Genomic DNA, 288358 nt, shown 5'->3' with positions numbered 1-288358 from the left:
TGTCCTTCCATTCATGCCCCTCAGTGAAGCCTTGTCTGCCCTGTTTCCATCATCAGAATTTTCTCACAGTTAGTAAGGAAAAGGTTAAATAAATTATAGTGGAGCTATGGAACAGAACAAGGTAGATCTCTGCACACTGACAGAACTGAACAACATGGGCTGTGGCCACAAACCTCCGTGTGTGTGTGTGTGTGTGTGTGTACAGAAGAAGAATGAACAATCATACACCAAACTGTTCATGGGGAGGGAACAGGGATGACTTTTACTTTTTATTCTTTTAGTTTTTATTCTACCTAATTCTGTAGTTTCTTTTCTTCTTCTTCTTGTTTTTTGAGACAGAGTCTCTCTCTGTTGCCCAGGCTGCAGCGCCATATCTGCTCACTGCAACCTCCGCCTCCTAGGTTCAAACGATTCTCATGCCTCAGCCTCCTGAGTAGCTGGGAATACAGGCGTGTGCCACCAAGCCCAGCTAGTTTTTTGCATTTTTAGTAGAAACATGGGGTTTTGCCATGTTAGCCAGGCTGGGCCCAAACTCCTTGCCTCAGGTGATCTGCCTGACTCGGCCTCCCAAAGTGCTGGGATTACAGGCGTGAGCCATCACGCCCGGCCCTAATTCTGTAGTTTCTTAATTTTTGCTGATTATATATTACTTATTTCAAAAATTATAAATGAGAATTAATTTACCCTTAAAAGAAATTTTCTTTGTATTGAAGTATTTCATCAGTAAATAGGTTTTTTTAGCTGCAGGTATAGCCATGCTACTTGTGGAATTATCAAATTGCTTCCATACTAGTTGGAAATAATATGATAGAGACTACAACAAGAAAGAAGTAAACTGAATTAATAATGTATGGTGAATGCTATCATAAACTCACAGATCCAGCTAATTGTCCTAAGATATCATACAGCCCATTGACAAATGGGCCTCGAGGGAGAGCCCGAGACACCTGAGACGCCCCCGCAGGTGTCCCTGCCAGCTCAGCCCCCATCTCACAGGACAGCGTGGCTGCTACATGCAATGTCGGGCAGCCCCGCACACTGTAGAGAATCACCAGGCTAACGTTATCCTCAAATTATGTCATTGTTACTTTTGACTAATGATTAATAAGTTGTCATTCTTCTGTGAGTAGTAAGGGAGCAGTATTTTATAGTTATAAATTCAGAAACCTAGAATAAAATATTAAAAATAAAACCTCAGAAATAGGAAACAGACTTTGGATAATTTTTAATATTCCTTTTGAATATCAAAAACAGCAATCTTCAGAATCTGTAGGAGAAAAAAAAAGTGAATTATAGCCTAGAGTATCTCTTGATAGTCTAAACAAAAGCAGAATAGCCTAGAACATTTTTGACATTGTGTAAGAATCAGTAATAATTTGTATTTCAGAAATAAAAAGCAGTTTTATTGTTTCAACAAAAGTAGCGGCTTATTGTTGCTAGTAACATAACCACTGGATAAAAATGAAGCTCAAAAGTCCTATTATTAAAAGCTGAACATACATACATTTTATCAAAATAGTAATTACTTCTATTAAAGCTCACAACTCAATAAATGAAAACTGATAGCCATGAATGAATTAAAACTTAAAAGTCTATCCTAAATAAGTTTCACATAATAGGTCATCTGAAATAATAAAAATATCATTTATAAGGGAAATTTAAAAACATTTAGTAAGTAAAATAAGAAATTTTAACATTATCTACTATATAATTTTAAGTAATCGAGCAGGTTGTTTCTGGTTGAAATAATGGTGAGTTAGTTTATCCAAAACAAATGCTACTGCTGAGAAAAAGAGAAGTGGAGCAATGTAGACAAAACATCTGTTTGAAAGCATCAGAGGGCTGCCAAAGTAGCAAGGGCTTGAAGATCCCAGAGAAAAAGAAAAAGCAAAGGGATAAGACAGTTGCCGATTTGCAAAACAAGGAATAAACAAGCAAACAAAAACCCTAAAGAGATACCCCAGGCTTTCAGTTCAGACCTTGAAAGGGATAGCTGGGAGAAGGACTCACCTGGAAATTGGCTGACGCTCACCAAGACTAAAGCCAAGCTTTGAATTCGCTTAATCTTTGGCTGGATTAATAGTACTTTCCCTACCCCAACTGCCTTCCAGAAGCAAAAATAAATCCTGCTGGGAAGAAGTTAGCATCAGCCTGGGCCTCTATGTGCTGCATTCAGACTCATTCTCCTGTTGGCCACCATAGAGCCACTCTCTACTCAACAGTGCCAACCTTGAGTTCTATCTTTATTTCTGGCACTTCGAGACCTGCCTTTCTTTATTTCTTTCACTTAGTTATTTGTCAAGGTTTTTATGTGATATTTTATTGAGAATTATTATATTTAATGTGGGAAGAGAAACTTCTTGGACAGGTCCTACTGACATGTTGCAGGAAGTCGAAGTCACCTAAATGAATCTTCTAACTCGGTTTCCAAATCTCTTTAAATTAAAGACATACATATAGTCTTCAACAGTTTTTCCTGGCCAGGTGCGGTGGCTCACGCCGTTTGGGAGGCCGAGGTGGGCGGATCACCTGTGGTCAGGAGTTTGAGACCAGCCTGGCCAACATGGTGAAACCCCATGTCCACTAAAAATACAAAAAAATTAGCCGGGCGTGGTGGCACACACCTGTAATTCCAGCTACTCAGGAGGCTGAGGCACAAGAATTGCTTGAACCCGGGAGGCAGAGGTTGCAGTGAGCCGAGATAGCACCACTGCACTCCAGCCTGGGCGACAGAGTGAGACTCTGTCTCAGAAAAAAAAAAAAAAGTTTTTCGTGAGTATTGAAAAGATGGTTATGAAGTACATCTTTTTCTCTCTTCTTTCCTGCTTCTCTATTACTATTTCTTAATATTCCTATAGGTGAAATAAAACTCAAAACTACAGCTTTTCTACTTGTTAGAAGGTTTCATAAAACATCTTCTGGAGGAAGAGATTGGTACTGATCTCGAATGCAGGGCTCAAGAAACTTCCCCCACATACTTCTTTCCAAGGACCTCACACACCCACCCTGTTATGCCACCTTAATTTAAATTTTTGCTCCAGTAATTAACAAGGAAAAAAACAAAATATATGAAGGAATAATAAGAAGACACACATTTTCTGAAAATAAAAGCTCCAGTAATTGGTCAATGAGAAGAATCCTCTATCACTCATTTCACATCAACGTGTTTAATAACTATCAGTGAAAATTTTAAACTGGTTTAAATTTTTTAAACTAGTATAAATCTGTTGGCAAAGGTGTAGAAAAACAGGCCTTCTCATTGCTGATGGAATGAAAATTGGTTCAATCCCCATGGAAGGCAATTTGGCTATATCCATCAAAATAACAAATGCATGTACATTTTGACCCATCACATCTAGTTTGAGGACATTATCCTCCAGAAGTACTTGCATAAATATATAATGACATATGTACATGACAAATAATTAGAGTACAATTTGTATTATTTATTACTTAAATGTTAGTAGAATTCACCAGTGAAGCTATCTGGGCCTGGAGTTTTATTTGTGGGAAAGGTTTTTGTTACAAATTCAATTTTCTTAATAGATACATTTTTTCATTTCTGTTTGTGCCCATTTTGATAAGTTGTATTTTTCAAGGAATTTAAATTTGTTCACTTCAATCAAGTTATTGAATTTATTGGAAGAAAATTGTTCCTACATTTTATTATTAACTTTTTTAGTGTCTGTAGGATCTGCTGTGATTTCCCCTCTTTCATTCCTGATGACATAGTTTATGTTTTTTCTCTTTTTTCCTTAATTACTGTTGCTTGGAATGTTATGGACAGAATTGTGTCCCTCCAACAATCATACATCAAAGCACTACTGTGCAGTGTGATGGTGTTTGGAGACTGAGCCTTTGGGAGATAGCTAGGTTGAGATGAGGTTATGAGGGTGTGGCCCTCATGATGGGATGAGCGCCCTTATAAAAAGAGACACCAGAGAGCTTGCACCTCTCTCTCTCTCTGCCATGTGAGCACACAGCAAGAAGGCTACCATCTGCAAGCCAGGAAGAAAGCCCTCACCAGAACCCAAGCATACTGGCATCCTGATCTTGGACTTCCAGCCTCCAGAACCATGACAAAATAAGTTTCTGTTGTTTAAGCTACCCAGTCTATGGTATTTTGTTATGGCAGCCCAAGCTAAGACAAAGAGTTTATCAATTTTATTAATATTTTCAAAGTATTAAACTTTGGCTTTGTTTGATTTTCTCTATTAGTTGCCTTCTACTTAATTGATTTTTTTATATTTGTTATTTCCTTTCTGTACATACATTGAGTTTCATTTGTTCTTTTTTCAAACTTCTTAAGGTGGAAATGTAGATAGTCAATTCTAAATTTTTCTTCTTTTTCTAATATTTATTTTTAATATTTAAGGCAAAAATTTCTCTGTTAGCACTGCTTCAGGTACATACCCCAAATTTTAATATTTGTGTTTTCATTTTCATTGATTTTAAACATTTCGAATGTCTCAAAATTCCTTCTTTTACTCATGGGTTATTTGTTATTTAATTTCCAAATGTTTGGTATTTTCTAGATATTCATATATCTAGTTTAATTCTGCAACAGTCAGAGAATATATTCTGTGAGATTTCTATTCCTTGGAATTTATTGAGACATTTCATAGTTCAGCATGTCTTTTCTCAACAAACATTTCACATGCACTTGAAAACGATGTGTATTATGCAGTTGCTAAACCTGGTGTTCTATAAATGCAAGTGAGATCAAATTAGCTGATAGTATTCCTTAGATCTTTTATATCCTTACTGATTTTTATTATATACATGTTCTGTCAATTACTCAGTTATTATAACTATGAATATGGATTTGTCATTTTTCCCTTTGGTGTTCTTAATATTGCTTTGTGTATTTTGGATCTCTGTTACTTAGGGAATACACATTTAAGAGTGATGTCTTCCTTTTTTTTTTGAAATGGAGTCTCGCCCAGTTGCCCAGACTGGAATGCAATGGTGCGAACTCAGCTCACTGCAACCTCCGCCCACTGGGTTCAAGTGAATCTCCCCGTCTAGCTGGGATTGCTGATGCCCACCACCACGCCCAGCTAATTTTTTGTATTTTTAGTATAGATGGGGTTTTGCCATGTTAGCCAGGCTGGTCTTGAACTCCTGACCTCAGGCAATCCGCCTGCCTGGGCCTCCCAAAGTGCAGGGATTACTGGTGTGAGCCACTGCGCCTGGCCAAGATTGATGTCTTCTTGATGAAAAGACCCTTTTACCATTTGAGATGTCTTTTTAACTCTGTTAGTTTCCTTGTTTTGAAGTATATTTTGTACAGTAAAGCCACCCCAGCTTCCCTATAATTTAAGTTTGCATTGTGTATGTACATTTTCCCATACTTTTATTTTCAATATGTAGTGTATCTACTTCTATTGACTGTTTTTTTTTTTTCCTCCTGATTATGGATCTCATTTTCCTATTTCCTCACGTCTTGTGATTTTTTTACTGAAGGTTAGACATTGCATATAAAAGACTCTCCAGGAGTGTTTTGTTTTTGTTTTTTCTAGTGAGTGCAAGTCCTTTTCTCTCTGCCAGCTGGCTGGAATGAGAATCTGATCAGATTTCATCAAGAGTCAGGTTGAGCTGAGACTGAGCTGTAGTGTTCACTAAATTGAGTGCACCACTGATATCTAATGGAAACAAGGACGTTTTACTTTGCTCCTCAGCCTAACCTGAATTTCCTATGCCGCCACTGGATAATGGCTAGTTTCTTTGGTTTTACTACTGTTCGAGCTGGAAGCAGGTTGAGACATAGATTTCATATCATTTGGCTTACCTTGCATCTAACATGGCTCCAAAATTCAAGCACTATGAAATTGTTTAATTGTTTTCCAGCCTTGCCTCCACTGCCACTTTTGCAGTAAAATCAGGGACAGGGGGTGACTGTTGAGCCAAACTATTTTTGCATTTGGTGGACTTCTAAATTCTAAACCATCTCCAAATCTTTTGGCAGATTTTTCTTAAAGGTACAAAGTCTGTTCATTGATAGAGGCCCGCTTCTCCACCTTCCCACACAGAAATCAGGTACTTTCCCTCAAGTAAGAAAGAAGCTGTGGGCTCTCTGCTCCCCATCACACTCAGTAATTCAGCTCATCAAAGCTTACCCTCTCCACTGTTCTTTGGTAATTGCCACAAAAAAGGTATGATTTTCATTTTATCAGGGTTTTTTGTTATTGTTATCATACGAATAATGGTATTTTGCATTCTATATTTTAATTGGAAGCAGAAGCCATATTATTGTTTGTAACAGCAAAATATTAGAAATAATCCAAACACCCATCAAAAAAGGGTTTTTAATTAAGTGATTACATAATCATATAAAGGAATACTATGAAACTGTGTGAAAGAATGAAGAAACTCTTTGTTCACTTATATAAAAAGATCCCATGATATGTTAAGAAAAGCAAAGTGTGGAATAGTAGGTAAAATATTCTATCTTATGTGCAAAAGGGGAAATAAAAGTCATCAATATTCATGTAGATACAATTCACATATAGATTCATATCACATTCCTATATATATAGAAATTCTGGAAAGACACAAAATAAATTAATAAAAGTTGTTACTTCATTGTAGTTTTTAAAGTTTTTTGAGTCTTAAGACTTACTTTCCACTTCTGTAGAATGGAATTACAAATCCTTTCTTTATAGAGCTATGTGATGAAATAAACATAAAGCATTTGGCACACTTCGGGATAGCAACTTGTGGATTAATGATTAACACAGTCACCTTTGCACCAGATTACACCCAGAGATTCCTTCATTTATATTTATGTGGTTTTGTGTGTCAGTTATGCAGTCTAACTCAGTCATTCAATTATGTTACAGCTGCAACACTCTATTTTTTTCTTTGGTACAGGAGTCGCCCTCTTATCCACTGTTTCAGTTACCTGTAGTCAACCACAGTTGGAAAATATGATAGCATTTTGAGAGAGAGACTGCATCCAAAAAATTATATTACAATATATTGTTATACATTGTTATAAGTGTTGTTTTATTATTCTTTATTGTTAATCTCTTACTACTAAGCTTTATGGTAGGTTTGTATGTATAGGAAAAAACAGATTATATAGAGGGTTCAGTACCATCTGAGGTTTCAGGCATCACTGGTGGCCTTGGAAGGTACCCCTCATGGATAATGGGGAACTACCGTAAATTGTAAGCAGAGGCTGTGTCTTTCTAAAGCCCAGCCACCTAATTACCTACATGCAATATCACGTAGCCTGTAAGAATAAGTGAATGTTTCCCATCAGGTGGTGACTGAGATGACCAATACCATCTTCACCCATGAAAGCTATGTGTACTAGAGCCCCATATCACTAACAGCAATAGTCTAATACGCTAAATTCCCCGCCATCATTGATTCATTTCAAAGCCAATAAAGAGACAATATAAACCATTATGTTTACTGCCTCCTCTTTTCCAAAGCATAATTGTTCAATGCATACGTTTGGCATTAAAAGTCTCTATCTGGCTCTTTAAATATGTAACCCATTAAAATGACTGATCCCTGATTTCTGAGCATACTACATATCAAAGTATTATTCCTATCCTTTTTTAGACAAATAATTATATTGTTAGTAAAAGACCTAACTAAATGTTGCTATTGCTTCTCAGATCACAAAGAGGAGCCCTGGGGACGTCCTTTTCCAAGCTGAAATGATGGTCCTAAGCAGCCCATCCACAAATAAATCTCACCAACCTGGGGTTTCTGGGATCAATGGACTGTGAATTTAAGGCACAGCAGAGCTGGGGCTGCTCTTAAGGCCCTGCTGTCTCTCCTCTTAGTAACAACACCATTTCACATGAAGTGACAGTGGTATCTTTTGTTGCCCTGGAAATGGAATACAACAATGGCTTTCCAACTTTTCTGTGTCAGAGACCTACAGACAGAAGTACATTTTACACTGGATCCAGGACACACATCAGTCTGAAAACACACACATGAACCAAACGTTTCCTAAAGCATTACTTATCCTTGCTAATAGCAACACATTCTCATATTCTTTTATACTTCATTTGATTTCATATAAAAAAGAAAAGGAAAGGAAAGAAATCTATTTCTCAGCCCATTAATAAGGTCAGGAGCAGCAACACCAGACTAGAAGAAAAGCTTACCTACCGATTTTTCTGCCACCTCTTGAGTGCGTCCAGCTTTCCGACAAGTCTCAGTGCCATCTACTGTGCGCTCTGGGTATTGCAATTGCTTTTTTTTTTTTTTTTTTTTTTTTAGAATGAGACTAAAAGTCAGAGAACACAAAGAACTTCTTTCCCCACAGTGGAGATGGCTCTGAAAGCGTTTAAGGAATAGCTTAGATGAGTGGCTAACACATTCTCTTGGTTCTGAATTCTAAGACCACAGACTCCATGTCCAGTCCCCAAAGAGAGGCTTTGCAAGCTACAGAATACCCCTCTGACTGGGACCTCAGGAGCTAAACTGACCATGTAATTGGTTCTAGAAAGTGAAACGTTTTAATTTGAAACATCCAAATGAGCATTTTGTGAAAGGCTACTGTCGTCCATCAAATACAACACAGCCAGGGAGTCATCGCTCTATTACCCTTGTCAATCCTACATCTATAGTTTTTTTTGCTACAGCAGCTCATGAGTGTTGACTCTATTCTAACTTGTTCCAGAAGCCCTTCAAGATGATAGATAGCACAATATTTTTGTAGCCAGAGCTAGAATGTAGAGCTCTTTTTGGCTTCCTTGTGAATGATCCAGAATTTCCATGTTGGCAAGCCACCATAATTTACAGAATTTACTTTTTATATTCAATAGAAGTAAAAAAAATTTACCTATTTAAGGAGTTATAGCTCTGGATTCATTTCTGACCAAAATGTGCTTTTTGACACAAATACAATTGGAAATGTCTTTGTAATTTATCCACAGTCTGCCTAGATAATCGTAAAAGAACTGCATGGATATATTTGTGAGTAAGAGCATGTGTCCATTCAGCAAAACCAAGGAGATCAACTAATTCTACCATTGCCTTGAAACAGAGACACATCTAGCAGTTTGAATTTCCCCCAAAAGATTGTATGTGTGAAAATAAGAATAGAATGAGGAAAATTTAAAAGCCTATATAATAATTTCAGTCACAACTTGGCAATTAGAATTTTATGAGATGTCTTTAATTTGGAAGCAAAGAACAATTAAATTATTGAAGGCTGGAATTTTTTTTAACTCTTTGAATGGAACAACAGATTTTCCCCAAAAGATTTGACTTTAACAATTTTCAGAAAACACAAGTCAGGGTGTGGTTCAATTACACAGAGAGAAATTGTAGTGAAATAGTGTTCCCTGTAATAATTACCCACAAAGGAGCACAGTGGAGCCACTCCTGCATTAAAATTACAGTATCATATGTAAGTTATTATTAATTAACCAGAGATGCCAGGAGCTTGTCAGTTTCCAACTGCTATTTTGAGGAGAGCTAAAGTTTCTCTTTTTTGCCAGTTATTATTATTATTAATATTTCAAAAGCAAGGCAAGAAAAGGGAATGTGGTCCATTAACTAATGGCTCTTGAAAAGACACTCAGTGAATCCAACTTGCCCTAAAACTGCCAAGTGGTAGGACAGTCTCTTCGCGTCTTGCATCATTTTCTGCCATCACCTACGTGTGATTCGTGAGTCGGAAATTCAACCAAGACATGTTTAATGTATATTTAGAGCATTCTTCCCGGCGGGAATTCACGGTGCCGTTCCATCAGGCAGTTGGCAAGCAGTCACTTGAAATATTAAGAAATATGATTTGTGTCACACTGATTTATTGCAAAACAGCAACTTCTTTCTTTTTGGTTCATTTATAAAACAACTGTCAAATTAAAATGCCAAATAGCTTTAAACATTAGCATTTTCACCTTATAACCTTACAAGTGCATCACTTTAAACATCTGCGTAAAAGTTCAGCTCGATGACAATCACCTGGGATTTACCTGCATGGTACTAAGCATATATGTAAAAATATTGCTGATAGGTATCTCTGGCACTCTGAAGTGACAAAGTGTAGCCTTCACAGATCCTTGTCAGTTAATCATCAATAGTTACCTGAAAAGTGCCCACTTGCCATCATTCAAGATCAACCAGGCAGACACCACAGTGAGTTTTCCATCAAAAAACCTTCTCTATCTGGTCAGTCTCTGCAGGTCAATGAGACAAAGGTGTGTGCTGCACACAGCAGTACTATCCTAAGCTCCCTGTACTATCCACCATGGGGCTGGGTGGCTGGGGTGGAGGAACACAGGATTGGGCTTCAGCTTCTCTAGGGACTGGTACATTAAGAGATGAAGACATAAAAGGTGAGAAAAACATGGTTTATTTCCAATGTTTCCATTTCTGTTAAAAGTAATGCTTTCAACAGAAAAAAAATGCAGCAATATAAGTGTGTAATTTACAAAATAATTTCAGGATTTCTTTAATCATTAATTTGTGGTGTGATCTGTTAATTGGATTTACGTCAAAGCTCATTTGTAAATAACTTCAAATATCCAAGCCTTCCCTCACCCTTTTCCCACCTCACCTCTCCTCCTTCTCCTCCCCTACACTGGAGGACACTATGTACATGCATATAATGTCCTGCCCTAGAGGAGTCCTGAGCCTACTTGGGAAGAAAACACCAACTCACAGGAAAACAGCAGAAATCACACAAAACAGAATAAAAGCAAGCGCTGATCTGTAAGTGAAGACTTAAGTGCTATAGGACTTCCAGCTACAAATCCTGAAAACACGGAGTGGCTGTGATAATACGACTAGCCAACATCACACAGTAATTTTGCACATAAGGAGAACTAAATCCAAGAAAACAAGGAAAAGAAAGTTGAGCCTATAATCGTGATACAGGCACTAAAATCTCAGGTGACATTTTTCAATGGGGGAAAGTCAGTCAACTTCCGATCTCCAAACCATCTTTACTAGCGAGCTTCCCACAATGGTTCTAGAACCTTTCTTCATTCCAACCCAACCAGGATTCCAACAGACTCATAAACACCACAGCCTTTGAGAAATTAAAGGGAGAACCCACCAACCGGCGCCCCACTCCCCACCCCAAGTCACCTCTGGCTCAACCAAGATGCGCTCAGGCCAAGAAAGCTGCCCCACCCCACAGGCTTTGCCTGTCATTTTTAACAAGCCGACTCAGCACATCTCTCAGATGGGTCATGCAAGGCTTTTCGCAGCTCTTGGGGCTTTGCCTCTTCATGAGCAGACACTCCCTCTTAGACTAAGACCTGGAGCTGGAAAGTAGGTGGTAACCGCGGTACAAAACTCACGCTCGTCCCTGCAGAAACTGCCTAGGTCGGCCCATGGCCACGGGGCGCCAGTTTTTCAAGGAAAAGTCAATGCTAATAATGGTGGCAATCACGGGAAATCCATTCTGAGGCCAGATCTGACTTGTCAGGATTAATCATCATTTCCACTTAACTTCGAACTGACCTGGGTAAAAACGTGAGCGCGAGGGGACCAGGCTGCACCTCTGACCTGGCTCCCCTCTGCAAAAATCGCGAAGTGGGTGCCCGAGGTGGGGCGGGGGTTGGGGGAGACCTCCCCGGGAGTCCCCACCCAGCCTGCTCTGCACATCTTAGTCCCTCATCCGCTTGCGCTGTGCAAATCTGTCTTCTGTCATTTTTATCTCAAGACATCAAAATCCCCAACCAAATGCAAATACTGAGACCTCATAATCTGAGACAAAGCTTCGCGGTATCCAGAAAGCCCCCAGCAGGTGTGCAGTGCAGAGCCAGCCGCCCAGCGGTCTGCCGCAGAATCCTATCAGTTTCCCCCTTTCGTGCTGTGTGCATCGAGCAGGAAGGGGCTTGGCAGATTTTACCTGCCCTCTTTCATTTCTGAAAAGTCTGGGCCTTCTCACCCCGAAAGGAGTCACCTCCTTGCAGTTCCCCAGTTGCGAAAAGAGGAGGAAGTTGGCTGGGCCGAGGGCCGCGGGGGGCACCCTCCGCAGATGGCGGGACCCCCCTGCCCGCCATGGCAAAAGCGAGGCTTGTCTCTCCCACCGCCCCCAACCTTAGTCCTTGGCACCTTGTTGAAAGTAATTGAATAAAATCGGAAATTCGAGAAAGCGTTCGTTTGGATTGGTGAGATTTTGAGGGGAGAAAGAAGCGGGGACTTCGCCGGCACCAGCGGCGCCCCCTCCTCGGCCACCGTTAACCCCCATTCCAGAGGGCACTGCCCCGCCACCCAGCCTAGGTCCCCCTGCGAGAGCCTCGCGGGCCCGCGCAGCCTCCGCGACTCGAACAGATCTTCAGTCCTTGGAGGAATGCCTGTTTCTCTGACAATAAAAAATTAAAGAAGCGCTTATAAATGCCAAGTCCTCTCGCACTATGCGGAGTACAGAGGACAACGACCACAGCCATCCCTGAACCCCGCCCACCGCACAGCGACGGAGCCGGGGCCTGGGGCGCCGCTTCCTGGGGGGTCCCGACGCTCAGCCGCCCCCGCTCCACCCGGGCCGCCAAGGGGCTGGGGGAGGCGGCGCTCGGGGTAACCGGGGGGAGACTCAGGGCGCTGGGGGCACTTGGGGAACTCATGGGGGCTCAAAGGAACTAGGAGATCGGGGCCTCGAAGGGGACTTGGGGGGTTCGGGGCTTTCGGGGGCGGTCGGGGGTTCGCGGACCCGGGAAGCTCTGAGGACCCAGAGGCCGGGCGCGCTCCGCCCGCGGCGCCGCCCCCTCCGTAACTTTCCCAGTCTCCGGGGGAAGAGGCGGGGTGTGGGGTGCGGTTAAAAGGCGCCACGGCGGGAGACAGGTGTTGCGGCCCCGCAGCGCCCGCGCGCTCCTCTCCCCGACTCGGAGCCCCTCGGCGGCGCCCGGCCCAGGACCCGCCTAGGAGCGCAGGAGCCCCAGCGCAGAGACCCCAACGCCGAGACCCCCGCCCCGGCCCCGCCGCGCGCTGCCTCCCGACGCAGGTGAGCCCGCCGGCCCCGGACTGCCCGGCCAGGAACCTGGCGCGGGGAGGGACCGCGAGACCCAGAGCGGTTGCCCGGCCGCGTGGGTCTCGGGCAACCGGGGGGCTGGACCAACACACGTCCTTGGGCCGGGGGGCGGGGGCCGCCTTCTGGAGCGGGCGTTTCTGCGGCCGAGCTCCGGAGCTGGAATGGGGCGGCCGGGGAAGTGGACGCGATGGCACCGCCCGGGGTGGGAGTGGGGCCGGGCGCGCGCGGGAGGGGAAAAAGGCGGGGGCGAGACGCCAGCGCGAGGTTTGTGGTGTCGCCGATGTCCCTTCGGGGTACTCTAGCGCAGCCGCCTGGCTACTTGACCCACTGCCACCAAACGTTTTAAATTGACCGAAAGCTTAGCTTCGAAGCAAAGCTCCGTTTCGCCGGTGAAGCAGGAAGCCTTCGCTGCAGGAACTGACCTTTACCTCTTGGAGCGGCTTCTGCAGAAAAATCCCCGGGCAGAGATTTGGGCGGAGTTTGCCTAGAACTAACGCGGAGCCAGCCGACCCCGGCCTACCCCGGGGCCAAGATTTCAGTGGCTTCCCTTTTTCCTAAACACTTCACGAGGGTTTGTTTCCGGGCTGTGCTACCCGGCTAGAAGGAAAATTTTTAGGACCCTTGTTCGCGAAGAGGTGGTGTGCGGCTGAGACCCGCGTCCTCAGGACGGTTCCATCAGTGCCTCGATCCTGCCCCACTGGAGGAGGAAGGCAGCCCGAACAGCGCTCACCTAACTAACAGCTGCTGAGAGCTGGGTTCCGTGGCCATGCACCTGGGACTGCCTTGAGAAGCGTGGTACGGCCGTGTCCCCATGTGACCTTAGAGTCCCTTTCGAAACTGCTGTGCACAGTCGGTCACAATTTCAGACACTGGTGAGAAGGGTGGAGGAACCCTCTGGGGACAGCCAGGCAAGGTCGACCACCCATCACCTAAGGGTGGAGAAATTTAAGGGGTGAAGAGTCCCTTTTGCCTTTTCTGGATCCTGGTGATCCACCTAGTGTCTTCCCTAAGGAACTGAACCAACTCCTCCGCTGGCCTCTGGCAGCTCTCCAGGCGGTGCAGGGTGGCGTGGGCCCGGTAGGAAGCTGCGTGTAACCGCCCAGGGTCGGGAGGCCAGGAGGGCAGCTCCTCCTCTGACTTGAATATTGAAAACAACTTCGTCCTGCTTCTGAGCCCCTCTTAACCCATGACCCCCTAGCCCATTGGGGAGTAAATCTTAATTTACTCTTCTTCCTGAAAAAGGATCTTTAAAACAGGTAGCTTCAACTCAAGCTTTATAAAATAACAATATAAGGTTTCTTGGAACTGTATTTTTCTCAGCTGATGGTAACTGGACAGGTCTGTAGAAGGGTGTATGACCTGGGTTTGGCAGGTGGAAGAGGGCAAAGGATAAACCCCTCTTCCTGCAGCCCCATATTCTTGGCCAGGTGTATTGTTGTAAACCAGGAGAGAGTTTACTTCGGGGAGTATCCTGTTTTCCACTCAATGAGGGCCAATGAAGAATGTCTAATTCCATAAGATGCTTTTGTTAAAATCGGAATGTTGCTGTCCTCGGTGGTTCTGCTGTTGGGACGGGACTGGCCTGAGCTGTGGGTGCTTTAGCAGGACAACCAGCTCACCTAACGGCCTCCCAGTCTGGATTATCAATGGGTCAGCGCTGAACCTGGGCTAAAATATTGTTTTTTCCAATGATGTTGTCTTTCCCAAGCTCAGTGAGGCTAAATGTTTCACGGGCCTATGTCAATCTGGTGTAACTTTCGTGGCCACCTCTCTCCTGTTAGCCTCTGACCAAGGTGTCACTGGATGGTTTCTGCCTGACCTTGGTGCCCCGTGGCAGCAACTGTGGGTCATGAAAGACATTCACTACGAGCCTGCTTCTGGAGTCCATCAGAAAATGGGATGCAACTTGCCTAAAATGAGGAGAGTAGGATGCTTTTAAGAAAAAGAAGGAGGAGGATTCACTACCAGCTCTGAAGGGTGGAAAAGAGATGATTCATCCGGACTGTGGAGAGGGTGGAATCTTGTTTAGGAGAGCGTTGGTTGTGGCAGGCAGGGTGTAACTATGAATCAGTGAAGACAGTTCACATCCTGGGATGAAAAGAAGGCCATGGGCTCACGGGAGATTATCCACTGGCCTCTCCACATCCGCTTGCAGTAAGGAGTGTGGGACTCCCCCAAGCTTCAGCGCTGAACTGCAATGCAGTGACGTCGCTTAGCTGGGCCAGTAACCGAGGGAGTTGAATTTTCTGTCATTTTAAAATAATGTGTCTTTTAAGAAACACTTTGAAATTAAAACCACAGCCCACAATTATAATGCACTGTTGCAGCACTTATCAAAACAGATATGCTAACTGAGCCATCAGTGCCAGCCTGACAGTGAGGCCACCAAGCCATCCACAAAGCCTACACGAAAGTCTGTGCTCACAGTGGCTTTTCTCCATGAAGAGGGCATTCCTAACCTCTTCCTTTCACATAGGAGGAAGCAAGATCCTTTGTAAAATTTTAACTCGGGGTGCCTCAAATGTAAACTTAACCACTGGTAACAACAGTTTCACTGCTACATGCCACGTCTGTGAAAATTCATTCAAGACATTAAGGAAAGTGGCTCAGCAGAGAGACTGGACATCTTATCCTCACGGTTCTCCTGTACTTGGCCTCTCAGCCTTTGAGCAAGGTTGGCCCAAGCTAGTATCGGCCCCAGTGGTACAGCCAAAACTTGAGACTGCAAATGGATGCAGCTGTTGAACGCTGAGTAACTTCTGCAGAGTCAGGAAGACCCAAGGAAGCTCTGCAGAGGATGCAGGGGTACGGTCAGAACCCATGAGTGCCTTTCAGCTAACGAGTACTTTATGACACTCCCCAGCACAGCAAATTTTTATGATGTGTTTAAAGATTGGGTGAATTACTCAGATGAACAAGCTACTTTTTATCAGAGAACACCTAAAAACATTTTCAAGAGGGTTTGGGAACTATACATTTAATCCTATGACAAACTAAGTTGGTTCTGTCTTCACCTGTTTTGGTGAGGTTGTGTAAGAGTTGGTGTTTGCTCAGGAAGAGATTTAAGCATGCTTGCTTACCCAGACTGAGAGAAGTCTCCCTATTCTGTCCTAGCTAGTGATTCCTGTGTTGTGTGCATTCGTCTTTTCCAGAGCAAACCGCCCAGAGTAGAAGATGGATTGGGGCACACTGCAGACGATCCTGGGGGGTGTGAACAAACACTCCACCAGCATTGGAAAGATCTGGCTCACCGTCCTCTTCATTTTTCGCATTATGATCCTCGTTGTGGCTGCGAAGGAGGTGTGGGGAGATGAGCAGGCCGACTTTGTCTGCAACACCCTGCAGCCAGGCTGCAAGAATGTGTGCTACGATCACTACTTCCCCATCTCCCACATCCGGCTATGGGCCCTGCAGCTGATCTTCGTGTCCACGCCAGCGCTCCTAGTGGCCATGCACGTGGCCTACCGGAGACATGAGAAGAAGAGGAAGTTCATCAAGGGGGAGATAAAGAGTGAATTTAAGGACATCGAGGAGATCAAAACTCAGAAGGTCCGCATCGAAGGCTCCCTGTGGTGGACCTACACAAGCAGCATCTTCTTCCGGGTCATCTTCGAAGCCGCCTTCATGTACGTCTTCTATGTCATGTACGACGGCTTCTCCATGCAGCGGCTGGTGAAGTGCAATGCCTGGCCTTGTCCCAACACTGTGGACTGCTTTGTGTCCCGGCCCACGGAGAAGACTGTCTTCACAGTGTTCATGATTGCAGTGTCTGGAATTTGCATCCTGCTGAATGTCACTGAATTATGTTATTTGCTAATTAGATATTGTTCTGGGAAGTCAAAAAAGCCAGTTTAACGCATTGCCCAGTTGTTAGATTAAGAAATAGACAGCATGAGAGGGATGAGGCAACCCGTGCTCAGCTGTCAAGGCTTAGTCGCCAGCATTTCCCAACACAAAGATTCTGATCTTAAATGCAACCATTTGAAACCCCTGTAGGCCTCAGGTGAAACTCCGGATGCCACAATGGAGCTCTGCTCCCCTAAAGCCTCAAAACAAAGGCCTAATTCTATGCCTGTCTTAATTTTCTTTCACTTAAGTTAGTTCCACTGAGACCCCGGGCTGTTAGGGGTTATTGGTGTAAGGTACTTTCATATTTTAAACAGAGGATATCGGCATTTGTTTCTTTCTCTGAGGACAAGAGAAAAAGGCCAGGTTCCACAGAGGACACAGAGAAGGTTTGGGTGTCCTCCTGGGGTTCTTTTTGCCAACTTTCCCCACGTTAAAGGTGAACATTGGTTCTTTCATTTGCTTTGGAAGTTTTAATCTCTAACAGTGGACAAAGTTACCAGTGCCTTAAACTCTGTTACACTTTTTGTAAGTGAAAACTTTGTAGTATGATAGGTTATTTTGATGTAAAGATGTTCTGGATGCCATTATATGTTCCCCCTGTTTCAGAGGCTCAGATTGTGATATGTAAATGGTATGTCATTCGCTACTATGATTTCATTTGAAATATGGTCTTTTGATTATGAATACTTTGCAGCACAGCTGAGAGGCTGTCTGTTGTATTCATTGTGGTCATAGCACCTAACAACGTTGTAGCCTCAATCGAGTGAGACAGACTAGAAGTTCCTCGTGATGGCTTATGATAGCAAATGGCCTCATGTCAAATATTTAGATGTAATTTTGTGTAAGAAATACAGACTGGATGTACCACCAACTACTACCTGTAATGACAGGCCTGTCCAACACATCTCCCTTTTCCATGACTGTGGTAGCCAGCATCGGAAAGAACGCTGATTTAAAGAGGTCGCTTGGGAATTTTATTGACACGGTACCATTTAATGGGGAGGACAAAATGGGGCAGGGGAGGGAGAAGTTTCTGTCGTTAGAAACAGATTTGGAAAGACTGGACTCTAAATTCTGTTGATTAAAGATGAGCTTTGTCTACTTCAAAAGTTTGTTTGCTTACCCCTTCAGCCTCCAATTTTTTAAGTGAAAATATAACTAATAACGTGAAAAGAATAGAAGCTAAGGTTTAGATAAATATTGAGCAGATCTATAGGAAGATTGAACCTGAATATTGCCATTATGCTTGACATGGTTTCCAAAAAATGGTACTCCACATACTTCAGTGAGGGTAAGTATTTTCCTGTTGTCAAGAATAGCATTGTAAAAGCATTTTGTAATAATAAAGGATAGCTTTAATGATATGCTTGTAACTAAAATAATTTTGTAATGTATCAAATACATTTAAAACATTAAAATATAATCTCTATAATAATTTAAAATCTAATATAGTTTTAATAGAACAGCAAATTTTAATTTCATCTATCACTTTTTATATAAATACATTAATGTTTTATATTTCATAACACCAATGGGTAAGTTGCCAGAGTGTCTGACCCCATTCTGCCCCAGTTACAGAAAAGCTTCTGTCACCAGAAAGATTGGTGGGGAAGGAAGGGAGGAAGATGATTTCTACCCAACCCCGTGCCCACCTCTACCAGGTTTTTGAGGCACATCAGTCTATGGACAATGTGGTGTTTGGACTGGAAACGTACCTTGGTGAATGCTGAGTTGGCTGGACATGACCCGTCTAGCTCCTGGATGAATCCCAGAAGTGGACCTTCAAAATGTTACTCATAGCATGACCTTGGCTCACTGCAACCTCTGCCTCCCAGGCTCAAGCGATCCTCCCACCTCAGCGTCCCAAGTAGCTGGGACCACTGGAGTGTGCCACCACACTCCACTAATTTTTTCATTTTTTGTAGAAACGAGGTCCCACTATATTGCCCAGTCTGGTCTCGAACTCCTGGGCTGAAGGGATCCCCCTGCCTCAGTCTCCTAAAGTGCAAGGATTACAGGCATGGGCCACCGCACCTGGCCTGAAACTGCTTTTTATTCCTCAGTGCCCACTTCCATGGGAAATAAGCCTGCCAGGTCAGCCTGTCCCCATGGGAGTGACTGCCTGCTACCCCCACAGGCTTGCCCGGCCCTCGCGAGCCTCTCCCAGAGACACCACCAACAGTTCTGTTCTTTCGTGGTACAAGATTTCCATCCAAGGATTTCAAAGCATTTCACACATCAATAATTAGAAGTATTTTCATAGAGGACCATACACTTTTAAAATGGATTTCAAAGAACAAAAACCAGTCAACTATCACCCAGGTAATAGAAAATGGGAAATGGTTTCTACCTGACTTCCAAAATGCTCTGCACATAGACTGTGAAAATAGGATTTTTTAAGCTGGGTGCAGAGGCTTACACCTATAATCCCAACACTTTGGGAGGCTGAGACGAGAGGATCACTTGAGCCCAGGAGTTCAAAACCAGCCTGGGCAATATAGGGAGACATTGTTTCTACAAAGAATAAAAACGTTAGCCAGGCAGGCGTGGTGACATGTACCTGTAGTCTCAGCTACTCAGGAGGCTGAGGTGGGAAGATTGCTTGAACCTGGGAGGTCCATGCCATAGTGAGCTGTGATTGTGCCACTGCACTCCAGCCTAGGCGACAGCAAGATCCTGTCCCAAACAACAACAACATCAAAAAACACAGAACTTTTAAAATAAGTACATTCACTTCTACAAGCTATGTAGATTATTACTCTCAAGCTATTAAAAGACCAAGCCAAAATAATTATGGGCTACTCTCGACCACTTGTAGGAATGGATAGAGAGGTCTGGTCACATGCCTGGAAATTAGAGCTTGAGCTCTGAAAATGATAATCCTGACTATATCTCAAAGCATCAGTCTGCACTTTGTATGGAGCAAGAAAAAGCCTTGTGGAAGTGGCCTCCCACCCAGCCGAGCCCTCGGCGTGGACAAGCTCTGCTTTTTATGAGCAGTGGGTGCAGCCTCGCTGCTCCCTCCTCCTGTCAAAAGACAGTCACAGCTGGGGTGAGCAGATCGGGCCTACTTGGGAGGCCCCAAGGAATATGCTGCAGGCGTCGGGCCTGAGCCACCCCCTCGGGTTGGTCTTTGACAACTAGAGAGCAGCTGAGAGGTGGGTAAAAGCTCACTCACTTACCCTGACCACAGTGTCCTCATCTTAAAATGGGTTTCCTGAATCTTTCCCAAGCTTAGTGGCAATGAAATAAGATAATTTATGTAAACGTTCTCCACATAGTAAAGCACTAAGTAACATATGACTGTCATCTGTTTTCCACTAGACAGATCCCAACCTGGAAGAGTGACAGATGGTATTTCAGATACAAGTGACTCAAGCAAAGCTTGATAAACTGGGGGCTGGAAAAAAATGCACATTTACACAAAGCCTGGAGTAACTGCAGCACAGGCAGGTGAGTCTAGCCACATAAGCCGGGAGAGGAATGGCTGGGGGCAAATATAGCAGCAAAAAAGGATAAGGTGGTGACAGCTATGCGACTCTGCAATTAAAGAAAGGTCAACAGAGTAACGAAGAAGGCCATTGACTCATCTGGTCAGGGTCTCTACACTTTCCATACATCTCACCAAATGCTTTTCCCATATCACCTCATTTGCACCTCGCAGCAGTGCTCTGAAGTCCTAGGCTGTTAGTGTTATTCTTGCTGAGGGCAACAGGAAGGCACTGCTCAGAGAGGTAAGAGATCCTGCTCAGAGGCCAACAGCAGCTGGTCCTACCACACAGAGGATGTGGACTGCACTTCTACAATTCTCTAGTGCATTTGATTCCTGAAGCCGGTAACAAGGACAGTAGGAACACCCCAACTGCCCCAGTGTTCACAGGGTCCAGGGGCAACCCCAACTTGGTGAGACGCTGTTCCATTTCTGCACATGGCTAATGATTCGTTTTCCCAGGCAATATTTACTGACTGCCACCAACTGTTAGGGGCTGGGGGCATAGCTGCGAACAGAACAAAACATCAGGCTTCACGTTGAAGGAGGCCGACTCTCAACAGATCCCTGTAGGTGGTACCTGCTGCAGGTAATTTAAATGGAGGAAAATAAGACGTCATGAGGGAAACGGGAAATTGCAATGTAACTAACATAGGGTGGTCAGGGAGGGCCTCTGCTAAGAGATCCGGAGGATACAGGGCAGCAAACCACACGAGTCTCTTAGGGAAGCATCCCAGTGAGACGGAAAGGCCAGGATGCCAAAGAGTCAGGGCGAGAAAGGGGGAGATGGGGCCAAGGAGGGCGTGGCTGGGACCGATGGCGCAGGCCACGCAGGCCGCTGTAAGGATTCATGGTTTTAAGACGGAATTCTAGCATCTGCTCTCCAGCATTTGTTCTGCCCTCTCTGGTGGACCCAAAGTCAGTCTATTTTCCACTTGAGAAGGCTTCGAATAGCTGAGAACAACAGGTCCAAGTTCAGACTTTATCCTCCTGCTCCACAGCCTCACATTCTTTCACACATTCAGCATTAAGCAACTACTGCATACCGCCTTACTAGATACAGGCTGCCTTCAACTTCCCTAAGAAAACGCATGCTCTGACAGTCAAGCAGCAGTAACTGTGCTGGGAGACTCCTCCTCAAGGCAGGAACAATATTCCAGTCCACAGTGTCCTCCTAGAAGGCAGATGGCCCCCTGTCCTCAGTGCAGCCCCCGACATGGCTGAGCCATGGAACCACTGTTCTGGACACCACGTTATTGCTCAAGTGACTTAGCTTTTTAACAGCCCTGTCACTTTTGCTCATTTCAAAATGAAAAGGCAACCAATGTGATTTTTGTAATTATAGAATATATAAATACATTTTCACTTAAATAATACAGAAGTATACGAAGTCAAAAGTGAAAGTCTCATTTCACTCCCCTGCTTGGAAGTTTCATTATTAACATCTGGATTACATCCTTCCAGTCTTTTCCCCTGTGCAATTGAATATACTAATACTTATATACATAGACACACAACACATACATGACCATGTTGGTTTGCATTTCTTACATAATTTTTTCTATGATTGTTTCCCATTTAGTAATATGTCTTAGAAGTCCTTCTAGGTCAGGCCAGGTGTGGTGGCTCACGCCTGTAATCCCAGCATTTTGGGATGCCGAGGTGGGTGTATCACTTCAGGTTAGGGGTTCAAGACCAGCCTGGCCAACATGGTGAAACCCCTTCTCTACTAAAAAAATACAAAAGTTAGCCAGGCATGGTGGTGCATGCCTGTGGTCCCAGCTACTTGGGAGACTGAGGCAGGAGAATCTCTTGAATCCAGGACGTGGAGGTTGCAGTCAGCCAAGACTGCACCATTGCACTCCAGCCTGAGCAACAGCGGGAGACTCCATCTCAAAAAGACACAACAAACAAAAAAACCCACAAACAAAAACAAAAAGGAAATCCTTTCATGTCAGCATGTATAGAAATGTGTTCTTTTAACAATGTACAATGTCCCATCGAATGTTACTGAACCATCTCCTTGTTAAGTGATAGTAGCATTGTCTCCCATTTTTCACAAAGTCTAGCCTTCCCCCCATTTTTCTTTCTTTTTTTTTTTTTGAGACAGAGTCTTGCTCTGTGGCCCAGGTGCCACCCCCTCACCCCCATTTTTATAACCTAAATTCAGGGCTTTGCATTGTCCCTGTTACATTTCATCTTGCTGGTTTGGGCTCATCCTTCTGGTCCATCCAGATCTTTTTGAACCCTGTCTTCAGTTTATTGGCAATTCATTCCAACTTTATGTCATCTGTCAGTTTCATGAGCGTGCTTTCTCTATGGTCACTTAAGCCAATAAAAATGTCGAATAAGGAATGCCACCAACAATTTCCTGCTAGCTTAACATCAGTTCACTTACCAACATGATTCAAGTTTGGAGTTTTATGGATAAAGTACTTAGCCACATCTCATTCACAAGTTTCCATTTCATAGTAGGGATATTATGGAAGGCTGTCAAGTGTTTCTGCAAAAATACCTAAGGGTATCCATTATTTGATTAGCCATTTCAAAAACACATTTACGGAGATCTTCATTTGGGCAGAGCATTATTCCAGGCCTCTGAAGAACCAAAGATGATTTTGAAAGGAGGTCACAGTGCAGACAGCAGGTGTGTATATAAGGTGGTTACTTTACAAAACAGGACATGGCAAGCTGGACATGACAGGCACAGCAAAGTCTCTGAACAGAGTTCGGGGCATGAAATTGTTTCTTTTGGGGGTCTTCAGGAACAATTTCATGAAAGCTAAATCATGAAAGATAGCAGGCTTTTGCCAGGAAAAAAAAAAAAACAAGACTAGTGATTAGTTTGGCGTTTTCGGTTTCTTTGAGAAGCGAAATAACTTATCAAGGACTCTTTTTGCCACTTGATGTTATAATTGGTTGATAGGTCTGTCAGAAGCCCTTTGTGCAAACTAGAACCTGCAGGGATGTGCAAAGCCTCTCTCTGCTGCCATCTGCTGTCTAACCAGAGGTAACTGCAAGAGGTTGAATCCCAATGCCCTGGGGATTCCCATTGCAGGGCAGGGGCAGCAGCCTGTGTTAATAACCACCCGAACAGCCACGTGTACCCCTCCACAAAAGTGTCACTGTCTCCATTGCTCTGGAGTTTGTATTCCCAATTTGTAATCTTTGTTAGGGCACTCATAAAAAATTAAAAACAAAAATTCACACAAACATACACTACTTTCATTCATAAACAACGCAATAACCAAACTGCAAATATCAGCAAACATCTATAATCTCGTGGTTGTAGTTAGTAGCTTTTTACAGGTCCTTATTTAGGTTTTTCTCAGGTTTCTCTAACTATTCTGATCCTTGGATTTTGAAATTTTACTATCTAGGACTATAAATGCTATGACGTCGGATTATTTCTTGACACTCATCCACGAGGGGAAAATCTCTTATTTAGAAAAATGTTTAAATTAACATCTAATGTAAACATGGAAGCTCTCTAAAGATTCAGCATCATTTTATTTTACTTCTTTTATATTCTTACGAAGGGAAATCACCTAACATATTTCACTCAAAATTTTCAGGATTTTTACTAATTGTGACATCTACTTTTCAAAAATAAGAAGTAGGTGTGGGAAATTTTGAGTCACAATAAATCAGGAAAGTATGATTTTTTTTTTCACATTTGCCCTGCCTTTTCCAAAGGAGAGAGATCTCAATGTGAACAGATATTTGTACATCCATGTTCATTGCAGCTCTATTCACAACAGCCAAGAGGTGGAAGGAGCCCAAGTGCCCATCAGCGAATGGACAGAGAAGCAAAATGTAGTCTATGCATGCAATGGAATGTTATTCAGCCTTAAAAAGGAAGGAATTTCTGACACATGCTACAACATGGATGAAACTTGAGGACATCAGGCTAAGTTCAATAAGCCAGACACAAAAGGACAAATATGTATAATTCCACTTAGATACTCACAGCAGTCCAATTCATAGAGGAAGGGAATGGAGTGGTTGCCAGGGGCTGGGAGTAGAGGGGATTGGGAGTTGTCTAATGAGTACAGCGTTTCTATTTGGGAAGTTGGAAATGTTCCCGGAGACGCTTGGTGGTAATGGTTGCCCAGCAGTGTGAATGTACTTAATGCCACTGAACTGTGCACCTAAAAATAGTTAAGATGGTAAATTTTATGTTATGTGTGTGTGCACATGTGCATTTACTACAATTTTTAATGAAAAAAGTGAAAAAAGATCTTTTAACACAAGAGACAATGGATGGGCTGCATTGAAAGACATTGATTGCGATCAAGCATGTTAAGATGCTTTCTGAACTCAGACACACATCAAACCCTGTTAAGGTCTCTATCCTATTTTATTAGCACTATAATGCACTGAAATAAACTCCTAAGCCCATGCACATTAACCATAAACATTAAACTAAGAAGACAGGTCTGAGCACACAGCTGGGCCTTGCCCTTCCTTGTGAAAAACAATCACATTCAAGTCTGGTCAAGTTATTTAGGGGAGAAGGACCAGAAAATTATTCTGCCTCAAATTCAAATGGCATGCTAGAACTGCCCTTTCCTAATCTAAAAAAAAAATTTATAGTACTCTCTATAGCCCATACTAGGTAGAATATTATGCATTAAAATTATTCTCCAGAAAAATTAGCTGGGTGTGGTGGAACACACCTGTAGTCCTAGCTACTCAGGAGGCTGAGATGGGAGGATCACCTGAGCCGGGGGAGGTCAAGGCTGCAGTGACTGGTGATCACACCACTGGACTCCAGTGTGGGAGACAGAGTGAGACTCTGTCTCAAGAAAAAAAAAAAGTATTCTCAGGAATGGCAATAAAAGGAAGAGGCACCCATGTCAAGCTTTGAAAATCTCATATTTCTCTAAATCTAAATCTCTGTGTGGTTAAGCCCCTTGGCAAGTTATTTCCCAAAGCTGGTATGAATTATAGTTCATTTAGTAATCTAGTCTAGGAGTTTTCATCCGTATTCCAAACAGAAGTCGAAGTTTTAATAATACTCATCATCTATATCCAGAAGCACATAAGAACTTGGAAGAATTTGTTCTCCCCAGCCAGCAAACTTCTAGTTGTAGAAATGGTAGGAAAAATTCAAAGTCACAAAGAGAGAATATTTTCAGAGGATTTTCATCCTCCAGAGCCTTTGACAACCTTTGGGTTCCCAAAAACATACTCCAATGCTCTAGGAAGCAGCAAGCAAAATCAGTCCTTATGGGAAACACCTTGTTGCTGTTACTGTTTTAGTGATTTCTTCTTGGCTTACTCTGCTCATTCTGAATGGGAAAATAGCTATGTTTATGGGCCTGGGGGAGTGAAGATGTGGTCACAAAGGAGAAGGAAAGGCTAGAAATTACAAATGTCCAGCACTTTGACTCTATGTGTTAGTTATGTGTGGTCAGAATTTTGTAAAATGACTTAATTTTGTTCATCCAGAGAATAGCACAGGAAAGGCCAGAAGGTTTATGAGAAAACTCAGGTGAATTCGAGGATGGCCTAACTGAAAGAACACCACATAATTCCAGACTCACGAACTCAGTCCAGCGAGGCTCAAGGGGAGTTATAAAGTCCTCTGGAACTCGGTTCTGGGCTCTCAGACCTTGCAGGAGAGGACAGCAAAGGAAGGTAAGATAGCTCACATTGACGAGAGTGAGCGACGGGCACACTCTTGAAAGGGAGAGAAGTCTCACTTACTGGGGGTGGAGCAAGGAAGGCCCCTAAGCAGAAAGAGAGAGGACAGAGTTTGCTTGCTGGACAATGAGAAGCCCTGGAGTGTTTCGCAGCTGGAAATCCACACAGTCAGAGCTGCGCTCCAGAAACATAACCCTGAGGCAGTACAGTAGCATGTAGCCAAATAAATTTGGTGGCAGAAATGGAAAAATACACATTAAATATCTTAATAACAATCATGGGCTTTGTAGCTGCCAATGCCCCCAGGATCCCCTGCCACCAGCCATGGTCAATTCTGCCATGTTTTATGACATTGCTGAGCCCTTAAGCCACATCTCTTCTGAGCTAGTTGCAGACAAACTTCCAAACATAGCAGGAAACATTCATGCTGCGAGGTCTGGAGAGAATGGATTTGGCTATAAGGGCTCCTGCTTTCACAGAATTATTCCAGGGCTTATGTGCCAGGGTGGTGACTTCACACGCCATCATGACACTGGCAGCAAGTCCATCTATGGGCAGAAATTTGATGGTGAGAACTTCATCCTGAAGCATTCAGGTCCTGGCATCTTGTGCATGGCAAATGCTGGACCCGACACAAATGGTTCCCAGGTTTTCATCTGCACTGCCAAAACTGAGTGGTGGGCCGGCAGCCAGGTGGTCTTTGCAAGGTGCAAGGAGGCATGAATATCATGGAAGCCACGGAGCGCTTTGGGTCCAGGAAGAGCAAGACCAGCAAGATCACCATTGCCAAATGTGGACAACTCCAATAAATTTGATTTGTGTTTCTCTTAATCACCAGAGCATTCCTTCTGTAGCTCAGGAGAGCACACTTCCACCCATTTGTTCATAATATCCTATAATTTTCATGCTCTTGCTGAAGTTTTTGGAGCTTGTTTTTTTAATTCTCCTCCACTTCTAGCCAGATTGAAGAGTTAAGTTTATGATTATGAAACAAAAACTAAATAACAAAAAAAATCATGACTTGTCAATAGATAAGTAAAAAAGGGTGAGAGAGAGAGAGGAAAGACTCCAAGGTGACTATATTTTTATATCTGTGCAGTGGGAAATAAAAACAAGTAAGTCCCCAGACAGGGCACCATGGCTCCTGCCTGTAATCTCAGTACTTTGGGAGGCTGAGGTGGGGGAATCACTCGAGCCTAGGAATTTGAGACCAGCCTGGGCAATATAGCGAAACTCCAGCTCTACAAAAATGGGTCCAGAAATCAGTCAGACATGATGTCTCATGCCTGTAGTCCCAGCTACTCAGGAGGCTGAGGTGGGAGGATCACCTGAGCCCAGGGAGATTGAGATTGAGGATGCAGTGAGCCATGATTGCGCCACTGCACTCCAGCCTGGGTGGCAGAGTGAAACTCAAAAAAAAAAAAAAAAAAAAAAAGCCCCAGGGCAACGCATCTGTGTCATGAGGGGAGACAATAGTCTGATTTAAAACTTGCTGAGTAGGAGGCAGGAAGCACTTGCAAGGTGGGAAAATGAAGCAGGCTAGAAAGGCTTGTCTAAAACTCATGCCAAACGCAGGCTAGAAATATTCGTGTGGGCTATGTCCTTGCATCCCTGATGGCTGAGGTCACCAGAGGAGGCAAAGTACTCCAGGGAAGGAGCAGGGGGAGAGCCGGCATGGAAGACCTTCCAGGGTGCCAGGGCCGAGGAGCAGGGAGGGCCTCGAAGGAGCAGAGAGGAGGATTCGCCCATGAGGAGTCAGGGAAAGGTCACAGATGTAGACCTGGGCAGAACTGCATGCCTGCGTGCCAGTAACTTGGTGGAAGATGCAGTGAGCACTGGCAGGGAGCAGGGACGATCCAGGCGAGGGAGGTCTCGGATAAGGGGGCCTCATTAAGCCAGCTACAGTGGCTCCATCCTGCAGGGAAGCTCGCAGGGAGGCCTTATGTGCCAGGGTGGTCACTCATGTGCCCATCCTAGCTGGGGCGCAGGGCGCGGCCGTGTCGTCAGGCCCGGGCTGGCAGGGCCGACCAGGCTCAAAGGCGCAGCCCCACGGAAGGGCAGGCGCTGCTGGGCAGCGTGGCCTGGGCACGGTCACCGGGCCTTGGGTGTTTCGGACAGAGCTTGGCAGCTTCTGCCGCACAAGGGATGAAATCAAAAGTGCAGCTGAGGAGGAGGCACAGCCTCCCTGTTAGGACCTGGGACCACCAGGGAGGTGCCGTAGAATCGGGGCGCGAGTGAGGGAGGCGGCGCGGTGGCCGCGGGGCGAAAAGAAACGGGGCGCACCAGAAGAGAGGGAGGACTGGGGAGGCGCGGCGCACGGGTGGCAGGCGGCGGTCCCTCCTCACCGCCCGGCTGTGCTCGGCGCCAGGGTCCCGTCTGTGCCCCTGCGGGAGGCGGCGCGGCGCCCACTGTTCTCTGGGCCCGGCCGGGGCTCTCGCTCTCCCCCGGCTCTTCCCGCCAGGGACTTTGCCGCCGGCACCGTCCTCCACGGCTCCAAGATGTGTCTCTGCTTCCGGCACGTGCCCGCGAGAGGGGGCCACGTTGGGGCGTGTCTCCAGACAGGGGGTCTCCGAGGGGAGGGCGGCAACCAGGTGTTAAGTAAGACGGAGGCTCCCCAGACCTCCCGTCTCAGCCGGGCTTCCCCATGGGGCGCGTGCCCGCCCGCTCAGCGTCTTTCCTGAGCCCTGAGCAGCAGTTTCTCAAAGGACTGGAAACATGACAAGACCTTCCCAGATCCCTGTCAGGTGCTTGAACCAGACAAAAGCCAGGTAACTGAACAATGATCCGGCCTTGTGGCCTGAAAACAGCTGCTCTGAGAGCAGTAGCTGTCTACCCCAGAGCGCATCCGCCATGGAGTGATTGTTTTGGGCCAGGGTCTCTCGCTCAGTCTCCATCAGAGTTCAGATCGCTTGACGACATCTTCATTTTTTACTTTGCCGCCAAAAGTATGGTGATTTTTGTACCTACACACATCTCTGTGTGGCCAAACACCATATTATTCACTGTCACATTAGGCCTGGACCTACTTCGTGCAACCTCAGCTTATCCAGTAGACAGGGCCAGCGGAGAGGGACCTGGGGGCCAGGATAAGGCAGGCCTTTGCAACAACACACGATGCTTTTCGGGGTCCTTCCTGAAGACAATGATGACCCCAGCAGTTGGAAAACGGGAAGCTCCTCTTCTCAGCTTCATTTGTTCCATGAGTGAGGCCCTCGGACTGGGGCGGATGGGGCTGGCTTTTCCTGAACATCCAAGGAGCAAAGTAGGTGAGGCAGTTTCGCACCAGCATTCCCTTTCCAGAATGTCACCTGCGTGGGCCCTCTCTCCTCCTCCTCCTCCTGCAAACGCTCTCCTCTTCCGTGGCTAGGAAGCCTCCCTGTGTACCAGGTCTCAGGTAGGCTGAAGCAATTCAGAGTCTCTTGAGCTGACTTCACGTGGGACAAACTATTCACAGCACAATGAGAGTCACTTGAACAGTGACTTCCTTCAGTTTCTTTCACAACGATTAGGATTCTTAAAAGATCCCAAAACATGTTTTGTCTTTAAAACAAACAAAAACCGTAGAAAACCCTTGTGCCTATTTCTGCAGACGAGAGGCCCACCTCCAGAGGATGGGAGGCAGCCCTGGAGAACTCGCTAACAGTGGTGATTTTGGCTCTGAGCCCTTTTTCAAATTGATAGTGTGATGTAATCAGAGGGTGTGTTTAAAGTCTGGAGCAGATAAAAGGAGACACAGATATCCTGGCACACCGTCATTAACTGTTGCTGCCCAGATTGGAAAGGCAGACCCCTTCAGGAAGATTGTACAGCTCATTGGCAAGCAGTGATTCGAGAAACGTATCATAGCCATCCATCATAATATCTAAGATCTGTAAACTGTTTTATAGCTTTCATCTGATACTTGCACCTCTATAGTTAATTCTGACAGCCACCCTTGGAGTTTGAAGGTGTTCTTTCAGGTTCACAGATAAAGAAACTGAGTTCAAAGAGATTAACTGACTTCCCCCAAGGTAATACAACCTAGATTAATAACCAACATTTGCATAACTTTTTAAGTATTCAGATGAATTTTAGAAGATCCCAAGAAGAGAAAACATTTGGTGGAGTCATTGGCATATGGTAGGCTTCCATAGATTTCGTTGTCCTTTGGCTTTGCAAATGTTTTCATCTGCCAAACGCTGTTAAAACAGAGGGCCCCTACCCAGGGCGAACAAAGTACGCTTCAGAGGACCAGACAGCTTGTCCACAGTCAGAGAGCTAACAGAGAGCTAATTGGGTCAGGACTTGAAAGACCTTAGCTTTGTGTGACCTTCAATTTTATCATTCAGCTTGAATATGTGCCCCAGAAAACCTTTATGTAATTCCCTAATATTTCAGTAACCAGCATGCAACATACGAGAAGCACATTCTTTGTTTTTAGAATGGTATCTGGCTGATGACTTTCACAACAGCTCACATGAGAGGGAAGTATTTTAGCAATCGGACTGAAGGAAAATCCAAAAACTCCACCATTGCAGGGTCAACAGTGCAGGTGTTTGAATTCTGAAAGACGTAAGCCAAGGCAGATAGAAGGAAATGATCTTCCACTAATCCTGGCATTTACTTCCTCCTCGCTGGAGGGGACGGCCACGCACACAGAGCCCTGTGCTCTGAGTTCTCATGAAAGGGACACAGCTGGGCTCACTCAGCGTCACCTCGCCCCTGGGGTGTGTCCTGGTTTCAGACCTCGGGCTGGAGTGATTCACGTGTGGCAGGGAGGCCGTCATTAATGAAAATGCGAGGGCGTCGCAGGAGTGTTGATGACTCAGCAGGCCTTTCTACTTCTGTATGAGTCAGTGCCCATCACAGCCAAGCCTGGGGCACAACAGGTTTTCTTAAAAGAGCATGGGGGCCTCATCTGCAACAACCAATTAGGAAGCAGAAAAGTCCTCAGTGAGGAAGGAATAATGACATGTTGGAGCTAAGATGATGGTGCTCAAGCCCGAGAGGCCCAGCCACCTTCCAGACGCCAGGCCCGCATGGATGAGGTGCGTCACTCCAGCTGAGGCCAGGTGGCAGCGGGGGCACCAAGTACAGGGTGGACCAGACCGCTGGGGCCAGGCCACGTGGAGCTTGAAGCCAGAAACAGCCCAGGCCATGAGGCCACGAGGAATTCCCTGGAGTAGGAGGAAAGCATGCCACCGTGCAGGTGCGAGGGTGGGGGACAGCCCTCCATTCCACCCTCACCCAAGCAGTCAGAGAGTGTGAAATCCAGGAGTCAACAAACCTGAGTTTTGGAAAGAGAGATGTCCTGTCCCCTTCCCATTCCACTTAAGCAAACAACACCTCCCAAGAACTTTCTGAGCCCCTCTTAAATGCTGGAGCACAAAAGCAAATATGGCAATTTTTACTGCTGGCAAAAGTGTACATTCAGATAAAAAAGAGACACTGTGCAATGTAAGGTGTGCCCCGGGAGGGGGTATCCCACCCCTGTTCTCATATTTCTATGAGGATGCCCCATGGTCGAATTCCACCTCAGTGTGCCCTCTCTTTCTCTCTCTCACTCACTCCATCGTTTCCTCCTCTCTAGGGGAGGAGAGACATAACTCATCCATGAGTCTGGGGGATGGAATTGGCCCTTTGAGGGCTGATGCCCTCTGCCCTCCTCTCCAGTGTGGCACTGCCTGAAGGCCTGGGGGTGGTGGGGTGTCCTGGTTCACCCTTGGCTGCAGCCGAAGCTGCCTGGGGCAGGTTATGCCACCAACAAAGAGGCCAGCAGCTGTGAGCAGGTAGTTGATTCTGTCTAGTTTAGAAAGGGGTATCAAGTCACTTTATCCTGGCTTTTGAAGCTGACATTTTTATTTTTATCTGCCTGTCCTATTTCTTGTTTCATTCTGAACTGTGGAGGGGAGCTCGGGGGTGCCCCCAACCAAACCCCAACATAAACTCCATGAACACACAGGACATCTCGGTGCCCATCAGTGCCAGGTGTCTGTTGAATCTGCATCTGCAGAATCAAGAAAGGAGTGGTTTCCTCTGCCTCAGGTGGCGGGGAAAGCTCCTCGGTGGAGAGGACATTTGAAGGAAGCCTTGAGGGACACTGGGTGAGGACGAGTAGAATTCGCTGAGGATGCAGGCAGCAGGGCAGGCTGAGGATGCCAGGCGGGAGCCAGGGTGCAAGTGAATGTTGAGACTCGCGGCAGCCATGGGGGAGGAAGCCCAGAAGCAACAGAAGTTTCCCAGCCCACCACCCACGCACATGGGCCCCGAAATGAAGAGAGAATTAACTCATCTTCCCAGAAAGCGCTAGGACCATACAGTACTCCACTGCAACTATACCATTTTACATTTCCACTAACAGTACACAAAGCCTCCAGTTTCTCCACATCCTCATCAGCACTTGTTATTTTTGGTTTATTTGATAGTAGCCATCTTGATGGGTGTGAGGTGGGCTGTCATAGCGGTTTTGATTTGCATTTCCCAAAGGATTAGTGATATTGGGCATTTCTTCATGTGCCTATGAGTCATTTGTCTATCTTTGGAGAAATGTCTACTGAAGTCTTTTGCCCACTTTTGAATCAGCTTGTTTTCTGTTGATACTGTTATTGTTCAGTTTTAGCAGTTCTCTATATATTCCAGATATTAGTTCCTTATCAGATATGTGATTTGCAAATATTTTCTCCCATTCTGTGGATTGCTTTCTCACTCTCTTTAGTGTCCTTTGAAGCATAAAAGTTTTTGATTTTCATAAAATCCATTTGTCTATTTTTTCTTTTATTGCCTGTGGCTTTGGTGCCATAACCAGGAAATCATTGCCAAATCCAAGTTTGTGAAGTTTTGCCATTTGTTTTCTTCCACAAGTTGAATTATTTTGGGTCTAACATTGAGGTTTTTTACTCATTTTGAGTTTATTTTTGTATATGGTGGAAGATTAGGGTCCAACTTGATTGTTTTGCATGTGGATATCCAGCTTTCCCCACTATACGCTGAAAAACTGTCCTTTCCTCATTGAATGGTCTTGGCACCCTTGTGGAAGATGACCATATATGTAAGTGTTTATTTCTGGCCTCTGTGTTGTATTCCATTGGTCTATATGTCTGTCTTTATGCCAGTACTAAACTGTGTTGATTACTATCACTTTGTAGTATGTTTTGAAATCAGGAAGAGTGAGTCTTTAATTTTGTTCCTCCTTTTCAAGAGTGTTTTGGCTATTTGGGGTCTCTTGGGATTCCACTTGAATTATAAAATGGATTTTTCACCCATTATCTTTTGCTTTTGGCCTTAGCTAGTGTTATGTCCCTTGTTTGGGCCTTCCTTTTCCACCTCAAATCATTCAAAATGCAGCTCAATTCCCACCTCCAATATTTCCCTGACTATCCCCACCATATTGATCTCCCTCCCCTGCGCCGCTGTTCACCTATCTCCTGCACCACCCACTGGAGACAGCATCCCACCAACTCTTCTCCCCTGTCCTTACCCTTCAAGCCTCAGCTGAAATGTCACTCATCCTAAAGCAGGGCTCTCTGTTGGGCTTTCTTGTAACACCTTTTCTATAAAGAACTCACCATGATTAGTGATTAACTTACTTATAAGTTAATTCTTACACACACAGATTCTAAGACACACAATTCTTTCCCATTCTAACACCTGTGAAATAGAGAGCCGTGCTTCACAATTGGCGACATCCAACAACGACAGTCAGGCTTTTACTTCAGTGGTACATACATGGTGATATGTCTTATGATCAACCGTACTTTAGATGCAGTGAAACACAGTACATGTTTTCTTGTGCATTTACCTGTTTAATGCTCATCTTGTTGATTGTAAGTTGAGAGAGAATAGACCCCCAACTCAGCTCACCATCACACCCCAGCGCCTTTGGCATAGTTCATGTGCTTGTCAGCCATTTGATGGGTTGATGAATTATAAGTTCATCAATCATATTAATGAACTTATCAACATCAACTCATATTGATGGATTATAAGCTACTAAACACATTACGCTTTCCCAGGAGCCCCATAATTCCTAGAACAGTGCTACCTGCACTCAGATGCTTACCCAGTGCATATTTAAGCTAGATAACATCTATCACTCAGCTGCTCTGTGCTCTCTGGTAGAAATAAAAGGATTAATAATGCCTCATTCTTTTAGAGGAAGAAAGCCAAGTAAGTACTGTCAGAGAACCCAGTGGTTCCTGCTTTCTTTTCCTTGGCAAACAATAGGCCTGGCCTTTGTAAACTGAAATCTACACACTTCAAATATTTTATTTTGCCTTTGTGGCATCACACAGTGCCTTGGGGACATTACACAGGGGCCATATTAGAAAGTGATGTCAACTTTTTTTCAAGAGGGTTGGTGATCTTATCTGTTAAGAAAATGACACATTTCTACACTCTTAATAGCTGCTAACCATTTATAAACACATTGTCCCTACGTATCAAATAAAACAAATCTTGGATAAGCAGGAAATTAAATTTGTCCTCTTGTGAGGGGACATTGAGTTCCTGGTCTGGGCTTGTCAAGGATGAAAACATGGAGGAGGCGCTTGGGCCAGATGAGCACAAGTTCTTCAGCACCTGCCCTGTGCTGACAAAGGGGCCCGCAGGGAGGCAAAAAGAAGCAAGAAGAGGCTTCATAGGAACCAGGTTGTTTCATTTCTGTTTGTTTATTCTCTCCCAAACTCAAAAGAGGAGGCCTATTTTGCGGTTGATTCTTGCACCATTTGAGAAATTCACTCGTTATGTAAATGTTTCTATTCGTAGTAAGTAGCTTTTGCAAAGAAGGGGAAATAATGACATTAGTAGTGAAAGATTTTTTCCCTAATCTCTTGAGGATCAATACCTGTGTAAATTACAATATAAATGTCACAGCAATGGCAAACTGCTATACAAGTTTCTAAGTAATAATAACGGGTGCCATTTTTTGAGCACCAACTATGCACCAGCACTGGTTTAGGCTACTTCATACACTGGGTCATGTTGATTCATCTTCGTAACAATCCTACGTAATCTCCATGTACATAAGCTCATGAAACGGGGGCAGTGTGGGCAAGCCACTTACCCCAAGGCAGAGAGCTAATAAGGGCAGACCAGTGATGGAAACTCAGACTTTCTCTCAATTGTCCTGAAGAAATAGGTGTATTCTACTTATCTGGCAATGGCTGCTGGTGGCACGGAGTCTGCTGGCAGGAACTGGCTGGTCCTGCACCATCTCTGCTCATTCCTCCCATCACAAGGGATAAGGGTGGGGAGGAAGGAAGAGTAAAAAGGACGCTGTGGTGGTGGGGGCTGGTTACTGATGCAGAAGAGCCGTCAGCAATGGGGACTGAGGGGAGGGAAAGAAGAAATGATACCCAGTCACTCGATTAATGACAGAGGTACGTTCTGAGAATTGTGTCATTAGCCAATTTTGTTATTGTGGGAACATCATAGGGTGTACCCACACAAACCAATGGAATAGCCTACTGCACACCTAAGCTGTGTGGTGTAGCCTATCGCTCCGAGGCCACAAACCTGTACAGCATGTGACTGTACTGATTACTGAAGGCAACTGTAACATAATGGTAAGAATTTGCATATCTAAACATACCAAAGGTATGGTAAAAATATGGCATTATAATCTTATGGTACCACCGTTGGATATACAGTTCATCATTGACAGAAATGTCTTTATGACTGCATTAGGCAAAAGTGAAATTAAAAGGAAAGGATAGGAAAGACAAGTGAGAAGAAAATGTAGCCAGTAGAAGCCAAGAAAGAAAAGAGCAAAGGAGGAATCAAAAAGGTAATCCATGGCTAGGCATGGTGCCTCACGCCTATAATCCCAGCACTTTGGGAGGCCAAGGCAGGAGGATCACTTGAGGCCAGGAATTCAAGACCAGCCTGGCCAACATGCCCATTTCTATGAAAAATTTAACAATTAGCCAGATGTGGTGGTGCACGCCTGTGGTCACAGCTACTTGAGAGGCTGGGGCAGGAGGATCACTTGAGCCTGGGAGATTGAGACTGCAGTGAGCTGTGTTGGCACCATTGCACTCCAGCCTGAGTGGAAAAAAAAAAAAAAGTAATCCATGAACAAATCCTGTTCAACCAACACCAAAAGCAGCAAAGCCTCCCAGGCTCAGTTCCTGGGTTCTGTGTCACCATCTCTCCGTCTGTCCTCCCTGTAGGACACAGGTATTTTAAGGAGCTGGAGAAGGGAGCCCAGGGCACATCTGTTCCTCCTCAGTCTTCTTCAGTCCCAGCCTCCCAAGAGTTCGCAGGGCTAGTCGCCTCACAGTGTCGCCCACCAGCTGACTCCAAGACGCACCCTTCCCTGCTGCACTTTACATGGATGGCTCGCTTAACAAATTTCCAGCATCCACCAGGTCCTCCAAAAGGTTTTATCTAACACTTCTAACATCCAGCCTTAATTTAATCTGAACTCTTCTTCCCTTCCAGGAAGTTACTTCCCATCACCTCATAGATGCATTTCCTGGCCACCTTCTCAGAGACACACTCCACAGACATCCCACCCACTACCTTTGGAAACCACCACATCCTGAAGCCACTTCTTGACAACTCTAGTTGGGTATATGTAATGGGTTTAAGCAAAAGCTGTTCTCCAGGAACTTCTGCCCACAGGTCATGGTTGTCCTTTTGGTGGACATACAAAGCCAGCCTAAACTTTTTGACACACACAAATATATATACACACATACATACACATATGACTGTGTTTACACACACACACACACACACAGAGCTGGTTAAGAGCAAGGGCTTGGGGCCGCAGATTCATATTAACATCCTGACCCTGCCCCATTCTAGCTGTGTGGCCTTCGGCAAGTTAATTAACCTTCCTGAGCCTCCGTTTCTTCATATGACCCTCACTGGGCTGCTGTGAGGATTAAGTGAGCTAATATATGTAAGTGTCTTGGCCCAGTGCCTGGCATGTAACCAGTACTCATTAAATGGACAGGGGTCTTCTCTGAGTCCTTTCTCTTAGGGAAATATTCCCACTCCCTTCAACCCCTCTTTATAGTTTGTGGTTTTTCAGTCCTCTCTGTAACCTTTTAAATGGGCCAGTCACCTTTTAAATGGGTGATGTTCCATTGTTTAAATAGATTGGATTTTTCACTGGACTCTGTCCAAAACTAAACACACTCCTGGAAACGTGGCTGGCACAGCAACAGTGGAGAGTCGCCTCCTCGCTGTTGGACACAACCGCCAGCGGTCAATCCGCTTCCCTCAACACCGTCATGTCCACACAGGGACCTGGGCTGCTGGATTCCTAATCAGTGACACTGAGCTTTTATATAACATCAAAGAGGGATTTGTGCTTATACTTCTTAAAAGGCATGTTTTTGTGGTTTGACTGTCCTCCTAGCCTGACACAGTCTGAGCCTCCTCAGGCGGCCTCAGGGGTTGGGATAGAGTGGAGAATTCAGGTAAGAATGCCAACCCTAGCTCCAGGCCTGGGACCCACAGGCCTGGGGAAAAGAGTGGTTGCCCCGTCTTGAGACAGCCGAAAACCGTGTCCCCAGGATTGTTGGTTTCATAAAAGCAAGTAGCTAGGGAGGCCACATTTACAGGGGATCACAGAACACTTGGGTAGGGGCTTGCTGTGGGTGTCATCAGGGAAGTGGGGGACGGCAGGAGGGATGTAGCCCAGTACGCAGATGAAGACAGGTGATCATCCGCTGGGCCACACGTGGCAGGGATATGGGCAGAGTGAGCTTGCCTGGCCCCAGGCTCCAAAGCTGCCTAGCCCCCGCTGAAGGTGAGGCCTCAGCTGGTGGGAATGTCACCTTCCAGGTGACTGGCTGGCTCCAAAGGCCTTTGCATGATCTCCAGGAGTTTGGAGGGGAGAGGCCACATTACAAATCCAGCTTGAAAAGTGCTCTGTATCACCCTCAGCACTGAGGGGGCCAGAGCCTAGGAGGAAGGAGGCACAGGGTTGGGGGGCAGCCCTGACCTGGTGGCCGCACCTGCCAGGTCCCGAGAGACAACCCATCTCACACACATTCAAAAACACACACCAGGGAGCACATGGCTAAACAAATCGCACTAAACGCCAGGAAGGCAGAGGGGCTGGAATGCAAAACATCCCCTGAAAAATAAATCTCTGCTGGGGCACATTTCGAAGTTTTGCCTTAATCGTTCAGGTCGCCCTCCTGTTCTTCTCACTTTACAACTTCAGCCTGAGACACATTGACCACCTTCCACCAAAGTAGACCACGCTCTTGAATAAGTCACATATCCTTTCTCTACTTGGTTTCTTTAATTTTTGTTTATTTTCTTTTTGTAAGACAGGGTCTCACTCTGTCACCTAGGCTGGAGTGCAGTGGCAGGATCATAGCTCACTGCAGCCTCAAAATCCTAGGCTCAAAGCAATCCTCCCACCTCAGCCTCCCCAGCAGCTGGGGCTATGGCGCATGTTACTGCCTTCAGCTAACTTTTTTTATTTTTTGTAGAGACAGGGTCTTGCTTTGTTGCCCAGGCTGGTCTCAAACTCCTGGCCTCAAGCAATCCTCCTGCCTCCACCTCTCGAAGCGCTGGGATTACAGGCATGCGCCACCACACTCTACCTGTTTTCTTAATTTTTAAAATGAGGGTAATAGTGTTAACACCTCCCCGGAAGATTACTTCCCCAGAAGAAATGATAAAGCACCACCTTTTCCCTCCCAATTTTCATGAAAATAAACTCCTTCAGCTTGTGAACACCACCAAATTTAAATTCTGTCGTTTGAGATCCTCAGGCAAGGCAAATTCTCAGACCCTGTGAGGCTCACCAGGAGGCGAGGAGCTCTTCTTGTACCTAGGGGTGGTGAGGAGTGGGTCATCTTGCCCAGTCAGGCTGGGCGCAGGCATGGGGGTCCTCCAGGACTGTGGCCCATTCCCTCAGAACCACAGGCTGACGACTTCACATCACTGATGTTAGCCCTTTCTAGATGTTACCACGACTTTTACTGATTTATGGATGACTAAGTTCTTTTCCTAGTCAACCTCAGAAGTCTCACAGTGCTACACAGAAAGAACTAGGTTGATACCTGCAAGGTCAGAGCCCAAACTCCCATAAGCTATTTACCAGCAGTGACACATGTCTGCAAACCATTTCACCTCCCCATCTCTCAACGTATTCCTCTGTGAAATGGGAAATGACCCCTGCCCTTCCTTCCTCACACGTTTGTTTTGAAGCTCAAATAAGATCAAGAACTTTGAAAACGCTAAAACACCAAGCAGTGGTGAAGGGTTATGTTATTATTATCAGAAACAAGTCTGTTCTCAACCAAGGCTGTCTTTATTTCTGAAGTACATGAAATACCAGGACAAGGCTTGTTCTACCTGATGATAACTGACAATAACTGAGCAGACAAGGACTCTGACACTCTTGCTTGTCTATGGTTTATCAGTGCTTCTCCTACCTGCTTTAGGAATCACACTGACCCTCTTCCACATGAGGAGATCTAATTTTCTAATTCGGCTGCTGCCCAAGTGCTTTTTTGGTTTTGGTTTTTGTTTTTTTCGGAGAAGGTCTCGTTCTGGCTGGAGTACAGTGGCACGATCTCGGCTCACTGCAACCTCCACCTCCCAGGCTCAAGCGATCCTCTCACCTCAGCCTCCTGAGTAGCTGGGACTACAGGCATGCGCCACCATGCCCGGCTAATTTTTGTATTTTTTGTAGACTCGGGGTTTTTCCAAGTTGCCCAGGCTGGTCTTAAACTCCTGAGCTCAAGCAGTCTCCTAAATTGCTGGGATTACAGGCGTGAGCCACCACGCCCAGTCTCAAGTGCTCTTTCTCACCCTCCACCCTGCTGTCCTCATTCGTGTCAATGCACAGTTCCTGAGCCCCGGCACCATGGCTACTCTTTCTCCATAGCACCCTGCTCCTCCTGCCTTCTCTGGGCAGTTTTTCCAGTTTGGTCTTCCCAACCCTTCTGACTAGCCAAGCAAGGATTTATGGATACTTAGAAAACATACATCAAAAGAAAGGAAGAACAGCATCAAAGGGACTTTCCAGCAGATTAACCTGAAATGTCTGGATACAACACACAACTTTCACCAAAGAGGATTTAGTTAATATGCTCTAAATGCTCCTATCAGTTGGATATAATCATTTGTGCAAGAATAATGCAATTCTTAAACTATTCATGAAATTGTATGCTGCCGTAACATGATTAATCAAGTCTGATTTATTTACCTTACAGTCATTATGTTTTCAAAGCAAACTCCCACGGGAGATGGAATCTCAAATTACTGGATTTAACTCTCCGCAAGAAAGAGAAAATATTCTTTATAATGCATACCACATTGCTAAATAAATGTTCTCATCCTAGCATTCTGGTTTGAAATTTTTTGCAACTTAAAATTTCTATGAAAACCCTATCTCAGTGTAATCCTCTATTCAGCCTAGTAGTTCTAGAAAGTCTGTACTTCTGACTACTTGCACTGATTATCTCTGCCACCCTCCATTCTGACTACCCAATTTTCTGGAATTAAATAAATTATCCAACAAGAGTTGGATACAGGTTGTATTAACTGCACAGCCCAGAAAATTTCCACAGGGGACATTTCCAAGGCCTGCAGAGCCCATATGAGACATGCAAATCTCATTTTTCCACATGCGAGATAAGAAATAAACACTGCTTGTTTATATTTTTCTCCCAATTGCAATCACTTCATAGAAATTATCCCATGGATTTTATTTTATTTTATTTTATTTTATTTTATTTATTTTTATTTTATTTTATTTTAGAGACAGGGCCTTGCTCTGTCACTCAGGCTGGAGTGCAGGGGCATGGCTCCCTGCAGCCTCGACCTCCCAGGCTCAAGCAATCCTTCCACTTCAGCCTCCTGAGTAGCTGGGACTACAGGCACGAGCCACCTTGCCAGGTTAATTTTTTAATATTTTTGTGGAGACTGGATGGGGGGTTGGGGTAGGGGAGCATCTCACTGTATTGCCCAGGCTAGTCTCGAACTCCTGGGCTCAAGCAATCCTCCTGCCTTGGCCTCTAAAAGTGCTGGAATTACAGGCATGATCCACCACACCCGCTAACTGTTTGTTAATTAATACTTTGTAATTCAGAAACAACAGATTGTAAAATCCTCCTGTGGACAAAAATTGGCACAGAGCTGGGCGCAATGAATTCTCTGAGTAGAGAAAGTGGAACCTTCCCATCCGTCAACACCCAGCCCAAGGCCTTGAATGAGGAGAAGTTCAATAAATAAAGGTTAGATTGTTGGAATTGGTTTTTTTTTTTTTTTTTTTTTTTTTTTTTTTTTTTTTTTTTGAGATGGAGTTTTGCTCTTGTTGCCCAGGCTGGAGTGCAGTGGCACGATCTCAGCTCACTGCAACCTCCACCTCCCAGGTTCAAGCAATTCTCCTGCCTCTGCCTCCCGAGTAGCTGGGATTACAGGTGCGCACCACCCCACCATGCCTGGCTAATTTTTTGTATTTTTAGTAGAAACAGCGTTTCATCATGTTGGCCAAGCTGGTCTCAAACTCCTGACCTCGGGTAATCCACCCGCCTCGGCCTCCTAAAGTGCTGGGAGTACAAGCATGAGCTACCACACCCAGCTGGATTCATTTTTTTAAGTGCTATTAGAGCTATTTATAGCCCGCAGAGTAACTGAAATACTATACACTGTCAATCAGCATAGTAAGTAAGGAATAGTGACGGTCTATACAAGTAATTTTGTTTTGTTTTTGTTTTTTTTGTTTTTGTTTTGAGATGGAGTCTTGCTCTGTCAGCCAGGCTGGAGTACAGTGGTGCAGTCTCAGCTCACTGCAACCTCCGCTTCCCCGGTTCAAGTGATTCTCCTGCCTCAGCCTCCTGAGTAGTTGGGATTACAGGCAGGTGCCGCCACACACGGCTAATTTTTGTATTTTTAGTAGCAACGGGGTTTCATCACGTTGGCCAGGCTGGTATCAAGCTCCGGACCTCATGTGATCCGCCCGCCTCGGCCTCCCAAAGTGCTGGGATTACAGGCGTGAGCCACCGTGCCTGGCTTATACAAGTAATTGTAAACGAAAAGGAAAAAATGGAGATACAGTTTTCTCATGCATCTTAAACTTTGGTGCTTAAAAGCACCATTAAATTCTGCTTTCACATGAACACACACAAGATTACCACGTTTGCTCTGGGCTGCTGCGTATTGGAAGGACATACACATTCAACAAATATTTGTTGAACTTCCATTCTGTACACAAAGCACAAAGAAAGATTCGTTCACAGTCCGTGTGGGTACTGGAAAGCAGTTCCAGCCCTGCCTGCCAGGGGGCACCCCAGGCAAGCACATCTCAGTGGCTGCTAGAAAGTGAATTGAGGCTGAGTCTCTCCACACCCAAGCGTTAGGCGTTCTAGACTCAGAGAGAGACAATGACAATGCGGGCAATTCTCTCTTCACTGTGTCCTCTTCTTTGCTAGAAATGTTATTAGAATATGGAAATGTGACATTCAGCACTAATCAGTTTGACATATGAATATATCTATACACATACTTCTCCCTGAAATTGGCCTAAATACTCTTTCTTGGAACCAAATGAGAAGCACACAACCTTTACAACTAAACATTAAACCATAAGATGAACATCTTAGTTGTCTACCTAGAAATTGTACAGTATGACAAGTGTAAAGAAACTGCTAGCTTCTTAGTTTTGCTGGTCTTTACACAATACCACTTTAAAAATTGTTTTATGGTAGTAAAATATACATAACCTTTAATTTACCATTTAACCTTTCTTAATGTGTACAGTTCTGTGGCATTAAGTACATTCACATTGTTATGCAACCATTACCATCATCTGCTTCCAAAACTATTTCTATCTTCCCAAACTAAAACTCCGTACCTATGAAACTCTATCTTCCCATTTCCCACTGCCCCAGCTGCTGGTAACCACACTTCTACTTTCCGTCTCTATGATTTTGACTGCTGTAGGTACCTCATGTAAATGGAATCATACAGTATTTGTGACTTTTGTGACTGGCTTATTTCATTTAGCATAATGTACTCAAGGTTCGTCCACGTTGTAGCATGTGATGGGGCTCTCCTCCCTTTTTAAGGCTGAATAATATTCCACTGTAGGTATGCAATACATTTTGTTTATCCATTCATCCATTGATGGACACCTTTTGGCTATAGTAAATAATGCTTGTATGAACATACATGTAAAATATTTGTTTGAATTACATAATATAATTTAAAATCTATATTTTAATAAAAATTTTAAAATTATTACAATATTATATTTCCATTTTTATCCTCAGAATACCAATAATAGCATTTGGCAAACAGACTACAAATATTAACAATTCGTAGTGCTTTTGTGATCAACAACAACAACAAAAAAAACCAGAAACTATTCCTGTGCTTCTCAGAGAAAATGTTTTAAATGAGAAAAATATTCAAGTATTTTAAGACCTTCAAAGGTAGCATTTTTCAATTAAAAATTAAAAACTAAGTCTCCGTAACTACTACCTACTCCATACATACACCGCAAAGTTCCCAAAGGGAGAAGATATTTTAGATGCGCCTTTAGGAGCTTAGTTTTTCCTCCTTGGGATAACTTTAAATTCAGATCTCAGCAGAACAAACGCATTTTTCAGGGCAAGCCAACTGCTAATCCGAGTAGATCTAAACGCTAACGAAGGCAACCGACGGAAGCTGCTCCATGAAGACACGAAAACTATCAGACTTGCATTTTGCCACATTCCTGGAATAAACTTATTACTCATAAAGGTGATTTTGAAGCCATTTCAGCTTGTGGAATGATCACCGAAATGCAGTCCACCGATATTTGTTAATATCCCAGGCTGGTCAAGCCCCACTCCAGACCTTGGGGGACGGGGAGGGGACCCGCGGCCTCTCTGGGCTGTGCCCAGACAGCAGACAAGGACGCGATACCGCCCTCGGTCCGCGGCCTTCCGCGGTAGGCGTCCCTCTCACGCGTGGTAAAACCACCCCGAAGGGAACAGAAAACGTTAAAATCTTCGCTGGGCGCCAGCAGGCAGGTTAGGCCTCGCCCTGGCATCTCGCCTCCAGGACCAGATGGAGCGAGTGACCCGCGGGGACAAACTTCCCGGTCACCTCGAGCGCAATAAAACAAGTTCTTTTTTTAAAAATAAGCATCCGTGTGCCTGCCGGCTAAATTAAATGTGTCTGAAGAGAAGCAGGATGGCGGCCGCTATTTATAACCTCCCGCCCCGCCCGGGCGCCGCTCCTGGACAGCACCCACGCTGTGCCCGGCGGCGCTTCCGCGGGGACTCCCTGCTCGGTGGTCCCCGCCCCGCCCCGCCCCGCGCCAGCCGTCCGGAACCCGCGTCCCCAGGCGGCTGCAGGCGGGAGAGACCTAGGTGCCCGACGCCCACGCGCCTCCGACCGTGGGAGCGCCCGGAGAGCAGCTACCTCGCCGGGCCTGCGAAGCCCAGGACAGGCGCGAGCGGGGCGCGGGCTGGCGCATCTGGGTGCGGTGGGCGCCCCGCAAGCGAGTCGGGCCCGCCCCAACAGCCCTCGGCTCTCCTCTCACGTCCCGCGCGGGCGTGCCCCGGAGTGTGTAGGCGGCAGGGAAGAGCCCCCGCGTCCACATCCCCAGGGCCCGCGCAGGTGCGGGATGGGGATGCAGGCGCTAGGCATGGACGTGCGCGCGGGCTAGGGTTGTGGAATGCGGACGCGGGCGAGTGCTGTGGCTGCGCGTACAGGGTAGGGATGCGGGGGCGGTAGGTGTGCGTGCTGGGAAGCGCGCGGGGCGGGGCTGTTCGGAGGCGGCGGGGGCGTGGCGCGGCGTCCTGAGCTGCAGCTTGGGGGCGTCGGGCGCAGCGCACACTGGGGCTGCAGGGATGGCGATCAGGGCGGGGAGGTCGGTCCCTGGCGCGGGGCGCACGCGTGAAGCAGCACCGCACGTGTGAAAGGAATTCTTTTCAGAGCGGCCGGGAGCCCTGCTCCGGAGGAACGCACCCGGGTCGCCGCCGCGACAGAGCGGGGTAAGGCGGGCCGGGCTCCCCGGAGGCCAGGCACAGGGGCCGAGGGCAGCGCGGGGCGGGGACGGGCGGGTCGGCGGCGCAGCGGAGCTCCCGGGCGAGCCCAGCGGGCTGGGACTGCCGAGCTGGGAAGCCGAGCCCCGGCACGTGTGCGGCTCCCAGCCCCCTAGGATTCTTTCAGGATTCTTCAAAAAGTTGTGGGGAGCTCGGGAAATTTGTGAGAAACTTTTGGAATAATTGATCTTCCTCCTTTGCTCCTGGAGGTCTGGAGAGCAGCGCCTGGTTTGGCTTCCCTTGATGGACAGTCCAAGGCCGAGTTTAAGTTGTTTTCCTGGGGTTGTTTTCCCCCTCGGGTGGAGGAAGCCGGGCTGTCCCGGACCGTCAGGTTGTAGGGCTCCTAGCGATGCTGAAATGCTTGAAAACTCTAAGCAGATGTCACCGCGCCAGCTAACGGCGCGCACCCAGCCGTCCACGGGCATTCAGCATCGCCGTGCTCCTAAAAGTCCTGTTGGGATTGTTTAGAAACAAGGTTGGCTCGCCTACATTCTTTTCAGAAACTTTTTAAAACTTTTTATTTTTAAGAAACACTGTAGCTATTAATGCCACGACCAAATTTCTCGACCTGTATGTTTGTTATGATGTGTTCAACTATAAGGAATTTGCAGAGGAGTGGAAAAGCACCGTCCGAGCCCCTTCCTGTAGGAGACTTGAGAAAACAAACGGCAGTGACGCGGCTGCATTTGCTTTGTTGCCGACTCCACACTAGTGAGCAAAATTCATCCTACCTGTAGAGTTCTCGGTTCGTGAATATGTGACTGCAACTTTAGAACTCCAGTTTTTATTTTATCAAGATGTCTCCAAAACATGCCATTTAAAAATGATTTCATACAAACAGCTGACAAGCGAATTATGGGTCTCATCACCCAGGAATTCAAAACCATGGTGATTTATGATGTGCGCATCACTTCACTGGCGGTCCATCCATGTGCAAGACAAACATTAAAAGATTAAAGAGGAAAAAAGAGGGATTTATTTTCCAAATATCAGTGTATTCAAAGTAAACATCAGCTAGTTTGGCACAGATTCCACCTGCTCAGCAGTTTGGTTCATATTGAGATAAGCATCTCTTAAGGGCAATGCATGTGTTGCTGTAGTGGAAAGTAATTCACGAAACGGTACTACTCTAACAAATCAGACAGTACTGTTTCTTAACCAGGAACCGTTAACTGGCTGAAAGCTGTCTTAAAAGAATGGCGGGTAACAAAATTTTTTGCCAATAAGGAAAATATTTTTGACCCAGTTTTCTTGAATGTTACTTACATTTTAACTTATTATATTCATTTTTCTTAGCTAAAATAACGTGTACACACTACATTTGAAACGAAAAATTACGTTTATCGCAGCCTTTTTTGTTTTTGAGATGGAGTCTCGCTCTGTCACCCAGGCTGGAGTGCAGTGGTGCGATCTCGGCTCACTGCAACCTCCCGAGTAGCTGGGACTACAGGCGCCTACCACCATGCCTTCCTCCCTCCGCTGGATGGTAGCTATTCCCAGTACTATGTAGTACTTATATTTTGATCTGTGTTTTGCCACTCTGCCTCTCTCATAGATTGCAAATGAATCTCCTGAGAGTGAGGACTGGATCTTAATTGTTTTGCTGTCCTCAGTGTGTGGCACAGTGCCACACACAATAGGTAATAATGTTTTATAATAATAATAAATGTTTACTGAATTGAGGAGGGAAAAAAATCCAATATATGTGACAACAGCATATATGTCTCTAAAAACAGTATGTTTCTGCAATTTCTGTATAATGCTTAAAGGCAATAAAAATAATAAAGTTTCATCTTAATTTTCATTCCTACAGTGGTGGAAAATTCCTCATGATAACTAGGTTAGTACTCTACTGCTTGCTTTTTTTCTTTTTTTCTTTTTTCTTTTTTTTTTTTTTTTTTGAGAGTTTTGCCCTTGTCCAGGCTGGAGTGCAATGGCACAGTGGCACAGTCTTGGCTCATTGCGACTTCCGCCTCCCAGTTAAAGCGATTCTCCTGCCTCAGCCTCCCTTGTAGCTGGGATTACAGGCATGCGCCACCACGCCTGGCTAATTTTTGTATTTTTAGTAGAGACACAGTTTCACCGTGTTGGACAGGCTGGTCTCAAACTCCTGACCTCAGGTGATCCACCCACCTCAGCCTCCCAAAGTGCTGGAATTACAGGCGTGAGCCACTGCCCCCAGCCTACTGCTTGCTTTTTTAAAACTCCTGTACATCTCCAAAAGTAATGGTTGATGTGAATAGTTTCCACACTCTTATGTGTCTTATTTAATTTGAAGAATTGGTTTGCTTTAAATTTACTGTTAACAAACTAATGATACTAGATATAAAAATTAATTAGCTTTTTACATTTAGACCTCCTGATTATCTCCATGGATTATTGCTTATTTATTCCTGAAACTCCATTTCCTGTTGATTTTAAAATAAATCTTTTATTCTAGAACATAGAAGCAATTTCTGGTTACATAGCAATAGAAATAGATTTGAGTAAGAAAAGTGAAATCATACTAATACTATAGAAATTATTTCTGCAAAAAATAGAAAATATTTTGACAGATGTAATTATTATCAGTAATATCAGTGGAATAATAAAATACCATAATTATCAGGTTGTGGGATTTTGTTCACCAAGCAAGAGTAAAAATATCTGAATTTACTTTAAAAAGATAATTCTGACTGGGTGTGGTGGCTCATGCCTGTAATCCCAGCACTTTTTGGGAGGCTGAGGCAGGAGGATCTCTTGAGCCCAGGAGTTTGAGACCAGCCCAGGCAATATAGTGAGATACAGTCACTTCAAAATATTTTTTATAAAATTAGCCCAGTGTGGTGGTACAAACCTATAGTCCCAGCTACTCAGGAGGCTGAGGCAGGAGGATCGTTTGAGCCCAAGAGATTGAGGCTGCAGTAAGCCATAAGTGTGACAGAAAAAAAAAAAAAGATAATTCAAATTTGTGATGAAGTAATTGGGCTGTCCTTAGCATATCAGTAATATTTAACCATTTTTATAAAAGATAAAAATACCCCCCTTGAGACAGTCTGGACTGGAAGAAAAAAGTGAAAGCTTAACATGTACTCCAGCCCACGTTTCTAAACATATGTATTCCAGTATGTTAGAATATAATAAAATGCAAAAGGCATGTAATACATAGTGTCATAAGCTGAACAGTCTGCCTGCTGCATCGCCCATGAAGTGGTGTGGGAGGGGAAGGGAAGTTGGGCCAGGAGTTGGAGGTTGGCCACTTCTGTGCTGGTGTCAGCACTGTGGGCTGTGCAACTTTAGGCAAGTCTCAGGACCCTCTCTGAGCCGCCATTTCCCAGTTTGTAAAATAAGGAGCATAAACTAGACCACTTCTAAGGTTCATCCCTTGCCAAAATGCTAAGATTCCATATTTCTTCTGTCGATAATGAGTAAGGTTCCTGAAGGATGTCATTTGGATTTATATGAGGAAATTGCCTTTTAACTGACTGCACTGTGTTTATGAGGTCAGTGTTTGGTCGTCTGTTCAGACGTCATGACTTGTGTTTTAGACATGACAAAAGCCTGTTCTGATCGCTGCTATGCTGAAGCACCCCTGTAATTTTCTCTATTACTTACCCTTGCCCCAAGCCACCCCTCAGAAAGTGGGGTACTGCTAAGTTCAATTTTACCTTAAGGAAGTCACTTTTTTTCATTATTCAATTTTTAAAACTTTGAGGACTAAAACATTGAAGGAAATACATTAACACATCACTAAAATGTCTGAATAAATGTTTGGATAAGTAAATAATTTCAGTGGAATTCTTAAGTGGTTCACAGAAGTTATTAAAACTTACAATGCCCTTTAATAATTGGCAGAAGGAACCAGAGGGCTCCACTGGGAGATGGAGCTGGGAGGTCTCTGGAGGATTGAAAGGAACCCCAGTGGGGCGTGAACAGTCTTGGCGCGCAGTTGTTTCTAATTACGCTGCAACTCTCTACATTTTCCTGTCAATTGAATTGAAACTAAACCAGCTGTTAATTTTCTAGCTTAATGTTAGAACTCCCTGTGGAAATGGTGCTTTAGTGCTGATTTCTAGAGGGAATATTTATTCAAGTATTTCAAGAAGAAAGACTGTAGATAAATAGTATATTTTAAATTTTGCCATTCTCGAGTATAAAATATTGAAGATAATTTTTTTAAATTAACACAGCTGTTTTAATTACTTCCAGTTTAAAATTAGCTCTCACTATGGCCAGGCTTGGTGGCTCATGCCTATGATCCCAACACTTTGGGAGGCCAGGGTGCACAGATCACCTGAGGTCAGGAGTTCAAGACCAGCCTGGCCAACATGGTGAAACCAGAAATATTTTTGTATTTTCTACCAAAAATTGGGTAGGTGTGGTGACACACGCCTGTAATCCTGGCTACTTGGGAGGATGAGGCCCGAGAATTGCTTGAACCTGGGAGGCAGAGGTTGCAGTGAGCCAAGATCACGCCACTGCACTCCAGCCTGGGAGTGCAGTGAGATTCTGTCATAAAATAAAATAAAATAAAATGCCCTCACTAAGATTTTAAGTTATAAAAGGTAAAAAAAGATTAGTTCCTCCCTTTGACTAGAGATGAAAACTGTTCACCATATTTACTTTAGCCAGATAAAGATTTAAGAGCATATGACTTTTCAGGTATGCATAAAAGATTGAAATCCCCACATGAAAAAGAAAATAAGAGAAATAATAATAATACATAGATGGCAGACACTGTCGTACATGCTTTCCATACATTCTTATTTCATAAGTACATTTAAAATATAAAAATGTATAATCCTAGCAATGACTTAGAACTATTAAAGAAGTTGAAAATTAAATTTATAATATTCCTAAATCAGTTGGCTCTGGATGAGAGTAATGTTTCCTGCAACAGCATTAGATTATTGAAACATCAAGAATAGAACCCACGTATCTCTGCATGTAAATTAGAAATGGAAACCCCTGGAACTATACAATAACCACATAACTTTGAGATCAAGGATACTCTTAAATTGTATATGTGTATTTTATAGTAATGCCAACAAATACTAAAATCTTCATTATCTATTGAAAAGATCTATAGGACTCCTATAGATTTATTCTATATATTATGAATATGGCATACAAAATAGGACAAGGGAGAAAATAAAATAACCTGTCATTTTTAAAAGCATGTCAAAGTTGGTTCATTAACAAAAGATAAACTAGCAAGACTAATATTTTTAAATCCCCAAATAAACAATATTTGGAACCAAAGGAATTTGACTACAAACACCATAGAGTTTCAAAATCATAAGAAAATGCCATGAATAATTTTATGCCAACAAATTTGAAACATAAAGTGGAAAATTTTCTAAAAAATGTAAGTGACCAAATTTGACTTAGTAAACAGTAAACCTACATATGTTAGTAACAGTTAATGAAATTAAATTTGTAATTAAGTGTTCCCTCCTACCCCCCTAAAAAAAAAGACATTAGTCCCAAACTCTTCTATAGGAGATTCTTATATGAGCTTATTCAGATAATTTTAAAATTTTCAGGTTAAAATAACTTTCATACCAAAATCTGATGATAGGACAGAAAAGCTGAAACCAGTCTTAAATATGAACATATAAGAATCGAAAATAAAGTAGTAGCAAATTGAATGTGCTAGGATATTAAAAATAAAATCATTGATAGGCGTGGTGGCTCACACTTGTAATCCCAGCACTTTGGGAGTCTGAGGCAGGAGGATGGCTTGAGGCCAGGAGTTTGAGACCAACCCTGGCAATATAGTGAGACCCCATCTTCACAAAATAAAAATGAAAATAAAAATTAGTCGGCTGTGGTGGTGCGTGCCTGTAGTCTCAGCTAGTTGGGAAGCTGAGGCAGGAGGATTGCTTGAGCCCAGTAGTTCAAAGTTACAGTGAGCTGTAATCATGCCACTGTATTCCATCCTGAGTGACAGAGCAAGGCCTTGTCTCAAAAAAATAGGTAATTAAATCATAACAAAGAGGACTTACCCTCTTTAGTGATTAACATCTAAAAAATCACAATAGATGGAGGAAAAAAGTGTTGCATTAAATCCAGCAGTCATTCATAGTTTAAAAAATTGAAAACAGAACAAACTTTTTAGCAAAGAAAGACTGGAAGGAAATGTCTTTAGTCTGATAAAAATTAAAACATCGTGCTCAATGATAAAACTTTAAAAGCATTCATATTAAAGTCAGAAACAAGAAAATATGTTACCACACCATATTATGCTAGAAGTCCTGGCCAGCAAAGGGAAAACAAGAAAAAGAAATAACAGGTATTAGACTTAGGAAAGGAAGAGACAAATTTATCCTTAAGAGTAGATTATTTCTATGTCTACACAGAAAATCCAAAAGAATCTATTAGAACTAGAAAAGCCTTTGTAACAGGTTGCTGTATACAATATCAACATACAAAAGGAATGTTCCTAAGTACTAATAACAATCAACCAGAAAATTTTAAAAACTCTTCAGAACAACTGTAAAGAAGTATCGAGGGATAAATCTAACAGATGTGTGAGACCTTCAGGGACAGCATCCTAAGGCTCAGGGCATTAAAGAAGTGTCGCAGCAGTGAAGCCATTGCACTTGCTAGTGGGAAACGAGTGTACAGAAGTAAATCTGATTCATCTCTAAACTTACTGCATTTCCAATCCAAACCCTATCTTGGATTTTTGTGGGTCTTGGAAAACTATACCTAAGTTTCCTGTGTTAGAAGTAAAAAGCCAAAAATTGTCGAAAGACACATTTGGAGAACAAGGTTGGGGGACTTGTCCTACCAGATACCAATTGCTGTATATCTAGAACTGTTGCCATTGGGTGTCCTGCTGGTGTGGGTAACAGGGGTAGCCTTCTGTCATTTTCTTCCGGAGACGAAAACTAATATCATGTTCTGTCAGTGTGAAACTTCAGAGATTCAGGATTTTCCTCTTTCATGCTGGTCTGTGTAATTGAACTGTGGCACTAAATTATAAGTGACTCTAAACCAGCTTTTAAAGGCCTGCTTTTCTTTTTTTTATTTAATTTTTTATTATTATTATACTTTAAGTTCTAGGGTACATGTGCACAATGTGCAGGTTTGTTACATATGTATACATGTGCCACGTTGGTGTGCTGCACCTGTTAACTTGTCATTTACGTTAGGTATATCTCCTAATACTATCCCTTCCCCCTCCCCGCACCCCACAACAGGCCCCAGTGTGTGATGTTCCCCACCCTGTGTCCAGGTGTTCTCATTTTTCAATTCTCACCTATGAGTGAGAACATGCAGTGTTTTGGTTTTCTGTCCTTGCGATGGTTTGCTCAGAATGATGGTTTCTAGCTTCATCCATGTCCCTACAAAGGACATGAACTCATCCTTTTTTATGGCTGCATAGTATTCCATGGTGTATATGTGCCACATTTTCTTAATCCAGTCTATCATTGATGGACATTTGGGTTGGTTCCAAGTCTTTGCTATTGTGAATAGTGCTGCCATAAACATACATGTGCTTGTGTCTTTATGGCAGCATGATTTATAATCTAAAGACCTGCTTTTCGTCTTGCTCGAACAGTGCTAAATGTTGAAGTCAGCCATATAGAGTACAAGAAAAGGTCTTTTGTTCCTTTTGTTATTTTGACAGGTTTGTTTTGAATTCTGTCTTTTTTTAAAAGTCAGATCAGAACTATGAAAAGGGTGGGACGATGTACCAAACACCATAGGCTAGGTCTTGTGGCATCTGGAAATTACGGTCTTTAGGTGCAAAAGCTTGAAATAGGCAAGGAATGAAAGAGGCTAATGGAAGACAGTCTTGCCAGTGGCTGAAAAGATGACTGACTAGATACGCCCATTTTCATCGTATAATATTTGTGACTTAATATTTGTGACAGCCCACCATGCCCTCGTAGAAATGTGCATAAACCAGGGATGCAAAAATGAGCATCTGAACCACCATTGCCCTGTACCAAACCCTCACAGACATTACTAGTTAAACATAGAACTCTTTCTGGGTAAGCCTACTTGTGACCCTCAAAATCCTACTCATGAGTGTTCCAGGCAATCACAAACACTTAATACAAAATTAATTTACCTAGCTTTACTCCATATTATATTACCTCTAATTTGTAAACCAAGTAACAGTGTTGTAAATTGTCAGTATAGACTAGGCATGGTAGCTCTCATCTGTACCAGCACTTTGGGAGACCAAGGCAGGCAAATCACCTGAGGTCAGGAGTTCCAGACCAGCCTGGTCAACAGCCAAAACCCTGTCTCTACTAAAAATACAAAAATTAGCCGGGAGTGGTGGTGGGTGCCTGTAGTCCCAGCTGCTCATGAGGCTGAGGCACAAGAATCGCCTGAACCCACAAGACAGAGGTTGCAGTGAGCCGAGATTGTACCACTGCACTGCAGCCTGGGCAACAGAGGGAGACCCTGTCTCAAAAAAAAATTTCTTTTTAATTGTCAATATGATATTATGAGAGGGAATCAAGTATGGTACAAATTATACCTTTTGGCTGTGACTGCATTCCAGAGACTTAACTAAAACTTGCACTTGGTGGTGATCAGCTCCTCTGCAGGTGCCCTGCCCGTCTGTGCTCACCCTCTGGATGCTGTTAGACCCCTGGGCTTCATTGTCACCCCCGTTTCCTCCTCCGCTGCCCTTCAATGATCTAAATCCAGGGCCACTTGGTGACAACTCCCAGATGTGCACCTCCAGCTTCCACACTCGCACATCTCAGGCATTTTAAACTTAACATGTCCCAGACAATTCATGATCGCCATGTTCTTCCCCAAACCTGGACCTCCTCTGGTCTCCCCATCTTGGTAAAAGGCAGTTCCATTACTCCCGTTCCGAGCACCAGTGCTGGTGCCCTCCCCACACCAGCCCAGGGGCATGCCGGGCCTTTTCTCACACCTCGACTGCTCACATCATTTCTCTGGATTGTGGTCCAGCCTCCTTCCTGGAGGCTGTGCGTTTGCCCCTGCCCCCATAGACTGTCCTAGGGTGGCCCTGTGAGCATGGCTACTCTTCTGTTCCATCCCTCCAGTACTTTCCCAGCACACTGAAGTGAGAGCCCGGGTTCTCTTCCCATCTGCTGTGGCCGGTCTGCCTCCCCCGCCTCAGCTGGCCGAGCTCAAGTAATCCATCCTCGCTGTCCCTTGAGCCCACGAGGGATGCCCCTAACTGAGAGCCCCTTCTGGCCTGGATCACTCTGCCCTCATACCTGAGGCTCCCATGTCCTGGAGCCCCGGTCTGCTCTGGCCTGTGCACCCCCACTGATGCTCCTCTGCGGCTTTCCACTTCTCCAGGGTGTCGGGGGTCTGACACATGGAACTTCTCTCATGTTGCATGACTTCCCGCCAGCATGGGGGCTGCACTGGGACAGGAGCCCCTGTGTTTTGTTCCATGCCGTCCTGGGGCTGGAGGCACCCCTTTGGGGAGCAGGCCTCAGCAACCCTTGTTGACTGCCTACATCTCCTGTACGTGCAGAGGAATGGGTTGTGAGGTTGGGGGGCAGGAGCTGATCTCTTCCACATCCTCTCCAGTCCTTGCTATCAAGCTTCCTTATCTCCTGGAGGGCTGAGTCCTGCTCTTGCCTGAGGAGGTGACCTCCTCGTTGACCCCACTGACAAGAGTCTTGTCAGCACTCTGGAGACCTTCTGCCCACGCCTGCCCTCACTGACTGCCTCCTGGCCGGAAGGAGCCACCTTGCTCCCGCCCCACCCTCCCTCCAACACCCTCCTCCCTCTCTGATGTCCACCACCCACACCACCCCATCTGGGGTACCTCTGCTGGGCCCCGGGCCCCCCTTTTGCCCATGCTCTCTCCTTTCCTGACGTTCTTGATGTACTGACAACAGATGGAAGCCGATGGCACTCCCCATCTGCACTGCATTGACCCCTCCCCCAGGACAGGACACTTGAGGACCACAGTGGTCTCCTGCCTTCCTGTGAGGTGGACAGGCCTTTCCCTACTCCATCCTTTGGGCCCTCTAAAGGGCACTGACGCAGAGTCACCCCTGCCTCAGAGGCCCCAGCTGAGCACCACGGGCCCTGGCTCTCCAGCCTCACCCATCGGAGGCAAGTGGCTGTCACAGCTGTGCCAGGCTCTGCGGGGCCTCAGGGGGCCTTCGCCCTCCAGCCCCGCCTGGGATCGCATCGAGGGTCCCACATTGTCTTGAGAGGTGGGAGGTCACTGCCTGTATTCCCGAGGTCAGAATTTTCTAAATGAACTTTCTCAGAAGACTAAGGGAAAACAGAACAGAGTTAAAAGGATAAAACAACTTCAAAGCACACCTTCCAAAAACCTAACACAATCTAAGCCTGTGGCCTTCTCTGGGGATGCTCGTCAGGCACAGACCGAGGGCACCTTCCCCCACGCTGTGCAAGATGCGGTCCTCCCGGCCCAGCCTTAGTCCCCACACTGCCAGACCACCTTCACACACACACACACACACACACACACACACACACACACACACACACACACACACACCAGGAGCAGTGGTCTCCTGCCTCCCTCTTCATCTCTGTTCTTTGCTCCGTGGTCCTGCCTGAAAGGGGAAGCTGCAGTGCAGACCCTCTTCCTGACCCCTCCAGCCCCATGCCGCCAGCTGCCTCCTGATTGTCTTCGTTCCTGTCTCCACCACTGCTTTCACAGCCACCCCCTCACCTTTCTTCCAGCTCAGGTCAGCACTTGCCCCAACTTCTTCCTCTTTAAACGGTGCCATCATTTTCCCGGTCACCAGGCTTAGCCTCTGGTTCATAGCTTTTTTATTCCCTGACTCTAGTCAGACGCTGCGTTCTGCTTTATTTTTGTCTTCAGAATGTGTCTCCTTGCTGTCCCTTCTTTTTTCCATTCACCTGCCTGTCACCCAGCCCAGGCCTTGGACACTCACTCCGAGATTACCACGCTGTTCCTGAGGCCCTGCCTCATTCGTGAAGAGCACTTCCAGCCTGTTGCTCCCTCTCAGCATTGTTGAGGGGCTCCCACTCTTTCATTCATCTGTCCTGCAAGTGTTTATTGAACGTCTGCTATGTGCAGAGTATGGCCACAGCCTGGCTCTGCTGTGCAGAAGCCACCTTTTAAAATCACTGCTTCCAACCCACAACCCCTGTTCCCACCTTCATGGAAACATTGCTCTCTTCTGGAAATGCATTCCCTTCTCCCACCTCTTATCCAAAACTGCAACTCCTAATCCCAGCTGAAATCCCACTTTTCCCCGACTGCCCATTTTAGTATGATACGAATATCCCTTTTCTCTGAAATCCCCTTGCATGTATATATTATATAGCTCCCTAATTTGCTGAATTTTTCCACCTCCACAAATAGATTTTTAAGATAGAGACTATTCCTTAAACTATTTCTTTCTCTTTTTTTTAAGAGACAGGGTCCTGCTCTGTCACCCAGACTGGAACGCAGTGGCACAATCATGGCTCACTACAGCCTCAACTTCCCTGGCTCAATTGATCCTCCCACCACAGCCCCCCACGTAGCTGGGACTATAGGCATGCACCACCACACTTAGCTAATTTTTTGTACAGAGGAAATCTCGCTATGTTGCCCAGGCTGCCCCTGAACTCCTGGGCTCAAGAGATCCTCCTGCTTGGCCTCCCAAAGTGCAGAGATTACAGGTGTGAGCTACTGCACCAAGATCATTCCTTAAACTTCTTGTGTGGCCATCAAAACCTGTGGCCCAGAATTGAGAGCAAGACTGTCACTGAGGAAATAGCCATTGATTTGTCTGAGGGAAAATGCAATGGATCTTGAAGGCCAAGGGGGAAACAATTTACCGTTGAAAGGAAAACGTAACTTTTCAAAGACTATGAAAGCAGCGTCATAAATTTTGAAACATAAGACCTGTTTGTTATTCAGACGATTAAGAATCAAGGTTTTCACTGAGGCAGAACGAAAAAGATTAAGGGCCATCTCGTGGGAGATCATAAACACCCTGCCACACAGTGCTGTGTAACCCCCACAGTTTTTAGGTCAGTTCTCTAAAAAGGTCTCAACAACGTGGGCTGTGGTATTCTGTCATTAGGTCGCGTGCACCTTGCAAGGTTAAGCGATCACACCGGGGGCCTCCCCGTGGGTGATGAGCGAAAGCCCGTCTTTTCCTCTGCCCAGCGGTGCTCAAGACACATGGTTCAGCAGCGCCTTGCCTGACCTCAGCCTCTGTCAGTCCTGGCATACCTTCTCTCGTCCTCTGTCTGTACTTAGCACAGAAGAGTCTTTCTGCGACACATGTGCAAGTCTCTGCTGATTTCACTATCTAGTGATATTAGGAATATGATTACAAAGTGATATCAGGCTGGGCACGGTGGCTCACACCTGTAATCCCAGCACTGTAGGAGGCCAAGGTGGGTGGATCACTTGAGGCCAGGAGTTCCAGACCAGCCCAGGCAACATCACAAGACCTCGTCTCTACAAAAAAATGAAAATTAGCCCTGCATGATGGTGCATACCTGTAGTCCCAGCTACTTGGTAGGCTGAGGTGGGAGAATTACCGGAGCTCTGGGAATTTGAGGCTGCAGTGAGCTATGGCGTGCCACTGCACCTTAGCCTGAGCGACAGAATGAGACTCTGTCTCAAAAAAAAAAAAAAAAAAAAAAAAAAAAAAAAAAAAAAAACCATAGTATTGGTAAAATGCCTCCAGAGCTTCTGCATGTCATCCAGAGCCAAATAAAGTCTGACGGTGAAGGGAGGTGGATACCGCATCTGCTGGGGAGGCTTCCACGCAGGTCTGATCAGGATCCAGTTGTCAGTCTCCCAGATAGATTGTCTGTGTTCTGGTTAAATTTTCATTTATTCATGCATGTGTTTTACAAAACAAAACCCAAACTGTGAAGTGTAGTCGTGAGGCTCAGATGAGTGATGGGGACACAGACACCCTTGCCCTTGCTCACTTAGAGTCTGTTGGGGAAACTGCTTTCTCCAAACACTGCGCCTGATATGGGAGATTGCCAGGCAGGAAGATGGAATCCACTCTAAACTCTCGGTGATCCCACAGTCATTATCCTCTGACATTGGGCTAAGCGTGCAAAGTGTATTGTATCTGTTTGTGTGCTTACTACAGACATGATTAAAGCAATGAACAGAGTAGAAACCACAATGAAACAACAATGAAAAAGGAGTCAGCTGATTTCTTCAAAAGCTACAACTGCGATAAATGAAAGCTATGGTCATCTGTCTTTTATGATGAGCAGTGTGATATGTTGTCATAGAAAATGCAGAGAACTGAAAAGAAAAATCACCCCATTCTCAGAAGCACCACTGTTAACATTTCAGTATCATTTTTCCTTTTTCTGTGTCCATGTAAGAGAGTGTATAAAATAGCTGGTATCAGACTGTTGTGTTGTCCTAAGTTCTTGTCATTTATCATAGCATCAGTAATTTTTCATGTCATTAATGTTCTGAAAAATTACATCTAATGGCTACTTTATATTTATATGAACCATAGCTTTTCATTTTTACCAGGCTTTATTTCATAAAGCATTTAAGATAGTGTATCAGTTAGGGATTCTTTTTCACTTGCAAGCAGCAGGAAACCTAATTTGAACAAATAAGGTTCTCCCCTCACATAAGAAATCTGGAGGTGGCTGATGGGGCTGATTCGGCAGTTCCACAGTTCACAGCAGGTGACCTACGACTCTCTTAACCAATCCCCTGTGCTTATTGATTCATGCTTGCCAGGTGGCTGCCCAGCTCCAGCATCACATCTGTACTGTACGTGGAAAAGAAAGGGAAAGGACAGCACAAGTACCACCTGCCCTTTTCTTAGAAAACCAAAGCTTTCCCAGACATTCCCCAGCAGACATCTTACAACTCACTGGACAGAACTGCCTTTTCTATTCCCCTCCAGCCACAAGGGAGGATGAAGAAGCAAACATTTCCCTTCCCAGTCACATTAGAGTCAGGCAAGGGAGAGAAGGATGGTAGTAGGAGCTGGGTTGGCCGGAGCACGGTGTCAGCCACGGCCAGCCAGCACTGCTTAGGGAACTGTTCATCCTCTACCAGACATTTCTGTTTCCAGTCATTCCTTATGGGTAACATCACAATATGCCATGCACACACATTTACCCAAGTCTCTGATTATTTCCTTAGTAGGATGTCCTGGAAGTAGAATTAGAGGTCAAAGGTATTGTTAGGTTCATGTCTCTCATTCTTTTCCAGAAAGATCCACACAGATCCCTGGTGTGCTACAACACACAGTGCCTGAATGCTGGATGCTCCTGTTCAGGAAACACTATGTCATCCTGTCTCTGGGACACAGCCTTGGCCCCTGATGGGGCACAAGCAAGGGTCTGGCTGGTAGCTGGTCATCATTCTTGTAGGTTGCACTCAGAGGTCGCAAGGCTCTTCCAAGGGCATATATTCCAGTGTTTTGCAGCCCCTGGGCCTAAAGGATCTGGAGCAGGCTCAGCCGCTGTGGTCAGCTTCCCCATCCTATCATCTGGTTTACCAATTGAATAAGTAGTTATTTGGCCCCGTGTTTCTCAACAGGTACACGATAGGCATTTGGGGTGGGACAGTTCTTTCCCATGAGGTCACCCCAAACACGGCAGAACATTTTGCCTCCACTGGCCCCACAGGGAAACGCCAGTGGCATTGTCCAGTCTGTGAAGGGCAGCAGACCCCTCCCTCATGGTGCTCTGTGCCATCAGCCCTGTGTGGGGAGCCAGCCAGGCCCCTGTCCCAGCACCTCATGTAGACTGCCTTTTAGCAAGAACTGCTGGAGCAAGTATGAGGCTGCTGGAAGGGGTATGAACTACCCACAGCGGCCTTTCCTCGGAAGCCTCTGGAAAGCACATTACCCAGCTACTCTGCCGGTAGACAGGGAACAGGAAAGGATGCCCATGCCAGCCCCGTCCTCAGAGCCAGGCCTAGGGAAAGGCACAGGGAGCAGGTGTACTCCAGAGCCCAGAGGCTGCTCTTGCCCGGGAAAGCTTGGCAGGTGGGGCTGTGGGAGGATGGAGGGAGCCTGCTGGAGCGGGATGGGGAGGGGGATGTTGGGAAGAGGTGACAGCCATTAAACCAGGGCATGGCAAGGGGGAGAGAGAACCCAGGGCACCGGTGTAGGCCTGAGATGGCCACCCCTGAGGGGACTGTATAGGCAAGGGGCAGGTCAGCAGGCAGTGGCTGGACGGAGCGGGGCTTTAGGTTGGAGAAACAGCATGTACAGAGGCCTAAAGGTGGAGTTTCAGGCTTCAGCATGTCTGGGCCCAGGTGCTGATGGGTCTTGCATGCTATCATGGTTTTGTCCTGTGCAGTGTCTGCCCAGACGCCTGGGCAGGTAGGGGCATAGATGCCATTGGGGGCCTGGTCCCAGCCCAGAGGGACACTTGGAGGAGAAGCAGGAAGTGACCCCAAATTGTTCCCAGACATCCTTCCTGGGGGTGACTGGGTGGTTTCAAGTGCAGTAATTAAGTTTCTAAAGTAAAACATCCTACCTCCTTAGAACACAAGAAAAGATGCCAGCCACGATAGGAGATGAGAGGCTGGGAGGATGCGTGAGTAGTCAGCTTTCTCTGAGAGCTCCAGGGGTCCAAGCAGAATGTTGCAAGTTTGTTCTAAGGGAGAGTTAACACTCATCTGTTTCTTTAGATTGTTAATGAGTAGAGTTTTCTTTTGTTGATTTGCCTTTGAACCCATTCATAAAAATTAATATTTAAAAAAAAATTTTTTTGAGATGGACTGTTGCTCTGTCATCCAGGCTGGAGTACAGTGGCATGATCTCAGCCCACTGCAGCCTCTGCCTTCCAGGTTCAAGCAGTTCTCCTGCCCTCAGCCTCCCACGTAGCTGGGACTACAGGCACGCTCCACCATGCCTGGCTAACTTATGTGTTATTAGTAGAGATGAGGTTTCACCATGTGGGCCAGGCTATTCTCGAACTCCTGACCTCAAGTGATCCTTCCGCCTTAGCCTCCCAAAGTGCTGGGATTACAGGCGTGAGCCACCGCGCCCAGCCTGAAATATTTTAAAATTGAAAATGACAAGTGTTTTCTTTGGTTCCACTGGAGACTGTGTCCTCACAGCTGAGACTGCTTTCCTCACTGCAAAGCATGGAGCTGTTTTTCTGTTCCCATTCCCAGCATCCAGCCTGTTGGGGCAGCAGCGACACGGGATGCCATCTCATCTTCATCCCGTGTCTGTGGGCACTGCTGCTTTCTTAGCAGGCTGGCAGTCTCACCTCCCTCCATCCCCGTTTATGACCGTGGTCCCTGTTGTACACAGGCTGAGAGAGGAAGCTGCCTGCCTGGGGATGTTTACCTAACACTTGCTGAGTTGGGCCTGGGGGTGGGCCTGCAGCTGGTACCACCCCCTCCTTGGGCTGCCTTCTTCGGAGTCACACTTCTGGGGCAGGTAGGGCTGGTGAGCCCTGCCTAACACCCATGGGCACTCTGACCCAGAGGATCCATGCTATCTCCCACACTGGTTGGGCTCCACTCACTTGCACCCTGACTGAGTCTGGGCGTGCTGTTTCTACCCCCAGACATCTGGGTACCCACGAGTGCTGTTGGGTGACGGCCACTGAAGGCCCGGCTCTGCTGAGCTGGCCCCTGGTCCTGACAGGATCCTCAAGCTCGGTTCACCCCAAGTGCTTCCTCTGCCCCCATCCAGCACCCCTTCAGCTCTGCCTAGAATCCAGTGTGGGCATTTGATCAGGTGAGGTGATTTCAGGTGGTCGTCAGTGGATGCTGAATCGTGTGAGAAGATCATTCCTTTATCAATTCTGTTTCTATCCTAATAGTGGCCTTGGAGAGGGGCTTGGTTTGATACTAGTTTGTTTAACACCTCTCCAATACTCCTCATCTTCCTCTTTGTAACAAGAGAGCTTACATCCAGAGCTTTTGGCAAGCAATATCTCATAGACTGTATCAACTTCATTGTCATCAAGGAATTTATTCTTTTTTTAAAAAGGGGAGTAAGTCTTTATTTCCTTACTTCCAAAATAAAGCTGGCTGAGTTGGAATATATTTACTCTTAAAGCTACCATCCATTGAAGGTATTAGTGCCAATTTTCCATTGACAGTAGTAATGTAAACTTTCCTAGTTGAGATAAATTTAAGCATAAAGAGTTGATGTGAAGACAGAAAAAGCAAATAGTAGAAGAGGTATCAGATTAACATGGCAGAAGTTCTGAAGGTGGCATGGGCATGGGAATGGCAGCAATTTGGGAAGAGGTTGCTCTAATCCCACCTGAACAGAAATGTCATGATTCAGAAGTGGCCTAAGGGGCCGCAGAGCCCCAGAGCTCCTGTAGGGTCAGCCTCAGGGAGAGGGCTTGAGCAGTCTGGAGGCCAGAGGAGGGCATTTTCTCTTCTGGCTCTGGCTTCCTCCTCTCTGAAATGAAGAGTTTAACCTGTGGTTCCTCATGGACGCTTGCACTTGTGTAGTGCCTGCTCGTCCAGGTCCTGGGGAGCTGCGATGCCTGTCCTGTGGAGAAGCTGCCCATCAGCCCCATCCCAGTACCATCCAGGCCGCTGCCGCCGCCCATGGGTGCGGACCCGGCACTCAGCCGTTGCAGCCCGGTGTTCATGAGCATTTTCCTCTTACAGGTTAGGAATCTGAAGCAATGGGCGACTGGAGCTTTCTGGGAAGACTCTTAGAAAATGCACAGGAGCACTCCACGGTCATCGGCAAGGTTTGGCTGACCGTGCTGTTCATCTTCCGCATCTTGGTGCTGGGGGCCGCGGCGGAGGACGTGTGGGGCGATGAGCAGTCAGACTTCACCTGCAACACCCAGCAGCCGGGCTGCGAGAACGTCTGCTACGACAGGGCCTTCCCCATCTCCCACATCCGCTTCTGGGCGCTGCAGATCATCTTCGTGTCCACGCCCACCCTCATCTACCTGGGCCACGTGCTGCACATCGTGCGCATGGAAGAGAAGAAGAAAGAGAGGGAGGAGGAGGAGCAGCTGAAGAGAGAGAGCCCCAGCCCCAAGGAGCCGCCGCAGGACAATCCCTCGTCGCGGGACGACCGCGGCAGGGTGCGCATGGCCGGGGCGCTGCTGCGGACCTACGTCTTCAACATCATCTTCAAGACGCTGTTCGAGGTGGGCTTCATCGCCGGCCAGTACTTTCTGTACGGCTTCGAGCTGAAGCCGCTCTACCGCTGCGACCGCTGGCCCTGCCCCAACACGGTGGACTGCTTCATCTCCAGGCCCACGGAGAAGACCATCTTCATCATCTTCATGCTGGCGGTGGCCTGCGCGTCCCTGCTGCTCAACATGCTGGAGATCTACCACCTGGGCTGGAAGAAGCTCAAGCAGGGCGTGACCAGCCGCCTTGGCCCGGACGCCTCCGAGGCCCCGCTGGGGACAGCCGATCCCCCGCCCCTGCCCCCCAGCTCCCGGCCGCCCGCCGTTGCCATCGGGTTCCCACCCTACTATGCGCACACCGCTGCGCCCCTGGGACAGGCCCGCGCCGTGGGCTACCCCGGGGCCCCGCCACCAGCTGCGGACTTCAAAATGCTAGCCCTGACCGAGGCGCGCGGAAAGGGCCAGTCCGCCAAGCTCTACAACGGCCACCACCACCTGCTGATGACTGAGCAGAACTGGGCCAACCAGGCGGCCGAGCGGCAGCCCCCGGCGCTCAAGGCCTACCCGGCAGCGTCCACGCCTGCAGCCCCCAGCCCCGTCGGCAGCAGCTCCCCTCCACTCGCGCACGAGGCTGAGGCGGGCGCGGCGCCCCTGCTGCTGGATGGGAGCGGCAGCAGTCTGGAGGGGAGCGCCCTGGCAGGGACCCCCGAGGAGGAGGAGCAGGCCGTGACCACCGCGGCCCAGATGCACCAGCCGCCCTTGCTCCTCGGAGACCCAGGTCGGGCCAGCAGGGCCAGCAGCGGGCGGGCCAGACCGGAGGACTTGGCCATCTAGTGCCCGGGCGCCTGCCTCCAGACAGCTGTGTAGTGATCTTTTTCTTAGAAACCAAAACCAAAGTGCACTTCCCACCAGCAGATAGAACCTGAAAGTCCCAGGAGGTGGGAGCGACTGGAGTCCCAGGAGGTGGGAGCGACTGGAGTCCCAGGAGGTGGACGATGGAGGAGAGATCAGGTTTCCGTGTTCAATGCTTGCTGTTCTTAGCACTGTGAGTTACAGTGGGGATAACTCCCACTTTCTGAGTTTGGGGGTGGCGGGGACAAGGGTTGTGGGCCTTTAAGATCTTCACAGCAGCCCAGAAATCTGGTCGCTGAGGGCTGTCTCTGGGGGTAACTGTTCTGTAGTGGTAAAGCAACAGGTATCCTGCAGTCCCTTCAGCTCCCGGGCAATTGGGTTTGCTATTCCTAAGCTCTCCAGAGCCTCTGGGCGGCCCAGAGGGTCATAGAGGCACTTAGCTCTATCTCTTTGATACTTTTAACTTAGAGTTGAATTTCATTTGGGATATTTGCCAAACTGCACTAAAAAAAGATTTACAGCAAGTCTATGTAGTGTCATTTGAGTTTCCGAAATTGCATGTGAAGCCCAGGATATCAAGCTTCAGGCCTCATGACAAGTGACAAAGAGCAGTTACCCTCCAGAGGCAGACTCAGTGGGCAAGGGCCCCAGAGGTTGCTGGCAGAAGGCAGGTGGGAACGCAGCCACGCCTGAGGCCATTTTTAAACAGTTGAGGAAATTGACATAAAAGTGTGTCGGGTATGCCGTAGGTATTTATTTTCTAAATGATTATTTTGTGCTTTGAATGGTGCAGCTATGCCTATTTTCTCCCACTTTCTTTCAGGAAAAATGAAAGAAAAATAGTGTTTTTCTTTCTTTAAATACTGTTAGAATGATTGCTGACCAAGACAGTGCTAATTTGCCCTAATGCATGCTACTAGCATCTTTACTAAAGATTTTGAACTTTCTTGTAAAAGAAATTCTTTAATTTCATGAGTCACCTAATTATAATGAGAATGTATTATATAAAACAAAAGCAGGGGAAAGTTTTAAGTGCATTCAAATAGAAGTTCTGAAGATTTTGAATGGGAAGTGAAAAGTGAACTACTGTTGCCAGGAAAATTATTTATACAGATGAATCTATGACAATCTACACTTTTAAAAAGTACAGAATAAAACACTTCAAGCTTCCTAATCATTCTTTGTGGGCAGCCTGTTTGCTTTCTCCAGTGTAAATAATATAAGTGTCTGGGGATCCCTGCCTGGGGGAGGGCGCGTGCTCATGCAGGCTGTATGCCCCATTCTGCCTCCACACCAGAGCTGTCCTGACAGGGAAGGCTATTTATGTGTGTGGGCATGGCTGGAAGACGGCAGAATTTTCTGTCCTGCACACACAGCTGTAGTATCTTGGTCACCATTTGTTTATAAAATGAACGATGGTCATGTTGAGCCTGTTTCTACTCACACTTTTCACCTCCAACTTCTACTGAGTATCATTAGCCCTTGTTCAGCGAGACCAATGTAATACATTTCTTTTTATAAATTAACTTCTCGATGATGCATTTGGGACCACACTCCAAACATACTTTCTGTTTTCTATCATAAAGGGTGCTCCACTAACAATCTGATGAAAGGAATGCAATTTCCAAGTCTCAGATTCTTGCATGCAACTAGTTTTTCACGTCAGTCAAACACAAAGAATTTGTTAGTACATTCTGCTTGCTGTAGGATGCACTGGACAGGCTCCTAGGCTTGAAAAATGCTAACTTTTCCATACGTCTCCTCAGAGACTTTCTCAACCAGATTGACAAGAGAGAAATTAGCCCTTTGGAAAACTGTGAGTGACTTTCTCACTCCTCTCCAGGCTGGTGCATAACTACAGCCATTCTAGATGCATAACTTCTCTCCGAAGTTCACTCATTACATGCAGTGTATGCCATAGGCCTAGGGCAGCAGGACTTAGTTCTTGTGAGTGATAAGGGCTGCTAGAAGATCCTAGTGTGAGAAGCATTCCGATAAAAAGCTTTGGCCATTTTAGAAAATGCAATAGCAATCATCCAAGAGCACAAGTACAGCTCAAGTACAAGTGGATGTCAATACTTGGTTCTTTAAGTTCTACCATAATAAATGTTCATAACAGTAACAAGCTTCTTGTTTACCCACAATTTGATTTTGAGTGGGGTTGGAGATGAGCATGAGAACTCAAATTGTATCTGGTTTTTACATTTTAAAATTGAATTTAGTCACAATATGTTTATGGAAATGCCAGTATTGTACCATTGACCATAGTCTAGTGGGTCCATTTAGAGTGGATAGGAGTGTAGAATTAGATTCACCTACTTGAAAATCACTAATCTATAAAGAAGTGAGGTTTTGCAATAGAACAGTGCCTGTGGTGTTTTTTCAGGTTAGCATACTGATTTCAGTTCATGTAAGAAATGAAAGCATGTCTCACATCCTTTTGCTCTTTGAGGTATCCATGATTCTAAAGGCTGGGTCCTTCTCTCTCAGGCAGTGTGAAATTGTTCTCTACTCAACTAGTCCTTTAAGACATTGAAACATGCAATAAAAATAGAAATTGCCTCTCTCTGTGGGCAAGATTCCAGACCTTTTTTTTTCTAGCCTGGAAATTTCACTGAAACTATTTTGTTCTTGATTCATTAGAAAGTTTTAAAAAATCTCTAAGCCTATTTTAAAACTCAAATGCTATACCTATAGCATTTGAGTATTATATTTACATACATGGTTTTTAAGCTGCTGTATACAATTACTTCTTATATCCCTGTTTTTATAAAATGTTAAACATCACTATAGTTACAGTACCAAAAATCATTTTTTAAATTCTAAAACTATTACTTATATTATCACTCACTTTCTCCTTTTTAAACTTTTAATGGTTATTCCTGTATTTTTTAATAAAATTGACACCAATAAATCCTTAAATTTACAAAAGAAAAATAGCAAGCCAGCATCTCTCTCATTTATCCTGGATTTCTTCGGCTCTGGACAAGTAAGTGGATAGGTCATAGAATTCCTACACAAGAATACCTAGACTAATAACTATGAATATAATTTAAACATCACTTTACAAAAAATTAACCCAATAGGGTTTAGGTCTCCTTTCACGTTAGGCTTTTTAAAAAGTATTATTAACACTTTCTTTATTTTGTATTACTGAATAAACTCCTTTTTTCTGAATTTTTTGAACTTCTGATATTTGTAACACTAATTCATGAATCTCCACCAAAATAAATACTTATAGAGAGTATTGCATGATTTAAGAGAGTAAATGTGTTTTCCAAAGATGAATAGAGTCCTGCCACCATCACCACCCGCCACCCCTACAAATTGAGGATATCCTAAATAACCTTTAATATAGCATATGGACATTGTACATTTAAGGTCAGGGAAGGCACTTTTCTTCCTAATTTTATATTACAGTGCAAATCTTGGGTTGACTCACTTTAAGGTTTCTGACTGCCCAAAATATTTTTTCCCCTTTACGTTACAGAACATCATAACAAGGCAAACAAGTTAGGGATTTGAATAACACTCAAAGCAATAAACTGTTTCCAGAAAGTACCATATTTGAAGCTGTTTGGTGTGTAAATGTTCATTTAGCTCATGTATTTACAAAACTCTTACTAAAACTTAATTTTTGTGCCATAACAGTGTCTTTCCTGGATTACATTGTAACTGGAAGTAAGCATTTTCTAAAATAATAAAAGTGCCCTTAAGTTTAAACCACTAGTTCTGCAGTTGGTTATTTATTTTCATTGGCAGACTCCCTAAGCAGGTATTCAAAATCACACTTTTTGTTGTCTTAGATATAATAAGGAGGAAGACCTTTTTTCCTAACAGAAGCAATTTGAGAAGTCACTGCAGGGGCTGTCCCCTCTCTCACAGGCTTTCCCCAGAGCAAAAACACACATTCTCCCAGGGTTCAAGCATTGCTGATGCCTGCAGTGAGTTCTTCTGAAGAAATAATATAAAAGTTCACCTTCTTCCTGTCTCATTAAGTCCCCCCTTGAGCAGCGTTCTCTTAAGCTTCATGGGGCTTCAGAAGAGAGAGAGATCTTTGCTTTAGGAGGTTGGAGTTTGTGGTTCTTGGGAAGCTGTCCCGCATGGAATTCTACGTAAGGGGCCCGATGTATCTACCTCTGTGACACTGTTGGTAACACTGGAATGCGTCTGATTTTCAGCGCGTGATAAGGAACGCATTTCCCACCTGCAGCGTTCCTGCTTTATGAACCCAGGTGTGAGATGATTTCCAGGGACACAGTATAACACAAAGCAGCCGGCCTGGGGCCTTGGAAAGCTCTCAAAGCTCCACACCCAAAACTCAAAACTCAGCTCTTCCAAACACAAATTGGTGGGAGTTTCCCATATTGCCGACAAGTGCAAACACCTGTCCTGATGGACAGTTTGGGGAAGACAGTCGCGGCCTGTGGAGGGAAATGTTAAACAGTCCCAGGCCGCAGCCTATGGGTCCCTTGCTCACTGCGAGCCAGGGCGGCCCGGACCCTGGGGACAGTGCGCGAGTGGCACTGACGAGACGAGAGGGGCCATGGTAAGAAGGCACGAGTGCAGCCTGGGCAACACAAGGAGATCTCCTCTCTTCAAAAAAAAAAAAAAAAATAGGCCGGGCGCGGTGGCCCTCGCCTGCAATCCTAGCTACTTGGGAGGCTGAGTGGGAGGGTCGCTTGAGCCTGGGAGTTCCAGGCTGCAGTGAGCCGTGATGGCGCCACTGCACTCCAGCCTGGACGACAGAGCAAGACCCTGTCGTCCAGGGTCTTAAAAAAAAAAAAAAAAGCGTGGACACACGGATCAGGACCGTTTAAAGTCTTAAAAAAAAAAAAAAAAAAGCGTGGACACACGCATCAGGACCGTTTCCCTCGGGGGAGCGTGGCGAGGAAACGGCGCAGACCTGAGTCTGAGCCTGGGTTGGCTGGGCCGCTGCGCAGGGCGCTGGCACACCTGGGAACAAGTGCGCTCCGCAAAGCGCGGCGGGAGGCCCCGGAGGGACGCCGGGGAACCACAGCGCCTGCTGTTGGCGCCACAAATCCCAGGCTGGCCGAGCGTAGAAAGAGACGCTTTCTGTGGGCTTTATCGTCTGCACGGTCCTATCCATTAGAAGGGAGTCTCCTCACCAGGAACCCGTAACGATCCTGTACGGTGGACAGTTCCACGCCCGAGTCCAGGTGAGCCGTTGTGGTCATGGACAAGTGGCTGAATCCTGCACCTCTCTTCTCCCACAGCATGACTTTGGGAAAGTTATCTAACGCCTTTGACTTTATAGATGATGAGTTTTCTTGTCTGAAAAATTGAAGTAAAGTTGCAAGGAGTAAATAAGAATGAACTTAAAATGCTTTGCCTAGTCCTTAACCCATAGTGATGCTTAATAAACGCAAGCCTCAGGGTAAATAAAAATAATCCGCGGGCTGACCAAAATTTTCATCTGCCTACCCATTTTTATGGTTTACCTTTATTTCAAAACAAAACAGTTTTATGCCAATTGGCTCACGCCTATAATCTCAACACTTTGGGAGGCTGAGGAAGGAGTGTTGCTTGAGGCCTGGCGTTTGAGACCAGTCTGGACAACATAGACACCCGTCTCTACAAATAATAATAATAATAATAATAATAAAATTAAAATTAGCCCGGCAGGCCAGGCGCAGTGGCTCACGCCTGTAATCCCAGCACTTTGGGATGCCGAGGCAGGTGGGTCACCTGAAGTCAAGAGTTCAAGACCAGCCTGGCCAACATGGTGAAACCCCGTTTCTATTAAAAATACAAAAATTAGCTGGGCGTGGTGGCAGGCGCCTGTAATCCCAGCTACTCTGGAGGCTGAGGCAGGAGAATTGCTTGAACCCGGGAGGCAGAGGTTGCAGTGAGCCAAGATCGCACCACTGCACCCAGCCTGGGTGACAAGAGCGAAACTCTGTCTCAAAAAAAATTAGTAAGGGCCGGGCGCAGTGGCTCATGCCTGTAATCCCAGCACTTTGGGAGGCCCAGGTGGGTGGATCACCTGAGGTCAAGAGTTCCAGACCAGCCTGACCAACATGATGAAATCCCGTCTCTATTAAAAATACAAAAAAATTAGCCGGACGTGGTGGTGGGTGCCTGTAATCCCAGCTACTTGAGAGACTGAAGCAGGAGAATTGCTTGAACCAAGGAGGCAGAGGTTGCAGTGAGCCAAGATCGTGCCACTGCACTCCAGCCTGGGCAACAAGAGCGAAACTCTGTCTCAAAAAAATAAAAAATTTAAAAATAAATAAATAAAATTAGTTGGGCATAGTGGCACTCACATGTGGTCCCAGCTGCTCGGAAAGCTGAGGCAGGAGCACTGCTTGAGCCCAGGAATTCAAGGCTGTAGTGAGCTGTGATTGTGCCACTGCACTCCAGCCTGGGCGACAGAGAAAAAAAAATTTTTTATATATACAATAGAATATTATACAGCTTTAACAAGGAAGGAAATTCTGACACATGCTACAACATGGATGAAATTTGAGGACTTTATGCTGAGTGAAATAAGCCAGACACAAAAGAGCAAACACGATACAATTCCACCTGTACAAGATACCTAGAGTGGTCACACTCATAAAGACAGAAACTAGAATGGAGGCCACTAGGGGCTGTGGGGAGGGGAAGGGAGAGTTGCTTCCTGGGGACAGTTTCAGTTTGGGAAGATGGAAAACTTCTGGAAAAGGATGGTGGTGATGGTTGCACAACAGTGTGAATGTGTTCCATGACCCAGAACTGTACACCTAAAAATGGTTAAAACGGCAAATTTCGTGTTATGTGTATTTTACCACAATTAGAATTTTAAAATATATAGATTCAAGAAGCCCATAAGAATCCCATTTCAAATTGAACTAAAATATATAAGGAAAATGGCTCATGCCTACGCATACAGCTTGGTGGACCTGAACATACCTAGAGCAAGAGACAGAAAATGGCTTCCTCCCCAAAGCTGCCCTCTTTGTCCCCTGTTTATGTCACAACTGCCCACCCTTTCTCTTGTCATTATTCACACTAAAATTCCTCAGGGAAAAGCAGCAGGCCTTTGGGATGGGAGTTATGGGGGTGGAGGGGTTCGAAGGGCAGGTGTGGGAGGGCAGGTGCAGAAGAAGGCAAGTGGCCTGGGTACAGTCACCCTCGGCTGTCCTCATCCTGGCGCTTGGTCCTGTGTCAGTTCGACAAGCCCTGAACTCACCACAGAATACTGTTATTGGCCCTGATGTGAATCTTCTTTGAACCATTTTATGAGTTTTCATTACATTTCTAGTGAGAAAAACAAAAGGTTTATAGTTCTTTAAAAAAAAAAAAAAATCTAGGCCGGGTGTGGTGGCTCACGCCTATAATTCCAGCACTTTGGGAGGCTGAGGTAGGCAGATCGCTTGAGCTCAGGAGTTCAAGACCAGCCTGGGCAACATGGCGAAACCCCATCTCTACAAAAAATACAAAAATTAGCTGGGCATCATGGGGCATGCCTGTAGTCCCAGCTACTTGGTGGCTGAGGCAGGAGGATTGATTTGAGCCCTGGAGGTCAAGGCTGCAGTGAGCCATTTTCATGTCACTGCACTCCAGCCTGGGTGACAAAGTGATACCCTGTCTCAAAATTTAAAAAAAGGCCAGGCGCAGTGGCTCACGCCTGTAATCCCAACACTTTGGGAGGCCAAGGCAGGTGGATCACAAGGTCAGAGATCGAAACCATCCTGGCCAAAATGGTGAAACCCTGTCTCTACTAAAAATACAAAACTTAGCTGGGCGTGGTGGCGCGTGCCTGTAGTCCCAGCTACTCTGGAGGCTGAGGCAGGAGAATCGCTTGACCCTGGGAGAGGGAGGCTGCAGTGAGCTGAGATTGTGCCATTGCACTCCAGCCTGTGTGACAGAGCCAGATTCCATCTCAAAAATAAATAAATAAATAAATAAATAATAAATAAATAAAAACAAAAATCTCTCCCAAAGGCAGTTTCTATGGATTTTTCAAAATAAATTGCTTTAGTCTTGGAAAGCAGTTTCATCACAAAAAGCCATGCAGGTCCCTGGGCTTGGAGGGGTGGCTGCCCCTCTGGGGTCCACCCTGGAAGGCCCCACACTCAGCTGGGTGTCCACTTCCAGAGGTTAATGTGTTTGCTAGGAAAAAGAAAAAACAATAATGCTTTCTTTCATTTCCCCAAAGAAAGTATGTGCCCACTTTTCCTAGTTTCTAGGCCAACAGACAACACATCTGTGGGTGCTAGAGGTGGCACCAGGGCAGAACCTAGGGCACCTGTTTGTCACTCTCAGTCACTGCCACCTAATGGAACTAAAAATCGTGTCACACGGTTGCCTGAAGGGAGGATGGTAATGTGTTCACTGCATTCTCAGATGTTAAGACATATCCAATCATAAAAATCACCATTAAACACCATAAAATTACAAAAAAAGCATAGTGTCATGAATATTAAGGGAGTCCCACACTTTGGAACTGGTAAGGTGTCGACCCAGGTCTGTCACATACTAGTTGAGTGACTTCTAGACAGTTTCCCTCTTTGGGCCTCAGTTTCCCCTTGGTGAAATGGAGATGACACCCCAGTCACTGTAAGGAGTAAGAATACTTCATGATGTCAGAATCAAATTGATATTATTCCAAGATCAGTCCAAGGGGGAGGGGGCCCCAGACTCCCCTCAGCTCCCTTCACGTTGGGGACGTCAGTGACTAATAGTTTGTCCCCACACACTCCCAGTGGGCCAGGCTCATGAAGGGGACCCAATCTGTGAAAAAAAACAAGCAGCATCACCCATAGTTACTGAAGGGCTATTCACAACAGCAAAAAGGTGGAAGCGACCCAATGTCCATCCACAGATGAGTGGAGAAACAACATGTGATCTGTCCATACAATAAATAGATTCAGCCTTAAAAAGGAAGGAAATTCTGACACATGCCACATCGATGAGCCTTGAAGACATGTTACTAAGTGAAATAAGCCAGGCACAAAAGGACAGAGACTATATGGTTCCCATTCATGAAGTATCTGGAGGGGTCAAAATCATAGAACAGAAAGCAGAATGGTGGTTGCCAGGGGCTGGGTGGAGGGGCAGGGTGGGGGAGTGTTTAATGGGGGCAGAGTTTCAGGCTGCGGAGATGGAAGAGTTCTGGAGATGGATGGTGATGATGGCTGCTCAACAGTGTGAATGCACTTAATGTTGGCAAATTTTATGTTATATGTTTTGATTCTGTTTACCACAATCAAAAATTTTTAAAATAAATATAGAAATTGTTAAAAAAAAAAAAAAAAAAAGGAAATGAGCTACAGTTTCTTTGCACCTCAGAACCAGTGGGAATGAGGCTGCCATGCTACTATGTTTGTGCTACCTTGGAGGCACTTAGGACATAATAACTCTTATTTTTTTTGTCAGCTTGGCTGGTTGTTTTGCTGTATGTACTACTTTCCCAATTCAGGGAGAAATTGTTTCTCTGTTGTGTGGACTGAAGACGCTCGTTTTTCAGGCTGGCTACACAGCGGGCCCGCTCACTATTGTCTCATCACTGCAGCTCACCTCCATGGCAGCCCTGCCGGGATTCCCTCTCTGTGGATTCTGTAGAACACCTCATGGGGGCAGTAAGAAATTGTACCCAATGCTCGGAATGAGCTCTGGATTAGAGGCTTGCTGAGGGCAGCTTTTGTAGCCACATGAGGTACGCTGCAGGAGGTGGCTAGTCAGGCTTGAGCATGGCAGGAGAGGTCTCCCCCCAACCCCACCAGGAATGTCAGGCGACCATCAGGTGATGGTCAGGCAGTTGTCACACTCTCTCTAAAATAATAACTGGTCACAGCCAGTGCCAGGGAAAGGCAGTCTCCCAATAAACAGAAACACCGGAAACTGATGATCACAGCTTCCCAGTAAGCTCTCAGGAGTTGCGTGAGTAGCAACTTCTGTAAGGTTTTACATCAGAGAAGGAATTTTTCCAAGCCTTGTCAGCAAGGCCATCCCCAACACACTCCGCACCCCCTTCCTCTAGAGAAAGTATGGATCACTTTCTCACAACCTGTTCTGTTGATCGTCTGCTTCCCCGCTCTAGCTTTGTGGCTTTTGTGTTTGCCTGGGTCGAACTCTAGGCACAATGCTGGCACGGAGTAGGTTCTCGATAAATATGTGCTGAATGGATGAATGAATGAATGCCTACCTCGTTAAACACTGTGGGAGTCAGACAGTCACATCCAGGCCACCAAATCACACACTTGCAACCTCTGCTCTACTAGGTTCTTATAGGGCTGATAATTCACTCAATAGACACAGGCGCCAATGAGCTGACCTTTCTCCAGAAAAGTTGGTACTTGTTCATCTACCTTTGTGCAGCATTCATGGGTGCGATGCACACAGAAGTGGACCTGACACTTCCTGCTTCCCACAGAACTGCGGATTATGTTGTCCAGTAATGGGCTGGGGGAGAGGACCTTGCAGCCTCAAAGGGCTTCACTGGGCTCCAAATACCAAATAAGGAAATAGAGACTTTTACAGAATATAGGAGGTGCCCTTCCTTACGATTTTTCTTGAAAGTTCAAAGCAAATTAAAGAGGGGAGGGGAGAATAACCCTCAAAAGTCAGTTATTCTCAAGCATGAGCTCAGCAAGCCGTGAGAAAGCTCTTAATTCTGGCTACAGCCTGAGTAGACAGGTACATTCCCGGCACCTGGAGGAGGCTGGCAGAGGGGTGAGAGTGGAGAGGGAGCTGAGGCACAGCCCCCAGGTCCCCCAGCCGCAGCCTTAATGGGCCTGGCCTCCCCCACTTCCCCAATGGCGCCTGTGGGCTGAGGGTGCTGAGGAACTATATACATGCACAGCGGGTCACTTGTGGCAGAACTGAACAGAGTGGTCTTAAAAGCAGCCCTGAGCTACAAATTTTCACTTTCAGGGTCTTCGAAAACCATACAGAAAGTGCAATAATCAGAAAGCGCATCCCACCTGCATTTTAGCATTTACCTCGTGTGTGTGTGAGTGCCTGTATGTATATGTAAGTGTGTGTATCTGTGTCTGTATGTGTCCGTGTGTGTGTGTGTTTGTATGTGTGAGTGTAAGCATGTGTCTGTGTGTATGTATATGTGTGAGTGTGTTTGAATGTTTCTGTATGTGTCGGTGTATGTGTTTACATGTGTGTCTATATGAGTGTATGTCTGAGTGTATCTGAGTGTGTCTGTATGTGTATGTGAGTGGGTGTATCTGTGTGTCAGTGTATGTCAGTGTGTATGACTGTCAATGTGTGTGTGAGTGTAAATGTGTGTGTGTGTCTATGTGTGTATCTGTGTGTGTCTATGTGTATGTGAGTGGGTATGTGATATGGTTTGGCTGTGTCCCCACCCAAATCTCGTCTTGAATTGTAGCTCTCATAATTCCCACGTGTTGTGTGTGGGAGGGGCCTGGTGAGAGATAATTGAATCATGGGGGTGGTTTGCCCCATACTGTTCTCCTGGTAGTGAATAAGTTTCATGAGATCTGATGGTTTTATCAGGGGTTTCCCCTTTCGCTTGGCTCTCATTTTCCCTCTTTTCCTGCTGCCATGTAAGATGTGCCTTTTGCCTTCTGCCATGATTGTGAGACCTCCCCAGCCACGTGGAACTGTGAGTCCGTTAAACCTTTTTATTTATAAGTTACCCAGTCTCAGGTATGTATCAGCAGCATGAAAATAGACTAATACAGTGTGTCTGGGTGTATGTTAGTGTATCTGTATGACTGTGAGTATACATGTGAGTGTATGTGGGTGTGGGTGTATGAGTGTGAATCTGTGTCTGAGTGTGTGTGTGAATGGGTTTGTCTGTGAGTGTGTTAGTATATCTCTGAGTATGAGGGTGAATGTATCTGTATGAGTGTGTCTGTGTGTGTGTCTATGTGTCTGTGAATGTGTATGTGTGTGTATCTCTATGTCTGTACATGTGAATGTGTGTCTGTGTATGTTGATTGTGTCTGTATCTGAGTGTATGTGTGTGTGAGTGTATCTGTGAATGTGTGTGAGCATGTGTATGTGAGTGGGTGTCTGTGAGGATGTTAGTGTATCCGTGTGTAAGTGTATGAGTGTATGTGGGGGGTATGAGTGTTAGTATGTGAGTATAGGTGTTTAAATGTATGAGTGTGGGGGGGAGTCGAGTGTATGTGTGTGTGTGTGTACATATATGTGTGTGTGTGAATGTGTGTGGGTGTATTTGTGTACACACTCTGTTCCTTCTCATTGTACTCTCAGATTTGCTCTTAAAATATTTGGGGCTCAAGCCAGACAAAACATGAGGAAGATACGAAACCACAGAATGGCGGTGTGGTCTGGAAATGAAGAACTTTTGTTTGTTTTTTGTTTGTTTGTTTGTTTTTTGAGACGGAGTCTCGCTCTTGTCCCCCAGACTGGAGTGCAATGGCGCAATCTCGGCTCACTGCAACCTCTGCCTCCTGGGTTCAAGCGATTCTCCTGCCTCAGCCTCCAGAGTAGCTGGGATTACAGGCGCCCGCCACCACACCCGGCTAATTTTTGTATTTTTAGTAGAGACGGGGTTTCACCATGTTGGTCAGACTGGTCTCGAACTCCTGACCTCGTGACCCGCCAGCCTCGGCCTCCCAAAGTGCTGGGATTACAGGTATGAGCCACCGCGCCCGGCCGGAAGAACATTTTTCTTAAGAAAAATGAAAACTTAGCATCACCGATGGGAGCCCGAGTCTCAAGGCTTCTCTAACCACACGCACTCCAGGGGTAAGCCCCAGAGCCGACTCCGTCCTCACCACCGCGATGGTGGCGGCTGCACAGGTATGGAGGTTTTTCAAAATTCACTAAACTGCATCATTAAAATAAATTTATATTGTTATATGTAAATTTTGTGCCAATAAAGTTGAGTTCAAAGGAAACATACATATTTGCGTGTGCATATATGTAAATATATATCGATGAATACAAACCCTAAACTTTACACAAAATCGTCGACTCTTCCGTTCCATATATTTCTCTCTCTTTGATTCTCAGCAAGGTTTTTATGGCCGAGCCGGTCTGCGGGCGGGAGGAACCCCGCAGGATGGGGAACCGGGCTGCTGCCAGGTGGCCGCCGCCGGGTAAAGGACCACAGCTGGAGGGGGTGGAGTGGTCCCGTGGCTGCTTTAACAAAATCCCACAGATGCGGTGGTTTACACGCCGCACAGTACAGCTGCATTCCCACAGAGTTCCAGGCGTCCGGAATCGGCGCCACCTGGCTGCAGTCAGGTGCGGGCAGGTCCCGGGCGCCGCGGTCCTCCAGCCTCTGCCCCCACGGTCGCCTCCTCTCCCTCTCCTACGAGGACACTTTGATGATATTTAGGGTCCGCCCGGATCATCCAGGACAATCTCCCTAACTCTGGACCCTTAGCCTGGCCACATCTGCAGAGCCCCGTGGGCGATAGAAAGTGATGTTTGCAGGGGCAGGGATCAGGGCCCGGGCACGGCAGCCCGCCACTGGGGGTGGGTATTCTGGGCTGGATGGCACCGTCACCCCCCGCCTTGAAAGTCTCGTCTTCCCCCACGCTTGGACTCGTGGCGCTGAGCAGAGACGCGGGCGCTCCTGGAATCGACCGGAAGCGCCCCACTGACAGGCCTGCGGCGGGAGACCCGAGCCCCCAGCGCCACCCCAGGGCGGAGTCCCACCCACCCTGTCTACACAGAGATTCAGCTAAGAGCCTGCACTCGAGTCCAAAGTCAGGCCGCGTGAGAAGCCACGGCGGCCGCAGGGGTCCATGCGGTGAGGTCAGCGCCGGCCCCACAACCCGACCGTGGAACCCGGGCGCCCCCTCCGCCCGGGCCCTGGCCGGCCCCGCTGGCCCGCGGTGAGGAGACGGCCTTCTTGTGCCTGCGCGATTCAAACGCTGGAGCTACTCTAAACAAGGCCTGGCCACCCCGGACACGCCGAGGTTGCTGGCGGCGGTCAGGCTGAAGGAGAGGGGCCGTCACCGCCCCGCGGGAGGCCGCGGTCGCACACTGGCGGGCAGGGGACATGGGACACCCAGCTGCCGGGCAGCAAAGAGGGGCAAACTCGAGAGTGGGAAAGTAGGCGATGCTGACTTAGCGGCTGCCGGGGAGAACGGCCCAGCGGAGGGCGCCACGCCGCGGCCGGCCGGGAAGCTCCTGTTCCGGGGCTGCTCTGTCGCCCGCCGGATGCGGACGCGCACGCTGGGCACCTCCCCTCGCCCACCAGACCTCACCTCACAGCTGACCTCACCCTCAGGGCCCCAGCATTGACCCTGAGGGACGCGCGGGCTGGCCCTGCTGCCCACTCGGGGTACGCCCCCGAGGGACACGCCCGCCTTCGCTCTCGCAGGGCAAGGTTGCTCAGCAACTTCCCCAGCCCCATGGACACCCGGGGCGGCATCCTGATGTTTCAGTTGGGAGGAACCAGAGAGAATCAAGACTTGGTCCAGGTCCTGCACATGGCTCACGCCTATAATCCCAGCACTTTGGGAGGCCGAAGTGTTAGGATCACTTGAGTGCAAAAGTTCAAGATCAGCCTGAGAAACATAGTGAGACCCCGCCTCCAAAACAAGTTTTAAAAAAAATTAGCCAGGCATGGTGATGCAACGCCTGTAGGTAGTCCCAACTACTAGTGAGGGTGAGGAGGGTGCGGGGTGTGGAGGCTGCAGTGAGCTATGATGGCGCCACTGCACTCCAGCCTGGGCAACAGAAGGAGACCCTGTCTAAAAAAAAAAAAAAAAAAAGAAAGAAAAAGAAAATAAATAAAAAATAAAAAAAGCTTTGGTCTAAAGGAAAAAACTCGGCCTAAAGACTTGCTTGAGGTCACACCAGGATGCAGAAAACATAAGCAGTGGCTCCGGGAAGGACTGTGGGTTAATAAGCACAGTTGGTAAATGGCAGACCCCCAGCTGAAGCCCAGGTCCTCAGATGCAAGCCCACAGCTCCTCCACTAAGCTGTGACTAACACTAGAGCCAAGGGGGCTGCAGGGGTACAGAAGCAATGCTTGCCATCAAGAAAGGAGGTTTGGGTGTGGTGAGAGGTAGAAGAGGGGGGTGAGAGGAGAGGAGGGAGGGAGTAGGGTTAGAAAGGCGGGTTAGAAAGAGCTCACTAACAGAGCAGGCAGAGCTCTCAGCCTGGGCATGGTGGGGCCCACTATGGTGAGATCCTGCTGAAAATACCCTGCGCTTTGAAAACAGCCGCATCCAGAAATCCAGGATCACTGGGTGGGGATTGCAGTCCAAAGAGATGACGCTGAGCAACGATGCTACCCACGTTTGTGTGAGCTGAGCACTTCCTAAAGCTAGAGGCTCCGTTTCATAGTAGCCTACTGCTTCTCTAATTTTAGCTTACCCAAGAGTCACTTAGAGGCCTTGTTAAAAATAGATTCCTGGGGCCAGGCACAGTGGCTCACGCCTGTAACCCCAGCACTTTGGGAGGACGAGGCGGATGGATCATGTGAGGTCAGGAGTTTGAGACCAGCCTGGCTAACATGGTGAAACCCCATCTCTACTAAAAATACAAAAAAAAAAAAAAAAAAAAATTAGCTGGGAGTAGTGCAGGTGCCTGTAATCCCAGCTACATGGGAGGCTGAGGCAGGAGAATCACTTGAACCTGGGAGGCAGAGGTTGCAGTGAGCTGAGCTCGTGCCACTGCACTCCAGCCTGGGTAGCAGAGGGACTCCATCTCAAACAAACAAACAAAAATGACAGCCAATAATGTCCATTATTTACAAGGCAAAGACAGGCACGAATATACCTGCAACCTAGATAATTCCCAAAGTTACTTAACTGCTTCCTTTTTAGGTGGTTGGTCGTCTGACATTTTTGGCAAGATGACCACAGAAATGAAGTGTGCCCTTCTCAGTGCATCACACCAAGGGGTGCATGATACCATAGTGACTTTGTTAAGCACACCTTGGCTGTTTGGTTACGGGACATCTTCCCAGTTTCTCTACTATAAAGCTAACAACTTGGGGAGATACTCTGAGATTATGCAAAGCCTGTCTCCTCACAATTTCCCCCTGGGTTTTAGCATCCATCACTTGCTCTTGCCCACAGCATTTTTCCTGGGGGCTTTGCCCACGGCTGCTTTTCTGTTGCTCTCTTTCCTTCTGTGTCTGCTCACCGGACCACTCTTTCTCAGCTGCCTCTGTCTCCATGTGGGCTCACTATGGGCTTGTAGACAACGAAATCCCAGGACTTTTACTGATAAAATATCTAACATTTGTAAATGCACAGTTTACAAAGTGCTCTCACTTACACTATCTCATTTGATTTCCTCACATGAACAGCTGCCCAGAAAAGCCTCTGCATTCTGGGACTCCTGCAATGGGCGTTTTTCATCCAGCCTCAGTGGAACATCCAACACTGTCCTCGCTAAATCATCTTGTTAATTGGGTGCCAGCCCAACTAGTTGAGTCATTTACTGTATTAACTTGGTGTCACTGGAAAATGAAGTAAATGGACTTTTTCTGTCATTATTCAAGTCATTGGTAAAAATATTGAACAGGACAGAGCTAAAAACCTGTAAATTTTTATTTTCAATAACACTTTACTATTAACTGGACTACCCAAAGAGATAAAGAAAACGAGTAGTAGGGAGTTAATGAATTATCTTACATGTATTGTTTCTTAGAAATTCTGAAGTCTATATTTAGCCAGATCACATGCTCTGTGACTGACAATAAATTCCTAACAACGGCAGAATTGTTTGTCTTCAGTTACTTTCTCTGGCAACTGTACTGGCTACCATGTGATAAATGAAACAAAAATCTCTTTGAAAATATGCATATATCGCTATCCTTCATATAGAAAATAAGTGCATTATCTTACAACATCAGAGCAATTGTAGCCTACTGTGTGCCTGGTGAACAGTAGGTGTTCAATAAATATGTGTTGAAGTAACAAATGAATGGATGAATGAACAAATGAGTGAATGACTGTAAAACATAGAAGGTAAGAGGTTTAAAAGCACAGGTTTGTTTTTATTTCTTTTTTCTTTTTTTTTTTTTTTTTTTTGAGATGGAGTCTCACACTGTTGCCCAGGCTGGAGTGCAGTGGCGCAATCTCAGCTCACTGCAACCTCTGCCTCCCAGGTTCAAGCAATTCTCCTGCCTCAGCCTCCTGAGTAGCTCAGATTACAGGCACTCACCACCACACCTGGCTAATTTTTTGTATTTTAGTAGAGACAGGATTTCACCATTTTGGCCAGGCTGGCCTCAAACTCTTGACCTCGGGTGATCCACTTGCCTCAGCCTCCCAAAGTGCTATGATTACAGGCATGAGCCACTGCCCCCAGCCAACCCCACAGTTTTAAGTTGCAGCTCCTCCCCACCTTGTCCTCCTCTTCCCAGTGCCCTTTCCCCTACAGCATGTGGCATCATCTAGCACACTACAGATCTGGTTCATTTTGATTCCTGTCTTTAAATAGACCTTATGTATAAGACAAGGGCAGGAATCTTGAGCTGTTTTTTTCACTGTTCTCTCCCCGACACCATGGAGTGGCACATGCCCAGCACATAGTAGTCACTCAATAAGCATGCATTGAATAAATGAATGAATGAATCATACATTTTCACATGTATAAAATATTTTTGAGATCCTTAGATTGGAAACACTAAAAATTATCATGTCTAGTCCTGGGGCTAGCCAACATATATTAAATGTCTGTTTGGAAATAAGGGCTTTGCCTACACAAGACTTTGCATTCCATTTAGTTTTTCTATTTTCTTCCTGTTGAACATCATTATTTCTTCTGACGAAACATCTCAGGCTGTACCAAATGGCTTTTCCTTGAAGTAAAGTTAAATGGGTAAATAAATAAATAACAAAATCAACACAACAGCAATCACAGAGAAAAGAATAAGTACAGGCTGGGTGCAGTGGCTTGTAATCCCAGCACTTTGGGAGGCTGAGGCAGGTGGATCACTTAAGGTCAGGAGTTCGAGACCAGCCTGGCCAACATGGTAAAACTCTGTCTCTACAAAGAAATACAAAAAAAAAAAAAAAAAAAAAAAAATTAGCCGGGCATGGTGGCGGGTGCCTGTAATCCCAGGTACTCAGGAGGCTGAGGCTGAGGCAGGGGAATCGCTTGAGCCCAGGAGGCAGAAGTTGCAGTAAGCCAAGATCGTGCCACTGCTCTCCAGCCTGGGCAACAGAGTAAGTCCCTGTCTCAAAAAAAAAAAAAAAAAAAAGAGCTTAAACTTATAACTATGAGCCTCCTTTTGATTTTCCAATGTGGCCCTGTATAAAACCCCTGAAAATACAAAGATTAAATTGTGTGCCTTCCTAATGTTCTCTTTTAAAACCCTCCTGTCTGGGGATGCCCTGGATACACAGTTTCAGGTTGTGAGACCTTCCCGTGGATCTGGGCTGAATAACACTACTGAGAATAAGATAAGAGGGAAAATGTCCTACAATGTCCCTCTTCCAACACAGAATGTATTGAAAATAAATTTGGGTGTCTCCATTCTCCTCCACCCCAAGTGTGTTCGGCAAATGTTCCCTTCCAGTCTGGAAAGCATTTCATGAGTTAAGAGTCACAGAGGAGCTGGAAGGAGCCTTGGAGCTGGCCTCATCTAGTGGTCTTATTTTGTGGAACAGGGACAGCAGAGGCCTGGAAAGAGCACATCTCATTTTATCTATTTGTAACTAAACAAACACTTATGAAGACTCTATGTGCTAGGCACTCTTCTGGCACTGCAGATACAGGAGTGAACAAAACAAAGTCCCTGGGGAAAGGACAGTCTTTTCAACAAATAGTGTTAGGAAACTGGATATCCACACACCAAAGAATGTGGATGCCTCATACTATATGCAAAAATTAACTCAAAATGGATCAGGCCGGGCGCGGTGGCTCACGCCTGTAATCCCAGCACTTTGGAAGGCCGTGGGTGGATCATTTGAAGTCAAGAGTTCGAGACCAGCCTGGCCAACATGGTGAAACCCTGGCTCTACTAAAAATACAAAAATTAGCTGGGCATGGTGGCAGGTGCCTGGGAGGCTGAGGCAGAGGAATCTGTTGAACCTGGGAGGCAGAGATTGCAGTGAGCCGAGATGGCACCACTGCATTCCAACCTGGGCGACAGAGGGAGGGTCTGTCTCAAAAAAAAAAAAAAAAAAAGATTAAAGGCCTAAATGTAGAAGCTAAAACTGTAAAACTCTTAGAATAAAACAAGGGGAAAGCTTTATGACACTGGATTTAGCACCAGTGGTTTCCTGGCTACAACACCAAAAGCACAAACAACAAGAAAAATAGACAAATTAATCAAAAGTAAAAACTGTTGTGTATCGAAGGACATTATCAACAGAGGGCAGCCCACAGAATGAGAGAAAATATTTGTAAATCATATATCTGATAAGGGTTTAATATTCAGACTATATAAGCAACTCAACAACAACAACAAACCCTCAACTACAAAAAACAAAAAACTCCTAAACTCAATGACAAAAAAATAAACAACCCAATTTTTGTTTTTTTGTTTTTTTTCTTTTTTGAGACTGAGTTTCACTCTTGTCACCGGGGCTGGAGTGCAGTGGCACAGTCTCGGCTCACTGCAACCTCTGCCTCCCAGGTTCAAGCAATTCTCGAGCCTCAGCCTCCTGAGTAGCTGGGATTACAGGCACGTGCCACCATGCCCAGCTAATTTTCATATTTTTAGTAGAGACGGAGTTTCACCATGTTGGCCAGGCTGGTCTTGAACTCCTGACCTCAGGTGATCTGCCCACCTCGGCCTCCTAAAATGCTGGGATTACAGGCAGGAGCCACCACGCACAACCCAAACAACCCAATTTTAAAATGGGCAAAGGACATGAATAAACAGTTCTCCAAAGAATACATACAAATGGCTAATAAGCACCAAAGATGCTGAATGTCAGTAATCACTGGGGAAAGGGCAAATCGAAACCACAATAAGATACCACCTTGAGCCCATTAGGATGATAGGGTACAATTAGAGAAATATATTTGGTCTTTGTCCCTGGTTCCTAGCACAGAGCCGCTAAAGCCCTTAGAATTTCCTGAGTGATACTAGCGTCTTTTGTTATTCATAATGAAGCCCCTATTGATCACATCCGAGTTTATGCTACTGAGGTGACTTAGGGTGAACCCTTAGATAGCTTCAGGATGGGGTTGGTCACCGGAAAGACCAGGTAGGTAGGAGGTTGGATCCTTCAGCCTCACCCTTAGACCTGTGAGACGGGAAGGGGACTAGAAATCAAGCTCTAAAAAAGCTCTTGAACAAGCAGGTTGGAAGAGTTTCCAAGTTGTGGGAATGTAGTGCACCTGCAGCCCCCACCTCATACCTTGCCCTGCGCGTCTCTTCCCTCCAGCTGTTCTATGTACTTGAGCTCAGTCAATGAACACAAATTCCCTACAGTACTGGTCTCTGACACCAAAGAACAACATTTTGACAAATTGAGTGTTAAAGATTTAATTGACTCTTATTAGCAATGTATGAAACAGGCAGCCTCCAGACTACAAAACAGAAGGCACTCGGCTGGGTGTTGCAGAACAATCGGCTTTGGTAAGGCAGCTCAAGCAGGAATGAGGAAACCGTGTGGTGAGAAAAGTGCATTGGTTATCATTGGGTGACTTTCTGAGGCGGAGAATAGGGTCTGGAGGCAGGGAACCTAAGGCCGACTCACGCTGACTTCCTAGAACTAAATCAAAAGGAAAACCCCAACTTTTCACACCTAAGTAACAAAAAAACCGGAGGCAGCAGGGCATGGTGGCTCACGCCTGTAATCCCAGCACTTTGGGAGGTCGAGGTGGGTGGATCACCTGAGGTCAGGAGTTTCAGCCCAGCCTGGCCAACGTGGTGAAACCCCGTCTCCACTAAAAATACAAAAATTAGTCTGGCGTGTTGGCGGGCGCCTGTAACCCCAGCTACTCGGGAGACTGAGGCAGGAGAATCGCTTGAATCCGGGCGGCGGAGGTTGCAGTGAGCAGAGATCGCGCGGTTGCACTGTAGCCTGAGCGACAAGAGTGAAACTCCGTCTCAAAAAAGAAAAAACAAACAAAAAAACCGGAGGCTACTCCCTTTGCAAACCCCCACCCTTTTCTGCCTGGCGGATGGAAAATTGAAAGTGTCTCTGAGGGCAGCCAATCAGACGTTTACATAGGATTGTAACTTTGTAACTTCACTTCAGCCTCTGATTGGTCGCTTCCCACAACCAATCAGCTTGATTGTGGGCCAAGTCTTCCTTTGCATAGAACTGTAACTTTGTAACTTCACTTTGCAAACAGAGGCTTGCATCGGGTGTAACCTTTGTAACTTCACCTCAGCCTCTGGTTGCAGGTCACTACTTCATTTACATAGAGTGTACACCAGGTAACCAATGGGAAACCTCTAGAAGGTATTTAAACCCCAGAAAATTCTGTAACAAGAGCCCCTATGCTCCAGCTGCTCCCACCCTGTGGAGCGTACTTTCATTTTCGATAAATCTCTCCTTTTGTTGCTTCCTTCTTTCCTTGCTTTGTTTGTGCGTTTTGTTCAATTCTTTGCTCAAAACGCCAACAACCTGGACCCCTCCACATTTCCTTGTATGAGTTTAAGCGGAGGAAACCTCTCTTATGCAGGCTCAAGTGGACTGGCCCCCTTTTGACTGGTTACTGGTAGTCTCCTATTTTTTCAGGAAAACTGGCCCTGTTGGGGGATTTTCCTGTTTTGTTTAAGTTTCAGTTTGATTACGTGGCACTTAGCACAAGTGATTCCATTTTGGTCTGGCCTACTGGGGCCTAGTGCAGGAGCTCAGCCCAATTCAATGGCCTCCCATAAATCTTATTTAACACTTAGCACCACTGTGCACATGTGGAAGGTAAAACTCAGAGACGTTAAGTAAGTATCTGAGTGTGTCACAGAGCTAGTAAAAGGCAGAGCTGGGATCAGATACATTGATTCATTCACTCAAAAACCTTTTTTTATCGAGTGCATACTATGTATCAGCCTCTGGGTACTGAGCATGGGAGCAGAATCAGACACCCCGAACTGACAGGGCTCACAGACGAGAAGGGGAGACAGTTCTCAATCATAGAAATCACTTGTTCTCACAAACGGTGACACGTGCTATGAAGAAAAAGGCCTGAGAACTAGGAGGGCATCTAGAGGCGCCCTCTGGTCTAGGCGTCCTACAGGCAGCTGGAGGAAGACGTCTGAGCTGACATGAGATGCATGGGTAGGAGTCTACCAGGCCAGGGGGGTGAGTGCCTTCCAGTGCACAGAAAAGCTGTCCGGTTCCCGAAAGTTTCTTTTTCTTTCTCTCTCTCTCTGTGTGTGTGTGTGTGTGTGTGTGTGTGTGTGTGTGTGTGTGTGTTTGGGGGGCGGGGGCGGGGCAGGGTCTCGCTGTGTTGCCCAGGCTGGAGTGCAGTGAAACAATCGGCTTCACTGCAGCCTCGACTTGGGCACAAGCAATCCTCCTGTTTCGGCCTCCAGAGTAGCTGGGGCCACAGGAGCGCCACCGCGCCCCGCCTGAAGGTTTCTTCTCTCCATACTGGTAAAATCCTGAGCTGTGTTTGAGCCTCTCACAGGAGGAAGGTAACGTGACCTCCTCCAGCTCACTCACGTGACTCTCGGTCCTCCTTGCGAACGGCTCTCTAAGAAGCTGTGGGAGTGACGCGCTGCCCCATTCCTCCACCCTTCTTGTGCCGGGTGTCCCCCACAGAAAAAAATGCGCCGGCCCCAGAGCTGCCGCCGACTGTTAAGGAAGGCCCTTTGCACCCAAGAATGGAAGCGGTGTGGGTCGGGGTGAGGGCCCCAAAAAGGGTGGTGAAGACCCTGGCAGAGAGAACACTCAACGTTCTCTGCCAGCTGCTTCCCTGCTGGTCCCGGGAGCCCCAGCCTCCCTTCCACAAGGGCGGGGGCGACACACGTGGGGGTGGGGCGGACGTGGGCGGAGACACATGGGGGAGGGGCAGGCACCTGAAAGGAGGCGACAACGGGAGGAGGGGCACCCCGCGGGGAAGGGGTGGGGAGGGAAGGGAAGGGGCACCCCGCGGGGGTGGGGAGGGAAGGGGGCATCCCGCAGGGAAGGGGGTGGGGAAGGGCACCCCCCGCGCGGGTCTGCCCTGGCTGGCGCATCCCGGGGTCCTCAGACTGCAGGAGCTGGGAGACCGAGACCAGCTCAGCTGCTCTTCCTCACTTCTGTGCCAAAAGGGAAAAGAAGTGCCGCGTTGGTGTTGCTGAGAAACGCCTCCTGGAAGAAGGGGCCTGACCCTGGAGCTGCCATGTTGGCACTTTTCTTCCAACCACAGCCCGCCAGGCACAAACGCGAAGTCCCTGGAAACGCAGCTCGAAAAGACAGGCGGCCCTCCAGGCTCCCTCCCTGGCGCTCCGGGCTCCATGCGGCCCTCGGCGCACTCGGAGCAGAGGGATGGGGACCCCGCCGAGGATCCAGGCCACCTGGGCAGGCCGGGTGCTCAGGACGCAGCCCGGGCTGTCCCATCGAAGGTGACAGCTCGCCCGCCTCCCTGTGGCCTCGGGCGGGCCACGCTGTCATCCCTTGGAGGCTCCCCGCCAGGGGCCTGGCCTGAGCGCTAGGATGATAGGTGTGGGATGGTGAGGCTGCCTCCTCTGAGTTAGGTCAGATAGCCCAGAATATCTGCTTTGGAACGGAAAGGCCCCCCATTTATGTCACTGATGCTCGGCTGGTCAATAAAGCAGGACATAGAAGTTGTAGGAAAATTGATACTCCTCATCCCCGATTCAATAGAGCTATTTTCACTGGTAGTTCAAAAGAAAATGTGGCCAGGCGCAGTGGCTCACGCCGTAATCCCAGCACTTTGGGAGGCCGAGGCGGGTGGATCGCTTGAGGTCAGGAGTTCGGAACCAGCCTCGCCAACAAGGTGAAACCCCAACAAGGTGAAACCCCGTCTCTAATAAAAATACAAAAAGTAGCCGGGCGTGATGGCGGTTGCCTGTAATCCCAGCTACTCAGGAGGCTGGGGCAGGAGAATCGCTTGAACCCGGGAAGCAGAGGTTGCAGTGAGGTGAGATGGTGATGGTGCCACTGCACTCCAGCCTGGGTGACAGAGTGCAACTCTGTCTCAAAAAAAAAAAAAAAAAAAGAATATGTGGGCATATTTTAAAACCACCACAGCTAGTAATAGTCATAACAAAGAATTATATCATTTATTCATTTATCTGCAAGACTATCATATTTTAAATGCTGCTTCTCCTGATGTTAGAAAGTGTCTGTTTTTTGTTTTTTGTTTTTTTTACCATATTTGACAATAACGTAAGTCTATTGGAGAAATTTTTACTGTAGTGTATTTATTTTTTTGAGAAGGTCTTGCTGTGTTACCCAGGCTGGAGTGAGTGAAGCAGTCACAGCTCACTGCAGCCTCAGCCTCCCAAGCTCAAACCATTCTCCCATCTCAGCCTCCCCCACATCAGCCTCCCTACTAACTGGGACTACAGGCAAGCACCACTGTGCTTGGCAATTTATTTTATTATTTTATTTTATTTTATTTTATAATTTTTTGTAGAGACAAGGTCTCACTATGTTGCCCAGGCTGGTCTTGAACTCCTGGGCTTATGCAATCCTCCGCTTCAGCCTCCCAAAGTGCTGAGATTACAGATGTGAGCATACACCATATCTATTAAAATTAAATAGTGTATTTAATAATTTCTTTTTATGAAGTTAAAAACAATAGTCCTCAAAAGAAAGAGTTTCTTAAAAACTCATTTAATTAAAGCCTTAATTAAGCTTTAGGCAAAACAGATTATATCCACCGATGGTTACAAACATCAAAATTATTTAAAAGTCCCCCCAAACACTTCATCCTGGAATTTTAACTAATGCCTGAAATTAACTAATGCAGGAAACTTTAACTTAAGAACTTTCCTGATTCTTTAAACCAAATGTAGAGTTACTCTATGGGGCTTCAAGCCCCTACCTTCTTTATCTGGTCCTTTACAGTCTAAACCCTTTGGACATCACTAACTTAAAGGTTACTTTGATTTCAACTATCTTCTTTATACTCATCTCTATTTTCTGATTTTTCTAAAGTGAGTTTATGTTGTTTTCATAATTTTTATAAAAGTTATTTTCATTTTTAAAATTAACTTCAACTCTAAGAAATTTTTCAGGTCACATTTAAAAAATAGAAAAATGGGAGTTTTTAATGGCTTTATTAGATTTGTGTGTATGGATTACATGTCAATAAAAAGTTTACTCAAAAAACAAACCAGTTGTCATTGTGTACACCTGTAGTTCCAGCTACTTGGGGAGGCTGAGGAGGGAGGATCACTAGAGCCCAGGAGGTTGAGGCTGCAGTGAGCTATGATCATGCCACTGCACTTCAGCCTGTGTAACAGAGTGAGATCTTGTCTCTAAAAAGGAAGAAGAAAAAGTACCCCACAAAAGTCTCAAACTGAAGGCTCATGGGCCAAATCCAGCTTCAGGGGACTTTCTCGGGCCTTGTTGACTTAGTTACCAAAATACAGGACAGTCCTCCGACACCACTAGGGGCTCCACTATCCGCCTGAACTGTGGCGGCCCTACCCACCCCAGGAGCCCTGGCAGGGAGCAAAGGGAGGTGCCCGCTCTGTCCCCCCTTCTGACAGTCCCTGCACTGTCCCTGTGGTCTCTAGATGACTGGTGAGTAATCTCTTCATTGAGCTCTGCTTCAGTTATTCAAAGGTGGAGTGTTGTCCTTGCTGCTAGGTCCCCAAGCAGATTTCGCAGGGTTGATGTGAAAAGCCAGACAGGTAGGGACAACATGGTTATAGATCCTAAAGAAAGACTAGAATGAAGTGACAATGATTATTTCTGGAATTACAGATGATTCTTATTTATTTTACCTTCTTTTTTTTTTTTTTTAAGAGACAAGGTCTCTCTCTGTCATCCAGGCTGGAGTGCAATGGCCCCATCATAGTTCACTACAGCCTTGACCTCCTGGGTTCAAGCCATCCTCCCACCTCAGCCTCCAGAGTAGCTGGGACTATTTTTTCTTTTTTGTAGAGATGGGATCTCGCTATGTTGCCCAGGCTGCTGTTGACCTCCTGACCTCAAGCTATCCTCCTCCCTTGGCTTCTCAAAGTGCTGGGATTACAGACATGAGCCACAGTTCTTAGTCCTTTATTTTACTTTCTATGGTCTCTATAATGCACTAATTTTTATAACCATACCCGATATAAAGGGGCAAATGCTATTAATAGTATACATATTTATAATTAAAAATGAGGCCGGGCACAGTGGTTCATGCCTGTAATCCCAGCACTTTGGGAGGCCAAGGCAGGCGGATCACCTGAGATCAAGAGTTCAAGACCACCCTGGCCAACGTGGCAAAACCCCATCCCTACTAAAAATACAAAAATTAGCCAGCTGTGGTGGTGAGCGCTTGTAATCCCAGCTACCCAGGAGGCTGAGGCAGGAGAATCGCTGGAACCCAGGAGGCAGAGGCTGCAGTGAGCTGAGATCATGCCACTGCACTCCAGCCTGGGCAATAGAGCAAGATTCCGTCTCAAAAAAAAATAAAAAATAAAAAAATAAGGCCAGGAGTAGCCCCAGAGGGAGTGTCTTGTGAGACAAGGATGCAATGCTAGTGTAGGGACATTGTCACAATAACCTAAATAGGACTGTAACCCCAGCACCATCCAGTAATGATTTTTCTGTTTTCAGGAGAAGTAGGTGGTTAATGGACCATGAATGCTGCCTGTTAAGCAAGTCAGCTACAGTGCTGTGGGCCCATTGGAGAAAAGATGCTTTGCATATCCGTAAACTTCTAACACTGCAATTCTCCTGCTTACAATTTGCTTTCTTTAGGAAGCCTGTTTTCCTGAATATATATATATGTACGTATATATGTATGTGTATATGTATATATTAATATACATATATATGAGATAATTTTCTTCTCTGTTTTCTTTTTTTTTTTTTTTTTTTTGAGATGGAGTCTTGCTCTGTTGCCCAGGCTGGAGTGCAGTGGTGCCATCATCTCAGCCCACTACAACCTCCGCCTCCCAGGTTCAAGTGATTCTCCTACCCCAGCCTCCCGAGTAGCTGGGACTACAGGCGCCTGCCACCACGCCCAGCTAATTTTGTTTTTTGTATTTTTGGTAGAGATGTGGTTTTGCCATGTTGGCCAGGCTGGTCTTGAACTCCTGACCTCAGGTGATCTGCCCACCTCGGCCTCCCAAAGGGCTGGGATTACAGGCGTGAGCAACAGTGCCTGGTCCTGTTTTCTTCTCTATCTGTTGTCATGGGCAGTCTGCATGGGACCACTGTCTCCCTCCTGCCCACTCCCTTCCACCTCCCACAGAAGGGTTGAATTTGAACCTGTGAGGCATGTGCATCAGGCCTCTCACTTGCCTGGGCTCCTTCCAAGGCCTTCCAAGTCCTTCCAAGGGGTTGGTCAGGTGTTTCTGGAAAATTTGTAAGAGCGAGGTACCTCACAGCCCTCGGCCCAACTTGAGTCCCCCGCCACTCAGGCCCAGTGCATTCCCCTTTCTGTAGATGGAGGACCAGAAGGAAGTCTCTGCATTCATTTCTGAATCAATATTTACATTCATACCTAACTCGATATTTGTACTTGTGCATTTTTTCCCTTCAAGAGCTTCAGGCCTCACAAAACCAGGCTCTCCCCCACGCCCCCAACCGGTGCCACTGCCGCCTCTGTAGGTTGCTCTGAGCTGGCCTTGGGTCTGGGCAGAGCAGAGCTCCTCTGGGTCTGCTGCATGGCAGAGGAGCCTCCGCACCAGGACTCAGTCGAGAGCTGCTTGGACTCTGAGAACACACGGTTGGCAGAGGTGGAAAGCAGTGAGTGGAATCCAGTGGTTGCTTGGCGATGCTCCTGACAGGGAGTAAGGGAAGATGAAAAGCAGAGGTCCTGAAAACTGTCCCTCCCTTTGCCATCTCTGTGAGTTGTCTGTGCTATTGTAACAAGTCACTGCCAATGCAGCGGCGTCAAACAACACGGGCCAATTCTCCTACAGTTCTAGAGGTTAGATGTCCAAAATGAGTATCGCTGGGCTTGTGGCATCATGCGACCTGCATTCCTGCCTCTCTCGTCCACTTTTAAGAACACTTGTGATCGCGTTGGGCCCACACGGAGAATCTTCCCATCTTAAAGTCAGCTGGTCGGAGAACTTAATTCCATATGCAGCTTAATCCCCAGTTTGCCAAGTAACCTAACATAGCCACAGGTTCTGGGGGTTAGGTCGTAGACATTTTTGGGGGGACATTATTCTGCCTACCCCTGCATCCAAAGAACCAAAGCAAAGGCCCACAAAAGCGCAAGGGAGGCCGCCTTAATTTCTACAGCCCCCAAACTACACCGGCTCTTCCCAGAAAGCTGGCTCCCTGCTTCGCTTTGCTCAGCTGCTGTTTGGCCCTCCTCTCTGTTCTGGATCCCTGGGCGGCAGGTATAGGAAGCACTATTATTAGTAATACAGATGTTGGGCCCTTTCTCATGCTCTGATCTGCTTTCTAGGCTGATTCAGAATACAGATGTGCATTCCATTGTCCCCCCTCACCAGCCGCTCAGGTCTTCCAAGAACAGTGTTTTCTCCAGGGTGGGCCCAGGGGCTGTGCAGGTAGAGGCCTTGCTGCTCCTGGGTCCTCTCTCCCTGCCTCTGTCTCTCCCTCTTCCTTCCCTTCTCCTGTTCCTAGCTTTCTGTCAACTCTTCTGCTCCCATCATCAGAGTTGAGATGCAGTGCGGTAGAGTCCAGGATCATGGGCTTCGGACCTGAAAGCCCCACATTTGAATTCGAGCTCTTGGGCATGATCTAACGTCTCCAGGTTTTGTTTTTTCCTCATAAAATGCACAGGGATAATAACCGCACCTGCTGGGGTGTCACGGGAACCAAATGCCCCAACACCTGCGAAGGTGGGGGCAGAGCCGCCTCATATTTCAGGGCCCCTTCCATCCTGGCTCTCCGCTTACTCAGTGTGTGGACTTGGACGTGACATTGAAAAGTTCTGTGTTTCCCTTCCTTCAGCTGTCAACTAGAGTTTCATACTTCATGACGGTGTGGTGAGATTGGTACTCAGAAAACATGCAAAATGGTGATACAAATTATATAAAATACAAATGCAAATTATAAAAAATACAAATGATACAAATCAAAAATGCACAGACAAGATATAGTTTCAGGTTTAGCCAGACACAGTGGCTCACACCTGTAATCCCAGCACTTTGGGAGGCCAAGGCAGACAGATCACTTGAGGTCAGGAGTTCGAGACCAGCCTGGCCAACACAGCAAAACCCTGTCTGTACTAAAAATGCAAAAATTAGTTGGGTGTAGTGGCAGGTGTCTGTAATCCCAGCTACTCGGGAGGCTGAGGCAGGAGAATTGCTTGAACCTGGGAGGCAGAGGCTGCAGTGAGCTGAGATCGAGCCACTGCACTCCAGCCTGGATGACAGAGTGAGACTCCATCTCAAAAAAAAAAACAAACAAAAAAAAAGTTTCAGGTTTAAAAGGATCATCCAAAGTTAATTTTTTTTTTTTTTTTTTTTTTTTGAGATGATGGAGTTTTGCTCTTGTTGCCCAGGCTGGAGTGCAATGGCGTGATCTCAGCTCACCGCAACCTCCACCTCCCTGGTTCAAGTGATTCTCCTGCCTCAGCCTCCCAAGTAACTGGGATTACAGGCATGCGCCACCACGCCCAGCTGGTTTCTCCATGTTGGTCAGGCTGGTCTCAAACTCCCGACCTCAGGTGATCTGCCTGTCTCGGCCTCCCAAAGTCCTGGGATTACAGTCATGAGCCACCGTGCCCGGCCCAAAGTTAATTATTTTTATAACTATATACTTAGCTATAAACTTCCAAAATAAATAACTTTTATTTAGTGAAATATATCAGGCACTTTACATGAATCATCTCATTTAATCCTCACAGCTACCATACAAAATAAATACTATCATTGTCATTTAACAAAAGAACATGCAAATCTAACCAAATATAAAAATATTCATAATAGCACAAACACTTACATGGGAGCTTGCTGTGTTGAGTCCTTACAACAAGCCTATGAGGTAGCTTCCATTGTTATTTCCACTTTACAGATAGAAACAGTGGCACAGAGAAGTTCGGTCACTTGCCCAAGTTCATAGAGCCAGGGCCCCAGAGAGGCCACCTGGCTTCAGGGTTGGTTCTCTGAACACCCATGGGGTCTGTCTGAGCCACAGGGTCCCTCAGAGCTCTTCAGGAAACTGCACCATCATTAGGTGCAGGTCCTGCACTTCAGCAGGGCACTGCCTCTGTCATCCATAAGGCTGCAACATAAAATCCTCAACAAGAAAACAAATTTCTATTTCAAATGAATTTTAAGTACAGCCTATTTGACACAATTTAAATTATTGATTCTGTGGATCAACCATTTATCTGGTAATGAGTTCTTAAATCTGGGAAGTGATTTTAATGTTCCTGAAAGCATAGTTAAGAAACTATTCCACGACTGAAAAGTAAGATCACTATCGAACGCTGGCCGCCAAGACTGTATCTTTTATGACTGCCTTTATTAGATGGAAATGAGGCTGGTTTGGGTAAGACACAAAACAGCTAATAAGAATACTAAGATTTTGGAATGTATCCAATTGGCAAATCCAGCTAAGGTTGAAAACAGTTCTTCCTTATTCGTTTGTATTAAAGACCTCGTGAAATTGAAGTTTGTTTCTAAGCACCCCCTGTCTTGAGACAGAGCATTCCCTACCAGAACACTGCTTGGAGGCTTCAGCTGCTTTTCTTGGTGTGCACTTGTACAAACCTGGATGGTGGCCTCCAGAGTTTTTGTTAAATATGCAAACCAAGCTCAACTCAGACATCCAAGTAATTGCACATGAGTAAATATGACGTCCACCGGTAGAAGACCAAGAGCCAAGAATTTCCCAAGTTCTTGGCTGGGCGCGGTGGCTCATGCCTGTAATCCCAGCGCTTTGGGAGGCTGAGGCGGGCAGATCACCTGAGGTTGGGAGTTCGAGACCAGCCCGACCAACACGGAGAAACCCTGTGTCTGTTAAAAATACAAAATTAGCCGGGCGTGGTGGCGCATGCCTGTAATCCCAGCTACTCGGGAGGCTGAGGAAGGAGAATCGCTTGAACCTGGGAGGCGGAGGTTGTGGTAAGCGGAGATTGCGCCATCGCACTCCAGCCTGGGCAACAAGAGCGAAACTCCGTCTCAAAAAACAAACAAACAACAACAACAACAACAAAACCCAAGAATTTCCCAAGTTCTAACACCAGTGCCTCTTCTGACTTGCCATGTTATTTTCAGAGTCAGCCACTTCACATGGCAGGATCTCATTTCCATAAATGGTGGGGATTGGGAGGACGGGGAATGTTGGCTTTACTGCCTACAGGTGGAAAGGGGACCTAGCGAAGACCTCCATGCCTATCTGTGCTCCAGGTAGGCTGGGACTGAATCTGCCTGGACCACGGCTTACCATGCAGTAGGCACTTAATGGTGATCAAATGCATGAATGAATGAATGAATGAATGAAACATTGGATTCTGGCTGAAACTTCATCTGACACAGATTGGAGCATCAAAGAAAAGTTTAGTCCTTTGCCAGGGCTGGAGAATTCTGGTTTTTTTTTTTAAATTATTATTTATTTATTTATTTATGAGCCAGGGTCTCACTCTGTCATCCAGGCTGGACTGCAGTGGTGCTACCATGGCTCACTGCAACCTCCCAGGCTCAATGGATCCCCCCACCTCAGCCTCCCGAGTAGCTGATACCACAGGTGCGTGCCACCGTGCCCGGCTAATTTTTCGTATTTTTGGTAGAGATGAGGTTTGCCATGTTGCCCAAGCTTGTCTCAAACTCCTGAGCTCAAGCGATCCACCCACCTTGGACTCCCAAAGTGCTGGGATTACAGGTGTGAGCCACCGTACCCGGCCTTTTTTTTTTTTTTTTTTTTTTTAAGAGACAAGGTCTCTCTCTGTCATCCAGGCTGGATTGCAGCGGCACGATCACTGCAGCCTTGACCTCCTGGGTAAAAACAATCCTCCTGCCTGGACCTCTCAAGTAGTTGGGACTACAGGCGTGTGTCCTGAATTCCTGGTTTTAAGTGATCTCCCACCTTGGCCTCCCAAGTTTTGGGATTACTTGGTGTGAGCCACTGTGCTTGGCTTCTTTTTTTTCTTTTTCTTTTCTTCTCTCTCTCTTTTTTTTTTTTTTTTTTTTTTTTACTTTTCCCACATTTGTATGCCAAATGTGTATGTAGTCATTACCACAATCAAATCAAGAACATTTCTGTCACCCCTAAAGTTTCCCTGTGCTCCTTGTCAATTCTCCTTCACTGTCAGGCCCAGGCAATCACTGACCTGCTTTTGGGCACTATCACCTTTTTGGAACCTCATGTAAGTGGGACTATACTGTATGGACTCCTCTGTGGCTGCCTTTTTCACTCAACTCATGTTTCCAAGATTTATCTCTGCCGCTGCAGGCTGCAGTCCTGTGTCCCTTTTCATTGCTGGGAGTCCCATTGTGTGCACATTCACCTGCTCACAAGGTTTTGGGTAGTACATTACTCAGGGCTCTCCAGAGAACAGGATCAATAGGATGCAGCTGGGTAGGTGGCTAGACGGAGATTTATTCTAAGGAACTGGCTCATGTGATTATGGAGGCTGGAGACCCAGGAGAGCCAATGTTGTCATTCTAGTCCGAAGGCCGGTAGGCTTCAAACCCAGGAAGACCTGATATTTCAGCTGGAATCTGAAATCAGGGAAAAAACCACTGTCCCTGCTTGAAGGCAGTCAGGCTGGAGGAATTTCCTCTTGCTGGCAGGAAGGCCAGGCCAGCCTTCGATCTCTTCAGGCCTTCAGCTGACTGGCGGGGTGGGGTCACGTCAGGGAGGCCATCTGCTTCACACACCTGATCTCAGATCCAAATGTTCATCTCATCCAGAGACACCCTCACACACACCCAGGATCAGGTTCCAACAAATGTCTGGGCACCCCTTGGCCCAGGTGAGTTGACACATAACATTGGCCATCACCATTTGGACCAGTGTGAGCATTTTTACAAGACTGTGGAGACGCATGTTGTCAGGTCTAAGAGTGCAGTGATTGAGCTGTATGGCGAGTGCATATGTAACTTTTTAAGTAAACTGTAAACTGTTTGCCAGACGGGGTTGTACCGTTTTACACTCCCATCAGCAGAGTAGGAGAGTTTCAGGTAGAACTGCCTAATTCTTGGCAAACAAATAAATGTGGAAGATAAATATTTTTATTGAAAATAAAATCCGAGCTTCGCACAGTGGCTCTCACCTGTAATCCCAACATTTTGGGAGGCTGAGGTAGACAGCTGGCTTGAGCCCAGGAGTTCCAGACCAGCCTGGGAAACATAGCAAGACCCCATCTATGCAAAAAATAAAAAATTAGCTGGGTGTGTGGTACACATCTGTGGTCCCAACTACTCAGGAGGCTGAGGCAGGAGGATCGCTTGAATCCAGGAGTCCAAGGCTGCAGTGAGCCGTGATCACACTATGGCACTCCAGACTGGGTGACAAAACAAGACCCTGCCTCTTTTAAGAAAAAAAAAAAAAAAAAAAGGAGGCCAGGCATGGTGGCTCACACCTGCAATCTCAGCACTTTGGGAGGCTGAGGTGGGTGGATCGCGAGGTCAGGAGTTCAAGACCAGCCTGGCCAAGATGGTGAAACCCTGTCTGTACTAAAAATACAAAAATTAGCTAGGTGTGGTGGTGGGTGCTTGTAATCCCAGCCACTCAGGAGGCTGAGGCAGAGAACTGCTTGTACCCAGGAGGCAGAGGTTGCAGTGAGCCGAGATGGCACCACTGCAGATCTGTCCAGCCTGGGTGACAGAGCGACACTCCGTCTCAAAAAAAAAAAAGGAAAGAAAAGAAGACCCCAGCTGAGTAGGCCTCACTGTGAATGCAACATTGGAGGAAAGCCTTGAAGGAGGTGAGGTATATGTGGTGAAGAGTGAGGCCTGCATGGCCCAGGAGACATCAGGAGGTGACCCAGCGTGCACACGTGAGCGAGGGACAGTGGGGGCTACCAAGGCTGGAGAGGGGAGGTGGTGGGGGGGCCCTGCTCACAGGTCACTCTGTAAAACTTTGTGTTTGCCTTAAGTGAAATGAGGAAGCTCCCAGGGATTTGGGCAGAGAAGTGGTATCATCTGATTTATGAAAGGGCCACTCTTGCTGCTGTGCTGAGGGCAGACTATGAGAGGGCAGGGAAGGAGCATGGAGGCTGCTTAGGAGGCTGGCACAGCCATCTAGGCTGGGCATGGTGGTGGCCCAGCATGGAGGTAGCAGTTGAGGTGGCAGTTGAGGTGGTGTGAAGGGGTCAAAAGCTGGATATAAATGGAAGATGGGGCCTGTAGGATATCCTGTCATGGTCACTGTGCAACATGGAGAAAAAGAAAGGAGTTGAGGATGAATCTGAGCTTCAGTTTTCATGGCCCTGTGAGACACAGTGGTCAAGGGTAAAGTCCAGGGTTTACCCAAAGAGTCTACTAGGCAAAAGTTGACATCCCAGAAGACTGTGTACTCGGCTTAAAAATTAGAGAAAAAAAGAAAAGAATTAGTAATCACTCCCTTCTAAGACTGCAAGAAACTTTGCCTGTTTAATCCATGGTATTCAGTGGAAAGGGGTCATCCTGCCCCAGATAACTTATAACCATAAGCTAGTTCCCGGCATATTTTTAGTCTGAGCTCACAGAACTAGTTGGACAAAATCCCTTCAAGGTGACAGCTGGGTTTAAGGTGTCTCCCACCTGGGAGAAGCACCTGCCAATCCTCCTGGGAGGAATCATCTCCATCCTATGTCTCAAAGAAGCCCCACAAGATCTTCCAGTGAGTAGCTATTGAAGGAGTAATGGTCTTTTTCCCTTTTTGCAGCAAGAAAAAAGTCATTTTTAAAATGTTCCCTTACATAGCTTACAGATAAAAACTCATTACATGCACAAAGCAATGAGGCCCTATGAGAGAGAATAAACAGAAACAAGAGTCAGTGGAAACAGACCTACAAAGACTTCAGATTTTAGAATTATCAGACACAGAATGTAAACATTTAAAGAACAAAAAAAAACAAGATTAGAAATATGTGAGGTAAATAAGAAATAAATAATGACCAAATAGAAGTTCTAGAAATTAAAAAATAGTAATAATAATTGAAATTTAAAACTCAATGGATGGATTTAACACATAGCTGAAGAAAGAATAGGTGAACTAAAAAATATAGCTAAAGAGGCCAGGTGTGGTGGCTCATGGCTGTAATCCCAGCACTTTGGGAGGCTGAGGCAGACGGATCACCTGAGGTCAGGAGTTCAAGAACCAACCTGGCCAAGCTGGTGAAACCCTGTCTCTACTAAAAATACAAAAATTAGCTGGGCATGGTGGCAGGTACTTGTAATCCCAGCTACTGGGGAGGCTGGGGCACGAGAATCACTTGAACCCAGGAGGCAGAGGTTGCAGTGAGCCGAGATTGCACCACTACATACCAGCCTGGGTGATAGAGACTCCATCTCAAAAAATAAGTAAATAAATTATATATATATATATATATATATATATATATACACATACATACACACACACACACAAACACACACACACACGAAGAAATTATCCAGAATGCAGCATGGAGAGTCAAAGAAATGACAGGTATGAAAAAGAGATTCAGAGACATGAAGAATGGCGAGAGGTCTCACATGTGTCTAATCAACATATTAGAAGTAAAGGAGACAGAGAGGGAGCAAAGACAATATCTGAAAAGAGTATAGCTGAGAATTTGCGAGAATTGACAAAAGATCCCATCCATAGATTCAGAAGTCCAAGAAATCTCAAGTCAAGGAAAAAAAAAAACCCACCAAGTCAAGACACATTAGACACTGAAACATGAAGATGAGTTCTACGGATTTGCATCTGACTGCACACACCTCTGCTAACATTTTGATTTCTTTTATTTGAGGTATTTTCTAAGTGTATGCTTATATGAAATTTGGATCATGCTGTATATTTATCCTGATTTTTAAAACTTAATATATTATGAAAATTTCTCCACATTATGTTTTCTTCAAAATCATGGTTTTAAAGGCTTCATGACATTCCACCCTATATATGCGTGACATTTTGTTTAAGCAGAACCCAGTTGTTGAACACTGTTGGACACTTGTTATTTCCACTTTGGGGCTATGTTAAATAATGCTTGTTGTACATAACTGTTCTCCACATCTCTGGTTATTTCTTTAGGGTGGACTCCTAGGAGCGGGATGGCTGGGTGAAGGATATGAACTCTGTTAAGGGTTTTGATGCATATTGCCAAACCACTTTCCAAAAAGCCCGTGATGATTCCTCCCCGATCGGCAGCTCACAGGTGCACCTTTCCCCACGCAGGAGGACTTCTCACCTAACTTTACTCAGGTAAATTCATGATAGGTTGGTGGACTCACCCCCCAAATGTTTTTTTTTTTTTTTTTTTTATTATACTTTAAGTTTTAGGGTACATGTGCACATTGTGCAGGTTAGTTACATATGTATACATGTGCCATGCTGGTGTGCTGCACCCACTAACTCGTCATCTAGCATTAGGTATATCTCCCAATGCTATCCCTCCCCCCTCCCCCCTCCCCACCACAGTCCCCAGAGTATGATATTCCCCTTCCTGTGTCCATGTGATCTCATTGTTCAATTCCCACCTATGGGTGAGAATATGCGGTGTTTGGTTTTTTGTTCTTGCGATAGTTTACTGAGAATGATGGTTTCCAATTTCATCCATGTCCCTACAAAGGATATGAACTCATCATTTTTTATGGCTGCATAGTATTCCATGGTGTATATGTGCCACATTTTCTTAATCCAGTCTATCATTGTTGGACATTTGGGTTGGTTCCAAGTCTTTGCTATTGTGAATAATGCCGCAATAAACATACGTGTGCATGTGTCTTTATAGCAGCATGATTTATAGTCATTTGGGTATATACCCAGTAATGGGATGGCTGGGTCAAATGGTATTTCTAGTTCTAGATCCCTGAGGAATCGCCACACTGACTTCCACAATGGTTGAACTAGTTTACAGTCCCACCAACAGTGTAAAAGTGTTCCTATTTCTCCACATCCTCTCCAGCACCTGTTGTTTCCTGACTTTTTAATGATTGCCATTCTAACTGGTGTGAGATGATATCTCATAGTGGTTTTGATTTGCATTTCTCTGATGGCCAGTGATGATGAGCATTTTTTCATGTGTTTTTTGGCTGCATAAATGTCTTCTTTTGAGAAGTGCCTGTTCATGTCCTTCGCCCACTTTTTGATGGGGTTGTTTGTTTTTTTCTTGTAAATTTGTTGAGTTCACTGTAGATTCTGGATATTAGCCCTTTGTCAGATGAGTAGGTTGCGAAAATTTTCTCCCATGTTGTAGGTTGCCTATTCACTCTGATGGTAGTTTCTTTTGCTGTGCAGAAGCTCTTTAGTTTAATTAGATCCCATTTGTCAATTTTGGCTTTTGTTGCCATTGCTTTTGGTGTTTTGGACATGAAGACCTTGCCCACGCCTATGTCCTGAATGGTAATGCCTAGGTTTTCTTCTAGGGTTTTTATGGTTTTAGGTCTAACGTTTAAATCTTTAATCCATCTTGAATTGATTTTTGTATAAGGTGTAAGGAAGGGATCCAGTTTCAGCTTTCTACATATGGCTAGCCAGTTTTCCCAGCACCATTTATTAAATAGGGAATCCTTTCCCCATTGCTTGTTTTTCTCAGGTTTGTCAAAGATCAGATAGTTGTAGGTAAGCGGCGTTATTTCTGAGGGCTCTGTTCTGTTCCATTGATCTATATTTCTGTTTTGGTACCAGTACCATGCTGTTTTGGTTACTGTAGCCTTGTAGTATAGTTTGAAGTCAGGTAGTGTGATGCCTCCAGCTTTGTTCTTTTGGCTTAGGATTGACTTGGCGATGCGGGCTCTCTTTTGGTTCCATATGAACTTTGAAGTAGTTTTTTCCAATTCTGTGAAGAAAGTCATTGGTAGCTTGATGGGGATGGCATTGAATCTGTAAATTACCTTGGGCAGTATGGCCATTTTCACGATATTGATTCTTCCTACCCATGAGCAAGGAATGTTCTTCCATTTGTTTGTATCCTCTTTTATTTCCTTGAGCAGTGGTTTGTAGTTCTCCTTGAAGAGGTGCTTCACATCCCTTGTAAGTTGGATTCCTAGGTATTTTATTCTCTTTGAAGCAATTGTGAATGGGAGTTCACTCATGATTTGGCTCTCTGTTTGTCTGTTGTTGGTGTATAAGAATGCTTGTGATTTTTGTACATTGATTTTGTATCCTGAGACTTTGCTGAAGTTGCTTATCAGCTTAAGGAGATTTTGGGCTGAGACGATGGGGTTTTCTAGATAAACAATCATGTCGTCTGCAAACAGGGACAATTTGACTTCCTCTTTTCCTAATTGAATACCCTTTATTTCCTTCTCCTGCCTGATTGCCCTGGCCAGAACTTCCAACACTATGTTGAATAGGAGCGGACCCCAAATGTTAATTGACTTTCATTTGTGCATCTCTCCAAAATCAAATGGCCCTGCTATTCATATGCTAATAAAAAGGAAACCACTTCACATCTCACTTCAGAACAAAAGTAACGAAAATCCCTTAGGAACACACACATGTGAAAACTTGAAAACCCTTTCAGCTATTAAGCTTTGCTTCCTTGTTTTCCAAAATGACTATGCTTCATTTACTTGAACACGTTTTAAAATGCAGTTGTCATCCATTCCATGTCTCCCAAAGCTGGACAGTTTGTTTTATGATAAATGGTGGCCTTAGCTCACATCACGTGATTAGAGGGAATTCAGCACACGTCCCAGCCTCTAATCACAGCTCTAATCTCGTTTTCACATTTTGCTCTGGTTATCCTACTTGACCCTGCTGACTGAGGCACTTTCATTGTGCTGGTTAAAAGGACAGGGATTGAGCAGAAACAAGAGTGAGGTCTGAGAACCGTTTTTATACCATGTGCCCATCCAGCTTTACAGCCAAATGAATCAAAAAGATCTGGAGTATAGCCAAAGCCACTTGACAGAAAACTCCGACTTCCAAAAAGTATTCTTGGTGCTGTTTAAAAACACTGTAATTTGCCCAGGTTGAAAGAAAAAGGCCTGTTTGTTCACAGTAAAGGCACAGCTAGTTAGCCAGCCAGCGTATGATCCAGAACTCTGCAAACCCTTTCTGTAAAGGGCTGGATAGTAAATATTTTGGATATTGTGAGACAAATAGTGTCCGATGCTACTGCTAAATTCGACAACTGTCACACAAAAGCAGCCACGGTTATTAAGTGGACCCATGGGTGTGGCTGTGTACTAGCACTTTTTTTTTTTTTTTTTTTGAGACAGAGTCTCGCTCTGTGGCCCAGGCTGGAGTGCAGTGGCGTGATCTCGGCTCACTGAAACCTCTGCCTCCCGGGTCCAAGCGATTCTCGTGCCTCAGTCTCCTGAGTAGCTGGGATTACAGGTGTTCAGCACCACACCTGGCTGATTTTTCTATTTTTAGTAGAGAAAGGGTTTCACCATGTTAACCAGGCTGGGCTGGAACTCCTGACCTCAGGTGATCTGCCCGCCTCGGCCTCCCAAAGTGCTGGGATTACAGGTGTGAGCCACCACACCCAGCCACCGGTACTTCTTTACCCAAAAAGGGCAGTGGCGGGATGGCCTGCAGGCAGTAGTTTTGGCAATCCCTGTTATATAATCTAAGTTACCTCTAAGTCTCCTTCCAACTCTGGGATTCTTTCAATCTGTTACCTTTGGGGTGTGTGGCATTTTGGATTTAAGTTGCTCAATGTTGGCTGACGTTAGGGATGGCAGTGGAGGGGAAGGAGGTTCCGCTAACACCCAGAGGCAAACAGGACCAGCGCAGTGCCCAGCCCCAGCTGGAGGAGGCTGGACTCAGGGTTGTGTCCTTTTCTCTTTTGCCTTAGGCGTTAACATCTGAGCTTTTTCTTACTCAATTCCTGTTAAATATCTATAACTGCGGGGGAGTCTTCCAGTTCTATAGATGCATGGAATCTGCGTTGTGTGGTGAGGAGAGGCAGCTGATGGACCCACCCTGCCTGGAAGACCAGCACCGTGGGGAAGCGCAAAGGGCTGGGCGCCAGTGACCCCTCCACAGACTATTTTGGAAGAAATATGGGTCCAAATGAACTGCCCTGTGACAACTGAAGTGCCAGCTTCTAGGACAGCCTCAAAAGGGAAATCGAGTTGTCACTGCTCTTCTCCCTTTCACCAGCAAAGTTCTCAGAAGGGGGCACCGTTTCTTCCTCTAGCTCCTGGTCTGTGTTTTGAACTCAGCGTCAAGGTTGGCCCCAATGCACCTGACACAGACACCCCCTCATTGTCCCCCGACCTCACGGCAGTGCATTTACTGACCTCCAGGCCCGGGCAGTGCCTTCTTTGTCTCTTCCTCTTTTGCTTCTCCTTCAGTGTGGGCACTCCCAGAAGTTCTGTCCTTTGTTCTTTCCCCTTTAGGCATCGTCCTTCAGAGATCCTGTCCACCTCTGGGTCCGCGTCTCTGTGTGATCAACTCCAGCCTCTTCCCTCCTTCCCATGAGCTCTGCATTGCACCTGGGTCCACCTGGACCCCAGCCACGGTGAGCAGCTGGACTGAGGACGGGCCACACCCTGGGCCTGCTCCTGACCATGCTCCTTCCATTTGTGGGATATTTCATCACCCCAAACTCAAAACCCCAGAATAACCCGTGCACTTCTCCCTTGTCTGCTGTCCCAAATCCCTTTGTTCTTCCATCCTAGCACCTCCTCCAGTGGCCCTTCCTTTCAGTTTCTGCCACCAGCTCCCTGGGCTGTCCCCTGCACTCTCTGGGCAGGCTGGCCCCCATTCAGCCTATCTTGAACACAACTGCTCAGACTCATGCTTTAAAGCCCCCTCTTGAAGTCACTCACCTAATTGAAAGCCACCTGTGAGTTCCTGTTTAAGCAAAGTTGCGAGGCCTTCCATGAAGGGCTTTGAGCAGCGGGCCTGCCCCATTGCCTGGCCACCCCTTACTCTGCAGCCAGCCTGTGGGGGGCTGCTCACTGTTCTTCCCACATGCCCAGTGGTTCCCTTCCTTGGTGACTTCACTTCTTTCATCCCTGACAATAAAATGCCTTCTTTTTCTCTATCTGTTCCCCAACTCCAATTTAAAGTCCCTGCACAATATTTTCCCAGGTCACCATGGCTGAACTCGTTTCTTTGTCCTCTGTACCCTGTGGAACTTAGTCTGTGTCCCTCCCGCCACGTTGCCTGATGCTGTATGTGGGAGCCGTCTTCCTGGTGGACAGTGAGCTCCCTGGGCAGGCACTGAGTGTCCCTATGCACACCTCACCCACTGTAGGTATCCAAGTAACATTTGATCCAGTGAATAAGTATGAATGAATGAAGGATATTGTTAAGTATGAATGAACGAAGGATATTGTTTTCCCCGTTTCTGGAGAAAAAAATCCACAAAAGCCTGTTTGTCTTGGTGTTGCTTTTTTGTACCCTTTAACCCATTCCACAGATTAGCAACAACATGTATTTCATTGGTGGTTCTTAATAAACATTAAATTAGGCCAGGTGCAGTGGCTCACACCTGTATTCCCAGCACTTTGGGAGGCAGAGGAGGGAGGATCCCTTGAGCCCAGGAGTTCAAGACCAGCAAGGGCAACATAGTGAGACCCCTGTCTCTAAAAAATATTTTTAAAAATTTGCTGGGCACGGTGGCACATGCTTGTAGTCCCAGTTACTCAGGACATTGAGGCCTGAAGATCGCTTAAGCCCAGGAGTTGGAGGTCACAGCAGTGAGTTATGATCAAGCCACTGTACTCCAGCCTGGGTGAGTAAGACCGTCTCAGTCAACCAATATCAAATTAATCTTGGTGACTTTAACAAAGGGAGGGAAATAGAATGGCAGTACCTTCCTTTAGGCTTTAAAAATGTTTTAAAGGGCATGATAGTAAAGTGTAGAAATATTTCATATAATATTTAATATAATCAAAACTCCTCAGAGGAAGTATGTAAAACACTTCCGATATACCAGAGGAAAGGTGTAAGATAAAAATGCTTTTGTTTACATACAAATAATATGGATATATAGAGGACTAGATGGGGGAAATACTGATATGCTTAGGGGGTCAAATTTCAGATATATTTGCTGTATTAAAATATTTCCTCTTTATGGTTACCATTTTATATTCTTTACTGCTTTTACAAAATAATACGACTCCAGGCCAGGCACAGTGGCTCACGTCTGTAATCCCAGCACTTTAGGAAGCTGAGGTGGGCAGATCATTTGAGGTCAGGAGTTTGGGACCAGCCTGGCCAACATGGTGAAACACTGTCTATACTAAAAATACAAAAATTAGCCAGGTGCGGTGGTGAGCGCCTGTAATACCAGCTACTTGGGAGGCTGAGGCACAAGAATCACTTTAACCCGGGGGCAGAGGTTGCTGAGAGCCGAGATTGCACCACTGCACTCCAACCTGTGCGATAAAGTGCAAATAATGATAATAAGACTCCAAATATTAAATAACCTAAAGCAGGATCTTTTACTGATAAGAATCTGAATTTTCCAGAAAGCTGTGATTTAGAAATCCAAACTCCAAAAAGTAATTAAGGAGTTTCTGCTATCTCTGACACAAAACTCTTTAACATCTTTTTTGCCTCGTGTCTCTAACTTCCTGCATTTCACTAGAATGTGTTCCCATCTGCCTTTCCTGATGCAGTGCCAGTCTGTGGCTGCAGCTCTTTTTGGGTGTTAACTGAACGCTTGCCCACGTGATGTTCTCATTGGATTCAATAGGACGGAGAAGCTTCTGGTGCGCACCATCAGACTTGGGGAGAGAAGGGGAAAGAAGAATGAGAATTTAAACAACAATCTCTCATTTCAGAAGGTTTCCTTTTTCCCAGAAAAGTCTTTGAGTAAAACTCACTTAGATGTTGAGAGCTTCTAGAATGTACCACAGAGCTGGGCTTTCAGTGATAAAATCAACCCCTTCTCTCTTGGTGAGTGCTACTCCATGTCACTAGCCAGCAACGTTCCTCAAACAGGAGAATCTGTCAGACACTGCCAAAGAGAAAAATCCTCTCCCTCCTTCACACGCTGAGGATTAAAGGAGTTGTAACTGATGCTGACAAGTATACACAGGCATTCCGTGTGGGGACCTGAGGCTGCTAGACTTCCTCACCCACTTAAGTCAAAACGCTGCCTTCTTACCAAAAGGAGCAAGTTCAGGTAGATCCAGATGGGCTCAGGAGACAACAAATACTACTTCTGTTATAGAATTTTTTCCCTTCAAGTGCAGGATCAATACCATGATTGCAGAGAGCATTTGGTGTAAAGGGAGTGCAGCCCCCTTGCTCTCTGGCTCTCTGGAGGCACTCCCGTGCCCTTCTGCCTCCCGTTGCCGGATGAGCCATCTCCAGATGCCGACCCCTTGATACTGGATTTCCCAGCCTCCAGAAGTGTGAGCAATACATTTATTTTCTTTATAAGCTAGCCAGTCTGTGGTATTCTATTATGGCAGCACAAAACAGAATGAAACACTGCCCAACCCCCAGTACATTCCCACAAGCACCCATTTGGACACTTTGTCCTCTTGGGTAAAAAGTCTTTGCTGATAAGATCTGTCACCCCAGTGAGACTGAGTGCCTTGAAAATGTCCCGAGACACTGAGTGCCTCCTCCAGCCTCCAGTACGGGAAAGATCCTCAGAGAAAGCATTTAATGCAGTCCCTATTAATCCGAATCACACAGCACAGCATGGAAATGCAATTTGGAGAGCAAGTAATCTGCAGTAACAACAGATATGGAAGCAGGAATATGGGGCAGGTGTTCAAAGGATGGTGGGCAGGCTCAGCTTCACCCTGGTTCCCGTGGCTGTACGACAAACCATCACTCGCCTTTGAAGACCTCATCCCCGCGCTCTGTAATGCTGGCTCCAAGCTCCTCTCTACCAAGCTGAGAGGTACTCTCCTCATCCTGTTGTGTCCTCTGCCCACTGTTTGCTCACCTTGGATGCCATGAGATCACAGGCCCTTTCTTCCTTCCTGCCTCTCCTATTATATTGTGGGAGATACTTTAAGGAAATATTATTTGTCTCTGTTTACCCTGTGCCTCACAGGGCTGACATGTAGTAGGTCCTCAAATCCTCTCTGAATGAAATCTGACACCTCCTTTCAGCAAGTCAATGAATGTCATATTGAAAACTACTCTTTGATGCTCAAGTATTTTTCTCTGGTATAAATAATGCTTGAAATAATGGAGGCAAGGTAGTGGCCATTTACTACATAAGGCAAAGTTAGAGAGGAATAAATTAAATTAAATAACAAATAGAATGAAATTCCCAAAATACCTTTTTCAAGCTAATGCTTACTTTACAGATGATAATACTGCAAGTATCAGGCATGAATTAATGTTCTTTGTAGCTGAGACCTGTATTTCCAATGCACTGATTTTTATTAAATTCAACTTTCCTTATTGTGGTAAAACAAACATAAAATTCAACATTTTAACCATTTTTAAGTGTACAGCTCAGTGATATTAAGCATATTCACATTGTTGTGCAACCATCACCACTATCCATCTGCAGATTTTTTTATCTTCCCAAACTGAAATTCTACACCCATTCAACAGTCATTCCGCATCTTCCACTCTCCAGCCCCTGCAACCACCACTGTGGTTTCTGCCTCTATGAATTTACCTACCCTAGTACCTCTTTTTTTTTTCTTTTTTTGCCACAGAGTCTCACTCTGTCACCCAGGCTGGAGTGCAGTGGCAGGATCTCAGCTCACTGCAACCTCTGCCTCCCGGGTTTGAGCAGTTCTCCTGACTTAGCCTTCTGAGTTGCTAGGACTACACGCGCCCACCACCACGCCTGCCTAATTTTTGTACTTTTAGTAGAGATGAGGTTTCACCCTGTTGGCCAGGCTGATCTGGAACTCCTGACCTCAAGTGATCCTCCCGCCTCAGCCTCCCAAAGTGCTGGGCTTACAGGTGTAAGCCACCATGCCCCGCCCCTAGTACCTCTTATAAGTGAAATCATACAATATTTGTCCTTTTGTGACTGGCTCATTTCACTTAGCATAATGTTTTCAAGGTTCATCCATGTTATAGCATGTGACAGGATTTCCCTCCTTTTTAAGGTTGAAAAATATTCCATTATATGGATAGGCCACATTTTGCTCATCCATTCATCTGTTGATGGACATTTGAGCTGTTTCCATATTTTAGCTCTCATGAATAAACTAAATTAAAAGATGAAGTAATACATTAAACAATTTAAAAGTAAAGAAGTCATCCCCCCTATTGGCTGTTTTGCTTTCTGCAGCCTCAAAATAGTAAATGGAAAATTCTGGAGATAAACAATTATCTGAGGTAAGAGTGCACAGCCGCCTTTTTAGTGGCGTGATGAAGTCCTGTGCCGTCCCAAGCCGTCTCACCCTTTGACGCAAGTCATTCCTTTGACCAGTGTCTCCACACTGTACTTGCTGCCCACCTGTCAGTCACTTAGTAGCCATCTAGATTATCAGACCAAAACATAGTATATATAGGGTTTGGTGCTATCCGTGGTTTCTGACATCCACTGGGGGGTCTTGAACCATATCCCCCGAGGAGAAGGGGGGCTGCTATAGCATTGAGAGACATATAATAAAAACCAGCAGCGCCCTGCCCTCTCCAGATTCCTCTCCTGTTGCTCTCCAAAGGCAGCACCTTTCCTAACACTGAGCTCTTTCTCCTGGTCACTGCAGCCGTATTTCTAAACATACTTCAGTGCATGCTTTTGTTTTAGTTTTTAAATTTTCATGTAATCTGCTGACTTCTCACCAAGAAGAGCTGGCTCTTCTACATACATACCCCCTCACATATCCATCCATACCTATGTCCCCTTTCCATCATCCCAAGGCCTCCACAGCATACATCTTGATAGAATAATGTTTCAGTGTTTATAGTACTATGTATATCAGTCGGGATTGTCTGGAGACAGAATCCACACCAGTAATACTAACAGGGAAAATTTAACATAAAGAATTATTAACTAGTAAGTAAGGAATGAACTTCTGAGAAGCATGAAGTGAACACTAGAGAATGCAGGAACAGCAGGTGTACAGGGCAGCTGCTGCCGCTAGGATGGAGGGAGGGCACTAAGGCAAGACCAAGGCTGAGGCTGTGGCCTATGGGGTGGTGGTAGAGTCAATGAGGTGCTGAGGCTGGGCCGATGGGCAGAAGTCACCACTGATCTGCCAATGAAACTCACAGGAAAACTGCCCCCTGGGGTTCTGCTGGCAGCCTCTCCACGAAAACAAGAAAAACAAGGCCTGAGCCCCAAGAAACCCCTTCCCTCTTGCAATGTCTTCCCGTGCCCTTTACTGACAAGGCTTGCCATTGCGACGGCCGGCAAAGGGGAAATACTTACAGGGTCCAGCTCCAGTAGCACAAAGAACGGCAGAAGGGTGGATTTAGAGCCAAAAGGCAATAAAGTGACAACTGGGGCACGATGATATGTCACATAGTTGCCTGAAAGCTTGTCACCATCCTTCAGCGCCTCTCATCTGGGCTGCAGCTCCTGTTTCCTGGATCCCCTCTCCTCATTCATAATCTCATTTTGGCGGAACAGAACCACTTCTTGACAACCACATCTAAGAGGTAAACTTTCTAAGAACTTGCTTATCTGAAAATACCCTTCCTCCACCTGATAGCCTGGCTAGACATAGAATTCCAGGTTGGAAATAATTTTTCTTCAGAATTTTAAAGGCTTTACAGCACTGTTTTAAAACTTCCAGCACTGCTGTTAAAAAGTCAGATCATTTTCTGATTCCAGATATTTTGTATGTAATCTGCTTTTTGGATTTTTTTTCTCCCTCTGTGGCACCTTTTAGAATCTTTGCTTCACATCCCATTTTTTGAAATTTCACGATGATGTGTCTTGGTCTGGGACTTTTTAAATTAATTATCCTGGGCACCCTGTGCCCTTTCATCGTGGATAATCTCGTTTTCCCATTCTAGAAACGTTTCCCATATTATCTCTTTGCCATTTTCTTCCCCTGCACTTTCTCCATTCTCTCTCTCTCTCTGGAAGTTGTAGTTGTTTGATGGTGGACCTTCTGGGTTAAATCTATAGGATTTTTAAAAAATCTTTTCTCTTTCTTACTTTGCCCTTCTTTATCTTTCTGCTCCACTTTGAGATTTTCTTAAATTTGTTATCCAATCTTTTGACTGAATATTTTATTTCTGCTATCATATTTTGAATTTTCCCAAGTCTTTCTTAATATTCCTTTTACATAGCCTCTGATTCTTACTTCCTGGATATGTTTATCTTTTTTTTTTAATCGAATTGAAGTTTTCCTTTGCTTCCTACATCGTAGCACTTTTTTCCCCATTTCCTTCTTGTTTTGATTCTTTTTCATGTTGAAAGCTTTCTTCAAATGTCTAGTCCATGCTTACTTAGAGTGCAAACCCCTGAAAGGGAGCTCTGTGGACCTGAGGAGGGTTTTCTGACAGCTGGCATTCACTGTAAGGTCATTGTGCAGAATCGTGATGTCAGCAGCTGTGGGTATCACTGTCATTTGTCCTGGGCTGGTTTAACCCCCCAGAGAGGAATCGTCAGATCTTCTGCAAGCCTGGCCTCAAGCATCCTGGGTGCCAAGCAGTAGGGCTCTCACTTTCAGCTGTAGACTGGCATGCAACCCGCCAGCCTCAGTCTTGCCTGGCCTCTCTGGGTCCCAGGTTTCTCTACCGCACTTTTTCCAGAGACTAAACCTCAACTCCTAGGTGTAGGGAATGACTGCTAAGGCTGCGGGGAGGATCTCGGAAAGGACTACATGGTTTTTCTGGCAGACTTTTAAACAATCGCCTATATCTGATCTTTAGAGTGTCTGATGCTTCCAATTCCTAAGACTTTTTGGCGTTCTGGGGCATAAATTGCTAGCTTTTGGTTAGCTTTCCTTTTTACCGAAACGTATTTTGACTTTCTAAGCAGTGTGGCGATTAGGCACACAGACTTGGAGCCCAGACTGCCTGTTGGAACCCTCGTTTCATTTGCTAGCTGATGAGTGTGGGCAAGTTATTTGAACTCTGTGCCTCAGTGTCTCCATATGTAAAACGGGGATAATAACACACTACTCTGTAATAGCTTATGGCAGGGGTCAGCACACCACAGCCATCAGTGCAAATCTGGCCCATGGCCTGTTTATGTATGGCCTATGAGCTAAGAATGGTTTTCACATTTTAAACGGTTGTAAAGCATGCAAAAAAACTCATAAAAGAACATGCAACAAAATGTTAGTAAGAGGTGAAGCCAGCTGGGCTTCTGGGTCGGGTGGGGACTTGGAGAACTTTCGTGTCTAGCTGAAGGATTGTAAATGTACCAATCAGCATCTGTGTCTAGCTAAAGGATTGTAACTGCACCAATCAGCAGTCTGTAAAATGGACCAATCAGCACTCTGTAAAGTGGACCAGTCAGCACTCTGCAAAATGGACCAATCAGTGCTCTGTAAAATGGACCAATCAGCAGGACATGGGCAGGGCCAAATAAGGGAATAAAAGCTGGCCACCACCCCCCACCACCTGCCCGCCCCCCCACCCCCACCCCCACCCCACCCCCACCAGCCGCAACTTCTCGGGTCCATTTCCATGGTGTGGAATCATAGTTCTTTTCCTCTTCACAATAAATCTTACTGCTGCTTACCGTTTGGGTCCTTACTACCTTTATGAGCTGTAACACGCACCACCAGGGTCTAGGGCTTCACTTCTGAAGTCGGCGAGACTGCGAACTCACCGGAAAGAAGAAACTCCGGACACATCTGAACATTTGAAGGCATAAACTCGGGATGCGCCACCTTTAAGAGCTGTAACACTAACCACGAGGTCTGCGGCTTCATTCTTGAAGTCAGCGAGACCAAAAACCCACCAGAAGGAATTCGGGGCACATTAGGAAGCTCACAAAGCCTCAAATAGTTACTCTCTGGCCCTTAATAGAAAGGTTTTCTGCCCTTTGGCTTACAGGGTAGTTGTACTGAGTTAATACAGCTAAAACACTAGAACAAAATAAGGTCATTATTCATCTATTCCCGAAGTTGGAGATATACAGTCAATACATGTAGTAGAGTTTTCAGTGTATTGGTGGCTTTTAAAGCCGTTTAGACTACCTAAGAACCCCAAAGATTTAAGTTAGATAAGAGGCTCAAGAACTGAGCGCTGGACATCCTGACTTTAAAAGGTTAGGGGCTAAGGATGGTATTAGCAAAGAATACTGAGAAGAGCCATATGAAGTAGGAGAAAAATCAGGAGACCATAGAATACAGGAAACTAAGTTTAAAAATATGTTTCATAAAGGAAGTCATGCGCTGCAGTTTAAAATGCTAAGTAATACGATGATTAAGCATTACCTACGGGGCGGGGCATGGTGGTTCACTCCTGTAAGCCCAGCACTTTGGGAGGCTGAGGTAGGAGGATTGCTGGAGCTCAGGAGTTCAAGACCAGCCTGGGAAACATGGTGAAACCCCTTTTCTACAAAAAATACAAAAATTAGCCAAGCATGGTGGAGTGCATCTGTTAGTCCTAGCTACTCAGAAGGCTGAGGCAGGAGGATCGCTTGAGTCTCGGAGGTCCAGGCTGCGCACTACTGCACTCCAGCCTGGGTGAGTGACACAGCAAAACACTGTCTCAAAAAACAAAAAAAAAAAGAATTACCCACTGGATTTAACATGGAGGTCATGAGTGGCATTTGTAAGAGTAGTCAGTGGGATTTGGGACAAAAACCTTCTTGATATCTGAGAGAAAACAGGAATTACCATAAGGCTAGACAACTTTTGAGGAATTCTGCTCTAAAGGAAAGCAAAGAAATGAAGTGGAGGGAAGTAGAGTTAAAAAAGGGTTGTTTTAAAGATAAGATCAACAGCAGCTTTTGTGCTAAAGCGAACAATCAGTATGCTTGCAGGTGGGTAGAAGTGATGGTGGGATCAATGGAAGTCTCTTTTGATTGCTTTAAAATTGTACTTAGGCTGGGCACGGTGGCTCACGCCTGTAATCCCAGCACTTTGGGAAGCCAAGGAAGGCAGATCAGTTGAGGTCATGAGGTCAAGACCAGCCTGGCCAACATGGTGAAACCCTGTCTCTACTAAAAATACAAAAATTAGCCAGGCGTGGTGACACGTGCCTGTCATCCCAGCTACTCAGGACACTGAGGCATGAGAATTGCTTGAACCCCGGAGGCAGAAGTTGCAGCGAGCTGAGATTGCGCCACTACACCCCAACCTGGGCGACAGAGCAAGACTCAGTCTCAAAAATAAATAAATAAAATTGCATTTAAAAGAAATTGAAGTAGAAAGCAAGGTTAGCAACTTAAGTAGGAATTGGCAAGCTTCAGACTGCAGACCAAGTCTTACCTACGACCCATTTCTACAAGGCACACTAGCTAAGGATGGTTATGCATTTTTTAATGGAGACATCTTAAAAAATATTTTGTGGCATGTAACATTCAAATATTTCCATGAATAAGGCTGTATTAAAACACAGACACACTTTTTCACTTATTTATGGCCTTTGGTGGCTATTTTGCTACAAGGACAAGGCTGAGGAGCTATGACGGAGCAGCCTGTCGCACTCTCAGCTCTGTGCTGCTGCTTAGCCCACTGCAGTGAGGGCTTCACATCACTGTTTCCAGTGCCATGCACATTGCCACACCAACAACTTATTTTCACAGTGCGAACTCACCATGTCAAAGCAATTAAAGTGTTCTCTGAGTGTCCCACTGTTAATGCACAGTGGAGTTGGATTCTGCTATTGAATTAGCTGGTTTTGTGTTTCTTGTGAAATGACATGATAGCGATGCTAAAGAACAGTGTCCATCAACATGACCAGACTGAGCCCTCCTCACGGTATGTCCAACTCACAGGAGAGCAGCGGTCAGAAAAATTAGAAAATTTAAAACAGAACCTCTCATTCCAGTACAATTTCCTCAAAAAATAAAAAATTCAAATGAGGCTGCAACCAAAGTAAGTTTCCAGCGGCTCATTTGTTAGCCAAACAAGGAAAACCGCTTCCCAATAGTAATTAAATTGCATTTGATTGCAGCAGCCAAAGAAATGTATCCAGAGAAAATAAGCTTGTTTAAGAATACTGGCCTTTTGGCAAAAAGACTTGCTTGAAAACTTGAAGAGTCATTTAAAATTTTGAAAACAAGGTAGATGTTTTCAAGTGTTTTTCTTTGCTCTTGATTTTTTTTTACCGACACTGCTTAGGTGTCTTTTCAATGTGTCTCATTCCAAGTTTGAAGTGACTGAAGAATTATTAGCATCTATGAGTAGATCTGTAGGTAAAGTGGAGAAAACCTGAAAATAGAATTGGCTGAGTGCAACTAATGGTGGCAAAATTATGAAGCAGAAAAAGTCTTAGTTGAAATGTAAATATTTAAAGCCTAAAGTTGTTCATGGTATTATCAGCAGTGCTTTGCAGTAAATACGTGAATTGATCACGTGTTACTGAACCAGTAGTGTCAAGGGCGAACTTCATTCACTTTCATGGATTTAACCATCGTCAATTCCGTGAACATCTGTCAGACAGCACAGCTGAATATCCTGACTTGCCCTACCACACAGCAGGTCAACGGCTTAGCAGCAATCAAATTTTATTGTGATGTTTTGAGCTCAGGGCAAAGACTGCCAATTGTTCTGAATGAGATAAACCACACTCAACCACTACTATTCAACACTGAATAGCTTTGGAAGTTATTTTGTTGCAAGCTTGATAATGTTTCTTGATGAATTCACCCTAAAATTACAAGGCAAAACAGTGTTTAAATGCAAAACATACTGCAGTAAGGTTCAGTGAATAATGACAACTAATGTTGCTTGAATCACAAGTAACATCAAGCTGCTTATGCAGTTCTCATGCTGTCAAAAGTTACAAGCAATGGCATTCCCATCCCCACACATTGAGAGCAGACACACTGCCAGTCTCAAACTAGAGTTCCAGCAGTGTTTTTCAGAGCTCAATGCAAGTGTGAAGGAAATTTCTGTACTACAAAATCCATTTAATTGTGAAACTGAGATCACATCTAACCTTTAACTGAATGTGATTAATCTGCAACACAGTAACATGCTGAAAGGTAAGTATCAAGAGAACAATCTAGTAGAATTGTACAAATGCTAAGTGATGAATATGTTTGACTAAAATCATACGCACATGGACTGATATCAGTGTTTGGCAGTATCTACCTGCCTGAAAAGACTTTTTTTTTTTTTTTTTTTTTTTTGAGACGGAGTCTAGCTCTGACCTCGTGATCTGCCCACCTCGGCCTCCCAAAATGCAGGGATTACAGGCGTCAGCCACCGCGCCCGGCCTGAAAAGACATTTTCAAAGATGAAATACATTAAAACCTAACAGATGAACATTTGCAATCAATTTTGATCATAGCCAACTACTTACTTTGAACTCCAATTAAGTGAAAGTCCCCTAAAAAGCATTCTATCCCTCTCATTAATAGACTCCATTAAGAAAAATTGTACTCAATTATTTCAAATTTTGTCAATTAAAAAATAATATGGACACTCCTCTCTTTTAAGTACTTACAGAATATCCTCAATGCTGCCTCTTGGTGTCCAAGGCCTAAAATACTGACTCTCTGGGCCTTTACAGAAAAAGCTGACCAACCCCTGAATGTAAAGAATGGAGAAGTGTTCATGTGCGGCCGGAAAGGTATGGGACAGCAATCCAGCTGCCAGGTGTGTTCCTCTCGGCACTCAGCTGCCGATGTGCAGTTGGGGCAAGCAGGGCAAGTGTACAGAGCAAGGCTGGGACTGGCTCTGCTAAGTTCCTTTCCATGTATCCGTCTGCTATCTTCCACAATTTTGCTGCAGGCTCACCTATTATTTTTGTCTCGGCATATGCTTACTAAACATTTGCTCTACCAGTTGAGAAGAGGTTCGTGGATGATTGGGGTAGCCTGGAAGAACTACCTATTTCAGTCTGTCACAGAAATGAATGGCCAAGTAGTTTAGAGCACACGTGGGCTTTTAGACACAAAGACCTAATGTGGATCACAGCTCTGCCACTTCCTAGTTGTGTGACCTTAGGCATTGGCTCATCTTTAAACTGGGGATAATAATGCCAACAATACATCATGGGTTGGCACACAGAAAAGCACTCCAAGAACTATTGCTTTTATTCTCACAGTAACTCTAGGAAAAAAATAATCTTGCCTCAAACTTATGGCAAACGAGTAGAGAAACGGATGTTTCAAATACTACACCACACTACCTTTGACTAGCCACTTACCTATTACAACGAAATGAAAAGCAAATGTCCCCACAGTTCACAACTTTCTGGAGTTCAGTGTAGATAAACGTTGACATCCGAAAACAAAATGGGAGGAGCAGACTAACACCAAATCCTTCTGTATGTAGTGTGGAGTTGCTCTTGGTTAAGTCTTCTAGGGGAAGGCTTTCACACTTTGAAAACCATGAAAGTGTTTTACATTTGCCAACCAATGCACACGAGTGTAAAATAAAGTGCATGAAGAAAATGCCTTTATTATGTTCTATTCCATGCAATTCTATTTAATTTTTAAAAATGTAGATGGACCACTTTTTAGACTGTAGGTCTTTGGGTTTTTAGCCAAGGTGTTTAAAATGCAGCTCTCTGGGAGACTTGCACCCAGACTTACTAAACCCATCTCCAGTGGGCAGACCAGAAACCTCCAGTTTAACGAAATTCACAAGTGATTTTTAAGTGTTACTATTTTGAGCAGTACTACAAACCATCAAGTCCTACATCTTCATCTCCTTGGCTCTCACAAATGGAAGGTTACAGGAACTCAAGCGATACTAGTATGCTGAGCAAATCAGAAAAGACACACGCCCACACACAAACGCAAGGGAAGTGCTCAAAGGCACACCAAAAAACAGGTATTTCTTCCTTGATCACAGGTCGTATTTCCAATGGTTCCTTTATTTTCAAAATTCTTAAAAGTACTTGTAATCACTGATTCATTCAACAATCATTTATTAACACCTAATAGGTGCTAGGAACTTTTCTAGGTGCTAGGGATCCAACAGGGAAAAATTCCCTACATTACATTCCAGCCAATTATGTTCTGCTCTTAACAGCAAGGTGACTGGTTAAAAATTGAACGAACAAACACTGATTAATAACCTCTAAAGATCGAGAGCCTTCCATCTGGTTCACTGCTATTTTTCAATTTGCTAATCTCTGCCCCCTAAGAGCTGATACCTCTCCCTTTCCAGAATGGGAATAGACTGGTGTAATGGTGAAGTCTGGAACCGCAGTCAGGAGACGGAGCTGTGTCACAAAAAGTAGCTTCTTGGTAAATTACTTGATCAGGGTATTTTACTTCAAAATACAAGTGTGATCATGCTCAATAAGGCCTAAGTGCCCATCTTATTCTGACATTCCAGCCCATTCCCGTTTCTCCCAAACTACACGAAGTCCTTGAGAGGAAGGGCTGGGTCTTAATTCTGTGTTCCCAGCACCTGGAATTGTGTGTGGAAGACTAATCTGAGTATTTGTTGAATGAATAAATGACTGGCTCCATGACATGACTGCAGCTCTTCATAAACGTTTATTTACATGGAATACTTGTAATGCTACAAGTATTGAGGCAAGATGAAAAGTAAAAGAAAGCAATTGTTAAGTGTTTCAAAATTCCGTAATGGCTCTAGAATTGCCATTTGTATTTATGCCTGTCCTAACAATTTCATGCATTTTTCTTAAAATCTAACACACGAATTCTAAAGAAAGCCTTCAGTTACCTCTACCAAAGCTAAGCAATTTAAAAAGGGGGAAAAATGACTACGTATTTCATTAGAAGGAAAATTCTAGACCTGACACCAGTTTCCTTACAGAGGTCAGCAATCCCTAATCACGAATTCTGAGATCCAAAAAATTTCTAAAAACCTAGTTTTTCCATAAGTTTGTGACAAAAATTGACCTAAACTATGTAAGGCAGATAGCTTACTGCCTTACATAGTTAATCCCAGTTACTATGAATGTACTAATGTTTGATTATGGGGTGTTGCCCCAGGCCCCATTGAGGGTGTTATGTAATCTACATTATATATATTATCTCTGAAAAGGGGAAAATTCTGAATTCTAAAACCCTAAGGGTTTCAGATGAAGGATTATAGTATACTTATAAACAAAGAAATAAAAGCAATGGAAGGCTCATGCTGTATACTATTTGTATACTATTGCCATCTGCTGATGTCGATACAGAACTACAAATATGTAATCCAAATGGGAAGATTTCATCTCACTTACAGGGTTAAGAGCAGCACACTCATAACTTGGAAAATAGTTGAGATTTTATTTTCAAAAGTAATTATTATAAAAAAAATCCTTAGTGGATGAAGTTTAAAAAAACCTCTACAATGTTTGCAAGAATTTGTGTGCTCCATCCATCCTACATAACATAGAAGTTGGATTACTCATCTTGATTCAATGTACTTGAACACCTTTTAGATTTATCTTTAGTGCATGGTGACGGTGCTCTAGCTACCCCTTTTGGGTGCTATTTTTAACTCCTCTTGTATTAAGTTGGGCTGAAAGCCACAGAAAAGGACTGATGCCATCAACACTGTACCATCAAAATATTCAGAAATTGCTCTACTGACCATTTCCAACAGAGCTAAAAGCAATGTCCAGGTTACAAAATCTCATGTTTCATATACCATATAATCACAGGTGGTAGTAATCCTCTCTATGAAACCTATTCTAGACCATAATGGCCTTTTGGGGTACTTGTGTGTGTCCACAATCATCTCTTTCTATCCTACCATAAATATTCTAAGTTCCCTAGGAGTTAAATGTACTATATGTCTTGTTTACCCCCCAAAGATGTAAGTTTTTGAACACTAATGTCTTTTACTTTCTCTTCCTCCCTAACTACCATGGTTAGCAGCAGCCTTTCAGCACAGAGGAAACATATAACAAATATTTAGTTTTGTGATAATGAATTTTAGTGTGCTGCATTTACTTCTGAGGAGTTATCTGAATTGGACTTTTAAAATTAGGCCTAATATGTTCTCAGTGTTAAGGCTATTTTAGAGAAGATCTTTCTCCTCTCCAGGAAAAATATGTCTTTAAATAAATCACAAGGATTCGATGTAAGCCATCCAGAAAGAATAAAAGACCTAAGATCCCCAAAAGAGCTACAATTGTTCTTTTCATTGCACAAGAGAAAATATGCTGTTAAGATTGATACCTCTTAACAACTAGTGGTCTGTGGCCCTCTCTTTGGTTCTATTCTTAACATTTACAGGTTAAATCTTACATTCTCTTTCTTTCCCAAAAGGCCTAAATTCATGAACTTGTTTTAACTCAGTAACTAATTAGGACATCACTTGCCCAGATTTTTAGGGACCCTCTCTTTTCCACTTCATTACAAGGCAGGGGATCACAGTCACTTATTTGAGGTGTCCCTCTTGACATCTAACTTCCGAGTAAAGAAAAACAAGTACAAATTGGGACAGCACTGTAGGTTGTTTCTATTCTCAGAACTGATACAGATAACCTGTTCTGGACATCAACTTCTAAATTGATATAATCCTCAGAACACAGTAGAATGGAATAAATGAAATTCAAAATCTTCTCTAAACATGAGTAAGGGGCTTATTAAGGGGGAAATCCAAAAGTATGTAATTTAAAGAAATTTATTCTTTAAAAATATTTTCATGTACACTTTCATGACTATTTTGAGGGGAACAAGGAGATTATCCTACAGTCAATATTAGCTTAAAAACATAAGTGACATGTATAACAATACATTTTGGAAATAACTGGCATAATAAAAATGCAAATGTTTGTAGTGATTTAAGGCTGCAAGATATTTAAGATCTCAGATTAAATGAACCCACATTAGAGTAATGCAAACCAAAACTTGCAATTTTATGATTTCTTCATACTATAACCCTTAATACTATGCATAAAGAAGTTACCCCATTCCCAAGTCATAACTAGAAAGGACAAAGGGAAAGTCTGTCAGAAAAAACAGTGATAAATTTGAATGCATAGTACAATATGCATCCTCCTCCTACTTCAATGTTTAACATACTGACAACAACCCCATTTAATAAAAGAAAACCATGAGTTACTATTTAAGCAAAAATTATTTTTATGGAAAAAAAAAGTTGAGCTTCTTGCCTAGAAAAATCCTTTAATATCTATGTTACCTAATACAGTAAAGCCTTTTAAAATGTGTTAATGAAGATTCAATTTGCATGGGAAATCCACTTTCTTCAATGTGGATAAATATTTTTCACTGGATCATTTTAAATGGCAAAATCTTCAGAAAACAGAACAGAAAAATATAGCATCTTCAATAAACATTTCAAGACAATAAAGTTATATTTACAGGATGCTATCTATAATCAGAGATCACCTAGAAGCAAAAGGAAATTGCTATCATTTCATTGTCCTTTTCTCAGCAGTCAACTATGACCACATAAACTAAGATCCAAGAATCAATGAAATGTGTTCTAGGTGAAGTGAGTTTCACAGAACAAACAATTCTCATAAAATAAGTTTTTCTTTTTCTTTTCCCCCTGAGAATCAAGTTAATCTATCGTTGGATTGCAATCAAGACAAAGACAAGAGCTCTAAATCCTCAATCATGTCAAGATCAAAATTATGTAGACATTTCCACTTAGAAAAGCTAAAAATATACAAATGAAGAAACTGTAAATAGCAAGACAAGGTGCTTGATAGTAGTACTATGGCAGAAATTCATGGTATTTGGTAACATATACAATAAGTGACACCTGGGAAAAACTTTATTGCTCTTGATGGAATATAGCACCACTTTGAAGACTAAAAGATGGTTAGAATTAACCACCTTTTAATCAACAATAGGCATTAATAGGAAAAGTGCTTAAAGAAGTAGTTCTGGAAAAAGGTAAGTTAGAGAAAATTTTTGTATTATATATTTTAAATGTTACCCACTTGTCTTCGTTAAATAGACAATCAGCAATCTATTTTAGTAATGTATTATCAGATTTGCTACTATCAGTCTGATTATCACTCAACAATATAAAATCAAGGGACTGAAAAGTCATTCAACTTATAAAACAAGTTAGAACATTATAAAGTAATTTTTTATGCCAAAACATTCAGATAATTATTGCTTAGATATACAATAATGACACCTGTGAAATTTTCCAAATCAGAATTGAGAAAATTTCTTTTGTGTGCTGTAACATTTATCCTATGGGAGAGAGGAGTATCTAAGGATGTGTAGCAATTGCTAGCCACTACGGAAAATAGCTCAATTTTCCCCTGAACAATTTCTAAACACGAATGCTACCATGGTCATTCAGGAATCAGAAGAAAACATGATTACACACATGCTAGAAAACAGCCAAATGATTTCAAGATAATTTGCAGCTAGCACTTTGTTCAGTCTTTAGAAAGTAGATTTTAAGTTTCCTTATTCTAAAAGGTCTGAATGGATAAATTGCTATGCAGAAGCACAAAGTTTTTTTTTTTAATGCAATCTTCTATAAGAAGTAATTTCAAAAGCCAAACAATCTAACATTAAATGGGATTTCCTCTGAGACTGACTTTCTCTATTAGTTTCTTTGTTTGTTCCTCAATCATTTGCAATATCAGAATTACTACACTGGTAATCTTCATTATAAAATGTGATCCTATCTTATTTAACATAGCTTGACTTTCTGTAACTATTTCAGGAGTGGAATTTCTAAAAACAATTTTATCCAATGTAAACAGGCACAAGAATTCTGATAAAATTGCTAAGTTTTAGAGTACTACACAGGTAACATTGCAGCATGATCTGTATCCTTAAGAGGGAAAAAAAGAAATAAAAATCAAACCTCTATAAATGAAGAGGATTTCAGATACTTATGGCTGGCATAGAAGAAAACAGAATTTTATACTTTCACCAGACATTTTTACAAAGGAAATGTCTTGATGATCTTGTTTTCAACTTACAATCATTTATATATATATATATATATATACACACACACATACATACATATATATACATATATATATTTGTTTTTTTATTGATTGGGTGATGCAGAAAGCCACAAATGAGAAAAGGACACTAAGGTTTTAATAAGGGGAACAAAAAATTGTTTTCACCAGTATAGATTCACATTACAGTACACCAATATTGACAGCATTCTCTTGTCTATTTTTGGTACAGAAGATGGTATCTCTCTACATAACCTTGTAAGGCTTCAGTAACTAAAATGTAAAACAAAACAAAACAAAACCCCAAAACAAAACAAAAACCCCAGCCTATTAGTTTACAGTTTATTTTAAAAATTCCGAAAGACACTGCAAGTTCTAAACTTTTAGTAGTGCTACCCATACACAACCATCTGGTTAAGAACCCAGTAAAAGAGCCCCCTTCCAAGGAAGCTTTGCAACAGTAGAGTTGTGCAATATGGATGTTTCTTACTACAAGAAAAAAATTATACATGGCACATTCTCATTCATATTCTGTAATGTAAAAAGTTACAAACATACCTAATCAAATAAATAATAATAAAAAAAGAATTTGAATGTATTTGTTAAGTATCCTAAAACCACTACATAGAATAATGGCAACTTTCACTCACAGATTATTTACATGGTAATACCCAGCGTGGGTACACTGCTACAAAACTCAAAACAGAAGGAGTAAACTTGAAATGTTTTCCATAATAAAGATCTAGCAGCATGACTATCTAATGCTGTTTTATCCCGATTGCTTCTGCAACGTTCCTTTTTAGTCTGTGTCTTCATCCAGTTCATAATTGTCTTTATCATAAATATCTTTTACTAGAAGAACCCGTACAAGCATATTTTCCAAGGTGTTTCGGTCCAGTGAAGTAGACGTATACCAGACAGGGCTATCTGTAGAACTAGAGCATTCTGGTTGCAAATAAAAAACATCCATCCTCTGATTAAGATTCTGTGGACTTTGGAGGCGGGAGGAAAGAGAGAAAAAGTCAGTTTCACAAAATTTCCACAACTTTTTCTTTTTTCAAGAATAATTCAGACCCCATTAGTCACGTTATATGACCAGACCCTATGCCCCACTGTCTCCATTATTGTCACTAAAATATTCTCAAAGTTATTTTCTGAGATAGAGGTTATTTCCCACCACAATTTTAATTCTACTTCACTAAATCCAAGACACTATCAATAGACACACCACTCATTATTTTAATGCTACCATTAAGCAAGTGAAACACTGCCAATTATGATTTCAAGATGCAACAATTTAAACTGTGCATCCCAGTTTCAGAAATAGTGAAATGTGAAAATGTCTTAGAATTGATGAAATATGTATGGCAGCACATAAAATAAAAAAATTCTTACAGCATTACATAATAGAAACTTAATTTTTAAAATACCAACAAGGTAATAGTGAGATAGGAATTTCCTACTAACAAATAGTTACTACCAACTGAAGACCCTGACACTATTGCAGCCAAATAGGACTACCCTAAACCATGGTGAGAAATACAGGCTGAGCATCCCTAATTCAAAAATCCAAAATCTGAAACTCTTTGCCAAAATGACACCAAAAGTGGAAAGTTCCACACCTGACCTCATGTGAGGAGTTCGCGCCCAAAACACAGGCACATAACACACAGGTTATTCAGCAATCCCAAGGGGAAAATAAAATCACCTTCAGGCTATGCATAAATAAAATTATCTTCAGGCTACATGTATAAGGTGTATATGAAATATAAATGAATTTCATGTTTAGAGTTGGGTCCCAGCCCTAAGACATCTTATAATGTATATGCAAATATTCCAAAATCCGAAAAAATCTGAAATCTAAAACACTTCTGGTCAGAAGCATTTTGGATAAGGCACATTCAACTTGTACTAATATCATCCTATACATGATACTATTGTTTTTACAAGTCCTTGAGGGCCATCCTGGGGACCTGTGATTTATAAATTTGTTTAAACAGGGAAGTACATTTTGAATTCATGCTGACCTTCTGAAAATTAGAGAGTGCTTACTTAAAACAACAGGCAAGCATAAAATAATCTATGGTCTCTAAACGTTTTATTGGCTTAAACTTTTTAAAATGCCTGTTGGTCTGAGATTGAGGGAAAAAAAAATTCCAGAACATGATTCCATTTTTCATACCTGCTTGACTGTTTTCTCTTAAATGTAAATACTTCACTTACATTTCCACCTATCTATACTACCTTTGAGCATACCTTTACACCGGGCATTGGCAAACTACAGCCAGCCACCTGCTTATGTGAAGTTTTATTATAACACAGCCACATGCCATGAATTTATATATAGTATATGGCTGCTTTCTAGTCACAAGAGAACCGATTAGTTACAATAGTGATTCTATAGGCCCAAAACCCTAAAATATTTACCATCTGACCATTTAAGAAAAAGTTTGTGTCCCTTGCTTTGCTGTCATTGGAATTGCTGTAATTTAAAAGACAATGACAGGCGCAATGGCTCATGCCTGTAATTCCAGCACTTTGGGAGGCTGAGGCACGAGGATGGCTTGAGGTCAGGAGTTCAAGACCAGCCTGGGCAACACAGTGAGATCCTGTCTCTACAAAAAATACAAAAATTAGCCAGCTATGGAGGCACATGCCTGCAGTCCCAGCTACTCAGGAGGCAGAGGTGGGAGGATCGCTTAAGCCCAGGAGTTTGAGGTTGCAATGAGCTATGTACTCCAGCCTCGGTGAGAGAGCAAGACCCCATCTCCAAAAGAAAATGACAGCAGTAGAAATTTCATTAGTAGAGAGTGATTTCTTAACATATGCTTAAACTCTAAGTATGATGTATAAACTGGGTATTTCAAAATAAAAGATTATAACTGAATGAACTTGGGTATAACTGAGAGAGAAGAAATCTGAGAAAGAATCCTTCTAAAAAAGTCACTTCTTGGTAACGTTAAATTTAAACCAGCCAACTTCTACCAACATTTTTAAAAGTTAAGTATCATTAACACTCACCTTTTAGACAAGTAGCATTCAAACATCTTCACAGGACATCTGGAAGGATTGGCTGTGTTTTCAATTTGTTCAAATACTGGCTCATCATCTTCATGTTTTCTTTTTCCAGTAGTAATTTTATCTTAAAAAATAAAAGTGAAATAAACCTCCTAAACTAATCTTGAAGAAAGATATAAACATCACTCCTAGTGTCTGTTATACCAAAGAATAGGACCAGGTGCCCCTTGGAGTTTTAAGTTATGGCTTCTGGTAATGTACAATTTTTCAAACAAAAGGAACTGAGACATCTTAAGACATAGGTTGTCTTATTTTATAAAATTGACAGTCCTTAGGTTCTTAACAAGTGACCCAGGTGGTCTTTAGTAAGGCAAGGTTTGGATATCCCTACCATAGACAATCCCAAAATAGAAATCTGGGCCATGCGTGGGGGCTCACGCCTGTAATCCCAGCACTTTGGGAGGCTGAGGTGGGCAGATCACCTGAGGTCGGGAGTTCGAGACCAGCCTCACCAACATGGAGAAACCCTGTCTCTACTAAAAATACAAAGTTAGCCAGGCATGGTGGCGCCTGCCTGTAATCCCAGCCACTCAGGAGGCTGAGGGAGGAGAATTGCTTGAACCCAGGAGGTGGAGGTTGCAGTGAGCCGAGACTGCACCACTGCACTCCAGCCTGGGCAACAAGAGTGAAACTCTGTCTCAAAAAAAATTTAAAAATAAAAATAAAAATAGAAATCTGTTACACTACCTTCATTATCTGTTCCACACAAGGAAGACACTTGGTATCGAAGACACGCTTTGTTTTCCATCGTTAAAGGATTTTTTTTCCAATGCCTAAACACAGTGCCAAAGGAAAGTCTTAAGTGTTGTTCCACTGTTTTCAGGCCAAAATACTTAGTGTTAAAGTAGAACAGTGTATTCAGAAGAGCTACTGGAGAGTGTGATCCTAGTTGTTTTATCCTCCAGAGATAGTCTTCTTCAACTCGAGAGAATATTGACCCTTAAATAGAGAGAACTATTTTAAAAGAATTATAATAAATAAAAGTTTTCATTTAACCATCTAGAAGCAGACACAGTTAATTTAAGGACAAATCTATACCAATTCTCCTTTCATATTAGATCAACTAGAATAATTCTAGAATTACCTATGCACCTCTTTAACAACACAGAGGCTACTATGGAACTATTATCTATGGAATAAGGGACTGGATGTTTGCTTCTGTTCTTCAGTAGGACAAGCCAACAGTGGTCAGAAAACAGTGTAAATCCTTTTAAAATTAAAATTCAGGAATTTAAATTCCTGAAAAAAATTGATGACTCCACATACATACACATTTTCTTCACGGATTGAAAACAGTGGTTTAAGAGAAATTTACATCAGAAGCTCCACTGGAAGGCTTAAGACATGAACATCCAGTCTCATACTCCAGAGAAAGTAGATTACATTTCTTACAAAGTTCTTCATAAACACTAGTTATTGACCACATTTGTTTCTAATTCAACAAGAGATGAAAGGCAGATGAGCTCAAGAGTAAGTGTTCAGAAAATGTTATCTAATTTAAGTGACTTAATTATATTATTTTCAAACATACTCTGTAAAAATAACAATCCTAATATCAAGAGAGCAACACCTTTATTGAAAATAGCATTACCATCTGGAAGTATGCTTGGTTGCCAGCTTCGCAGTATTTTATTCAATTCTTGCTCAAATGTTTGGTATCCAGGATCAATAAATATGTTGTCTTTTCGATTACTTCCACACAAATACTATAAAAAAAAAAAAGCCCCACAAACTTTCTTGAAAGAAAATCAGCTAATTATAGTAAACATATTACACTCCGTATTTCTTAAGAAAAAAATAAAGCTTTATGTCTTTGAAATGCATACTAAAACATGACTGATTTTATGTATGCACCTAGAAATTATAAAGAATCATAAATTATCAACAAATCTGTTGCTTGAAACACTCAAAGCTGAAATACACACCCCAGAATCAAGAATGTAAAAACTGGATGACAATCTTCAGTCTGTCAGACAGAAAAAAAAAAAGAATATTTGACTCCCGTGTTTATTATATAGTGCATGAAGAAAAATGTAAATTTTAAAATAAAAGTGTTTTTTTCTTTTTAGTTTTTTTTCTTATAAAGTAAGAGTTATAATTAAGGTAATGACTAAAGAAAAACACTGAGTGGTAAGAATGAGAGGAAATGTTATCTGTAGCTATTGAAAGCTCTCTTCTAGCACTCTGACTTTGTCAGGCTAACGCTTTTTTCTTATTGTCTCTATATTCCTAATTCTCCACCTGTAAAACAGTGCAAATTTATGAATCTTGTAACTTACTGTCACAAACCTAGAAAAATCTTAACAGTGAGGGTGGTTACAGAATCATTTAAAGTATAAACATTAGTGGGACTTAAAGAGAAAATAACATAAAATTATATGATAACAGCACAAAGAATGGAAGGCAAGAATTGGGAGTACACTGTTCTAAGGCTCTTAAACTACATGTGAAGTAATATAATATTATTTGAATGTAGACATGTTAATTAAAGATGCAGATTGTAAACCTAAGGTAACAAGTAAAACTTAAGAGGTACAAATAATAAACCAATAGTGGAAATAAAGTGGAATCACAAAACATATTAATTCAAAGGAAGGCAGAAAAAGATGGAAAAACAAAGAACAGATAGAATACAAAACAACCAGAAGGATAACAGATCTTAATTCAATGACAGCAGTGATCATATTACACTAAGCGAAGGTTAGGAAACTAGAGTCCTGGAGCCATATCTGGCCCATGCCTATTTTTATAAAGTGTTCTTGGAATACAGACATACTGGTTCATTTGCATACTGTACAGCAGCTTTCATGTTACAGCATAGTTGAATGTCTGCATGACATACAAGCATGACCTGTAACCATGTACCATTTGGTCCTTTATTTAAAAAGTCTGTTGGTCCCTGGTCTAAACAGCAATTAAAAGACAGATACTGGGGTGGGAGTGGTGGCTCACGCCTGTAATCTCAGCACTTTGGGAGGCCAAGCCAAGCAGACAGCTTGAGCTCAGGAGTTCAAGACCAGCCTGGGCAAGATGGTGAAACCCCGTCTCTACAAAAAATACAAAAATTAGCCAGGCGTGGTGGCATGTGCCTATAGCTCCAGCGACTTGACGGGCTGAGGCAGGAGAATCACTTGAGCCTGGGAGGTCAAAGCTGCAGTGAGCCATGAGATCACACCACTGCACTCTAGCCTGGGACAGACCGAGGCCCAGTCTCAAGGAAAAAAAAAAAAGAGACAGATATTGTCGGATTCAATTTTTTTAAAGGCAAGGTTCGACAATATGCTGTCTACAAAAAGCCTATTTTAAATAAAAGAACAGGTTAAGTGAAAAGTAAAAGAAAAAATGTACACCATGTATACACTAATCAAAACATAAGAATGCCATCATCTGAGTTGATCCAATGTTATTCAAACTAGTCAAAGGAATATTAGTCAGCAAAATTCTAAAATAGTAGAACAAAAACTCCTAATTAATGTCTTTCAAATACAATGATAGACCAACTGATAAAAGCCTGGCAAATCAAGAAAGTGACAATGCTAGGTTTCTCCCCTGCTTTTGGGTTAAAGGGTTGATGCTCTAAAAATAGCATTTCCTAAACTACTTGGAGATCCTCATTGTTATGAATGAGAACAGCAGTGATTGCTTAAAATATAACATCATGATTCCAGCTATTTAACGGGACTATAAACTTTTGCATTGTTCCTGGATTTCTAAATATACAAACTTAGTTGGGTATTACATAAAACAATCACTAAAGTAAAATCCCCAAGTTTAGAATAGCAATTTATATTTTTTGCTTTTATCATAAAGCAACATGTGTAATAAAAAATGAGGGAAATGATTCTGAAATAATTATTTTCATCTGTAAATCTAGTACAAAGAGAAAATTTCTATGTAACATTTAGAACCTTAGCAATAATAAACCAAAAACTAAGTTCCCAACTCAGCTCTACTAAAAGCAGTTCCTAAATGAAGTGCGAACACTTAATCCTCCTGAAAAGGTTTCTCTAGGCAATCCATGATAAATGATCTGCTGTTCTTGTTACAGAATGAATTACAAAATGTTTTATTACTCATTGTGGTAGTATGGGAAGCAATGCCATATTATTGTTGCTGTTACTTTCCACCATAGGCAGTCACAACTTACAAACATCTAATCTATACACATATGGCTCCCTTAGCACCAAAGCCCTTGCAACCAATGAGAATCTACAGAAGAAATCCTGTGTGTGGTTTCAGGAACAGAGGCAAAGGAGAAGCTGTGAAGAAGAGCAGCAACTTATAGATAGAATAGGCCTGTCTGAAGAGTAGATTTCTTAAAAAAAAAATCATCACAGAAAGTCTTCAATTATGGGATTTGAATTCTTTTTTTTTTTTTTTTTTTTTTTTTTTGAGACAGAGTCTTAATCTTTTGCCAGGCTGGAATGCAGTGGTGCAATCCCGGCTCATGCAACCTCCGCCTCCAGGGTTCAAGCGATTCTCCTGCCTCAGCCTCCCGAGTAGCTGAGATTACAGGCACGTGCCACCACACCCGGCTAATTTTTGTATTTTTAGTAGAGACGGGGTTTCACTATGTTGGCCAGGATGGTCTCCATCTCTTGACGTTGTGATCTGCCTGCCTCAGCCTCCCAAAGTGCTGGGATTACAGGCATGAGACACCGCGCCCAGCCAATAAAAGTATCTTTTTTTTTTTAATATAAATTCCTTTTTTAAGAGTTACTGGTCTCTCATTTCACTTAGATTTCTTTGGGACTATACATGAGAAAACTAGAGTTCCCCAAATAATTTTGGAACATCTGTAAAGAGCAGTACTGAATGATAAAAATGTAACATGTTATACATTTAACTTTATTCTAGTAGCCACATTTTAAAAGTTAAAAAGTATAATATTTTACTTAACCCAATATATCCAAAACATGTAATCCCAACATATAATATAAAAATATTTAACATTTTAAAAATACCAATTCTTTGAAATCTTGTATATATTTTATACTCAGAACACTTCTCATTTCAGACTACCCACATTTCAAAGGCCCTGTTTCTTATGGATAAAAAATGCTTTGCAGGGCAAAGCAGCACGTTGACAGATATCTACTTAAACAGAAATTATGGTACTAGTACTTGAGAAGCAAAATGAAAATCTCATAAAACACAGCTAACAGAGAATTGAAAAGCATGTATTTTAGATATGTTCAGACTATTGGCATGTTTGTTCAGACAAGTATTGTCACTAATATGACAAACATATGGTCAAATGTTTCGGAGAGCTAGCTAAAGCAAGAAACACTGTGTGCAAACAATATACCTAACAATTTATAAAATTAAATATTGGGAATATAAGACATTCATAATTTGAGGGCTATTAGATAGATTCTACTTCTAAGTCTCTCAAATCAGTTGTTTTATTAAACGTTATATGAATAAAGCTTCATTAACAATATAAAATAATCCACCATTAATTTAAGCTATCAATCAGTAGTTCTGCACAATAATTTGTGTTTCAATGAAAATATTCCAGCTTTCAGATGCTACGCCCAAGAAAAAAAAAATTTCAAGTATCATCTTTAAAAATACTTAAAACTGGCCAGGTGCAGTGGGGCTCACGTCTGTAATCCCAGCACTGTGGGAGGCCGAGGCGGGTGGATCATGAGGTCAGGAGATCGAGACCATCCTGGCTAACACAGTGAAACCCCGTCTCTACTAAAAATACAAAAAATTAGCCGGGCGTGGTGGCGGGCGCCTGTAGTCCCAGCTATTCGGGAGGCTGAGGCAGGAGAATGGCGTGAACCCAGATCACACCACTGCACTCCAGCCTGGGTGACAGAGCAAGACTCCCTCTCAAAAAAAAAAAAAAAAAACTTAAAACCTTTTCATGTTTCTCCCTGGATAAAGATGAAATCTAAACATTTTATCAAGGAATAGAGGTCTTTGTGGTATGACTCTTACTTACCGCAGCCCCCAACCTCAATACCCCAAAGCTTTCTTCACTTCACATTATACATTCCAGCCAGGCTAAGTAGTTCCTGGTAAACTGTGCCCTTGTACTGCCATTGTCCCTCTCTCATCCCTTTGCTGAATAAATTTCTATATGTACTTCAAAACTCAATTTAAAATTTAAAACTCAGTGTCATCTAAATTCCTATACTTTTTCATTGTATATACTTAGGTAGAATTAATTGGTCCCAATTCTGTGTTACCAAGTCTGTATACACCACGAGCATAACATTATTTAAATATTATTTGTCTGTGTATTTCAACTCTTTCAGTGGAACATATTGTAATGGCTTTTAATTCAAACTGCTCACGAGATTCAAAATTTATGAGCTGTGTAACTTGGGCAAGTAACTTTACTTCCTCATTAAAAAATGCTGATAATTATAGTAAAGTTGTTGAGAGGACTGAATGACACATCAAGCACGTAGCATAGTGTGTGGAAAGCAGTAAACAGTCAGTAAATGTAAGTTGTCAACATGCTTATCTCAGTCTCCAAAGCCTACTCCAATGTCCAGTATCCAGCATACAACAGCACTTAATGTTTGCTAAATTAACCAATGAAAGAAGGTTTCAAATAGCCTGAATCAACCTCATCACTGCTATTAAAAAATAAAGAGGCCAGGCGTGGTGGCTCACGCCTGTAATCAAGAGAACGAGACCAACCTGGCCAACATGGTGAAACCCCATCTCTACTAAAAACACAAAAATTAGCTGGGCATGGTGGCCTGTAGTCCCAGGTACTCAGGAGGCTGAGGCAGGAGAATCACTTGAACCTGGGAGGCGGAGATGCGGTGTGCCGAGATTGCACCACTGCACTCCAGCCTGGGCGACAGAGCGAAACTCCGTCTCAAAAAAAATAAAATAAAATAAAAAATAAATCTTAAAATTCCTCTGAATAAAGATTAAATAAGCTTAGAAATCCTCTATGTATTTTAATAGAATTTAATTATTTGAAAACTACCCATTTACATACAAATTAAATTAACAAGCCACACTGAGTTTACTATATTTTTTAATTTAGTAAATAAAGTTCTTTCTTCTTAAAAAACACATACCTCCATATAAAAGACTTAACAAGTAGAAAGTAAAAAATAAAAATGCTGGAGAAAAATTTGGAAAAATGACAAAGACTGTCTATAATAAACAAGAAACTCACAAACTAAAAAAGATAAACGATGGGGCAATTCACAGAAAAGCAAATGGTCAATAAACACAAAAAGATCCTCAAACATTTTGGGAAAGAAATCTGTTAATATCTTTAAAAATAAAAAATATACTTTTCTTGAGATCCAATAATACCCTTTCTGGAATCATATCTCAGAAACAAATGCATCAGTTCTTCAGGATAATTATAGAAGATTTGTGTGGGGCAGGAGGGGAGCAGAGGAGGAAGGAAAGTATACACTGTCTATAACAGCAAAATTTCATAAAACAAAGAGAATGCTCATCATTGTGGAAATTACTAAATTAATTGTGATATAGCACACAATGAGATACATACATAGTTAGGCCTGTTCCTGCTGACTTAGAGGGACTGCCACAATTTACCGGGAAGTAGATGAAGAGAAAGTAAGATGTAGAAGTATATAATATGGTCTAGTGTTCCTAGCTGACAAAACTATCTCTTTCATCACATTCATGAAAAACAGAAATATACACATCTAGCTAACAGTGATAAAGTGGGGAGATTAAAGAAAAAAAAGTGGCTGGCATGGTGGCTCATGCCTGTAATCCTAGAACTTTGGGAGGCTGAGGTGGGCAGATCACCTGAGATCAGGCGTTTGAGACCAGCCTGGACAACATGGCGAAACCTCGTCTCTACGGGGTGGGGGGAAAAAAAAACCCAACTAGCCAGGAATGGTGGCTCATTCCTGTAATCCCAGCTACTTGGGAGGAGGCTGAGGCAGAAGAATTGCTTCAACCCAGGAAGCGGAGATTGCATTAAGCCGAGATGGCGCCACTGCACTCCAGCCTGGGCGACAGAGACTCTGTCTCAAAAAAAAAAAAAAAAAAAGTGTCTGTAGTTCTGTTCATAATAAATTTAGTATGACGGATATGTGTTCACATATGTAAAACAGTGTATGAAAGAATGATCATGAAATGTTAATGATGGTTATCGTAGGATTTCCTATCATTTTCCTTCTTCCTCAAACATTTTCATATTATGTGAACATTTAACAATAACCACCGTTCCTTATACAAAATCAGTGGAGGAAAGTCAGTTACTTTGAGAAAGAGTAAGAAAAACAAACAAACAAACAAAACAAGAAAAAATAAGGCCGAGCTCCCCTTTCATACAGTACCAGTTATTTACAATTATGTTTAATTTTTCAATGTACAAAACAGAAGTGACTATTTACTTCAGTATACATTCATAAGACTTAGTCCTTACAACAAAAGATACTGTTTCTTCCATAGACATACGGAAGAAAATCATACTTCCTGTCAACTGTATCTTTATTGTCAGCTGTGAGCAAAACTAATGAATCCAACAGACAGAAAAATATGCACACTCTTCCAAAAATAGCTTCTATTTCTGTACACATCTTGAACTAACATTAAACAGCACTGATTTCTGGAAAGTTTACTTTAGTTATCTTATCTTTACACTGAGTTTCAGGATTACTTTTAAAGCTGCTTATAAATACCACAGTCTTTGAAAACGAGTCTGTGAAAATGTATCCAATAATAAAAATAGATATTCCACAATTTTTAAAAATTGTGGTAAACTGTAGAACAAAAAAATTACCATCTTAACCATTTTTAAATGTGCAGTTTAGTAGTAAAACAACTTTTTGATAAAACATTCATCAATACATAAGGAACCTATTTTAAAAAGGAAGGAAGGCCGGGCGCAGTGGCTCACGCCTGTAATCCCAGCACTTTGGGAGGCCAAGGCAGGCGGATCACGAGGTCAGGAGATCGAGACCGTCCCGGCTAACACGGTGAAACCTCATCTCTACTAAAAATACAAAAAATTAGCCGGGCGTGGTTGCAGGCGCCTGTAGTCCCAGCTACTCGGGAGGCTGAGGCAGGAGAATGGCGTGAACCCAGGAGGCGGAGCTTGCAGTGAGCTGAGATCGCGCCACTGCACTCCAGCCTGGGCGACAGAGTAAGACTCCGTCTCAAAAAAAAAAAAAAAAAAAAAAAAAGGAAGCCGGGCACAGTGGCTCATGCCTGTTAATTCCAGCACTTTGGGAGGCTGAGGAAGATGGATTGCTTGGGCCCAGGAGTTCGAGACCAGACTGGTCAACATGGCGAAACCCCATCTCTACAAAAAATAGAGAAGAAGTTAGTTAGCCAGGTATGGTGGTATGTGCCCACATTCCCAGCCACTTAAAGGGCTGAGGCAGGAGGATCACTTGAGCCTGGGAGGTTGAGGGTATACTAAGCAAAGTTCATGCCACTGGACTGCAGCCTGGGTGCCAGAGTGAGACCCTGTCTCTCTGTCTCTCTCTTACACAAACACACACACACACACACACACACACAAATTCTGATACATGCTACACAACACAGATGAACCTTGAGTATATTATGCTACATGAAATAAGCCAGACTAAAAAGGACAAATACTGCATGATTCCACTTATATGAGGTGCCTATGGTACTCAAAATCATAGAGACAGAAAGTAGAAAAGTGGCTTACAGGGCTCAGTAGAGAAGGAAATGGAGAGTTATTATTTAATGAGTACAGAGTTTCAGTTCTGCAAGATGAAAAGAGTTCTAGAGATAGATGGTGATGCTGGTTGCACAACAATGTGAATGTACTTAATGCCATTGCACCGCACCCTTAAAAATGCTTAAAACCGTAAATTTTATGTTATGTATATTTTGCTACAACAAAAACTGAGAGAAAAAAAACTATTTAAGACATACTAATTTATTACACAATCCACTTAGCTCTCAAAACCTCTTAACGGTATTGAAGTCCTAATTATTTAAATAATCCATTTAATAAAAGGCAATCCAGAGATTCAACTTCCTGTGATACCATTTTCCTTAAGTCAAGGAAAATTAAAACACAACATATAAAAATTCGTGATGTAAGTAAACTAGTTTTAGAGAAAATTTTAGTTTTAAATGCTTTCCTGAAAAAGAAGAAACACTAAAATCAATTATCTAAGCTTACATCTTAAGAAGCTGGATAAAAAGAGAGCAAATTAAGAAAGGAAATAATACAACTCAGACTCAATACAAGAGAAAAATTAAAATGATACACCTTTAGCTACATGAGTGTCTAGGCCAACTATACAGACCTAGCTAGCTCCATGGGCCCAATCCCACAAACCTATGAGCTAAGGATTGTTTTTTATTCTTTTATAAATGGTTACAACTTAAAGCAGTTATATATAAGTAGCTATATTACAGTCTAAATTTTTACCTCTTGGTCTGCAAGGCCTAAATTATTTACTATCTTGCCCTTTACGAAAAAGTTGGCTGATTCCTGAGCTGGATTGTTCAAGATACAAAAAGAGGCTGGGCATGGTGGCTCACACCTGTAATCCCAGCACTTTGGAAAACTGGGGCAGGCGGATCACTTGAGGTCTGGAATTCAAGACCAGCCTGGCCAACATGGTGAAGTCCTGTCTCTACTAAAAATACAAAAATTAGCCAGATGTGGTGGCAGGCACCTGTAATCCCAGCTACTTGGGAGGCTGAGGCAGGGATTCACTTGAATCTGGGAGGCAGAGGTTGCAGTGAGCCAAAATCACACCACTGCACAGCAGCCTGTGCGACAAAGTGAGACTTTGTCTCAAAAAAAAAAAAAAAAAAAAAAAAAAACAAACTAAGAAACAAAAAGAAGGCACAGATTACCAGTATCAGGAATGAAAGGATAATAAGAAAATATTACCAAACTTAGGCTAACAAATTTGACGACTTTGATGAAATGCATCATTTCTTGAAAGACAAAATTGCTAAAAGTGGTATAAGAAAAAACAGGAAATCTAAACAGTTGATATCAACTAAAGGAACTGATTAAGTGATTAAAAACCACACCCATCCACACCCTGCCACCCCCACCACAAAAAGTAATCCTAAGCCTATATGGCTTCACTGGTGAATTCTATTGCATATTTAAGGAAGAATGCCAATTCTCACAAATTCTTTCAGAAAATAGGAGGAAGGAATATTTCCCAACTCTTTTTTAAAAATTATTATTTATTCATTTATTTTTGAGATGGAGTTTTGCTCTTGCTGCCCAGGCTGGAGTGCAACGGCGTGATCTCAGCTCACTGCAACCTCCGCCTCCCAGGTTCAAGCAATTCTCCAGCCTCAGCCTCCCAAGTAGCTGGGACTACAGGTGCTTGCCACTACACCCAGCTAATTTTTGTATTTTTAGTAGAGACAGCATTTCACCATGTCGGCCAGGCTGGTCTAGAACTCCTGAACCTCAGGCGATCCACCTGCCTTGGCCTCCCAAAGTGTTGGGATTACAGGCGTGAACCCTCGTGCCCAGCCCCAACTCATTTTATGAAGCCACTACTACCCTCAAGCCAAAGCCAGGTAAAGACAAGAGAACTTTCAAGTTTATTTCCAGCTCCACCAGAAGCAATTTGAAAATGGTGTCTTCCTCTCTGAACCGGCCAGAAAGGGGGCTGGAAACAGTGAATTTCATAACCAGAAGCGGAAGCTGAAGAGACCAAGATGAATCGGAATTCCTTACTGTTCCTGATGGTTGGAAGGAAATAGCTCTTTCCAAAGAGGACAATCCCAGAGGACTCTTAAAGGAAAGCAATTATATAACTTTGTTCCCAAAATACAGAGCAGCTTACTAGAAAGTGCTGGCCATTGGTGCAGAAAGCCTTGAACGAACATCAATGTTAACGCAACCCTGCATTGGATCCAGGGCAGCATGACTGTTTGAACTGAGGCAGAAAGATGGGGTCTGGAGGCAGAGAAATTAAAGTCATTCATGGTGAATCAAGGGAAAACACCTGGGGGCAGGGAACTTAAAGGCCAATTAATGCCAACTTCCTAAAGCTGAACCAGAAAGGAAAACCCCATCTCCCCATGCCCACATAGCAAAGGCTACTCTCCCTACAATCCTCTCCCTTCTGCCAGGTCTCAGGTGGAAAGAGAGAGTGCCCTGGACTGGCCACGGGCCAAGCAGGGACCATCCCTTCATCTGCACAGGGGGCCAATTCACCTCAGCCTTTTATTAGTATTAGACCAAATCCTTCATCCAGATAAGGGGTAACCAATAAGGACCTCAAAAGGAGTACTTAAAACCAAGAAGACTTTGTAACTCAGCCCTAGAGCCACTTGCTCAGGCCCATTCCCACCCTATTCAGTGCTTTCTTGCTTTAATAAATTTCTGCTTTCGCTGCTTCGTTCCTTTGTTGTTTATGCATTTTGTCCAATCCTTTGTTCAAAACGCCAAGAACCTGGACAATTAACACTCAAGACTTTCCTTCCGTTAACAGTAGTACAAAGACTTGTACTAAAAAATACAAAAAATTAGCTGGGCATGATGGTGGGCACCTGTAATGCCAGCCTCCCTCAGGAGAACTGCTTGAACCCGGAGGCAGAGGTTGCAGTGAGCCAAGATGGTGCCACTGCACTCCAGCCTGGATGACAGAGTAAGACTCTCAAAAAAAAAAAAAACAGAAGACTTTTGATTCATATATGATCATTGGGACCAGAGATCTAAAACTGTTAGCAAGGAGTGTTTCATTTGAACAGGGAGTGCGAATTCTTCCAGATGATGTTGCATGTAACATCACTAAAATAGGTTATTTAGTAAGAAATAAAGAGATTTGTAAAAAGACAATGGCTTATTGGTCTCAATGGATCTACACTGAAGAACTCTTAATGTACTTGCTCCATTATGATGCAGGGAAACACAGTTTCAGCCACTGGACCTTTTAGTGACTTAAAAAAGAGGTTTGAGACTGGCTGGACGCAGTGGCTCACGCATGTAATCCCAGCACTTAGGGAGGCTGAGATGGGTGGATCACGAGGTCGGGAGATCAAGACCATCCTGGCCAACATGGTGAAACCTCGTCTCTACTAAAATATAAAAAATTAGCCGGGCGTGGTGGCGTGCACCTGTAGTCCCAGCTACTTGGGACTGAGGCAGAGGAATTGCTTGAACCCGGGAGGCGGAGGTTGCAGTGAGCCAACATCGCGCCACTGGGCTCCAGCCTGGTGATAGAGCGAGACTCCATCTCAAAAAAATTTAAAAAAGGTTTGAAAAGTAGTCCTATATACTATGAAGAATATGCATCCTATTTATAATATTAAAACCTTAATGACTAAAAGAGTTGGCAAAAGACTGAATTTCAACCACAAAGTTGGGAGAGATTTTTGCCACAATTCAAACATACAAATATGAATAAATGCAAGGAACCAAAGAAAAAAAAATGTTAAGAAAGAATATACACCATTCCCACCACCACAGCCAGAAAGTCAGATTGATAACGAACTGGCTAGTGGTGAATACTTTTCGAAGGCAAATCAGAAGCAGTAGCAGCAAATGGAAGCAATAAAGGCTAAACAAGCAGAAGCCCTCGGTAAGAGATGAGCCAAGAAGCAAAGCTTTAATTCCATCTAAAGAAAAACTAGATGTGAAACCTAAGGAAGCTTCTACTGAAACTAAAATTCATGTGGCCAGCATCAAACAAAAAGTTAAGTAAGCAAAGAATAAGCAAGTGGGAGGTCTTACAGCTGAAGAAATTATGCTTAAGATGGAAGCAGATGAAAAGAAAAACAAAGTAACATAAAAGAAAAAAAAAAGTAACATACCAAAAACCCCTTGACTAGATCTTATGAAGCTATCTCCTTTTGTAAAGGATTTTGAGATACCAGGGCATTAGTTGCTTTATTTGTGATAAATAATACTCTGATCACTTTTTTTTTCTGAGTTTTTGTTGTTGTTGTTCATAGAACAATGTTCTTTATAAATATAAATTATCGTTAAAAAAAAGAAAACTCTGAACTACTTATCCTTAGGAACATCTGCAAAAATCATTACCAATATATCTGTACATCTAATCTGGCAATATATAAAAAGGATAACATTATCAATTGGAGTCTATCCCAAGAATGCTAGGCTGGTTTAATGTCTGAAAATTAATTTATATTCATACCATTATTAATAGGAGAAGAAAAATCCGTATCTTAATAGATGCAGAGAAAGGAGTTGACAAAATTCAATAAGCATTTATAATTAAAAAAAAAAAAACTCTCAGCAACAAAATAAAAAGTTGAAAAAATCCTCGGTCAACTAAGAATGGAAGAAAAGTTCCTCAACTTGGTAACAGGGAGCTACCAAAAAAAAAACCCTAAAGGGTGCATCGTACTTAATGGTCAAAGACAAAATACTTTCCTCTAAGATCAGGAACTAGGCAAGAGTTTCTGCTATCACTAATTCCATTCCACACTGTACTAGGACTAGGGTTTGGGTGGCAGGAGAGAAAAATGGGGGAAGGTTTCAAGCAATGTAGTAAAGCAAAGCAAAGAAAGATCAGAAAGAGGTAAAACTGTCCTTATTCATAGGTGACATGATTGTGTATATAGAAAATTCTAAGATATATTTAAAAAATAACAAAACAAGACCACCTACTAGAATAGTGAACTGATGAATATATAAAAATCAGTTATATTTTGCAAGTAATGCCAGGGGAAATAGCTAAAAGAGCAAAAAGCACGTCCTTAGGGAGAGGAACTAGGTAGACTAGAGATCAGTGGGGCAGAGAACCCCTTATTTTGTTGTTTTTATTGATTTTAAAAGTTTTATTATCTAAATATGTTTTTAAGCCTTGTTTCTACCAGAAATGAAATTTCTAAATGAAATTCCATACATAACCCCAAAACACAGCCCCCAAAAGTAGGAATGAATTAAAACAAGAGGAGCCTAGAACTCAAACTCTCTCTTCCTGCTGAGTTGATATGGCACAACGCTAGTGCTCTCTACAGCACTTTAAAAAATAATTGATCTAGATAACAGAATTATTTCTAAAATATAAATGTTCTCCTTAAATAAATTGTTCTGAAACTAGAGGACCAAGACAATTTCATCTACACCTGGTACAGTATAAATGCTACTCCTACTCTCCCCCTCCCTCCTAGGTATAATAAAAGAAGAGGAGGGAAAATACACACATGGGTCTTCAACCCCTCAGCCAGAACCACTGGAGTCACGTTTTGGAATTCATCATTGTTTGGATTTTACAGGGGAAACAGGGCATGTACATAATTATAATACATTAATATTCCTAGAGTGGTGTGGGTAAACACTCTGTACTTGTTTAGAAACATTAACAATTCTATAGTAAATTCTATGGTTAATGTTCTATGGACGAATATTAACACCAAGAGTAATAAAGACAACAACAGCTTCACAATCCTTTAAGTTAGGTTTTACTGTTGAGTGTGTTTTCATGAAAAAAAATTCTGCTTTTCAGAGGTTTGTGGAATGGTGGACCTATATTATCATCTAAGCATGAGGCTCAAAGTACATGTAAACCTATAAAACGAGAATAAGAAAAAAGTAAACCTATTCACGTATCTTTTAGGTTGCTACTGCAAGATATATGATGGTCCTTGAATACAGTGATTTATAGCCATACACTATATATCTGCACCACCACTTACAGAATCTTAAGCAAATTTCTATCCTAAAGAAAAAGTAAATAAAACACAAATTAAGACAATTCTAGTTTTCTTCAGTGATTTATTTCATTATCTAACACCTGTTAGCAGAATAAAATGAATTTTTAGGCCTACAAACAAAACTCTGAAGAGATCTCCCCTGTCATCTACCATATTTCAAAATACATAGAATGTGAAGTTGGAGATTCTTTCTGACTTCTGGGCACAAATCGTGGAATCTGTTCAGAACTAGAGGTCATTATTTAAAGTTGATCTCCATGTTTACTGTAGAAAACAAATTCATAGACATGTGGATGAAGTTTATCTTTACCCCTAAAGAATGATCTCTTTTTATGAAATAGCCAAAGAATTAATGAGTAGTTATACTATTTAACAAGTTAGAAACACATCAGAAGCATACAGTGAAACAGACCTATTTACAGAGTTATGACATTTTTCTGTTTACATGTAGATCAGCATGGATCTATAGCCAGATGTGGCTACATATCATGCCTTATAATGTGAATTCATTTATCTGCAATGGGTAAGGAAAGAATGTCACCCTGATTATCATTTATATATAAATGGCGGCAAACATACAACTTTGTAGATGTGTTTCTTGGTAAGTCAATAAAGGTTCCATAATGCTACAGGAACAAGAACTACCACAACTTTTCTTATTAATGTTATACTTGAAAGCAGCCATCAAATTACTAACCTCCTGTATTCCAAGGCAAAGGTAATAGATGCTGTCAGGTGCATAATTCTCTCCATTTGGCCGTCGGATCTCATTGACAAAATGAGCTAACCCATAGTTAAGCTCAGCTGTGGTGTGAGAGAGTAGATCCTCTTTTAATTTTACCGATTTAGCTAAAAATACATAAAATAAAAAATAATTGTTACTATTTAGTGTCTTATTAAGGTTAAGAAACTTTCTGACGTTATTCTTTGTAAGAGCTCTGAAGTAAAATAAAATGCATTCTTACAGGTATTTTAAGTTACATTTATGTTTTTTAAATTTAAAGGTACTCAATAACAGAAATCTTGATTTTAAATAGGACTTAGGAGAAACAAAATTAAAACACTTACAAGATTTTAACTCATCTAATACCAGAAGATCTTCATCAAGTTGCCTAGTTTTGACCCAGTGTTTCCATGCATTTACGCCATACGTATATTTGAAAGGAAAGCTGCATTCTGAATTGTCAGAACTATCATCATGAGACTGGTATCCTGATACAGCCTTTCTCTTGGCTCCCTATTAGTAAAAAACACCATAATAATATCTTTTTTAAAGCCTACATTATTTCATTACTTTATACAAGCCATCTCTCAACAAAGGCAAATTACAATTGATCCTTGAGCAACATGGGTTTGAACTGCAGGGGTCCACTTGGACACATATGTTTTTCTGTGTGCCTGCCTCTCCAACCTCCTTCTACCTCTTCCAATCGCGCCACCTGAGACAGCAAGATCAACCTCTCCTCTTCCTCCTCAGCCTACTCAACTTGAAGACAATGAGGATGATCTATTTCCACCTAATGAATTGTAAATATATTTTCTCTCCCATATGATTCTCTTGATAACATTTTCTCTAGCTAACTTTATTATAAAAATACAGTATGTAGCATATAAAATATGTGTTAATCAACTGTTATCAGCAAGGCTTCCAGTCAACAGTAGGCTACTAGTAGTTAGCTTTTTAGGGAGTCAAAAGTAATACATGAATTTTTGACTGTGCAGGGGGGCTCAGTGAAGAGTAGGCTACTAGTACTTAACTTTTTAGGGAGTCAAAAGTTATACACAAATTTGTGACTGTGCAGGGGGGATCAGAGCCCAACCACTGCATTGTACAACAGTCATCTGTAATTACAAATATAGTTATCTGTTTAATCTGTCATAAAAATATAGCTATTTGTTTAATCTGTCATGAAATTAGAAAAGAAAAAATGAAATATAGGTATTTGCTTTGAACTGACTGGTATTCCTGAATCTGACAACAGTCAATTAATATTTCAGGAAATGTGATGTTTCTACATAAATCACTTTGTGCAACAAAATCATATTAAATTCTGTGGTGAGAGTCACCAATGATGAGAAAATAAATATAAGACAATAAACTAATAATCTAAATATTACTGTAACAGAAACTGAAGAACTTTTCAACAACTCCACCTTATAGAGAGTGACACTTAAGTACTTTTCACTTTTTTATTTTATTGTTTTATTTTTGTTTTTTTAAGACAGGGCCTTGCTCTGTCACCCATGCTAGAGTTTTGCAATCACGGTATCTCCCCTGCCAGGTAAGTATCCATGCTGGAGTTCTGTTTTGAGGAGAGGTCTTGCTCTGTTGCCCAAGCTGGAGTGCAGTGGCAAGATCATAGCTCACTGCAGCCTCGATCCTCCTCCCGGGTAGCTGGGACTGCAGGCACGTGCCACCATGCCTGGCTGGTTTTTATTTTTTAGTTTTTGTAGAGGTCTCACTATGTTGCCCAGGCTGGTCTCAAACTCTTGGGCTCCACCAATCTTCCCGCCTCAGCCTTCCTGAGTGCTGTAAGTGCTGGGATTACAGGTGCCACTGTGCCTGGCCCCCTTTTCACTTTCCTGATGGCACTGTTTGCAATGCAAAAGTTTTTAATTTTGATGTAGTCCAGTTTATTTATTTATTTTTCCTTTTCTTCCCTGTGCGTTTGGTATCTTACCTAAGAAACTGCCTAACATAAGGCCATTAAGATTTAGGCCTATGTTTTCTTCTAAGAGTTTCATATTTTTAGCTCTTACATTTAGGTCTATGGCTCATTTTGAGTTAATTGTTGTGTTTGGTGTCAAGCAGAAGTCCACCTTCATTCCACTGCAAGTATTCTCTCCCTTTTCCGGTTTTTTTTTTCTTTCTTTTGGGGACAATTTGTGAAAGCTATCTTTCTTAAGGTATTTTTAAAACCTGCTTTATGTTGGAAGTCAGAAACACAGAAAGTTGACAGAATATTATAACAATTACACTTGTTAATGCATGTAGATTTGGTCTACCTGAATGATCAAACTGTCCAGCATGTCTTTCTATGTGTGTTGGTATGCCTAAAAGAGACCAGAAATAATAAACTGTGTACTTCAACCCCGCTGATCATCTCATCAGAAATAATCGTGGAAAAAACAGCTCCCTAGAAAACAGTCTAAATTTTTGTCAAATAATTGAACTTACTACTTTAGCAACTGTTTTCTATTTTGACCTTGTATCAATACAAGTTTAGTTGAGGTATCAACTAAATCTGAGATATTTTTATTACTTAGAAATAGTAATAAATTATTACTAGAAATAAATTATTACTATTATTACTAGAAATAGTAATAAATTATTACTATTTCTATACAAACAGAAATAGTAATAAATAGTAATAAATAGCAGTAATATATTATTACTATATTCTATATAAATAGAAAATAAATTATTTTCCAACTAGAAAACAAAATATGTTCCCATATTCTCAGGCACACTAAAAGAACACTGTATCCTTGTTTGCCTATAGAGAAATATTGTTATATAGGCTATTAAGTGAATGTACCTTTTTTTTAGATCGAGGTCTGGGCTGTTCCTCATACTCTTCGCCAAAAACAGGTGGTAATAAAAATTCATTTTCCATATCAAGCTCCTCAGCAGCTGACAACCAAATCAGAACTTTTATTTTAAATGAAATAGCACAGGGTTACATAAACACAGCCAACAAAGAACTAACCACAGGATGTAAACCAGCATTCATACATGGGGACAATCTGGGCTGGGCTGGGGAGTAAATGACTCATTGTACCTAACATGGTTTGTGAATTCTGACAAACACTGTTCAAACTCCTAAAAACATATATAAAATGAATATCAACATAAAATTTTCATGAAAATGTATGATACCAGAAAAATTATTATAGTCTGAAATCCAATTACAAGATCTAAATGGTCTTGGTACAAATCTGATTCAATCTATTAAATGTTTTTTCCAAAAACTAATGTTTTACATTCTACTCAGTGTGCTCATTAGCCATCCATGGATTAAGAAAATAATGAAAAATGGGGCACACTTATTTTACAAAAGACCTGAAAATAATTTTTCCTTTGAAGGTGAACTTAATTTTCAAAGGATCTTAAAAAAAAGCTAACTATATATATTATATATATAAACTATATAATATATATAAAATATATAATATATAAAATTATATTTATATATTATATATTGTATATATTTATACATAATATACATCATAGTGTATATTATATATAAATATATATTTATATATAATATACACTATGATGTATATAATATATAAAATTATATTTATGTATTATATATATTATATATTTTATATATATATATATTTTTTGAGACAGAGTTTTGCTCTTGTTGCCTAGGTTGGAGTGCAATGGTGCAGTCTTGGCTCACTGCAACCTCCGCCTCCTGAGTTCAAGCAATTCTGCCTCAGCCTCCCCAGTAGCTGGGATTACAGGCACTCACCACCACGCCCAGCTAATTTTTGTATTTTCAGTAGAGACGGGGTTTCACCACATTGGCCAGGCTGGTCTCAAACTCCTGACCTCAGGTGATCCACCCACCTCGGCCTCCCAAAGTGCTGGGATTACAGGCATAAGCCACCGTGCCCAGACGCTAACAATATTTTTAAATTAAAAAGGACACAAACACTTCTTTAAACTTTCTATAATGAATTACTTCTAGAAGTTTTTTTTTTTTTTTTTTTTTTTTTTTTTTTTTTTTTTTTTTTTTTTTTTTTTTTAAGACAGGGTCTCACTCTGCTGCCCAAGCTGGAGTGCAGTAGCACAATCTCGGCTCACTGCAACCTCTACCTCCTGGGCTCAAGCAATCCTCCTGCCTCAGCCTCCCGAGTAGCTGGGATTACAGGCATGCACCACCACGCCTGGCTAATTTTTATATTTTTAGTAGAGACAGTGTTTCACCACATTGCCCAGGCTGGTCTTGAACTCCTGGACTCAAGTGATCTCATTCCAGAAGTTAACTGTTAAGGTGGGTTTTTAAAAAAAAACAACAACAAAATATGAAGTTAACTGTTAAGGTGAGTTTAAAAAATAACAACAAGAATAAAAAATATGAACACTGCTAAAAGGCAATGACACAAACATCAAATGGTAAATGATCATAACCACAGTTGACTCCATAACTCAATTCCATAGTCATAAAGGTTTTGAGTACCTCTGGGAAAATCTATTTCGATATCCAAATCTGGTTCATATGGTACATCAGGCATGCTGGACTGTGTCTCTGGGTCAGAGTTCTTCAAAAGGTCTGAACCAATTATATCTGTTTCAATAATTACACCTGAAATCAATCCATATTATCATTAGGAATCAAAACAGAAAACCCCAATGGTATCTGTATTTAATCTGGCAAAAGCAAGTCATTTAATTTTAAACGCAATATAAAAAAATACGTATAATGTCACAAAAGAAAAGGGCATATTATATATATAACTATCTCAAAATGTAAACCACTATAAACCTCATAATTATAATTAGTCACAAGCACATGAAAACTTTTAATCCTATAAATTTTACAGGAGGACTCCCTTCAAAAGCTAATAGGTATGCTTTGATAGTAAAACAACTTCAACAAGTAAAGTATTTCTAAAAGCAATTTTTTGTCAAAAATAAACTAATGAGGGTAGACAACTGTAGTTTTCAATACTCTTTGAATTTTGACCCAGGTTTCTCAAATTGTTCAATATATGCTTATTAACAACTGCCTTTTAATGGTTCGATCAGTTGCTTTCAAGTGTTTTTGTGTTGTAATCATGGCAAGAAATGCATTTTATCCAGCACATACTGCAAGGTGATGGTGGGGAACAGAAAGACATCTGTATACACACTGGTTTCACAAAATAATACTTACCCTTTCTACGAGGGATTCACACTGTCATTTCTCTTACCCTATTCCACTTAGCTTTTTCTTTTCTTAAACAAAAACACTGGTTGCAACCCACTAATTTCACAACTCCTTACCACAGTGCTTCAAAAAGTCTCATTATTAAATCCAGAGAAAATTATAGTATTTTGATTGTCCTCTAGGGTAAGGGTAAGAATTAGCTCAAGGTTGAAATAGGACTTTGGGTATCAAGAGAGGGTTAAGGGTGGAAAATAAATATTCTAAGTGACTTAGAACCATCCACAACACACTCATCACGTTATACCATGTAGCGCAAGCACTGCCCTAACAGAGGTTAAGATAAACTCTGGTTTAGATAATGCAAATTATTTTATTAGTATAAGCAATAAAAGAAAACTAGGGGCTGGGTGTGGTAGCTCACACCTGTAATACCAGCACTTTGGGATGCAGGTGGATCACCTGAGGTCAGGAGTTTGCGATCAGCCTGGCCAACATGGTGAAGCCCTGTCTCTACTAAAAATACAAAAATTGGCTGGGCGTGGTGGCACATGCCTGTAATTCCAGCTACTCAGGAGGCTGAGGCAGAGGCATAGCTTGAACCCAGGAGGCAGAGATCTCAGTGAACCGGGATCATGCTACTACACTCCACCCTGGGCAACAGAGCAAGAGTTCATCTAAAAAAAAAAAACAAAACAAAAAACTAAGGATAACTATTACAAAATAAGAGTTTTGATCATCATTAGAGTCTACTACAAGTTATTATAGTTTTGCATCAGCGCTACTCCATTAACAAGAATAATTTTGAGTTGATTTTACAAGTCAAATCCTGCTTAAAACAGAGACCAAAGACCAAATTCCTGCTTCGGATATCTGTCTGAGGGCACCTGGCTAAATACAGTGTAGATCTCTTAATATAAAAAACATTTTTGTTACAATGCTTTCCTCACCCCCACATAAGTTGAAACAAAATGATATGCCCTGGGAAGTACTGTAACAATACTTATAAATAACCAATGGTAACACTTATTCGCAAGGTATAATTTAGTGTAGCTCACTGTTGATGTTGGTTGTCTCTGTTTTCCCCTCGTCTTCACTCGTCATATCCGTCATTGTAAGCAACTCTGTATCAAGAGCATCTGAAGAAACCTTGCTTTTTAGCTCCTCAATTGCTGCAGGAATCTTCTCACTGCTGTCCAATGGAGCAGGCAGAAAAACAGGAACTGGCACCTAATTAACCAAATCATTTTGAGTTAGGTTTTACTAAACATTAAAAGGTATTTTTCCAAATTAAAAATTACTCTGACACATGATCTACTTTGTAATATCACACTGGATAAAAGCTTTGAAAAGAACACATACAAAACTAAGATGTTAACTGTGATAAGAAAGCCTAGAATACAAGCATCTACTTTTTGGAATTCAAATTAAAGAAAAAGAATTTTTGAAGTATTTCTGTCCCCCAGGGGACTATAATAGCCAAGCCCTGACACAGTGTTCTTCTAAGTACTGCAAGTGATTTGGGATAAAATAATATTTTATATGAAATTCTATGTTTCAGTTCTAAACCTTATGGCTTCACAAATATTTTTCTTTTTTTTTTTTTGAGATGGAATTTCACTCTTGTTGCCCAGGCTGGAGTGCAATGGCGCTATCTCAGTTCACTGCAACCTCCGCCTCCCGGGTTCAAGCGATTCTCCTGCCTCAGCCTCCCCAGCAGCTGGGATTACAGGCATGTGCCACCATGCCCAACTAATTTTGTATTTTTAGTAGAGAGGGGGTTTCACCATGTTGGCCAGTCTGGTCTTGAACTCCTGACCTCAGGTGATCTGCCCATGTCAGCCTCCTAAAGTGCTGGGATTACAGGCGTGAGCCACTGCACATGGCCCACAAATATTCCTTTTGAAAATGAACCCAAATATAAAACTTAATATGCACAGAGCAGGCACAGACATCTGCGAAATGTCACTCTCGAGGATGAACATATACATACTATACACAAAGCAATCAATCATGACAACAGAGATTCAACCAAATCTAAGTTAACTGTTGAAGAAAGGTAAAGATGGTTTTATTAGCTTCATTAAACTAGTAACTGCAACTAGAGTTATCCTCAGTATTCTAGGGGATTGGTTCCAGGACCACCTGTGGATGGATACCAAAGTCTATGCATACTCAAGTTCCACACCCCTACAGTCAGCCTTCTACACAGATTTCACATCCTCAAATAATTTTTTATTTTCTTTTTTTTTGAGATAAGGACTTGCTCTGTAGACCAGGCTGCAGTGCAGTGGTGCAATCACGGCTCATTGCAGCCTCCATCTCCCAAGCTCAAGCAATCTTCCTACCTCAGCCTCCCAAGTAGCTGGGACTACAGGTATATGCCACTGTGCCTGGCTAATTTTTACATTTTTAGTAGAGACAGGGTGTCACCATGTTGCCCAGGCTGGTCTTGAACTCCTGGGCTGAAGATACGCCTATCTTAGCCTCCCAAAGTGCTGGGATTACAGGCAGAATACTGTATTTTCAGTCTGTGTTTGGTCACGGATGTGGAACGTGCCAATATAGAGGGCCGCCCATATTTATTGGAAAAAAAAAAAAATCATCCACATATGTGGATGCATGGAGTTCAAACTCTTGTTGTTCAAGGGTCAACTGTACACTGTTTTCCCAACTGTGTCTGCTAAATCTCAAAATGAGAAAGAACTTAAAATGTGACTTACAGGAACAGGAACTGTAGTAGGAACAGGAATATTCTGACTGTACATGTGCATAGGAACTGGGATATACACAGGCACAGGGATAGGCACTGGAACATATTCTGTCTTCCAAGTATCATCTAAAAACACAAAACGTATTTAAGGAGCAATGTTAACTAACACTTACATACAGGTGCTCAATGTTAAAATAATTTGATAAAGAAAAATTTAACTACCTCAGTACCTTTTCTTTTTTTTTTTTTTAAATTCCCAGTTTTTTTAAGTTAGGTAACTTAAAAAGAACAGGACAAAAAAGAAAGCAGCAGCTGTTCTAACTTACAGAAAATACAAATAGAATTTAGGGATTTTTTTTTTTAAGAAAGAAAACATCCTTTAAAAACACTATGTAGTTCCAGATACCCTACCATACTCTCCTCAACAACCTCCCCAAAGGCTTATTTAATCAAATAATTAGAATACACAGGTAACACTGTAAATTTCATAAAAAATACATATTTGAACAATTTCACCTCATTCTGACAGGAAGGAAACAGAACTGTTACCATTACAAACCACATGCAAAGAGATGATTTTCTCAGAGGAAGCATTATAATTTTAGTAGTCTTATCCCCAAGGAAATTTTCGAGATAGTATTTTTTCACTTTTGACATAATTTGTATTCTAGGCCTTTATCAGAGATTGATCATAATGATTTAAAATGAGATGCTGTATTCTCCAGGTAGTATCTAAAATTACGTAAGCAAAATCAACAGAAAATGACAAATTGACCAAATGAATCTATCCTGGAGGTGTCATTCAAGAAAAGCATGTATTTCATTAGGTGAGATGAAGGTATGGGGAAGTATGTAAGTCACATTGTCCTAAGTTACCTGTCTGACAAGATTTGGTCTGCATGTGAGGTTTACAGTAAGTAGCTTTTGTCATTGTTAAAGGTTTGCAAAGAACTGCTTTGTTCTTCATCTCTTTGTTAGGTGTTGGAGAAGGGGGTGGTGCTGAACCCTATGGAGAAGCAAAGAGAAACATTTTTATTTTTATGTCTAATTTTCAATACTTCCTGGTGTCAATGAAGGATTTTCAGTCCTAAGAAGGGAACACACAAAAGCAGAAGAGGATAACCAAATTATGCTATTATCACTATGTTCGCCATACTCTTAATCTATAAGGATCAATATGAATCTATCCTAACTACTAGCAAAGTGGTAGCAATTATTCATTCTATAGATTTGTATCACCTTCAAAGGATACCATCAGAATGATTTTAGAAAAATATAAAAAGACAATCTAACTTTTAAGTACAAAATCAAGGTTGCAAACCTGAACTATGAAAATACTTGGGTACTTTTAAATTTATTTCAGAAAAAGAAGATCCAACAGTTATTATGGCTCTCTGATACTCTCACTCCCTCTGCTGGATAAATGGCTTTAAATATGATTATAAATTTGAAAAGAAAAATGAAAACAATTACCAAAGATATCCTCAAACTTTAAGTTGTGTATTTCCTGCGGCCCAGCAATGGCAATTTCTGAAACCTATTCTACAGATGCAGTCTCTCAGATATTTCACACTAAGTTCACTGCAGCATTATTTGCATTGCAAACAAGACAAAACCCCACATAAATAAAATCTGAAATAAGTGGAAGATATGAGCGTAAGGCAGTAAAAATAAGGTACTCTCCACATCATCTATTGATACGGAGAAAATGTAGGTACATAATTCGGAATAGTTATGTTCTATACGGTTGCCCCAAACAATGACTACTGAACCGCTGCTGCAATGGGAAATACAAGATTAGGTTCCTGTGAGCCTCTGGTCGCAATGTTTTCATCAACTGATAAATACATAATTTTGTTAATGATACTTCATACAGTATTTTTTAATAATAAAACAATATTTCATTAGAGAATATTTGTGTAATACACTACTGTACTGAGATCAACTCACAGTACAGATATAATGCCGCACACGCATACTGTACAGCACTCACACAGCACATGCACACTGTACAGTACTCCACACATATTGTACAGTAATCACATAGAGTAAACAACACTGTGAACACATACTGTTTACTGTATCCTTATGCAAATAAAATCCTAAAAAATATTAAACAAAAATTAAGCAAAGTTTTACAAAAGCTGGCCGGGTGCATTGGCTCACATGTGTAATCCCAGAACTCTGGGAGGCCGGGACAGGCGGATCACCTAAGGTCAGGAGTTCGAAACCAGCCTGGCCAACATGGTGAAACTCCATCTCTACTAAAAATACAAAACTAAATAAATAAATAAAAATAAAAATAAATAAATAAATAAATAATTAGCCAGACATGGTGGCGCCCACCTCTAGTCCCAGCTACTCTAGAGGCTGAGGCAGGAGAATCTCTTGACCCTGGGAGGCAAAGGTTGCAGTGAGCCAAGATATTGCCACTGCACTCTAGCCTGGATGACAGAGTTAGACTTTGTCTCAAGAACAAAGCAAAAACAAAACAAACATTAATAAAATTTCACTGTGGATGGAGCTGCAGAATGTGTGATGAGGTACTGCGCTGTGTGGTCTAACCTCTCAACCTTTGATGCGCCCCATGAAAACCGAGGTTGTAGAACTGGCTCTTGTGCCTTGTTGACAGTGTCAGTGATTTTCTTACCCAAAGTGGCTCCAAAAATTGTGTCAGCCTTGGCAGCTTAGCTTTTAACCTCAGATCCTTTAAGCATCTCAAGGCATGTTCTCAGTGGCGCTTAAAATTGAGACTGTGCTCAAGCACAGGGCCACATTTTTCTGTTTTATTGACAATTTTTCCCAAGACAGAATTCCATTCTGATATCACCTTCCTTCATGTTGCCAAAGCCTTCTATGCTCATTTGCTGTGTGATGCACATTATGTTTTTAACATTGTTCTTTATAATTTCTTTAACACCTTTTCAGTCTGATCAAACATCTTCCCAACAGTTATCAATGGACTGCTTTATACTGCCCCCAGGTTGTGTTGCCATAATCAAGAAGATGCATATTGTGACTGCTTCCAGGAGTCTATCCATGGTGGTTTCCTTGTCGGCACTGAGAGCCTCACAAGCCTTGTTACAAAGCTCCCTCATGTGGTACACCGTGAAAGCCTTTAAAATGCCCTGTCTGAGGGGCTGGAGAAGAGACTAGTATTTGGGGGCATGAAAAGAACTCCTACACATTGGGATGGGCACTTCCAAGTTCTTCATAGCAATGAACTGGGGCATTATCCAGTAATAAAACTTTGAAGGCTAAGTTTTCACCCTGAAGATAGTGTTCAACTTCTAGGATGAAGCAATGAAACCAATCCCAGAATGTTTTGGGTATCATCCATGCTTTTTTGTCCCACCTCCAATGGAAATGATACACGCTTCTGGTTTTCCCCTGCAAGTGCTCAAGAATTTTGAGCTCTGTGTATCAAGAGTTTGCATTTAAAGGTGCCCTTGGCATTGGTATACAATAACAAGCTTGCACACTCTTTGGATGAATTAAGGCCAAGGGCATTTCAAAGGTTCATATGTCAATGACCTCGTAAAAATAAGCCAGTCCCATTAGTGTTGAAAAGTAGCTCTTCCATATAACCTTTTCCCTGTATAACACTTCGTAGGTATTCTTCCATAGTATCTTGATCTGCAAAACTCGCCTCAACTTCAACACTTTTCATACCACATTGCCTTAAAATGTGTAAGCCAGCTAGCTCTCACATAGCCAAGAACGTTTTAACATTTTCCTAACCCCGATTAACCTGTTGTGAGCTGAAAGCTGTTCAGTATGCTTTAAAAAAAAAAAAAATTGGTCATAATCTCATGAATCCATAAGTTTAGTCATTATTCTATCTTTTCCTTAGCTGTACCACAAACTAGAGATGTTACTATAGCACTCGGGTAGACTGGCAAATTTCCTCTTCCTTTTTCTAGATGTACGATAATGTTGATTCATTAATACTGAACTTACACCAAGAACATTATAACTTCATGCCTAAATGAAACTTTTCTAACAGTATTTTCTCCATAAGGTACATCACAGCTTTCTTGCTCTTAGTGACACTAGACAGCACTTCAACACCACACTTGCTGGCCCTTCTAAACAACAAAAATCATCAACAGAAAACACAAAAATGCAAACAACAAAAACAAAACACCCTGACACTAATTAGACTAAGAAAAGGACACTTGTTTACAGTATGAGAGCTGAAACAAAAAGGCATAGCATTGCTTTGTTCTACTTCAACTGGGAACATGCACATTGGATAACTCAAATTTTTCACCACTCTGCACATCTACAAATGCCTGTGAAAGCACTTAAGTATCAATTAAGGGGTTACAAATAAATTTTGGTGGGTAGGCAAATTTGAAATCCATGAATGAGGACTGACTGCACAATTATCTCTCAGTATATGTGGAGGACTGGTTCTAGGACCACCACCATCCACCAATGCCCCTACCCCTACTCCTCATACCAGAATCTGCATACACAACTCCCACAGTCAGCCTTTATAGAACTCACCCATATGAAAAGCATGCTCTCAAACTCGAATCCTGCAAATCCTTTATTTTCCATCCAAGTTTGGTTGGGAAAAAAAAAAAACAAAAAAAACAACCCCATGTGGAAGTAGACAAATGCAGTTCAAATCCATGTTGTTCAACGGTCAACTATACTTAAAGCTACTGCTGTGTGACGTCAGGCAAGTCACTCAATCTCTTATGCCTCAATTTCCAACACTGTATAATGGAAAGAATAACTTAGCAAACAGTATCTGTTACATACCAGGCATTAGGAAAGTTCGCTCTTAACTGGAATCCCAGAAGAGAGGATCTAAAGTCATAGATGTCCTGGGATTGCTCAATGTTGCACTTCTTGCCATTCTGCAAATACTACTTTATGTCAATTAACTATGCCACTTGGTGAAAATCTACACTTGAACCAAACTTGTTTTTTAGAATGTTTTTTACTTTTTTAGTCAATAGGCAGGATCCACAGTTATCTGTGTATGCTGAAGTAGGACCCAAAAGAATAAAAATTATAATGACAAAAGCCACCATCTGTTGAGTATTTGCTAGACGCCAGGGACTATGAAAAGCACCAAATCTTATTGCATACTCCTACCACCACAAAAGGTAGGACTTTTTATCACTCCCATTTTACATAGGAGGAAACTGAGGCTCAGAAGTGATATAACCTGGCAACAGGCACTGAGCTAAAAGTTCTGAAATCAGGATTCAAGTAAGACTCATCTGATGTCAAAGTTTATGTTCTTTACTATACATACTGCCTCTATGAAGTCTGGAACAAAACAGTTACACCACGTTTAGTATTCATCATGAGGTAGGTACTATATTCATCTTGATTTTACAAATAAAGAAACTCACAAAAAGAACAGTGAAGTAACTTGCCCAAAATTATACAGCTAAGCTCCTATCCTTTGAAGTTTATGGGTGGAGAATTAGAAGATTCCAAAAGCTTACAAAGAAAAGATGGGAGAGGACTTTATATGACAAAAGGCAACAGCTGCAATGGCAGCCTTACTTATCCTTCCCTATTAATAATGCTCCCTCTATCCCTCTGTCATATAGTTTGGTTCAAGTGCTGTAGGAGGAGAAAAATATTTAATATCGTGCTAATAGTTGCCTTATAAATATAAAATAGGGAGTAGTCATCTTTCATACCCTCAGCATGGATAAAAGTGTCTGGTATTAAAATCAGATAATTCAAGTGAATATGTACTTCCAAATTATCTGATTTTAAAATGTTATTTCCATAAGGGGGGGTATGGAAAAAGTATTCTTACTTTTCTAGGATTCTGTCCAACTATTAACATCAAAAACAAACACTGAATAGAATAAATGTAAAAATACCAATTTTCATCTGTATCAGTGATTCTCATGTCTGGTTACATATTAGCATCCTAAATAACTTTTTTTTGTTGTTGTTAATGGAGATGGAGTTTCACTCTTATTACCCAGGCTGGAGTGCAGTGGCGTGATCTTGGCTCACTGCAACCTCTGCCTCCCGGGTTCAAGCGATTCTCCTGCCTCAGCCTCCTGAGTAGCTGGGATTACAGGTGCCCACCACCACGCCCAGCTAATTTTTTGTATTTTTAGTAGAGATGGAGATTCACCATGTTGGCCAGGCTGGTCTCGAACTTCTGAACTCAGGTGATCCACTTGCCTTGTTGCAGGGATTACAGGCGTGAGCCATCGTGCCCAGCCAGAACTTTTTAAAAATACAGAATTTTTGGGTTGAAACCCAGGCACTGGAAGGTTTTGAAAAGTTGCCAGGTGATTCTAATGAGTAGTCAGAGCTAGGAACCACTAATCTGTTCTTTTGTAACACAACAAGAACTAGCCCAGAGACTTTATTGCCAATAAATGACTCCTAAAGAGCTTCCCTCGGATAAGGATGCCAGAAATAGCAGGATCCACCACTGGTGACTGCTGTAAGATGGAGCATGCCAAGGCCAGGCAGTGGCAAAAGCACTGCCTCTTATCTTTAGTAGTCATTAGTAACATCAATGGCCACTTTCAACCTATAAAACTCTTAAAATGCTAACAAAAGTGTAGAATTTGATGTATTACACCAAAAGAAAAATAAATTGGAGGAAAAAAAAATCCAGGACACACTGTGTATTTCCCAAATTGTTAAACTCAAAAAATTCTAGCCACCAACATATATCTTCAGATCTCTACTTGAAAAATAAATGCATAAAGCCATTAATAATCTGCCTCAGCCTATTCCTTCAGCCTCATTTTCCATTATTCCACCAAAGATCCCCTTCAGGCTTGGCTCTAGTAAGTAGTTCTGCCAAATACACATGTGCTTAGTACTTTATTATTCTCCTACTTTTCATGCCTATCTGGCAATCTTCTACTCAACTGTTTACAGTCAGCTTATTCGTATCTTTCAGAACAAATACAGTCATTTCAAACATACTATTGCCATTGTCTTAATTTCAAACATACTATTGCCATTGTCTTAATTTCAAACATACTATTGCCATTGTCTTAAAGATGCATCTATTATGGAAACATCCGTCAACTCAAATATCACTTATGTCTATCGCCCCATTGTGAGTAGAGGCTATAATTAATTCTCCTTTATATTCTTTAGCATGCATGACAGTCTCTGGTATTAATATAATTCAGCTGAATACTCCACCGTCTCAGTAAAGCAAAAAAAAACCCCAAAAAATTACTATTATGATCACATTAAATTGGCCTAATTATTTTTTACCCCATATTATAAAAATCACAATTTAGCACTCCATTTCACCAATACTTACTGTCATTTTGGTTCGAGACGTCTGACAACCCTGATCTAAAAAACACAAAAAAATTTAAAATAAGACAAATACTCTTTCTTCAGAATGTTCTAAATCCCTATTTCTCATTAAATTTCACCAATTTAAAATGTGACTAAAGAAAATATTTTAGACTATTTTAAGGAAAGAATTTCAAATTTGTATAAAGTATAGAAATATACAGGTAAATAAATGAAATTAATCCTTTTCTCCTTTCGTCCCCTCTGAAAGTATACACTGCTTTCGGGGAAATACTATTATATATTCTTAGATTTATATCTTAAATGATATTTTTTTTTTTAAAAATTACAGCTTCTAAAGGGTTTTTGTTCTTCCTCCCAACCTACTCCCTAGCAATACGATTTGCTAAAAATAATTTTCATTTAAAATTGCAGATGACACGATAGTTAGATGTCTATTCTTTTTAAAATTTGTGTTATAGCACTGTTTAGCTTCTCCTCACTCTCAACTATGCCTTTTCTCAATTAGCATGAAATTTCAAAAAGACAATAAAACTAAAAGCAATACATTTATAAAAACAACATACAAGGGTACTTCGACCCAGATAATCTACGGAATTTAAGTTGCTGTTAAGCTATCTCCAAAATCAACTATTCATTATCAGTGCTTTGGATTCAAAACTACATAAAGACTGATGTACAGGGTTTTCAAGTTATCACCTAAATTATTACATACCATAATGTAAGTTTTCAGGTCCTTTCTGAGTTGTCATGTTGGGCTCATTTTGTTGACAGTAGAAACGCAGTAAGCAATGTTGATCACAGAAATGTTTCATTTCCCCACGCCACTGAACTCGCTCTTTAAGAGTTCCTTGAGATTTACAACAGTCACACCTTGCAGCCTTAATTTAAAAAGGAAGGTTTCAGATATTACAAATTATTTTTGAAGACTTCCAGAAGTTTATCAGTGATTATTGCCAAATGTGATAAAACCGTGACTGATACAGAAAAAGTAGAACTATAATATAAATCATTTGTAAACAGTAAAATCTACAATAAATGAAAGAAAGAAAAAAAAAGAAGCAATTTCTCAATTGACAAAGTCCATCCTATACTTACCAGAAGTCAAAGACCAGCATTACAAAAGTAGGATAACTAAATATATATATTGGTAGACCAAATGAATGTATTTTAGTGTTTTAAAATAATTTTGAGGGCCATATAATATACTGGTAGAATTGTCTCCTACAATCATTACATTGAACATTTATGAGTAATGAACGGATTTCCCAGGTTAGTTGTACAAGACAAAGGTAATTTTGAAGCAAACTCTTATGATGGGAAATTTATGGATGTTAACTTGAAAATTTTGAGTTTTTCAACAGTTTAATATAAATTTGAAAAGCTTTAATAAATACATTTATTTAATTTTAATAACAACTTTATGTTCTAAAACAATGTTTAAATGTTCTGAAAACCAATAATATCTATAAGACAAGCAATTTGACCCACATCTAGGAAAACAATCAGCCCAATGGGTCCACAACTTAACTTGCAATACCAAAAAACGATACAAGAACAACAAATTAAAATTCATAGAATGTACTTTATTTTGGTGAATCAATAATCTTGAGACAGATTTTTCTTTTTTAGAGATCCTAATTTCCCTAGATTTTGCCCATTTTCACTATTTCTTAACGTCTTGACCAATGAGTTTAACGAAAATATAAGTGATGTATCTTCAAATACAGAAAAACGATGTAATTTCAAACACAGTTCTTTTCATAATTTAAGTTTCTGATCTAGAAATGAACTATTATTTTTTTTTTCAATTACCCTTTGGCTTAACAGCTTAGAAATTCTGATAAAGTAATAACTGTTAAGTATTTTGCAGTTCATGGTAACTGTGGCCATGGCTTTTCCTTTATTACTCTAATCTAGAGTTTTACACTGTGGATTTTGAAATTTCTCACGTTGTATTTCAAGAGGAATTCTACAAATGCCATGTTAAAATTCCTGGTCAGGAATGTTAACAAATGACTGTGTTGACAAACAGGTCTTACATAACAAACATACCCCAAGGTTAGAACACAGGCTTTTTTTTTTCTCCAGGTCAGGTATTTCTCCTGCTGAATAAATGTTAAATGAAGATTTATAGTATAAATTATGACTACTAAGTGATGCAATATCACAACTCTTGTCCAAAAACTTGTGAATCCAAATTTTATACTGCTGATGGTATTATGTGATCATCTCAGTAACAATAGCACTTAATATCAACCAAGATCATATTTTCACTCAATAATAAAAAAGTCCCTTTGTTAAATTCTCACCAGCGAGACTGTTCTTCGAAATAACCATAGAATTGTTCCAGGGTTTCTTTTCTTTCTTTCAGTTTCTTTTTCCCTTTTTATAATTTATGCTCAAAGAAAAGACAAAGCATAAAGGAAAGAAATGGAAGCTTAATACTTTATTCACTGATTCCGAACAATGCAGGAACCGAAAGTAGAGTTACAGCCTGACTACCTTGTTCACTGAGAACCTGAAATAAAAGCCAAACCCATTGTACCTACTCTCTAGAAACCTTCACAACAGCCCTGCAAAATGGGTACTGCAAACTAAGATCTAAAAAGATTAAATGACTTGACTAAGGTCAAATATTAAAAATGCAGAGATAGGATTCAAAAGGCAGACAACCAATTCAAAACCTAGGCTTTACCCTGTACACTAAGCAATAAAGACAAAATGAGTTACTATAAATGAGCAGAGAATAAATACCCTAACACAATACAAATAAAATGCTACAAGAAGATTCTCAATTTAACATTTAAAACAGAAATCTGTATTAATTCAAATCATTACATGTACTATGCTGACTCTTAGTAGTAGTATTTCCATTTATACAATAATTTGGAAGGTCAAGGGCATAAAATTAAACACATTCCACCTCAAGAATTTGAACAATGGAATCACTTCATCGTTCTACAATTAGACACTTGGTTTTTATAGAATCAACACTTGAAGCTCCCTTCTTCTTTTAAAGGTTCAAAACAAATTTAGATAATTTCCCTCTACCCAAAGAAAAAAGGGGCAAGATTAATACCAATTTACAAATGTAAACAAAATAGGCATGTATTTTTTCAGCATGAAAAAAACAATAAGTGAGAACTCAATACTAATAATTCCAACTTTAATGCCATAATCAAAATTTTGGAGGTTGTGAACTTTTGTTTCTTTGACATCCACTCACGCAAACTCCTAGTGAAGTGTTTGGAATTCAGCTAAAATATGATGGCCAATTTAAAAAGATCATTAATGACCATCATTCCTTACCAACACCAACACAACTCCACTCTAAGCCGCATTCCCTAGCCATTTGCAAAAAAGAACTATTAAGACATCATAAAAAATGAAATAAATGGGACATAAGTCTCTGGTTTTAAAAATACTGCATCATCTATTTTGTGGTTTTCTTGTCATTGTGAAATCAAGGATAGCAAACTAAGCTAAGGGGGAGGGAAAAAAAAAAACAAGTCACAGGTTCAAACAAATCTAAGTAACAGCCAGGTACTAAACTCTGACTCAAAAACCTTAATCCAACCTATCAGCTAAACAGAAATTTCATTTTCAATAACCGGCAAAAGGTCATTCAGCCTATCCTGACCCAGTCCCTTTCATGTCTTGGACAGTTTCAACTTTTCATTTTTGACTGATATATACATCTTTTTAAACTTTCCTATCCATTTGCTCCCTATTTCACCAAACAAACCTAATTATCCAGGGGAGAACCATGAATACGAAAAAGATAGGGGTATTTTACAGACATTTTAAGCAGAAATCCTTTATGACTTCTCAATACAGCTTTCTGAGCACAATGGAGTGATTCGCTACAAATTTTTTTAAAAAAAGAATGCAGGGATAAAAGGTGATTGGGTACTATGCAAAGCACAGGAATTCTCCGGTGACCAAAAATATATATTTAAGGCAATATTCGAATATTAAATATTATTTTCCTAAAAATAATTTCAAAAAAAATTTTAAAAAATGGATATAGCTGTTTATAAAGAAAAATTATACAAGTCTAATATTATTAATTTAAAGCCCATAAATCATACTGTTAAGACTATTAGAGGGCATTTGTATTAAGAATTTAATATTGCCACCATTCACTACTTGTTTGGAAAACAAATCAAAGCCTGTGTTAAAAAACTGTGCAATCGAAAAGTAATACAGTTTAAGAAAAGCTCAGGTCTTAATAGAGATACTCTTGGGAAACAGTGGACCTTTTGAAATATTATCTTTACCAATTTATCAAACACCTTCTAGCTATTATTGTATTACGATACTAAATTCTTTTTCTTAAAAACTTTTAAACTTACAAAGATCAAAAGAACTATCGGGTTTTTCATTACACCTGGAAACATTTACTTGAGGAAAAGTAAAATCTACTTCTTTCTAAAAAGGTATCTGGGAGAAGAAAAATACGTTAATTTTATTTTCAGCATTTTTTGGTTGCATGATGTCACAGATTTCTTATTCCAATTTAGAAGAGAAAGAATTTAATAAATCTCTATTTTAAATCTAGAAGCAAACCATGATATAGACCAGAAAACACAGCTCATTCAGTGTCTTGTCAAGTAAAACAATTTTTAAAGCATAAAACTAAATTTAAATAAACAAAAAAGTAGAAGTTATTTATACTATAGGTAGTTGTCTCTCAATCTAAAGTGCAAAGATAAGAGAAGGTAAAAATACAATTTGTGTGTACTACCATTTAAGAAATGTTCATGGCTAAACATGAAATAATAGCCAGATTGGCTAGCTGTTGATTTTTAAGTTTCTGTGATGAAGCACTTTTTTTTCCTTTGGCTTGAAGCTTATTTTTCTGATAAGCCGGAATGATTTGTAAGGGTCATAGGTTTTAATGTACTAATATATAAACTTGTGAGTATTTAAATAAAAAAAGATAAACCATAAAAGGGGGGACCCCATAATTAGTTTACCACATTTTCAAGATGATACCATGGCAATGGCAACAGTGAATAGAAGGAATGCATGGGGGGGTATAAGAAAATACAGTCTGACTCAAGTAGAAAGCACAGAGAATAAAGTTACCATTTGATTACAATAATGGCTGCAGGCAGAAAAACCAAGGATGAATGAAGAGAGACAGCTCTTCACACTTCAAAGATTGTGCTGCATATTGATCTGATCGTACAGAAACATCAGCATTGCTACTTGCTTTATAAATTTCTACCATCTAACAAAAATATTACCTTTATTCCTCAGATTAGTATAATATATAATCTATTATGTATATTATACAAAGATCTGTTTAAAATAAGGCATGAATATATAATGTATTTAAGGTACAGAATACTGACATTAAACATAACTAGATGATTGTAACCCGGTATTTGACTAAAGTATTTCTTGTATATTCTGAAATGCACTGCTTCATTAAATCCTCATCACTGAATTCTGCATAAATGAAAACAGAAATAACTATCTTTTAAAAAACATAGCAAGGTGGAACACACGACATCTACAATAACATGGTCTTTTGTCAAAGAACGTACCTTTGCTTCCCAAAAAAAGGGAAACAAATCCCAAACTTCCCTATTCTTTAATATATATACACACACACACATATATACACACATATATACATATATATACACACATATACATATGTACACATATATACATATATACACACACCCATATATATATATATATATATATATATATATATATATATATATATATATTTTTTTTTTTTTTTTTAGAGACAAAGTCTTACTGTGTCCCCCAGGCCAGAGTGCAGTGGTGTGATCAGAGCTCACTGTCACCTCAAAAACCTGAACTCAAGTGATCCTTCCACTTCAGCCTCCCAAGAAGCCAGGACTACAGGCATGCACCACCATGCCTGGCTAATTTTTTTTATTTTTATTTTTTGTAGAGATGGGGTCTTGCTATATTGCCCAGGCTGGACTAGAACTCCCAACTTCAAACAACCCTCTCACCTCAGCCTCCCAAAGGGCAGAGATTAAAGATGTGAGCCACCGCTCTCAGTAATTTTTTGTTTTCCTTTTTGAGACAGGGTCTTGCTCTGTCACCCAGGCTTAAGTGCAGTGGTGTAATCATAGCTCACCTCGAACTCCTGGGCTCAAGCAATTCTCTTGCCTCAGCCTGCTGAGTATCTGGGACTATAGGGGTATGAAATCACACCTGGCTAATTTTTAACTTTTTTTTTTTTTTGCAGAGATGGGCTCTCACTATGTTCCCCAGGCTGGTCTTGAACTTCTTGCCTCAAGTGATTCTCCCACCTCATACTCCCAAAGTGCTGGGATTACAAGCATAAGCCACTGCACCCAGCCCCAGTAATATTTTTTAAAGCTGGGAGATCATTCATTCAAAGAAAGAAGCCAAACAGACAAATACATTCAGTATGTGCTGTGAACAACAACAAAAAAATCCTCCGAGAAAGATTATACAATATTAAAATTTTATATTCATAATTTTACAATTAGGCAGATATTTGTACAGTAAAACAACAGGGAAATCATCATCACATGGTAACAATTTGTCTCAAACAATAAGATAAACAATGAAAATAGATATAAAAATAAAATGGGATTTCCAAATTCGTACTCACTAAATGCCTTTATTGTTTTGAGATTATCCAAAGAAAATTTTAAAAATAAAACCTCCTAAACAATGGGTATAAAAGTGCACTTGTATGTGCTAAACTAACATCAAGCATTGCAAGGCCATGAAGTAACATTTTCTGAGTGATTTCTCAAAAACACTAATATCCATAAACAAAACATTTGTTTAGACTGAAATAAACACGTTTTAGAGTGTATGTTTGTCCTCTGTGTATTTCTAAAATTTGAGCCTTAATTTTTAAAGTTTACATCATATAGAGGCAACAGTAAAGTAATGAAGTAACTTTTTTTAGTACATCAAACCTCTTAGTCTCAATTACTTCACAGCTCTTAACAACTTGGGAATTACTTTACAGCTCTTAACTTGGAAAGCATCTTCCTTTTTTTATTTACAATATGCTAGTTAACATGGTGAATTGCAGATATTAAAGAACTGCACCAGAACTCCTGCAATTCTCCTAGTAGTATCATTTTAATACCAATACCTTGATAAAGTAAACTAAATACTGTTCTCCATATTCGACTATTTCATTTGTTTCTTTAGAGGCCTTAACAAATTTGAAGTCATGATAATGTCTGTCTTCACATGCTTTTTTTTTTTTTTTTTTTTTGACACAGAGTCTTGCTCTGTCGCCCGGGCTGGAGTGTAGTGGTGCCATCTTACCTCACTGCAACCTCCACCTCCCGGGTTCAAGTGATTTTCCTGCCTCAGCCTCCCGAGTAGCTGAGATTACAGGCATGCACCACCATGCATGGCTAATTTTTGTATTTTTAGTAGAGACGGGGTTTTACCATGTTGGCCAGGCTGGTCTTGAACTCCTGACCTCAAGTGATCTTCCCGCCTTGGCCTCCCAAAGTGCTGGGATTACAGGAGTGAGCCGCCGCGCCTGGCCTGTCTTCACATGCTTTACAACTGTACCCACAATGAAGTTTCAGCATTGAGATGGTTTTCCATGTTATCAACATAGGAATTAATGCTCTTTTCTTATAATCTTTCTGACTACCCACAAGTCCAAATTTACACTCATTTTCTTATCTAGGAAGAAACTGATGCAATGTGTGAAAAGAGACTGACTTTATAAAAGTAGATGTTGGGGCAAGATGGCTGACTAGACACAGCCAGGTAGAAGAGCTGCCCCGGAGGGACTGAGAGTACTGGTGCACTCCTAAGAGATCTTCAGAGGGAAAGCACCAAGAGTAGAGGAGGGAAGACAGAGAGAAGCTTGGCTTAAGGAGAAGGAATCTGGGAATGCTGCATGGGGCTACCACACACTGGGACTTGTTCTTGACCCCCAATATGCTGAGGGCACAAGTTAGTTGAACTGGCAGAGAGCAACCTGCTCTGGGCACAGGCCTCTGGAATCTCAGCAGGAGGAAACCCTTCAGCCAGCAGGGACACTTGAGTTAGCAGGGAAAGCTGCTTAAAGAAGTTGTAGGGGCAGCAAGCCAGCTGATCTGGAGACCACAGGGTTTGGTGCAGGGGCCTCTGTAGTGGAGCACAGCCAAGGATGACCATCCACCTAGAATCAACTTGCTCCCATAGGAGACTTTAACCCTAGGGCAACTGTCAGATCTGAACTCTGCGGGGAGGTCTTGCCCATAAGAAGAGGCCAGTCTGACCTGAGCATCCCTTAATCTGTTGGCCTCTTGCAGGGTCCCAGTGTGAAAGTACCTGCTTTCAGGTCAGCCTCGAGTGTCCTAGAAGCCCCCATCATAGCTTCTACCCTGGCAGACGGAACCTGACCACTGGAGACCCCCAGTGGGGTGGCCCCCACAGACACGCAGCAGTGCCACCCATTCCCTCCCCACACTGCAGCTTCCCCTGGGGCCCATGGATACTTCCCACATCCCTTTGCCATGTGCAGGCAGGTTTTGCTTGCCTCACCCAGCCAGCACCCACGTGTATGTGTGCACCCTGCCCTGCCACTCATGCAGCAGGAGTGCACTTCACCCCTACCTTGCCCCACCAACGACACTGCAGTTGGAGCCTTAGCAGTCAGCCCCGCCCCCACCACAACCTGGCCCTTTCACCAACACTGCCCAGAGCAAAACTAGGCACACAGAACAGTGGACACTCCACCTCCCTGAGCAACCAAGAGCCCTCTGAGAATGCACAAAGACCTGCACCTGCCAGTGCCCTGCCACCACCACCACCACCAGTGCAACCACAGGCACAGTAGCCAACAGGGGTTCCCCACTCCACCCCCTAGCCACATTGCATCTACCACTGTGGCAAGTGCAGGCTGGGAGGCAGGCACCCCAGCACCAACTAGCACCCTACCACAGCCAACAAGTGTGCACCCCATCACGCTGCACTGCTGCTGGCACATGCCAATGCGGATGGATCCTGCTGTCACCGCACTACCAAATGCTTTGACTGACACCATCCAACGAGTGTAGTGATCAGCGGCCCCAAACACGTCAGTCTCCCCAGCACAGTGGATACCTACGCTCCAGGAGACAGAATAAAGTTGAGACTGATATAAGTACCCCGGAGTTAAAGCACACAGTCCAGGAGTTAGGAACTTAGCACCGGTCCCTTAAAACCTTCCAGAACACAGTCACTTGGCTGAAGCCACCTTATTCCACAGTTGAACCCTCAAGGTCATCAAATATAGGATACAATAAAAAAAAAATTGGCTGGGCACAGTGGTCCATGTCTGTAATTCCAGCACTTTGGGAGGCAGAGGCAGGTGGATCACTTAAGGTCAGGAGTTCGAGACCAGCTTGGCCAACATGGTGAAACCCCATCTCTACTAGAAATACAAAAATGAGCTGGGTGTTGTGGCATGTGCCCCTAATCCCAACTACTCAGAAAGCTGAGGCAGGACAATCACTTGAACCTGGCAGGTGGACGCTGCAGTAAGCCAAGATCATGCCACGGCACTCCAGCCTGGGCAATATAGCAAGACCCTATCTCAAAAAAATAAAAAAATAATAAAAAAAAGCAAAGGTCAGCAACTTCAAAGGTTGAAGGAATGTAAGCCCACAAAGATGAAAAAGAACTCGCACAAGAACCCTGACAACTCAAAAAGCCAGAGTGCCTTCTTTCTTCCAAATAACTGTACTACCTCTCCAGTAAGGGTTCTGAATCAGGCAGAGATGGCTGAAATAACAGAAATAGAATTCAGAATATGGAAAGGCATGAAGATCACTGAGAAGCAGGAGCACACTGAAACTCAATCCTAGGAACAATTAGGTAAGCAGGAGCTTACAGACAAAATACCCAGTATAGAAAAGAATGTAACTGACCTGATAGAGCTGAAAAACACACTACGAGAATTTCATAAGGCAATCATAAGTATTAATAGCAAAATAGACCAAGCGGAAGAAAGACTCTCAGAGTTGGTGGACTGGCCTTGTGAAATAAGACAGACAAGAATACAGAGAAAAAGAATAAAAAAGAATAAAAAGGAACGAGCAAAACCTCCAGGAAATATGGCATTACGTAAAGAGACCAAATCTATAACTCAACTGGTGTCCCTGAAAGAGATGGGGAGAGTATAAGCAACTTGGAAAACATATTTCTGGATATCATCCATGAGAACTTCCCAACCTAGCTAGAGAGGCCAACATTCAAATTCAGGAAATGTAGAGAACCCCAGTATCATACTTCATAAAAAGATCATTCTCAAGGCACATAATCATCAGATACTCCAAGGTTGAAATGAAAGAAAAAATGTTAAAAGGCAGCTAGAGAGAAAGGTCAGGTCACCTACAAACGGAAACTCATCGGACTAATAGCAGATCTCTCAGCAGAAACCCTACAAGCCAGAAGAGATTGGGGGCCAATATTCAACCCTTTTTTTTTTTAATTTAACACCAGTGCCACCTGCCAACCAGAATTCCATATCCCACCAAACTAAGCATCATTAAGTAAAGCAGAAATAAGATCCTTTTCAGACAAGCAAAATCTGAAGGTATTTGTTACCACCAGACCTGCTTTATAAGAGCTCTTGAAGGAAGCACCAAATATGGAAAGACCATTAACAACCACTACAAAAACACACAAGTACACAGACAAGTGACACTATAAAGCAACCACATAAACAAGTCTGCAAAATAACCAGCTAACATCATGATGACAGGATCAAAGCCACACATATCAATACTAACCTTAAATGTAAACAGTCTAAATGCCCCAATTAAAAGGTATACAGTGGCTTGGATAAGGAAACAAGACCCATTGGTATGCTATCTCCAAGAGACTCATCTCACATGCAATGACACACATAGGCTCAAAATAAAGGGATGGAGAAAAATCTACCAAGCAAATGGAAACCAGAGAAAAGCAGGGGTTGCCTCAGACAAAACAGACTTTAAACCAACAAAGATCAAAAAAGACAAAGAAGGTCATTACATAATGGTAAAGGGTTCAATTGAACCATCAGACCTAACTATCCTAAATATAAATGCACCCAACACAGGAGCACCCAGATTCATAAAGGAAGTTCTTAGAGATGTACAAAGAGACTTAGACTCCCAGACAATGCTCCAATAACAGTATCAGACAGATCGTCAAAGCAGAAAATTAATAAAGATATTCAGGACCTGAACTCAGCATAGAATCAAATGGACACCCCAAAACAACAGAATATACATTCTTCTCACTGTCACATGGCACATACTCTTAAAATTGATCACATAATCCATATAAAACATTCCTCAGTAAATGCAAAAGGACTGAAATCATAACCAAAAGTCTCTTGGATCACAGTACAATCAAATTAGAAGTCAAGACTAAGAAATCCATTCAAAACCTTACAATTACATGGGAATTGAATAACCTGTTCTGAACAACTTTTGGGTAAATAATGAGATTAAGGCAGAAACCAGTTAATTCTTTGAAACCAATAAGAACAAAGATACAACGTACCAGAATTTCTGGTACACAGCTAAGGCAGTGTTGAGAGGGAAATTTGTAGCACTAAATGCCCACATCAAAAAGTTAGAAAGATCTCAATTTAACAACCTAACATCACAACTAAAAGAACTAGAGAACCAAGAGAAAACCAATCCCAAAGCTAGCAGAAGACAAGAAATAACCAAAATTAGAGCTGAACTGAAGGAGACTGAGACATGAAAAACCATTCAATAGATCAATAAATCCAGGAGTGTTTTTTTTTTTTTTTTTTTTTGCATGCGGGGGTTGGGGGGATTAATAGACAGACTGCTAGCTAGACTAATAAAGAAAAGAGAGAAGACCCAAATAAACACAATTAGAAACAATAAAGGGGATATTATTACCACTACCCTCACAGAAATACAAATAACCACCAGAGATTGTAATGAACACCTCTGTGCACATAAACTAGAAAATCTAGAAGAAACGGACAAATTCCTGGACACATACACCCTCCCAAGACTGAGCCAGGAAAAAACTGAAGCCCTGAACAAACCAACAATGAGCTCCGAAATTGAATCAGTAATAAATACCCTACCAACCAAAAAAAGTCCAGGACCAGATGGATTCACAACACAATTCTACCAGATGTACAAAGAAGAGCTGGTATCATTCCTACTGAAACCATTCCAAAAAATTGAGGAGGGGGGACTTCTCCCTAACTCATTCTATGAGGCCAGCATCATCCTGATACCAAAACCTGGCAGAGACACAACCAGAAAAGAAAACTTCAAGTCAATATCCTCGATGAACATCAACGCCAAAATCCTCAACGAAATACTGCCAAACCAAATCCAGCAGCACATCAAAAAGGCTTATTCAACATGATCAAGTAGGCTCTATCACTGGGATGCAAGTTTGGTTCAATATACGCAAATCAATAAATGTGATTCATCACATAAACAGAACTAAAAACAAAAACCACATGATTATCTCAATAGATGCAGAAAAGTCTTTCAATAAAATTCAACATCCTTCATGTTAAAAACTCAATAGGCTGGGGACGGTGGCTCACGCCTGTAATCCCAGCACTTTAGGAGGCTGAGATGGGCAGATCACAAGGTCAGGGAATCGAGACCATCCTGGCTAACATGGTGAAATCCCATCTCTACTAAAAACACACAAAAAAATTAGCTGGGCATGGTGGCGGGCGCCTGCAGTCCCAGCTACTCGGGAGGGTGAGGCAGGAGAATGACGTGAACCTGGGAGGCGGAGCTTGCAGTGAGCCAAGATGGCGCCACTGCACTCCAGCCTGGGCAACAGAGAGAGACGCCATGTCAAAAAAAAAAAAAACTCTCAATAAACTAGGTATTGAAGAAATATACCTCAAAATAATAAGAGTCATCTATGACAAACACACAGCGAACATCATACTGCACAGGCAAAAGCTGGAAGCATGCATTCCCCTTGAAAACTGGTGTAAGACAAGGATGCCCTCTCTCACCACTCCTGTTCAACACAGTATTGGAAGTCCTGGCCAGAGCAATCACGAAAGAGAAAGAAATAAAGGGCATCCAAATAGGAAGAGAGGATGTCAAACTTTCCCTGTTCACAAATGACATGATCCTATATCTAGAAAACTCCATAGGCTCAGCCCAAAAGTTCCCTCAGCTGATAAACCACTTCAGCAAAGGGTACAAAATCAATGTACAAAAATCACTAGCTTTTCTGTATGCCAACAACAATCAAGCTGAGGGCCAAATTAGATACACAATCTCATTGAAAATTGCCACAAAAAGAATAAAATACCTGGGAATACAGCCAATCAGGGAGGTGAAAAATCTCTACAAGAACTACAAAATACTGCTCAAAGAAATCAGAGATGACACAAACAAATGGAAAAACATTCCATGCTCATGGATAAAAAGAATCAATATCATTAACATAGCCATACTGCCCAAAGCCATTTACAGATTCAATGCTATTCCCATTAAACTACCAATGACAGTCTTCACAGAACAAAAAAAAAAAAAAAAAAACTTTTAAAATCCTATGGAACCAAAAAAGAGCCCAAATAGCCAAGGCCATCCTAAGCAAAATGCAAAAAGAACAAAGCTGGAGGAATCATGCCACCTGACTTCAAACTATACTACAGGGATACAGTAACCAAAACAGCATGGTACCGGTACAAAAGCAGACACATAGACCAATGGAACAGAATAGAGAGCCCAGAAATGAGGCCGCACACCTACAACTATCTGATCTTCGACAAACCTGACAAAAACAAGCAATGAGAAAAGGATTCCCTATTCAATAAACGGTGCTGGGATAACTGGCTAACCATATGGAGAAGACTGAAACTGGACCCCTTCCTTACACCATATACAAAAATTAACTCAGGATGGATTAATAAATGTAAAACCCAAAACTATAAAAACCCCTGAAGCCAACCTAGGCAAATACCATTCTGGACATAGGAACCAGCAAAGATTAAGATGCCAAAAGCAACTGCAACAAAAGCAAAAACTGACAAATGGGGTTTAATTAAAGAGCTTCTGCACAGAAAAAGCATGCACACATATGTTCATTGCAGCACTATTCACAACAGCAAACACCTAGAGTCATCCTAAATGCCTACCAATAGTAGAGTGGATAAAGAAAATGTGGTTCATATATACCATGGAATACTATGCAGCAATAAAAAAGAGATTATATACCCTGCAGGAACATGGATAGGACTGGAGGCCATTATCCTTAGCAAACTAACACAGGAAAAGAAAAGCAAATATTGCATGTTTTCACTTATATGTGGGAGCTAAATGATGAGAACACAAACACATACAGGGGAACAACAGACACTGGGGCCTATGAAAGAGTGGAGGGTAGGAGGAGGGAAAGAATCAGGAAAAATAACTAATGGGTACTAGGCTTAATATCTGGGTGATAAAATAATCAGTACAACATGACCCAAATTTTTACTTTGGTAAATTTGGGTCATGTTTGGTCATTTACCCATCATTTACCATGACCTAAATTTACCTATATAAAAAACCTGCACATGTACCCCTGAACCTAAAAGTTAAATTTTTAAAGTGGATTTAGTATGACACATACACATACACACATTTATGGTTTCAAATTAAATGTTTCTGGTCTCTATTTAGTGTTCTTTTCAATTTTAAAGTCCCCCAAAACTCACAATTAAAAAGGCAAAAAGCCAAAAAAGAGCAAGATGTTTTTAAAATATATCTCAAGTATCCAAAACAATTACCTGCTAACATTCAACACTGATAACATAGTTGAAAGTATTTCTATTTAGCTGGGCATTGGTGGCTCACGCCTGTAATCTCAGCACTTTGGGGTTGAGGTGGGCAGATCACCTGAGGTCAGGAGTTCAAGAGCAACCTGGCCAACACGGTGAAACCCTGTCTCTACTAAAAGAATAAAAATTAGCTGGGCATGGTGGCATGCGCCTGTAATCCCAGCTACTTGGGAGGCTGAGGCACAAGAATTGCCTGAACCTGGGAGGTGGAGGCTGCAGTGAGCCGAGATGGTGCCACTGCACTCTAGCCTGGGCGACAGAGATTTCATCTCAAAAAAAAAAAAAAAAAAAAAAATTCTACTTAGTGAAATAAAGACACAACAAATTTTAGAAAAACAATCCATTTTGTTAAACTACAATGCTGAAAATATAGGTATATCCTAATCTTTTGGTAATGCTTAAGTTATTAAAAAAAAAGATAAAAATGCTACTTCAAACAAGCAGAAATGACAAGACAATTTTAATGAATAGTATTATCAGGGCTGGGCCTTAAGTGTGTACATTTTTAAAATAAATGAGTTGCCAGATTTGTAATGGTAACAGCTACAACGTTTTTTAAGACTGGTTAAAGTAGCTGCTGTAATAAAGGAGTTACTCGCCTTGTAGTACCAATCCTGAAATTTTTTACAGCAATCTTCACTGCAGAAATCTCTCACAACACCATCGAGTTCTTTAGTTGCTCCCTTCTTACATAGCTGAGAACAATAGTTGCAAGTAACACATCTCAATCCTAAACGTCTGGCAAAATCCTGTTTGTATAATAATTTGCAGCCTGAAAAATATAAGATTTATATATTAAAACAAAAAACACATGAAAACTAATTATTGAGCAGAGACAGATCTTAATTGGTCAAGATTTTTCCTCTCCTGATCAAAACTATAAAATCTACTGTAATCAATATCAACCTATAAAAATTAGAACAGAATATGGGATATTTTATTAGATAACATATTATCTAACATGTGGGTTAAAATAATGTTTCAAGACATTAAAATCTAGTAATGTCTCAGAATTATTTTATTTGTTCTATTTAAACAGAATCTTGCTTGGGCCTGGGAAATAGACAGATAGAATCTTAAGTATCAAACTAAGCATACCACAAATAGGCATTTTAGAAAAAGGAACAATGTAGACTACTGAGAGGCTCTGAGTAAATGTATAGAGATATTCAACTTAAGTGGGCATTGTAGCCAATTTTTCAAGCTTACCTCTCTTACATGGACCTTCAGAAAAATAAAACAGATTTATTGACTTGCCCAGAGAAAATACTTTGGTTATCTAGTCCTTTAACGAAATATGTCTTTTTTCTACTACATAAACGCATTAAGTATTTTTACATATCCTTATTTATTCCCTATAACACCTCTACGAGGATCACATAATACTCTATACTTATACTGTGCTATGTAAGCAGAATGACTTACATGTTATCTACTAAAATCCTATTCATCCTTTCATAAGGACCTCAAATTATACCCCTACCACAAATGCTGCCCACCATCAACCTAGTTTAAAATGACATTTCCTGTCTGCAAACAGGAACTGCAATTGTTTTCTATAAAATTTATTTAGCAATCATTTATGTACTATCCTATGACTCCTGTTACCTTGAACTATATTTTAAAATATTCTTTAAAATTTACCTTTATTAGTTTTATCTAACTAGAGTTTGATGGTAGTACTAGGTATTATGTGTTTTGTTATTTCTGACAGGTTCTAGCAGAGAACTAGGTGCAGTAAGAGAAAGCAAAAAATATGTCATTTAACAGGAAAAAAAACCACACATTCTTTTTCAACATGCTATTACCGATCTGAATGTATAAATCCCTCCAACTGAAAATTATCTTCTTGAATGTCAATTACCTATTTGCTGCTAATTGTCTATTCATTTTAGTAAAGTCCATATAATCCAAATGGTAGACAATTAATGACATATATGAGCAATCAACATCAGCATGTTCAGATTTATGAATCAGTAAGAATGTCATTGCACAACTCAAATGTAAAAAGACTAATTCAGAATCAATCTTTTCAATGAAACATTGTAAGATTTGTCATTTTTCATTATAGCTTTACTCTTAAATAACAGCGAAACATGGTTACTTTCCATTCCAGGTGAAATGTACAAAATTAAATTTAAATAGGAATGCCTTGTTTTGTTTTATAAGCAAGCAGCACCCTCTTACGGACATGACTTTACATTACATGTTAAGACTGTAAATGAACGCACTAGTTGAATGAACTGATAAATCTTTTTATTTTGCTGTCATTCTCTACTGCTGACATTTAGGATTTTCCCACCTTTCTCTTACTCCAAACTAGCAGTCAGGAATCCATAGAAAAAGCAGATCCAGAAAAAAATATTCCTCATTAAAAAATTATAGGTGAAGATAGCAGACAGGAAAGCTGGGAGTTCAGTGCCATGGACCAAAGAAAGATAGAAAGTGAAAGCCAGCTTAGAGCAAGAATGTCACATTGGGAGCAGGAATAACACAACCCCAAAACCCATAGCTACAATCCTAGTTCCTATCTCTGGATAAGTAGATTTAGAATTTGAATTCATCTGTATAATCTGCTGCCTGGCACCAGAGCAGCAAAAGTGTAGATAAGAGGAAAGGGAATTCTTGAACATACTAAAACAGAACCCAGTGTTTCCCTGGCACCCCAAATTGAATACCTAAAAGTATCTTCCCATTTTAGTACTGCCATATGTGATTTTCTTTCTGGTATACATATTGAAAACCTTTGCAGGTTAGGTAGTAAGCTGCGCAGGGAAAATGGAGCTAATGGAAAACAATTTTAAACCACTTGGAAAACCAACTTTCAGACCACAACATGTAGGTTTAGAAATAACATGGCATGAAAATGCTTTTATTTTATTCTAAAACTTTAATGAAATAAGAGGTTACCAAATTTTTAGAGATAAAACCATCTTGAAGCCCAGATCTACAAACACATATAAAATAACGAAACAAGTCAGTAGAAACGTAAACTCAATTTTTTTTGTTCAGCTACATTAAAATTGTGCAGCCACTCTGGATATATTGTTTTGGCAAAAAACATTAAATATCAATAAATGTTATGAACAACACTGTATATGCAACTTGCCTTCACTACAGAAAGGTCTCTTAACGCCAGAGAAATTTACTGTTTCATGAAGAGTCTTCTCCTCTTGACAGTATTCGCAATATGTAACTATGCAATGCAACTTCTTATAGTCATCTGAACAAGTTTTGCTGCAGAACTGATGCACTTTGTTCTAAATGCACAATGGGAACCTTGGTAAGTATATGACGACCACCTCAAGAAAAAGCTTAAGAAATAAACACGCCACTTTTACAGAAGCAAAGTTAAATCATTTACCTATTTAATGTTAAGATCCTTGGGGATAGATTTCCTACAGGCCATGGATGCCTAGTTTAACCAATTCACTGCCAAATTTAAACATAGCTCCACAAAATTCAGTGCCATTAGCTACCCTAAAATTACTTAATGGAAGTAAAAGTATCACTAAATAAGATGATAGACTGGTGTTGCTAACATAATTGGAGAAATGGGAAGAAAATGATGGAAAATACAGCATAGGTAAACTAAAGAAAGATAAAAATTATGGCACTAATAATATTTTCAGTCAAAAAGAAAAATTCTTTGTTGAGTATAAACAAGTAGGCTCCATCACATTCCTACCACACACCTTAATAGTAACAGATGTATCATGGATGAAGTATTCAATTTGGTGCCATCACACAGCATGCTGCTGAACTTGAGACTGAGTTGTTTCCCTTGAATGGAACATGATTAGTAATAATTTGTTTCTCCTGGGCCCAAACCCACAATAGCCAGAGCTACTTTTCAAATATTAACCCAAGCAGGTATGAACAAGTTAAAACTTCCAGGGAGGCAGCTTTTCTCTCATTATTGAGCAGGCTACAGACTAAGTCTAAACCATTTACTTTACAGTTAGCAAAGACATGTGAAGACCAGAATAAGGAAGGTGAGGGAGTCTGGGAATCAACTCAAGTAGTAAGGCAATCATTAGTGGAAAGTTGCCCCATTATGACTATGTAATTTATAGAAGGAGGAAGGCAACAAAGAAGCCACATGGAGTGAGGAGAAAGAGACCACTGAATTCTCAATCTCCCAGGGGGACACGCTCAACTCTCATTCAGTGTGGCAGTGTCTCTTAACTGCTTCTAACACTTAACCTCCATGTAAATAAAAGCAATACACCAAAACAACTACAGAAGTGGAGTAGCATTGACATAAATGCAGTGAAAAGGACCTCATTTTGATCTAGTATCAAAATTCAGTGTATGCAGGATCTTCATTTTCTATATGACACTATTATTCTGTATGCTTGCTAATGGATTTCTTTCTTCATTCCCTCATCACTCCTTTATTACCTCTTACTGGGCCTTCATTCTTACTGCTGTTACTTAAAGGTTATCAGTCACTAAAAATCATCACTGGATGCCAACAACAGTCTCAAATAGGGATTGGTTTAAATGATCTGGAGACAGCACCAAAGCAAATAATAAACTAAAAAATGTTCCAGTCATTAAACTGTTAAAATGAAATTTCAGGTTTCCAAAGTACTTTAGAAATCATGTAATCCAGGCTGGGTGCGGTGGCTCATGCCTGTGATCCCAGCACTTTGGGAGGCTGAGGCGGGCGGACTGCCTGAGGCCAGGAGTTCAAGACCAGCCTGGCCAACATGGTGAAACCCCATCTCTACTAAAAATACAAAAATTAGCCAGGCGTGGTGGCAGGCATCTGTAATCCCAGCTACTTGGGAAACTGAGGCAGGAGAATCGCTTGAACCTGGGAGGTGGAGGTTGAAGTGAGCCAAGATCACGCCATTGTACTCCAGCCTGGGCAACAGAGCGAGACTCCATCTCAAAAAAAAGACAGAAAAAAATCATGTAATCCAGTTCTGGGTACCACCTTTCACTTAAGACTTAGTTACTGAATGACTCACCAACAGCTCCTAATAAATTTTGGCTCAAGAACAGTGTTAATACTACATCTTCTAAATCTTGTATACCATTTTATCATATACTCCATGCACTACCTCCCACCCTGCCCCACCCCTAAAGCAGTGAAAAGAAACAATGGCCAAAGGCAAGCATTGCTCAAGAAAGCAATGGGCAGCCTGGGCAGTCTTGTCCATGTATCCATCTATTACTGCCCCCTTATGAAATAAAAGTCAATCATCAGCGTTATTGCTAATGGAGACATGTCAAAGCAAATCAGTAAACTAATGAAAAAAGGGAAAAGAAAATAAACTTGTAGTGGGATTCATAGGCCACTATTGTTTTATTAAAACACAATTATGGCCGGGCATGGTGGCTCTTGCCTGTAATCCCAGCACTTTGGGAGGCTGAGGTGGGCGGATCAGTTGAGGTCTGGAGATCAAGACCAGCCTGGCCAACATGGTGAAACCCCGTCTCTACTAAAAATACAAAAATTAGCTGGGCATGGTGGTGCCCACCTGTATTCCCAGCTACTTGGGACGCTGAGGCAGGAGAATCACCTCAACTGAGGAGACAGAGATTGCAGTGAGCCGAGATCGTGCCACTGCACTCCAGCCTGGGCAACACAGCAAGACTCTGAGAAAAAAAGAAAAAGAAAAAAAAAAAACAATTACAGAATTGTATCATTTTATAAATGACAATGTAGTATATGACTAATACATTCTAATATGTACAGCTACTGAGTGATAGAAAATATCGTTCTCAGATAATACAGGACAGGGAGAAACATGGGACAAAAAAAGGAAAGACAATTGCTCTAGGTACGTAGCTAAACAAAGTGACATTCTGTACACTATTATGAACTTATACAATATATCAGGAATATGACTTCAGTAATTTTTCTTGGACCTAAAAAGACATAGATCCTTTGTTGGTTTTCCACTCCCACATGAGAATAAATAATCCAATCATAAAAAAAAATCTGAAAAGCATATTTTTATCTACCAAGAAATAGGTTTCCAGAGGAAATACAACACTTATTTTACTAGACTTTCTTTTTAGCACTAGATAACACACATTACAAAATACAACTTGCCTCCCATTCCAGGATTTCTGGTTTTGAACAAAAGGAATTTTTGCAGTAGTTGCATTTCAACTGAATATCACTTGGCGCTACAAACTGGCCATTTGGAGATGACTGCATACTTAGAGCCTAAAACAAAGAACAAAAGATACTAAGCCTGACATGTATGTTTGAATTTCTATTTGTGATTACTGTCATATATCTACGATGTCCAGAAAGTAATATACATCTTGCTTAGATATCTTTTCAGCACATAAAACTCATTTCCAAATTTTGTCCTTAAAAATTATAGTATATGTTAGTTTTATAAAATTGAAATTAAATTTAATTTTTAACCACAGAATTATTATTTACCTAAAATAAGAAAAAATCATACATTCAATCATCATCTGTTCACTTAAGAAAATGTAAGGAAGTAACAGTAAGCAAATAATAGTGAGGTTAAGTTGCCCATGTTCTGAACTAACAGAAGTTTAAAAAAACAAAAAGAACAAAAACCTACTTCTTATTGCTATCTCCAATAATCATCAAATATCTAATTTACTAATGTTTTGTGCCACTGCATCCCTACTATAATTTTCATTCCAAGTCTACCAGTGAAATAGGCCTATGTTGGCCAGGCGCAGTGGCTCACATCTGTAATTCTAGCACTTTGGGAGGTCAAGACGGGCAGATCACCCAAGGTCAGGAGTTCGAGACCAGCCTGGTCAACATGGCAAAACCCCGTCTCTACTAAAACTACAAAAATTAGGCCAGGCGTGGTAGCTCATGCCTGTAATCCCGGCACTTTGGGAGGCCAAGGCGGGCGGATCACGAAGTCAGGAGATCGAGACCATCCTGGCTAACACGGTAAAACCCCGTCTCTACTAAAAATACAAAAAATTAGCTGGGGGTGGTGGCAGGTGCCTGTAGTACCAGCTACTCAGGAGGTTGAGGCAGGAGAATGGCGTGAACCCACGAGGCGGAGCTTGCAGTGAGCCGAGATCACGCCACTGCACTCCAGCCTGGGCGACAGAGCGAGACTCCGTCTCAAAAAAAAGAAAAAAAAATTAGTTGAGCATGGTGGCGCATGCCTGTAATCCCAGCTACTTGGGAGGCTGAGGCAGGGGAAATCACTTGAACCCAGGAGGCGGAGGTTGCAGTGAGCCGAGATCACACCACTGCATTCTAGCCTGGGTGACAGAGCGAGACTCCATCTGAAAAAAAACAAAAAACAAAAAAAAAAAAAGAGGAAAAGAAATCGGCCTATGTTACATTTAAAAATTGATCACTTCTTCTTCAAAGTTAGGAGAAAAAAGATTTACACACTGGTATTCACAAGAGGAATTTTACTATTCCTTTTTTTTTTAAAGTTAAAACAATTTACAGACTGGACGTCATAGCTCACACCTGTAATCCCAGTACTTTGGGAGGCAGAGGCAGGCGGATCGCTGGAAGTCAGGAGTTCGAGACCAGCCTGGCCAATGTGGCGAAAGTCCGTCTCTACTGAAAATACAAAAATTAGCTAGGCATGGTGGCAGGTGCCTGTAATCCCAGCTACTTGGGAAGCTGAGGCAGAATCACTTGAACCCAGGAGGCAGAGATTGCAGCGAGCCGAGATCATGCCACTGCACCCCAGCCTGGGCGACAGAGTGAGATTCTGTCTCCAAAAAAAAAAAATTTACAGAATAAGACACAATATAAGCATACATGGACACTGACAGATTTTTTCTAATTCCTAATCTGAATGGTGAGGACACTGGTATTTAATTATCATTTTTTAAACCATATTTCTCATATATTACATATAACCTTAATGCATGAAACGGTTAATAAAAATTAGCCATTCAATGTACAGTGGAAGGAGAAAAAACTACCATTTTTAAAACTTCTGCATACACTGTACAACACTAAGTTTGTGAAAAATAAAATATACAGATTTAAGACTATCAGATGAATAAATTTAAAAAATAAAAGCCAACATTACTCTTAGCGTTTCCAAAAAATTTGAGCCCCATTAAAGTTAACTAGTCTTTCAAAACAAATGGAATATGCTACAGTCTGAATGTTGGTGTTCCCCCACAAATTCATAGGCTGAAATCCTAAACCCCAAGGTGACAGTATTAGAAGAGGTAGGGGCTTTGAAAAGGTGATCAGACCATTAGAGCTCCACCCTCGTGATCTAATCAGTCAGTACTCTCATAACAGAAGCCTGAGGGAGCTCATTCGCTACCTTCACCATGTGAGGACACAGCAAGAAGGTACCATCTATGAGGAATAGATCTTCAACGGACAACAAATTGCCAGTGCCTTATCTTGGACTTACTAACCTCCAGACTATGAGAAACAAACTTCTATTTATAAGCTACCAGTCTAAGGTATTCTGTAATAGCAGTCTGAATGGACTAAGAGGGAATACTATCCTGTTATCTTACTTTTAAAAGGAAAAACATCTAATGAAGATATAAAGTTCAAAATATATGGTTTGCTTTATGATAAAGGGAAAAATGTTGCTTTTCTGTCAATTTTGTATTATTTATATGCAGAGAGATGAAGCTGCCTGTAGGCCTATCTGGATGTATTCCTCAAAATAAGAGCCTAAATTAAGTACAGTCGGTCCTACATATCCATGGATTCAACCAACAGAGGATCAAAAATTAAAAAAAAAAAAAAGATGATTGCACGTGTATGGACATGTACAGTCATTTTCTTCTTGTCATTATTGCCTAAACAATACAGTATAACAACTCTTTACATAGCATTTACATGGCATTAGATATTAAGGGTTATCTAGATGTGATTTAAAGTACACAGGAAGACTTGCACTGTAGGTTACATGCAAATACTATGCCATATTATATAAGGGATTTGGGCATCCTGGAATTTTATATCTGCAGGAGATCCTGGTACCACTTGCCCATGGATATCGAGGGGTAACTGTATATCTTAAAATATACAATATACATATACAGAGGATCTTATCAAATCATGGGTGATACAAGTTTCAATTAAATGAAAAGGGTAGTTACAACATTTTCAATTATCAGTTTAGTTTATCCAACAATATCAAAAAACAAAGTTCAAGATCTGACAAGTAGCATGCTATAGACACTGTCTTCCTCTCTTCTAATTAATAATTATTCCTTAATTTCTAGTTTAAGAAAAGCCAACAAGGCAAAAGCAATATCTACCACTGTAAGGATGTATCAATGGCCATGATCCCAACTTCTGAAATAACAAGTTAAGTCTTAAACGTGGTTTATCACCTAAGCTCAGTGAAAATATTACTATTAACAAAAACTGACATTCATTTGAATTCAAAAACACCTCAATTTAAATACTAATAAGTGATATAGTAACTATTATACTTAAGAAACTATATTTGCAGTTTAAATAAATTAACATAGAGCACAGTACCTGGAATAAAGCAGAATTGTTGGATGAATTAACTCATGAAGCATGGCTTTATGCACGGGTTTGAACCTTTGGGTAATACCCTGAAATTTTCACACACAACAGGTAAACCTAATCGTATCACCTAACTAATGCTTGAATTCCCTCTAAACTATTCCTTCCTAGTGGTCAACCAGGTTAAGTTTGAACGCTTCCAAGAATCTATCTTCTGAGACTATCCATACTCCAAATTTGAAAAACTATGTTAGCAAGTCTTTCTTTACATTTACCAAAATGAAAAATGTCTCCCTAAAACTGATCTTGTATTAAATTAAGGCCTAGTGTAAAAAATCTAATTCCCTCTTTACATGGTCCATTTCTAACATATGAAGAAAGCAAGTATTCTTATGACTTCTAGGCTAAATACATCTAGGTCCTCTATCCGTTTGTCACATAAGAGTTCCCCTTACGGTTCACATTTTATTCAAACTATCTAACAAGAAAAAACTACACATCAGCACTGAACTATATTAAAATTTCTTTTCCTTCAAAATCTGTATCAGAGTAATAATTATAATCTCAATTAGACTATCCAGTCTAAAATAGAAAACTGGTACAGCCACATATTCTGTGACTAGGATATCCACCTTCCAATTTGGCCCTCAACAAGCTACGTAAAAATTAAGATAAAATAAAGATAAAGCATATTATATTACACTGATTATTTTCTATGTGTATTTTATTGGGGGCATGGGTTATGCAAAATAAACGACAAACCTGAAATTTAGCCACACAACTGGAATTGCAAAAGTTGTACAGTTTTCCATCAGGCATTGTGGCTTGGTATTGAGGTAAAGAGTTTCGCTTACAAAAATGGCAAATAATTCCCAAACCTAGGAAAGAAAAGGTACATATCTGATTTGTTTATAAAGTAATAAAAAAGTTTTTTTATCTTAACTACTGAGATCATAGAAGTTTCTGTTAAAAAATAAACTATTATTATTTGCACCTTCAATACTGAAGATTATGTGCACTTTTAAAATATTGTCATAACAGACTCTGATATTATGCCACTAAAACATACATAGATATAGAGAAAAAACTCAGTTTTGGGTAATTTTTTAGATGGAGTAACAATTTTAGTTAAGAACATAGACATGAAGAGAACTAAAAAAGTAGTACAGAATAATCAAAATAATTAGAACAGTTTTCAAAAAGATTAATATAAAATAAAAAGCTGTTAAAAACAAGCATAAAAACATTAAATAAGAGTATTTATGCAAAAATTAATTACGTTGTAAAGTTTTTTTAACTGTCCAAATATGTGAAACTTACTTTGTGATTTTGCATATTTTGTCTTGTGACTGTTCATACAAGCAGTTGAACAATATGGCTCCATATATCCATTAGGACCTATACACTGAGTCATATCAAAAAACCTGCACTGTGTTCGGCAACCAGTACAAGTTGTCAGTTTTCCATATTTCTAAAATTTGAAACATAAAAAGATAATTTTTAAGACTACAACTTAACTAGAAAAGAATTACCAATTTTTCATTACACTTTTTGCCTCTGCAAAACAATCCTGTTAATCTCTAAACAGGTTTAGAGTCATGAGTCTTCATCTACATACAAACTATTAACTATGCAACAACTGCTAAGGTCCAAACAAAGCAATGATCATCAGCTAAGTCGCCTTCAAAAACAGAATGTTTTTCTCTCTATTATATTTAGTTTAACAGAATCCCTACATAGAGTTAAGTAAAACCTGAAAAATTTAGGAAAGGCACAGTGCTTTTTGTTTATAATGAGGACATACTTCTTTGTCATTTGACAAAATCAATTAAATGGAGCTATGAAATATAAGCCTTAATAATAAAAAGTATGGTGAAGAATGAATTTGAAGATTTTAAATCCTTTTCCCACTGAGCTGCTATTGTTCCAAGCACTCTTGGAACTTCTCTTAAAAATGATTTATCACCTATCTACTACATTTGAAATCTCATTAAACCACAATAAAATATAAAAAATTTTTTGAATTAAAAAAATTTAAACCACATTCAAAATGACTTCTGGCTATAAAATGAAGTAAATAATTTATCAATAGATAATAATAAAGTTAATCCTCCTGCCAAAAGTGAACACAGTAATGTGCCAAATAACGATGTTTCACTCAATGATTGTAATGCCATATTTCTACTGTACCTTTTCTATGTTTAGATATATGTAGATACACAAATACTTACCATTGTGTTACAACTGCCTGCAGTATTCATTACAGTAACATGCTGTACAGGCTTATAGCCTAGCAGCAATAAGCTATACCATTTAGGTTTGTTTGAGTACACTCTGTGATGTTCACAAAACAAACTTGTCTAACGATGCATTTTTCAGAACGTATTCTTGTCATTAAGCAATGAATGACTATATGTGCCAACAACAACAACAACAACAAAAGGAGATAAAGAATATGAGGGCAGGGTGTGGCTCACACCTGTAATCCCAGCACACTGGGAAGCCTAGGGAGGTGGAATGCTTGAGCCCAGGAGTTTGAGACCAGCCTGGGTTCAAGCAATTGCCTGGCTATTTTTTTTTGGTGGGGGTGTATTTTTTTTGTAGAGAACTGCTTGAGCCCAGGAGTTCAAGAACAGCCTGGGCAACACAGCAAGACCCCATCTTCCACAAAAAGAAAAAAAAGGTAGAAATAAAAACGAAAGGCTAGCCTTCAAGTGCAAGTTGTTTTGATCCTCTGAGTGGTTGCAGAACTCTGTCATAGTCAAGTTAAATCAAATATCACAAATCACGTTGCAAAATAATTGTATCCATTTTCCACCTCATGTTGCAATTAAATCCGTCTTCATACCCACGAGCATCTATACAATATGAAAATATAAGAAGGCTTCGAAATGTTCCATGGATAGCATAAATAATAGGTGTTATAGATAACAATCAGGCCAAAAATAACAACTGAAATGAATACACTGCATGGAAAAATGTCACAAATACCACAGGGTTTCAGAAAATGAAGGTAATAAATGGAAGGTAAAAATAAACAAAAAAATACAATCAACATCAAGAAAAAGGTCTTTCAGCTTGAAACGAATAGAAAAAGTATAAGAAAACATAGCTGTTTATGTGCCAGGAATGCATGTTCATTATCATCTTATTAAAACCACTTACGCTGCCTACTTCCTCATTTACTGAAATATCAACTAAAGGAAGCCCTCAATTTTGCTTTTCAAAGTGGAAATCAACTCATTCTTTAATGATAGGTCCTCCTTCAAAAATATTTGTCAACTGCAAAAGAATGGTGACAAGGAAAAAATAAAAATGGCTGCAAACATATTATATCTCACTATGATGTGTAAGTATAATAGAAGAGAATGCTCTGCTTTTTTTGTTTGTTTGTTTCCTGAGGTCTATTTGATGACTTAAATTTCTATACTGGAAAAGGGACAAAAACAAAGCAAATCAATGAAACAGAATATAAAATGTTTAAAACTTGAAACTACAGTACAAATTAGTAATGCTATAAAATATTCGGGACAACTGCCACTATGTTGCAAGTTTGCAAGACAGAAAAATCAGCTCCCACTAGGTGTCTGTAGAAGGCCTCCATGTATCAGCACCTACAAAGAATTCTTTTACTCATATAAATTAAGTTCCACCATCTAATCAAATCATGGATTTGATTTCTATTTGAAACATTCTTCAAACTGACCGAGTGAGTCTATTCCTTGGATTTGTGATCCCAACGCTGATTTTATTGGCAGAATGATTAAATAATTAGTAACAGTTTTAAGACATCAAGTAAACATGGAGTTAGGCAACTGTTTCATACAGACAAATAATTTTATCTAAAGAGAATGAAGGCCGGGTGCAGTGGCTCACACCTGTAATCCCAGCACTTTGGGAGGCTGAGGTGGGCAGATCACGAGGTTGGGAGTTCGAGACCAGCCTGGCCAACATGGCAAAACCCCGTCTCTACTAAAAATACAAAAGTTAGCCAGGCGTGGTGGTGCATGCCTGTAGTCCCAGCTATTCAAGAGGCTGAGGCACAAGAATCACTTGAACCTGGGAGGCAGAGGCTGCAGTGAACCAAGATCGTGCCACTACACTCCAGCCTGGGCAACAGAGTGAGACTGCCTCCAAAAAAAAAAAAAAGAAGAAGAAAAAGAAAATGAGAAAGTACTATCAGAATGACAGAATCACTGAGAATATTTCAATACTGCCACTTGCACAGCTACCGCTGCCTCAAAGAACTAATTAATGAAAGAACATTAGCCAAAAGGGAAATATAATTTTATGCCATGTTTACTCAGCTTCATATGTAAGCAATCAAAATAATCATATTTAAATTTCATACAAATTTATATGCGTCCTATAAACACACATTTAGTGATGTAAAGTTTTGTGGAATAAATTCAGAATTAAAATATTCCCTTTTTGGGCATGGGGAAAAATAAGCCTACGTATAATTTCAGTGAAAAAGAATGAGATAGAACCAAGTGAAACAAGATATGGATAAGGTAAAACGTAGATATGATGGGTAAGTTTATGACAAACTGGCTCATTTTCAGTCTACTCATTTAAAAGATGTACCTTATATTTTAATTTTAACCAATTTCACGTGAATGTCAAAACTGTCACGATTTTACAACTTCTCCCAAATTTTCCTTCTACATATAGGAAGTATATTTCATTTGGTACATTTGGACCAATCAAGTAGACCACATGGGAAGGTAATCAAGAAAGAATGGCTTGATGTACCTGCTGCTGCAAATCTAATTTAAGAAATGGCGCCCCAAGATATAGGCTGCATATTATCTACTTTCCTAGCCACATTCAAATACAATATGAACTTTAGTCTGTGACATCGCACAGTAAAGAAATTACCTTTATATTTACTAACCTCTAACTGAAATTTAACATTCTCTTTCACTCTGATTGGAGGCAACAAACTTACTTCATTAGTTTAATAGGGCCTATGACTGTCAAAAATAAAAATTCCCAATTTTTATATCACTCTTAGTATCCCTTAATATATCAATTACATTCAACTTTACTTCAAAATTATAGTTATTAACCACTGGATTTTATTCCTAAATACATTAAAATAAAGCAGCACATTTCAAAAATTTTAAAAATATTTTGGTAACTGTATTTTGATATAATTGGTTGTCTTTGTAATCATAGGTATTTTATGCATTTAATAACATTCTGAGAATGAATCTGTCCTTATTACCAAAGGAATCCAAAGCACTGAAATAGTGAAGAACCTTGATTAGAAGAAGTGGCAATAAAACTCAAACAATGACATAATATTGTAATATTTATTATACTAAATAAGATAATTTCAAGTAAAAATTACAATTCATTTATTCAATAAAACCTGGAAATCATCTCTTCATATTGCAAGATTTGTCTGTGCAGAGAAAAAACGGTTTAAAAATGTATATACCATCATGTTTTACTTTTCTCTATTACTGTTTAATTTACAATTTTTCTTTTAACAGACTTATTCTAACTTTGTAATTTAAGGATTTTTTTCTAATTGACAACAGATGCTAAAAATAGTGGGTGAAAAGTTTGCTTAACTTAAACAGATACAAAGGGAAAAATAGCAACTTTACCCTGGAGAAACCTGACAGACATCCCCTTAAACAAGTTAACACACAATAATGGAAAACATAGACATCACGTGCTTCCTGATGTGCACGAAGAGGGACACAACATCGCTTATGAGGTATTCATGCCAAAAATGCATTACCTCAATCTTATCTTGAGGAACTATCAAACAAACACGAATTGAGGGATGCTCTCCAAAGTGGTATTCAAAATGTCAAGTCATAAAAGACAAACAAAAACTAGGGAACTATTTAGATTAAAGCAGAGGTAACTTCCACTCCCAACTAACAGAAATTAGATTTAAACCTCCCACCCACCTTTAACAACTAGAAAATTAGACACACACACAAAAAAACAATGGTTTTCAAACTCTACACACAAGGTAGCACAGAACTGTATACCTAACAAAAGGGAAACAAATCAAGTGAGTCCTGTGGCTGCCAAAGCTTGAGGCCTAGAAGTAGCTGGGGGAAGGGGAGGTTAACAGAGCCTACTTACTAGTTTCACTGAGTTGAGGAAACACAAGTCTTTCAAGGCAGCTAGAATTTGGGAAACAGAGTACTGATGATGATGGAGCTGCACAAAAAAGCTCTGATCTTAAAAATACATCTACAGACGTATTTTGGCTGAAAACTGATCTGTGATCTTAAAAATACATCTACAGACATATTTTGGCTGAAAACTGATCTGTGCATTCACGAGAAGAAAGCACCTGTGTCTGGCCAGAGAAAGAACCCCAGAACCACAAGAAAGCATTAGGCTAACAATTCCCAAAGAACACACATGGCCAGGAGTACTCTGTATTGCTACCTGTTCAAGAGTAGGATGACCTTGTAATGCGGGGGATGATTCAGATCTCTCCAGGTATCACCGCGGTAGTATGAATAAATAGCCCCAGACTAAAGTTTGCTCTACCAAAGTCTTTTCAAAAACTTAAAAGTAAGCCTCAAAAGGATCCAAATAATTCGAGGTTAATTTGACAGGATGCCAGAACAAAGTCCAACAAAACAATTAAAATAATACAACAAAATCCAGCAACCAATAATGTGAAATTCACAATATTCTGAATCAAACTTAAAAATGACAGGCATTTTGTCAAAAAAAAAAAAAAAAAGCAGGAAAACATGACTCATTACCCAGAAGAAGAAAAAAAAAATCAAACTATAGAAACAGATCTAGAAATGGCAGATATGAAAACAGTAAGGCCGGGCGCAGTGGCTCAAGCCTGTAATTCCAGCACTTTGGGAGGCCGAGGCAGGCGGATCATGAGGTCAGGAGATCGAGACCATCCTGGCTAACACGGTGAAACCCCGCCTCTACTAAAAATACAAAAAATTAGCCGGGCATGGTGGCGGGCACCTGCAGTCCCAGCTACTAGGGAGGCTGAGGCAGGAGAATGGCGTAAACCCGGGAGGCGGAGCTTGCAGTGAGCAGAGATCACGCCACTGCACTCCAGCCTGGGTGACAGAGCAAGGCTCCATCTCAAAAAAAAAAAAAGTAAACAGTAGGCAAAGATGTTAAAAGAACTATTATAAATATGCTAATATATTAAAATATTAGTAGAGGAAAACATGAACATAATTAGGCAGGAAATTGAAGATACAAAAGAGACAAATGGAACTTTTAGAGACGAAAAACATAACATCTGAAAAAATATGCTGCATGGTATTCACAGGTGATTTTAAAAGATCAGCAAACTTAAAGATACAGCAATAGAAACTTTCCAAAATGGAGTACAGAAGGAAAAAAAGACTAGGGAAAAACAATACAAATACAAACCACAATGCAAAATAAATACAAAACAGTACAAAAAGAATACAAAACAATACCAAAAAACAAAAAACAAGCCTCAGTGACTGTGGGAAAGTGGCAGGAATTATCTGGAATTGGGGTCTCAGAAGAAGAGAGTTGGGAAAAGGCCTAAAAACTATATTTAAAGAAATAATGGGCCGGGCGCGGTGGCTCACGCCTGTAACACCAACACTTGGGAGGCCGAGGCAGGCGGATCACCTGAGGTCAGGAGTTCGGGACTAGCCTGACCGACATGGAGAAACCCTATCTCTACTAAAAAAATACAAAATTAGCCGGGTGTGGTGGTGCATGACTGTAATCCCAGCTACTTGCGAGGCTGAGGCAGGAGAATCGCTTGAACCCAGGGGGCGGAGGTTGCGGTGAGCCGAGATGGTGCCGTTGCACTCCAGCCTGGGCAACAAGAGCGAAACTCTGTCTCAAAAAAAAAAAAAAAAAGAAGAGGAATAATAATGGCCTATGATCCTGTACTGGATTCTAGACAAGAAATAATTGTTTTTCATTTGCTGTAAGGGACATTAACAGGCAAAATTTGAATACACTCTATTGACTAACCTGATAATAATAGTTTACTGATGTAAATTTCATTATCTTGATAACTGTACTACAGTTAAAAGTCTTCCTAATTTTAAACACTTATTACTCATTACTAATTCATTTATCTGGATTAACAGGAATACAGACTTAGAAATTTTTTTGAAAGAAAGGGTTTGTTCTTTTTTTAACTTTTCAGGTAGGCACAAAAGAGAGGATTTTTATATCCCTTTATTAAATGCCTACTGTGTACAAGGTATTGTGCACTAAAAAATATCTGAAAATAATTTCCTAAGAACATAAATATCTAAAGACAAATGAGCATATCACAAGAAAATACATGTAAAATTAGTGAAATTAGAAATCTATGTCTCAGAGATAAAACATTCATCATTTGATACAATTTAAGTTTGGAAATTTTAATATATTTCAAATTGGACAAGATTTTTCAGATACATATTAATGACAGTAGTAGCAGTGCTCAAAAATGTTAAGGCCTTGAACTCCATTTACATTCCTGCTTACCTCAGGCTGCATTAAGAAAGAGTCCTGCATGTGATCTCGTACCTCCTTCAGGAAGCTTGGATGGCTACCTACCTAAAAAAAGATTTTAAAAGACTTTATAAACACACATAAAGAATAGCTGCTACATGAAAGGTAAATAAGCATTATGTAAAAGTTGCTTCTCAATTATATTTTGTGACTTACAAACTCATTCCAACTTTTAAAAATGTCTGCCTGTCCTGTCCCCACTACTGTTGCCCAACTTAAAGAATTATCAAATAATTTTATCTTAGAAAAAAATGGTATGATGATAAAACAGTAATAATGGGCTAAGGAATTAAAGATAGACACTTAGATCTGACTCACCTCTAATTTCTGAGTAAAATCACTTCTAATTTGGAGTGTTCTAAGATCTCTTTAAAACCTATTAAACTGTTAACACTTATAATGAAACTCGAAGCTTTCTAAATTAAGTCATTTGGAGATTATACAGCTACAATTTCCACCATATGCAAAATGGATTGAGAAACTGTTTTTTTTTTTTTGTTTTTTGTTTTTTGTTTTGAGTTGGAGTTTTTGCTTTGTCACCCACGCTGAATTGCAGTGGCATGATTTTGGCTCACTGCAACCTCCGCCTCCTGGGTTCAAGCGATTCTCCCACCTCAACCTCCTGAGTAGCTGGGATTACAGGCACCTGCCACTATGCCTGGCTAGTTTCTGTATTTTTAGTAGAGACAGGGTTTCACCATGTTGGCCAGGCTGGTCTCCAACTCCTGACCTCAAGTGATCGGCCCACCTGGGCCTCCCAAAGTGCTGCGATTACAGTCGTGAGCCACCGTGTCTGGCATGTTTGAGAAATTCTTTTGAAAGCACATATGACAGTTTCCAGCATATAATACGAATACATATCCTTACTCCTTGCACAAAAGTTTTAAAAGATATGCTTCCTGCTTTCCATGAAAGTCAAAATACTATGCTAGAAAAGGAAAACTACTGAAAGGCACAGGACAAGCGTTATACAGTCTCCACTGCCAGGATCTAGATTATTAACTAAGTGTATCAATACACTTCAGAAACTAATTGAGCAATGAGAGCACAGATAAACAACAAAAGGCAGCTAAGTTAAATATAACAGACAAAGGACAAAGGGGGTGAGAGGAAAGTAAGGAAGGATTATGATACAATTTTAGCTCCCAGGTTGCAGAGAAAGAAGACATTCACTATAGCATCTCATGTAGTTGTCTCCAAACACATCCAATTGGGTCTCTTTATCAGTAAAATAGTAAGGCATGGACTCCCACCTATTTATTTAACTAATGAATTATGAATATATAGTATGTAATTATAAAACATGCAAGTAATTTTAAAGAATAAAAGAAACACTATTTTAAATAATTTTTATTTATGTAATAATAGTACAAAGAACATTTTCTCTATCCACTGGAGAAGAATCATTTGGTGTCAGTAGAGGTTATGTGGGGAACAGTATAAGGAACTCCTACTCCTCTAGTCAGGGTGGTATCAGCTAATGTCCAGAAAGGAGCCAGAACTCCCATATCCACTCAGCAATAACAAGAAGCTGCTTCTCCCTCACAGATGTAGAGAGGCCAAGTAGAGAGGCTGACCTTTTAACTCCACTTGGCAATACCATAGTACTCAAAATGTTCAAGTTTCAAATAAAAAAATCATTTATCATGCCAAACACCAGGAAAACTATAATTTAAATAGAAAAGGACAATCAACAGATGCCAACACCAAAATTACAGAGATATTGGAAATACCTGACAAAGATTTTAAAGCAGTCATCATAAAAGTGCTCCAATAACCAATACACATGCACTTAAAAAACAAATGAAAACACAGAAACTTCTAGAAAAGAAATAGAAGATATAAAGAAGAATAAAATGGAAAGAATCAGTGAACTGGAAGACAGAATAATAAAAAGTACCCAACCCGAAAAACAGACTGGGTGGGGGGAAAAGTAAAACAGAGCCTTAGGGATCTGTAGGCTTGTAACAAAAAAAAAAAAGTAACATTCATGTCACCGGAGTCCCAAAAGGAAAGGAAAAAGAGGACAGAGTTAGAAAAGTCCTCCAAAAACACTACTGTTTGAAATGTCTCAAATTTGGCAAAAGACATAAATCTACAGATAGAAGGTTAGCAAACACTAGGAAGGATAAAACCCAAAGAAACACCAAGATACACCAAATTCAAATTTCTGAAAACCAAAGACAAAGAAAAAATCTTGAATCTGGCAAGAGAAATGACACACCTGTAGGTGAAATACAGTTGAAATAGCAGCCTAGAGAAACAGTAAGACAACAGCTCCTCTACTCCACAGACCCTAATCCCATTCACACAAGAAAAGGCCAATTAGCCTAGACTTCCACCCTGGCCAGGCTACAATGTGATGCCTCACCCCAGCACCCTAGCCATGGTAAAGTCAGAGAAGGCCAAGTAGGAAACTTGAACTTCCACCCCACTGGGTGGTAATTAGACACCTTAACCACCTCTACCCTAACTGAGGTGGTCTGACCCAGCAGAAAGTCAGAGCTTTTACCAACAACTTGCAGTAAAGAGGCCAAGACTGATGTAACAGAACCTGAGGAGCAGTAAAGAATGAAGTAAAGTAAGCAAAAGCCTAAGGGGCCCATGGAATAAGATCAAATAGACCAACATGAACTTTCTGAGAGTTTGAGAAGAAGAGAAAGGGGCAAAAGATTATCTGAAAAATTAATGGCTAAAAACTTGCCATATTTGATAACAGACACAAATCTACAAATCTAATAAACACAACAAATTACATGTAGGATAAACTCAGAGACACACAATAAGACACATTATAATCAAACCGTTAAAAGACAAAGAAAATACTGAAAGAAGCAAAACAGAAATGGTTCAGCACAAGAAATTCTCAATAAGATTAACCATCAATTTCACAAAAGAAACAACCATGGAGGCCAAAAGGCAGTGGAATAACATTTAAAATAATAGAGAAAAAAAAGCTTTCAAACAAGAATACTATGTCCAGCAAAACTATCATCCAAAACTGAAGGAAAAATAAAGACACACAGATAAAAGGTGGAGGGAGTTTGTTGCCACTAAATCTACCCTACAAAACAAATGCTAAAAGGAGTCAAAGCTTTTTATTGAAATGGAGGGAATACACTTGACCCAATCTTTAGTAAATATATGGGAGAATACAAAATAAGTATAATTGTATTTTTGCTTTATAAATCCACTTTTTATTTCCTACATGATTTTAAAGACAAATATGCATACAAAATTGTAAATCTATATTACTGGGAATACAATGCTTAAAAATGTAATCTATAACAAAAAGAGGGAACAGATATATAGGAGCAGCATTTTTAAAAGCTAATTAACTTGTTATAAATTCACATTAGATTGAATTATAGGATGTTATATGTAAAGCCTCCCCCACAGTAACCACAAATAATATATTTAAAAATAATACAAAGACAATGAGAAGGAAATCAAAACAGTGCACTACAATCAACTAAACATAAAAGCCGTAATGCAGGAAATGAGATACCAAAAAAAAGGTATAGAATATACCGAAAAAAAATAGAAAAATGGCAGAAATAAATCCTTCCTTATTGGTAATTATGTTAAATGTACATGGATCAAATTATCCAATCAAAAGGCATCATTTTTTTCCTATTCTGTCAATTTCTGCTTTTTGATCGGATAATTTGATCCATGTACATTTAATGTAATTACTGATAAGGAAGGATTTATTTATCCAAAGATTCAAACAGGTCAAAAGTAAAAGGATGGAAAAAGATACTCCACACAAATAAACAGTAACTAAGAGAGTTGGGGTTGCCATATTAATATAACACAAAAAGAGCCTATATGTGAAAAACTGATACAAGAGACAGAAAAATACATACTGAACAAAGGGTCTACTTACCAAGAAGATATAACAAATATAAACATATACATACCAAATATCAAAACCCCCAAAATACACTTAAAAAAATTAACAGACGTAAAAGGAGAAATAGACAATAACTGAGGTAGAAGCAGATAATTGTACAATAATAGCTGGAGACATCAACACACCATTTACAATAGTGGACAGACCATCTAGACAGAATTTCAACTAAGTAAAGACAAATCTTGAACAACAATATAAACTAGAGTTATTAATAACAAACATATATTGAGTATTCTTGCCAACAACAGTAGAATAAACATTCTTCTCAAATGCACATGGAGCAATTTCCAGAATGAACTATGTTAGGCCACAAAAAAGTCTCAATAAATTTTTGAAGACTGAAATCACACAGAGTATCTTTCCAATGAGCAATGGAATAAAACTAGAAATCAGTAACAGAAGGAACACTTAGAAAATCCACAAATATGGGGATATTAAACTACACACTCTTAAACATGGCTCAAAGAAGAAATCACAGGAAATTTTTAAATACTTAGAGATGAGTGAAAACAAAACTAAAAGAATACCAAAAGTTATGAGACGCAACTTAAATACTAATCAGAGAAAAATTTATTTAAAATTTTAATTGCTTATGTTAAAAAGAAAGAAAGAAAGAAAGTCCAGGCATGGTGGCTCACACCTATAATCCCAGCACTTTGGAAGGCTGAGGCGAGCAGATCACCTGAGGTCAGGAGTTCAAGACCAGTCTAACACGGTGAAACCCCATCTCTACTAAAAATACAAAAATTAGCCAGGTGTGGTGGCACATGCCTGTAATCCCGGCTACTCAGGAGGCGGATGCAGGATAATCGCTTGAACCTGGGAGGTGAGGGTGCAGTGAGCTAAGATCATGCCACTGCGTTCCAGCCTGGGCAATAGAGTGAGACTTTGTCCCCCCCCCCCCAAAAAAAAAAACCTCAAGTAAATAACCTAACTTCTCACCACCTTGAGGAAAAACACGAGATCACTAAACCCAAAGCCAGCAGAAGAAAGGAAATAATAAAGATTAGAGCAGGAAAAATAAAACAGAACAGAAAAAGTGAGAGAAACAAACCCAAAAGTTGGTCATTTTAAAATACCAAGAGAATAGACACAAAGAATAAAATATAGGAGACATTACTACCACCATTCCTGAAGTAAAAAGTAGTACAAGAAAATGCTATGAACAATAGTACATTAACTAATTACACAGCCTAGATGAAATGCACAAATTCCTAAAAACACACAAACCACCAAAACTGACACAAGAAGACATAGAAAACGTGAACAGACCTGTAACAAGAGACTCAGTCATCAAAAATGTCCTGGCCGGGTGCAGTGGATCATGCCTATAATCCCAACACTTTGGGAGGCTGAGGCGGGTGGATCATGAGGTCAGGAGATCGAGACCATTCTGGCCAACATGGTGAAACCCCATCTCTACTAAAAATTCAAAAATTAGCTGGGCGTGGTGGCAGGCACCTGTAGTCCCAGCTACTCAGGAAGCTGAGGCAGGAGAATTGCTTGAACCTGGGAGGCGGGGGTTGCAGTGAGCCAAGATCATGCCACTGCACTCCAGCCTGGGTGACACAGTGAGACTCTGTCTCACAAACAAACAAACAAACAAAAAGTCCCAAAAAAGAGAAGGCCAAGATCAGATGACTTCACAGGTAAATTCTACCAAACATTTAAAGAATTAACACCAATTCTCACACTTCCAAAAATCAGAAGATACAAGATGTCTCACCCACCCCATTCTATAAGGCCAGCATTACCCTCATTTGAAAGACAGATAAAGACATCAAAAGAAAGAAAATCAGAGACCAGTATCCCACAAGAAAATAGATGCAAAGATCCTCAACAAAGTACTACTAAACTGAATTCAATATATTAAAAGGATTATACACCATAATCAAGTAGGGATTTATCCCAATAAAAGTGTGGTTCAACATAAAGAAATCAATCCATGTAACATACCACATAAATAAGAGCAAAGATAAAGACCACATGATCATCTCAAAGGATGTACAAAAAGCATTTGAAAAATTCAACACCTTTTTATGATTAAAAAAACTGAATAAAAAAAGTAATACAAAGAAACTACTTCAACATACTAAAAGCCATGCAATATGAACAACCCATTCTAACATCAGACTCAATGGTAAAAAAATTATTTTCCTCTAAGATCAGCAACAAGGACGCCCACTTTCACCACATCTATTTGACACAGTATTGAAAATTATAGCCACAACCATTAGTTAAGAAATAAAATGCACCCAAATTGGAAAAAAGTAAAACTATCTCTATTCACAGATGACATGAAACTCATAAAGAGAAAAATACCAAGAAACTCATAAAGCTAGTAGAGCTAACATTCAGTAAACTTGCACAGTACATGATCAATGTACAAAAATCAGATGTTTCTATACACTAGTAATGTACAATCTGAAAAGGAAATTAATAAAGCAAATCCACTAGAAATAGCATTAAAAGAATAAATAGGAATAAATGCAGCAAAGGAGGTGAAGACTTGTACACTAAAAACCACAAAAGACTGCTGAAAGAAATTAAAGACATAAATAAATGGTATGTCTTCATAAATAAATGCCATTTTCACAGACAGAATAACTTACTATTGCTAAGATGTCAATACTACCCAAAGCAATCTACAGATTCAATGCAATTTATATAAAAATTCCAACAAACTCTTCTGCAGAAATAGAAAAGCCAATCTTCAAATTCATATAAAATTAGAATGGGTCCAGAATATTCAAACAATCTTGACAAAAAACAAAGTTGGAGAACTCACATTTCCTGATTTCAAAACTTACTACAAAGATACAGTAATCAAAATAGTGCAGCACATACATAAGATCACACATGTAGATCAGTGGAACATAGAAATGATCTCTGGCCAATTAATATTTGACAAGTGTGATAAGTCCATTCCATAGAGAAAGAATAATCCCTTCATCAACAGGTGGTGGTGGTGGGAAAACTGGAATTCCAGTACAAAACAATGAAGTTGGACCCCTGCCTCACATAATAAACAAAAAGTAAATTAAAATGGATCAAATACCTAATTAAGAGCTAAACTCATACAACTCTTAGAGGAAACTGTAGAGGAAAACCATGACCTGGCATTTGGCAACAGATTCTTAAAGACACCAAAAGCACGACCAAAAGAAAACAATGGGTAAATCAAAATTTAAGACTTCCAGCTGGGCGTGGTGGCTCACACTTGTAATCCCAGCACTTTGAGAGGCTGAGAAGGACAGATCACTTGAAGTCAGGAGTTTCAGATCAGCCTTGCCAACCTGGTGAAACCCCAACTCTACTAAAAAAAAATACAAAAATTAGTTGGACATGGTGGCCTATGCCTATAGTCCTAGCTACTTGGGAGGCTGACGCAGAAGAATCGCTTGGACCCAGGAGGCGGAGGCTGCAGTGAGCTGAGATCGCACTACCGCACTCCAGCCTGGGCTACAGACCGAGACCCATCTCAAAAAAAAAAGACCAGGGGCGGAGGCTCACGCCTGTAATTTCACACTTTGGGAGGCCAAGGCAGGAGGATCACTGAAGGTCAGGAGTTTGAGACCAGCCTGGCCAACATGGTGAAACCCCATCTCTACTAAAAATACAAGTATTAGCCCAGGCGCTGTGGCTCACGCCTGTAATCCTAGCACTTTGGGAGGTCGAGGCAGGTGGCTCACTTGACGTCAGGAGTTTGAAACCAGCTTGGCCATCAAGGTGAAACCCCGTCTCTACTTAAAATACAAAAAATTAGCTGGGCATGGTGGTGTGCGCCTGTAATCCCAGCTACTCAGGAGGCTGAGGCAGGATAATTGCGTGAACGCGGGAGGTGGAGGTTGCATGAGCAGAGACTGTGCCACAGCACTCCAGCCTGAGCAACAGAGCAAGACTCCATCTCAAAAAAGAAAGAAAAAAAAAAAAAATTAGGCATGGTGGCACACACCTGTAATCCCAGCTACTTGGGAGGCTGAGGCAAGAGAATCGCTTGAACCAAGGAGGCAGAGGTTGCAGTGAGCCAAGATCGTGCCATTGCACTCCAGCCTGGGTGACAGAGCAAGACTCCTTCACCCCTCAAAAATAAAATAAAATAAAATAAAAAAATTAAAACTTCTGCACATCAAAGGACATTATTGAGAAAGTAAAACAAAAACCTACATAATGGAAGACAGTATTTGCAAAACATATACAGAATGAGCAACGCAAATGCAAAAAATCTGAAATGCTCTAAAACCCAAAACTTTTCAATTACCAACATGATGCTCAAAGGAAATGCTCATTGAAGCATTTTGCATTTTGGATTTTTCAGATGTGGATTGTTTGAATGTAAGTATAATGTAAATATTCTAAAGTTTGAAAAACCTAAAATCTGAAACACTTTGGGTCCCAAGCATTTCAGATAAGGGATACTCAAACTGTACAAGATATAAGGAACTTCTTCAACTCAAGAACAAAAGTACAAAGGGATACAAAATTATAGCTATATAGGAGGAGTAAGTTCTATTGTTCCATAGCACTATAGAACGAATGCAGTTAACAATTATTATTGGATAGATTCAAAAGGCTAAAAGAGAGAATTTCGAATGTTCCCAACATAAAAAAATAGTTTTGGGGTGATGGCTATCCTAATTACCCTGATTTGAACATTCCACATTTTATACATGTATAAAAACATCACTCTGTATCCCCTACGTATATACAAGTATTACATATCAACTAAAAATAAAAGAGGGCCAGGCGCAGTGGCTCATGCCTGTAATCCCAGCACTTGGGGAGGCCGAGGCGGGCAGATCACGATGTCAGGAGTTTGAGACCAGCCTCACCAACATGGTGAAACCCCGTCTCTACTAAAAATACAAAAATTAGCCAGGTGTGGTGGCACGCACCTGTACTCCTAGCTACTCAGGAGGCTGAGGCAGGAGAATCACTTGAACCCAGGAGGCAGAGGTTACAGTGAGCCAAGATCTCGCTGCTGCACTCCAGCCTGGGCAACAGAGGGAGACTCCATCTCAAAAACAAACAAACAAACAAACAGACAAACAAAAAACAAAAAGAGAAAAAAGAACTGAACTACAAAACCCAATTCAAAAACAGAGACAGGACTTGAATAGATACTTCTCCAAAGATGATACACAAATGGCCAACAAGCAAATGAAAAATTGCTCATTGGCCAGGCACGGTGGCTCACACTGTAATCCTAGCACTTTGGGAGGCCAAGGCAGGCAGATGGCTTGAGCTTAGGAGTTCGAGACCAGGCCTGAACAACATGGCGAATGAAACCCTATGTCTCCAAAAAAATACAAAAAATTAGCCAGGCGTAGTGGCCCGTGCCTGTGGTCCCAGCTACTCGGGAGGCTGAGACAGAAGAATCCCTTGAGCCCAGGAAGCAGAGGTTGCAGTGAGCCAAGATTGTGCACCTGCACTCCAACCTGGGTAATAGAGCGAGACTCTGTCTCAAAAATAAAAAAAACAACAACAACAAAGAAAAATTGTTCATTGTCATTAGTCATTAGGGAAATGCAAATCAAAACCATGAGATACCACCGCACATGCACTAAGATATCTACAAGAAAAATCAAAAGCTTAAAACATGGAAAATAACAAGTGTTGGCAAAGATATAGAGAAAACAGAAGCCTTGTACATTGCTGCTGAGAACATAAAATGGTACGGTTGTGTAAAATAGTTTGACAATTCTTCAAAAGGTAAAACACAGAATTACCCTATGACTGAGCAAATCCACACTCATCCAAAAGAATGGAAAACCAGGATACTTATATCAAATTTATACACCAATATTCACTGCAGCATTATTCACAATAGTCAAAGGTGGCAACAAAGCAACATCTATCTTAGGGACAACAAATCGATAAACAGAATGTGGCATATACATATAATGAATATTATTCAGCCATAAAAAGTAATGATGTTCTGATCATGGCTATACTATGGATGAAACTGAAAGCATTATGTTTCAGCTTTCAGGTAAAATAACCCAGATGCAAAAAGACAAATATTATATAATTTCACTTACATGAATATCTAGAATATACGAATTCATAGAGACAGAAAGTACTAAGTTACCAAGGACTGGGATAGAAAAAAATGGGAGTTATTGGCTAATGTCAGTTTTTGTATGGCATGATGAAAAAGTTTCAGAAATAGAGTCAACGGTAGCACAACACTGTAAATGTAACTAATGCCACTCACTTATATACTTAAAAATACTTAAAACTGCAAATTTTATGTTACATATAGTCTACCACAATGTTTAAAAACCTTATGAGTTACTTTCCTTCCTTTTTATGCTCTGGAATTGTTTAAATAGCACTGAGATTTTCTTGTTTAAATCTGATGGAATTCCCCTATGAAAACATCAGAGCCTGGTCCTTGTTGTGGGGTAGTACTTTAATAATTACCTCTATTTCATCTATAGAAATTTGTCCACTTAATTTTGTCTGCGCTGAAGTCCAGTTGGGGAAATTATATTTTCACAGGAAATTAATCTAGGTTCAACATTTTTATATAGGGCTAAATAAATTGGTTCTTATGACTGATTTTTGTCAAGTTCTTTTGTTTTGATGTTCATATCTACCTTGTCATTTCTTATTTTACGTATTTCTGTTTTTAAACCTCTTTTCCTGATTAACAATTGGGTATTTTTTCCCTGGTTTTTGAAGACCTGATTTTTCAAAGAGGCAACATTCTGAACAATGTTAATACTATTTTAAAATTCCTAATTAGTTTATCCTTTTATCTTTATTTCCGTTCTTCTGTTTCAGTTTATTTTTCTTTTTCCAGGTTTTTCAGTTGACTATTTAATTCATTTATTTTCATTTTTACTGCTTTAAGTATATGAGGAAATGAATTTTCCTCTGGACATTTTTATAAAGCAAATGTAACACTGATACCTTAAAGAATGCACAAAAAAAAAAGGACATTACAGACCAATCTTACTTATAAATATCAATGCAAAAGTACCAAATAAAGTATTAGCCATCAGAATGTATGCGCATTTTTGAAAAAATAATTATCTGGCATAGTTTATTCTAGGAATACAAGGATGGCTCAATAGATTAGGAAATCTACTAATATGGCAGTGCCACCTCTTATCCTTGAGAGATACATTCTGAGGCTCCCAGTGGATGCCTGAAACCTTTGATACTATGTCGTTTCCCATAGACACATACCTATGATAAAGTTTAATTTCTAATTAGCCACAGCAAGAGATTAACAACAATTGGGTGGGAATGATGGCTCACGCCTGTAATCCCAGCACTTTGGAAGGCCGAGGTGGGCAAATCACTTGAGGTCAGGAGTTTGAGACCAGCATGGACAACATGGTGAAACCCAATCGCTACCAAAAATACAAAAATTAGTCGGGCATGGTGGCATGTGCCTGTAATCCCAGCCACTCAGGAGGCTGAAGCAAGGAGAATCATTTGAACCCAGGAAAAGTAGACTGCAGTGAGCTGAGATTGCACCACTGCACTCCAGCTTGGGCAACAGAGCAAGACCCTGTCTCAAAACAAAACAAAAAACAACAACAATTATAGTTAGTTATAATTAATCTCTCTCAAATTATCTTAATTGTAGTCTACTCACCTATAATTAATTACTTTCTGAAATTATCTTATTGTAGTCTACTCACCTATTTGGAAACTGCAGCTGACTGTGAGTAATTGAAACCACAAAAAACAAAACTTTGCGTGAGAAAGGACTACTATATAACTCACACCTTAATAAATCTAAGGCCAGGTGTGGTAGCTCATGCCTGTAATCCCAGCACTTTGGGAGGCCGAGGCGCGGAGATCACTTGAGCTCAGGAGTGTGAGACCAGCCTGGCCAACATGGTGAATCCCCATCTCTAGTAAAAACACAAAAATTAGCTCAGCGTGGTGGTGCACGCCTGTAATCCCAGCTACTCAGGAGGCTGAGGCAGGAGAATCACTTGAACCCAGGAGGTGGAAGTTGCAGTGAGCCAAAATTATGCCAATGCACTCCAGCCTGGGCAACAGAGCGAGACTTGTCTTTAAAAAAAAAAAAAAAAACTAAAGAGGGAGAAAGTTCATATAACCTTCTCCACAGACAACAAAAAGATCTTTAAAGCAATAATAATTTCTGATAAAACATTTAATAAATAAATTTATGAAGATTGAAATCACACAGACTATCTTTCCAATGAGCAATGGAATAAAACTAGAAATCAAAAAGTCCTTAAAATAACATTAACCCGGACGGGTGCAGTGGTTCACGCCTGTAATCCCAGCACTCTGGGAGGCCGAGGCAGGTGGATCACCTGGGGTCAGGAGTTCGAGACCAGCCTGGCTAACACGGTGAAACCCCGTTTCTACTAAAAATACAAAAAATTAGCCAGGTGTGGTGGCGCATGCCTGTAATCCCAGCTACTTGGGAGGCTGAGGCAGGAGAATCGCTTGAACCTGGGAGGCGGAGGTTGCAGTGAGCTGAGATCACGCCAACGCACTCCAGCTTGGGAAACAAGAGCAAAACTCCGTCTCAAAAAAAAAATTATAACAACATTAACCTTAAAATTTAAATATAAACAATATGACCACTTCAAGCCAAGGTTTAAAAGTTTGAAAAATAATATTTGCAGCCCCTCTCCAACTCCCAAAGAGGAAATAAATTCAAAAGAGGAATCATTCTGATAGCATTTACCATTATATATAAAATCTTAAATTTACTGCCAATAATCTACATACACAGATGTTCCCTAAGAATGGAGTTACATCCTGATAAACCCATTCTAAGTTGAAAATACCTAGGTCAAAGGTGCATTTTAAGACATTTCCAACTTACAACGGGTTTACCCAGACTTAACTCCATCATTATATCACGGAAATGACCTACCTCGAATAAATACAGATGGTCCCTAACTTACGATGGTTCAGCTTTAATGGTACAAAGCACTATGCATTCAGTATGCTCCATGATATGACAACAATAATGGAATTAAATGAAATTCTAAGATAAAGCCAGTTAATAAACACTGTTAGAGTAAAAGTATTACAACACTTTTAAGCACATTCTAAAGAATGCCCAATTTTGATTAGAACATGAATTACCTGTTTGTATTCACTGACACAACTTTGACAGCAAAATCTTTTCTGTTGACCATCAATCACCAGAACATTATTTCCAGCACCTTTACTAGGCAAGTACTCTCCACACTGTTCACAGCAATTCATTATTAAACCATTGGCCATTCTATATCTATTAAAGCAGTGGTCACTGCACAGCTTATGAGTCATATTTTTAAAGCTGACTTCATGGCGAATCTAAAAGAAAAATAAACAAAATCTTACAAAACAGATCAATCTGACAAGTAGCTAAATAATAAAGCATTCTGAACAGAAATAAAGATGTCCCAATAAGGCTTGTTTGGAGAAAAGGAAAAAAAAATTTTTTTTTTTTTTAAAGACAGGGTCTCGCTCATTACCCAGGCTAGAGTACAGTGGCACCATCAAAGCTGACTGCAGCCTCAATCCCCTGGGCTCAAGCAATCCTCCTACCTCAGCCTCCCGAGTAGCTGAGACTATAGACACACATAACCACGCCTAACTAATGTTTTTTCTTTTAGGTAGGGATAGGGTCCCACTATGCTTCCCAAGCTGATTTCAAACTCCTGGCCTCAAGTGATCCTCCCACCTTGGCTTCCCAAAGTGCTAGGATTATATAGGTGTGAGCTACTGAGCCTGGCCCCATTTTCATAATTATTTAAATTGTTTTTATACACACAGGAACACATGTATGGCACTGAAAAAAGAAAAAAAACCCATCAGTGACATCACTACAAACTTCTCTAGAGGTATCAGAAGATGACAGAAAACCAAGTTTGGGTAGTGGTGATATTAAACTTCATAGAGTAAAAATCTTTAGACCAATTTTTAAAAACTATAAATAAAGTACATTTCTCTAGAAAAATGAGGAGGGGAGAACCATTATAAATCATTCAAATGACTTATATATAAACAGATTACTTTTTATTTAACACAATATTAATAATGTGAGGTTATCAAAAAATATTCCAATCGTTCTACTTCTCAGCAAAATTATTTGTAGTATTTCTTGTGTAGTCTGCCTGCTTGTTTAAATAAATATATTACTAGACAAAAATCAACCTCAACACTATGGTTTTGTCTGTGAGTGTTCCCAACCTCAGGGAAAAAAAAGGCAATTAACACAATGATTTTTCCGAAATCATCCTCTGGGAGAATCAGATTATATAAAAGGATATTTATAAGATAAGATCCTATGGGAGAATCAGATTACATAATAGGATATTTATAAGATAGTCTTTATATATATTCATTTTTAAGGAACTGATAAAAGATTATCTAATAGTTCTTAAATGAAGTTTAAAATATTCCTATTTGTTAGAATTAAATGATAAAGAAAAAAATACAAACCTCAGTTAGTTTACCACAGATTGTACATCTTGATTTATTTAGAGCTCCTTTAGTAGGATTCTGTTTGTCTTCATAGAGAGATAAACAAGATGTACTACAGAATTCCTGGAAGGACTCACTTGAATCCACTTGAGCAACAATGGTTCCTTTCATTGTAGTTATATCTCTGAAAAATAAGTGGTACATATTAAAATTCCATTTTAAAAGAAATCAAATATAAGAGTCATAAGTGACATTTTTCATTTCTATAGACTAAGTCCTGCAAATCAAACATCATTCTTGGATCTAATAAATCATTTTTATTAGACATTCCTAATAAAATATGTTTGGAAATAAAGACTTTTGAGAAGCAAAAATATTTTATACTATTAAATCTTTGCCATTACTCAATTTATCTTTAAATTCACCAAAAAGGATTTCAAATATTGGGAAAACTAAAAAAAGAAAAGCTGTTATTAGTTATATGGAATTAATGTTAAGGATTAATTTACTGAGGTATAACCTGTTCAATTCCCTCCCCTGGATAAGTAGAAAGTAAGAGGTATCTGGGTTATGGGAATATGGTATACGTTCTAGAGGGATAACTGAACTTAAATATACCCACACACCCCAACCCCAAATAACCTCACCCACCATTAACATGGCTCTCCAACAGTAAATAGAAATGTTAGAAAATGACAATACTGCTGAGCGCAGTGGCTCACGCCTGTAATCCCAGCACTTTGGGAGGCTGAGGCGGGCGGATCACGAGGTCAGGAGATCGAGACCATCCTGGCTAACATGGTGAAACCCCGTCTCTACTAAAAACACAAAAAATTAGCCAGGCATGGTGGCAGGCACCTGTAGTCCCAGCTACTCAGGAGGCTGAGGCAGGAGAACGGCATGAACCCAGGAGACGGAGCTTGCAGTGAGCGGAGATCAGCGCCACTGCACTCCAGCCAGGGCGACAGAGCGAGAATCCGTCTCAAAAAAAAACAAAACAAAACAAAATTGACAATACTGATGACCTTTGAAGTTTTCCTTTTATTCTGATTTTCAAGATCCTACACTGTAGTATTTAAGTTTACTACTGCAAAGCAATCTGTGTAACAATTGTTTCAGTATTTGAATTTATTAAACATGTACAGAACACTAAGCTCTTTGTAAAATTCAAGATCTAAATATAGCTTCAGAGAATTGAGCTGCTCCAAGATATGGTACAGAAAGGCCACCAGGCTTTACCTTGCATATAACATACCATATTCCAGCTATTTTTAACCAGTGAAGCTAGATCAAAAAACAGCAGAAGAGGGCTGGGCATGGTGGCTCACGCCTATAATCCCAGCACTTTGGGAGGCTGAGGTGGGCAGATCACCTGAGGTCAGGAGCTGAAGACCAGTCTGGACAATATGGTGAAACCTCATCTGTACTAAAAATACAAAAATTAGCTGGGCATGGTGGCGAAAGCCTGTAATCCTAACTACTCGGGAGGCTGAGGCAGGATAACTGCTTGAACCCAGGAGGTGGAGGACCCAGGAGGTGGAGGCTGCAGTGAGCTGAGATCGCACCATTGCACTCCAGCCTGGGCTACAGAGTGAGACTCTGCCTAAAAAAAAAAAAAAAGGAAAAAAAAAGAAAAAGAAAAAAACAGTAGAAGAGAGGATCCTGCCTTTCTAAGGCTGGCTAAAAATTGGTACCTGAGTCTTGAAATACTATTTCTAATGACTTAATGTTCAAAACAAACACATATAAAATCCAAAGACTTGCCAATTTTATAATCTTGATCTGAAGACAGGGTAAAATTTAACCAATTTTAACACAGAATCACGCATAAACTGCTTAGCATTTTTATTTGGCTATAAGAACTAATTTCTTCTCATTAATCATGTAAATAAGTATGTATTGTTACAAAATCAAAGAGTCCAATGGAGATTACAGACAAAATTAATTATAAGGACCTATCTAAATCAACTCCAATGCCATCCAAACAGGAAGCCTTTTATCCATATGCCACCTGGACTTGATAGGGAAGTTTCCAAAGGTATTACAAATCTGTTTCACTTTTCTTAAAATTTTACAACTCCAAAATTCAACTATATGGAATTATGTTGAAAGGTAAACCTTACTTTTTACACATAACACAGAGTTTCTTTGGAGCAGGCTTGTGGGAGAAGGAAGAAAGGCAGGTGGTAGAACAAAAGAGGTGAGCTGATCCTTTTCGTTGATAAGCTGTCTGGCCCTTCTGTAAAGGTTTTTTGCAGTTTGCACAAGTGACTTTAACTGGTTTAGTAGGCTGCTGTTGGGCAGACGGCTGGAAAATCTGTTTAGGAAGTGAGGCCACTGGTGATAAAGAGTCCACCCCTGGTTGTTTCTGATTACGGGGAAATGAAGCTGACTGGGAGATCCAAGAATCTTAAAAACAAAATGCACAAGAAAGAGTAATGAAACAAGTGTTTGTTTATACATATTAAAATTTATATCAGAGAAATATTAACTTCCCATTTTGTACAATTTTAAGATGTTAATGGAACAGCAACATAGCAGAGAGGTATATAGCACAAGTTTTGGAGTAAGAATGTCACGGTAACAATGCACTATATTCTTTAAAGTAGTTAACATTAGATTTTAAGTGTTCTCAGCACAAAAAAAGGGTATGTCGGGTAACTCAGAGCTCAATCTAGCCATTCCCACAATGTATATCTACTTCAAAGCAACATATTGTACACAATAAATAAATATACAAGTTTTGTCAATTTTTTTAAAAATTAATTAAAAGAAAAAAGAATGGTTCACATTCCAGCTCCATCGCTTACAAGATTGGGAAGCTACTTAAACTGTGCCTTACTCTTTAGAGCGCCTGAAATGGTATTAACCTCATGCTAATGGTAAACATTAAATGAGGTAAGACATATAATAAAGCATAATAACTGGCATATAGGAAGTATTAAAAATGTCACTAGTTATTAAGCAGGAAGTATTCACGTATTTATAAAATGTCACTTTAGGCGAGGAACACATATATCAACATTAAATAATAATAAAATCCTAACTAGAACCTTTGACAAATGTAATGCAAGTCTAAAAAAGTTTATAATTATTTCCAAGACATATTTTAAGAACAGCTTTTCCATATATGTTTAGTTTCATGGCCTTTAAATGTAACACATAATCTCATAGAAAGAGTGTTACACAGAAATGATGGAATTAAACCAATGTATACAGGCATATCTCAGAAATATTTCTGGTTCAGTTCCAGATCACTGCAATAAAGCTAATACTGCAATAAAGCAAGACATGGGAATTTTTTTGGTTTCACAAAAAATGTTATGTTTACACTATAATGTAGTCTATTAAGTGTACAATAGTATTATATCTTTTTAAAATCTACATCTTAATTTAAAAATACTTTATTGCTAAAAAAACACTAATCATGTGAGCTTTCATCAAGTTGTAATCTTTCTGCTGGTGGAGGGCCCTGCCTCAATGCTGATAGCTGCTGACTGATCATGATGGTGGCTGCCAATTGGCTGTGGCAATTTCTTAAAATAAGACAACAATGATCTTTACCCCATCAATGAACTCTTCTGCTGTTTGACAGCAGTTTACCCACACTAGAGCTTCTTTCAAAATCAGAGTCAATCTTCTCAAACCCTGCAACTGCTTTATCAACTAAGTTTACGTAATACTCTAAATCCTTTGTTGTCATTTCAACAACATTCACAGTATCTTCACCAGGAATAGATTCATCTCAAGAAACCACTCTATTTGCTCAACCATAAAAAGCAACTCCTCATCTGTGCAAGTTTTATCACGAGATTGCAGCAATTCAATCTCATCTTCGGGCTCTACTTTTTTTTTTTTTTTTTCTTTTGAGACAGTCTCTCTCTGTAGCCCAGGCTGGAGAGCAGTGGAGCAGTCTTAGCCCACTGCAACCTCTACCTCCTGGGATCAAGCAATTCTCATGCCTCAGTCTCCCAAGCAGCTGGGATTACAGGTGTGTGCCACCACACCTAGCTGATTTTTATATTTTTAGTAAAGACAGGGTTTCACCATGTTGGCCAGGCTGGTCTTGAACTCCTGGCCTCAACCGATCCATTTGCCTCAGTCACCCAAAGTGCTGGGATTATAGGGATGAGCCTCCATGCCCAGCCTCATTCAGGTTCCACTACTAATTCTAGTTCTCATGCTATTTCCACCACATCTACAATTACTTCCTCCACTAAAGTCTTGAACCCTTCACCATCATTCATGAGGGTTGAAATCAACTTCTTCCAAACTCTGGTTAATAATGCTGTTTTGACCTTCTCCCATGAATTACAAATGTTCATAAGGGCACTGAGAATGGCAAATCCTTTCCAGAAGGCTTTTAATTTACTTTGCCTAGATCCATCAGAGGAATCACTATCTATGGCAGTTATAGCCTTACGAAATGTATTTCTTAAATAGTAAGACTTAAAAGTCAAAATTACTCCTTGATCCACAGGCTACAGAATGAATATTGTGGTAGCAGGTATGAAAACAACACTCATCTCCTTGTACATTTCCATCAGAGCTCTTGGATGACCAGGTGTGGGCAGTAATAGTTTAAAAGGAATCATTTCTGCTGAGCAAAAGGTCTCAACACTAGTTTAAACTATTCAGTAAACCATGCTGTAAACACACATGCTGTCATCGGGGCTTTGTTGTTCCACTGATAAAGCATAGGCAGAGTACATTTATCATCATTCTTAAGGACCCTACAATTTTCAGAATGGTAAATGAGTACTGGCTTCAACTTACAGTCACTAAGTATATTAACCTCTAACAAGAGAGCCATCAGTTGTTTTGTCTACACTGAAAATCCGTTGTTTCATGTTGCCACCTACATCAATTATCTTAGATCTTCTGGAGAACTTGTTACAACTTCTACGTCAGCACTTGCAGCTTCACCTTGCATGTTTATGTTATGGAGATGACTTATTTCCTTAAACCTCATGAACCAACCTTTACTAGCTTCAAACTTTTCGTTTCCTTCTCTCTCTCAGTTCTCTTAGCGCCTAACTCTGGATTAAGCTTTGGCTTAAGGAAATGTCATAGTTGGTTTGATCTTCTATCCAGACCACTTAAACTTTCTCCACATCAGCAATAAGGCTGTTTTGTGGCTGGACACGGTGGCTCACACTTATAATCCCAGCACTTTGGGGGTCTGAAGCAGGTGGATTGCTTGAGCAGTTTGAGAGCAGCCTGGGCAACATAGCGAAACCCTGTCTCCACAAAAAATATTTTTTAAAAATTAACCAGGCATGGTGGCACATTCTTATGGTCCTAGATACTCGGGAGGCTGAGATGGGAGGATCTCTTGAGCCTGTGAGGCAGAGGCTGCAGTGAGCCAAGTTCAAACCACTGCACTCCAGACTGGGTGAGAGTGAGACTCTGTCTCAAAAAAAGGCTATTTCACTTTGTTATCATTCCTGTGTTCACTGGAGTAGCAGTTTTAATTTCCTTCAAGAACTTTTCCTTTGCATTTACAATTTGGCTGTTTGGTTCAAGAGGCCTAGCTCTCAGCCTTTCTAGGCTTTTCAACATGCATTCCTCACTAAGCCTAAACAGGTCTAACTTTTGATTTAAAGCAAGAAATGTAAGGTTTTCTTTCACTTGAACACTTAGCAACCATTATAGGGTTATTAACTGACCTAATTTAAATATTGCTGTGTCTCAAGAAACAGGGAGGTCCAAGGAGAGGGAGAGTTAGAACACACACAACATTTATCAATTAGGTTCACTCTCATATGGGTATGGTTTGTGGCATCCAAAACAATTACAATAGTAACATCAAAGATCACTGATCACAGATCACCGTAACAGATATAATAATAATGAAAAGGTCTGAAATATTGTGAGAATTACCAAAATGTGAAACAGAGACACGAAGTGACCACATGATGTTGGAAGTGTGGCGCCAAAAGACTTACTCGGCTCAATGTTGCCACAAACCTTCAATTTGTGTAAAATGCAATTATCTGTGAAGTGCAATAAACAAAGTACTATAAAATGAGGTATGCCTGTACTGACCAATCCAATGTCAAATTCCTCTACCACTGCAAAGGTTCAGCACAGCACAGTACTGAGGTGTGGTAACTATTAATGCTAGAGGACATATTTTCTCTTTTGTGCTAAGCTTCTTTAGTGTTTAGTAGAAGTCTCCAGTTTGCTGCACTAGTTGCTGTTCTGCAGGCCTCCCATGGCACTACCAATACCATAACCTATCTTCATTTTGAAACTTTTCAGGTTACCACTTCTAATTTCTACTACTCTGGTCTCTCATAAATTTCCTTTTCCTTTCTAGTTTCTCCGTATTTTGAACTTCCATACATAAAAGCTGCCCTTCCACAGGAAAAAAATTATTTTCCTTGAGGTACAAAATACAACCAGAGCTTGGGAAAACTTCTTTACTACCAAAACTTTAAAAAGGATGATTTTTTGGTTCTGACCCATTCCATCAACCTAATGGTTTCGAGGGGCTATTCAGATTTTACCTGACTGTATTCATACCCCTTAGTTGGAAAAACAAAAACAAGAACACACCAAACTTATTAGAATAAAGAGTGCATTCTGGAATTCTGTTATTTAACTATCATCACAGTAACTGACCAGTTTCAATAAATGGGTAAAAATCTAATCAACGAGAAAGAAAGTCACTAGAAGAACTGGTAATTCCATCTTAAGAAAGGAAAAAAGGCCTCCAATCAAAAATTATGCTTGAACATATCTAAAAGAAACAGCTCTTGCCCACATAAATAGTGGCTCCTCAGGGTGTTCTATTTTGTAGGCTTGTCACTTGAATACATAGTTAAAAGAGCCTATCAAAACTTAAGGGCATCTATTGCCTTGACACTGAAAAAAATGGTGCTTCTCTATTTTCAATTTACATTTGCCCTAGTTTTACATTTTTATTTCCTCCAACATCAAAAAAATTTTTTAGGAATAGAAAAGGCCTAATCATTTTGTCTAAACCTTCAATTTCATACAAGGGATTTCATGAAAGGATAGCTGTTAAATTTTCCCAATTAACAATTAGTCCAAGAACCAATATAAATAGCCAAGATTTTATAGCTCTTCATCCATTATTCTCTATTACAAATAAAATCAGCATATAAATGCAAGACCCAATTCATATGTCTCTTTGTGTACAGTTTTTCTGATGACGAGTTTACAGAGTTTGAGTAAACAGGAACACAATTCTTATGTTACGGTCTCTTTGATCCAGCAATATTCCTAAAGAAGTAAGTATCCCAAGATGTATACACAAGAATATTCTTAAAAATAATTATCTAAGTAGGAAAAACTGGAACCAAGCTAAATACAAAATAGACAAATTTCACACACATATATTGACATGAACAAAATTTCAAGATCTACTGCTAGGTATTAAAAGGAATGGCAGGAATGGTTGCAAAACTGTACCTATGCTATGATCTCAGGTTAGAATTACATGTACTATTAATTAATTGATTCTCAGCGGTAAGACAACATTATTTTCTTTATATTTTTACATATAAGAAAGAAAAAATAGCTATTTTAAAACTAATTTGAGCACATTTAAGCGGCAAGGTTACAATGAAAGACTAACATACAGTTCATGACAGTATAAATTGCTAAGAGCTTTCTAAAAAGCATTATTACAATGTATTTCTGTAAGTTAAAAATGCTCATACAAACTCACACATACACCCACACACACATACACACACTTCTACCTACCTATAAGGAGTTTTAGAAGTAACAAGAAATTTCAAAACTGAGTAAAAAAGAGCATATTTATTTTAACACTACTATATACCAGGTATGTATTTTTAAACCAAAAATCGTTAGGGGCATGGGAGTAATCATAATATTTAGCCCAGTAACTTCACTTGTAGGAATATACTCTAAGGAAATAATCAGGAATGTGAACAAATATTTCATCATAGACCTACAACAGCAAAATATGGGAAACAATGTAAAAGCCAAATATGGGAATGTTACATCAATACCCATTGTGTATCCATTAAAACTTATATAAATAGTTAATGGTATGAGAAAATGCAGTGGAGGAAAAAACAGACAACAAAACTACACAGATCTGCATTTCCACTAGGTTAACAAAATACAAAAAAAGACTAAAAGACAACCACCCAAAGCATTGATAGTGGTCATCTTTACTCAGGAGGACTATGATTGGGTCTCACTGTGTTGCGCAGGCTGGTGTGTGCTGGCTATTAACACGCACCAGCACAGAGCACTACAGTCTCCAACTCCCAGCCTCAAGGGATCCTCATATCTCAACAGCTCCACACCCCACACCTTCATGCTCAGCTTTCTTTATTTTTTTTTAGACAATGTCTCACTCTGCTGCCTGGGCTAGAGTGTAGTGGCACAATCATAGCTCACTGCAGCCTTGATCTCCCAGACTTAAAACAACCTTCCAGCTTCAGCCTCCCAAGTAGCTGAGGCTACAGGTGTGCACCACCATGCCTGGCTAGTTTTGTTTTGTTTTGTTTTGTTTTGTTTTTTGAGACAGAGTCTCACTCTGTCGCCCAGGCTGGAGTGCAGTGGTGCAATCTCTGCTCACTGCAACCTCCGCCTCCCAGGTTCAACAAATTATCGTGCCTCAGCCTCCCGAGCAGCTGGCATGCACCACCATGCCCCACTAATTTTTGTATTTTAGTTGAGATGGGGTTTCACCATGTTGGCCAGGCTGGTCTCAAACTCCTGACCTCAGATGATCCGTCCACCTTGGCCTCCCAAAATGCTGAGATTACAGGCTTGAGCCACCGCAACCAGCCCTGGCTAGTTTTTTTTTTAATCTTTAGTAGAGACAAGGTCTTGCTCTGTTGCCCAGAGGCTGGTCTGAAACTCCTGAGCTCAAGTGATCCTCCTGCCTTGGTCTCCCAAAGTGCTGGGATGACAGGCATGAGCCACCATGCTTGGCACCAGCTCTTGTTTTAAATTATAGATTTTCTAAGCAGTCTTCAATAATCAGACATTACTCGACAAATAAGAAAAATAACTAGCAATTCATATAGCATTCTACATTGCCTAGATTTTAGTTACTTCACATTATTCTCCACAATCCCTAGGATAATGAGCCTAAAATGATGACAGAATGGGTCAGAGAGAGGCATGTGAGAGAGAAACGCCGATAGACACACACACACATAGAGGAATTGGGGGAGAGGTTAAAGAGAGAGAGAGACATCAACAGACATGTCATGAAAAAGTCACAGAGTTCGTTTTGTTTTTGAGACAGGGTCTCACTTAGTCACCCAGGCTGGAATACAGTGGTGCAATCCCGGCTCACTGCAACCTCTGCCTATGGGGCTCAAGGAATCCTCCCACCTCAGCCTCCCAAGTAGCTGGGACCACAGGTGTGCACCACCATGCCTAGCTAACTTTTCATATTTTCAGTATTTTGTATTTTTTCACCATGTTGTCCAGGCTGGCACAGAGTTCTTATCACTTCCATATTTTAAAGTTTTCACAGAACAAGGCTGCTCACAGAAAACAATTTCAAATAGTCAAGAAAACTATCAACCTTCAAAAAAAAAAAAAAAAAAAAGGTGGGGGGGCTGGGTACAGTGGCTCACACCTGTAATCCCAGAACTTTGAGAGGCCAAGGCAGATGGATCACTTGAGGCCACGAGTTCAAGACCAATCTGGCCAACATGGTGAAACCCCGTCTCTACTAAAAATACAAAAATTAGCTGGGTATGGTGGCACACATTTATAATTCCAGCTACTAGGGAGGCAGAGGCTGCAGTCAGCCGAGATTGCACCACTGCACTCCAGCCTGGGCGATACAGCAAGACTCTGTCAATAAACAAATAAATAAGAAAAAAAAGTATTGCTTATTTATGCCCTTGAAAAATAAAAATAATTTTTAAAAATTTTTTAGTAGTAAAATGCTAACTAAAAGCTAAAGATACGTGGTCAAAAATAAACACGGCATTATCAAGTTGTAGACATTAAATATATACAGCCTTTTGCATGTCAATCATAACTTAAAAGTAGTTTTAGAAAAGAAAAAAAGGATGATATGTTTGGCTTTCTTCAAATGTGAGAAAAATAAAACCTTAGCCAACTCTTAATAAAAAATAAAATGGCTGGGCATGGTGGCTCATACCTAGAATCCCAGTACTTTAGGAGGCCAAGGCAGAAGGAATGTTTGAGCCCAGGAGTCTAAGACCAGCCTGGGCAACACAGTAAGACTCCGTCTCTACAAATAATTTTTTTTTTTTTTTAATTTAGCCAGGCATGGTGGCTCACGCCTGTGGTCCCAGCTACTCTGGAGGCTGCGATGGAAGGATCACCTGAGCTCAAGAAGTCGAGGTTGCAGTGAGCTGAGATTGTGCCACTCTACTCCACTCTGGGCGACAGAGAGAGACCCTGTCCCAAAAAATTAATTAATTAAATTAAATAAGCACAGGGAAAGTAGAAATAAATCTAAATGCGGCCAGGTGCAGTGACTCACGCCTGTAATCCCAGCATTTTGGGAGGCTGAGGTGGGCAGATCACCTGAGGTCAGGAGTTTGAGACCAGCCTGGCCTGGCCAACATGATAAAACCCCATACAAAATACAAAAATTAGCCATGCGTGGTGGTGGATGCCTATAATCCCAGCTGCTTGAAAGGCTGAGGGAGGAGAATCGCTTGAACACAGGAGGCGGAGATTGCAGTGAGCCAAGATCGCGCCACTGCACTCCAGCCTGGGTGACAGAGCAAGACTCCATCTCAAAAAAAAATCTAAATGCAACTACTGTACAATATTACACTGTTCTTTAAGTGTGCTATTATATTAATCTTTTGGTTCTCTAACTTACATACTAAAACACTAGTAAAAATTCTATTAGCAAAAAGTAATGCATGACAAACAAGATATTAAATTATCACACTTCATTCTTTTGTTTGTTTTGCTTTTTAAATTTAGAGATGGCGTCTCGCTATGTGGCCTAGACTGGTCTCGAACTCCTGGGCTCAAGCAATCCACCCACCTTGGCCTCCCAAAGTGCTGGGATTACAGGTGTGAGCCGCCGTGCCCGGCCAAATTATCAGACTTTGGTGATGAATGTAAAGAGTATTTTTTTCTTAAATCCTTTAAATATAAAATTACTTTATGATTAACTTTTTAGTAATCCACAGAAAAATACTATACATGGTTTTACAATTCTTATTAAAATTCCAAACTTAAGATAAAATTCAATATAATTCACATATTTCACATGATCAAACTAAACAAGGTAATACCAGTTACTACAATGAAAAAAGCAGGAGCCAGAAATTTAAATTCATTTACATGAAGTAGAGTATCTCTTACTGCTTACCAGGATTATGATGAGTTGCAGATTCTCCATTCTGAAAAACGTCTCCTGCCACATTCATTCTACCAGGATTAAAAGGTCCTACTCCAGTCTTGGTCTGTGAAGTTAAAGATGGGGTGTATGTTTGTATATTAACACCAAAATTACTTGACTGCAGTCCGTTAGAGACATCTCCCAAGTTGGTATTCTGCAGTGATGTTACATGTGTAATCATTAAGTTCATATCTCGCCCGTCAGTATTTTCTAATTGGCCATCATTCACAGAGCTTACACCTGTTTCTAAAGTTGTAACATTAGCAATCTGAATTTCAGAGTCTGGTTCTGTGGTGATACCACTATTACCCATTCCTGCATTTACCTTACTTCTTGAAAAACTGGAAGTGGAGAAATCCACATCATTGGTTCTGTTTTTAGTCTCAGGAGGTCTTCGTTCAATAAAATTGGAGGAATTTTTCTCTTGCCCTTGATTTGTTTCCATGTCCTCTTCATCATCAATGACAATTGTCTCACTTACACTTCCCTTCTGAGATGCCAACTCTTTTGAGGAAGGAGTAATTTTGGAATCATTTCCTTGTAGTTCTTCATTTTTTGATGATGTAAATGTTATGGTTCTTTGATCAGCTACCACTGGTACAGAAGGTGGGGGAGGTTGTACAGGTTCGATAAAAACAACATCATCATCATCTTCCACTGACGAGTTCTGAAACTTATTAGATCTAGACACTAAAGGATTAGCTGGACCACTAAATGAGTTTCCTACATTCGTGAGACTAGTTGCCATGGCCGTACTCCCTAATAAAACAGGAGTCTGATCAGTCAATTCTAATCCTCCCACTGAACTCGTGTCCATGCCAAAGAACCTGTTAGGAAAATAGAAAAAAGAATTAAAATGTCAGTATGACTTTTTATGTTACTCTAACTGAAACTATTGATTTAAAGGGTACTTTTATTTTATTTTTATTCTAAATGAAGTGATTCTTGTCTAACATTCAGGAAAATATGTGATATCCATTCATTAATCATTTCATATAGTTTACATGTTAACTTTTGCAGGATAACAAGGAAGGCAATTATCCAATTTTTATTGGATAATTAATCATATGCAATATATTCATGGTAATCATATGCAATATATTCCTACCACCACCACCACCTCCTTTCAGGGGTACACTATTTACTCCATAAAATTTATCACTAAAAATATGGATAAATCCTCCCACACATCTGAACAGGAAAAAATAAAATAAAAATCTGAAAAAAAATAATTACTTCATTATACACTTATCCCATTTATTCACTGTATCATATAAAGTCACATGCTATAATCCTTTCCCTTACCTCATCTTTTTTGGGGGGTGGGGAAGGACAGGGTCTCATTCTGTCACCCTGGCTGGAGTGCAGCGTTGTGATCATGGCTCACTACAGCCTTGACCTCCCAGGTTAAGGCGATCCTCCCACCTCCAAGTAGCTGGACTACAGGCCATCGCCACCACACCTGGCTAATTTATTTATTTATTTATTTTGGTAGAGACGAGGTCTCACTATGTTGCCCTGGCTGGTCTCAAAATTCCTAGGCTCAAGAGATCCCCTGAACTCGGCCTCAGCCTCCCAAAGTGCTGGGATTACAGGCATGGGCCATTGTGCCTGGCCATCTCATCTTTTTTTAACCCAATTTTCTCATATTCTCTGGCTCCCATTAATTGTACAATTAAATCTTTCTGAAAATTTTAATCTTTTTTGACCCTATCCAGAAAGCATAAATTCTTTTTTTTGCCAGGCACTATGCTGTGTGCTTTATATTCCAGTAGCAGGCTGAATAAAGGTCACCAAAGATATCAGGTCCCCATTCCTGGAACCTACAAATGTTAACCTTACATGGAAAAAGAGACTTTGCAGATATGATTAATGTTAAGGATTTTCAAGTGAGATTATATGGGATTACCTGGGTGGGTCACAAATGTACTCACAAGTACCCTTATAAAAGACATGCAGAGGGGGACTACAAGTAAAAGAGAAGGCAGTGTGACCATTGGGAGGCTGAGGTGGGCAGATCACTTGAGCCCAGGAGTTTGAGACCAGCCTGGGCAACATGACAAAACCCCATCTCTACAAAAAATACAAAAATTAGCCGGGCATGTTAGCACATGCCTGTAGTCCCAACTACTCAGGAGACTGAAGAGGAGAATCATCTGAGGCCGGGAGTTTGAGGCTGACGTCAGCCATGATTGTGCCCTTGCACTCCAGCCTGAGCTACAGAGTGAGAACCTGTCTCAAAATGGGAAAAAAAAAAAAAAAAAGAAAAAGAAAAAAGAAAAGAAAAGAAATTCTGGCTTACAGATGCTAACTCTCTTGCCCAAGTCACACAGCTAGGTTGAATACCCAGGTCTCTAAAACTCAAGAGTTCAAAACTCATCATTCTGCTATATTCAACTAATATTTTCTAAGCACCTCCTATATGCCAGGTTGTGCTGAAGTCAAAGAAAATAGCAGAGTTAAAAAGATAACCTCAGGCCAGACACAATGGCTCATACCTGTAATCCTAGCATTTTGGGAGGCTGAGGTGGGAGGACTGCTTGAGCCCAGGAGTTCGAGACCAGCCTGAGCAACATAACAAGACCTCAAATCTACTAAATACCAAAATTTAAAAATCAGCCAGTCATGGTGGCGCACATCTGTAGTCCTGGCTACTTAGGAGGCTGAGGCAGAAGGATCACTTGAGCCCAGGAGTTCGAGGTTGCAGTGAGCTACGATTGTGCCACTATATTCCAGCCTGGGCAACAGAGCAAACCCTGTCTCAAAAGAAAACACATACGTACACACACACACACACACACACAAAATACATACGTACACACACACACACACACACACACAGAAAATTTCTAGGACAAAGTTACTGAGCAAATGGAGATGAGACAGATCATGGGAGATGAGACAGATCACTAATTCTGAACAAGAACCATTTTGATCTCACAGATCAAACTTGGGGGGCAAAATGCAAGGGGAACCAACTAGAAGAGGTAAAACTGAAGGGCAAGTATAGACTATAGATTAAATTGTAGATAGGATGAATAGGAAGTTGAAGTGGCTTATATACAGTGGTTTGGTCTAATTTTCATAGTGTATTATCTGAAAAGATGAGGAGATACTGGCTATATAGTTCTTAAAGACTGGTTTAAAAACACTTCATTTAAAGAGCCCCTGAAAGGATAAAAAAGACTAATATGTATTGCTTTGATTTACAGATGACAGTGGTAGAGGCATTTTTCACTGTACGTCTTGTAGCATTTTCTTAATTTTGGGCCATGTGATTTATCACTTTTTTTTAAACTAAATTTAAAAACTTTTAAACAGAATAACAGAAGGTGAAGAGATAACTAGTTTGGTGATCAGAGAACATCTCTTTAAGCAAGTGACATTTACACTGAAATATGAAATGATAAGATTCAGCTGTGAGAAAACTGGGGACAGGATATTCCAGGCAAAGAAAACAGCTTCTGCAAAGCCTAGAGGGAATGAAGTTGGCCAATCCAAGCAGCAGAATAAAGCCAATGTGGCAGATCAAAGTAGGAAGCAAAGAGGAGGATAAAATGAGACAAACAGGCAGAGAATAACACATCAAGGCCAACTAGCTAATTCATTAATTACATTTAACAGATTTACAGAGCACCTAGTATGCACAAGATACTTTCTAGGCACATGGGAAAAATCAGTAATCAAAACAGGTAAACAGCCCTGCCTAAGCTTAGAAAGCATTAATTCTAACTAAAGGTGAAAGTTTGGATTTTACTGGAACAGGAAACATTGCCATGTTTCCAGCAAAGAGGTGATACAATCTCAGGTTTTAAATAGATCACTGTGGCTGCTATGTGGGAACAAGAGGGAAAAACTGGAAGCAAAGAAACAAACTAGATGGCCATTGAAATGGTCCAAGTGAGAGATGACAGTGGCTGAAAAAGGGTGGTGATGGGAGATGAGAAAAAAGTGAACAGATTAGGGTATTTTAAAAGCAAGATCTCTTACTGACATGAAAAAAAATCTACAAGGTATACTGATGACTTTTAAAAGTTACAGAACACTCATGGAGATAGAGTAGAAGGATGCTTAGCAAAGGCTGAGAAGGGTAGTGGCGAGGTGGGGGTTAATGGGCACAAAAAAACAGAATAAGACCTATTATTTGATAGCACAACAGGGTGACTATAGTCAATAATAATCTAATTGTACATTTTAAAATAAGAGTATAACTGGATTATTTGCAACACAAAGGATAAATAGTTGAAGGGATATTCCATTCTCCATGATGTGATTATCACACAATGCATGCCTGTATCAGAACATCTCATGTAGACGGGCAGAGGCTGAGGCAGGCAGATCACTTGAGGTCTGGAGTTAGAGACCAGTCTGGCCTATATGGTGAAACCCCATCTCTACTAAAAATACAAAAATTAGCTGGGCATGGTAGCATGCACCTGTAATTCCAGCTACTCAGGAGGCTGAGGCACGAAAATCGCTTGAACCTGGGACATGGAGGCTGCAGGGAGCAGAGACTGCACCACTGCACTCCAGCCTGGGTGATGGGGTGAGACTCTGTCTCAAAAAGAAAACAAAAACAATCTCATGTAACTCATAAATACACCTACAGTGTACCCACAAAAACACCTACAAAGTACCCACAAAAATTAAAAATTAAAAAGTTATAGAACACAAAGAAAATTACTACTGTGATGTTATGCATATCCCAAAAACCTATATATACGATATTTTCCCTGAAGTATATATATTTGTACATAAATTCATGGGGGGAAAAAAACTCTTGAGAGGATCACATCATACTGACAGAAGTAGTTTGCTAGGAAGGGCAGAAGTTTACGCAGGGGAGGGTGAGTGGTCAACCAGATGCACTTTGGATTCTGCTTTAATCTAGAGTTTCATGCAGCTAAGCATCTGACTGAATGAAGGAAGGAAAAGGAGTCATCTTAGCGGAAGATGATATACAGTTGACAAAATTCTAGTCAAAGATGCAATCTCCAGATACAAAAAGAGATGCAGAATAAGCACTTTTCACAGACATCAAATATGGGTATACTAACTTTTTAATGAATCATTAATTTGTCTTTTCTTTTTTTTTGAGATGGAGTCTCTGTCACCCAGGCTGGAATGCAGTGGCGCAATCGATCTTGCTCGCCGCAACCTCCACCTCCTGGGTTCAAGCACTTCTCCTGCCTCAGCCTCCTGAGTAGCTGAGACCATAGGCATGCGCCACCACGCCCAGCTAATTTTTTGTGTTTTTAGTAGAGACGGGGTTTCACCACGTTGGCCAGGATGGTCTCGATCTCTTGACCTCGTGATCCACCCGCCTCAGCCTCCCAAAGTGCTGGAATTACAGGCGTGAGCCACCATGCCCGGCCGTAACTCGTCTTTTCACTGAATCTCTAAGACCTAACACAATGCTTGAGCACAGAGTAGACAATTGTCCCAAATATTTGAGGAAAGATCAGAAACCAAAGCCAATTATGTTCACTTTAACTATCAAAGTTATTTTTAAGTAACAGCATTATTTAATTATCCAAGTATACACTCTAGCCCTTTAGTTTATATATGCTGTATTATTCTCTGACCATAAACCAAGTTCTAGTGTCAGAAGAGCACTGTTCTACCACTCAACAAAGTAAGAAAATGAAATATTTTCAAAAACATACAGTATTTTACAGAATACCAAGGTCTTATTTTATTCTCACGTAACTGTGACAACCCCTTTGAGTTAAAAGAAAACAGAATTTTTTTCTATAATAAAACAGCAGCTCACACATTAATTAAAACTGCCCAAGGTCCCAAGACAGTAAAGGATTCAAACACTATACACAGAGCTCGGTTTCAAAACCAGTCTCTATTTCTCTCAGAGAAAGAGCTGTGTGTCTATCTGCTGTCAGATGAAAGACATGCTGAGACTGGAAAATGGCAAAAGATACATTTATTACTGCTTTAAAGAAAATGGGCTGAGGGCAGTGGCTCACGCCTGTAATCCCAACACTTTGGGAGGCTGAGGCAAGAAGATTGAGCTCTGGAGTTCAAGCCCAGCCTGGACAACATGGTGAAACCCTGTCTCTACTAAAATACAAAAATTAGGCTGGGCACGGTGGCTCACGCCTGTAACCCTAGCACTTTGAGAGGCTGAGGCAGGCAGATTGTCTGAGCTCAGGAGTTCGAGACCAGCCTGGCCAACATGACAAAACCCCATCTTTCCTATATATACACACACACACACACACACAAGTAGCGGGGCGCCCGGGTGCGGTGCCTCACGCCTGTAATCCCAGCACTTTGGGAGGCCCAGGTGGGCAGATCACGAGGTCATGAGTTTGAGACCAGCCTGGCCAAAACAGTGAAACCCCATCTCTACCAAAAATACAAAAAATTAGCCAGGCGTGGTGACAGGCGCCTTTAATCCCAGCTACTCGGGAGGCTGAGGCAGGAGAATCGCTTGAACCAAGGAGGTGGATTCTGCCGTGAGCCGAGATTGCGCCACTGCACTCCAGCCTGGGCGACGGTGAGAGACTCTGTCTCAAGAAAAAAAACATAAGAGCTGCATTGTTTATTTACATTATTAATATTTAATTTCATTTTGCTTAATAGCTGTGAATATTTAAATCCTGACCTCTACCATTTTCTTGCTGTGGTTTTAAGCAGCTTACTTAACTGCTGAGAATTTTTTTTTTTTTTTTTTTGAGATGGAGCCTTGCTCTCTTGCCCAGGCTGCAGGCTGGAGTGCAGTGGCACGATCACAGCTCACTGCAACCTCCACCTCCCAGGTTCAAGCAATTTTCCTGCCTCAGCCTCCTGAGTAGCTGGGATTACAGGCATGAGCCACCATGACCGGCTAATTTTTTTGTATTTTTAGTAGAGACGGGGTTTCACCATGTTGGCCAGACTGGTCTCGAACTCCTGACTTCAAGTGATCCACCTGCCTCGGCCTTCCAAAGTGCTGGGATTACAGGTGTGAGCCATCGTGCCCCGCTGAGGATTTTTTTTTAATCTGTGCAATTGATATAATAATGATTCTACTTTAAGGGGCTGCTATAGTGTTTGACATGAATATTTGGTCCATAATAACCATTAAAAGAATGTTAGTTATTACTGATGACAGTACTTGTATTTAAAAAATTTTAATTGAATTAGTTATGACAATTTTGAATGAAAATGTTATTCAGTATATTTCAATTTTTAAAACTTTCTGTAATAGAAATGTTAAATTTTTTTTTTAATTTATTTAAAAGTAACTAAAGGACTTATCTGAAACTTTCTCCTTAGTATGTCTTATTTTTGCTATAAACAAGCTTTCCTTATTAAGGAACTGCCTTAGAGTAATGATGTTTATATTTTAATTTCTGAAATGTCTTAGGATATGAAGTAGTAATTTATAGGTCTTTGGGTAAAGTAAATAATCGCCCCTCTTTTTTTTGTTGTTTTTGTTTGTTTTTTCTGAGATGGCGATCTTTCTATGTTGCCCATGCTGGACTCCTGGGCTCAAGTGATCCTCCTGCCTGTGTAGCTAGGACTATAGGTGTGTGCTAGGTTAAGCTTTTAAACAGAATTATCCCTTTTTTTTGTTTGTTTGTTTTGTTTGTTTGTTTGTTTAAGAGTCTGGCTCTATTGCCTAGGCTGGAGAGCAGTGGTGCGATCTAGGCTCACTGCAACACTGCAACCTCCAACTCCTGGACTCAACGGATCCTCCTGTCTCAGACTCCTGAGTAACTGGCACCACAGGCACACGCCACACGCCAGGCTGATTTTTTTGTATTTTTTTGCAGAGACAGGGTTTCGCCATGTTGCCCTGACCTGGTCTCGAACTCCCAAGCTCAAGCAACCTGCCTGCCTCAACCTCCTGAGTAGCTGGGATTTATAGGCGCATGTTATCACACCCGGCTTTTTTACTTATTTATTTATTCATTTTTGAGACAGAGTCTCACTCTGTTGCCCAGGCTGTAGTGCAGTGGTGCAATCTCAGTTCACTGCAACCTCCACCTCCAGGGTTCAAGTAATTCTTGTGCCTCAGCCTCCCGAGTAGCTGGGACTACAGGCACGTGCCACCACGCCCGGCCAAATTTTTTTTTTTTTTTTTTTTTTTTTTTTGAGACCAAGTCTCACCCTGTCGCCCAGGCTGGAGTGCCGTGGCATGATCTCGGCTCACTGCAACCTCTGTCTCCTGGATTCAAGCAATTCTCTGCCTCAGCCTCCTGAGTAGCTGGGATTACAGGCGCCACTGTGCCTGGCCACAGCTCTTATTTTTTAAAAAAAAAACACAACCATTCAATAAAATAACCAAATCAATATTCAAAATACACAAGCTTCAAAAGAAACAGCAAGCCCAAAGTACCAACCTACAATGGGATTTAAAAAACAATGAATGGGGCCAGGCATGGTAGCTCACACCTGTGATCCCAGTACTTTAGGAGACAGAGGCAGGCAGATCACTTGTGTCTAGGAGTTAGAGACCAACCCTGGTGACTCAGTGAAATCCTGACTCTACAAAAAATACAAAAATTAGCTGGGCATGGTGGTGCACATCTGTAGTCCCAGCTACTTCGGGGGCTGAGGTGGGAGGATCGCTTGAGCCAGGGAAGCAGAGGTTGCTGTAAGCAGAGATCATGCCACTACACTCCGGCCTGGGCAACAGAGTGAAACCCCGTCTCAACAACAACAAAAAACACAATGAAGCTGAATTTGCGGTTAACATTCACTTGTCATAAGGGAAGTACCTGATCAACATAATGATTTTCACAGAAATGAGATAACAGCTCAGCCCAAATCTACAGATGTTATAAAATGTGTAGGCTTTTAATATATAAGTTATTTGGCTCCTTTGTTTTGGCATACTTAAAACAGAAGAAAACCACTTCTGGGGCAGAAAAGCTAGAACTGATATCACAGTTCCCTCTGGTGGCGGCTATGTGTCAATTCGGTCTCCTTAGAAGAAAATAGTGTAGCCTAAAATAGGTCTTTCTTTACCACAGTTAGATCCCTGCAGCAATCTACTTCTCGAAACAGAATAACCATTCAACTATGACAGCTATCTTAAAATCATAGACTGTAAATAATATTGGTCACTTCTACATATCATAGAAATAATGTTTCAACCAGAAAACATCTACTTAGTCCTTTAAAGAAAGACAATCCAATTAGAAGTTGACCACTTCTCCATTATCAAAGTAAAATCTACTCCATGTAGCCGCCACTCTTCTACCTCCAGTCAATTCTAACTATTTAAGACTAAACAACTTATCTGAGTTTCCATTTTACTACAGTAAATGGTATAAAAATAGTTCACATGGCTTTTCTTCTAATTCAAAGGTATAACTGGATGTGAAAACCACTTAGCACACTCCTAAATACTTACCTAACTCCTAAACAATTACCAGACAACTGGTGCTTGTACCTCAGAATTTCAGTAAGTTTCCAATTAATTTTTAAGCTGCCTTGTGATACTCCACATTATAAATCATAAATGCTTTCAGTTCTATTTGGTCTTTATTTTGATTCAGTGAGAATTAATTAACACAACAGTTGATGTTGTCATGAAAAAACAATGAAAAGGTAATAGTTAAAATATAAATATTCATATATTTGTATCAAGAAAATATTAGTGCTTGCTGAAAAAGGCTGAACCTTCAAAAAAAATCACAAAGAAAGCACTTCAAAGTGCTTCAACAAAAGTATTCATCATCTTCTCCCTTACAAGCCTATCTAAACGCTTTCTAAGTATCGTTAAAGAATTACAAAGAAAGCTAAGGTGAACTCTTTTTTACAGCAAAGAGTATTATAAGTCAGTATGTATTCATGGCACTTATAATAGTTCTGAGTTAATGTGACAGATTTAAAATGTTAAGAATAAAAATTCCTGGCCAGGCACAGTGGCTCACGCCTGTAATCCCAGCACTTTAGGAGGCCATGGCGGGCAGATCTCTTGAGCCCGCAGTTGGAGACCAGCCTGGGCAACATGGAGAAACCCCAACTCTACAAAAAATAGGAAAATTAGATGGGCATAGTGATGCACGCCTGTGGTCCCAGCTACTTATGGGACTGAGGCGGGAGGATCACTTGAGCCCAGGAGGTCAAGGCTGCAGTGAGCTAAGATTGCACCACTGCACACTAGCCTGGGCAAGAGAGCGAGACTCTATCTCAAAAAAGAAAAAAATAATAAAATAGGAAGAAGGAATTATAGGAAGAAAGAATTATTAAAAGCATTATCATTAAAGTCAAGAATAAGACAAGAACATTCTTCTACTATTACCATATAGCACTGTTATAGAAGTAACAGCCAATGTGATTACACAAAAAAGAAATGAAGAAATATAAAAACGTGAGGCCGGGCACGGTGGCTCATGCCTGTAATCCCAGCACTTTGGGAGGCCGAGGGAGGTGGATCATCTGAGGTCAGGAGTTTGAGACCAGCCTGGCCAACACGGCAAAACCCCATCTCTACTAAAAATACAAAAATTAGCCGTGCCATGATAGCACACGCCTGTAATTCCAGCTACTCCGGAGGCTGAGGCAGGAGAATTGCTTGAATGTGGGAGGCAAAGGTTGCAGTGAGCCAAGATTGTGCCACTGCACTCCAACCTGGGCAACAGAATGAGACTCCGTCTCAAAAAAAAAAAAGTGATAGTGGGGAAAATATTATATACAAATTATACAATTCTTTACCCCCAAAGACCCGGAAGATTTACCTGAAAAAATATTATAGACAGTGAGTTTATAAAGTAAAATAATTGTATCTACATAACAAATTAATATGTAGAAATCAGTCAACTGAACGGCCATAAAATTCTGCTTCCATCCAAAGGTCAACTAAACCTACAATAAGGGTTTTTTTTAAAAAAATGACAAACCTACAAGGAAGGGAAGATAGGAGAGAATTCAAGTGCACTAAAATTTTGGAAGAGGGAAGGCAGATAAGCATGGATTAGTTGTATCTGACTTAGCAGGCCTGAAAAAGTAAACACTGAATCCACAGGAAGCAAAGTTTTGAAATGAACAAATTACAAATGAAACTGCAGTTAACATTCACTTGTCAAGGTAGGAAGTATCTTCATCAACATAACAATTTGCAGAGGAATGAGGCAACAGTTCAAAATAGAATACTCAACAGGTTCAGGAACCACTGAAAGTAATGGCAAAAACTGCAATTACTTTTGCACCAACCTAATAGCAGCATCTCTTCTCCAAAGGGGATGATGTACTTAGGGCAGCTAATGTTTGGGAGGCCGAGGCAGGTAGATCACTTTAGGTCAGGAGTTCGAGACCAGCCTGGCCAAGATGGTGAAACCCCATCTCTACTAAAAATACAAGAATTAGCCAGGCATGGTGGCGCACACCTGTAATCTCGGCTACTCAGGAGGCTGAGGCGTAAGAATCACCTGAACCTGGGAGGCAGAGGTAACAGTGAGCCAAGATCAGGCCACTGCACTCCAGTCTAAGTGACAGAGCGAGACTCTGTCTCCAAAAAAAAAAAAAAAAGACAGCTAATAGACAACTCAGTGAAAACTACTGAAAAGCAATTAGAAACCTACATTTCCTTTCCCATCCAAATAAATCCACAAGTTTAATCTTTGGAGAAAGTAAAAGATTGACTTTGGACAGGAAGATTTAAGGCACAGTTCAGGTGCAAGCCCTTTATTTCAGTTGAATCTGAGGTATAAAATAAACTGATACATACTCAGGACTGGTGCTGAGACCTAACCTCCACCTAAAACTGCAAGTCACACATCTCCCCATTCAGGAAATTGGAAGGCTCTTTCTGGAAACATGATTTCATAAAAAGATACCCAAGAATGGAGATTTCCCAACAAACATCCACCCAGATCATCCCTTAATGAAGTGTGACATCAACAGTGTACTGTGACCCTCAACGGCTTAGAGTGTCCACACAGCTTTTAGACATGCATTCTTAACCACGAACAGACAACCAAGGACTACCTGACAGCTGAGTAAAGATATGAAAGATATCTTCATGATGAAAACAAATGGGATGAAAAACTCAAGTTGGTAGAAACGGTAACTATCTAAGGGGAGAAAACATTTTAAGAAAATAATATATTCAGAGAGAAAAGAAAAGATATCCACAAAAATGAACAGAATGCTAGGAAAAAATTCGTATTTACAGGAGGAAAAAGGTACTTCTCCATGTTAAAAATATGAGTGCAGAAACTTAAAATCCAATAGATGAAAATACCATTTCCCACCTACTGAAACCAGGGCTCCTTGGAGAAATGGTATATTGCAGGTCAGAGGCAGGAAATGTGTAAGATTAGCCCAAAACACTTGCTTATAGTAGATAGCAAGAAAGCTACTGAAGACTAATGGAGTTAAAAGGACTCCAGAGCCAACATGAATAGGCTCCAACTGGCCAAAGATAGGACAATTTGAACATGAATAAAAATCACTGCAATTAATTAAAACACATCAAATATGTGGTTGGGGTTTGTTTTTTGTTTTTTTTGTTTGTTTGTTTTTTGTTTTTTCTGTTTTTTAGAGGCAGGGTCTCACTGGCAACCTAGGCTGGAATGCTATGGCATCATCATAGCTCACTGCAGCCTTGAACATCTGGACTCAAGTGATTCTCCCACCTCAGCCTCCTGAGAAGCTAGAGCTACAGGAATGTGCCGCCATGCCTAGCTAATTGTTTTATTTCTTGTAGAGATGAGGTCTCCCTATGTTGCTCAGGCCCTGAACTCCAGGAGTTCAGGAGTCTTGAACTCCTGGCCCTAAGTGATCTTCCCACCTCAGCCTCTCAAAGCACTGGGATTACAGGCATGAGCCACCATGCCCGGCCTCAAATATGCTTAAATCCGTGAATTCATCACGGTACTAATACCAACAAAAACAAACCTAATTCCAAAGCAAGATTCAATAACATAAAGATATCAATTTTCCCTAAATTATCTGCAAACTTACTTTGATCCCAATAAAAATACTAACAGAATTTTTAATTAGATAAACTGAATCTCAAATTTATATGAAAAAATAAGCAAGAACAGGAAAATTCCTTTTTTTTTTTTTTTTTTTTGAGATGGAGTCTCGCTCTGTCACCCAGGCTGGAGTGCAGTGACACAATCTTGGCTCACTGCAAACTTCACCTCCTGGGTTCAAGTGATTCTTGTCCCTCAGCCTCCCAAGTAGCTAGGATTACAGGCGCCTGCCACCATGCCCAGCTAACTTTTTGTATTTTTAGTAGAGACAGGGTTTCACCATGTTGGCCAGGCTGGTCTCCAACTCCTGACCTCAAGTGATCTGCCTGCCTTGGCGTCCCAAAGTGCTGGGATTATAAGCGTGAGCCATGACGCCCAGCCAAGAACAGGAAAATTCTAAAAAGAGATGAGTAACAGAAGCAACTAGCATATTATGAAGCTACAATAAATAAAACAGTGAGGTAGGGAATAAGAAAAGACGGACCAAACAGACAAAAAAAGTCTGAAATAGACCCAATATATCAAGGAATTTAGTATACAATGAAATTTCAATAGGGTATATAAATTTTTCAGAAAAGTAGTATAAAACAACTGGGAAGCAACTGAGAAATATTACTTTGAATTCTTGTCTCACACCGAAAGAAATTCCAACATAAAAATAAAAATTTGGGGAGCCACCTACCCCTCATCATACATAAACGTTAATACAAGATAAAGTCTTAAATTTAAAAATTATTTAATAAAAAATTTAATGTAAAAATAAATTACAAGAATACCGAACATTTATTTTTATAATTTTAAAGTTACAAGATCCTTGTAAATCTGACATAAAAAAAAAGATGAAATAACAAATTTTTAAAAAAGAAAAAATACAGATGAAGACAGAGACTTTAGGCGAAATGGTGTGGCAAGAAGTTCTAGGTATAAGTACTTCCACCCAAGCAACCATTGAGTGGGAAAAAATGATTGAAACCAACTACTTTGGATCTCTAGAACCTGACTGTACACCTAAAACAAATACAGGAGCAACCCAGGGAGAGGCTGGTGATCATTCATAAGTGAATAGTACAAACCAGCCACTATCCCTCATTCCTCATCCCAACTCAGCTTTGGGAATAGCATACTATGTTCTTGGCACAGCTGGCTGTACACAGGGCTGATAGGAACTTTTACCAAAATTTGGGATTGTGTGTTTGGGCTGGTCTGGAGCAGACACTTCCTTGGTTTCAGCCTTCTGGGCAGGAGCAGCTTTCCCTGTAGTATCTATCACAGATTTACTGAGACATGACCATTTTCTCTTTTCTCTGCAGACATTTAAGGAAATTTTTGTCAGGTCAGTACCTCACCACACAGATAATGGAAGAGAAACTCCAGTGCCTACAAACAAGAAACATAAACTGGGCAAAAAAAAAAAAAGAGTGCAGAAAAAGTCACGTGAACAGCTCTATCCCTCAACAAGTAAAAAATCTGTGATCTATAAAGACTGGGGGAATCAGATTTCCAAAGTTAACAAAACATTTGAAGAAACAATGGCTGAAAACTGCCCTAATATGATGATGATAAATATACATATCCAAGAAGCTCAACAAACTCCAAAAGCAGGATAAACTCAAAGATATCCATGTCAAGACACATTGTGGACCTCAAAGAGAGCAGAAATTTTGAAAGCAGCAAAAAAGAAGAGACTCATCTGGTTCAAGGAATCCTCATTAGATTATTTAGATTATCATTATCAGCATTTTTTCATCAGAAACTATAGAAGCCAGAAGTCAGTGGGATGACATATTTAAAGTGCTAACAGAAAGAGGGGGGTAAAAATCTGTCAGCCAAGAATTCTATATGCAGCAAAACATCCCTCCAAAAATAAGGTGAAACTAAGATATTTCCAAATAAGCAAAAGCAGAAAGAAGTTCATTTCCTGCAGACCTGCCCAACATGAAATGCTGAAGAGAGTTCTTCCAGCAAAAATGATAAAATACTGAAGAGTAACTCAACATGGTAAGAAGAAATAAAGAATATGAGTGAAGGTAACTAAAGAGATAACAGAAAAGTCAGCGGTAATGTACTTTAGGTTTATAATTAATTTTTTTATATGATATAAAAGATAAAGGCACAAAACAGTAATTTTAGGCTGGGAGCGGTGGCTCACACCTGTAATCCCAGCACTTTGGGAGGCCAAGGCAGGCAGATCACCTGAGGTCGGGAGTTTCAGACCAGCCTGACCAACATGAAGAAACCCCGTCTCTACTAAAAATACAAAAGTAGCTGGCGTGGTGGCACATGCCTGTAATCCCAGCTACTCGGCAGGCTGAGGCAGGAGAATCACTTGAACCCAGGAGGCGGAGGTTGTGGTGAGCCAAGATTGCACCATTGCACTCCAGCCTGGGCAACAAGAGCGAAACTTTGTCTCAAAAAAAAAACCCAAAAAACAGTAATTTTAAATTTATATTAATGAGCACACAATATATACAGATGTAATCTATGACAATAATATTACAAAGGAAGAGGACAGAGAAGTACAGCAGTAGAGTGTTTGTATACTTCTGAAACCAAGTTATTTGCAATATGTTATTATAAATTTAATCTTCTGTTTGGTGGTTCTATCCATTTTTGGAAGGGTATATGGCTATTTTAATCCCCAAGGTAACCATTTAAAAAATACTTTTAGGCTGGGTGCAGTGGCTCACACCTGTAATCCCAGAACTTTGGGAGGCCAAGGCGGGAGGATCACTAGGTCAGGAGTTCAAGACCATCCTGCCTGACTCGGTGAAACCCCGTCTCTACTAAAAATACAAAAACATTAGCCAGGCGTGGTGGTGGGCGCCTGTAGTCACAGCTGCTCAGGAGGCTGAGGCAGGATAATGGCATGAACCCAGGAGGCGGGGCTTGCTGTGAGCCGAGATTGTGCCACTGCACTCCAGCCTGGGCGACACAGCAAGACCCCGTCTCAAAAAAAAAAAAAAACTTTTAAAATATATAGAAAAGAAGGAAATCAAATGGTACACTAGAGAAAAATTTAACATAAAAAGCAATAATAGAAGAAATGGAAAGGGTTGGCTGGGCGCGGTGGCTCATGACTGTAATCCCAGCACTTTGGGAGGCTGAGGTGGGTGGACCACAAGGTCAGGAGATCGAGACCATCCTGGCTAACACAGTGAAACCCCGTCTCTACTAAGAATACAAAAAAATTAGCCAGACGTGGTGGCGGACGCCTGTAGTCCCAGCTACTGAGGAGGCTGAGGCAGGAGAATGGCGTGAACCCGGGAGGCAGAGCTTGCAGTGAGCCGAGATCGCGCCACTGCACTCCAGCCCGGGTGACAAAGAAAGACTCTGTCTCAAAAAAAAAAAAAAAAAAGAAATGGAAAGGAAAAAACATAAGACATGCAGAAAACAGCAAAATGGCAGAGGTAAATCCTTATGAAGACTTACCTTAGATATAAATAGATTAAATTATAATAAAAGATACACTGGCAGACTGAATTTTTTAAAACACGATCCATCTATATGCTGTCTACAAAAGATTCACTTTAGGGATGGGCACCATGGTTCGTGCCTGTAATCCCAACACTTTGGGAGCCGAAAGCAGCAGGATCACCTGAGCCCAGGAGTTTGAGACCAACCTAGGCAACAAAGTGAGATCCCATCTCAATTTAAAGAAAAAGAAAAAGATTCACTTCAGATACAAAGATACAGAATAGCTGAGTACTATTTTCTGTTAGGATAGAAAACCTAATATATGCAAATATTAACCAAATGAGAATTGGAGTGGCTATACTAATCAGAAATTAACTTTAAATCAAAAAAGGTTATAAGAGACAAAGGACATTATATATTGATGAAAGGTTCGTTCTAGCAAGAAGATACAGCAGTTCTAAACATATAGATACTTAACAACTAAGCATCAAAATATATTAAAGCAAAAATTACCAGAATTAAAAGGAGAGATAGACACAAAACTCTATGATAATAGCTGAAGACTTCATTATACCCTTCCAAAAATGGATAGAACGACCAAACGGAAAATCAGTAAGGAAATGGAAGGGGCTTAAACAACACTATAAACTACTCAGACCTAAAAGACATATACATACAATAGACTTCTAAAAGGAAGAAAATTCTGACACACGCTATAACATAGAACCATGAGGACATCATGCTACCTGAAAACAGCCAGTCACAAAAAGACAAATACTGCAGGATTCCACTTATGTGAAGTATCTAAAGTAGTCAAATTCATAAACAGAAAGTAAAATGGTGGTTACCAGGGGCTGGAGGAAGAGATAATTGGGGAACTGTTGTTTAATACGTAGAGTTCTGGTTTTATAAAATAAAAAAGGTCTGGAGATCTCCTGTGTGACAATGTGAATATACCCACTAATATTGAGCTGAACACTTAAAAGTGGTAAAAATAGTAAATTTTATGTTTTTTTTTTACAATTTAAAATAAAAAATAAAGAAAAAAAATAAAGTACCATTTCACACGCATTAGGATTGCTATTTTTCTTTCTTTTCTTTTTTTTTTTTTTTTTTGAGGTGAAGTCTCGCTCTGTCGCCAGGCTGGAGTGCAGTGGCATGATCCTGGCTCACTGCAACCTCTGCCTCCCAGGTTCAAGTGATTCTCCTGCCTCAGCCTCCCAAGTAGCTGGGACTACAGGCGCGCGCCAGCACACCCAGTTAATTTTTGTATTTTTACAAAAAATTTTTACCACGTTGGGCAGGATGGTCTCGATTTCTTGACCTCGTGATCTGCCCGCTTCGGCCTCCCAAAGTGCTGGGATTACAGGCATGAGCTACCGTGCCCGGCCTAGGATTGCTGTTTTTCTAAAAAAGGAGGTCAGGCGTGGTGGTGCTCACACCTGTAATCCCAATGCTTTGGAAGGCCAAGGTGAAAGAATCAATTGAGGCCAGGAGTTCAAGACCAGGCTGGGCAACATTGCAAGACTCCAGCTCTACATACATACATACATACATACATACATACATAAATTTTAAAAATGGAGGAAAAATTTTAAAAAAAGAAAAGTGCTGATAAAGACTTTCAGAAATTGGAACTCTTCTGTATTGCTGGTAAAAACGTAAAATGGTACCACACTGTGGAAAACAGTTTAATGGTTCCCCAAAGTCACATGTGGATATTAATCTATGACCCATCAATTTCATTGTGAGATATAAACCCAAAATAACTGAAAGCAATGACTCAAATAGATACCTGTACAACAATGATCACAGAAGCATTTTCACAACGGCCAAAAGGTGAAAACAACCTAAGTGTCCAACAAAGAGTGAACGGATAAATAAAATGTTGGTAAACATATACAGGGGAATATTATACAGCTTTAACAATGAATAAAACTCTGATACATACTACAACATAGATGAACTTTGAAAACATTATGCTAAGTGAAGTAGGCCAGACACAAAAGGACAAATATTGTGATTCCATTCATGAGGTAGTTCGATACAGAAGGTAGAACAGAAGTTACCAGGGGCTTGAGGAAGGGGAGACAAGGAATGCTAATGAGTATGGTTTCTATTTGGGATGATGAAAACATTCTGGCAATGGATAATGTTGATTTTTACAAGAAACTGTGAATGTACTTAATGTCACAAAATTGTGTACCCTTAAAAATGGTAAAAAATGGTCTTATGTTACTATACTTTTTTTTTTTTTTAAGAAAAGAAGACACCATATGGGGGAAAAAAATACCAAAAACAATGATATCCTATGAAAAGAAAATTTTTGTCATATCGTAATAAAATGAAGGCAAAGAGCTCCTACAATCAATGAGATAAACCACAATCAAATAGAATAAATGACAAAAAATAAACAGTTCACACACAAAAATCACTCTTAAATATGTATCTACAAAAATACTACTTAAATTCTGAAAGGCCACCAATTTTCTCTTACATTAACAAAGGCCCACCAAGTCTTAACAATATCCCATGCAGCAAGACTCCTATTCTGTTAATTGGTACAGTCTCTATAGAGGGCAACTAAAAAAACATTTCTTTGACCAAGCAATTCCACTTTTAGGCATCCATCCAACAGATATATTATCTCATATTTTAAAGAACAGGCCAGGCACAGTGGCTCACGCCTGTAATCCCAGCACTTCGGGAGGCTGAGGTGGGTGGATCACGAGGTCAGGAGTTAGAGATCAGCCTGGCCCACATGGTGAAACCCCATCTCTACTAAAAATACAAAAATTAGCCGAGTGTGGTGGCGGGCGCCTGTAATCCTAGCTACTCAGGAGGCTGAGGCAGGAGAATTGCTTGAACCCAGAAGAGACTGCAGAGAGCCGAGATCACACCACTGCACTCCAGCCTGGGCAACAGAGCAAGAGTCTGTCTCAAAAAAAAAAAAAGTAGAAGGATATTCATGGTAAAATCAAAAGATTTAAACAATCCAAATGTCTCAACACACAATGGATAAAATTAATGATGACAAAGACATACAACAAAACACCATGCAGCACTTCGAAACAATGAAGCAACTCTAAATGGACTTACATGCTAATAAGGATCAACCATAAATAAAAATTAAGTGTAAACAGCAAGGTATAAAACAATGCGTAAACGCACCACACACAGTATCTCTCGATAAACGCCCAAGAAAATGACAACAGTGGTTTGCCTCTAGGGAAGAGAATTGTGTAGATGAATCAGAGGAAGAAGAGTGAGTTTTCCTTCTCACTGTTTACCCTTTTCTACCTTTTAAAGTTGGTATCATATGCAAATATACTGGGATTTGATTAGGGTTTCACTGAATTTAAGAGATTAATCTGGAGACAAACTAAACATTTTTACATTATGGAAGTCTTCCCATTCAGACACTGGCACATCTTTCCATTTAAAGTTTTCTTATATGCCCTCTGGTAAGGGTACCCAACCTTTTGGCTACCCTGGGCCACATTGAAAAAACTGTCTTGGGCCACACATAAAATACACTAACACTAATGATAACTGATGAGCTAACAACAACAAAAAAAATCCAAAAAAAAAATCTCACAATGTTTTAAGAAGGTTTACAAATTTGTGTTGAGCCACACTCAAAAGACCTCCTAGGCAGCACGGGACCTGCGGGCTGCGGATTGGACAAGCTTGCCCTATGGTATTGTGTTGGGTTTTTTTTCTGTTTTTTGTTTTGTTTTTTGGTTTTTTTTTTTTTTTTTTTTTTTTTGAGATGGAGTTTCGCTCTGTCACCCAGCCTGGAGTGCAGTGGCATGATCTTGGATCACTGCAACCTCTGCCTCCCGGGTTCAGGCAATTCTTCTGCCTCAGCCTCTCAAGTAGCTGGGACTACAGGCGCACACCACCACGCCCTGCTAATTTTTGTACTTTCAGTAGAAACGGGGTTTCACCATGTTGGCCAGGCTGGTCTTGAACTCTTGACCTCAGGAGATCCACCTGCCTTGGCCTCCCAAAGTGCTGGGATTACAGGCAGAAACCACCATGCCCGGCCCCTCTATGGTATTGTTTTATAGTTTCCTTCATTAAAGTCTTGCATACTTCCTGTTATAGTTATTCCTATTTCTTACAAGAATAAAATGGATTTCTCCATTACATGAAAAAATTTATATAGCAAACAAAGATACCATAAATATATATACTTGTAGCTGGGCGCAGTGGCTAATGCCTGTAATCTCAGCACTTTGGGAGGCTGAGGTGGGCGGATCACCTGAGGTCAGGAGTTTGAGACTAGCCTGGCCAACACAGTGAAACCCCATCTCTACTAAAAATACAAAACTTAGCCAAGCCTGGTGGCGGGCACCTGTAATCCCAGCTACTCGGGAGGCTGAGGCAGGAGAATCGCTTGAACCCTGGAGGTAGAGGTTGCAGTGAGCCGAGATCGCACCATTGCACTCCAGCCTGGGTGATAAGAGCGAGACTCCATCTCAAAAAAAAAAATATATATATATATATACATATATATATCTATATATGTATATAAATAATTTGTAACAGCTATAACAAAAAATCGATACTTATACTTCAGAGGGAACACATTAAATTTAGCTATTTGATAATATACAGTGTTGGGAAGAATGTGGAAGAAGTGGTGGAAATGCAGTTGGTATAGAAGAATAACGGAGGGCAATTTGGCAGTTATCTATTAAAATATATAATATGCATATACTCTGACTCAGGAATTCCTATTCTCAGAATCTTCCCTAGAGAAAACACTCATAAATCTGAAGAAAATGCAAGTATATTCCTTGCAGGATTATCTACAATAGCAAAAAATTGGAAACAGACTGTCCATCAAAAGAATGTCTAAGCTGTATTATATCCATGCCATTAAATACTTCACGACAGTTAAAAAGGAGATCTTTCTGTATTAACTCTTAAAGACAGCTAAGACATACCACTAAGTGAAAAAAAAAGTTGCAAAAAGATATTTATACTATACATGTTTTTAAAAGGCATACACAAGATTACTAGATAATTCTTAAGGGTAAATGTAATACATACTAAAGTGATATTCTTAACCTTTGCAGAATGGAGACAGGGACCAGAAAACCAAAGACAGATAACATAAATTATGTATTCACATTGCTTACAATTTAGCCACAAATCTGTTGAACATATCTCTATTAGATACCTAAAACAAAGGTAGTCTGGCTTTAGAAAATGATAGGAACCATTTAATTCATGTACTCAGCTACTAAAAATCCATTCAAGGGTTATGACAGAGTCTAAACAAAAATCCCTTTGATCTAATAAATACATGAATAAATCAATTATTTCATTCAGGGATCTCTAGGGTGTAGAATTTCTAGAGGTAAGAAATAATTTCTTCTCTCCTATAGGACCAAAATTTAACTACAAGGTACTTTCAAGTAATTTTAACTTTCTTTGGGGATCTCATCCATTCCCATGATTTAAAATAATACCCTAATACCCCTAAACTCCTTAATTTATCTCAATCAAGATGTTTCAAAATGCCAAACTGCCTACTCTCTACATCTAGTTTTTTTTTTTTAACTTGCTCTATCCCCTTTTATCTGTACCTCTTCCAGTTTTTGCCATTTCACGATGTTTTATGTCTAGTGACTCAATAATAGAAATCTGGAGATCATTCTTAATTTTTTCTCCTTTCTTCCCCTACAGCCTGCAATCATCACGTGCTCTTCCTACTTCCAAAATAAATCTCGAAATTGTCCACTTCTACCCATCTCTGCTACTATCCTTCTTGCCCGAGAAGTCCACCATTTTTCTGCTGGAATACTGATATTACTTACTATATTCCCGAGAATATCTAAAGAACTTCTTAAAAATGAATCGGCTGGGCATGGTGACTCACTCCTGTAATCCCAACACCTTGTGAGGCTGAGGCAGGTGGATCACCTGAGATCAGGAGTTCGAGACCAGCCTGACCAACATGGAGAAACCCCGTCTCTACTAAAACTACAAAATTAACCTGGTGTGGTGGCACATGCCTGTAATCCCAGCTACTTGGGAGGCTGAGATAGGAGATTAGCTTCAACCCCGGAGGCAGAGGTGGTGGTGAGCCGAGATCACACCACTGCACTCCAGCCTGGGCAGCAAGAGTGAAACTCCATCTCAAGAAAAAAAAAAAAATATATATACATATATATATATATATATACACACACACACACACACACATATAAACTAAAAATGAAATCAGACTACAACATTCACTTACGTGGCTTTTCAGTATACTTAGGAGAAAGCCTACAATTCTTCCCCTTACCTGTATGTAATATTTCCGTATGCTTTGATCCCTACCTACAATCTAGGTTCACTTTCAGCCCTACTCTTCCCCACCTTGCTCATTAAGCTTCAGCTAAACTAAACTAAGCCTTCTTTCAGGCTGTGGAAGAGTTCAAGCTCCTCATCTCAGGATCTTCCTCTGCCTGAAAGACTCCTTTTCACGCTTCCGTCTATTCTCTGCTTAAATGTCTCTCTCTCAAAGAAAAGATCCTCCTGCGTCAAACACTCCACTAATCCATCGCTGGTCTCAATTAGGTGTCTCCTGCTACAATCTCAGATCATACTCATTTCCTCAGCTGCATTTATCCAATTTGTAGTTATGTTTGTTGATTTGTAATCTGTAACCCCCAGAAGACTGCAAGGTCCATGAGGGAAAAGACCTATGCTCTTATTGCCTTACTATAACCTTGAACTTAATAAAAGCCTGGCCAATAAATATTTACTGAATGAATATTTTTCTTTAATAAATAACCTTTCTGAGAGGATGCCCTTTTTTTTTTTGGTTTGGGGTTTTTTCACTCCTCCCTGACCCACACTGAATTCTGGCTCTCTCTCTTCTTGTGTGCATAGGACAATCACTTCACCCCCAAGCCCATTTCCCTGTTAAAAATGGAAAATTAGAATAACTTCCTCAAAAGATGAAACAAGCTAAAATATAATTTATCTCTATCCTTTGTCTTTGGTCCTAATTTTTTTTACTTCCATATTCATCTACGTAATTACAGTTAGTAACATGACCTGATTTTAGTCCCTAATGAAAGGTTATCATACCCTATCCCTGTGATCCCCTTTACCAAAAAAGGTAAATAAACCCATACTTCCTTCTCCAAACATAGTTTAAAAACTACAACAGCAAAAATAAACTTCAACTACACACGTTAATTTGGAAACAAATCATCAAACATTCATTTATTCTTATGACCACTTGTTGGTGTTCCAAATCTATAATCTAGTGTAATGACTGTTTTTGATAACAAATTTTCCATAATGTTTAAACAGATGGAGTAGAGGGCTTTTAAAAAAACATTACCTTCTTTACGTGACTTCAAATGTTCCATGATTAAGACCTCATCTAACCTAAAGAAACAACAATACTTGCATCAATAAGCAAATGAGACCACAGATCCAATAAGGTAGACTTCAGGTACTAAGAATCTATTTCTCTAATACAGACTATTACTAAGTAAAAATCTCTTGCCTCTGTTTCATAAGACTCAAAACTCTTTTTTAACCAGCATTTTTTTCTTGAGATGTTCAAATGTTTCAGATTGCTTTAAAAAAGAAAAAAGTCAAAGGAATACAGAGCATAGAGTATCAGAATTTCCTTATTAGACAAATTTCAGAAAATAAAAAATCTTATCACTTACAATTCAATAGCTTTTTATTTTTTAAATTATCTAGTAAATAAAGTGAGCCTGAAGCAAAGAAGGCAACCCTCAATAAATCTTAACTAAAGAAAGCAGTCCTCAGTAAGTCTTATTTTGCTGATCTCTTTTATTCAATCCCTTCCTTCATATCTTGAGTTATACTTTTGCCTCTGAATTTCATCATACATCTAACACAATAACTACCAATTATGAAAAACATGCTTGACAGCACTCTCATCACAAGTTCCTTGAAAAGACCTTATACTATATTATGACCCCATTTTGCAGTTGAGTAAATTACTCTGTACAATCAAGTAAATCTCCTACGGCACACAGCTGTAGGTGGCACACGCAAAGTTTGTACCTAAAAAGTCCACATACCTTTCATTATACCACATCATCTTCCCATCAGCTAGAACTAAGACTAGTGAACTGGCCTAATAAACTGATCACTAGAATTCAAACAATCAGCTAAAGACTTCTGCAACATAAGGATAGGGAACGGAAAATAAGGATGTCAGACTGCGATGAATACATCCATTGTTGATAGTAACAGTATATATGCAAATTATTAGTGTGATGACCAGGTGGAAAAATCATAAGAATACATTTTAAAGTTTAAACACTGGTCTCAAGGGGAATGGAATTATGCAGGAACTCTCATTTTCTATGTCACATATATTTCTTACTGCATAAAGATATTAAGGGAATGTTTTATTTTTATAACCAAAATATTCTTTAAGAAGTGTCCTTTGTGATATGCATATAATTATTCATTTCTGTTTATTACCTATTACACTTTGTTTATATTTACTCATTTATATGACTACCTCTCTGAACTGAACAGTGAGAACTTACATGAAAAACACACATAACACACTTCCTACTTGATTTTTTCTTTTTAAAAGGGTTTTTAAGTCCAGGCTTAATTTTTATTTTGTTTCACATGCCAACAGAAATTTCTCAAGTTTTTGCAAAATGAGCAATGTCATCGGACTGAGCTTTAGGAAAAATTAATCTGGCTACAATGGAGTCAAGAATAGGAAGAAACTGCCTTGTAAATAATTCCGTTTTCTAACAGACTAAGGTGAAAGTTAAAAGCATAGTAAGAGCTAAAGATGACAGTAAAGGACACTTAAAGGTCTCAACATTAGTCTAGTGAGGGGAGGTCTGGTGCGGTGGCTCACGCCTGTAATCCCAGCACTTTGGGAGGCCAAGGTGGGCAGATCACCTGAGGTCAGGAGTTCGAGACCAGCCTAGCTAACATGGTTAAACCCCATTTCTACTAAAAATACAAAAAAATTAGCCAGGCACAGTGGCGCGCACCTGTAATCCCAGCGCACCTGTAGTCCCAGCTACTCGGGAGGTTGAGGCAGGAGAATCGCTTGAACCCGGGAGGCGGAGGTTGCAGGGGACCGAGATCACACCATTGCGCTCCAGCTTGAGCAAGAAAAGCAAAACTCTGGCTCAAAAAAAGGAAAGTCTAGCGAGGGGAAGTGAAGGAGGTGGTCATAACTATGAGACCACATTAAGCCCTAGAAGCAAAAATTTTAAATGTTACAGAATTAAGACAAAAAGAAGCAGTTAAAAGATTTGGCAATTAGGTCACTAGCGACCTCAGAAGAGCAGATTTGTTATAGTGTTGACAGTGCAGATCAGACAGTGGATTTCTTTCTAAAGTATAGGGAAAAGAAGAAATCGTTAGAAAAAGATGCAGAGATTCTGGAGGATAAAGCATTTTTATCTCGATGGAGGATAAAGCACTGCAGACTAATGAAAAAGCTAGAAGAGGGAAGTCGGTGAAGAGAAACATAGAAATTCTTCTAGTCATTACCAGATAAGCACACAGTAAGTTTACCATACCAGGTGGTGGCAGCAAATTCATTATGTTTGGTCCATATAAACAGACAGTTTAAGAATTGCAGCTGCTATTAACTGAGCACCTACTATTGGCCAGGTGCATACCCTGTATTATTTTTAGTCCTCACCTCAACAATCTCAGGAAACCAGGCATTACCATACTCATTTGTTAACTGACTGAACTACAGCTCAGATGTTACATGACTTGCCTGATATCGCAAACTGGTAAATACCGGAGCAAAATTGTTTTTAATAGTTATATTAAAGCATAATGTACGTGTAGTAAAATTTACTTAAGTGAAAGATTTGATAAATGTATTAAATGTATATACTTCTGCAACAATCACCACAATCCAGTTTTATATAACACTCTATCACCCCAAAACTCCCTTCATGAGCAGGTTTAAGCCTGAATCTGTATGACTCCAACTCATGTCATGCTACAATGAGAAAAATGGCTTTTTTTGGCAGAAAATCTGCAAAATTAAGTCGTTAGCCTTCCAATCTTCTCTTAGTACTCACTAGTTCCCTTTCCATGTGAGGCCCTTATATATCTCTAGAACCATACTCACATATCATGATCTCACCAAATTCACAAGTTTACTGTAATTTGGAAACATACCCCCTAAAAGGACAGTATAATCAGACTTTTATATAGGATGCTATTACAGATACTGTGCTCTTTTTTTAAAAAAAGCAAAAGGAGTTAGGAAAAGGAAAGACAAATGAACAGGTAAGTCCAGGAGGAAGACTGAATGAAAACAGAAGAGTAAGGTCCTTGAAAAAGGAAAATGTGATATACAAATAAAGAGAACATAAAATAACAGAAGTCAGGAGTCTGTGTCATGGAAGAGAGACTAACTGGAACAGAAGCTTCTCTTCCATAAGCAATGTAAAACGGTACAGAGACATAGGATGGAATGACTTCCTAGGCAGGAGTTAACACTTATTTGGCTAAGAAACAGGACTATACAATAATCAGACAGACAAAAATCAAAATAAAGTGAGACAATATTCATAGTAAAGTTATAAAGCTAAAACTTGTTAAATTTTATAATCATGATTTTCCTATAACTAATTAAAACAAGTGCAAATTTTTCTTTAGGTGAAAAAACAAGCAGGCTGGGCGCAGTGGCTCACGACCATAATCCCAGCACTTTGGGAGGCCAAGGCAGGCAGATCACCTGAGGTCAGGAGTTCGAGACCAGGCTGACCAACATGGAGAAACCCCGTCTATACTAAAAATACAAAATTAGCCCGGCGTGGTGGCACATGCCTGTAATCCCAGCTACGCAGGAGAAATGCTTGAAACCAGGAGGTAGGGGCTGCGGTGAGCCCTGATCACACCATTGCACTCCAACCTAGGCAACAAGAGCAAAACTCTGTATCCAAAAAAAAAAAAGAATTATAGACATATAAGAATTCAGGCCTGGTGCAGTGGTTCACATCTGTAATCCCAGCACTTTGGGAGGCTTAGGCAGGTAGATAACCTGAGGTCGGGAGTTCAAGACCAGCCTCACCAACATGGAGAAACCCCATCTCTACTAAAAATACAAAACTAGCCAGGCGTGGCGGCTCATGCCTGAAATCCAAGCTACTCAGGAGGCTGAGGCAGGAGAATCACTTGAACCCGGGAGGCGGAGGTTGCGTTGAGCCAAGATTGCACCATTGCACTCCAGCCTGGGCAACAAGAGAGAAACTCTGTCTCAAAACAAAACAAAACAAAACAAAACAAAAACAAAAAAAACAAAAAAAAACAAGCAAATATAGAATTATAAATATATAAGAATTCAGGCCTGGTGCGGTGGCTCACACCTGTAATCCCAGCACTTTGGGAGGCCCAGGCAGGTGGATCACCTGAGTTCAGGAGTTCAAAACCAGCTGGCCAACACAGTGAAACCCTGTCTCTATTAAAAATACAAAAATTAGCCAGGTGTGGTGGTGCACACTTGTAATCCCAGCTACACAGGAGGCTGAGGCAGGAGAATTGCTTCAAGTTGAACCCAGGAGGCGGAGGTTGCAGTGAGCTGAGATCATGCCATTGCACTCTGGTCTAGGCAACACAGCAAGACTCCGTCTCAAAAAAAAAAAAAAAGAATTCAGATACCATATCAGGGCCAGAAATAATTAAAATGATTAAAATAAGATATGACAAGCCTGGAACGAAAAAAAGTACAAATCTAAACAGAAGGATAAAATAAAATTTTCATTTAACTTATATTTTCACTTCCACCCAAACCTTTCCTTAGTTCTATAGAACTAGAAACACAATTCACTAAGTCTAGATGAAATGCTCTTCCAAGCAGAGCCAAAGAAACTGCTAGCCCATAATTAACAGAACACATATTTTATGACTATCTAATATATAACAGGTGTTGTAATATCCAATTTGTTAAATCAGTCCCCTGATTATTACCCTGAACGCTCTGTCTAGTCCAACTTGATATTCCAAGAAACACTATTCTTCCTAGGAAAAAGACATACCTCTTTGAAATGAATGATTATAAAACTGTTCCAGTATTAGAAGAAAAGTCATTTTTTAATGTTAAGTAACAAAACCCAAAAATTTAGTTGTCAATTCTTACACTAGTAAGTCCAGAGATGGTATCCAGGTGACTACGGCAGAGAGTAATATACACATGTATGGCTATAAAGTAAAAAGAATTTGTCTCACTGTATTATAGTCACATTTTACAAACATTATTCTGTCTGCAACTTCTAACTGTGCATCCCAATGTTACTTAGAATAGCTATGTAAGTATTTTTCTTTTTTTTTTTATTATACTTTAAGTTTTAGGGTACATGTGCACATTGTGCAGGTTAGTTACATATGTATACATGTGCCATGCCGGTGCGCTGCACCCACTAACTTAAGTATTTTTCTTATCCAACCTAAATGCATGGTTAGAGACAAATAAGTTTAATGCAAGAGTTTTAACAGATCTTTCCCAACATTTGCATATGAAGTTGCAACAATTAGTTATATTCCTAGCAAATTTATCCTGATTACAATTTAACATTAACTTGTAATATAAAAAAACATTTTTATGGATAAATTTTTAAAAACTCTTTAGACTAATTTATAAATTCACAAAAACTAATCTGACCTTGAAATTCACTAGGAACACTTAGAGAGAAAAAAAAAATCTGGAACCCTCTGAAAAAGAGAGAAAAACCTAATCCTTGGCAGCCTACTGACATTAAAGAGAACGGTCTAAATTAAGAATAAACAAAAACAAGATGATAACTTATACTAATAAAACATAAACGTGCAAAAGTTTTTAAAAACCCAACCTACTGGCTGGGCATGGTGGCTCACGCCTGAAATCCCAACACTTTGGGAGGCCAAGGTGGGAAGATCGTTTGAGTCCAGCAGTTTGAGACCAGTGTGGACAACAAAGTGGGTCCCTGTCTCTACAAAAAACCGACCTATTAAACTTGCATTATCTATTTCTGTGAATAATCACTTTATTTTTTTTTTTATTTTTGAGACAGTCTCTCACTCTATTGCCCAGGCTGGAGTGCAGTGGTGCAATCTTGGCTCACTGCAACCTCCACCTCCCAGTTTCAGGTGATTCTCCTACCTCAGCCTCCTGAGTAGCTGGCATTACAGGTGCCTACCACCATGCCTGACTAATCTTTGTATTTTAGTAGAGACAGGGTTTCACCACATTGGCCAGGCTGGTCTCGAACTCTTGACCTCAGGTGATCCACCCGCCTCAGTCTCCCAAAGCTAAGATTACAGGCGTGAGCCACTGAGCCCGGCCAACCAGTTTACTCTTACGTCATTTCTTGAAATAGCAAACATGAATATTTACAGAACATTAATCAAATCAGTAAAACTAAAACCCAACAGCTATACCCTTCTTTCAAATTAAAGAGCATTGATTTTTCTTAAAATTTATTACTTCTAATTTTCAATGGACTGTTATAAAGTTAAAAATAAAACAGGACTAAGAACAAATCTCAAAGTCATACTAATCAAGTGATTTTGCTAACCTCTCTGCACATCTTTTTAAACTCTTAAAAAGAGTTTAAAAATGTTTACGAAAATTCATTCTGCAGCTCCACAGAAGTGCTTCAAGTATTGTGTAAAGCTTGATCCAAAAAAAATTAATATATCTTAAATATGCACAAAAACAACAGATATATTCAAATGTGTTATAATCCAAATTTTAACACATTTTAAAATGACCAACTCATCTTGTTGTCAAGCATTTGGTGATGACCATAAAGACCCTTTTCATATGTCTATTTTAGTAAGAGACATCAAAGACTATGAAGTGATTTGTTTAAAAAACCAGGTTGTAAATATAAAAATGTGCAACTCCAACTACATAAAAAAAAAATTCTTGCTGGTATACAACCAAAATAAAATATGAAAATAAGCTGCAACGGTTACTCAGATTGCTGCACTCAAATTCATGGATTTATCCAACTAATTTTTCTCATTGACAACTTTGTAAGTGTTATATATTGGAGACCTGCATTAGAACTTTTTGATCTGAATACTTCAAAAGTCCTGTTCACTTCTATGCTTTGACAGGAATATAAGAAAATTAACCAACTGAAGTGTTTTTAAAGGAGCAAAACGCAGGGAGTCAAAGCAATTTATTTCTTCCCTAAATTGAAATGCCCTACATAAAATACTATTTGTGAATCCAATGAGAGAAAACACTTGAGTTTGGGCTCTCCTTGCATTCGCTAAAAAAATCACATGCAGGCCGGCACGGTGGCTCACGCCTGTAATCTCAGCACTCTGGAAGGTTGAGGCGGGCAGATCACCGGAGCTCAGGAGTTCGAGACCAGTCTGGCCAACATGGTGAAACCTTGTCTCTACTAAAAATCCCCATCTCTACTAAAAATACAAAACTAGCCAGGTGTAGTGGCACGTGCCTGTAGTCCCAGCTACTTGGGAAGCTGAGGCAGGAGAATGCTTGAACCCTGGAGGCGGAGGCTGCAGTGAGCAGACATCACGCCACTGCACTCCAGCCTGGATGACAGAGACTCTGTCTCAAAAAAAAAAAAAAAAAAAGGCTGGGCAAGGTGGCTTACGCCTGTAATCTCAGCACTTTGGGAGGCTGAGGCAGGCGAATAACTTGAGGCCAGGAGTTCGAGATCAGCCTGACCAACATGGTGAAATCCTGTTTCTACTAAAAATACAAAATTGGCCAGGCACAGTGGCGCATGCCTGTAATCCCAGCTACTTGGGAGGCTGAGGCAGGAGAATCACTTGAACCCAGGAGGCAGAGGTTGCAGTGAGCCAAGATCACATCACTGCACTCCAGCCTGGGCAACAAGAGTGAAACTCCATCTCAAAAAAAAAAAAAAAAAAAAAAAAAAATATATATATATATATATATATATATATCCCATGCAATTTGAATAGCCCAGTCTTCTCATAATAAACGACATTTATTATGATATATATTAATAATATTGTCAAATGGTATAGAGACATATTAATGCTAGAGAGACAGAAAATATAACATTTCTAATTATACCATGCCTTTTGACACCAGGGTTTCAGCATTTCATACCCATTCTTCCCATCACATTAATACCAGAGCATCTGACTGAAGGTAAAGATTCACTTTGTCTCAAATGCATTAATATTAAATTTGTACACTTCTGTACCTCAAACAAGGGCAAAATACAATAAAACTGAAAAAATAAAAACTGTTGTTCAAAGATAATATAAGCTCTATATCCACACAGAAGTTTAAAATGTTCATATGTCAGCATATATGTCATACTTGAGTGATTCAGGATTGTCTCACCACATGAGATACAAAAGCCCAGCCCATGGAAAAGTAGGGACCACTTTATATCTTCCTCCCAACAATTTAAAAGGATAGGTGGGAGGGAACAGATATTAGAAAGGATGCACTAAAGAAATATGCCATAAATATGCAAAGTATTTTTAACTGTCAAAATACTTTGTAAATGGATCTAAAAGCACTTACATATGTTCCTACTGTATAATAAAAGTACTTATTTAGTCAAGGCCAATTAAAAATCATCAGGTTATCTTCATCTTACTGTCTAGCACATAGCAGCATCACTAGTTGCTGTTTTTAAGTAAAGAAATGTTCAACTCTAAGCTAAATCGTTAAGCAAAACAAGAACCATTCTGGTATTATGTAAAAGCAGCACTGCTTTCCGTTAGTATACATATGTTGACATTACAGAAAAGTACTGATTTTGCATTTTTTATGTTCCTCATCTCCAAATATCTACTAAACACAACCAATTATCAAGCTTCCCCTATCAACATAACTAAGAACAAAGAAAAAAAATCCTAGAAAGATAAATCTTTTGTGAAAATATGTGGCGATAAGCATCATCCATCTATTTGAAAGATCTAACCCTTGATTCATTATTGAATGATCTGATGCCTGAGATGAACTTCAAACTCATTAGAGATGTTATATTCATTCAAGTTAGCAATATTTAGAAAACAATTACAGACTGTAAATTGTACAGACACATTGAAAAAGAGACTATGTTAATTCTGATCCAAACAGCCCGTTAGTTTTGAAACAAGGCAGTATAAAAATATAATTGATAACTGTGGTTATCAACATCACTGGGTTTTCGTGATAATTAAATTACTTAACACATGTTAAAAATTAGTGTGGGCACGTATTGATAATTTTAGAATGTGAATGATGGGTACATGGAGGTTCAGTACACTATTCTTACTAGTAAAATTTAGAGTTTCCATAATAAACTTAAAAAAAAAAAAAAACCTTAGAATTGGGCTAGCATACAATAAGGGCTCAATACATGCCATACGTATTACCCTGTGGGCTACTTGCTAAGATTAAAGGAAAGTGTCCTGGACTGTGCCTAGAACGATGTATATTTAATATAAGTTACTATTCTCACATCATCCTTCACAATGTATATTCAGCAAATGCTTATCAATTAACTATTTTTTGAACCATGTGGACTGAATACTTAAGCGTAAATAACTCATCTCTGACTCTGACAGAGATCTACAAGTTACCACATCAACTGTCAATGGGCTCCAGAGACATAATGTGTCCAGAGTGCTGACTTCAGATACTTTTAGTTTCAATTGCCTGAAGGAAAATATGGAAAACTGGCTATCTTCATCTTCCTCTCTAGCACATTACATAGTTGCCTTAAAACCAACAAATTAAATAATTCTCAGGTAACACATTCAAAAATGATCGTTAAGTTAAAGATGATCAACATGGAAGATGGGGAACGAAGAAAGTAACTAGATCAGTACACTGGACTGATCAGCATACTACTTGGTGAACAAGATAGTACTAGAGGAGTTGACTCCCTTTCCTAAGCAAATACATGAAAAAGATCTAGCAACTCATGAGCCGTAAGTGTCAAAATATGTGTTTCCAGCAGACATAAACAAAAATATAAATGATTATTTCTATGTTTCCAATTCCTTCAATCCATTAGCCATTGTTTAAGGAAGAAAAAATGTTCAGGTTGCATGCACAGCATTCAACAAGAAATAACTTTAATTCCCATTTTGGAACTCTAGAGGGCACCAGAAATATGCCCTCCTTTGCACCACCCCTCCTCCCGGGTAACGTGAGCAGCTGCAGAAGCCCGTCGTCTGGTTGCTGAGGTTGGTATTGCAGCAGCAGGAGCGATGTCTGCAGCGGTGGAAACAGCAGCGCCCACTCCCAGCTGCCTCACCAGCCATTACCCAGGCTTCGCCCTGGGGGCAGCTGCCACCCAAGGGAAAGCTCCTCCCCCTCAAAACAACGGGGAGGGCCAGGTCCCATAGCTTAACCCCTACAACCTGACAATGTCCTCTATTAGCAACAAATTAGGGGCAAAGGACTCACAATGGGGGTGTTTTCCTCCTCACTTTCTGCCAAGGATGCACCAGACAGGGCTGAAGGCGATTCTTGGTCCTGGGATAGGAGGAAAAAAGAAAAATGTATCAAAAACACACAACCTGGTGGGAGAACCCAACCCTTTCTGCCAGAAGGAGGCAGAGAAGGGAATAAGAGGTCAAGGAGGTTCGGTCCTTCTATTATTACCCCCACCATGCGCACAACAGCCCCCTCCTGCGTAAGTGGGGCAAAACAGCGCAAAATACATATCTGGGGCCAAAACCCATGTGAAAGGCAAAATCTGGAAGGGAGGGGGCCTAAGGACACCGAACCTGCTCCCGGGAAGGGAGGGGGGAAGGGAAAACGTTGCCTCGACGCCAGCAAGGGATTTGTATTCCCTCCTAAATTTGCCCACCCAGCGTCATCCCCGTCACTCCAAGTACCAATTCAGAGGTAAGGGGCGGCTCACGTCACCGCTGGGCCGATATCGCCCACATTTGCCCCAAGCAGTTGCCCTGGGCCTGAGGTTTGCCCCCCCCTGCAGTCGGCGACCGGCAGCGCTGCCTCCCCGTCCGCCATTAGAGACCCAGCCAAACAATACGTGCGGAGCAAGAGCCGCGCAGCGCAGCGCCGAGGAAAAGAAGAGCGAAGGAGAGGACCCGGCGGAGCAGAGGCAGCAGCCCTCACCCCGAAAAACTTGGGGACCTCGGCTCCGGTGGACAGGGTGGGAGCGCTGCCCCGAGAGCGGAGACCCAGCCGGGGCGCCCCTCCCCCGCCCCCCGCCGGAGAGAAAGGAAAATGCCCCGCGACCTCCCCGGGCGGCCGGCACCCCCGCCCCGCCGTCCCGCCGTCCCGCCGCCCCGCCGGCCCCGCGACCCCCGCCGCTGGCGGCCGCCTCACCCAGCCCTCCCGGCCTCGCCCGCACTCTCCCAGCCCCTCGGGCCGCACGCAAAGGCGCCTCTGACATGAGCGCAGCCCCGAGCTGCCCCCGAGGCCCCGACGCGGCAGCGGCGACGGCGGCCGCGCCGCGGGGTATTAATCCCGGGTCGGTGGGAGGCTCCGGAGGCTGCCCTCACCCATCTCCGCCTCCCTAGTCGCCTCCGCCTCCGCCTCCTCCTCCGGAGGCTGCGCTGCTCCCAGCCACCCCCACTCTCGGCGGCCCTGGACTGGAAAGACAGCGGGGATAAGCCTCACCCGGTTCTGGCTGCGGCTCCGCGGAACGAACCTCCCCTCCCCCGGCCCACCCCCCTTCGGCGACACGCACAACTCCGCTCGGTCCAGTCCCGGCTTTAGCGCTGGTGAGGAGGAGGAGGCGGAGGAGGCGGCGGCGCGGCCGAGCCCGGGGGAGGCCCCGCCCTCCGCGCGCTCATTGGCTGACGGGGAAGGCTGGCCGGAGCGCCTCGGGCACGCCCATTGGCTCCGACGGCCGTCCTTCAGGGCCCCCCCTCGGTAGGGTGGTCCGAAGGGCTGTCCGTCAGGTGCGGGCCACTCCCCCGGCCCTGCCGTTCCACTCCCGCCTCCGCCGGCCCTCGACTCCCGGCCGGGTCCCCTCCCCGCCGGTCCCCCGCCCCCACCCACCGGGTCTGCCAGGGTCAGGAGCCCGAGATTCGCTGCCCGCCGTACCGAACCCGCTTCGGCTCCTCGGGGCCCGGGGCTCTCCGGGACCTACACAGCCCGGGAGACTCCGGCGGGGCCGCCTGCCCTCGCCCGAGCCCGGGCGCCCAGGCCGCGGCAGCGGCTCCCAACGCCTCTGCCCGAGGAGAGCCGCGGCCTCGATGCCCCAACGCCCTCCCTGTCCAGTTGCTTGAAGGTCCCTGCGAGGGGCGAGGCCGGGGAGGCGCTGGAGCGGGTCCGAGTGGGCTTTCGGGACCGCGGGTGAACTGGAATCCCGACCGCGCTGGGGGCAGTGGAGGCCCTTCCACCCTCGCCGCGCCCCGTGGGGAATAGTCCCCCACCTCCCGCCATGGCTGCAGCAGGAGGAGACGACGTCCTCCATTTTGTCGGAACGACTGTGGGAACTTGGGACCCCCTAAAAAACAAACCCCGTGGGGCCGGGAAACTTGCCCTCGGGAAGCCCCAACTGGACTCTGCCATTCGGCCAAGGGAACAACCCCGGCTGCTGGCGTCTGCGTCCGCGGGGCCATAGGGGACGGGCACGACGGTGGAGAGACCCAGACGCAGCTCCCCGCCTCCATCAACCAAGATGGAGGGAGCTGCGGGCTCCCCTGGAGCTGGGCTCCCACCGGTTGGAGGGGCTGAGGCCTGCCCTGGGGCGTCCTTGGGCGCCGCCGTCCTGTGCTCCGCAGCCCGGGGCGCTGGCCCTGCCCAGGCCTCTCTACCGCCTGCCACCGTCTCCTGGTCCTCAATGGTTGATGGAGACTCCATGGAGGCTCCCTCCACAGCCCGCTGCATTGCGGGGCGCACTCGCTGCGGCCGCCGGGGGGAGCGGAGTCAGGGACAGACGGCGACAGGCGCCCGAGGAGGGCGGGCCCCACAGGCCACCTCCACGAGGGGTCTTCTCTTTTGTTCCTCGTCTACACCTACGTCTTCGGCGGACGTCATGGTGCTGAACCATTTCCAAGACTCACGTAAAGATGGAAGCGATGTCGCTTTCGTCTCGCCCTGGCGGTTCTTAGTGGGATTACAACTGAGGATGTTGGTTATTTTCCCACCCAAATGGATGGGCGACTTCTCAATTTCACGATTATCTGACACCATTGCCTATTAATAAACATATATGATAATACAGTTTCAAGTTCAACACAATATTGATGAACATGAAGTTTTTAGTGAGGTTAATCACCTGTGAAAGACTGATGTGTAAACTAATAGACGCAACTTACAGAGGATAATCTAGTAGAAGTTGAATTCATTCACTCATTAAAAAAAATAAATCAAGTAGGCTTTCCACCTTGTACTAAATACCTTGAATACACTGTTCTCTTTTATTGAAAAAAATTAATAAAATGTACTTGAACCAGCTTTTCAAAAAGTATCACTAATTTTTAGGAAACTTTGTAACTAAAATTTTTTAGTTTTAAATACACTAAAATAGCCTCTTAAGATTTTATATTACACAGTACTGTTTTAGACTGAAAAACTATCATCACAACAGAAACATCACAACAAAAACAGCCACGATCATCAAAACAAACATCCTCTACTACCAAATTGTAATAATTTGGTGAAAACTTACATCATTCCTTTTCTGCTGCCAGGTCCTATTGCAGTAGCTTCAGCTCATTGAATTTACATTTAGAAGACTAAAGTAGACTAATACTTCCAAATAAGCTCTGTGATAAATGATAAATTGGGTCGCCACGTAGTGTTCAGTTGGAGCTCTATACTGCTACTAATTCCCTTGTGTTATTGCTGTTTTATATAACTAATGAGCAACTGTGCTAATTATACTATTTATTATTTACTTTTTAAATTCATTCAGGTACATTTGTCCATGCAACTGTTCATTGGTTTGCTGGTCTGATATCAGGGAGAATTTTCGTTGAGAATTTAGAACTGGGAAGAAAGTATTTGTCATAATGTTAAAAAGCAGACAATTTTACATAAAAGTAATTTTAAAAATAAATGTTTGAATGTTCATAACAGCATTATTCATAATTTCCAACATCCCTGAAATGTCCATCAATTGATGAATGGATAAACAAAATGTGGTACATCCATACAATGGAATATTATTCAGACCTAAAGAGGAGTGAAGTTCTGATATACGCTACAACATGGACAAACCTTAAAGACATTATGCTAAGTGAATAAACAAGACACAAAAGACCACTGAATATTTTATTCCATTTACGAGAAATCTCTATAATAGGCAAATCTGTAGAGACAGAAAGTAGATTACTGGTTGCCCAGAACTGGAGAAGTGGGGAGTAGAAAATGGTAGCTAAAAGTTACGAGGTTTTTTAATGGAGTGACTCAAGTGTTCTAAAATTGACTGAAATGATTGCACAACTGTGAATGTGCTAAAAACCTCTGAACAGCATACCTTAAATGAGTGAATTGCATGATATGTAAATTATATCTCAATAAATCCACAACTAAAACTGTGTGTGTGTGTATTAATCTATTCTGTACCTGTCAAAAAGCATACCAGACATCCAAGAGGCAGCTGCAAGACATGAGCAAAAGACTTGTATTTCAAATATCTGGCCACTCAAAACCTCAGAAACTTACCTTCTCTCTGAGTCCATTTCCTTATTTGTAAAGTAAAGTAATAAACAGTTGTTGTGGCTGGGCATGGTGGCACCCGCCTGTAGTACCAGCTACTCAGGAGGCTGAGGCAGGAGAATCGCTTGAATCCAGGAGGCGGAGGTTGCAGTGAGCCGAGAGCGCACCACTGCACTCCAGCCTGGGCAACAGAGCAAGACTCCGTCTCAAAAAAAAAAGAGTTGTTATAAGGACCAAGTAACTTCTGTGAAAGTGATATAAAAGTGTTAGGTTTAATTGCATTTCGAAGACCAAGAGCTCACCGTTAATTGAGATGTAGTATAACTGACTCTGAGCACAGCTTAAAGAGCCAGACTGCCCCCATCTGAATTCTGGCATTACCCACAACTAGCAACTAGCTAGATGCTTTTAGTCATGTGTAAGCTTCTCTAAGCCTCTGATTGGTTCATCATGTGTGAAATGTAGATAATAATTCCTCTTTCATAGAGTTTTTTAGGGGGTGAAACGGGCATACATGTATAAAACTTGCACCTTGCACCTCACTTAATATAGACCTCAGTAAATTTTAGTTGTTTTAATCATTCATACTTGACTCAATGAAATATTAGAAAAAAATTATAATATTCTACTAGGACCATATTGATATCTCTACCACCAATACTATGCTACCGCATAATCCAAATAATAATAATAATAATAATTGCAGTAACTAAATCAAGTAGTCTTGGGGCCGGGCGTAGTGGCTCATGTCTGTAATCCCAGCACTTTGGGAGGCCGAGGCAGGTGGATCACTTGAGATCAGGAGTTTGAGACCATCCTGGCCAACATGGTAAAACCCCATCTCTACCAAAAAATACAAAAATTAGCCGGGCAACGTGGTGCATGCTTGTAGTCCCAGCTACTCAGGAGGCTAAGGTGGGAGAATTGCTTGAACCCGGCAGGCAGAGGTTGTATTGAGCTAAGATTGTGTCACTGCACTCCAGCCTGGGCAAAGAGTGAGACCCTGTCTCAAAAAGAAAAAAACAACAACAATATTTTAACAATGGAAACACTGAAGAAAATTTTCTACGAAAGAAGGAACAAAGACTGAAACAAGTTTAATATTACTTATTGATATATAAACATAGTACTCCTGGGTAGGATGCTTCTCATAGGATTCAAAAATAAGAATTTTAAATAAAAATTGTTAGTTTTAAGTTGACATTTATAATTTGCTTATACTGAATGATGTTTGGTATTATAGCAACCAAAAATCCATAATTTTGCTTTATTGTTGTGGAGAAAGGGTGAAGTTCCTTGGCCCTAGGATTCTTGGCTCCAGAATCCATGCTATTAACCACCTCATTATACAGCCTGTCTAGATAGCTTTCTCTTCATTCTTAAATTTTAACTCTTAAACATGTCATCTTAAAAAATTTTAAACAGGCCAGGCGCGGTGGCTCATGCCTGTAATCCCAGCACTTTGGGAGGCCGAGGCGGGCGGATCACAAGGTCAGGAGATCGAGACCACGGTGAAACCCCGTCTCTACTAAAAATACAAAAAATTAGCCAGGCATGGTGGTGGGCGCCTGTAGTCCCAGCTACTTGGGAGGCTGAGGCAGGAGGATGGCGTGAACCCGGAAGGCGGAGCTTGCAGTGAGCCGAGATTGTGCCACTGCACTCCAGCCTGGGCGACAGAGCGAGACTCCGTCTAAAAAAAAAAAAAAAAAAAAAATTTAAACATAGCACTAAATAATGCATTTTGGATCAGTGGCTTATAAACTTTTTTTGACCATGACAACCACTGGGATATGCATTGTACATCAGCACCCGGTACAAACGCCTACTAGGTACATGACTATATAACTGAAACACAGGATTCATGGAATAATTATCTTTCACTGTCTTAGATGCATTTTAATATTATCCATTCTAGTATATTTAAATCTAGTCTATACAGTTTTAGTCCTTCTTTTTAAATAAATAAATAATAGTTGCAACACACCAAGTTCATTTCATGGTTTACAAACTGTGGTTTGAAAAATATTACTCTGGAGAAAGCAAGTCATGGACAAATTTAAGTTCTAAATCAGTTGGAAAAACACAAGATGATATCAGAAACTGAGAGTAATCTCAAATGAACCATAGATGGAATTTTTTTTTTTTTTTTTTTTTTTTTTTTTGAGACAGAGTGTTGCTCTGTCGCCAGGCTGGAGTGCAGTGGTGCAATCTCAGCTCACTGCAACCTCTGCCTCCTGGATTTAAGCAATTCTTCTGCCTCAGCCTCCTGAGTAGCTGGGACTACAGGCACGTGCCACCACGCCCAGCTAATTTTTGTGTTCTTTAGCAGAGACAGGGTTTCACCATGTTGGCCAGGATGGTCTCGATCTCTTGACCTCGTGATCCACCCGCCTCGGCCTCCCAAAGTGCTCGGATTACAGGCGTGAGCCACCGTGCCCAGCCTATAGATTGAAATTTTAAAAATAGAGATTTAAGTTGCCATTCTTTCTAAATAAACTTATTTATTTAGAATAAAAATAAACTTATTCTTTCCTATCAACATGTTTTACACTTTATGAAAGAGTAATGAAGCTTATTAACAATGCCTGGAAAAGTATGCAGAGGTGAAGTTAATGCTAATTCCACTACTTGTTAGCTTTGTGACTGTCTTAGTTCATTTAGTGCTTCTACAACAGAATACCTAAGACTGGGTAATTTATCAATAACAGAAATTTACTGACTCACCATTCTGGAGGCAGGGAAGTCCAATATCAAGGTGCTGGCATCTGTCATGGGCCTTCTTGCTATGTCATAACATCAAGGAAAGCATCACATGTCTGAAAGGCTGAGAGAGGATGAGAGTAAGAGCAAGAAGGGACAAGCCCAGTCCTACAATAAGGAAACCTACTTCCCTGATGATAACATTAATCTATTCATGAGGGCTCACATCTCTTAAAGGTCTCACTTCTTGATACCATCACAATAGCAATTACATTTCAACATGAGCTGTGGAGGGGACAAATATTCAAACCATAGTAGTGACCCTCCACTTTTTGAGCCTCAGTTTCTTCAATGAACTGAGGGAATTGTACATCCTAGACCCTTAAAGGAAAATCCCTTCTTCTCTCCTTATAATCTTCTCATCCTTTGGGATCCCAATGCCTCCAACCAACCCCGTATCATTTTTCCAGTTTATTGTAAATATTCCTTTCCTCTGAGTTCCTGTGGCTTTATTATTGAGTAATAAAAAGTGTTTGCAACTATAGTCTTAACAAAGATTGCCCTTCACTCTTCCTTACCAGTTCACATTGCAATAAGGGTCCCATCATGTTTCTCTTTTTAAATCAAATGTATTTATTTTAATTGGCAAAAAATTGAATATATTTAGTGTATACAACATGATGTTTTGAAATATATATACATTGTGCAGTGACTAAATAATATAGGCACAACCTCACATACTTATTATTTTTTGTGGTAGAAACACTTAAAATCTACTCTCGGCTATTTTCAAGAATACAATATACTGTTATTGATTTTAAACACCATGTTGCACAATATGGTGTACAGTCTCTTGAACTTCCTCCTATGTAGCTAAAACTTCTATCTTTTGACCCATATCCTCTAAATTCCACCAAACTCTCATGCCACCACCCCAGCCCCTGGTAATCACCATTCTATGCTCTGCTTCTATGAGTTCAACTTGTTTAAGATTCCATATGTGAGATTATGTGGTATTTGTCTTTCTGTGCCTGGCTTATTTCATTTAACATAATGTCCTTCAGGTTCATCCATGTTGTCACAAACAACAGGATTTTCTTCTTTTTAAGGCTGAATAATATTCCCTTGTGTATATATGCCACATTTTCTTTATCCATTCATCTGTTGATGGACGCTTACATATACTCCATATCCTGGCTATTGTGAATAATACTGCAATGAACATGAGAGTGTAGGCACCACCTGAAGGAACTGATTTCATTTCCTTTGGGTATATACTCACTAGCGGGATTACTGGATCACATGGTAGTCAATTTTTTTATTTTTTGAGAAACCATCATACTGTTTTCCATCATCGCTGTATTAATTTACATTCCTAGCAACAGTGTGCAAGGGTTCCCTTTCTTCCACATCATTAACAGCATGTGTATTCTTTTGTCTGTCTTATTTTATTTTATTTTGAGATAGAGTCTAGCTCTGTCACCCACGCTGGTGTGCAGTGGCCCCATCTCAGCTCACTGCAACACCCACCTCCCAGGTTCAAGCGATCCTCCTGCCTCAATCTCTTGAGTAGCTGGAATTACATGCGCACACCACGACCCCCGGTAAATTTTTTTTTTTTTTTTTTTTTTTTTTAGTAGAGATGGGGTTTCACCGTGTTGGCCAGGCTGGTCTCGAGCTCCTGACTTCAACTAATCCACCTGCCTCAGCCTCCCAAAGCGCTGGGATTACAGGAGTAAGCCACCGCGTCTGGCCCGTTTGCCTATTTTTAAATCAGGTTGCTTTCTTCCTATTGAGTTATTTGAGTTCCTATTGTGGATAGTAACCTCTTATCAGACATATGGTTTGTAAATATAGTCTCTCATTTCATAGGTTGTCTCTTCACTCTGTTGATTGTTTCCTTTACTATACAGAAGCTTTTTAATGTATCTCATTTGTCTGCTTTTGCTGTTGGTACCTGTGCTTTCTTGTTATTCATTTATCTCCCAGGCATCATAGCCCACCAAGTTCCATCTAAGCTTTAGAGCGTGGGTGTCCAATCTTTTGGCTTCCCTGGCCCACACTGGAAGAATTATTGTCTTGGGCCACACATAAAATACACTAACGATAGCTGACGAGCCAAAATAAATAAATTAAAAAATCACACACAAAAAAATCTTACGTTTTAAGAAAGTTTACAAAATTTGTGTTGGACCACATGCATTCAAAGCCATCCTGGGCTACATGCCACCTCCTGGCCACTGGTTGGACAAGCTTGCTTTAGAGGTACTCACTGCAAAACAGAAGCAAATTTTAAAGGGAAAGATTAGATTATTTCCAAGATCCTTCCCATCAATAAATTCTATGATTTTATAAAATAATAAGCTGAAAGGACTCCTTATATTGTCAACCGTTATTTAGTGAATTTCTGTACTGAGTAGTGTTAAAACCAAAACTTTAGACAAATTAAATTTAACAGTTTAATTGAGCAAAGAATGATTTGCTAATTGGGCAGGACCCGGAACCAGAAGAGGTTCAGAACGACTTTGCAGCTGCTACGTGGTCAGAGAGGATTATGGGTAGAAAAAGTAAAGTTAAAGAAAACAGAAATGAGGCCCAGAAACATCCTGATTGGTTAGAGCTTAGCGTTTGCCTTATTTGAACATGGTTTGAAGAGCTGGCCGCCTGTGACTGGCCAAAACTCCGTGACTAGTACAAAAAATAGGTTACATTCTGTTTACATATCCAGTTGGGTTGCAGTTCACCCTGTAAGGGGAAACTTTTAGGCCAAACTTAAAATATGTAAGCAGGTGGTTTTAGGCTAAACTTAATTTACCGGTAGCTATTCACTAAAATATTAAAATCTAAAATTAAGCAGGTCTGAAAGTTTTGAATCATTACATCTTATGTTTTTCATACTTTTTCCTACTTCCAAAGGTAATAAATACACAATGATTTTAATTTTTTTTAATTTTTAAAAATTATTTATTTATTTATTTCAGCCTCCTAAGTAGCTGGGACCACAGGCACGTGCCACCATACCCAGCTGAATTTTGTTATTGTTTATTTTGTAGAGAAGGGGTCTCACTATGTTAACAGTCCAGGCTGGTCTCCAACTCCCGGGTTTAAGTAATCCTCCCACCGAAATCTCCCAAAGTGTTGGAATTACGGGTGTGAGCTGCCACGTCTTTCTTTCTTTTTCTTCCTTTCTTTGTCTTCTTTCTTTCCTTCCTTTCTTCCTTCTTTTTTTTCTCTCTCGCTCCTTCCTTCCCTTCCTTTTCTTTTCTTTTTTTTTTTTTTTTGACAAAGTCTCGCTCTGTCACCCAGGCTTGAGTGCAGTGGCGTGATCTCGACTCGCTGCAATCTCGTTCTCCCAGGTTCAAGCGAGTCTTCTGCCTCAGCCTCCCGAGTAGCTGGGACTACAGGCACCCGCCACCACGCCCAGCTAATTTTTGCACTTTTAGTAGAAACGGCGTTTCACCATATTGGCCAGGCTGGTCTCGAACTCCTGATCTCATGATCTGCCCGTCTTGGCCTCCCAAAGTGCTGGGATTACAGGAGTGAGCCACCTCGCCCAGCCTATGTTTTCTTTCTTTCAACAGGGTCTTACTCTGTTGCCTAGGCTGGAGTCAGTAGAATGATCATGGCTCACTGCAGCCTCCACCTCCTGGGCTGAAGCGATTCTCAGCTTCCCAACTGCTAGGACTACAGGTACCTGTCACCACATCCAGCTAATTTTTGTTTTCTGTTTTTGTTTTTTGTTTTTGAGACAGAGTCTCGCTCTGTAGCCCAAGCTGAAGTGCAGTGGCGTGATCTCGGCTCACAGCAACCTCCACCTCCCAGGTCCCGGTTCAAGCAATGCTACTGCCTCAGCCTCCGGAATAGCTAGGATTACAGGCATGCCCCACCATGCCCAGCTAATTTTTGTATGTAGCAGAGATGGGGTTTCACCATGTTGACCAGGCTGGTCTCGAACTCCTGACCTCAGGTGATTCATTCGCCTCGGCCTCCCAAAGTGCTGGGATTATAGGCGTGAGCCACAGTGCCCAGCCTTAATTTTTGTGGTTTTTTTTTTTGTGAAGATAAGGTTTTGCCATGTTGCCCAGGCTGGTCTTGAACTCAGCTCAAGCAATCCTCCTGCCTCGGCCTCCCAAAGAGCTGGGATTATGAACTGGCGCTGCCCTCAGTGATTTAAAAAACAAAACAAAACAAAACAAAAACACATACACACAAACCACAACTTGGAATACCTGAAAAGTACAAAGGGGGAGAAAATGACCAATAACCCTTGCATGTAAGGATAATTGTTAACATTCTTAATTGACTTTATTTTTTAAAACAGTTTTAGGTTCACAGAAAATTTGAGCAGAAAATACAGAGAGTTCCCACACACCCCATTCCACACCTGCATAGCCTTCCCCACTAGCAACTCCCCCACCAGAGTGGTACGTTTTGTTACAACTTACGAACCTATATGAACACATTATTATTATTCAAAGTCCGTAGTTTAATATATTAGAGTTTACCCTTGGTTTTACATCTTGGTGTTGTTCATCCCTTCCTATCTCTCTCCCTGCCCTATAACCTGTAGTAACCATTGATCTTTCTGCTGTCTCCATGATTTTGCCATTACCAGAATGTCTTACAGTTAGCCTCATACAGTATTCAGACTTTTCAGATCAGCTTATTTCCCTTAGCAATATGCCTTTAAGTTTCCTCCGTGTCTTTTCATGGCTTGGTAGTTCATTTCTTTTTAAGCGTTGAATAATATTGTGTTGCCTGGATGTACCACAGTTCATTTATCCATTTACCTACTGACGGATATCTTGGTTGCATTCAAGTTTTGACAATTATGAATAATGCTTCTATAAATACCCATGTGCAAGGGTTTTGTGTGGACATAACTTTTCAACTCGTTTGGGCAAATGCCAAGGAGAGCGGTAAACTGGATCATATGGTAGGAGTATGTTTAGTTTTGTAAGAAACTGTCAACTGTCTTCTCGAGTGGAATTTTACATTCCCACCAGTAATGGATGAGAGTTCCTGTCGTTCCACATCTTTGTTAGCATTTGGTATTGTCAGTATTTGGGATTTTCACCTTCTGATAGGTATATAGTGGTATCTCATTTTTGTTTTCTTTATAAACATGTTGATGTAACAATTTTTTTTTTTTTTTTTTACTTACAGGATGTTTTAAAAACATTTCTGTCATCCCACAAGAATTATGTCTTGCTAATTTTTTTTATTACATGGCATAGAGTGAAGAAGAGATGCTGTAAAGAACTGGTGATATCTAGAAAAACGAAATTGTCATTGAGAATAGAGCGGTCATCTTCATTTTGCTGTTGTAGGATAGGTAAACGGATTTTTAAAAGAGATACATAGCGGCCGGGCGCAGTGGCTCACACCTGTAATCCCAGCACTCTGGGAAGCCGAGGCCGATGGATCACCTGAAGTTAGGAATTCGAGACAATTCGAGACAATTCGAGACTAGCCTAGCCTAGCCTAGCCTAGCCGACATGGTGAAACCCCGTCTCTACTAAAAATACAAAAATTAGCTGGGCGTGGTGGCGTGTTCCTGTAATCCCAGCTACCCGGGAGGCTGAGGCAGGAGAATCGCTCGAACCCAGGAGGCGGAAGTTGCAGTGAGCCAAGATCATGCATTGCACTCCAGCCTGGGCAACAAGAGCAAGACTCTGTCTCAAGGAAAAAAAAAAAAAAAGACGAAGAAGAAGAAGCGATACACACCCTGTGGAGTAATACGTGGCTACATAAAGAATTGTACTCTGGCTTCCTTCTATTCCTAAAACATTGGGCTGGGCGTGGTGGCTCACGCCTGTAATCCCAGCACTTTGGGAGGCTGAGGCTGGCAGATCATGAGGTCAGAAGATCGAGACCATCCTGGCTAACACGGTGAAACCCCGTCTTTACTAAAAATACACAAAGTTAGCCGGGCGTGGTGGCGGGCACCTGTAATCCCAGCTACTCGGGAGGCTGAGGCAGGAGAATAGCGTGGAGGCAGGAGAATGGCGTGAACCCAGGAGGCGGAGCTTGCAGTGAGCCGAGATCGCGCCACTGCACTCCAGCCTGGGCGACAGAGCGAGACTCTGTCTCAAAATAAATAAATAAATAAATAAATAAATAAAAATAAAAATAAAATAAAAAATTGATAACAAATCAAAGCTAAGGATCCAACCATGGAAAAGTGACATTCTTGAGAGAGGCAGCACACTGATAACAGGTAGGGAGATGAAGATATTAGACACACTTTTTAATTACTTGATGGGATATAAAATGCTTTTAAGACACCACATCTATAATTGTTTAATTGTAAGAAACTAACTTTGGATCTAATAATCATTCTTTAAATGTACACTTTGTGGTGGTAACAAAAATTAGTCATTATTATAAACATACTATGGAACTTTTACTAAGATCTTTGTTGTTCATTCATTCCACAAATGTTAACTGGGAGTCTAAGTTAGGCCAGACAGTAGGGTAAGTGCTAGGGACACAACAGTGAATCACACAGATGTAGTTCCTACCCTCATGGGATGTATACTCTCAACTAGACCAGACAGCCAATAAACAGAAAGTAAACAAAATGAATAAAGTAAGTGCGATCGAGAGCTAGATGGAGTCAGAGTTCTGCTATACAGAATAACGATGAGGACCATCGCTAATGATTATAGAACACTTTTCTGAAGAAGTAACATTTAAACCACTGTTTATCTTTAGAAGAACCAGAGAAGTAATGCTCTGAACAGCAGGAAAATCAAGAATTAAACTTCTCCTAAGAAATGGAAGACAATCAGTTGGGTGGGGAAGAGTCATGGGAAAGGAGAGTCAAGAGCAGGCGGGGTGGCCCCTGGAAGGCCTTGGAGGCCACACTAAGGAGACAGGATGTTACTGTAGTGCATGGAAAAGCCATAAATAGAGGATTTCAGTGGGAAAATGACACAATGTAATGTTAAACCTTAAGCATATAACCCTGGCCACTTTGTGGGGAATTGTCGTAGGGTAGCAAGGGTAGAATTTTAGAAGCTGTTGAGTTGTCTGAGCAAGAATTGACTCAGACAATAGCCTCAAATAGGGTGGTGGCAATGCAGGTAAAAGAAGTCAGTTGATGATAGTTAATGATGGGAAGATGTGGGGTACAGAGAGGCATTTCTAAAATTTGGGAACTAATTTAAAATTCAGACGCAAAAAACTTCTCTTTTTTTTTTTTTTCCTGAGACGGAGTTTCTCTCTTGTTGCCCAGGCTGGAGTGCAATGGCACGATCTTGGCTCACCACAACCTCTGCCTCCCAAGTTCAAGCAATTCTCCTGCCTCAGCCTCCCAAGTGGCTGAGATTACAGGTATGCGTAACCATGCACGGCTAATTTTTTTGTATTTTTTTTTAGTAGAGACAGGGTTTCTCCATGTTGGTCAGGCTGGTGAAAAAACTTTTCTAATTATTAAATAATATTAAACTCTTAGCAAATCTGATAAATTTTGTACAAACAAAAGATGAGAAGCTTCACAAAAGGTAGAAGCTAATCTTCAAGAATGATAGCTAAAAGGAGTTATACTAAGTAGACCAATAAATTAATACTACTTTGAATTGACTGAATTTTTGAAAGAAATTAGTCTAAAATTACAGTGGTTCACACCTGTAATCCCAGCACTTTGGGAGGCTGAGGCAGGTGGATCACTTGAGGCCAGGAGTTCAAGACCAGCCAGGGCAACATGGTGAAACCCTGTCTCTACTAAAAATACGAAAATTAGCCAGGAGTATTAATGCACACCTGTAGTTCCAGCTACTTGGGAGGCTAAGGCACGATAATTGCTTGAACCCGGGAGGCAGAGGTTGTAGTGAGCCGAGATCATGACACTGCAGTCCAGCCTGGGTGACAGAGTGAGATTCTGTCCCCCTGCCCAAACCCCCAAAAATGAAATTAGTCTAAAATGTATAACATTACTGAGTATTCTACTTATTATTGCTTTTTACTTCTTTTTCAACAAACTTGGAAAAATAGTTGAATATAAATAAATAACGATTGATTTGTAACCAACTTCAAATTTAGTTCTGTTTTTTAATTATATCACTATAATACTATGGTAGTTCTTTATAATAGTCTCAGAGGTGTTGGGTTTTGGTTTTGTTTTTCTTTTTTTCATTTTGACCTTGTTTTGTGTTTTTAATTTGTTTTCTTCAAAATAAAAAATAGGGGCCGGGCGCAGTGGTTCACACCTGTAATCCCAGCACTTTGGGAGGCTGAGGTGGGAGGATCACCTGAGGTCAGGAGTTTGAGACCAGCCTGGCCAATATAGCAAAACCCCATCTCTACTAAAAGTACAAAAATTAGCCAGGTGTGGTGGTGGGTGCCTGTAATCCCAGCTACTTGGGAGGCTGAGGCAGGGAGAATTGCTTGATTCTGGGAGGCGGAGGTTGAAGTGAGCTGAGATCGCGCCACTGCCCTCCAGCCTGGGCAACAGAGTGAGACTCCATCTCTAAATAAATAAATAGGACATGGAAGGAGAGGTGATTGAAGAAGAAATTCACAGTGAGAAGTAAGACTCCCCCTACCTGCTCAAGTAGCCTCCAGCCTTCCTATCTGCCTCTCCAGAGACAACCACTGTTACCAGTTCCTTCTAACATTTTCCAGAAACATCTCTCATGTAAAAGTATGTATTCTTTTTCTACAACTTTTTTTTTAATTCAACATTGTATCTTAAAGCTGAGTTCACATCAACATGCATAGATACAGCCCATTCTTTTTCAGGACTGTATAATATTCAATTGAACTATAATTTATTTAAACTGTATTACTCATTAACAGAGTCAGATTACAGTGACCCTCAGTCGTTTCATTATCCTGTCCTTAATATCTAATTCTCATAATAAGAGGTTATTTTCACATTAACTGCTACTTTTAAAAATTGAAGTCCCCAAAAATACCTTTTTAGAATTATTTTATCCTGAGCAAGGGGTAATGTTTTGATTGCTAAGTAACTGTCTCTGTGGCAATTGTTCTTGTTTCTTTCCTAATATTGTTTTAAATACCTACAGAGTCCTTCTAGATATGCACAGCAAAAGAGAAGTAGCTAAAAGAGGTCTGTGTCTACCAAGGCTGCCTACTAGGCCCCCATTGCCTAAAGAATCAATTCTAGAGTTCTTTCTACAGCCCTGCATATTTTACAACGACTCCCACCAATGCAGCCCCATCTCCCTTCTCATTCCCCTCAAACAGCCTGCACACTAGACACATTGGATAATTTACTCTACCCCAACAATTCTGCATGCTTTTAACAGACTGCCTTTGTGCGATTTCCTCAAACTAGTAAAAACCTGACTTCCACTCAGTCTGGTGAACTACTTCATCTTTAAGGCAGAAAATTTCACACTTGGGCACATATACCAACTGCGTACTGGGCAAGAGCAGTTTTAGAATAATCCATTTCCAGATCCTGAAATTCAGTTGTACACGTACCTAAAATAGATCTGCCCCATTCCCATCCACCCTTCTCCCACTGAAAAACAAAAAGCAGGTATCTCACCCCAGAATTGCATTAAGGCGAGGTGCCTCCTGGTGAAAAAGACTTCAAAATGCCCAGCGAGAGGACAATTTGAAGCACTGGTATAAATTTGAATGTAAATAAATGACTCTCATGACTGGATGACAGATTATTTTTGAACATCAGGTGGTTTTCAATTCTTTATTTTCAAGAAAATTGAATGAAGAGCTAATTGGGATGTCGGCTAATCTTATAAAACACACATGCCTGGTGTTGTGAGTTTAATTGTGTCCCACCCCCAAAAATACATGTTGAAGTCCTTATTTCCCAGTACTTTGGAATGTGATCTTATTTGGAAATGGAGTCTTTATAGAGATAATCAAATTAAAATGTTGTCATTAGGAAGAGCCCTAATCCAATATGACTGATCTCTTTATGAAAAGGAGAAATTTGGACACAGAGGCAAGACACATACAGAGGGAAGAAAACCTGAGAAACTTGGGGAGAAGACGGCCATATGACTGTAATGTTGCATCTACAAGCCAAGGAACTCTAAGGATTGCCAGCAAAAAACGAAAGCTGGAAGAGCAGGAAGCCGTTCACCTCTAGAGCTGTCGGACGGTATGGCCCAGCTAACACCTTGATTTCAGACTTCTAGCCTCCAGAGCAGTAAAATAATAAATCTGTGCTGTTTTAAGCCACCCAGTTTGCAGTATAATGTGATGGCAGCCCTACGAACCTAATTTCTATATAGCTTTTAGCATGTAATTCCCCAAGAATTAAAAATAATTGAGATGGCATTACACAAAACTTAGATTTTTGTCTATTTATTTGTTAACCAGTTTTCTCATCACGTACATCCATAAAACTGAAAAGGGGGGTAATAAAACCTGTCCCATTTCAGCAAAAAAAAAAATTTCATTAAAAAATTATGAGCTATTTCAAAAATTACTTTTTATTGATTGATTTTTTTTGAGACAAGATCTCTCCCTGTAGCTCAGGCTGGGATGCGGTGGCAGGATTACGGCCCACTGCAGCTTCAACCTCCCAGGCTCAGGAAATCCTCCCACCTCAGCCTCCCAAGTAGCTGGGACTACAGGCATGTGCCACCATGCCTGGCTAATTTTCTTTTTTTTTTTTTTTTGTAGAGATGGTATCTCCCTATGTTGCCCAGGCTGATCTCAAACTCCTGTACTCAAGCAATCCTCCCACATCAGTAAAAATATGTTATTGACTTGGCACTTACCATCATTCCTTTAAAAAGTACACAGATGATAAATTCTTTAGTATAGGACATTTTATGTGGTTCCTTTTTCTCATTCACATTTGTATTTCCATTCCACTTCCCCCATAGAATTGTATCCTAGTATAATATATATTTATTATTAAAAATTTTAGTGATCATCCTACTATATTACTCTGCAGTAAAATTATGTAATAAATTAAAATTCAAAATTTGTAACTTTCTAGACCATAAAGCTAAGTGTTGAAAATTTCTTACACATGAAGCTATTATTTATATTAAATATTTGATTGAATTAACATAATGCATTATATACTGGGTTTGGTAATTATGAAAAGTAGAATTATATAGAAATATATCACTTGATGATATAGAAAGTAATTTTTGGCCAGGTGCAGGGGCTAATGCCTGTAATCCAGCACTTTGGGAGGCTAAAGCAGCAGGATCGCTTGAGCTCAGGAGATTGAGACCAGCCTGGGCAACTGGCAAGATCCCATCTCTACAAAAAATAAATAAATTAGCCAGGTGTGGTGGCACACACCTGGAGTCCCAACCACTCAGAAGGCTGAGGTGGGAGGACCGGCTTAGCCCAGGTCAAGGCTGTAGTGAGCACTTATGGTGCCACCACATGGCAGCTTGATTGACAGAGTGAGATCCTGTCCCCACCCCCACGCTCAGCCCTCTGCCAAAAAAAAAAAAAAACAAAAAAAAAAAGCAGAAAGCCATTTGCCCGGAGTTGTTTCTGTACCAGAACCCTTATACAAGTAAATCAAAACATAACTTAGAGGCATTCCTTGCATCTGATTAATTTTGAATTGAGCTTTAACCAATCACAGAAAGCCAACTAACCAATTGGTTATAAAATTAGGGACCTCAAACTATACCCAAATAAGGAAAACACCTAGCTGTAGTCAATCAAGTAATGTCTTTACTGTGCTTCCATCTTCAGCCTGTAAAAGCTCCCTGCTCACACTATTAGGATAGAGATCTCTGAACCTCTTCCAGTTTTGGGTGTTGCCCAATTAATGAATCCTTTAATGCTCAAATAAACTCTGTTAACTTTATTTTGCCTGAAGTTTTTCTTTTCTTTCTTGCTTTCTTTTTTGTTGTGTTTTTTTGTTTGTTTGTTTTGTTTTCCGCTCTGTCACCCAGGCTGGAGTGCAGCAGCACAATCTCCACTCATTGCAACCTCTGCCTCCTGGGTTGAAGCGATTCTCTACTTCACCCTCCCAAGTAGCTGGGACCACAGGCACAAACCACAACACCCAGCTAATTTTTGTATTTTTTATAGAGACAGGGTTTCACCATGTTAACCAGGCTGGTCTTGAACTCCTGGCCTCAAGTGATCCACCTGCCTCAGTCTCCTAAAGTGCTGGATTACAGGAGTGAGCCACCACACCCTGCCAAGTTTTTGTCTTAACTACTACAGCATGTAAAATATTGTAATATAGGCTTAAATAATACAAGTTTAGTTGTTTATAGCTCTATCTCTCTAGTCTCTTGGAGGGCAGGAATAATGTGTTATTTACCTTTGCATTCCCATGCCTGGCATAACTATAGGTGTACAGCATATATTTACTAATTTATTTCTGTTACGTAGTTTACAAAATTTTTCTTATGTACCTCCTGTCCTAGAGTTTACAGTAGGAATAGGTTATAGCATTTCCTTAGAAAAATATACATTTTCATCCCGTAGTGCACTGAGAAAATGTCTGGTTCTACCTAGAGAAATTGAATTGTAGTCAAGGAAATGGCTGAACGCCATTTGAAATACAGTCTAGTGGGTTTAGTTTGATCTCTCCTACAGAAACCCTGGGAAAGGAAATGAAAGATTTTAGAGAGTTGTTTGAGACTAGTTTACTTAAGAAACAAACTTTTTCATTGTTGTTGTTTTCAGGAAAAATCCTGAAGGCTAATATAGCAATCTCTGAAAGTAGAGAACGGAAAAGAAGTTGTGTGGCAGTTACCAATTTGTAGTGTAGTAAATATCACGTAATCAAGATATTTGGGGAAAATGTAGTGATTTTGTTTAAATAGACTCTGAATTAACTGTAAACTATGGGAAAGAGTTTGCATTGAGTGCTTCCAAATTCCAAACAGATTAAGAACCCTTTTGTCCTCCATCCCTGGGTGGAAGAAAAGAACTGCTTAATGTATTCCCTAGCCCCATATTCTGGCTCACCATTAAGGAAGAACTCTATTTCATTTCTTTATTCTACCACTTTCTTTTCATGCTTCCTTTTCTTTCTTTCTTTTAAAATTAGGTATTAGACATCAATGGGAGCCTTTCTCATAACTTTTCCAATTTCAGGCTATTAATGAAATATCATTCTATATTTGATTCTATACTTAGATATGTTTTCATAAACACCTACATTTTAAAAACACAAAATTGAATAGTATTGTGTTATTCTCACATTTTGATTTCTGAGTTAACAATATGTTATCAACATTGTTCCAGATCGGTACAACTAGAACCGCCTAATTCCTTTTCACTGTTGTGCAGTAGTCCACAGAGTGATATATCATGCTGCCTTGAGTCCTTTATTTGCAAGATAGATATAAACAATAGTACCTACCACATAGGACTGTAATGAGAATAAAATGTGTTAAAATGTGTAAAGTGCTTACTATAGTTCTGGTACATTGGAAGCACTATATAAGAGCTTGGGGAAATAATATATCCTCATTTCATTCTTTTTCATGGCTAATAGTAAATGTTCCACAATAGATATATTTCCTAACTTGTAATTATTTGTATATGTATTGATGTTTAAAGTATTTTCAATTTTTTGCTGTCACAAATTGAGCTACATAAGTATCCTAAAACAAAAATTAAAGTGTGTTACACTTATTAAATAGCCAAAAATGGAAAAGTTGTTAGCAACCAATGCAGATGAAATACAAAATAGGTTACTTTCATTTATTGACAGTTGAAGTATAAATTAGTAGAATTATCTATTAAAATATAAAAGTAAATCATATACTATGGCCTATTATTCAACATTAGAACTCCAATATACAGAAACATATATATAACATAATATTATACTTTTTTTTAAATTTAGATAAGTATTAGATTTTATGAACTGTCAAAATACAAAATTACGGCTCGGTGCGGTGGCTCACTCCTGTAATCCCAGCACTTTGGGAGGCCAAGGTGGGTGGATCACTTGAGGTCAGGAGTTCAAGACCAGCCTGGGCAACATGGTGAAACCCTGTCTCTACTAAAAATACAAAAATTAGCTGGGCGTGGTGGCAGGCACCTGTAATCCCAGTTACTCGGGAGCCTGAGGCACGAGAATCACTTGAACCCAGGAGGCGGAGGTTGCAGTGAGCCGAGACCACGCCATTGCACTCCACCCTGGGTGACAGAGCGAGACTCCATCTCAAAAAAAAAAAAAAAAAAAAAAAATTACAACAAAGTTAGTTATACATCTAATTGGCTTTTTTGAGATCTAATTGGCTTTTATTCATGATTCATGAATTGAGGCAGTTTCCTTTGTACAAAAAAGAATGAGAGTTCCCACTGGGCAATGGCAAAACAGTGGGATTTGTAAGGTAGGAACAAGGAAACAAAAACAATATGAAAAAATTGATTGATTAACATCAGGTTACTCCAGGTTATCTTTTTGTAAGGATTAAAGCAAAGGGAACTCCCGTATTAAGCTGACTCAGGCTGGAATCTCCTGTTTTCAGAAAAAAAAAAAAAAGGTCTGTTTTGGGATCTCTCTGCTTCCCTAACATTTCAGTTTCTTCATGTGGCATTTAGTGTGAGTGACTGTTTTGCTTGGTCTAGTCTATCATCAGAGCCTAGTACAGGAGCTCAATCCAAAATAATGGCCCCCTCCATAATTTTATTTAACACTACTAAGTTAAAAAATTACAAGAAAACTTTTCAAAGTGAATCCAAATACTTATTTACTTATTTATTTATTGAAATGGAGTCTTGCTCTGTCGCCCAGGCTGGAGTGCAGTGGTGCAATCTCGGCTCACTGCAACGTTGGCCTCCCAGGTTCAAGTGATTCTCCTGCCTCACCCTCCTGCGTTAGGTGCACACCATCACGCCCGGCTAATTTTTTTGTATTTTTAGTAGAGACAGGGTTTCACCATGTTGGCCAGGCTGGTTTCAAACTTCTGACCTCAGGTGATCCACCCACCTCAGCCTCCCAAAGTGCTGGGATTATAGGTGTGAGCCAACACACCTGGCCATCTTTATTTCAGGGATCTAGAACTAGAAATACCGTTTGACCCAGCCATCCCATTACTGGGTATATACCCAAAGGATTATAAATCATGCTGCTATAAAGACACATGCACACATATGTGTATTGCAGCACTATTCACAATGGCAAAGACTTGGAACCAACCCAAATGTCCAACAACGATAGACTGGATTAAGAAAATGTGGCACATATACACCATGGAATACTATGCAGCCATAAAAAATGATGAGTTCATGTCCTTTGTAGGGTCATGGATGAAACTGGAAACCATCATTCTCAGCAAACTATCGCAAGGACAAAAAACCAAACACCACATGTTCTCACTCATAGGTGGAAATTGAACAATGAGAACACATGGACACAGGAAGGGGAACATCACACACCAGGGACTGTTGTGAGGTGGGGGGGCAGGGGGAGGGATAGCACTAGGAGATATACCTAATGCTAAATGACGAGTTAATGGGTGCAGCACACCAACATGGCACATGTATACATATGTAACAAACCTACACGTTGTGCACATGTACCCTAAAACATAAAGTATAATAATAATAAAATATAAAAAAAGAAATAATTTAAAAATAAATATTCCATATTTCTAAAAAAAAAAATAAAGCAGAATACAGGAGAATCACTTGAACTCAGGAGGTGGAGGTTGCAGTGAGCTGAGATCACACCACTGCACTCCGGCTTGAGCGACATAATGAGACTGAGACTCTGTCTCAAAAAAAAAAAAAAAAAAGAGGAATACTAGGCCGGTAGGCCAGGCGCAGTGGCTCATGCCTGTAATCCCAATACTTTGGGAGGCTGAGGCGGGCGGATCACGAGGTCAGGAGTTCAAGACCAGCCTGACCAACATGGTGAAACCCCTTCTCTACTAAAAAAAATACAAAAATTAGCTGGGCATGGTGGTGCTGGCGTGCTCCTGTAATCCCAGCTGCTACTTGGCTTGAGCCAAGGAGGCGGAGGTTGTAGTGGGCCAAGATAGTGCCATTGCACTCCAGCCTGGGCGACAAGAACAAAACTATCTATCTTAAGAAAAAAAAAAAAGTAGAATACTAACAGGTCATTTAATGTCATATATTTTAAAAAAATTTTTTAGGAGGTTGATTTTTTAAATTTAATTATATTTAATATTACTGAAGCTGCGTACTAATTTAAAATATAGCAACTTATTAAAACACTTGAAAAATCATTTAAATTAGAAAATCTTAACAATGTTAATAACATTCTCCAAATGAAAATCAAACTCTAAGTCAGTTCACTTGTAATCTAGTATAGTGTGAGAACTAAAATCCAGAATTAGTCTATTTTCTAATAGGACATTCATCAACTCATTTGGTATATTTTAGTAAATCTATGAAATTGTAGAAATTAGTAGTTAATAGGAAAGAAACTGAAGGAAAACCTCTCCTAATTGGCTACTAATTGATTTTTTTAAGTGTTGTTCTCTTGTATATATTTATTTATTTATTTATTTTTGAGACATAGTTTCACTCTTTGCCCAGGCTGGAGTGCAGTGGTGTGATCTCAGCTCACTGCAACCTCCGCCTCCTGGGTTCAAGTGATTCTCCTGCCTCAGCCTCTCGAGTAGCTGGGATTACAGGCGCCTGCCACCAGGCCCGGCTAATTTTTGTATTTTTAGTAGAGACAGGGTTTCGCCATGTTGTCCAGGCTGGTCTCAAACTCCTGACCTCAAGTAATCTGCCTGCCTCAGTCTCCTATAGTGCTGGGATTACGGGCAAGAGCCACCATGCCCGGCCTGTTCTCTTCTTTTGAAAAAATTACGTACCTCTTCCTAATCTCTAAAAACAAGCTTCCTCATCTTTAAAAATATGTTTACAAATAATGCCATCCATGGCTAAGTGAGCAGACAGGAGTAAAATAGTTTATGTAGCAAAGCCTCAAAATGCAGTCTCTAAGGGCCATGCTATGAGATTATTTTATGGGAAAAATCACCATATAACACAGACCTTTAATTCTGGAAAAGTCTGAAATGAACCCTCTTCATGACAAAGTCTACTCTTTAGAAAATAGTATTATAGAAGAGGTTCACATATTATACCATTTACATGCTGAACTTTGAAAATTAATTAAAAGGCCTAGGAGAGACTAAGATTTTCAAAACCTTTATTGTTGCTAGTTAGATATTCCGTGATTCCAGCTAACAAGTGCAAGTCATGGTTAGAATTTTAAAGACTGTTTTGAAACGCTCTTATGATTACTAGCATAACGTTTTCTGATTACTAGCATAGAAGCTGAAAAGGCTTACAGAGAGGTTAAAACTCTTGCAGTTCACACAGCTCATTGGTTTTTGCTTATCCACTCTAACAGAGTCATTATTTATTTCCAGAAAAAGAAACCCTAGAACAGATAATTGAGACTTGTGGCTTATTTGATAACCCTTCCCAGGATATTACTCTGTATCCTATAAGGGGAAAAGGCAGGAGAACTGCTTGAACCTAGGAGGCGGAGGTTGCAATGAGTTGAGATCTCGCCACTGCACCCCACCCTGGGTGAGAGTGGAATCCTGTCTCAAAAGAAAAAAAAAAGGAAAATGCAAATTAATCCACACTGAGATTCTACCTCAGACCCATTAGGATGGCTACTATCCAAAAAACAAACAAACAAACAAAAAAGACATGTGATAGCAAGTATGTGGAAAAATTGGAACGCTTTGCACTATTGGTGTGATTGTAAAATGGTGCAACTACTTGGAAACTAGCATGGTGTTTCCTCAACAAATTAAAAATGAAACACCAGCTGTGCGTGGTGGCTCACGCCTGTAATCCCAACACTTTGGGAGGCTGAGGCAGGCGGATCACTTGAGGTCAGGAGTTCAAGACCAGCCTGGCCAATATGGTGAGACCCCTGTCTCTATTAAAAATACAAAAAAATCATCAGGGTGTGGTGGCATGCACCAGTAGTCCCAGCCACTCAGGAGGCTGGGGCAGGAGAATCTCTTGAACCTGGAGGCAGGTATTGCAGTGAGCCAAAATAGCACCACTGCACTCCAGCCTGGGCTACAGAGTGGAACTCTGTCTCAAAAATAAATAAATAAATAAAACGATATCAGACATACAAGTTTCAAAATGTTACCAAACATAAAATCACATTGAAAATGCTCTTTGGACCGGGCATGGTGGCTTGCACCTGTAATCCCAGCACTTTGGGAGGCCGAGGTGAGCAGATCACTTGAGATCAGGAGTTCGAGACCAGCCTGGCCAACATGGTGAAATCTCGTCTCTACTAAAAATACAAAAATTAGCCAGGCGTGGTGTTAAGCCCCTGTAATCCCAGCTATTCAGGAGACTGAGGCAGGAGAATCGCTTGAACCTGGGAGGCGGAGATGGCAGTGAGCCAAGATGGTGCCACTGGACTCCAGCGTGGGCAACAGAGAGAGACTCCGTCTCAAAAAAAAAGAAAGAAAGAAAGAAAAAAGAAAATGCTCTTTGAAGGAGTATTCAAATAAAGAGAGAGAGAAATCTTGTAAGAATTCTAATAAGAGTCATTTGACATCTTAGTAAACATTATTGGGTAAAAGAAGAGCTAGCACCAAAAGAAGGAAAAAGAGAAAATATATCCATAAAACTCCAAACTAAAATTATAGATAATGATAAAAATTTTAAAGGGATGGAGCTAAGTCTAGAGACAAACAGACATGCTAACAAGCTTGTATTATTATGAGGAATATAGATATCAAATTGACGAATTTAAGAAATTGAAAATTATTTAAAGCCAGGTTTGGTGGCTCACGCTTGCAATCCTAGCACTTTGGGAGGCCGAGGTGGGCAAATCACAAGGTCAGGAGTTCAAGACCAGCCTGACCAATATGGGTAACCCCGTCTCTACTAAAAATACAAAAATTAGCCAGGCATGGTGGTGGATGCCTGTAGTCCCAGCTACTCAGGAGGCTGAGGCAGGAGAATTGCTTGAACCCGGGAGACAGAGGTTGCAGTGAGCTGAGATCACACCACTGCACTCCAGCCTGGGCAAGAGATCGAGACTACATCTCAAAAAAAAATTATTTAAAACAAAATACGAGTATGAATTCTAAAGACAACTACCATAAAAAATAAGTAAAATGTATGACATTTAAATCCTTCTAATACAAGTCCTATAGAAAGCGGGAAAAGTGGGGTACGGAAGAAAATTCAATAAATATAAAAAAATAAAATGCGGTGATAGAGAAAAAAGTCCTAATACGAAAGTAATTACAATAATTGTAAATGGGTTAAATGCACTGATAAAGATTTTCAGTATAGTGGATACTGTGATTGCTGACCAGAACAGAAGCACTGACTCTCCCAGATGCTAGGAATTTGGAGACCAAAAGTTCTCCAGAAACTTACTCTGTCTGAAGAGAGTCAGTTTCTTCAATGTCACAACTCCTTATTCCTTCCATAATGTGTGGCCCACATCTAACAACTGTCATTGACGGACAATAAAGGCCCAGTGCCCTCATCCCAATTAAGGACGACTCTGAAGGGCCAGGACAGCTCCAGAATTCTACATAGAATCATCTGAGGTCTCTGTTTATTGCTTGGCGATGCAATATTTCCTTCTGATCACTCTTGCTTCCTTTGCATCTTAACAGGTGTTGATCCCCAAAATACTAATTAATAAATTTTCTGCATGCCAATCTCTATCTCAGGCAACAATTGAGCAAATATGAACAAAAATCAGTCAGGCTAGAAATCTTATCTGATTAAAAAACTTAAACTAAAATAAAAAATTATAAGAGGTGTAAGGATGTGATATAATAATAGAATAATAAACACAAGACATACAGTTAATATACAGATATTTGTATCTAATAATATAGACTTGAAATAAGTTACAACAACAACAACACTGATAGTACTATAAGGAGAAATAACCAAAAAAATCATATTTAAAAATTTCTGGACCTTATTCCCAGAAGCTGATACATCAAAGAAAACAGGCTGGGCACTTTGGTTCTCACCTGTAATCCCAGCACTTTGGAGGCCAATGTGGGAGGATCACTTGAGCCCAGGAGTTCAAGACCAGCATGGGCAACATAGTGAGACCCCACCTCTAAAATAAATAAAAAATAAATTAGCTGACAGTGGTGGTGCATGCCTGTAGTCTCAATTATTTGGGAATCTGAGGCAGGAGGATCACTTGAGCCCAGGTGTTCAAGGCTGCAGTGAACTATGATTGCACCACTGCACTCCAGTCTGGGTGACAGAATGAGACCTGTCTCTAAAAATAAAAATTTAAATTTAAAAAGAGAAAAGAAGCTGAGTGTCTTAGTCAGCTCAGACCGCCATGAAAAACAAACAAACAAAACATAAAAACAAACAAACAAAAACACCATGACTGGGTGGTTTAAACAACAAAAATATTTTCTTACAGTTCCAGAGGATATAAAGTCAAGATACGGTGCCAGCATGGTTTTAGTTTCTGGTGAGAACTCTTTTCCTGACTTGTAGACAGCCACCTTCTTGCTGGATCTTCACATGTTCACATGGGAGGGACTAAGAGTGAGCAAGCTCTCTGGTGTCTATTCTTTTTTTTTTTGGAGATGAATTCTCGCTCTGTCACCCAGGCTGGAGTGCAATGCTATGATCTTGACTCACTGCAACCTCCACCTCCCAGGCTGAAGCAATTCTGCCTCAGCCTCCCGAGTAGCTGGGATTACAGGCGCGCACCACCACCACCTGGCTAATTTTTGTATTTTTAGTAGAGACAAGGTTTAACCATATTGACCAGGCTGGTCTTGAACTCCTGACCTCAAATGTTCCACCTGCCACAGCCTCCCAAAGTGCTGGGATTACAGGCATGAGCCACCATGCCCGGCCTCTGGTGTCTATTCTTATAAGTGCACTAATCGGATCATGGGCTTCTCACCCTCCTGACTTCCTCTAAACCTCATTACCTCCCAAAAGCCCCATGGCCAAATACCATCACACTGGGGCTAGGGCTTTAACATAGAATTTTGGGGGAAACACAATTCAGTTCATAGCACTAAGATATCAGAGAGATGAGTTATACAAATATAAGCTTAAACTGTTGAATATATTTAGAAAGAGAATTTTTCTAGCATATGGGACATTTCCAAAAAATAGACTGAGTTATTAAACCATTAAGGAATTCTTAACAGAGTCTAAATAATCAACACGTTATCACTTGCAATATCTGGCCCTAAGGTAATGAGAACAAAAATTAACAATAAAGGATAACTTTTAAGTACTACCTTTTTGGAAATTAAATATTAAGTCCTTGAGTTAAAAAGGAAATAAGGAACTGGGTGTAGTGGCTTACGACTGTAATCCCAGGACTTTGGGAGTCCGAGGCCGGAGGATCACTTGAGCCCAGGAGTTGGGAGCAGCCTGGGCAACATAGTGAGACTTTCTCTACAAAAAAATGTTTTAAAAATTAGCCAGGTATTTTGGCGTGCGCCTCTAGTCCCAACTACTTTGTAGGCTGAGGTGGGAGCATCACTTGAGCCTGGGAAGTCAAGGCTGCAGTGAGCCATGATTGCACGACTGCACTCCAGCCTGGGCAACAGAGAAAGACCTTGTCTCTAAAGAAAACAAAAAAGAAAACTTTGGTGCATATTGCTAAGTGAAAGAAGCCAATCTGAAAAAGAAATATACTGTATGATTCCAACTATATGACAGTCTGGAAAGGAGCAAAACTATGAAGACAGTAAAAGGATCGTGGTTGCCAGGGGTTGGGAGAGGGAGGGATGGATAGGTGAAACACGGAGAATTTTTAGGACGGTGAAATCCAAAATCAATAATTAAGCTATTATTATTTAGAAAGTTCAACAAGGTTGTTAGATGCAAGATAAACTCTCAAAAACCAATAATATCTCTCTATATGAACAATAGTTAGCTAGAAAGAAGGGATGAGTTGTATGTTCAACTGAAGATGATGGGGGGAAAAATACTGAATAAACGCCATAGAAAATGGAAGGAAAAAATAAGAGCCCAAATCAATAAAATAGAAAGCACACATTAGAGGATATTAACAAACTAAAATGTGCTTGTTTAAATTATTATTATTATTATTATTTTTTTTTTTTTTGAGACAGAGTCTCGCTCTTTCACCCAGGCCGGAGTGCAGTGGTGCGATCTCGGCTCACTGCAAGCTCCGCCTCCCGGGTTCACGCCCTTCTCCTGCCTCAGCCCCCCAAGTAACTAGGACTACAGGTGCCCGCCACCGCGCCTGGCTAATTTTTTGTATTTTTAGTAGAGATGGGGTTTCACCATATTAGCCAGGATGGTCTCGATCTCCTGACCTCTTGATCTGCCCGCCTCGGCCTCCTAAAGTGCTGGGATTACAGGCATGAGCCACTGCGCCTGGCCTTAAATTATTAATAAAAGGGTCCAGGTGAGGTGGCTCACACCTGTAATCCCAGCACTTTGGAAAACCGAGGCAGGCAGATCACCTGAGGTCAGGAGTTCGAGACCAGCCTGGCCAATATGGAAAACCCCATCTCTACTAAAAATACATAAATTAGCAGGGCCTGGTGGCGGTCGTCTGTAATCCCAGCTATTCTCAGGAAGCTGAGGCAGGAGAATCTCTTGAACCTGGGAGGCAGAGGCTGCAGTGAGCCAAGATCGCGCCACTGCACTCCAGCCTGGGCCACAGAGTGAGACTCCATCTCAAAACAAATAAATAGATAAATAAGAGGGACAAACATTTACAAATTAATAATATTAGAAACAGAACAGGGCACAACCACAAGTACTTCAGAAATTGTAAAGATAATTTTAAAAATAATAGGTTTAAAATTATTTATTTACTTATTTTTTGAGATGGAGGATGGAGTCTTGCTCTGTGGCCCAGGCTGGAGTGCAGTGGCGTGATCTCGGCTCACTGAAACCTTCGCCTCCTGGGTTCAAGCGATTCTAATGCCTCAGCCTCCTGAGTAGCCGGGATTACAGGTGTTCACCACCACGCCCGGCTAATTCTTGTATTTTTAGTAGAAATGGGGTTTCACCATGTTGGCCAGGCTGGCCTTGAACTCCTGACCTCAGGTGATCCTCCTGCCTCAGCCTCCCAAAGTGCTGGTATTACAGGCGTGAGCCACCGTGCCTGACAAATAAAATACTGTTTATTTATTTTGTAGAGATGAGGTCTTGCCATGTTGCCCAGGTTGGTCTCAAACTCTTGGGCTCAGGCAATCCTCCTGCCTAGCCTCCCAAAGTGCTATGATTACAGGCATGAACTACCATCCCAGACTTTAAAAGCTTTATGCCAGTATATTATTAAAACAACACATAGATTATAAAACTAATTTGAGGCCAGGAAGACTGAGTAGATCTATAACTATTCAAGAAATTGAAATACATAAAATATTCCCATAGAAAATATTACAGGTTCATACGGTTTACAAGTAAATTAACCTAATCTTAAACACAGTCTTCCAGAGGATAGGAGAGAAATAAATATGCTCCAAACCATCATTCTATGAGGCAAGTAACCACTGATAGTAAAATTAGAAAATAGAAGTCTGAGATGGAAAATTAAAAGACCAAAGTCACCCATGAGCATGATAAATCCAAACACTTTTAAAAAGACATTGTACCATGCCAAATTTTGGTTTGTGCAGAAATCCTAGAATGGCTCAAGACTGGAAAAATCTCTAAATATTAATCACCACATTAAGGATAAAAGGAGAAGGCTGGGCGCGGTGGCTCACGCCTGTAATCCCGGCACTTTGGGAGGCCGAGGCGGGCAGATCAAGAGGTCAGGAGATCGAGACCATCCTGGCTAACTTGGTGAAACCCCATCTCTACTAAAAATACAAAAAATTAGCCTGGCGTGGCGGCAGGCGCCTGTAGTCCCAGCTACTCGGGAGGCTGAGGCAGGAGAATGGCGTGAACCCAGGAGGCGCAGTTTGCAGTGAGCCGAGATTGCACCACTGCACTCCAACCTGGGCGACAGAGTGAGCCTCCATCTCAAAAAAAAAAAAAAAAAAAAGAAGAAAAGGAGAAAAAAATACATAATGTCATCTGAACAATAAAAATAAAAGACATTAAAAATTGGAAAGAAAGAAACAAAGCTATCATTATTTACAGATATATGATTATCTACCTAGAATACCTAGAAGAATCTAAAGGCACATTAGTATAAATAACAAAAATATTTCACAAAGTGACTGACTATAACATCAGTATAAAACATCAGTCGCATTTTTATATACTAGCAATAGTTGGGTATAATTTTTAAAGACATTTACAGTCTCAACCAAAGCTATAAATTGCCCAGATTAAATGTAACAAAAGGCTAGGCCTGCTGGCTCACACCTGTAATCCCACCACTTTGGGAGGCCGAGGTGGGTGGAACGCCTGAGGTCAGGAGTTCGACACCAACCTGGCCAACATGGTGAAACCCTGTCTCTACTAAGACGGGTTTTTGTTTTTTTTTTTTTTGAGACAGAGTCTCACTCTGTCACCCAGGCTGGAGTGCAGTGGCTTCATCATAGCTCACTGCAACCTCTGCCTCCCGGGTTCAAGCCATTGTCCTGCCTCAGCCTCCCAAGTAGCTAGGACTACAGGCATGTGCCACCATGCCCAGCTAATTTTTATATTTTTAGTAGAGACAAGGTTTTGCCACGTTGGCCAGGCTGGTCTCAAACTTGAGACCCCAGGTGATCCACCCATCTCAACCTCCCAAAGTGCCAGGATTACAGGCATAAGCCCCCGCACCCAGCCTGGTATGGTTGTTTAAACAAGACACAAAGAATGATAACGATAGAAAAAGATTGATAACATCAACTCTATTCGTTTCTTTTTTTTAATTGCACTTAGCGAAAAGACTCAATAAAAAAACACAAATCACAATCTGATGGAAGATATTTTTGACACACTTACCTGACACAGGAATGCATTTTAAATATTCCTACAAATCAATTAAAAAAAGGCAGGTCAGGTGCATTAGCTCACGCCTATAATCCCAGCACTTTGGGAGACTGAGGGAGGCTCGCTTGAGCCAAGAGTTGGAGGACAGTGGGCAAGATGGTGGACCTCGCCTCTACAAAGAAATAAAAGGGAAATTAGCTGGGCATGGTAGTGAGTGCCTGTAGTCCCAGCTACACGAGAGGCTGAGGTGGGAGGATGGCTTGAGCCTGGAAAGTCGAGGCTGCAGCGAGCTGTGATCTTGCCACTGCACTCCAGCCTGGCCAACAAAGCAAGACCCTGTCTCTAAAACATGAATAAATAAATAAATAAGAAAAAGGCACACACCCCAACTGACAAAGGGGCAAAAATATGAACAGAGTTCATGGAGATGGCCAATAAATATAATAAATATATTTAAAAGATGCTCAATTTTATTACTAGTCAGGAAAATGTGAATTCAGACTATAGTGAAATATTATGTTAATCCCATTAGGATGAGAAATTTAAGTTATTCAACAATATAAAATGTTAGGAGAAGATTTGGAGCAGACAGACTGTCTATACATGGCTCCCTGAAGTATAAATGAGTCCAACCACATCGGAAATTATTTGGCATTCTCTCAAAGCTAAGTGTTCACATATCTATAGCCAAGCAATCTCATTCCTAATACAAACTTGAGAAACACATGCATTTATGAACACAAGGAAAGACTACAAGAATATTCAAGGCAGCCACATCCTTAACAGCAAATAACTGGAAATGACCCAACATCCATCAACAAAAGAGCTGATAAATAATTGTGGTATATTCACACAACAGACTGGAAAATGAACACAGCAGGGATCACGGAAGCATTATATTTAGTGAAAATAGGAAGTCTCAGAAGACCACATAGAGTATCATAACTTTTTTAGAATTCAATAGCTAATAAAAGTAAGCAATCAACTACGTGTGTGTGTTGTCTCTGTGATTAAAGTATATTTGTTAAGATTTCAAGATAATGGCTACCTCTAGTGGGCAAATTGGGATATGGGACAAGGAAAGTAAATACAGGTAAATGCATGTTATCGGCAATGGTCTAGATCTTGATTTGAGAGGGTGGATCACAAGGATTTGTTATGTTACAATTTTTTTAATAACAAATGCAAGTTATCAAGAAAAAGAGAGAAACAATAAATACATGAAAAAGATATAACTACAAATATACTAGAAGTCTTAGGAAAGGGAATATCACTTTTGCCAATGGATTTGAAATTTTAAACAGGAACTGTCTAGAGAATAGAAGTTATCAAAACTAATTCAAGAAGAAATAGAAAATTTTAGTAGTTTAATAAAGAAATAGAATAAGTAGTCCTGGCTGGGAGTGGTGGCTCACTCCTGTAATCCAAGCACTTTGGGAGACTGAAGCAGGCAAATTGCTTGAGCTCAGGAGTTTGAGACCAGACTGGCCAATATGGTGAAACCCTGTCTCTACAAAAAATACAAAAATTAGCCAGGCGTAGTGATGTGTGCCTGTGGTCCCAGATATTTGGGAGGCTGAGATGGGAGGATCACTTGAGCACAGGAGGCAGAGATTGCAGTGAGCAGGGATTGTGCCACTGAACTCCAGCCTGTGTGAAAGAGTAGGACCCTGTCTTGAAAACTAAAAATAAAAATAGAGACTGGGTGCGGTGGCTCACGCCTGTAATCCCAGCACTTTGGGAGGCCGAGGTGGGCGGATCACTTGAGGACAGGAGTTCAAGACCAGCCTGGCCGACATGGAGAAACCTCTTCTCTACTAAAAATGCAAAAATTAGTTGGGCTTGGGGGCCCATGCCCGTAATCCCAGCTACTCAGGAGGCTAAGGCAGGAGAATCACTTGAACCCTGAAGGTGGGGGCTGCAGTGAGCCGAGATGGCACCACTGAACTCCAGCCTGGGCGACAGAATGAGACTCTTACTAAAAAAAAAAAAAAAAAAAAGAATAAGTAGTCCTAACTCCACCTACTCACCCCCCCAAAAATCAATACATCCTTTATTGTTTGAAGCGAATTGGAGAAGCCCTTTTAAAAAATGATAACCCTTGGCCAGGCGCAGTGACTCATGCCTGTAATCACAGCACTTTGGGGGGCCGAGGTGGGTGGAACACCTGAGGTCAGGAGTTCGAGACCAGCCTGGCCAACATGGTGAAACCCCATCTCTACTAAAAATAAAAAAATTAGCCAGGCTTGGTGACGGGCACCTGTAATCCCAGCTACTCGGGAGCCTGAGAGGGGAGAATTGCTTGAACCCAGGAGGCCGAGGTTGTGGTGAGCCAAGATTGTTCCACTACACTCTAGCCTGGGCGACAGAGCAAGACTCCGTCTCAAAAAAAAAAAGATAATCTTCATCTTCTACAAATTTGTGCAGAAAATAGACGAGAATAAAATCCCCAACCCCTGTTATGAGAGTATTATAACTTTTTTTTTTTTTTTGAGATGGAGTCTCGCTCTGTCGCCTGGGTTGGAGTGCAGAGGCACAATCTCGGCTCACTGCAACCTCTGCCTCCCGGGTTCAAGCAATTTTCCTGCCTCAGCCTCCCGAGTAACTGGGAATACAGGTGTGTGCTACATGCCCAGCTAATTTTTGTATTTTAGTGTAGATGGGGTTTCACCACATTGGCCAGGCTGGTCTGGAACTCCTGACCTCAAGTGATCCACCCGCCTCATCCTCCTAAAGTGCTGGGATTACAGGCATGAGCCACCGCACCTGGCCAGTATTACACCTTTGATACAAAAATGGGACGAGAAGAATATGAAAAACAAAAAGTACTTCAAATACAGCAACATATTTTAAAAATACACAAACATATCATAACTACTTGAGATTACCTCAGAAATTAAAACATGTTTAATATTTAAAATCTATTACTATAATTAAATACATAATACATTTAAGGGAAAAAAGCATATTAAAATCTATAATCTCAATAAATGTGGAAGAAGCACTTGATAACATTTAAGACCTACCCCAGATAAAGAAAAGATTAGCAGCTAAGCTATAAAAGAAGTCCTTTAACCAAATAAAGGGAATTTACTAAAAAGCTATAGCAAATAGCACTGTTGGTGGGAATATAAAACAGCACAGCCACTATAGAAAACAGTATGAAAGTTTCAATAAATTGCCGGGCACGGTGGCTCATGCCTGTAATCCCAGCACTTTGGGAGGCCAAGGCAGGCAGATCACCTGAGGTTGGGAGTTTGAGACCAGCCTGACCAACATGGAGAAACCCTGTCTCTACTGAAAATACAAAATTAGCCTGGTGTGGTGGCACATGCCTGTAATCCCAGCTACTCAGGAGACTGAGGCAGGAGAATCACTTGAACCTGGGAGGCCGAGGTTGCAGTGAGCCAAGATCACGGCCATTGCACTCCAACCTGTGCAACAAGAGCAAAACTCCATCTCGAAACAAAAAAAAAAAAAAAGAAAGTTTCAATAAATTAAAAATAAAATTACTATGTGATCCAGCAATTCCATTTCTGAGTATATATCCAGAAGAATTGAAACCCAGTTATCACAGAGATATTTGCACACTCATCTTCATAGAAGCGTTATTCACAATAGCCAAGAGGCGGACACAACCCAAATCTCCATCCATAGACGAACAGATAAATAAAATGTAGGATATATATACAATGGAATGGTATTCAGCCTTGAAAGGGAAGGAAATTCTGACATATGCTACAACATAGAGCAGCCTTGAGGACATTCTGTTAAGTGAAATAAAGCAGTCACAAAAAGACAAACCCTTTTTTTGGAGAGGAGTGGCTGGAGTGCAGTGGTGCTATCTGAGCTCACTGCAGCCTCCGCCTCCTGCACTCAAGCGATCCTTTCACCTCAGCCTCCCAAGTAGCTGAGACTACAGGCACACACTACCACACCCAGCTAATTTTTAGATTTTTTTTTTTGTAAAGATGAGGTCTCACTATGTTGCCCCACAGTGGTGTCGAACTCCTGGGCTCAAGCGATCCACCCGCTTCAGCTCCCAAAGTGTTGGGATTACAGGCGTGAGCCACCGTGCCTGGCCGGAAAAGACAACTACTATGATTCCACTTATATGAAGTATTTAATGTAGTCAAATTCATAGAAAGAGAAAGTGGAGTGGTGATAACCAGGAGCTGAAGGGAGGGGAAAATGTGGGTTGTTCAATGAACATAGAATTTCAGTTTTGCAAGATTAAAAAGTTCTAAAGATCTGCTATACGACAGTATAAATATAGTTAACCTTATGGAACACCTGAAAATGTTATGATAGTTACAAAGTGAGAGAGAGAGAGATGATTAAGGTTCCATGGTCGGGCACAGGGATAGGTCAATGGCACACCATAAAAATGTCCCATGGCCAGGCACGGTAGCTTACTCCTGTAATCCCATCATTTTGTGAGGCCGAGGTGGGTGGATCACCTGAGGTCGGGAGTTTGAGACCAGCCTGGCCAACATGGCGAAACCCTGTCTATACCAAAAATACAAAAATTAGGGGGGCATGGTGACTCCTACCTGTAATCCCAGCTACTCAGGAAGCTGAGGCAGGAGAATCGCTTAAACCCAGGAGGCAGAGGTTGAAGTGAGCCAAGATCATGCCACTGCACTCCAGCCTGGGCAACAGAGCGAGACTCCATAAAAAAAAAAAAAAAAAAAAAAAGTCCCTACGGGGTATTGTGGTTCACACTTGTAATCCTGACTACTTAGGAAGTTGGGGTGGAAGGATCGCTTAAGCCCAGGAATTTGAGACCAGGCTGGGTGATGTAGGGAAACCCCGTCTCTTATAAAAAGAAAAAGACCCCAAACAGATACAAATAGATATAGATATATATAGATATAGATATGCAGCTTTGATACATTGTAGAAAAGGAATTACAAATCAATGAATAAAGGATAAGCAATTCACTGGAAAGCACTGAGACCACTGACTTTTTTTCTCCTTTTTTTTTTTTTTTTTTTTTTTTGAGACGGAGTCTCGCTGTGTCGCCCAGGCTGGAGTGCAGTGGCGCGATCTCGGCTCACTGCAACCTCCACCTCCTGGGTTCAAGGGATTCTCCTGCCTCAGCCTCCCATATAGCTGGGACTACAGGCGCCCGCCATCAGGCCTGGTTAATTTTTTTTTTTTTTTTTTTGTATATTTAGTAGAGACGGGGTTTCACCATGTTGGCCATGTTCAAGTTGTTCTCGAACTCCTGACCTCAGGCGATCCCCCCGCCTCGGCCTTCCAAAGTGCTGGGATTACAGGCGTGAGCCATCACATCCGGCCCTGACTTTTCTTTGTTTCTTTTTTCTTTTTTTTTTTTTGAGATGAAGTCTCGCTCTTGTTGCCTAGGCTGGAGTGCAGTGGTAGAGTCTTGGCTCACTGCAACCTCCACCTCCCAGGTTCCAGAGATTCTCCTGCTTCAGCCTCCCGAGTAACTACGATTACAGGCATGCGCCACCTCGCTCAGCTAATTTTGTATTTTTGTTTTGTTTTGTTTTTTGAGACGGAGTCTCGCTCTGTCTCCCAGGCTGGAGTGCAGTGGTGGGATCTCGGCTCACTGTAAGCTCTGCCTCCCGGGTTCTCGCCATTCTCCTGCCTCAGCCTCCCGAGTAGCTGGGACTACAAGCGCCCACCACCACGCCTGGCTAATTTTTTGTATTTTTAGTAGAGACGGGGTTTCACTGTGTTAGCCAGGATGGTCTCGATCTCCTGACCTCGTGATCCACCCGCCTCGGCCTCCCAAAGTGCTGGGATTACAGGCGTGAGCCACGATGCCCGGCCAACCACTGGCTTTTCATATGGAGAAAAAAAATTCAAAAGTGATTGAGAAAAGAGCTCTTATCTGAGGAATGTGAATCCCAGAGAGACGTTAAAATGAGACAGCAATCACATTCCACTTCCCCCTAGAAGCATGTATGACGTCTTTTGAAACTGCTTGCTATTGCCACAAGTAGATATAAATTAACCAAATAATGCCGCGCAGGACACTATAACTCTCACCCTATAGCTTAACCATGTAGAGCCAATCATTAATCAATGTTATTTTTGTAAACCAATGAGAATTCCTGACAAGCAACTTTGTATCCGCCCACTCCCTGCCCCCTTTTTCCCCTTTAAAAATCCACTTGTGGCCAGGCCTGGTGGCTCACGCCTATAATCCTAGCACTTTGGGAGGCCGAGGCAGGCGGATCACCTGAGGTCAGGAGTTTGAGACCAGCCTGACCAACATAGTGAAACCTCGTCTCTACTAAAAATACAAAAAATAAGGTGAGCGTGGTGGTGCGTGCCTGTGATCCCAGTTACTCAGGAGGCTGAGGCAGGAGAAACACTTGAACCCAGGAGGCAGAGGTTGCAGTAAGCCGAGATCGCGCCACTGCACTCCAGCCTGGGCGACAAAGTGAGATTCCATCTCAAAAAAAGGAAAAAAAAAAATACTTGTAACTGCTGCTCATCAGCGTGTGTGTCGAAAGCAACTTGAATTTATGCTTCCAGGTTGCAGTCCTCAAGCTCGGCCCAAATAAACTCTCCACTTATATTAATTTTGCCTCAGCTTCTTTCTTGTAGGTCAACAAGATTAACTATTTCACACCACATACAAAATTTGGTCAAGTTGTGTTAAAGACCTAAATTTGAAAAGAAAAACATTAAAGTTATTTGAAGAACCATAGTGAGATATTGAAGAATATGTTTATAATTTTGAGGTGGGAACAATTTTTTTAAAAAATAAGTGTATACATTTTTTTAATCAATAGCGAATATCACAGCTTAATGACAAAATTTAAAAAGCATATTAAGTATATTCATAAGCAAGACAAGACTCACCAATAATGTTTCTAATCAATATTGTACTGGAATGGCTAGCCAATGAAAAAGCAAAGCAAAACAAAACAAAAAGAAAAACAAGTTTGGGCGTCGTGGTTCACGCCTATAATCCTAGCATTTTAGGAGGCCCAAGCAGGCAGATCACTTGAGGTCAGGAGTTCAAGACCAGCCTGACCAACATGGTGAAACCCTGTTTCTACCAAAAATACAAAAATTAGCCGGGTGTGGTGGCTCATGTCTGTAACCCCAGCTACTCCAGTGGCCAAGGCAGGAGAATCGCTTGAACCTGGGAGGTGGAGGTTGCAGTGATCAGAGATTATGCCACTGCACTCCAGCCTGGGCAATAGAGCAAGACTCCGTCTCAAAATAAAATTAAATAAATAAATATCTAACCTAAGAACACATCTCAGATGGTTCACAGTATTTTTACTAAACGAAGGGAAAGG

General features: G+C 41.3%; 3 protein-coding genes and 1 pseudogene across 35 annotated transcripts; 3 read left to right on the top strand and 1 right to left on the bottom strand.

The window, feature by feature from the left end:
* The first annotated feature begins 12630 nt into the window (after window positions 1-12630).
* On the top strand, window positions 12631-17916 carry GJB2 (gap junction protein beta 2). Of its 2 annotated transcripts, none has more exon segments than NM_001279917.1 (2): window positions 12631-12931; window positions 16111-17916. In NM_001279917.1, a coding segment is annotated over 1 exon segment (681 nt). In that variant the 5' UTR covers window positions 12631-12931; window positions 16111-16132; the 3' UTR covers window positions 16814-17916.
* Window positions 17917-44689: 26773 nt separating this feature from the next.
* GJA3 (gap junction protein alpha 3) lies at window positions 44690-67537 on the top strand. The gene is made up of 2 exons (XM_522616.8): window positions 44690-44887; window positions 62475-67537. The coding sequence occupies exon 2, from the start codon at window positions 62492-62494 to the stop codon at window positions 63788-63790; it is 1299 nt and encodes a 432-aa protein (XP_522616.3). The 5' UTR covers window positions 44690-44887; window positions 62475-62491; the 3' UTR covers window positions 63791-67537.
* A 55203-nt stretch (window positions 67538-122740) lies between these two features.
* Window positions 122741-252116, bottom strand: ZMYM2 (zinc finger MYM-type containing 2). 32 transcript variants are annotated; one of them, XR_010150617.1, is made up of 26 exons: window positions 250590-250819; window positions 249405-249473; window positions 215986-216487; window positions 215631-215724; window positions 206419-206704; window positions 204314-204479; window positions 202970-203182; window positions 189934-190005; window positions 182773-182923; window positions 182215-182330; window positions 178078-178194; window positions 175117-175267; window positions 172607-172779; window positions 157908-158073; window positions 157194-157228; window positions 150785-150914; window positions 149919-150034; window positions 148254-148425; window positions 146509-146634; window positions 144856-144950; window positions 142385-142553; window positions 142014-142165; window positions 127293-127407; window positions 126389-126474; window positions 125645-125765; window positions 122741-123615 (listed from the first exon to the last, which is right to left on the bottom strand). XR_010150617.1 is itself a non-coding variant. In XM_063792417.1 (26 exons), exons 3-26 carry the CDS (start codon window positions 216475-216477, stop codon window positions 123423-123425), a joined length of 3873 nt encoding a protein of 1290 aa, XP_063648487.1. In that variant the 5' UTR covers window positions 216478-216487; window positions 249405-249473; window positions 251940-252116; the 3' UTR covers window positions 122741-123422. The 32 variants fall into 32 exon arrangements, 18 of the variants coding, with proteins under 18 accessions (XP_063648487.1, XP_063648484.1, XP_063648485.1 ...); XM_063792417.1 differs by lacking the exon at window positions 250590-250819 and adding an exon at window positions 251940-252116 and having other exon boundaries at window positions 126389-126640; XM_063792414.1 differs by lacking the exon at window positions 250590-250819 and adding an exon at window positions 251639-251903 and having other exon boundaries at window positions 126389-126640.
* On the top strand, window positions 138900-139425 carry LOC134808184 (KRR1 small subunit processome component homolog; annotated as a pseudogene).
* Window positions 252117-288358: the final 36242 nt, after the last annotated feature.

The sequence above is a fragment of the Pan troglodytes genome, chromosome 14 (assembly GCF_028858775.2).
Source record: "Pan troglodytes isolate AG18354 chromosome 14, NHGRI_mPanTro3-v2.0_pri, whole genome shotgun sequence".
Taxonomy (NCBI): domain Eukaryota; kingdom Metazoa; phylum Chordata; class Mammalia; order Primates; family Hominidae; genus Pan; species Pan troglodytes.
This window is presented reverse-complemented; position numbering and strand designations above follow the sequence as displayed.

What these genes read in the sequence shown, in the direction of transcription:
- ZMYM2 (XM_063792412.1), bottom strand. Translation starts at nt 216,477, where the DNA reads ATGGACACGAGTTCAGTGGGAGGATTAGAATTGACTGATCAGACTCCT. An exon ending in GTTGTGTGGCTAAATTTCAG is followed by an intron (nt 178,195 to 182,214) that starts GTTTGTCGTTTA and finishes TCTTTGTTTTAG; the next exon opens with GCTCTAAGTATGCAGTCATC. An exon ending in GACCTCGATCTAAAAAAAAG is followed by an intron (nt 142,554 to 144,855) that starts GTACATTCACTT and finishes TTTTACTAATAG; the next exon opens with GGAGCCAAGAGAAAGGCTGT.
- GJA3 (XM_522616.8), top strand. Translation starts at nt 62,492, where the DNA reads ATGGGCGACTGGAGCTTTCTGGGAAGACTCTTAGAAAATGCACAGGAG.
- GJB2 (XM_054664801.2), top strand. Translation starts at nt 16,133, where the DNA reads ATGGATTGGGGCACACTGCAGACGATCCTGGGGGGTGTGAACAAACAC.